The sequence below is a fragment of the Dermacentor silvarum genome, chromosome 2 (genome assembly GCF_013339745.2).
Source record: "Dermacentor silvarum isolate Dsil-2018 chromosome 2, BIME_Dsil_1.4, whole genome shotgun sequence".
NCBI lineage: Eukaryota > Metazoa > Arthropoda > Arachnida > Ixodida > Ixodidae > Dermacentor > Dermacentor silvarum.
In genome coordinates, this window is record NC_051155.1 from 209,939,436 (window position 1) to 210,199,669 (window position 260,234).

The 260,234-nt window shown below is 44.7% G+C and overlaps 5 protein-coding genes across 8 annotated transcripts in view; 2 read left to right on the top strand and 3 right to left on the bottom strand.

The window, feature by feature from the left end:
- Window positions 1-5,733: 5,733 nt before the first annotated feature.
- LOC119441214 (stromal cell-derived factor 2) lies at window positions 5,734-6,517 on the top strand. The gene has a single exon (XM_037705864.2). The coding sequence runs from the start codon at window positions 5,792-5,794 to the stop codon at window positions 6,452-6,454; it is 663 nt and encodes a 220-aa protein (XP_037561792.1). The 5' UTR covers window positions 5,734-5,791; the 3' UTR covers window positions 6,455-6,517.
- A 4,203-nt stretch (window positions 6,518-10,720) lies between these two features.
- On the top strand, window positions 10,721-115,301 carry LOC119442522 (neurobeachin-like protein 1). Of its 4 annotated transcripts, none has more exons than XM_037707430.2 (60): window positions 10,722-10,986; window positions 11,523-11,614; window positions 15,314-15,472; window positions 17,644-17,725; window positions 17,801-17,919; window positions 19,261-19,334; window positions 20,732-20,820; window positions 22,285-22,434; window positions 24,753-24,861; window positions 28,556-28,662; window positions 31,796-31,879; window positions 32,039-32,137; window positions 33,652-33,898; window positions 37,022-37,125; window positions 37,649-37,750; window positions 38,030-38,148; window positions 39,109-39,238; window positions 41,261-41,380; window positions 42,212-42,541; window positions 44,203-44,302; window positions 45,323-45,411; window positions 45,678-45,773; window positions 46,747-46,927; window positions 48,833-48,898; window positions 51,657-51,790; window positions 54,079-54,241; window positions 57,215-57,317; window positions 57,735-57,882; window positions 59,064-59,222; window positions 60,378-60,537; window positions 61,406-61,494; window positions 62,085-62,286; window positions 63,526-63,691; window positions 64,898-65,044; window positions 67,819-67,960; window positions 69,370-69,511; window positions 71,162-71,268; window positions 74,708-74,963; window positions 76,522-76,709; window positions 77,222-77,371; window positions 79,191-79,348; window positions 80,045-80,169; window positions 83,282-83,405; window positions 84,598-84,749; window positions 86,296-86,429; window positions 87,556-87,762; window positions 90,557-90,681; window positions 91,268-91,408; window positions 92,645-92,775; window positions 93,940-94,049; window positions 97,845-97,962; window positions 98,436-98,533; window positions 99,113-99,229; window positions 100,363-100,565; window positions 104,313-104,485; window positions 106,283-106,377; window positions 107,409-107,522; window positions 108,659-108,811; window positions 110,832-110,983; window positions 112,791-115,301. In XM_037707430.2, the coding sequence occupies exons 1-60, from the start codon at window positions 10,936-10,938 to the stop codon at window positions 112,936-112,938; spliced, it is 8,133 nt and encodes a 2,710-aa protein (XP_037563358.1). In that variant the 5' UTR covers window positions 10,722-10,935; the 3' UTR covers window positions 112,939-115,301. The 4 variants fall into 4 exon arrangements, with proteins under 4 accessions (XP_049518174.1, XP_037563358.1, XP_037563359.1 ...); XM_037707431.2 differs by having other exon boundaries at window positions 69,370-69,502; XM_049662217.1 differs by lacking the exon at window positions 31,796-31,879 and having other exon boundaries at window positions 10,721-10,986.
- Window positions 115,302-119,275: 3,974 nt separating this feature from the next.
- Window positions 119,276-130,353, bottom strand: LOC119442524 (uncharacterized). Its single transcript, XM_037707433.2, has 4 exons — window positions 129,921-130,353; window positions 125,020-125,286; window positions 121,808-122,034; window positions 119,276-121,173 (listed from the first exon to the last, which is right to left on the bottom strand). The coding sequence occupies exons 2-4, from the start codon at window positions 125,275-125,277 to the stop codon at window positions 120,456-120,458; spliced, it is 1,203 nt and encodes a 400-aa protein (XP_037563361.1). The 5' UTR covers window positions 125,278-125,286; window positions 129,921-130,353; the 3' UTR covers window positions 119,276-120,455.
- A 9,091-nt stretch (window positions 130,354-139,444) lies between these two features.
- On the bottom strand, window positions 139,445-219,218 carry LOC119442525 (chitin synthase chs-2-like). Its single transcript, XM_037707434.2, is given in 17 exon segments — window positions 139,445-139,802; window positions 140,407-141,111; window positions 143,772-144,082; window positions 144,818-145,095; window positions 146,289-146,683; window positions 148,703-148,903; window positions 150,633-150,867; window positions 150,869-151,001; window positions 153,817-153,931; window positions 155,611-155,690; window positions 157,594-157,790; window positions 158,553-158,637; window positions 162,056-162,412; window positions 164,062-164,648; window positions 169,751-169,923; window positions 173,280-173,536; window positions 219,005-219,218. Coding segments are annotated over 17 exon segments (4,272 nt in total). The 5' UTR covers window positions 219,022-219,218; the 3' UTR covers window positions 139,445-139,656.
- Window positions 219,219-234,604: 15,386 nt separating this feature from the next.
- Window positions 234,605-260,234, bottom strand: part of LOC119442526 (chitin synthase chs-2-like) — an 87,788-nt gene continuing 62,158 nt past the window's right edge. The window contains 15 exon segments of the mRNA XM_037707435.2: window positions 234,605-236,879; window positions 238,212-238,961; window positions 239,638-240,346; window positions 240,953-241,347; window positions 242,476-242,676; window positions 245,252-245,578; window positions 245,581-245,615; window positions 246,910-247,018; window positions 247,201-247,279; window positions 247,794-247,889; window positions 247,891-248,001; window positions 249,744-249,837; window positions 252,565-253,535; window positions 254,990-255,162; window positions 256,345-256,583. Of these exon segments, the coding sequence (XP_037563363.1) occupies window positions 236,452-236,879; window positions 238,212-238,961; window positions 239,638-240,346; window positions 240,953-241,347; window positions 242,476-242,676; window positions 245,252-245,578; window positions 245,581-245,615; window positions 246,910-247,018; window positions 247,201-247,279; window positions 247,794-247,889; window positions 247,891-248,001; window positions 249,744-249,837; window positions 252,565-253,535; window positions 254,990-255,162; window positions 256,345-256,583 (4,717 nt within the window). The 3' untranslated portion in view covers window positions 234,605-236,451.

Consider the following 260,234-nt stretch of genomic DNA (forward strand, 5'->3'; position numbering starts at 1 on the left):
ATACTGATTCACGTTGCTGATGAAGTGGCTGTTGGTACGAAATATCGCGAGTCTCCCCGTTCCGACATCGGGTGGATAATGGCAGAAAAAAAATATATAGGAGTGCGGATGAACACCCGAAGTGAGACAACTCTAGCGAATGCTCCGGCACAAACAGGGACTCTCCGATTTGCAGTCCAGCTGCCCAGGACTGACGTACGCAGCTGCGTATACGCCGACGCTCAGGAGTAGATCTATATAGCAATGCCTCGAAAAGACCTGGGCCGCCTGGACAAGAAATCGGAGACCGACATGAATTTAAAATTAAAAAGGCAAACATAAAATTAAAAAAAAAAAACTGACGCGAAGTTGTAACACTGGCGAGGTGATTAATATATATGGGAACGCACACATGCGTATATACTTCTTTCAATACTGTTAGTTTTCCTCACTGGATATATAAATTTCCCCCGTAATTTCGAGCCTCAATCATAGCCACTCCCATTACACTCTGCACGATGCGTGTTAGAAACTGCGGCATAGAAATCGCTGTTCTCGACTAACCTGGAAAAGCAGCAGCTCGCAATAACATCGACATGGCGACAGCCAAAAACAGCAGGCGGACCACGGATCCCATAGTTCCAGCTCTTCGTTCGGGCACGTTACGGCAACTGATTTGAGTGCGCATGCTACGGCTCGCGTTGTATGCTTATATGGGCTCAGGGGTGCATGCGCTGTTAACTCAACACCATATCTGCATTTTTTTTCTTTATTATTTTTTAGATGCGTTCGGACAAGGCGGTGTTTATCCAGTTTTACACGCGGCGTCATGGTAAACGTGAAATGTCATTTTTGTCAGTACCGCAAATGCAAAACAGTCGAGTGTATACGAGTTTAAATTAGGCTGCGCAAAATATTGCGTGGCAAAATGTATAGACGATTTCGCTCGCGCGATAACAGCAGCGATAGTGCGCTTCCAAGAAACTTCCGGTCACGGGCCTTATCAGTCTACTGTGCCGGATCACAAGCACACTCCTGCTAATCTATATCACCGCCACTGCCTTTCTTGCTCGCTATTGATCCTTTTCCCGGCGCTCCCGTGGGCGCTGCCATGTTTGATCACGTGGTGACGCGTCCATTGCTTGCCTCAGCTGCCGCCGTTGCCTCCGTGTTTACAATGCAATCGCGTGACGCCGGTGCGGCGCAGCAAACCTCCGTTTCGACGCATATCGTAGACGGTGACTGTGTGGACGACACAAAGCTTTGGCCACAGCTTTAGAGGACATGTAAGTGCTTTCATAGCTCATTACGCCGTGTCCAAACGGCGCGAGCAGCGTATACGGTGCTTGTACTAAAAGCGAGGCTAGAAATGTATTCCAAGCTGTCCAAACTTCCCGCTTATTAATTAAATCAGGATCACTGTTCTCGTTCTTTATTTGGAAAACATTTTGAAGCAGCGGCTTGTCATGTTTCTGACTAAGTAAAGTTCCTCGGTGAGGCTACTATCTGATTGTTTATTTTCAGCCTAATCGCGCTCGCGGGTGTGCTCTGCTGCGATAGATTTGTTCTTGCGGCGCACAAAACTTGGAGTGTATATGTTCGGTACTTTGTGGTAGCTTGTAGCAAATAAAGACGTATTATCGCTATTCCGTCGCTTACTCTGTCGCCGGTCACGAAACGTTCAGCTTCCAACATTCGTGTCTTGGTGTAGTCGCCGTCATGCACGCTTCAGCGCATTGATTCAAGTGTGCGCACATTCACTTACTATTGATACGTTGGCGATAGGATGCGGGTAGTTTGCGTGCGAGTAGGGGTAGATGTGTGTAAATAACGTGCGAGAAATTTACTATGCCAGTAAGTGGCGTTACTTCCTTTTGTAACGAGTGGTACTCACTCTTAAGTGCCGACGTTGCGGAGTGGAAGTCCTTTCTTTGGAGGTTAGCTATGCAGCGCTGGCGGATGAATTATCCTTTTTTTATCCTCAAGGAAAGCCGTGCATCGCGAAGGGCCGACAACAGAGGCAGTCCTTATGTAGCAGCGGTAACACAGGTTGATTCCATTCCTTAATATGCGAATCACTATTTTTCCAGCTAACTACCGCACACGTCTTCCCTTTATCGTTACACATTTTTCAGCATGAATTGGGCACAGTGCATGAGCGAACACCCACTTGCATTTCCGACAGCTGATCGAATGTAGCAGGGCAGAAACAGTAGTGGTTTCGTATTCGTGCGCATTCGCTTAGGCAACATATGGCGCGCCGCCGAAAGCGCCATCTCGTTCCTCTAGAGCAAACTGCTCCGCGAAAAGGGTCAATAGTTAGCGGACTACGTCATTGAGCCAAACCGAAAGCCGTCCAGGGCGCATGTTTGTAAACAGCGAAAAGGTCGACATCAGCGCTTATTTCTTCTTTCGTTTTTTTTTTTCGTTTTTTTTTACACCATGCAGATGCTACATGCGCAGGCGGAGGGCTGCGCTATAAAGGGCGTCCCAGCTAACTTTAGCCAAGGGTTGAAAATATGCCGAAGCACTCGAAGAGGACGCGACCAAATGTAATGGCGTTAGCCACTGTTTTTGTATTCTGCTTAATTGCACAATTAATTGGATTAGTTAACGAACTTCGCAAGTATTAATGTTGGGGCACAACTTCCAATGGGAATGTTGCAGAGCGTTCTATATATATGTGTGTATATAGGAAACTAACTTACGCCCGTGTGCTTACGTTGTAGTGCACGTTAAAAAAACCCAGGTGGTCAAAATTAATTCGGAGCCCTCCACTACGGCGTGCCTCATAATCAGAACTGGTTTTGGCACGTAAAACCCCATAAGTTTCTTTACCATGTTATCATGAACTGCCGCTATAGGGAAGCGTACCACTGGCGTAAATCTCACTGACCAACGCCTGCGTCGCGGCCCATGTCAAGTCCCCTTTTTTTTTCATATTCTGCGGGATTTCTTTAGAACGCAGAAAAAATAATTACTTAACAAGTAGGAAATTAGAAAAAAATGTTGCAGCTCGCAGTTCGCCCGAAATCCGGAGCATTGATTGCGATAGCAAATTGTTAGAAAGCTATACGAATTAAGTAAGGATAGTAAAGCTTTGTTGGCCGTATAAAATCGTAAACATTCGCTTACTAACTAAACTAACAAGCAGGGTGTCACCCACGCACAGGCAAACATGAATACATCTCTCGATGACTGCGGACACTCGCCGTCAAAACTCTGGCGTGAGGAAGCGCGGCAGCAGTAGCGAGCAAATTGACCTTCGTGCTGCCTCGCTTAAACGCGAACTCAGCGGCAAGAACACAGCACACACGAAGCCATCAACCCCTGCACGCTTAAACTCTGTATCCACCGCAGATCGCTTTCAAGATAGGGCCCGCGGGCTCAGCTGCGTCATACGCAGCCGCCGGGTTACGCAACCTCCCCCCCCCCCCCCCCCCCACCTCCACTTCTGCTGCCTTGCGCGCGATGGAAGACGGTGCGCTTCCAGCTCGCCTTCCCCCCTTACGCGCGTGAGATCGAGCCACCATCCTTCTCGGCTCACTCTCGGATGCTTTCACTCGCACCTACAGCACACGGCGCGTGGCCACGATGTTATCGCAGTTGGACTTTATACGGAACATCACGCTGACGTCGATGGCACAACTGCCGTTTAATTACTATCGCAATAAATATAATTACTATTATAATAGTGTACATTTAATTACTATCGCAATAAAATGCTGACTTAGGACTGGGTTTCCTAGAACGCTCTACAACTTTCTGATTTAAAGTTTCCTGCTGAGCACGAGGTCGCGGGATCGAAACCCGGCCGCGGCGGCCGCATTTCGATGGAGGCGAAATGCAAAAACGCCCGTGTGCTTGCGTTGTAGTGCACGTTAAAGAACCCCAGGTGGTCAAAATTGAACCGGAGCCCTCCACTACGGCGTGCCTTGTAATCAGAACTGGTTTTGTGCACGGAAAGCCCCAGAAAGACGAACATGATTTAAAGTTTCACGTTAAAGTTAATACTTGCAAGGCTGGCTAATTACTTGCCTAATTATGAAATTAGGTAGAATACAAAAAATTGTGTAACTTGCTTCGTACAATAGCCAGTAATATGCATTTGGTCGTGTCCTCCTAGAGTGCTTCGACGTATTTTTAAACCTTGGCCAAAGTTAGCAGGGACACCCGGTATAATATAAGACATACTGCAGCTAGAGGCGGAAATATGCAGACGCTCGTCTCTTCCTTCAGTATAGCCTTGTTCTATGTGCGTTGCATCATGTAAAAGCCGCGCAACATGTGAAAGTACGGTTACATAAATGCGATAAAGTGTAGTCGTATATATCTGAAGCTTGAAACACAAACGAGTGACCGATGGCGCCAAAGTATAATTGACACGCTTGATCTTTTCTCCCAAAATGAAACATATATAAGGAGCACGCACAAGATGTAGCGTGGTTCGATAGCGCGCAGCCTTGCTGTTATTTTTGGTCCCAAAAGTGCTCAAATCGCTTTGTGTGACTCAGTATGATTACTGGCAAGTATACGGCCTCAAGCATAAAAGCTCACGGACGGAACAGAAGCGCACCTGATAACGCAAGCGTCTCGCTGTTGTGACACTAAACACGCCCAGCTGTATGGTCTGTGCACTGCCCCCCTTTCTTTTCTCTCTTACAGCTATAAGTTGGGGCACTCGGGTGGTGCCACTCATAGAGTTTCCTACAAGAACTACCAGAGGGAAACCCGGCGCTGGTGTCTGTGGGAGTGGCAAATATGTCGATTCAACCAGCGTGCAAATGTTGGGATAGTGTACTAGAATAGTACTCTATAATGATGGATAGTTCATGGACTTGCCTGAAGTTCTTTTTTTTTTCCTGCCTTCAAACAACTTTATGAGTTTGCAAATTGACCATTTTCAACAATATATTGCGTTATAAAACAAATAATGATCAATGATTATAGCAAATAATGTTGCTTGGAATTCTAGACAGATAAAGCGTTATAACTAACGTCAAAAGAACGCCTGAAGCCAGAAGCATGAAGTTTGGGCAAACCCATGCACTACCCGTCATTACCATGATAGCTAAACGATAGCAGCACCATGTTTTCCTATATCTTAGTAGTATATATAGAAAGCTGTGTTGTATACCTTGAAAGAAAAGCGCAGGCTGGGACGCCAAGTTTAAATCTTCCCAGCGGCCTAATTTCCACTTCAACTTTTCCGCGAGGTGGGGTTGGGATGGGGGAATCTTCCGAGAAGGGCTCCTCCTTTCTTCCATGTAGGGCAGTCAACTGGACGTCTGCCTGGTTAACCCCCTTGCCCGTGACATCGCGTGTATTGCGTCAACGAGTCACCACGAATAGTTTATTGTTTAATACATAAAACTTCGTTTAATTCCTATTAAAGCTTTGCAGCCAAACGACGACTATGCCTCTCGCTGCCTTTTCGTACAGGAACGAAAATAGAGAGAGAGAGATGTGTCACGCCAGGCACCACGTCCATAACGCTACTTAGCAACGTCATCGCTGCCATTTGCTTTGAGCAACGCTTTGAGTAACTTCGGCTTTCCAATTTCACTTTCTGCGACGTCCCATTTTTATTTCTGACAACCGCCGAACGCGTCTGAAAACGTTTCAAAGGAGCAACATGCCAAGAATTCCTCATTTTGCGTTTTCCTGAGGCCGTCTCAAAAGAAAAAGAAGCAGTCACCCGCTGTGTGCACGCGATGCATTGTGCACGCGCGACAGCGCACGTAAAGCAAACAAAAAAGAAAATCGAGCGCGAGCACGGACCGCAAATCGAACGTTGCTGTCGAAGGACGAAATGGCCAACGCGTCGTGCTGGTGTCTTCTTCTGCTGGCGGGCGCGCTATGCGTCCTGGTCGTCGACGTCCAGGGCCAGGTCCACTACCGCTACGTCACGTGCGGCTCCCTGGTCAAGCTGCTGAACCGTCGCTGGGACGTGCGGCTGCATTCGCACGAGGTCCGCTACTCGGGCGGCAGCGGCCAGCAGTCGGTCACGGCCACCGAAAAGCCGGACGACATCAACAGCCACTGGGTGGTCAAGGGCCAGTCGGACACGAGCTGCTCGCGCGGTGAGCCCGTCAAGTGCGGCGAAATCGTGCGACTCGAGCACCTGAAGACGCGGAGGAACCTGCACAGCCACCACTTCCCGTCGCCGCTAACCAGCAAGCAGGAGATAAGCGCGCACGGCGAGAACGGCCAGGGTAACTCGGGAGACTTCTGGAGGGTCGTCTGCAAGACGGGCTACTGGGAACGCGACGGCGACGTCAGGCTCAAGCACGCGGACACCGAGGCCTGGCTCTCGGTTTCGGGCAAGTCCTACGGCCAGCAGTTGGGCGGCCAGCTGGAGGTGTGCGGAGAGCTGGCGCCCTACGACGAGTCGTGCGTCTGGAGGACGGCCGAGGGAGTCTTCATGAAGCCGAGCGAAGGACGCTTGCACATCGTCAAGCACACGGAACTCTGACGAGCCTCGCACCACGGCTGCCGCCCCGGTGGTATTCTTGCGGGAAAGCAGGACCAGCATTAAAGCTGCTTTTGTGTAAAAAACTATATACCGTTTGTTTATTAGTGCTGCGCGCACTGAACGCACTTGCCGGATGCACCCAGTTGACAAGAAATTGAGCGCTCTTGATTATAGTATTTTAGCGAGAGATAGGCGAACGCATATATGTGGGTGTCTCTCTTGATGTCTCTATTAAGGGTTTGCGAATATAGTAAGCTTGAAATACGAATTGAATAGTTTTGATATTCGATTCGTATTCGATTCGCGAATTCATTATTTGTAGTTGTCGAATATTCGTTTTTGTTGAAATATAAACGGACAAAGCCTATTGGTGACTACAGCGAGTAAGCCACATGTGTGTGGTGACTTCTAAATTATACTCTTGCAGGGGAGCCGCAGTTGGTGCGCAGAGGCCTCAATTGGCGAGTAATTGCATGCAGTATCTATTTCTAGCTATTCAATTAGGATACCTCGCCTTATGGAAGCGTACGAATGTTTTTCTCGATTTAGACAAGACAATTTATTAGTTAGACAATCCTAAACATTTTTTTTTTGCATTCTGTTAAAGCGACGTGTGGTGATGTAGTGCCACACTTTGCTCCTTCAGAATCTGGTGCACGCGCCATTTGTGTTTTTCATTGCTTAGTCGCGGACTTTGTCGTGGTGTGCAGATACAGTCACCGTACAGTCGTTTCTCATTTGCAAGTTTCCCGCATTATTGTAAGTCTAGTTGTGAACGCCGTTACATGTGTATCGAATCATGTAAATAAGTCTTTGTTGGGGGAGAGGAAGGTGGGGGAAGGGGGCTTGCGGCTTGTCCTCCCACTCAAAAACCCCTCCCTTCGCAATAGTGGGAGAGGGAAGAGTGGGCTTTCAGAAGTAGAAAGGAGGAAACGTTAGTCGGAGGAGCGTGTCTCTGTCCTCCTATTTCTCGCTTGAGTAAGAAAAAGGGAAAAGGGCAGAGAAAAAAGAAAGAGAAGAATGGCATAGGGTGAATTGTAGTGCAATAATTTCTCTCGTTTGTTTTTTTCAGTCGCGAACGCGGTATAAATGTAAAGCATCTATTTGCCCCGCGTCGTAGGCTTTAAGTCAGGGCGTGTGACAGGACAAAGGCAGACAGGCATCCGGAGCGGTTCGAAACTACTATCACTCTGCAGCTAGAGACTTCGTAACCCACGGGGAGGTGCGGTAGCCCTTCACAACGACTGAATAATTTTTTAAACTTATGATTTCTTTTTTTTTATTCTCATTATTTATTAAGGTGAGCTGCGAAGCACAGCACGGCTAAGGATTCCCTGGCGTTAAGCTTTCGTTCTCAGCCCGCTCCCCTATTTTCGACGCAGCCGACGCGGCAGCTGTGCCTACAAATTCCTCATGCCATGTCACGCCGACTGCAGCGCAAGTCTTTCCAGTGGTGGAGCTCGCCCCCAATTCAACACCAGGCCGTCCAGAAGGCCCAACCGGTGGCTGGCGAGCTCCGTCTCCCAGTCCCCACATGGGCGGAGCCACCGGGCCGGCCCCCGTAAGGGGTGCCCAGGCCCCCTCAGGACCTTTATTAATAAAGTCAATTCTCTCTCTCTCGCCCCCAATTGTTACGCCTCTCATTAACTCTATCGCCCGCGAAACAAAGGGAATCACGGTAGTGGGCTTCTCCCCACACAACCTCACGTTGTGGGAAAGCCAGCTCTGACGAACACTTTGCGGCTACTTAATCAACGCGGATTGATGTACCTGTACTTGCAATTTCTTGCGTTAAATGAATGTCTCTTGTAAGTGAAGCATCACTCTTGTAATTCATTTTCTCTCTCGGTGCTTAAATAAATTCGGCTTGACTTGACCCCTCTAAATTCTCGAAAAAAAAAAAAAAAGAACGTTGAGAAGCATCAGATCGCCATGCATATTTATTTCTAGGAATCATTTTTTTACTTCGGTACCGATGACACTGAAGTGAAGCAGGTAATCCTTTAGGACGCGGCTTTCCGCTTTTTACAGTAGAGGGTCGGAAGACGCGCTTTCTGGAATGCTGCAAGCAACTGGAATTCGCCGCGGTAGCTTGGTGGCTATGGCGTTACGCAGCTAAGCTCGAGGTCGCGGGTACGATCCCGGCTGCGGCGGCCGCATTTCGGTGCGGGCGAGATCCAACAACGCTTGGGTAGGGAAACACAGGTTGTTAAAGCTAATCCGGAGTCCTCCACTACGGCGTGCCTCACAATGAAATAGTGGTTTTGGCAAGTAATACCTCTGAATTTAATTGTTATTTTTCGAGCAACTGCAGGAAGCAGGTACCTTTCTTGTCCTTTTGAGGAGGTGTCCACAACAACAGTCCAGATGAAACTGTGGCAGTGACCAGGTAGCTATCCTTGCAAAGGCAAATATTCCTGATAATATAGCTCTTTACATGCTGTATGTACAAAGGCAACGAAAGGCCAAGCGACATACCGACAAATCGACCACAACAAAAATAGAGTCGTGTTTGCGATTCCACGTTTCTTATATATCTAAGCTACAACGTGACTTCGTTCATGTCGTCAATGTCAAAGTACAACGTGACTTGGTCCATCGATCCATGTCGTAGCACTTTCGTTGTCTCTGTAGGACAACAGCGCGCACCTGCTCGTATGCGCACGTGTGTGTGCATGTATACTGTATAGAGTTGGCGAAGGGGCTGTGCCTGCCATTGTACTGTCCATCGGTCAGAATGTTTGCATAAACAATCATTCCGAACTTCGAAGACTGGGATCGCTGGTAGTAGACAATACTCGCAATCGTAGACTTACCAGAGTCGAACGACGTATGTATTCCGCTTCCACAGCTGGAGAAGCTTCTAGATAGCTTAGCTGGCACCTTGCGCTTCTTTAAACTGTACCGAACATCAACTGAGCGCCTTAGGTACCAGTCAATACGACGGAAAACCGTCACCTCATTATCTTTCAACCGCGAGTGAAAGAATCTTCCATACCGTCTGGGGCGGCCATTTCCCCTGACTTGTGGACATTTGCATTTCCGGGCGTGTCCTCGCGAATCCTTTCCAACAACAAATTAATGCGCCCTGTATGAACGGAGTTGCTAGTAATTAATTGCCGTCTCTGGCACGCGATTTCGCCACTCTTTTGCAGTAATGGTTCAAATGACGCAAGTCAGCTTCTCTGCATAAGTACTTTTACTGCGGAGAAGCCAGCTTCGACGAAGGCATTTTATGGAGCCACATACTGTTGGCGTTAAAATCCCTGCCCAATACTTGCCTGCATCGCGTAAAACAGTATAACACTGTATAGGATGCATAAGTTAATGCGTAACTGTGCTTGCCCAAGCTGCGGAAATATTTATACATATAGCTATCTCAGCTCCAGCTTCCCGTAAACTTTTGACGTCAATAGCATGGGCGGACTCTTGCGAATTCGCTTAGATATTCAACCGCGATCACCTGCAACATAAACAAAGGACCAACAATTTCGAAAGCGGAGGCGACTACCCCCGAATTTGAACAGACAGACAGTCGTGCTAGACTGGATGTATAGTGTTTTGCCGTCAACGCGAAAACCTCACGGTCAAATGCATTGGTTGCGCGCGTCACTTGTCTCGATGCCTAGTGTTCCTGCCGCAACTACATAAAAGGCGCGCACATGTCCCACATCATCTTCACGGGAACGATTTCCTAAGAGAAAAAAGAAGGAAACAGAAGGGTTAGAAGCGCCGAATACTTTGGAGCAAAAATTAAAGCCGCGGTAAAAGCCTGCCTGCGCGTAACTCTAAAGCTGGGGCCCTAATATTTCACCTTTCATCATGGGGTTGAATGGTTGCCAGCTGGACAGCTAATATATCCAGTCTTGATCAAAATAAGCACTTCCCTTATTGCAGTTGAGCAAGTGGCTAATGATAAGCGCAGCTTGGCTGGAACAGCTTAACGTGACTCAGGCCCTCTTGTCTTTAAACACATCAATCATACCGCATGTCTTCAAAGGCGCTGAGACACCTCACACCTCCTCCTCTTCGCGAGCACGTATACAAATCCATCATTCGTTCGGCGAAGTGCGATATCCCACACGTGCTCGGGCCAGCTGAAGTTCAGTAAAATGCGGTAGATGGGAAAGAAAGCGGATAGCAGGCGCCACCTTACGCCGGTGTGACAAACTACAGCAGAAAAGACGAGAAAAAGTTTTGTGGCGTTGGCGGCACCTGGCGAACGTCGGAGCAACCGCAAACATGCGGCAGCGCTGGCGCTAGGCCCGTCGTACTATGCTGCCTACCTGACATGACGTTTTACATATCCGTGTGTGGGCTTGTTAGTGCACTCTGCGACCTGCAATGGCTGGTTCCAACGTTCCGGAAGGGTGATAACGTGCTTGTGATTCTTGAAAAACCCACGTGCTTCAGGGCTGCCCGACACTGCGGCTGTATGAACCAACTCGCGGCTCCGGCAGCGATGCGGTATCGTTGCTAAAATGTCAGCGAAGGAAGCCCTTGAAGCCCTATGGAGTGCCTACCAAATCAAGGTAGCAATGTTTACCATTCCGCTACTCACCTAAAATACCTGAGGGAAAAGTTTAAGCACATTGGACTGAACACAAGTGATCGTGTGTGACTTTAGTTAGTCGTTTAGAGTTGTTCCGAAACCAATCGCATTTGATACACCTTTCCTAGCTACTACACCTGTTCTGTTTTGTTTTCGTGACTCTTGCACACCGGAATGTTACACTTCCCCTAGGCAACTTGCGCAATCTGGAAGTACTCATTTAATAAAAGAGGAATGTGTCACACCAGAGAGAACTAATCCAAAGAACCCATTAGACTGGCATATCGCAGGTTGATGGTAATTAGAATCGTTCTTGAAGTGGGTGGGTGCCTGCGACAGTTTGAGTGCGGATATTTTAACCGGCTGTGGAGATTGCATGTGCCGAGATCGACGCACCTTGTTGCAACGGTGGGGATTGCCGCCTAAAGCCAGTTGCGTGCGCGTGATAAATTTTCTCTGCATCAGCTGTTTGAGGGGCTCACTGCTGCTCTCACATGACATCTGTGTATTCTGCAGCGGAATTCCACCACACTCTCGGAGTACATGGTGGAGTTTCGCCGTCAGTACGGCGACTGCTTGAAGACGGATTTCCCAGCTAACCCAAGCAGGTAACTACACAATTCTCCCAGAACAATTGGCTGACCAAGGATGTTAATTTAGGGCGCCTGTTTATTTATGAGAAAGCTCCGTAACTGAAAATTAAGTAAATAAATAAATAAATAAATAAATAAATAAATAAATAAATAAATAAATAAATAAATAAATAAATAATACGTTGTCCGGTACAAAATTTGAAACTTGCATTTCACTTTGACTTATATAGCTGCAGCTGTCTCTTTATAGCTTCCTCGTACATTAGTTTATGTATGTACCTGCATTAACAGTCCAAACGAGAATGCCCTTTTGTTTTCTTTATCAGGAGCACTTAGAATGATATCTTAGCCAACACATGTGTGCTGTGGATTGCAAAGTGAGCTGATAACAGGACATGGTAGGAACTGCACAGGTGCGATTGCAACTTCAATTTTTTTAATGAACAAACCGTTAAAGTGACATTCAGGTCGTAAAAGAAGTTCCTGTTCTTATGCTTATAGACACTAGAAGGTTTTCATCTTAGTTTTTTGTGCTCTTACGTTAGATTGGAGGCTTGAGATGGCCTAATTCTCAGTTTTACTTTTTTTATTGCACATTTCATCTCTACTGGCCTGCAGTGTGCTTATCGGTATTAGTGTCGATATTTGTACCAAGGAATAGTCTCTTCATTGCCTCCCTATAAAACAAGATGAAATGCTTTACATTATTACAAGTTACCAGGACACTTCCTTACTCCATGTAGATGACACTCCATGAAGATTGTATAATGTTGTGGTATTGATCCATGGCCAAAAGCAGCAGCATTCTGATCAGAGTGAATGGCAAGAACACTTGTGAATGGTGATTTGTGGGCACATTAAAGAACCCCAGGCAGTCAAGATTAGTGCCAAAGCTCATCATTATGGTGTCTCTCATATCCCATTTGTTGCTATTGACTGTGAAAGTCCATCAGTAACTTGTTCAACGCAAGATTTCTGAAATTTCAGCAGCATTTCAGACCAGACTTTTGCACATTACAGAATAAAAGTAACCAATTACAATTACTTCTTTAAAAGATCTAATTGATTACAGTTACCAATTACAGCCCCGTGAAAGTAACTATAAGCAATTACTAAATAATAATCGATTGCCTTAATGTATTGCACCCTACTTTTATTGACATTGCACAAATGCAATAAATAGAACGAGTTGGGCTGGCTCTTTCAATGCGTCCTCTGCGGCCCTTCACACATTCTTTTTCTCTAAAGATTGCTTTTCAAAATATGTAATCTACGAACACCTTGCTCACAAGATAGGATCTGCTAATACACGAGCATGGTTATTTAATACGGGGTGTATCGATTCTCCGAGCTGTATTGCATTCGACAGGACAGGAGACAATGAACACTTTCTGCGGTCTTGCGCAAAGTACCGACATGAAAAGGACGCTTTGCTTGAGAAGTTGCAAAAGAATGACCTTCCACATGTGTGCCTATGACACCTTGTGTTCCCAGAAGGGTCATTTACAGCCCGCAAGGAAGCTTCAAGTCTTTTTGCATTCCTGAGAGACTGGCCTGATTGATGGGGCAACATACTGCAGTATTGTTGAAAGAGACCCTATTTGCTACAGCTCACCACCACCACCACTACAAGATTATGGTTACTCAGCGCCACGATTCTCATGATCTGAGTCCTCTATGAGGCGCAGTGCTCAATTGTTGCTATGGCCAGGGGGACACGTTTCCGAAAGGGCCAGTGAAAAACTGAAAAATAATCCATAGGTTATTTCCTGGCATCAGTGTCCGAAGAGGCTGTCACTATCCAGCCATAGAAACGTCGTTTCAATTTGTCGCCCAACATCTTGTGGATCTCCTCCTGGCACTTTTCAATCGTTAGCCATTTAATTGCAACAGGCGCCAGCAAACATTCACATTCTTGAAAAGGTCTCCAAATCTGTAAGGTAATTTAATATAAAGCTGGATAATATTTAACCCCAAAAGTACTATTTGGGTGTTATCATTGAAAAAATAGAGGTATCTGGGTCACATATATATCAAACATATAGAAAATAAGCGTTTAATGGCCAAAAACTTGTCTGTATCAGCAAAGTCGTAGACTGCACTAAGCGAAGAAGACTTGAGCAACAGCTCTTATCGCCTATGAAGGCTGTTTAAAAGCGTTTCCAGGAGATAGGGAGATCAATTTTATTGGAAGAGATAAGCTCTGAGGTCGGACTTCAAGGAGAGGTGTGCAAATATGAAAGCTTGCCACATTCAAGATAGAGGCGTAGCTGCAGGACGCTAATGGTGGGAAGTAGGTAACCCGTGTACATGTTTTGATCACTTTAAACACTGTATTACTCCCGAAAAATTTAACTGCTCAAAGCTGGAAACTGTAACTTGTTACCAATAAGCGTAATTGGATTACAGTGAACATTACCGAGTAAATAAAGTAATTATTAAATTACCATATTACCAACAACTGTAATTGATTCATCATCATCATCCTCAGCCTGTATTTATGTCCACTGCAGGACGAAGGCCTCTCTCTGCGATCTCCAATTACCTCGGTTTTGTACTAGCTGATTCCAACTTGCACCTGCAAATTTCCTAACTTCATCACCCCACCTAGTTTTCTGCTGTCCTCGACTTCGCTTCCCTTCTCTTGGTATCCATTCTGTAACTCTAATGGTCCACCGGTTATCCATCCTATGCATTACATGGCCTTCCCAGCTCCACTTTTTTCTCTTAATGTCATTTAGAATATTGGCTATCCCCGTTTGCTCTCTGATTCACACCGCTCTCTTCCGGTCTCCTAACGTTAGGCCTAACATTTTTCGTTCCATCGCTCTGTGCGGTCCTTAACTAGTTCTTGAGCTTATTTGTTAATCTCCAATCAATTACAAGCAGTTAATTGCATGTAATTTGTGATGTACAAGTCTGATTCAGACTCTAGATTGTGTGTATGTTCACAATGTTCTTTCTCACCACATTTTGTGTACTTATTGCTAACAGTTAGCTGACAGCCTTGAGTCTTGGGGAATCCATAGCCTTTTAACAGACATAAGTGCTTATTTTTGGTAGTATGCTGCTTTATGATTTGTCATGGGCAAATTGACTTGCATAAAGTCAAACTTCTGGAAAACACAGTTACCAGGAGTCCGAACTGTAAGTTAATTAAGGTAATGTCTAAGAGAGTCTAGCTGAGCATCATTGAGTTAATACATAAGAATCTAAACACACAAAAACAAAACACTTTCATACAAAGTACGGGAGTGAGTGACTGGCCATCGCTTAGTTCTTTGATGCACCGTGAAAGGGGGCCTCCTCCCTCCCAAACGCTCACCTAAAATCATCCGCACATGACTGAGTCAGCTATACCATTTCATATTGGGGGCCACTGACATGCACAGAAGCCTGAATGTCAAATGTGCTCTTGTTTTGACTCTGTGTACTTTACAAATGCGTTCACATCAGCCTTTTTTATTGGCTATGTAACTATGGGCAAGAGAAGCCAATAAGCTATAAATAACTAACAGCCCTGTTTGAATTAAACAGCTTTAAAACACATTTAAATCAAAGTGGGTTAAGCAGAGCTTCTACGTTTGTTTTAATTAACTGGAATTATAGATAATCTGATTGTGAATGGTTGTGAGTTACATTTATATCTGTGTAATCTGCGACTAACCTCAAGTATTGTGTTACTATACTACTTATCATTTTGATTTCTTGAAGGTCTGTTGCGAGCCCTCATCTGATAGACCTTCCTGAAGGATTCCTTCAGGTGGTGGAGTTGTACCTGAGGGAGTGTAGCGATGAATGCAACACAGGTGTTACTGTCGAAACGGTGCAAAAGGCCAGTGTGGCTGTTCAAGTGCTCAGCATACTGTCACGGTAAGCAGCATTCATGTTTTACATTGCTTGCAGGCAGTGTCATACTACGTTACTCAGATAAAACTGTTAGTGCCCAGTATTCAGAATGGTACTTGGGAATTAATTTGTAGGCCAAGACTGTCATGGTTTATGTTACGAGTGCAGAGAGTGATAAGTAATTTATGTTCACACTGTGACTGTTGCATTGTTGTTGCAGACATTTTATGTTTTCTGCAGGCTGTATTGTATGTACAACTTAGATATTGAATCCCTCATTCATGATCTCCGTGGTTTTGGCGGCATTGTAGGGTGCGCATTGTTTCAAAAGAATGCTCTAAAGTAGCAAGGTGGGGGACATCTATATTAGTTTATGCAATGGAGGGCACAAGTTTTGCAACTCTGTCCGGATCTGACATTTTTATTTTACTGGAATGCGTCCACAGATGGTGCACATGGCAGCAGATGTGCAGGGATGAACCTCCCTGTACCTTTACTAATCTATAAGATTGTTAGTGAGTGTGTTCAACCTAGAAATTGATGTATTTTGATACAGCTGAGTTTCTTTAATTGCAACAGTGCTTAAATCCACCTGAAAAACAGTGGCACAGACAAAGAGGAGGGTGGCATTTTGGTGTCTAATGCTCCTCCCATTACATAATTCTCAAGATACCTATGCATGTGTTTGTTGGACCTGAGGAAATGCTGGAATGGCCCCTCTGAGAAATAAAAGCCTAACTATGGCACTAAATAGCTGTGACAATTAAGTTATATGTGAAATCATAATCTTATTTAGGCTTGCCCTTATTTCTTTGTATGCAGACACAGCAGGCTTTTATTTCTCCATTTGTAGTGTCAAGCATCTTTCTCTCCTCATAATGTTATTTGTAGCTCCTTTGTACATAAGGTGCTGTTGGCTTACTAAATTGTGCTCGTCCGATGCCATCATCAAGTATGTTTAGTTTCTTTCTTCTTAGTGCTTGATTGGTAATATGCATGGGTTTGTTGTGATTTGAAAAGGCATGGCTTCAACAGTCTAGTGAGTTTTGTCATGCATGTTGTTACATCGGCTGAAAGGGGCTCAAAGACGATTTTATAATCTGTTCATTTGCTTTTAAAATTTGGAGTCTAGATTCCATCCCTACACCTTTTTCATGTTTCATGGGTTCTGTGTTCATGGAAATGCATTTTTGTCAAAAAACATGGTTTGAGAAATGAAAAAGAAAGGCCTGTTTGTACTTCTGCACATCTAATAATATAAGGATAAAGGCATATTGTGGGTGAGGTGTTGGTGATATTAATTAAAGCAGGTGCTACTGGAGCCGCAAATGCCTTCGGCTTGGCTTGGTTTCATTGTGTTGACTGTTAGTTAGCTTGTTAGTGTCATTGGAAATGGAGATGGACGAGGAGACACATGCATATGAAGGACACAACACGTGGCTTACTATTTGAGTGAAGTACTTCCAAGAGTTCACAGAGGATACTGGGAGTCAAAGTGTCCTTTCTCCATGCCAAGAAAAACTCCAGCTCATGAACTATTTCTATCTAGTGCATACAAATGCAGATTCCCATGTGCATCCTTCCATGCTAGGGCCAGTCACATAGTTTTGAATTCACTTAATGGATAGATAGGTAGGTATTATGAGCATCCCTTTTGAAATAAGGTGGCTGTTCATGCCACCAAGCTTGTTAATGCGCTGAGTTGAGGTGCCCCTTGAGTACGAACCATACACCACAAGCGACCATATTCATAAGATCCAAGACTGAGCTTCGCGTGAAATTGCCAGTCATGGGTGCTGGTGCTGCAGCTTGTTTAACCTTTCATTTTTTCTATGAAGCCTTGCTTATACAACAATGATGTACGCACACATTTTATCAAAATGAAATGAAACCCTTTCGTAATGAATGTTGGTACCCTCAACAAAATATGCTACTGATTTGTGGCTTGTGTCAGTTCACGCCAGTGCCGTCAGAGTCGCCAGTTGTCTCCCTGCTTTCTCCGTTTCATAACTAAATTAGGGCTGTTGGCACTCAGAAAAATGGTGCATCAGTCAACTATATGTGTTCTACAACATAGATCAGTAGTTGAAATTCTTCTTAGCATTCTTTTAAGTGTTATAACCCATCATGCAGATATTATTTATCACTTTCAGTAATTGATTGTCTCTCACTTTCTCTCTTCCCCCTTTTTATAGCAACTTCAACAACATTCCATTTGTTTCAACTAGCGATGCAGTGCCTCTTGTCATTGTGATTTCATCAGCTGTTGCCAACCAGGTGGGATGTCATGTCTTTCTCCATTAAAGTCATTCTCAAAGTACATTGTCTTCTATCTCATTTTGTTTTCCTCAGTACACTCAACACTCGAAAGATGCAAACGACCAGAACACACAAGGTTTCCTCCTCTCTGTGCTGGTCTTCCTTGAAGTCCTGTACGACCCGCATCTCATCTGGCAGAAGATGTGCGCCAAGTAAGTTTTAAGCTACGGCACAGGGAAGTTTATTAGCAGTAAGTGCAGTATTTTCAATTGCATCATGCATAGTAAGGGACGTGGCTATGCATTGTGCCTGTGAAAGTGCAGAAGATTTATCCATTGTTTTAGTCTACTAGCGAAAGGTCTTAAGATGTAATGATAGCGGTGGTCAGCAGTCAGTGTTGATGTTCTGCACTGAATGTGTGTTGTGAGCCTTCACTCAGTGCCAGCTGCTGAACAGATTACTTTATGATTGGGGTTAATGTTTGTGTGCTGTTTTGACTTGAAATCTGTAAAAGCAATGCACCTATTCTGTGACTGTTTTGATTGGGATACATACTGAAGCAAAGATTAGGCTGAACGAGCTTAGATACATATCAGACGAGAGGACTTGGTTACTTCACCCTGAATGTTTTGTGCTGCCACCAACTGCCAATTTGTGTTGAGCGTGCTTGCCCCCCGTGGTGTGCCAAGTTATTTCATGTGTTTGCACTGTGGTGTTGTGGCTAACTGTGCATCAGTAACTTTACTGGAAGGTTGCAATAGTTCGCAAAAGCTCATAAAAATCAAGGGGGAAGTATTTCATATGGAATCGAGCCTCATTATAACGAAGCTGCATATAACACAAAAATATCTTCAATATATTCGATGTTCGTTAGAAGCGTGCTTTCAGTACATGCTGACATTTGCGAGAAACATTTTAGATTTACTTTGTTGTATCTGATAATTAAATATATTCATGTTCATTATATTGAGGTTCAACTGTACTTGTACTATTTACATATTTCTTGCTTAAATAAGTGTCCTCATTTCTTGTCCACCACTATGCATGGTTGTCTTTGTATTTACTACTGGGAATGAGTGAGTGAAGTATTAGTGCAGCAGCCTTTGCCTGGGAATTGTGGGGAACAGATGCACAGTGAGATTGGTAGCTCTAAATTGCTATTTTGTAATATTCTACTTACGGCATGTTTTCTTGCTTGACCCACTGTGCTTCTAATTGACTAGGCTGGCTTAATTTTGATGTGGAGAGTCATGTTTATGTGTAAAAAAATTTTTCAAGAAAGAGCAGTACTTATTCCTGTTTTTTATTATTTTTTCTTGCTATTTTCTTTTAAATGGTCTTATTAAGACTATTGCTGTGCTGTCTTTTGTAAAGTCAGTCTATTGTTTCATGTGTGCCTATTTTAACTGCAACTCTTTTGATCTTTATTTACTGCAAGCTGCACAAAAATTTACTGCATGCTCTACGCTCTTGACTTTCGTATGAAGTGTTAATGAGCAAACACAGTTTTTTTGGTTTTCTATAATGTTAACACTTCCATGTGTGCTTTTCAGGGTTCCTGTGGACTCAAACAAGTGTAAAGTTAGCCCATCACATCTTCACCTTGAAGTTATTCCATTTTTCTATGGTAAGTTTTATTTAGCCCATTTCTGTTAAATATTTATATATAAGTCATGCTGTAATATGTAGAGAAACATATTGTTATTTAGTCATCACAAGTGAAGTGAACTACTAGTGAAAGCGCCTGAAACATTCGCGTTTTTCTATGCCTGGAAGCAGTATTCATTGATGCATTTATGCATTTAGCCATTATCTCTCTGGTATCTGTTGCTGATAAGTGAACTGAAGCTTCACAAGTCATCAGAAAGCACTTGATATTGCCCTTGTTTCACTTTGCACTACATTTGTTTTATCATAGCAGAATTCTGCTGTAAGCAAGCAAAAAGAAAAGCCAGTCAAATAAAAATTCGCCTTGTAGAGGGTAGCATACACACATCATCCTATTGTACTTGCACTTAGTTTGTATGAGTTGGTTGAAATTCGCTGCCACAGTAACTGATGGTGACAATTTCATCTGCTTTTCTTGGAGCCCAGGCCCTTATTGCGAAATGGTGCTAAAGCTGCCGTACTAAAATAATACTACTGACAAGAGGTGTGCCTGCATAATATTTTGTTACAAGTCTGTGGAGTAAAAGCAGACATAATAGTGGCATTGGTTAGTTACATGGTGATGATGTAAGGATATTGATTGGATTTGCAGCGAGGATGTAATCTGCACCTAAAGATACCCTAGAGAATAGCCTTGTGGGTATCTTTTATGGTATCTTGTAGGTGCTGATACCCACCTTCTGCTATTTTTTTTCTCATACCTATAGTTTTATTATTATATACGTATTTTTATTTTACAGGGTAATAAAATAAATTTAGTTGCTTGTTTGAAACTGACACCATTGAGTGAAACAAATTCAGCTGAATTAATATTGTAAATGCCTTTTCTTATTATTTTCTACGACTTCTGATTTGCAGTTTATTGTTGTTAGTCTGTTCATTCAACTGTTCGCGCTCCATTACTTCTCACTAATACACTTGAAGCCCAAGTTGTGTATCATTTTATACATATACTGGCCATGGTGACTCAATGGCTATGGCATTCTACTGCTGAGCATGAGATCGCAGATTTGATTCCTGGCGGCTATGGCTGCGTTTCGATACAGGCAAAATATTCTAAAGTTTTGAAATTTAAGTGCATCTTGACGAACCCCATGTAGTCAAAATTAATCCTGAGCCCTCTACTTCTACGTCTTTTATATTCCCAGTGTTTCTTTTGGACGTTAAACCCCACGAATTAATTAATAGATCTGGTACATATGCAGATAAAGTGGTCTTGCCATAGCTTTTTATGATCGTGTTTATATTTGCGCGGGAATGGTTAGCGCTCTCTAAATGGGCCATTGGTTTCTTGTGCAGACATTTGCTTTTGTGATGCCCACACTGTAACACTGTGCTTCTCTTCTGATTTCCCAGATTGCCTCTCTTCAAAGCCTTGCTTTTTGCCTGCCTCAATACAGATGAAGCTCATTCATGTCTTCGGTGCAATCATTTGTGGAGCCCAGGTGAGCTCTTTCTGTGCACCTGAATGTGGCTATGGGCGTTCTTCTGCTGAGCACAGGGTCATGGGTTCGAATCCTGGCCACTGCAGCTGCAGTCCGTCAGGGGCGGAATGCAAGAATGCTTGTGCGCTTCGATTTAGGCGTACGTTGTAAAGCCCCACTACAGGATCCCTTATAGCCTATGCGTTTCTCTCGGACGTTGAGCAACATAATTTGATTTGAATGTAGAAAGGCAACATGTGCAAATTGTTTGCCCAGTGGCAACAACAATTTCTCTCTTGCTCTTGCAAAGCTCCAGTTCTAGAATTCATTGAGGATGTGTAATTGTGCTTCACAAGAACTCTCTCTGTGTAGAAAGCAAGTAAACACAAGGAACTAAAATTGAGAGGACAATCTTCTGGCCCAGTAGCCCTTTAATGGTTTACCTACTTGAACATTTGCAGATTTCCGATTTTTCAGAATGATAAACATAATTTTAAGGGACATTAAAATGACACAAGAAAATTATGCATATCATATTAATATTTTATTTGTGAATATATGGATACAGTGAAATAAGTATTCCTTACAAAAACAATAATATTAAATTATTTTTTAAATCTTCAATATAGCTGTAAAGCAACAAGACATAAGCAGCTGCAAGTAAACTCGGGGGTTGTGCTTCTATATGAAAACCAATGAAGCAAGAAGCTTGCAATAATCATTTGTGACATCATTTTAAGAGATATAATCAGCTTTTATGGGTTTCAAGGAAAGAAACAGATGTGTTGGCAGTGTCATGCATATGTGAGCACCCATCCATAAGTGATGTTATTTCACACCTGTGAGAAAAGCAAGCAGGCAAGTATCTCACAGCATCACTTGAAGGAATTAGAAATGTGATAGGAATCAGTTTTAATGAGCTTAATAAATAGAAGTGGAGTGCATGGCCATGCCAATACTAAAGCTCATGATGCTGTAAAGACATGAAGCGTAAATACATCTAGCCACCATTGTGCAAAGCAAGGAATCAGTTCTGGCAGAACCCAAACAGTAAAAGCATGATCAAAAAATAATTTCTGGAACTCATTGGAGGCCACATCCCGAATGATGCTGTGCAGCACTTCATTACAAAGAAGTGCTTTCTTTCAAATGTGAAATTGTTGCCGTACATGCATGTCTTCGACCATTTTGGTCTTGCTTTCGCTGTAGGACATGTACACCTTATGGCAAAATGCACTAGCCACGGCCATTGCCAACAATGGTTGACTGGCGACTGACCTTTACAGTTTTGCAATAGGCTGTACAGCAGCGATTATCAGCTAGTTGAGGCTGCTGCTGTCACCGTGAATGTTCTGGGGGATTGGTGTAGGACTGGTGGGGTTGTTTATTTCAAAGCCTAGAGGCAGTGAATGTCCTTTCTTGAAAGATGCGAGAGAAAGCTTATGTCCTGCCTTTTGTGTCTTCCATATTTTTGCTATTATCCAGCACAATGCTCAAGTGGCAATAAACCAGAACACAGTAGAAATCCTGTTCCAGCGACTGCGGGAACAGGAATGCCCCCTTGAGGTGAAGATGACAGCGGTTCGATGCATCTTGCAAGGCATCGTCACCTTGTGTGCCTCCCCACCAGAAGCAGTGAGTACACTCGCTTTTTTCTTCTTCTTTTTTTTTTTTAATGTGAAGCATTGTTTGTCTTGCTCCTTGGGTTTTCTTCTTCATTTTCTGGTGTCCGGGTAGTCCCAGTCGCACTCTGCACCGCAACTGCAAAGGCGGAGGATTATAGCGATATAGGAAAATATGCTTAATTCGGCTACTCTTTAGGGAGTGTAACGCAGCACCCAAAGACTGATGAGAGCTTCACGTCAAGTCCTTATGCTCTCTCGTTCTCTGTACTGATGTATCATGTTTCACACTCCAGGTGGTACTAGGCCATTCCCTTAAACACAGCTCACAAAACCAGTTGTATGCAGGTGTTTGAAAGTGACATCTAGTTCCCTCTCTTGTTCTCACTTGTACACAGCTGATGATGTGTCTAGTTCAGCTTTGCACGCATCTGTGTGGGTGTTTCCTCATTCCCATTGTGCTGATGTCGTGTGTAGTGCTCGAGATAGTGTTACTTGTTCTGCTACACATGATGTTGACATTTGCAACTGTGTGAGAATGTTGGGAGAGTGCAAAGCATTGTGGTGAGACAGTGCCATTCTTGGTTGATAAGTAGGGATTTGCAAATTACTGAGAAATAGGGGAGATATGCACAGCGAAATAAATTTAGCAAATTGATTTGATTCGGTACTTGCATTAAATAGTTGCTTCCTGGTGGTGTCTTATAATCAAATGAATGCTGTTCAATATTTATTTTGTTTTTTTGTTTTTAGAATATAGTAATAAAATAATCTGCACTTTTGTGGAAATGATTGAAAAGTAGGTTTGAAACAAGTAGGCATGATCTTCCTTCTGAAGGGTGAATTAGTGGACTGGAAATGTTAGCTAGCCAGCGTAATTATGAAACTCTGCAAAATGTTTGCATAATACTCTATTATTTACAAGGTACAGTCAAACCTCAATATAACGAACCTAGATTTAACGAAATTTGCGATGTAACGAAGTTTTTCGCTGCAAGTAGAACTTCGTTATATCGAGGTTTGACTGTATTCAATTTGTCATTCATTGAATGTTCACTCTATTACTATATTTGTGTTTGGTTTGGCACCACTGTTATTTCATTCATATTTGAGGCGATTTGAATCTATATGCACGTCCATATTGGTTGGATTGTGTGCACATTCGATAATGGTAGCTATGTCATTGCCCAAACAGCAGTGCAAATCTAATACCGTAGTTACACATGAACACTAATGTTGTTAGGCTAAACACCACTTACTCATACTGCAGGTGTGCACTGCTATATAAAAGATGTAATTGCCGTTACTCTAATAACAATGGCAGCTCCCTAATTACATGAGGCTTTCCTTGTAACTGAGAGTAACTGCAGTAGGTCACATCATAGGTTCAGCACAATCGTAGTGATCATGACCACATGCAAATAATATATGAGCCGGTGCATAGAAGGAAACTGTTTTATATCAGAGCACAGGCATTTCATGAGGTTGACGGAATACAAGGCAACACAGCTTTGTCAAAAGTAGTAGTACTACTAAGAACAAATTGACAGTCAGCTACGTAGAAAATGTCCAAGTGAAATCGTGCTACATGGGTCATCATTGCTACTGCGTTTTGAAGCTACTAGGCAGCATCTGACCAAACTTTTCTTCCTTTTTTTTTTCTGCAGTGTAAAGTTTAGACATTGTGTCAGCGGAGGTATCGACATAACACTAAGCTGTGGTAGTTGACCACAGCAATTTTTTTATGTGTGTTTAGACTTAAAACTGCTATTTTTCTTCCTCTCCTTTGCATTCAAAAGTATTTGTGCATGTGCAGCTGAAGCAGATGCTAGGCAATTTATGTGTCGAAGATCTTTGAACTCGTTCGAAGACAAAAATTAGTTTTTGAGTTATGCAACTTTTCTGTTTAGTTGGTGGGTTAGTTCTCAGGCTGTTTTTCTGTATCCAGTAAAGCCCACCAGTAATTATTGTTAAAACAAGTACTAAAATTTAAATCTTTGTGTTGGTGCTTGGTTTTACTACAGAAAATAGTAACATGCACCGTGTCATAAAACATGCAAATAGTGCGTATAGTCAATATTTTTGGGATGCACTATTACGTCACTCCTTTTTCTTTCTTTTTCCTGGTTTGCAACTAGTTATTTGAACAACGTGATGTAGCAATTTGGAAAATACAACGCTGGAAGGCTGTAATATCATTGTCAGCAACAACTCCTTTGTTAGTAATCATTGTATGGTTATTGTAAATGTTATGTGAAATGTCTATTTGCATGGGGTTTAGTATGGGAAAGGAGCAGTGTTTCATATCTTTATGTTTTTGTTTGCATGTAGAGAAAGGTGGACGTGGATGCATTCGTGCGTGAGTACTTGGGGACTCTGTCCAAGCTGATGACTGAAGAAGAGAAGCCCACACAAGTGGATACAGCTCAGTGGATGATGAGTAAGGGGTTATTTTTGTGCACATCTGTGACTGTTTGTTCAAAAACAAAGTGCGCACAGGTTCTTGAAACCCTTGAAAACCCAGGCCCTTGAAAGTCCTGGAATTCTTTTTTTTTTTCCCCTTGAAAACCTTCGAGTTTATTGAGTAATACAGTCTAAGATCAATTTTGGGACCAGCGTTTTAGGGTGAATCAGCGTGGACCCAGCACACTCATCATTTTGGAAACAATGGTACAATAAAAAAGTTAAAAAAAAGTGAGACATTGCACCCACCTGCATGCCACGCACCTTTGCCACACTTGCCTTTGATCCGTTGACCCGCGCGGCACGCCTTTGTCGCAGTCACACCCTCTCGCGCTCTCTCCTGTCTCCCTTCCACCCCTTCCTTGCCAGCACTGTTGGACTCGTGTTTTGGAAAAGTGGAAGGTAGAAATGTGGGTGAGGCTGGCGATGCAGGCGAAATCCTGCCGCATTGGATATGGGGCACAAAAGCGGGTGCGGCGGCTCGCTTGTTCTTTTTCACGCGACCCTTGTGCTTAGTCTTTGAAGTTAGTCTGCGGTGGGTGCAAAGTCATCCCACTGCAGGCAACGCTATCACCCGCGGTGGCAGAGTGGACGCGAAAGCTTCGCAGGTTTCGTTTCGTACCATCGATGCAAAGATAGCGACATGGCATGAAAGCTCATCTTTTGCAGTGGACTCTCAAATGAAAAAAAAAAAGAAAGAAAAAGATTTTTTTCCTCATGAGATTCCTTTCTTTTTACGATTGCGCGATAATGCGAAAAGTATTACGGCCCCTTCTATGCAAGAAAAATATGTCAGCGGCTATAGTTATTTGCATAAAAGGTCCGATTTCAATATGACGAAGTGAAGTGCCGATTTTGCCAACTTCGTTATGTCTAAGTTTAGCTATAGTGTTTTGGAAACATTGTTATACTAAAAAATTGTTATATAGGATGCTGTTCTGCACCATTGAATAAGCTTTAACAGGGCCTTGAAAGTCCTTGAATATCCTTGAATTTCTGTCTTCGAGACCTATACAAACCTTGAAAAATTCTGAACACCTTTAGAAAATTTTTTTCTGTTCTAATTTACAAATCTCCAGCTCAACATCTGTGTTGTGGTGAATTCCATGAGTAGGTCCGGAGCAATGTTTTTTCTCGGCGGCAAAAAAAAATCTATATTCTCATGTACATCAGGAGTGCTTTCACGTGTTGCCCTCATTGTTTTGGATCAACACGCTGCATGATGGAGTGCTTCCGCTTGCTCCGCCGGCCTGAACTTGAAGGGCTTGTCGCACGTTGCTTCCATCTGCTGACAGGAGCGGGATGCTTAGGAGGAGTTTGGTTTGGTGGAAGTGGCAGCATTGCACAGTAGTTTCATACGCCGCTGTACTGCACACTCAGCGTCGCCTCAATTACACGGCACCGTCCGTTCCGATTCTTGCGAATTCAACACAAATCTTGAGTAAGCGCAGGCCACAACTCAAATCAGTCAAAACACGCTCTTGGACAGCGACTTTTTCTAAACACAGGAATGCAGCGCACGAAAATGAGACTCCGTTTCTTGAACCACTTGTGTGCAATAACTTCCATTGTGATCTGGGGTAGAGCAGTTTGTTTTCCTCGGCAGATTCAGATTTGTGAAGTCCGAGCGGCAACTGCTGCAGATCTACCAATGGAATTCACGTTAAGTTTCATTATTGGAATAGAGGTCAGTAATATTTGTGCCAATTAAATGAAATTTATACAATTAGCTGTCTAGGACCTGAAGCTTCTTAATGCAGTCGAACCCATTTATAACGATCCCAGATATAACAATCTACCAGATATAACTACCACATTTCAGTGCATTTAAATTTTTCTGACCCTCCCTGTGGAAGCTGCTTCCAGACATAATGAACGTCTTTTAAATCGCCGTACTGCTACAACAAACACTTCAAACCCGGTCACGATAAAAAGAGGGCACACGCGAAGTGCCAAGCACGGAAGTGCGACCAAACTGGGTGCACAGCAGCGTGTGCGCCCCGCTCCAGTCCAACCGCGACAATGATACGGCCTTCGAGATGAGCGACTGACTGCCTCGTGCAGATTAAGAAGCCACGAAAAAGGTCACGTGGGACATGGCCTCCAAGATTTGCGGGCACCAGCAGGTTTTTTGGCTGACATGCGCCAATCTCGAAGGCATGCTGCATACAGCATAAACAGCATAGCTTGCACTGGCACGTGCACCGGTGCGATATCGGATGCCACGACAGCATCACTTTCGTTTTTGGGCAATTGTCCGTGCGGCATCATGTATATTACGCCTGCTTCAATGTTTGGAGCGACCATCTATGTTGTTCCACCATGGGAAACACGGGCGCTTAAGCGTTCCTGTCGACGCGGCCTGTGTTGGTGAGAACGCTGCACCATGTGCTGTCGCCAAATGGCTGGCGGTTACTATGCTGGTATCAGGATATCACAGTTCGGTGGCACTTCATTTACGTGTTGCAGAAGCTGATAACGGTTCGCGGTAACGTTTTACCTTTTGAACATCGTATTTTTTTTTTCCTTCAGAAGTGACATAGATAAGGTAATTTTACGACTCTTGTGTGGCTGACGTGCAGTCGTAATGCCAAGACCGTGATGTCTGAGACCGTTGCATAATGGCGGGATGCCTCAGTAGTTTCCGAAGTTTACGCTTCCAGCCAACTATAAAGCTTCACTCTCGTGTGCAGAAAGAGCACAGTCATGTCCCGTTGGTAGTAAAATATATCACAAGCTCTTGAATAAAAAATGGCAGCTGTGCTTGCAGTTTCGAAATGACAGGTGATCAGAACCAGGCGAGGTTTTGAAAGAGCTGCAAGACGCCGCATGACATTACTTTAGATGAATGTTACAAATAGAAGTTTTCAGCTAGGTGTGGGAATGCACCGGGAATGAAAATAACACTGAAAATCTTATTTTCGGACCATAGCGCTGCCAAATTGTACTGCTGACACTCAATTGTATGCAGCTTCAGTGTGGCTAATTTCTGAGCGTTTTTAAGGGCGAGTCCATATATAACAAACTACTGATATAACGACCACTTTTCGTGGAACTATTGAGTTTGTTATAAACGGGTTTGGGACTGTACCATTATCTGTGAAATTGCTGCATCAGGCACATTTTTATGACAATAAATGTTGTGATAATGATAGCTGTAGTAAATGGATGAAGTTTGCTTGTCAATAATAATAGCATCAGCAGAAAAATTACTCAGTGGACAGAAGCCAAAGAAATGGCACTACAACCATTAACAGGCATATTTTATTTAGATTACATAGATCAGTTTACTTCACTAATGTGTTTTTCATGTGCAGCTGTGGCTGCTAACATTGGAAGCGAGAGTTCACATTCAACGGTTTAATGTGTTTGTGAGAATGCACTATGTCGCAAGTGGCATTAAGTTATTATCTTGCATGTATGGTTGGCACTGTGCAAATAGCATCAAACTTTAAGGAAGCAGTGTCATTTTTTGTGCCTTGGGGCACGGCAAATTATATACGCTTTTCTTGCAGTGTAATTTAAAAAAATGACTATGATTGGAATATTTATTGCGTTAGTCTCGTGAAGAATATATGGTGCTGTTCCTCTTCATTTGCAATGTGATGGACGTCTGAAGGGAACTTAAATATTAGTATAACTTCATGTTTGAGTCTTTTCTACTTTCGCAGGTGGTCTGCAAGAACTCTTTTCATCGAACAGCAATTCGGCCTTGAAGAAGGTGTTTCACGACAACGAACTAGTTGAACGCCTTATTCGCTCTCTTCACGGAACCAAGGTGAAGCATACTTCATTTTGTAGGGACCTCCTTTCTTTACTTGCATGTTGTTAAACAAAAGCGGTGTCTAAAATTGTGAAGAAACTTTGGCACGAAAGTGCCTACGGAATGTAGTTTTTTGTCTGGCAGAGTACTAATTTTGATACTCTGAAGACTTGGCTGAAATGAGTGTAAAAAGAACGCTGCTCGCAGAAGAAAGGCTTTGAGCATGAGCAAAATGTCACCTTGACTAAAAATTTATGGAACTCTGTGGAACACAGGAAGTCGTTGAGTTGACTTGCTACTTGAGATTATATTCTTTATAGTGGCAGGGATTTCAGAAAGGATAGTTCGAAGCTGAAATGGCATGTAAAGGTTCGATTAAGATTTAGAGGAGCACTGAGTGAATGCATTGATTGCACTGTTGAACACCGCAGGCATGGATTTTGTTTTGTCCCACTTGTACTGTCAGGCTTAGGTTTTATGCATATTTGGCAAAAGTGTCAGTGTTATCCATTTAAGTCATTACAAGCTTGTATAAAGTCCTCGTTTTGTTGTTATAGACAGCTTAACTTTCATGAACATACCTCAAGGGAAAAAAAGAAAGCTTGGCTTTTTATTTGGGTCGTAGCCATATGCAGAGTGTGTGAATTCTTGAAAAAAAAATGTGGTTGATCCCTCTTATATAGGAATCGGTATAGAACACGAAAGTGAAACGTGTCTTCACAGAAGTAGTGTAATGTTTATTGCACATTGATATATAATGTCTATTGGTGTTTTGTGGCTAAAGCGCCCTTAGGCGTTGATGCACCCACGCTGACGCCTGGTGGCACGTCTCCTCCATCACGACTACCAACGTCGATGACCATGAGCAACCGTCGTGCATATGGAAGCTGCACTACGCTGCACACGCTAGCACAACGCGAAAGACGAAGCACGTAACTGACACACTAATACAACGCGCAAGACAAAGCACGTAACTGAATCGTCTCCGAGTCAAATCAGCGCGTACAGCGCGTCGTAATTGCAGCCTCCGCGATCAACTTCAGAAACATTTTCAGAGCTAATTGCAGAGGCCACGCTCCGCTGTGCTGAGTACGGTGAACGCCACCTAGGTGGCGTTGGTAGTGCTTCTTGATGCCAGCGTCCCTTCGAATGCTGGCATCGAGGCGTCGTAGTGCTGAGACCACCGAAGCGTTCACTGTCGGTGCGCGTTAGTGTCATAATGCAGTACTTCTCTTTTCTGCTCGTAGGCGGTGGCACCGCCCCGAGCAAGAGCGCGGGTACACGGAGGAGTGTTAGATCAATGCCTCCTAAAAAAACAATGCCTGGGACGTCGCTTGCTTTGCCATTGGAGGTGCGCTGCCGTGCGTTGCGAGCGAGCGCCTCGTGTTGGCGCTAGCGACTGTACTGCCGGCGTGACGCTGTCGGCAACGCTGTGTCAGCGCAGCTGACTACGGTACAGAAAGTACGCTACAGTGGCCAGAATCGCTGTAACTACGCGTTGTGCAGGCGGTTGCTTGCGCGCTCGTGGCGTGCATTTGAGGTGCGGCGTAGAGCGCGCGCCTGCTGCGTGACAAAATTTTTCTTCGAAGGAAGACCAGCTCTGGGCCGTCCGGCAGAAGATGCCGGCCGAGTCCAAGTCCTAGCTTTTTTATAAGCTTTTTTCGACCGTCTTTCGACAATGCCGTGTAATGAGTTTTGAAGTTTTGAGCATTACAGTCACTTGGCGGATTTTCGAAGAGTTAAAATTTTGTCAAGATTGGTAAAATCGTGGTAAAAAAAAATGCGTGGCGAAATCGTGGTAAAAAAAATGCGTGGCGAAGAGAGCTACGCTCAAAATTTAACTCGTCTTTAACTCGTGTACAGCGCCACGTCGCTAGCGCGTTGGAGATGCGTTTGAAGAACGCTGGAATTCTTTCTGCCGACGGTCAACCGTGCATGCTGTGTTCGCCGCTGCCGAATAGTTTCGCCAGAAGCTCGCTTATGGGCACAAGTTCGTCCAAATAAAGGCTACTGTTATCCCAATTCACCTCCTCTCTTTGCCATCTGACAAAGAGCGTCACTTCAACGCGACAATATGTGGCATGAATGTCGTCTGGTGAAGCAAAGGTCACGGTAGGCAAGGGCGGGTGTGCGTCGTCTGCTCGAGTTACCATGGCACGGCGACGCGCCACCGCCACAGGTGTGTTGCAAGCGTTCGCCGCGAGAGGCTCTAGGGGTTGTACTATGTGGAGAGGAGGAAAACGGAAAGGGTAGGACGCCGCGTCTCCGGCTCACGTCCCAGGCATAGTTTTTTTTAGGAGGCATTGGTTAGATATATAAGGCGCGTCTGTGTAGCTCTCTGCAAATGCGTTTGTGGCGCAATGGGTTAAACGCTCGGCGATCTATCGTCGCGGACCGAGAGGTCGTGGGTTCGATTTCCAAATTTTGCATGTTTGTGGAACTTTTTCTTCTGGTTTCTTTCTTTGTATTATGTTCTATGACGTATTTCCGTGACGGAAATACGTCAGTGAAGTCTTGGTGGACCCCGGCATAAAACACTTTCGTGTTAAAATGAGGAAACTTATTGTTACATCTGCATACAGTAACTTAATTTGAACTTTTTAGATTTATGGATGCATAAAAATCTGCTTCTTTTTAATAATTGCACAAACAAAATGGATATATTGATTTAATACCAGTGTCATACAGGCACTTTCGATTGCAATTGAGCCTGATCAGCATAGAATTTTTTTTTACCATGATGGTTCCCTTGCACAAGCTTACAGGGGAGTCATTAGGGCTCACATATTTTAGTTGTCTTCGGTTTTTTAGTGCTCTTTAAGTGCATGTGTGTATGACAGTGGTATTATGGGAGCATTGAAATTATTTTTTGGGTTGGTTTTGAGTCCTCACACTGGAACACCTGTTGTGAAGAAAATGGTGCTAATATGTAAACATGAGGATACACATCTCAAGTCACTCTGAGTGAACAGAAACATATGCCACTGATTATGGTGGATGCATAAGCTGACAGCTACTGAAGCTTGTTAAAAAGGGAGACTGGATTTCATGTTGTTTATAAATATACTGAACTGCTTGCTTCTTTTTTTCCCTTTCTACATCCACTGATAGCTGAATAACCCATGCTTTGTTTCTTTCCTCTTCACAGTTAAAGAGTGGTAGTGCCCAGAAAATGGCCACCTCCTCCGTACGGCTAATTCACGTCTTCCTTTCCAATGTTCCTTTTGCAAAGGTACGGATGTATGCACTATACAGACTGTCCAACCTTTGTTGCATGCAGTAAACATTTGATTGTGGAGGTTCAGAATTTGGAAATTATTTACTGGCCTTTAATCAGGCCAGAATGCAAGAAACGAAATCCTAGTAAAACTTGTTTCCTTTCTTTTCACAGAAACACTTCTCAAGCATGCAAGGTTACCGTACTCTGATCAGCACGCTCAAGACTATGGGGGAGCCTCAGCAGTGTACACTGGAAACACTTCTTGAATGGGTAGGCTTACTTTTTTTTTTTCTTTTTAAACATAAGATTCAGGCAGAATGCGTTTCTAAAACTTTCATTAATAGTAATATACTCGTGGCTATGGCAGTATCGAAAGTTGATTAAGCAGACTTCAGTGAACTAGTTTCTTGTTGTATAAATATTTTATGAAGCAAACTGACATGAAGCTTATTTCCTAGGCAGTTCTTATACTTTAAATACAATTTTATCATGTATTGCTACAAATTTGTATTAAACTTATATGGGACCTTTTTTCTACTTCACCATGTACATGCCATATGTGTGCGCATGTTTGGAGTATATTTCGTCAGTGGTGTTCTTTAGTCTGTCAGCATAAAAGTTTTCATGCATTGTAAAAGGTTGAACTACTGTTTGTAACCACTGTTACTCTGCTAGCAACTGTCTGTAAGGGCGCCGCTGTCCTGCCATGCTGTTTATTGATAGGTTTTTTGTCACTGCTTCTTGCATTTCTCATGTATGAAATGCAGAAATAAATTGAAAGTGAAAGTTAAATATATCAGTAATGCAAGACTGAAGGCAATAATGGAGTCTTGCGAATGCTTTGCAATGCAAAATGGAGTCATGCGATACGTAGTTGCAGGGATTCATTCAGAGTCATGGGGCACTGTTCATGGCGAAGAATGTTACATCTTAGCAATAAATTTGTAAAAATTTGAGCCACCCACAAGTTTTAAACCAAGATCCTGTGTCCTGGGAATACCAGAATGTTGACCACGCTGCTGTTGAAGTACTCATACGATTTGCACTGCAGACAGCAGTGGCAGCAGTTTATTATTATTTCCAGCATCCTCAGTAAGGAGACTAAATAAGCTGTGCAGGTTGTTTGAATATTGCTAAAAAATTTGGAACATTTCTTTTAAAGAACTTGTTAAAAAATTAAGGTTCCAGGAGCTAAGTATATACAGCGTGCATTGTACTTTTGGCTTTTTGAGAGTTCTAATTCACGGTTTATTAAAAGTTATTAAATTTCTGCATTGTTCAAGCTTCTTGGATTTCTGCATCATTCAAAAAACACGTGGACTTCTAGTGCCTGTCCGTCATGTTGGCAAACGAGAGACATGAACTGCACAGATAGTTGATAGCTTTGCAGCATTATCTATTGTATAAAAACAATACCTCCCTTAAAGTTTTACTTTAACCAACTACTGATTAGATGGCACAAGCAGTCTGTGAATGTTTCGCATTTACAAATTATGTTGGGCACGGCTAGGGGTGTACATCAGTGGCCAAACGAGTATACTCAGGCATGGCACTTAGTGTTAAGGCGTGTTTGGGTTAAGTTTGATGGTGACTGTACATGCTTTGTGCATACACCTGCCCTCAGTATGTAACATGTGTAACGTGTGTAACAAGTATGTTTTGCAGATGGTGCTTTAGAACTGTTACTTGAGAATCAGTTGACTGTAGGTGTTTTAGGACACCTTCAAAGAAGGTTTTGCCAAGATGAAAAGTAAAGCAGATTCTCCTTGCTTGCCTCTGTGCAGCTGGTTGAGGAGACCCCACGCCTGACAGGGACGTCATCAACACTCCGCAACTTGGAGCTGATGATTCACCTGTTGCACTGGCTCCCTCAGTTGGAGTCGCACTCCCTCCAGCTCTGGCTGGCTGAGCAGCTCGACTCCATGGTGAAAGGGTCGCTCAGGTCGCGCATGGCCTGCGCTCGGGGCGGTGTCATCCCAGCCATCATTCACGTGCTGGGCAGGAGCAACACAATTGGTGGAAAGGCTGTAGGTAAGGAATGGTCCCCGACAGGGTTGTCGCATCTTTGTCTTGAAAGCTAGCAACAAAATGCTACAAAATGCAACAAAATCAGTAGCCAAACACTAGCCAGTATCAAGCCGAGATTTTTTATAAACTGGCCAATAAAGTTGCCGAACGGCGACTAAATTATCACCACTGGAGCCCATACTGTGCCCTACTCATGGTGGATATGAGAAGCATGTTCAGATAATGACTGGTTTACATTTTAGCATCATGGAACGCAGAAGCATAGAGTGTAGCTTAGTGCATGCCATTGTCATGTTTTGCACTAAAACCATGACCATTACTACAAGAGTCAATCAAGATAGATTCTTTGGTGTTACTGTGATACCTGACATTCATTTCAAATGTAGGAGCATAAATATTTATAGTTAATGGGTCCCAAAAGTAGTAGTCACTTTGGCAATAAGTAGCTGAACCTGGCAATAAGTAGCTGAACCTGGCAATAAGTAGCTGAACCTGGCAACCTTGGCCCCATTACAGCAGACTTCCAATGATTCGACTTCAGCCAATAAGATTTTTCGATTGATTCGATCCTGACCAAAAGTTCTTACTGCCCGCTGGTACAATTTAAAAAAAATCAAAACTCGGTTGTCTTGATCCTGAAATTGGCCCTCACTGGTCAATTTGAACTTGACTGGTCAGCGTACATGTGCCTGACCCCAGTGGTGACCTCACTTGTGACCCCATTGGCTGCAGCATCCGTCTTGGTGGCACTTAGGGGACAATGAATGTGTCAGACATCTTATCCCCCAATGAAAATGCCAACTTTAGAATTGGGTAATAAAGCCAAATGAAGCAGGGTAGCATTTAGACATTTTACCTTCTATTTTCATTTGGCCCACTGCATAATTAGGTAAATTCTGTTGGTCCTGTCAAGCTTCGAATTAGTGGAACTCAACTGTATTACTCACTGCACCATGACAGTACAGTACAGTGAGTTAAAGTTGTGTTGTACACATGCTGAAGAAGTAGTAATGTGGAATCACAAGGCAGAAAAAAAAAAAAAAGAAAGCATTTGCACACAAGAGGATAGCACCTGTCATGTCTGTGTGTGCTGGGGTTCTGTGCTACTGTTTCTCCACTACTCTTCACAGGTAGAAATTTTCTTAACACGGAAGCTACAAGAAAACTGAATTTACCTGCAGGGCAGATGTACCTCATAGAATTGAGGAGTGCTGTGCAGATTGCACACACAAATGCAGTGCTGCCCTTATTTCCTGGCTGCATGCTGTGGCCCCAAAAAATAGTAGCCTGTTCATGTCATCCATGTTCTGAATGCTAAGTTATAGGGCCATAGTGGCTTGTCTTTATTTCTTTTGTACCTGGAGACAGTAATGTAAACATTAAGCAATTTCAGTGGCTATCTTAGTTCATTGCCTTCTTAGAATCATACCAAGACAGTGCAGAGCTTGCGTTTGACTTGCTTGCTCAAAGGCCAAGCAAGAAGGTGCTTTGAACAGATACTATACCACTAGGAAAAAGACCATAAAATGTTATACTAGTATTGTGGAAGATATCACGACAGTGCGGCTAGGGATACAGTAGCTGTTATGGGTAAACAGCCCTGCATTAAAACCTTGTCATATAGTTGGATGAGATTACGTGATGCAGGAGGAGACATAGAAAAACTTGGACATACACATGTTCAGTCATGTAGGGAGATAAAGGAGCGCAGTGCTCCTGTATACTATAACATAAAACCTCTGTTGCTGCTCTGATTTCTTATGGGCAATTGTGAAGATATCTTCTCAGTACTTATGAACAGCCTAAAGTGCAAGAAATTTGGCGACTAAACTGGCAAAACTTGCCTTTAAACTTATATCTTTCCAACCTGTGCACTCTTGCAGCCATTCCGCTGGACTGATCCCAAAAGCAGTGATATTGGTCATGCATACATGAAGGGCTCGGTAACTGTACAATGAACCCTTAACTCACTGTAATATGCATTCTTTTGATATAATTCGAATAAGGAAGCACTTTGTGGCTCATTTATACTACTGGATATTGGATGACTCAGAAATTTTTTTTTTTTTTGTGCTTGCGGCTCACCAGGATCTCTACATTCATGAACTCAATTGGAGGCTGCCTAAAGCCTTTGAGCGACAAAAATCGTGGGAACCAAGCAGCCCCATTTTTTATTGTAGCGACCAAACGAAGCCGACATGGGAAAAAAATAGCTGTGTTTTCATAAATTGAGACATAAATGATAGCAAAAAAGGGAAATGAAAGTGCAAGAAAAGACATTTTGCTACCAGTGGGGAGTCTCACTCACATCCCCCGCATGACGTTTGTGGCTCTACCATTTTAACTACAGTGGTGGCTGTCCTCCTATCCACTTTCTTGGGCACCGTGTACTCTTGCATAAGGGGCACACTTTTTTTTCAGTCTCGACAAGGTGCGGCACTTGCATAGAGGGGCGGGGCATTTTGGTCTAATTTTTCTGGCCGTGCGTAATCCACTTGATCTTTGCAACAAAAGAGTGACCAATATTGTTTTCATAGTGCATTTATTTGTTCACGCATGCACATCTTGCACCTAGTGCCCGTCTAGTCTCATCACTGTCACTGCTGATCAGGCTCGGTTTGGTAGCCCATTCGTGGATACATACAGTCATACCCCGTGCCATACATGGCATTAGATAGACCTGTGGCTGTAAAGTTTTTCAAAACAATAATCTGAACACACCACTGTCCACATGCTCAGAATCAGTGAGGAGACAAGCAGCAGTGAGTCTTTTTCGGAACCTATTTTATTGATTTATTAATTTTTTGAAATCTTGGGTTGTCAAGTTTGGGTAAGAGTCTTATATGAGTGTGGCTCTTACTTGAGTGTACACGGTATTTGTATACGGTGTAACAAGCCTAGTTAGCCAGCACTGCTCACGGCCATCTGGGCCTAGGTTGTGAGTTCATATACCACCGATGGGAAGTTGTCTTTCCTTCCTTTTTTTATTATTATTACCACATTCCTAAAAAAAAAAAAAAAAAAAAACTTATTCTCTCTCTTTTATGGTTTCCTTGGCTTCATTGTCCATTCGCTTCACTTGGTCTATATTCTTTGTTTTGCTTATGCCTCGCTTTGCACCACCAGGGCAGCTCCTGAGGTTTCTGGTCACGCTAGCATCCTGTTCCATTAGCACATCAGAACTGAAGGCACTCTTCCACTTGCTGCGGCCGAGTACTTCTGGAGAACAGGTTAGTTTTCATGCTTTTTTGCTGACTTCAACCCTAACATTTCACAAATGTCATTACAGAAATTTTCAGTGTGCAGAAATGGTGTGCAATAGAGCTCTGTACCTAAAAAATGGGCTAGAGTTTAAAACAGGTCTTCCTGTCCCACTTTTTTTTTTCTTTTGTCACTGGCTTTTAACGGAACTTTTTGTTGGGGCAGCGGGGCTTCTGATTGACATTACTGGCTTCTTAATAGGCCTTATTGACTATTCACTGTAATATAGACACGTGGGCTTGGTAGTATCACAAGGTCGACCAGATGTCCTTGATTCGATTGTGGTCATGCACGTGGGGACATCATTTTTTTTACAAATGTTGTGCTCAGTGTGCAAGAGAATGTGTTCGTGTTTGTGCTTGTTCATATGCAGGAAAATATTGTTCCCTTCAAATATCATTATTCATTTAATGGTGGTTGGTTTAAACATTTGATAGTTCAAATAAATATCACCTGTCTTAGGAGATTTTGATTGTTCTTTTCTTCCTTCAGCACCAATACACACTGCCACTGATGTATGCCCTGTCAAGTATGGTGAAAAGTGATGGCTGGCTTGGGGCATCTCACTTCTTTGACTTCAGCGACCTAGATGAGGTGAGAATAGCTTCCCCAATCAGCACTGTAAGTGGGGCCAGTGTTGGCCATACGTCGAGCCAATGTTGTCACTGCAGCAAATGTATAGCCCCACATTGGGCCTGCATTGACCAAGCTTTCTGCACTGCCAGGAAATGCTTTCTTGTAGAAACATTTGTTCATTGCTTGACAAACACAACTTACCATTCTCCTCGACAGATAATCAAAATCCTACAGAATGTGGGCTGTGTGTTTACTTATCGGTCCTCTCAACATTCCCTTCTACTTTTGTTCTTGCAGGGAATAGTCATTCCAAACATAAGAAAATGGCCTGGGTCTGGGTTTGCGTTCCATGCGTGGGTGCGCCTGGAGAAACTGAATGTACGCAAGGAAGCACCATTCAGGAGACAGCTCTATAGGTAAGAGCATTCAAGATGGTTCCTGTGGCGATTGATCATTCAAAGCATAACTGTGTCTGTGTCAGTTTTCTGTCATAAACATTGTTACATAGCTGCCAACCTGCGAACTTTAAAATTCGTATATATCTTATGAACATGCCGAAAAGGGGGTGGGTAATACCGTGCATTTGGCAATGAGTACACACAATTTTGTGGGATACATAATTGCTTTATTAACAATGATTTATAAAAAAATTCGGAAACTCTGAAACTCTGAAACTACCGAGTGCTTTTGGATCAGTGATTTTTTCACCGAATTCGCTGTTGCCAATTTCGCCTGCTTCAGGAACTTGTCTGAATAACTTTACCCTTGTGCACCAACCTACAAGTTTTGGCTTCAAAATGCCATTTATTTCATGTGTTACGTATATCAATTAACAACAGAAACTTCCCCCACATGTGTCTTTAATTGCACCAATTACAACTTATAACCTTTATTCTGAGGTAATCGTGTTGTCAGCTTATGTGCTACAAATTCAGACATGATTTTTCGAAGCATGCCCAATTTATAAAAATCTCCTAACAGTATGGGCTTCTAAACAGTTTAGCTGCAGCAATGTAGCCAGCAGTTGCCGCCAATGGCTGGCCAGCCTTTACTTTTTTTGCAGTAGGTTTTACTTTTTAAACAGCATCTCCACATACGGAAGTTCTGCTCAATGTAGATTGTTTGTGTGCCTCACATAATATCTTTGCAGCCATTGTCATTTATCCTTCCGTGTGCAGTGTGCATGTGCAGTGTGCATGTGCAGTGTGCATTTGCTGTCATCAACTGTGGTGTCGAAGTCAAAACACTGCCTTTTGATTGTGCCTTGACTGCACACACAAGCATTGTTTTAAGCTAAGAAAAATATTGAGAAATGTTAGCTTGTCATACTAAATCTGGTACCACATGACTGTTCTTATTGAGTGGGGTTGTTTCAGCTTTACAAGCCCAAATGGAACTTTGGAGTCATTCTTCACTGCTCAGGGAAAACTAGTGGTTGCTGTTGCAACAAAGAAAGACTACTATGCTGTTCCTGTGGAAGGGATTACCTTGGACGATGAGACGTGGGTCAGTTGTCCCTTCAATATTGATTGCTTCTACATTGCTTTTTGTGCATCCAGTGTTTGCAGTAGCCAGCTTGGAATCAGACATTCAGAGTTAACACCTGCCCTCTGCAGATGACAGGTGATCACTGTTGGTACTGATAGTTTCTTCAGAGATGGGCAGTTATACGCATTAAAGCAGCGCTGTTCACTTGCAAGGAACATGTGAGTGCATGCTCTAGCATGAACTGTGGGGGCCTGCTGCTGTTTACAAAAAAACACCCTATCAAGTAATGTGATGCAGCGGCTTTGTAGCTTTTGCAGCAGATTGTAGCAAACTCTACCATAAACGCTACTGCTCTTTAACTAGGAAGCTGATTTGACAGCGGGCAATTCTTCAACAGCTGGCAATGCAAAAATGTCCTCCTGAGCACTGAGGCTTTCACAACCTACACTAGTGCGACAAAGGTGGCCATACGATAGGCGCGTCTTTATCTGAACATGCCTACTTTCACAGGCAAGATCGCCTCTCAAACGTTTCATCAATGCCGAGCAGATCAGACACCCCACACTGACCAGAAGCAAAAAAAGTGCTTGCTGTATCTGCTATACGACAGGAGCCCCACACTCACAATTCAAAACAAAAAAAATTTTGAAAAAAAAGAAAGAAAACACAAACAAAATGCCAACAAAAAAAGCTAAATGTTCACGGGGTGTCCTTTTAAAGGGACACTAAAGGCAAATACTAAGTTGACATGGACTGTTTAAATACCATTCCAGAAACCTCGCAATGCTTGTTTCGGGCCAAGAAAAGACTTAGTTATGAGAAAATTGCATCCGAAGGGCCCAAATACCTTTATCGCAATTAAAATCTCGCACCACCGAACCGGGGAGTGGTGATGTTGCATACGCCATCACCACCCTTTGCTGCCGTCGGTGAGTAAAATGGCGCCCGACAGATGGCGATACGGTTTTTTGCACAAAACGGAAACGCGTGGCCTTGGAGAAACCAAGCCAAGACAGAGTGGTGGATTTGCTGCTACAGCTGCTTTTGGTCAAGTGGAGTGGACCGTTCGGGCATCCCGCGACATCACATAGAAGTGCAGAATTGCATCAATTGCACAGAATCACTTGCAAATTGTGCAAATTTTATGAGCTAGCAAAACCAGTGCATAGTCGAGCGAAAACGAAACCTTTTGACCACCCGCGTTGTTGTCAATGCGTTCATTTTTCTAAAAATGAAATAGAACTGGACAAGCAGCATTTTCTTTCATCTTATAATGCTATACAATGATGTTTTTATAACGATTGATTGAGTACTAGTGACAGAATTTAAATGAGGAGTGCCTTCGTCATCGGGCAAGTACTTTACTTGAATGTCCTGGGGCAGTCTCTAGTCGTGTCCTGCATTTACCTCAATTTCTCGATTACTCAGGCTCTGTTCGCGGTAATATTGACGCCTTTGAGATTCTCGAGCACTAATCTGTCATTTTAGCTTGACTTAATATTTGCCTTTAGTGTCCCTTTAAAGCAGCGGTTGCAACTATTGGCATCACACAGCTTTGTTGCAGTTGCATGTTAGCATGACTTTTGCCTCACTTGTTTGCCATTACCTCTGCAGTGCTTTCTCTGCTCCACAGCTTGTCATACGGCACTTGACAACTGAAGCACTGCCAAATGCCTCCTCGATTAAAAATGTTTGATGTCATCGAGCACTGCATCTGTTGGCAAAGCCAGACGGCCAGTACAAATTGTTAAATTTGAAGACACTGATATTTGCCCCTCTGTTCATTGTATTATACATAAGAATACACACAAATGCTTTACTCGTGTCTATAAACCAGCTTCTCAATCTTTTCTTAATGGTTTAGAAAACTCTGCTTGACTTTTGTTTGGTTCTTCTGTGCATGATTTAAGCTACCTGTCATATATACTACTAGGTGCTCATGTTCATTAAAAGTTAGCACATCTTTGTTGGATATATAATCAGAATAAGTGCAAATCTCTCCCTCTTTCCATTTTTGTTTGTGTTTATTTAACTTTGCAGCACAGCGTGGATGTATGCCACACACCAGCTCGTCGCCCGTTCACTAACAGCACCACCACGGTTTTCATCGATGGACGGCAGCGTGTCAGCGTACAAGTGAAGCTGCCTTCACTTAGTGAGGTTGGATGTGGCATTGACTGTTTTGTCCGAAAGCTGAACTTTTTACCCTTGACATTTTACAAGCGCATGTTTTCAGTGCATGCAATTCAAATTTCAGCATGTTGGCATAGCATGCGCATTTGCTTTGCTTTTGCAGAGGGTGGCAATGCTGCAAGTGCATTTAGTTGGCTTGCATTAATTATTGCATTTAATCTTTACATCTTCTGATAGCATGCAGGTGTGAGTGTGCATATGCATGTCTATCTGAGCAGTCTTGCTTCTCTCGGGCATTTAGCGTCATTTGAGTATCATTTGGGTGTAAATTTAGTGCTGAAATAAATACCGTGTACATAGCCGCATGCATGTCACCCTGGAATGTGTGTGTGTTGGTGAATGAGTGTGACATAAAGGGGCTGCCATGACCTTTCTGCATCAGCACAATAGTTGAACTTGTTAGCTGTATGGATGGTTTGAATAATCTCTTGTGGCAGGTGAAGGATAAATTGTTGTTTTCTTTTTTTTTCTTCTTTAAGCAATTGCAGGTGGTGAAGAACTTTTTAGACATTGCCTGAATTATGCAATGCTTTCAGCTAACTCAAGCTTTTCAGATTGTGTGGACTGCGGCACTTTAATACTCTCAGAGTAACAGATCTGTGCCATATGAAGAAAAGCACAGGTGAGGGCAGCTGTTGATTAGATGGAGAGATGAGATAAGGAAGTTTGCAGGTATAGAGTGGTTTTGGTTGAGGCAGTGCAGGGTTTAGTTGACTATATCTGAGAGAGGCTTTCAACCTGCAATGAATGATAATATGGTCAGTGAATATGTGAATGAAATAGAATTTGGTGTTGCAGTTCTCGCAGTGTCATGTTGCTTGGGGGAACTCAAACGAACCATCTGCGTTGATTGGTGAGAGGCGGTCGGCCAGTGGAAGGGGCTCTGGCGACAGCTCTACGTCTACCTCAGTTGTCGAGCACAGCTCTGGGGCTGGAGAGGAACAGACAAGCCAAAATACTGTGACCGGCGGCTTCCTCAAGAACAGTGCCCTTGGGTCGTTCCTCAGTGGCTGGGACACAGACAAGATTTTTTCCATGGCCCCGAGTGTCCCCGCCAATCTTAGAAGTGCCTTCAATGCTGACCCTGACCCATCTATCAATGTGTCACCACTCGAGTCTCATGAGCAGGTGAGGAGTTGTGCACTTGACATCACTTGCAGCATCATTTAAATTCGAGCCAGTTGTTGCAATGTCACTACATACCAGTTCCAAGTTCTTAAACCAGGGCAATAAGCATGAGCGAGAGAAAGCTGCATTTTTACTCAATATGTGTAGTTTTTTGAAAATGCGTCACCATCTGTCGTTTGGAAAATGATGTTCTAGTAGTACACATGTAGTATTGTCAACGAGACTGGCCATTCCCAGGAAGCAATGTGCCTACATACACACGTGTGTACAAATCTTAAGGCTCACATTTGCAGCACAAACGCTCACCTCAAATGTTATGTTAACGCCTCAGTACTACGAACTAATATTCCGAAATGTGGGGATTCTTAGATCTTCGTGTATCCTTTACGGCAGCCGGTACAGTAGGCTAGCAGACGACAAGGCGCAGAAAGTGGACGCTGCGGGGGTGTACGGAAAACCTGACACGGCGCCGAAGGAAAAAAAACAACAACCCGGAGGGGGACTTTCTTTTCTTTTTTTTAAATTTACTATATTGCGAAGGCAACGACGCATCGAGTTCTGCGAGCGCACGCACCACCCAGAGAAGTGACGCCTAGCAATGGAGTTGCGTTTCTTCCTTCTTTCGCCCTTCTTTCTACACATGCTCCTTCTTTCTTTCGCGCTTCTTTCCGTGACTCTCACGCGTCTCCTGATGTTGTTTTCCGTGCATGTCTCCTGTAATCCGGCTTCACCGCGTGACTTTACGGTCGGTGTGGTTGCGGCGCATTGCGAGTGTCACAATGCTAACGCCACCTAACGGTACGGCTATTTGGGCGCAAAAGGTCGAAGGCACTTCCTCTTGGTTTGGGGGTCGGCAAGCAGCACGCACGAACTGTTCGTGCGTGCGCCGGCCCGCTTCGTGGGACCGTCCCGAGAAGGCTTAGGAGCAGGACACCAGTATGGACAAACACGGATCATTCGAACGCACCACCGTTCGCGTGACCGTACACGTGAATGACTAGGCGATGGTGTCATAGCATGGGGCGAACATATTCGCTCGCTATCCGGTCGCGGTGAGTCGGACTTCCTTGTTTTGTCGCGCGCCCATGTGAATGTTCTATGCGTAGTAATTTGGCTAGCATGCATTAGTGTCTGAAAGGTGCAATAAATGCCCTTTTGATTGTTTGCACTACTGTGTTGTCGTTCCTTTGTCCCAAGAGCACGTGTGAGGCCCCACACCACACAGTCACACTTTCCGAGGTATAGTACCATGATCGTCTGCGTTTATTGCCAAATTTCCAGCCTCTGTTTCTGGCTCATGAGAATATGCGGCTGCTTCTCGCCGGCGTCCATGCTTAACCGTAACAGCACGCTTGTGGAACCCGGCCCTTCGAGCTCGTTCTACTGTAAGTTTCCCCAAGTACAGCAAACTTGAAGCCCGAGAGCTGGGAACGTGGTCATAGAGGTGGGCAGTCGGCCGAAGTGGTGGGCGGCAAAACCACTGCCACCCACCGTGGGGAGAACCCTGATCCCAGGACATGCAGTATTTCAGTTGCTCCTAGGCATTGACTTGGCTCTATTGATCGATTTTGACTGCACATCCCTTCCTTGCACGTTTGGAATTTTAGCAAGGTCTCAATGATCAGATTGTGTTATGTTCACTCATGACTTGCTTTCTTTAGGTTTGGGGTTTATCCAGAGGTCTCAAAGGACAGATTGGATCACTGTGCCTCTTCAGCGAGCCTCTCCAGGCATCCCAAGTGAAAATGATGTACACTGGAGGTATACATTTTTAATATGTCTACTGCTCTGTGGCTAGATACATGGAGAACTTGTTAAGTCTCCTATGAATGCTTTGATGGCTACTGAACATTATGCTAAGTATTCCGGGCAATGTATAAATTTTCACTGTCGCTATCGATACCATCAGCCTATTTATGTCCACTGCAGGACTCGCATTGCTCTGTACTGCACCAATGCAGGCATTCCATACCTGCACCACTCCTAATCTCATCAGTGCACATATGGTAGAATCTCGTTAATTCAAACTCCATGCAGGACCTGAAGTTTATTCGAAAAAAACAAAGTTCGAACTGAGGAGAGCCCCTTTAAATATAGCGCCTACTCAATTGTATGGTACAGCATGCAAAACCAAAACAGTCACTGGGCTGGCATTGAAAAAGTATTATCTTTCCACCATCAGTGCGCTACCTGTGCTGAAAGAAGCGTAGGTACTGTATAAATTCAAAGTGCGATAAAATCACACCTCACTCATCATTTGCTCTGGGTGTGATGGAAAACGTGCAAGACTGAGCCGAAAAGGATGGTGGCTTGGCTTGCCATACTCTAGCGTGCCCAACATTGGCGATTACATGATCGAGCATGCGCTAGGAGATGGATTCAGGTGAGCATGCGGTGACGTGATCAGGTGTGCGCTATGAGAGAGGAAGGGGGGCAACCTCATAAGGTTGTCCTCATCGCTGTTGCCCGTAGACGCCCGACGTGTTGGATGCCAATTTGCACAATATCTCGCTAAAGTGGTTACCGAAAATACTACTCCTGGTATATTGAGCTTTTGCAAGAAATTTAGCGGCTACTGGCGCCTGTTTCAAAAGGTTCTAGGTCGTCCATGCGCGGCCACGGACTTATATGTTTGTGAATTCGTTTATCTCAAAACTCCACTTATCTCAACAATTTTCCTGGTTCCTACAAGTTCGAGTTAACGGGATTTTACTGTATTCTCAAATGAAGTATAGCTGAAACTGGAAAACTATACTTTTTTTTTTTTTTTTTTCAATACAGGCCCGAGAAACTATACATTATTCAAGAATGAAGACTCTGTAGAAGTTGCAGAGCTACTAGGAAAGCTGGTTCTTTACTATGATGCAAAGGTATGGCTTATTCATTTGCATAGGCCTTTCTATCCTTATATATTTCTTTTAGTGCCATTGGCAGCTGTGTTTGTTATCAATGTTTCTTTTTTCTTTTCTCTTTACTCACAAACATTTATACTTATAAAGAAGCATTACATGATTTTTTTTAGTTGCTACTGATGCATCCTTGGCCTAGATTTATTGTGCCTGCCGCATTCAGTGTGAGTGGTCTTGCTCTTTCTTTTTTTAAATAATTCGTGCGTCAAATGTGTTGATTGATGCAGGCATCTGTTGATGGAACATGTACAAACCTCGCCCCCTCTTCATCACTTTACGATGGCAAATTCACTGGCCGCTACTGTCACACACAGAACGTCAAGGTATGTTTTGCATTAGTGGTTTGAGTGAACAGTACTGATAAATTAGTTCAGCTTCATAGCTGTGGACGGTGCATGTAATTGTGTGTTGAGACTGTGACCTTTGGCTGCAGAGTGAATAATTTGCTAGTGTTTTCAGTACCATATCAAAAAGATGAGTGTAGAAACACCACGTGATCACTTTCAGTGCTTTCTGAATTTTGTGCCACCGACATATTTGCCATTATTGAAAAAGAGTGTTTAATTTATGAAATCTGTGTCTGCTTGGAATAATATAGTTATTTGCAAAGTGAAATTGAGTAGTCCTGGAAGGCAAGCCCATTAAACGTTAGGGGCACCTTGCACTAATTCAAAGGAGAGCACCTTTATGGTCTGGTGGCTAAGCTTGTGTTAAATAAAAGGATGCTACAGAAATTCACAAAATAAGTGAGTCATGAAACAGTAGGTTATCGTCCATCTGAATGTTGCAGAAAGCTACAAAGGAAAGGGCAAGTGGCTTTTGGAATGAAAGCTTTGCATTTCAATGAACACTTGTGCGAGTTCCGGTATCAAACCCAGTATCACTGCCCTTTTGCGGCACTTACTCTACAAACTGAGCTGACCAGGAGCTTAGCTGTTGGCAGTACAAGATCAAGTGCACCATATGGGTGCACCATACGGGTTTGAGCTGTCACATAATTGTAAAACGTTCGAACCTCAATTTTCATCTCTGTGCAGAGGGACACTTACCATACACTACTGTCGTGCACACTATGTTAAGATATATTTTATATCAGCAGGTGGGAGTGAAGCATACTGAATGAGAAAATAAAGTTCAACATTATTGCTGTGGGTCATGGGTAATTTTTTCGATTATCTATCATACACAATTACAAAACTGAAGGAAGCTACATTCAGGCGGATGCCAGCTTTCCCCTTTTACAAGTCGCTGTACCTTTAGGTTGATGATGAGAACTAATTTGACTTTTTTGAACAGGATACAGTCAACTTGATTGGTGGATTCCCGACACTGTACGTTCTTCTTGAGAACTCTGGGAAGCCTATTCCCAAGTGCTCTCCTAGCTTTGAGGCTGCTTCCACACCATCCAGCAACAAAGCCTCAGAGGAAATTGTAGATGACTGGATTGTAGTGCCATCGTCCTCATCATCTTTCTCTGGCAAGTCATTGCTTAGAGGATTTCTGCCATTTTGTTTTTGTGTATTTTCATTTAATTTTTTTTTTTGCAAGCCAAGGTTTTGTGTGTGTTGGTTTAGCCTATGGGAATGGACTGGTGGCTCAGGGCAGTTAGGCTAGGGGTTGCATGCATAACTATACCATATATCTTTTCACACAGAAGAATGTGCTTCAGTGACACAGAAGATGCATAATAAATGTTGTATTGTAGATGAATGGCAAAATTTAGTGTGCAGGAAGACAACGACATTGTTTTCATCACCCTGTTGCTGGTCGGTCTTGCATGATAAATTTGTGCTTTTTATCTACGAAATGCCAAACCAACTAGACCCCCAGTCTGTGTTTTTAGTATGTGACAGTTAATTTCCTATGCAACTCACAGAATGTAAAAGTTGAAATACTACCTACATTATCAAACAAACTTATCTGCACACAAGCCTAAGTATGAATGGTGAGCAAAGGTTAGGACATGCATAACTTAATGTGATTGTAAAGTCTATGCAATTAACTGACTTCAAACCACAGCACCTTCCAACCGCAGCCACATAAACATGACATGAAGGGCAGCGGAAGACATATGTTAGCCACTATACTCGGTGATTCTTGGTAGTGCAGAATAGAGCATGAGTATGTGCATAGGCAGGAGACAGTAGGGTAGCCAGCGTTAGTACTTTTACCCTATCCATAAAAATTTTTCCACCAGCCCTTATGTGGCTAAAAACAAAGTGCCAACTTTTTGTTGAATATGTTCTGTTTGTTGCTTCAAATGTATATTGTTTTCTCATTTTCTCACTTATTGCTCTTCGGTAACGAGTCTTATTGTTGTGGAATGCAAAGGAACTTGGAGTGGGGCAAGAGATAGCTTATTGCATCAAACCCCCTTTAACAGGCTTAGGATAATTAATAGGTATAGTACATGGTGAGCTTCCTCTGGTGCAGTGCATAAGTGTTTTATGAGTGTTATCAGTTTGTGATGCCACATGGCAACATGCTGCATTTATTGGTGGCCTCTAGTCTCACAGTGCTTTCAGTACTCTTTGTAATTAAAACCTAAAATAGCCACAGTAAATGAGGATACAATTATATTTATCTCATTGTAGTGCGTCTTGTAGCCTAGATGTAGCTTTGCGTTATGTTAAACTCAGTGAATTGTGTTATCAGAGCAAACTACAAAATTAGAACTTAGTTCCTTTTATGAAAGCCTAAAACTCATCTATTTTGGAGCACATTGAATTTCTTGCATTGCAAGCAGCATACAACCTTGTAAATTGTGCGAAAGTTATTGTTTTACCAGACTTCACATTATACTCTTCATTTTGGAGAAGAGTGAACCTCATTTATCATGTTTGTGTAAGCCATCTGTGTGTTCTCTTTTGTGTTTTGTACAAAACATCTTCAAGAGTAACAAATGCTTAAGCCCTATGTTTACAGTTAAAGCATATTTTTAAATGCAACCATGCTTTGAGCAGACTTTGCCACCTTTGAGACACACAGGAATACCAACAACGCTAACCACTCAGTCATGCAGGATTTAAGTGACAGAAACTGCTGGATCATAGATTAAGCAGTTATACTTGAATGAAAGACATTTTTGCATGGCAGTAGAATGGTGCCTGGCTACTGGAATGAGGGGCACAATGTAGTGCTTTGTGAGATTTTTATTTGCATGGTCGCATGCCTGTACCAGTAACGATGGCTGTTTAAGATTCACGGGTCACTCTTAATAATGGCATCAGTGTTGGCAGCCACCACATGAAACTTTACTGACAGCAGTGTGTTTGAATGTTCAGCATGGTTTGTAGAGCATGTACAGGCCCGGTTTCGCTCGCCACCTTGTTGATATGCGAGCACGTCTGCACCGTGCACACCTGTCTGTTTCTCTGCTTAGGACCGCAGTTCGTGCTGCTGGATTTGCTGCGTGAGACGGAGGGCAACCCTAAAACACTTGCCAAGGGTCAGGCATGCCATTACACTTAACTGCTATCTGCAATTGCATTCGTTCTCCCAGCTTGTTGTGGGGTTTGCATTTGCCTTGTTTGTGTTTCTCTTGCTTGCTGCTGCTGCCGCCTCTCAAAGGGACCCTGAAAGGATGTTTCCATATGGGTGCTGCAGAAGCACAGCTGATGGAATATGTTCTGACCAGTGCCTTTAGATTACTGTGCCATGCCACACACAACCCTGTACAGTAGCTTTCCCTGCTTACTGAGTTAAGTACATAGAATACGCCACTACGTGACAGACAACGGACAGAGAGAGAAGGTTCAGGGGAGCAGAAGCTTGATTTCTAGTTGCAACCATATGAAGCCGACAGACAGTGGAAAAGGGTCACATGCAATGCGACCTTTTAGATTGGACACTTTTAATTTCGGAAGCTGTCACACTGAGGTCATGCCACACGTGACCACTCTGTGTTCTGCCGTTTTTTTCTGCATCTTTTTTAATTCGATCCACCAGATAATTCAATCAAATTTGTCAGTCCCATCAGGGTCGAATTAGCGTAAGCTGGCTGTATTCGTGCCTTTAAGGAACATGCAGCATCACCAGGCCATACTTTTCATTGTCATCTTGAACGCAGCAGTCAGCTGTCATTCAATTGTGGGACAGGCCAGTGGTTTGGTGCAGTAGCTACTTTCAAAACTATTGTAAATACCTGAAGTACTTGGCAATAATTTGGGACAATAACACACTTCATAGGTTGTGAATAGCACTGGTCTGCAGTTGTAATGATGAAAACATTTCAGGGTTTCTTCTAATTGTGAAGCTTTAAGATGTTTTTTGTGGGGCATAACTGAGAGGACTTTCCATTGTAAAATCTTGTGGAAGTTCTCTTGTTTTCTTGTAAGCGTAACATTTGAACATTCACATCCAACATAATGCAGCTGGTAGTTGATGGCCCACAAAACATACTATACACCTCTGTCACATTGTTCATTATGTGAGCTTTGCTTTGTGTGTTGTGTCATGCTGGGTCCAGGGGTGCTCTGTGGCTGCATGATGTTGCTTTTCTGTGCATCTTGGCTGTGTTCATAATTATTGTTTTATTGTCTGCTGTATGTAAGACTTGTGTTGACCCATTAAACACCGAGTTATAAAACTGAAAAGGCACATTCAATATATAAAATTAATTCATTGTTGGACATAGATAATAAACTGTCAGAGATATTTCACAAATTTATTGGACCATGTTTGACCAATGTTGGTATAGTAAGGTGCTACATAATTGAGAGGATGTGGATAAGCTATTTTGTTTGAGGCTGATCATCTCAGTATGTTTACATAACTCTGAAATATGCCAAGTGCTTTTCCATAAAGTTCAATCCATCTCTTCATTCTATTCACTTGTGGTGTTTTTGGGTGTAAAATGTAAAACTAGTCTACTTTGTTTTTATTCCAAATCCACCATTAGCCCTTCATGATTGGTCAAAATGGCTCGTGCCTTGCCCATATTCCTGGCCCAGAAGACGAAACATGTCTTGCCGTTTATTTTTTGTGTTGTTGGGCTAGCTTAGATTTCTCACATTAACAAAAAATGTCAACAAAGAAAAAAAAAAAAAGATTTGATAAAATGAGCTTGTACTTGCAGTTTGTTTATTCACAGATGAGTCGAGTTTGATTGCAATGCTCAAAGGCCAACTTGCAATGCTCAAAGGCCAACTGCAACAAAATTTTGGACTGTGTAAAAAGTCTAGATTAAGATAACATTGGATGTAGAGAAACCTCCGTGCAAAATTTGACGTTTGATATATGAGCAGGAGTGTCACAAAAAGCTAACAGAAATAGTCATTTTTGAAAGAGACGCTGCCATTTCCACTCTCTCAAAGTGATGCAGGACCTATCGCCCGGCTCCTCAGCATGATCTCTGTAATTTTGGAGGCCACGCTGCTGCGTAGTGTAGATGCCACTTCTGCTGGGGGGTGCCGTGACAAGCTCTCTCCTTGTGTGAAACTCTCGAACTACCACATGCTCTGATTGGTCTCTCTGGTTCCCCAGGCGTGGCGATGCGAGCCAGCCTCAGCACCTGGTGCTGTGGCTGCCTGCAGCACACTGAAAAATCTTGAATGCAGTGTGCTGGGATTTGCGTCATAGTGACACCTTCAGGTGTACGCATGGTTTGCTTAGGTGCCGTTTAAAGGCTGTGAACAAAAAGAAAAAAAAACGATACAATTTCCAGCTCTGCGAGTTTGCCAAGATTGGTTCAGTGGTATGTTCAGTCATTTATAACAAATTTTGCCAAAGTGAAATTTTGTTGCAGTTGGCCTTTAAGGGGTTAACTAACACAGACAGTTGTGTTTCATTCATTGTAGTGTGAGCACTATATACTAACTGTGGTTGGTGGAGCTAAGAGTTGCATGCGAGGGGTACACTTTTGCATATTTGTCATGGGACTGAGGAGCATGTTTTTATTTAAAAACACTGATATTGCACAGATCCCACTTACTCTTACGTGTATATATTTACCTTGAAGGAGCGTATGAAAGAACATTTGAAAATGTCCACCCAGTTTTTGTTCGGCTGTAGCCATTCTTTTATTCAGGCTGTTATCGTTTCTTGTGACCCAAACATTTATCTATTCACTCATGTTAGATAATCTCATTTTCGCCACTCTCTCAACCTCCTGTGTGTCTACTCACCCTGGTGATATGTTCACATTCATGTTTTGGTCATGCTTTGGCCTGCTGATTCGTTCCCCCTCCTCGTATGTTCATTTCCAGATTTGAGGTTAGCTCAGAATCAAGTCTCTAGCTTTCTAGTTATTGTACAGCATCTCATGCAAGGAAGTCCAGAGAACCAAATGCAGCTGTTGGCTCGTACCGGGATTCCAACCATAGGAGCCCTCATGCAAAGGGTCAGTACCCATCTCTTTTGCTCATTGGCTATGACATTCTGCTGCTGAGCAAAATATTGTGTGTTCAATTCCCGGCTGCCGTTGTGACGTTTCACTCAGGGTGAAATGCTAAAACACTTATTTCAAGTGTCTGTTAAAGTGGCCCAGCAACACTTCTAAACACGGTAATTGAGCTTCTATAATTTCTGGGCAACATTTGAGCTAAATATTATTCCCATATGTGTAACTGGGAATCCACAGTTTCACTTGAAAGATTTGCCCTTTCCTTCAGCTTCTTGATGCCCCCACCACTTTTTTTCCTCCATCGTTATGTATGAGCGAACATGATCACTTATGAGCCAGGATTGCTATCTGGTCAGGGAGGACAATACCCTTTCGCCAATATTATGACCTCCAAGGGGCCCGGCATGATGATGGAGGGTGGGGCCACATATTCTTGAGGTACGCTTGTACTAAAGTTTGGCACAGCAGTGGGTAGCGCTTTGTGGGCATTGCTTGATGTTAGCTGGGTGACAATGGCGAACAGTGCACTACGTGAACAAGAGGCAGAAGGAACATGAAAAGAAAGGAGGAGACAGCGCTGCATTCAAACTAAATATTATTCTACAACATATATATATATATGCAGAAATTTTATCCTACAATGGCTTATATATGCAGAAAACATGAAAGAAAAAAAAAAGAAATGGACGAAACTTAATATTGTGACGTGCAAAAGAAAAACCACGCATGTAAGAAAGAATATGAAAGGTGATGTCATCCAGACAAACAGCGAATGCTACTGGCTCTAGAGTGTGCCAGATAGGAAAGTTCCTTATCCAATAGGTGCAAGGAAGCCATGCTCACACACGTGAGGTCAGAGTGCGTCATCTCCACTGCCTCTATTATTTCCTTTACTGTCCAGTCAGGACTTATTGCGAAGACAATGCTGTTTTCAAAGACAGGTTTACAACCGAAATCTCACTTATGAATACCAAGATGGCTGGGCACAGTTGTCTAAATACTGTAACTGTTCTTTCAGAGCCTGTTATCCAGACAGTGTCCCGTCTTGTCCACATATCTCCTGCCACATGATAAAGGGATTTCGTAAACTTTGCCATCAACACAATTGAGGCACAAACTTCTTCCTGTGATCCATCTTACAGCCTTTTCCCTTGTTCTGCAAGGTGGTTGATCTGCACAGGCATGAAAGCTTATTGCTGGGAACAAAACCTATAATCCAGCGTTTTTCCTTATCTGCTGAAGTCTGTGAGAGACTGTGAGGGTGCAAAGCTATAAGTGCTGTAAGAACAATGAAAAGGAGGGGAGGGCCGTTAAATGAAGGTTCATTAAAAAGAAGATTTGGGAGGAGATGATCTTTAGTACTACTAGGCCCATTCCACACATTTCAAGAAAGGTACTGAAGGGCTGTTAATAATCGTGAGTGATAAAAATGAATCCAGAGCTCCTTACTACAGCGTCTCATAGCTTAGCTATGTGTTGGGTTGTTAAAATTAATCAATCTCTAATATTTAACATTAGCTGTGCAAACTAGCTGTTCTTGCTTTCCTACATTCATTTAACTTGAATACATTCTGTTGTACTTTTACTTTTTAAAATGTAAAGTAGTGAAATAATGTACGACAGTTCCTTGTGGTCATTAAGTTTCTCACTTGAGAATAGTTTACACACTTCTGCATAAAACAACAAAAATCAACTTTTTTTTTTTTTTAGCTACAGTGATATCTGCAAAAAAGCAAAAATGATAAAAGCTCCAGAAAGATATTTTCAGGCTTAAGTATCATTTCAAATATGGCATCACTGTTTAGTGTGCAATTGTATCGAAATGAAGGATGACGTGTTTCGCTTGTAAAGACCTTATAATTAATACCAATGAGTGCGTATGTTGTTATTAACGATTCTGAAAGCCACATGCTGCTTTTGAGTTCATATGACGTTGCTTTTCCTACAATAACACTCAGTGGCACTGATTAGAAGAAAGCAGCGTACAGGTGCTCAAAACTACTGACAGCAATACCAGCTGTGTTCCACTTTCTAAAAAAGGTTTAACCTATGGCAGGCCTGCTGAGAAAGAAACATTTTAAAAGAAATTTGGGAATCTCGGTTTTGTATGGTGCCCATTTATCTATTCAGTGTATCTTGTGGCTTGTCTCTCTGCAGTGTCAAAAATCACATGCTCTGTTTGATTTCTGAAAAGGCACTAGACTGACTATTGCAAATTAAGATTCTGTTCATTTGCGTATGTAATTTTTTTTCGTTGCTAAAAAAATGTCTTGCTTATTCCACAGGTTCCAGGACATTGCATTGATGTTAATGTCCTAATGGCAGTGCAGCTATTGGTTGAGAATGCAAGCAGTGTGGAGAACGCTCAAGAAATGCTGCAGCTGGTGTATCAGCACATCCTATTTGACTTTAGAATTTGGAGCAAAGGAAGTTTTGCTGTAAGGCTAGGTGAGTTAAGATCTTAGTTCCTTTCATGTCCTGAATTGTGGGGGAGAATGCACACTTCTCGTCTTGGAGGCCAGGCCGCACGTGACTGCTGCTCATTATCTGCCATGTGGTAATGGGCCTCTTCAATTTGGCATCCTTGACTGTCCAGGACTGCCCAAGATGCTGTGTATGCAATGCTAATTTGCTGAAAGCACCACCTTGGGCAGTCTGGGACTGTCAGGGACGGATAATCGAAGAGGGCCCAATGATCACAATAAATTTGACTGACCAGCAGGTGCCAGTTTCTGAGGCCATGTCACATGCGGCCATTGTCTCCCATGTAGCAGCAAGCATGGCAGGCCAGAGATCATGCTATTTATCTTTATTGCTAAACTATGTTGTGTTGCTCGGCCTACCTATCTTAAACTAACCTGAACTGGGTTATTTCATCCAGGGGTTAGATTTTCTTGCAATACTTGTTTTTTTTTTTCTCGTTTTTTGCGCCATTTGTAAATGGCTTGCATGCCAGTGTGCAATCATTATTGCTGGAGTTGGCCACTTGGCGCATCAGCTGTTGTCCAGTAGAAGAAAATGATGATTGCAAAATTTGCCTCTAAGTCATCAATTAGTTTGAACTCTCAGAAGCATCTCGTTTATCTATTATCTTGAATGTTACAGTTTATATATTTGCTTTGCCATTGTTTTATTAAGCCATAGAGCTTCGAGGTGTAATGGTCCTGGCACATAATTATTGTCACTTTGTTGCCCTGTATGTACAGTACTATCCACACTTAAAGAAATCACCACATCCAAAATTAGTCGTTGATAATCAATTCATCAAGGCTAAAACTAGTGTGTGCAGATGCTTCACACAAGATCATTTTTTCCTGTAATGTTCACCAAGTGTTGTTTGTTTAACTTTACACTTTTTACACAGTAAAGTTTGAAGAAGTGCATAGGTGTTCTCTTAAAGAGTAGACCATACTGTGCTAAAGCTTCTTATGTCATTCATGATGTAGCAGCGCAAATAACAGACACAGACAGGGATAGAATCATCCCTTGTATTCCTGTCTCTCTATTCGTTGCACTTCTACATTGTAAACTTAATCCAACTCAACCAGTTTTCTATTCTTATGCCATGCTTTGCCATGCAATCTCATGAAAAAATGATGGGTATCATTTAGCTTGTGATTATTTTCTCTGTGTCATAAAAGCAAGGGTGTGCAAATATCTGAAATTCTCAACTACATCAATAAGAGTACACATAAATGCCAAGCATTTAACAAATGGATGAAATCTGGGTTACCATCATAAACAAACAGCCCCCCCCCCTCCAAAAAAACAAAAACAAACACAAACAATGGACAAAGGAAAGAATTAGAAAGAGTCTGTCCACTATTATATTTGTGCTGTTTTGTTTTCTATGATCTTAGCCTACCAACTTGCCCAGCTCACTGTTTGGCCCAAATTTAGGCATTTTACTGCTCGGTAATGCAGTAGAGTTATACAGCACAAACATGTCAAGCAAGGCATTTACGAGTGGCTTATTTCCTGTAACTGCTTCTAAACTTTTTAACACGAAAGTGTTTTATGCCGGGGTCCACCAAGACTTCACTGACGTATTTCCGTCACGGAAATACGTCATACGGAAATACGGAATGACGTTCTTACAATGTACACGAACATAATACAAAGAAAGAAACCAGAAGAAAAAGTTCCACAAACATGCAAAATTTGGAAATCGAACCCACGACCTCTCGGTCCGCGACGATAGATCGCCGAGCGTGTAACCCATTGCGCCACAAACGCATTTGCAGAGAGCTACACAGACGCGCCTTATATATCTAACACTCCTCCGTGTACCCGCGCTCTTGCTCGGGGCGGTGCCGCCGCCTACGAGCAGAAAAGAGAAGTACTGCATTATGACACTAACGCGCACTGACAGTGAACGCTTCGGTGGTCTCAGCACTACGACGCCTCGATGCCAGCATTCGAAGGGACGCTGGCATCAAGAAGCACTACCAACGCCAGGTGGCGTTCACCGTACTCAGCACAGCGGAGCGTGGCCTCCGCAATTAGCTCTGAAAATGTTTCTGAAGTTGATCGCGGAGGCTGCAATTACGACGCGCTGTACGCGCTGATTTGACTCGGTGACGATTCAGTTACGTGCTTTGTCTTGCGCGTTGTATTAGTGTGTCAGTTACGTGCTTCGTCTTTCGCGTTGTGCTAGCGTGTGCAGCGTAGTGCAGCTTCCATATGCACGACGGTTGCTCATGGTCATCGACGTTGGTAGTCGTGATGGAGGAGACGTGCCACCAGGCGTCAGCGTGGGTGCATCAACGCCTAAGGGCGCTTTAGCCACAAAACACCAATAGACATTATATATCAATGTGCAATAAACATTACACTACTTCTGTGAAGACACGTTTCACTTTCGTGTTCTATACCGATTCCTATATAAGAGGGATCAACCACATTTTTTAAACAGCCAGACACATTGGCTGACATTTTTACCCACCATTTAAATCCAAAAAATAAGGCAGGGATAAAAATAAAGCTTTACAGTTATGACAAAGACTATGGTGGTTCTTGCCTCGTACAAAAGCAATCATTCACCAGCCTTCTAAGGGAAAAGTTAAAAATACCAACATCAGAAAATTAGTATGTTACCAGCGAGGATTGTGACACACTGTGGGGCACTGCATCTAAAATGGCAGCCATGTATCGTTTCAGGAAAAGCATGTTACTTGAGAGTAACACAACACCACAAAAGTTTAATCCAGAGCCCTTCGGTGCAAGCTTCCTCATAACCTAGATGTGGTTTTGAGACTTAAAAACCACATCTGTTGTTATTTTTTTTTTTCATATTAATATATTCTGTACAATTGCTTCTTGTTACTATCCTTGAGATCAAACTGTGGATTGGAAGTTATGAGCTTGTCGATCAATCATTTTCTGTGCTTGTGGATTTTATATGTGCACTGTTTCTCACAGGGCACATTCAATATCTAACCACTATAATCAAGGAGGATCGAAAGTACTTCAGGAAGAAATATGGACCCAGGTTTATGCTAGACATGGTACAAATGTTTTACAGGTTAGTTGTTGCCCTCAGTACGGAGCATTTTAGACATTGTCAATAACACTGTTTACTATTTATGGTGCCACTACATGATGTCTCAATAACAGAGGTGGCATGAGAAAAACGTTTTACTGATGACTAATTGACTGTGATGACTGCTGTACCATGTACTGCACGAGAAACCAATAAACAGGTTAGAAACGTAACTGCATGTACCCTAAATTTCTTTGCTGATGCAGAATTGCTACTTATATGTGCTGGCTAATATTAGCTTTACTACCACAATCATTCTTCTCCAAGAATATACTTAAAATCACATTTGTTTTCAGTTTGCTTTGAAAAGATGCATTAGCCTTTTCTGTCTGTGAAACATCTGGATGAATAAATCTTTTTTTTCTTATCAAACAAAAACTGTTCTTGCTTGGTTGACAGTGACTGCAGCCTGCTCACATCTGATGATGTCAAGACTATTCGCATGGCCGTCCTCTCCCTGGTCAAATTTTACATGATGCGTGATGTCAGCATCCAAGATGTCAATGCTGTTGTGTCTTATGTGCTGTCACAGAGGAAAGAAGAACTGGTGAGTTGTTGTTTGTATGCCGAACCCCTTTATTATACTGCGCATTCATACAAACATTAAGAAAGCTAACAAGGCAAGCTGGATTATAACATGCTGAACTTGCTTGCTTAGCTTATTGCTGAAAGACTTTAGCATCATCTGTAGAAAAATTAAGAAGAGGCTCAAAACATTTTCATATAAAGGTTGCTGTGGCTCACTGGCTATGAGCTTTCTGCTGCTGAGCACGAGGTCGTGCGTCAAATTCTCAAGGGTGGTGGCATTTTGATGCAATTGCATTTCAATAGGAGCAAAATGCAAAAATTCTTGTGTATTTAGGTGCATGTTAAGATACCCCAGGCGATAAAAATTAATGCAGAGTCCTCCACTATGACATTCTTCTTAGAACCGGTGTTGCTTTGGGGCATTTGATTGATTGAATCAATCAATCAAACATTGCACTAAGAACTGTGCTCAATATTGTACAGGTGACTCAGAGGGACACATGCCATGTAAAGAGAGAGAAAAAGCTCTTTATTAAAAGGCAGATTGTTTAGTCGGCATATATCCGTGTACATGCTACTCAGTAGAGAATAGAACAAAGGGAACGGAGGTTGCTCTAGACGGAGCTGAGCAGGTGAACATAAAGAAATTTAAAAATGTACAGTTATGACGATCTTGTCAGGAGTAAAAGCTTTCTAGATGATGAAGGCAGGTTATTAGTACGAAACTCGTTATCCTGTACAGAACATGTACGGAACGTGCTGTGTAAGGACACATGCATTCACATGATTGTACTCCAGATTGACTGATGACTAATCTGGTCCCAGATTAGTACTAGTATTGTAATACATGGCATAGGGTGTGGGGTTCATGCTTTGTGAGGCAAAAGGTGGGACAGGAAAGGGTAATGAGGGTGGCAGGTTTCTTATGGGGAAGTGTGAGGTCATAATTGGCATGAAGTATAGGAGTGGAATGTTTTTTTTTTCCTTCCCCAAGTATAGTGATTGGAAAGATAGGAGCCCAGCAGCTGTGAAAGTAGGAGCTCTTTTGTTTTTCCTACTTACGTGAAAAGAAAAAGAATAAAGCTGGTGTCGCAGGACCAGCCACCACTTGTGTCAAAAGTGTAAAAAGCAACAACAAAAAGTATGAGTAAAAGCATGTGGGTGAGGGAAGTGATTGAAGGGGCATTACTGACTTTTCAGGCAAAGGAGATGATTGAGATGCTGTTGCACTTACTTGAGAGCCCTTCTACAAAAGACCAGCTCGTGCTTTTACTCTACGAACCCAACTGCGCAGAGTTGTTTTACTGCATTCTACTCAACAGAGAGTTCTCCAGTTGCACTAAGGTCAAGGTTTTGAAGGTGAGAATTTAATGCTCTTTTTATTTCTGGCTTTTGTTGACAAGTTTTTAACCTTACTTGCCAATTGTATATCTGCTTTCTGCATTTCAACTAACTGAAGGCAAAGGTTGTGCCAAGATTTGATGGAGTGTGATGTTTGGGGCCCATATGCACGCTGCAATACTTTTTCGAACTATTGGTGTCATTGATATGCATTTTTTTTTCACATTATTGGGCTAAACTTATCAATTTTGCTGACAACTATTCTTGCGCCTAAAGCTACTAGGATCATAGATAAGTCTTGACAGGTGTAGTGATGCAGATTTCTCTAGAATGCTGTGTAACATGTGGGAAAGCACAGCACTGCTATAGTGCTGAACCTTCAAATGTATTTATTTCCATCAAACAAGTCATGTCTTTACCCACGTTTAAAACACTTGTGCAAAATATAGTATTATTTGTCCCATGTTATGATTGTCTGATGCCAGCATGAAGTTTATAAGGTAATGGTTATTTGGGACAAAATAACGTTCCTGCATTTTTTTTTATTATTACTGTTTCCAAAATGGACAATTATCTGAAACTCCTATTTGTGACAATCTTGATGGCGTTTACTAAATTGGAGCAAAGAATAAGAGAGATTTGCTAGACAAGACGCAGCTGTTGTTGAACTTCTGTTTGTGGGCTTACTCAGTGTTTTAAGTGCATGTGTTCATTAAATTTACACATTACCTAGCTATAAGCTTTTACAATCTTTCATTGTTATGGGTGATAACCTCAGCGTGAGTACTGTATTTACCCCTGCAAGAGCCACAAACTTTTTCAATACCCTGACAGTGTGCAAGTCTTACAAAAGTGAGTTTTATGGTTTCCTCCTTATGCTGCGTACTGTACTACGGCTACAGCATAGAATGAGCAACTTTTGATGACCCACTATGAAAGCTTTTCAGTATTAAGTATTTTTTTTTTTACTTTTTCTTTTGTTTCTGCTTAACTTATCTTGCTCTGTGCATGCATTGATGTAAGTGCTCTACAATGAAACATTTTTTTTTTCAACTATTTTATCTCCGAAGTTGGGGGAACTGAGTTCACGTGAGGGCAGGTCTTACACAAGCATATAAAGTATGTTCACCTATGTCTACCTTAAGCATTTGTCTTAACATTTCTCAATTTCAGGTGATTCAAGCGCTACTCAAGTCTGGCAGGGTGTATGAGAAGTCTAAATCGAGGCTACGACTTGCTGAAGTAGGATTTGCATCTTTAACTGGCCTACTATCACCAAATGAAGTCACTAGTGAAGTAGCTAGGGAGCTTGTCAACTTGATACTCATGTCAGGTAAGAGCATCTGAGGAGCAATTCCTACTTCTTTGCTATTATATTGCTATACTTACTTCATGCAGATGGTCTATATATAGCATGTAGCCCTAGCATGTAATAATACAGTTAGAAGAGGCAGTTTCACCACCAAAGCAAAGCATAGTGCTACCAGATTGCTTTTATGTAGTATTACTTAACAGAAAAGCTTATAATGACCAGGCCATTCTTATTAATCATAAACTGGAAGCGCTTAAGGCGAGGAATTATATACAACAGACTTCAGGATGTTTCCTGACTTGCAAATTTCCATGTGTTGCTGTCCTGTTGTTAGAGGGACACAAGAGGAAAAATACATCAGCCACACTGATAAGATATTCTTTCAAAATTCTGTTCATGCTTTTTTGGCTGAAAAACATTGATTATTAGTGTAGAAAACAAAGACCATCCTTTCCAACCACTGCAACAATGATGTCAGTGGCCATAATCTATTTTACAGTGTTCACACATTTTACAAGTTCTTCTCATGCTCAAAAAGTTGCCATAAGTTGCCAGGTTGGTGCTCTACATATCTTCTGATGCAGTGTGATCCTTCTTTATTTACACTTAGCTGACACTGAGCATGTGCTGTCAACATCTGTTATGTTATGTTGTGTTATGCTATGGGAAGCTGGTATAGATATTTCTAGACAGTGTCATCATGTGGCTTACATTTTTTTTTTTATCAAGTCTTTGCTCGCAGTGAGACTGAGCTATTCATAATTTCAAAAATGTATTCTCTCAGTCTAGGTTAACTTAATGTTTTCCTTCAGTGTCCCCGTTTCTCTTGATGTCAAAAGACCTATGTGACAGGTAGTATATGTCATTTAACACCTGTTCTTTTTTCCAGATATTTCTCAGGGATTCCCAGGCTTTCTTGCTGTGCTGAATCTTATCAAGAACATGGATATTGAACTCAAATTTTATGCTGCAAAGAAGGTAACTGCTACAGAGACAGCTCCTCAGAGCGTTTTTATTTATTGTCTGATATCAGTAGTTATAGAGACTAAAGAGTCTTTTGAGTGACATTGCACTTGCAATTTGCGTGTAGGTTGTGTCAGCTATATCCCATTTCTTGGTGAAGAACTCTATTGTCATTGCATATGTGCATGACCCTTGCCCTTATTGCCGTTATTGATACTTGATTGTCCTTGAAAAGTAAATCTTTATAACTGTAGCTGTTGAAGTCTACACAGCACCTATGATTTTGTGAGTTGCATCAGTCTTGTTCACTGCTAAACTCAGCATTTGTACCATAATTTACCTTGCAAGATAGTCCTTCACCCCTGACATTGAATGCAGCCTACCTGTTGTAGGCTGATTGCTGCATAGCTTGCTATATGCAGCATTGCAGTGTTTGTTGCCAAAGTTATTGCATGTTGCTGCACTCTGTCCACGAAAACTTGTTGTCATGTGTATATAATGATGCCACAACTTGGTTATCTGCCTTTCTCTTTTACTAGATGGAATGGGGAGTCTTGAATGATCACAGTGTGGACAATGTCATATTGTGTTCCTTATCCTTACAGCTTCTTGGAGTGCTCACTGACAGTGCTGCGCTGCTACCACAGCTTGCAGCGCAGACAGGGTGGCAAGAGTGTGTCCTTAGCCTCCTCATCAAGGAGCCCATATCGGAATCTAGTTGCGCAAATCGTGCTACTGTGCCCGCACTTGACCTGATTGACCTCAACTCCCTAGAAGCTGATGCCAGTGCAGACTCTGAAAAACCAGGTGAGGCAACCTGTTCATTTCTTTTTTCTTCTGTTGGACAGTTCCCATTTAAATTAGCTACAGCACTGGTGCCAAAACACAAAGTGCATTCAGGAGCATTGAGGGAGGGTGCTATGACATTTATCTTAAGGCCGCAGTTGCCGTTTATGAGGCCAGTGACTGTGTCTTCAGATTGCGCCTTCATCAAAATGTGAGGTTTGTGTGTTCATTTATTGAGGGTTTGAAACTAGTCTCTAAGACTTTTCCAGTACTGTTTCTCTCATTCGAGCAGTTGCTCTGCTTTGTGCCGATTCACTGAACTCATCCTTTTCCTAAGAGCTGCTTTCTTTTGACAGTGTGTCTTGGAGTACAGTAGAGATGAATGACTATGATTTCTATTTGTAGAGCTGTACATGTTCGTATGCTTGAGTAATTCATTTGCTTCATTGTTTTTAAAATTAATTTCTATGCATATCGTTATGAAAAATATGACTGCCTACCCTGCACTCAGAAGCTGGTGCCTGTATGCATAATGTGCTGCTAATTACATTACCAGCATGTGCACCTTATTTACTATTCTGTTCTAAATTATGTGGCAAGATGTTGGCATTGGAGTTTCAAGGGAAAGAGTAAGCACAGGCAGTTGCACACATTCAGTGTGCTCTTGCAACCTTCTGTTCATACCATGACAGACATTGTCATCGTCTTCATAACATTACTAGGTATCTTCCTTGTCCTCGCTCTTCTTAGTGGTTCTCTTACTAGCATTCCGTTCTTCCCTCTCTTGTTATAGCCGTTATCATGGTTCAAAGGTGCACAGGTTGGTATATGTTTTGTTTGCACAAATATAGCACAAGTTTTCTTTAAATAAAGTTATGAGCCCAAGAAAGTATCTTGCACGATATTATGGACTGCACTCTGAATGTAAGGCAAACTTATTCTTTTACCCCAATTTCTCACCACTAGAAAACTCGACTACTAAGCGTGGCAGCGAAGCCAGCTTCTCATGTCGTTGTGAGAATGTGGACATTCATCCTTGCAAGGGGATGCGAGTCCTTGAGGAAGCGAGAGTTACAGTGAAAGGGAATGGGCAGCTGTGCAGTCTAGTGACAGTGCACCACCAGTCAAGGCTTATGCTGTGTGCCCTTCTTTTAGTCATTTTGGTTCTTTGCTTTAGCCACCATCATAAATCATAGAGCCATCTGTCATTACCCCTCGATCCTGAGGCCCTTTGCAACAAATATTCTTTTTTCTTCGCAGGGTCACCCGTGTTGAAGCGTGGTACACTTCACCGCCTCTCCCAGAAGGCCCTGGTTGCTCAGCAGTCACTAGACGAAATCATGCCTGGATCACCTAAAGCGTCCCAAATCTTCACCCACCTCAAGGAGCACATCTTTGATTTTGAGATCACTCAGTTCCTTGGAAGGTGGGTCATCTTGTGGACGTTGATTTAGCTTTGCACGTCTTGGGTCTGCATGTCTTGCCGTCTTAGCTGAACATTTTATATGCCACAAAAGGTGCCACAATTATTTTCCTAGCCCCCTTGAGTAAAAAAATGTCTGCTTTATTTTTCGGTGTACAGTTCTGGCTACTTTCTCTAGAAGTTGTTCCAGGGAATGCTGCAAAGAGCTTAAAGGCACTGCAAAAGGGGCACCATTAGTGACAAAGCTTGCAGTGCATTTTTGTGATGTTTTCGGGCAGGCAAAAGTGCAGTAATCGTTGACCAAGTAGTAGAAGGTTTGCAGCGCATGCTTTTACAATTTTCATGAGTCTTCTGTAATGTTTAATATTTTGTAATTGCATATTGTATAGCAGTTACACTTCAAGAATGCAATTTATTAATATTTTTTTTCCATCCTACCATGCAAGAGGCCTTTGGAAAACAACTGAATTATCAAAATTTTCATGCAGTGTATAATAATTTGTACAGTACTTGATCGCTTGTGGCATATACAATGAGTTATATTTACTTTTGTTGAAAGCAACCAAGAGGAGTAATATTCTGCACATTCATTTTGTGGTGTCCATAAAGAACTAGTGGCCTCCTTTGTAGTCCGAATATCTGCATATCTTCACAAGGTGAGAGAGGTGACTACAGAAATGCTTGATGGCTTGACTTACTTTTGGCTGTGATGAAGATATCAGAGTAGAAAATTTTAAATGTTTCTTGGCCCAGATTTAAGAATGTAAAGATGTATTACTGTGGTCTACAGTCACCACGTGTGTTATAACTGTAGGCTTCATTTATGCCTTTGTTCTATGTGCATATGTTTCACATATGTATGTATAGTACCGCACTAGGAGGTGCTCTGGGTACTATTTTCTATATTTTGTTAGTGGAAGACCATTCGTGTTTTCTGCAATGGATGTGTGCACGCTGAGACTATATTATTTGTTCTGTTTGCTGTATGATATTTTGGTATGGATCCCAGATATTCCTGGAGCTAAGATGGATCCAAACGGCACTTTGCACATTACTAGTATTGTACATGTTATTGACTTGCGATAAAACCACAAATTTACTTCATCTTGGCTACGGTGATTTTAGTAGCAAATCTAATAAGTCTGAAAATTTGTGGTACTGTGTGTACAAGTTCTTTTTAGCTAATCTCTTTTGCCGTTTCGTGTGCAGTGCTCGGTCCCGTACCAACAGCCAGTGCTCAAGCCAGGAGGACCTGGCGTCCGACGCGGCCCAGCGGAGCAGCCCTGTTTCCGTCACTCCTTCCTCCTTGCGTAGGGCTCCTGACCAAAGCCCACGCATCTCACCAGCACATAAGATGTGAGTGAGCTTGACAGTGTTGTGATGGGAGCCATATTACTGTGCTGTATGCAACTCACTTGTACTTTCAGCTCTTATAAGTGACCATTATTTTTGTGCATACTATTTTCAGTACTGCAGCATGTGCAGATCTGTAGTCCCCACCTGCTATTAATGTCCACGAGAGCAAAAATTCTAAGAATTCAGAGTGTTATCTTAAATAACTCGCACTTCAAGTGCATTGTCAGCAGTGGCAAATCATGGCTACAAACATTGCTCGTGTGAAGTGAACATTACTGTGAAGCTCTTTCACTGTGCAATTTGCTGCAGTAAACAATTGCTGTATGGTGCATGGAGTTTGTTTTTCTCAAACCAAGAACAAGTTGAGCTGTTGCAATATACTATATATGTTTGCTTGTGTAAAGGCTCACCCTTGTGTAAGGCCCCCCCCCCCCGCTGTGGGTAATTTACTGCAAACCACTACTAGATAGCACTTGTTGTCCTGCTGACTGATGACATCATCAGCATCACTGTATCATGCTCTTGGCATCAAACTGGAACTTTGGTCGCAGAGATCGGTGAAGTGGTGCTAGTTAGGCCTCTCCAGCAGGTGTGGCAGGCGGCAAGCTGTTGTAAGAAGTTTGCCCTTAAGATATTTGTGCCATCGGCGATTGGGCATGAAATCATATGCACTGGCTGGACTGATGGCCATGTGCGTGAAGTAGAGTTTGAGTTCGCGGGAGATCCGCCAACAACTATCATGAACGTACACCAAGTTTGTGTGTGCACTTTCTGGATGGAATGGCTTAATTAAGCACACATGTGGGCATAAAGCTGATGAAGCTCCAAACTTATTTTGCGTAGCACAGCCTGAACTGACAGTGTCACGGAGTCAAGGCTGCGTAATTCGTATCGAGGGTCCCGTTGCAGTCTTTGACTTTGGGACCCTCGAATGTATAGTATCGTTTACATAATCATTGTATTGAATGGATAATAAACTGAAACTGGAACTTCACGACGACCTGCAACGCACATCAGGCTGCGTGATGAGTGAATGCAAAACGCACCCGCGGCTTCTGCCATCACAAAATTTCAAGTAAGTTTTATTTTAATTGAGCACAACACTGAAGAAAAGCCTGAAAACAAGTTTTATGCTGAGTTGGCACTCTAATAAACACCGAAATTGATTTTAACATCACAATTTGTTTTTTCAGACTGCCCAATTATTTAGCTCATGGCATGGTCTGTGCCCAAAAAATCGGACAGCTACTGTAAATGGTTTCATAGTCAGCTGCCAGTGGATGTGTTATTTTGCATAGCGATCTGAGTGCAGTTCGATGCTTCATTAAGTAGCTATAAGGCTGCCTCATGTAAGGCGTGCACCCAGCGAAAAATTTTTTTTAGAAAAGTGAGGGCCTTACACAAGTAAGTACGGTAGTAGGGGTGCTTGACTACAAGAACCCATCTTAAAAAATCGGATATGCATATTCTTTGGGCTATCAAATGTAAAATGCAATATTAATTTTCCATTAATTTTGTAACTTTCTTACTAGGTTTTTTTGTGCACCTATTGTATACAACTAATGCATAAGAAATGATGGGGCTGTGGACTTAGACTGAAAAAAGCTGCTCAGATAATTAGTGATAGAGGGCATGTATATATGGTTTGACGTTGCCATTCCAGTGGAATGTTGGGACAGCGCCTCAATAGCACACAGCATCTTGTTGCCTGTGCTCAGTGGCATTGTGGAGCTCTCTTATTGTACACTGTGGCTGTGCGCTCTTGCTTGCTGGTGTAATGGATTTTGCAGCGACGCTAACTCCTAAGTCCTGCAAATTTCACTAGATTCTGGTTCAAACACGGCCTCACTAAATGTGACCACTAGCACAGCTTTTTGCATTTCTGCTTCAGTATTCCATAGAAATGGTTGTGCTAAAGCACATACATACCAGTTAAAGCTCTCTAATGTGGCACTTGTAATCTAGAATGTACGAATGCATAAGGATGTTTCAGTGGTCCCATTACTGTAGGAGCTGGACAAAGGCAGATTAGCAATTGAAAAGCTGCAAAATGAAGCAGTGCATTGGTGTGCCACCCTTTGATGAAATTTATGCTTGTCCATGCAGGAGAAATGTGGTTTCACACTTAGATAAAAATGTGAGAAATGTGAAACACATTCCTACGGTGCATACCACAAACATCCTATTCTCAATCTTGATACTTCGCGTTTTTTGCCTGATTATGAGTTTCAGTGTTAAGAATTCAGGCACTAAATTTCCCAAAATAGAACATCTCTACTTGTATTATGAAAAAGAGTGAATTGTTTATGGGGGGGAAATTCCTCCCACACCAAATTGTGAAAGTTGAGTTGTTTACAGTGTTCTGGGAAGAATGACCATTCAGTAAGCAATTCTATATTCTCTTGTTTAAATGACTTTGCATTTCTAGTTGATGTAGTGAATTGAGGAAAAAGTGCTTCAACTTGTATGTATGCTGTGCAACAGAGTTAAGATAATTAATGTTTCAACAAGGGGGTGGAGGTGAAGTTGTTCTGCTGCATCATCCTTAAGCTGAAATGAGGCATGACAGCAGCACAAAGAGGACTGACGATGTGCAACGGACAGCATAATGCTGTTGAAACCCACTTGATTCTCGCTTTCAATATGCAAGTTTTCTATTATATTGCTGTCAAAAAGGTGTTCCACAATCACTCCGCATTGCTTATTTTCCATGTACATTCATGTGTTTGTGTGAAGCCTGTGCTCATTTTATTCTTAACATTGTCATGCTGTAGGTTGGGAATATCACCAGTGCGAAGTCCTGTAGAAAACGGCCTGAGTGGCGGCACTGAGGAACAGCTGATCGACTGTGTTGTGGAGGCAGCGTTTCTTCTTGCTTGGCGTGGCATCGAGGGTTCTTCTAAGCAGTCTTGGATGGTGTGTTGCTGTTTGCTGACTACTTTTATTAGGAGTTTATAGAATGGAACTTACTGCATTGTTACTGTCTTAGGTAACTGTCTCTACTAAGAACAAAAGACGAACTAGAAGTAGTTCTTAGTGTGAAGCCGGGCTGGAGCTAAAACAGAAAAGCAATAAATTTACTTTTTGCTATGTTTGAGATCCCATAGAAAATGCACCTCTGCTTTAAATGACTCTGCCCCTTGGAGCTTTATATTTATTTTTATTTTTTTCCCTCTCCCTCTTCTTGAAAGTTTTTTGCAGACATAGTCAAAGATATATACACATGTTGAGTTTTTTGAGGACCCAACATAATTTTTAAAGACTGAAGTCTCTGTTAAATTATTCATTGTCATTATTATCACATTATCAGCATATTTTAAGTTCACTGCAGGACATTCTTCCAGGGATCTCCTATTACCTCTGTCTTGTGTCAGCCAAACCCATCCTAAGCCTATCATGTGCATTTTAACAGACAAATTGGTGTATGGCTCAAGATTAAGCTTCTTCTTAATGGTTATGATCAATGCAAGATGATCCATGTTACAGACCAGAAAACAGAAGAGCTCACATTGTACAAGGGAGCAGACAAAGATAACTAAATTCCTAGAGAGTTTGGAAGGAGTGCTAGTACTGACGTTTGCCTCTATACACTGCATATGTACTTTCGCACTCAGTATGAGCTATAATGACTGACTGCTTTGCCACTCACTTTCACGCTGTAGATAATACTGAGCACGATAGTACTATACACTGCCCTCTGCATCAGTTGAGGAAGGGCTCGTTTGTCGGTACTGTGATGATGGGTGAGAGGGTCAATTTCTGTTTCGTTTAGAAGAAATAACAGCAGAAATCACCACAGTCTTTTGAAAGGCTTTCAAAAACTATGAGCCATGCCATTCTTATTTACTTAATGGTGAGAGCCATTTATGAGATCTCATAAATGGTCATCAATTGCTTGCAATTGCAAATAGCTATCAATATCTTGAATGCTTGCAATGCCGAGCATTCCAGTGCTTGGCATCAAATCATTTTGAATGGAAGAAATGATGGGGCCAATATACTGCATCTCAGCAAAGGTACTTTGATAGTGATCAAATTTTGGAAGCTTTCTGAAAAATATGTGAATTTTGAAAAAAAGAAAAAAAATTTCATTATCATTGGGTTCTTCCTCGTATACTATGCCGATTTTGCGGGCAAATTTTGTAAAAGATTGCCAGTGATAACGTGGACTTCTGTATTCATAAGGAAGAAAGAATCTGAAAGATACAGTAAGATGGACTGACTGGGCATGCAGTGCTCATATAATTTAACATCTTTTTTTATTCTCGGTAATTCAAGCCTCATTTTAGCAGCATTGTATATTATGTGTGCTATTGCTATACTAGGAACGTGGACAAGTGCTGGTATGCGTCAACAAACTTGCCCTGACCAATGAACTTGTTGCTTCACATCTGGAGATCAAGCGGAGGCTTTTTGAAAGGCTACTTCAAGCCTGTTGCACCAGCCTGCAGGAATCAGGTAGCTATGGTAAACCTTTTTTCGCTTTCTTTGCTCTGCATTATAGAAACATGCAAGCAAAACATTGTGAGTGGCTGGGAAGCGAGGGTGCAGCAAGATATCCAGTGTGTTTATGAAGTTACCGCATTTTACACAGTGCGTGGGCATGTGTATGTGATATAATGATGAGGGTGCCGGGTATACTCTTATGTTTCCGATATGTTTGGACTTTCTATACCTTTCCATTATTTCATAACCTCATATGCGAGGGATACCTACTTACTATACAAAAAATGCACTGCAGTCAAGATGTGCATTAGGACAGTGTCACTCTGTCACATTCGCAACACTATTCTTGAGGACCTGCTGGTTGTGGGTAATGTACTGTCTGTCTCAAAACCATAAAACCATTGCTCTTGTTGCTGAAGTGAGCTGTAGTGGGAAAAAAAGGCTGATTTCACGTACTGCAGGCCAGTGCAGGCTAGTGCACTGCTAATACGCAATGGCTGTCATGTTCTGGTGACAAGGACAGAGGCCCTTATGCTTTTGAAGCTTGCTGGACATATGATACATTGTAAGGTTTCCATTGCAGTTGTAAATGATTTGTGCTTTAAACTCAAAAACCGCTGTGCAAGCTGCTAAATGAAGACTAAGAGGGAAAAGGCAAGCATTGAAGAAATATACTGGTGACTCTATAAAGGTGGGAATGTAAAGTGCACATGTATGGCAGTGAGATTTTTGTATGTCACAACTTCATGTCTGCGATGAACACTCATGAGCATCCAAGTGAAGGGAAAGTGAACAAAGCTTTTCACTGTAAAGAAAAGAAAGACTAGATTCCATGTGTTCGTGGCTAAGGAGATGCAGGGCACTTGTTGTTGTTCAGTTAAGTCAAGTCAATTGCAGTTGCGTAAGCCTTACAGATTTTTCCTTCATAGCTTTGCAAGCAGAGACAGTACAATGCATGGGCTGTTGTTTCGAAGAGGGGTCCATCATTTGAAGCAATGCAGCAGGAATAAAGGTTGAGTAATGTTAAAGGAAATTTTGATGTTGCCAATAAAGACACCACAAACGAACATTCACTTTGTCAGCTACAGTCTTCGCATCTTATGTAGACCTAAGATCTCGTGGAAGTCTGCCCCTGCGTTAAATAAATGGGAAGCTGGCATAATTGAGTTTAATTAAATTCTGCGTTATGGGTTATTATGTGTCAAAACCACAATCCGATTATGGGGCACGACATAGAGGAAACTCAGGATTAATTTTGACCGCTTAGGGTTATTTAATGTGCACCAAATGCATGGGCATTTTTACATTCCACCAGCATGGGAATGCGGCCGTGGTGGCCAAGCTCGAACCCGCGACCTTTTGCTCAACAGCGTAGTGCCATAGCCACTGATCTACATCAGCAAATCATGATTGAGTTTGCTCTGCTTGAGCAGACAAGCTTATACATAGGCAGATTTTTAAAATACGCTTTGTGTTTTTCATTGCTGGTTTTATTTACGGCCATTTGTCATGTGAGGCAAGAAACAATTTCCATATGATTTTTGGTTCATTATCAAAACTTAGCTGCATTCTCATTGTCACATTCTGGGCTTCCTCACTGTTGATGAGGCAATTTTTCTGTGTGATGTGAATGTAGAGCTGACATTTCTTCTTTGTTTCCTCTCTCTTCAGGACAGGCCAATGCCACCTACGCTGAGAATGCATCCGAGCTTATGAAGCTGGTTTTTGACTTTGTCTGCCACGAAAATGTCGAGGACGAGAGCCGATTGAGTGAGAAGGTGAGTAGCGCTATTAAGTTTCTGTAGTGAATATGCAATCATTTTTTTATTTTTGTGTTGATGTAGATATAAGTCTTAGTTTTTCGTACATAATGTCCTTTTCAAATCTGTGACTCGGTTATAATGTCATAGTAAATGTGTGTAAGCCTCACCTTTACATTCTTTGTGTTGATGTAGATATGATGCTTCTTGCGTAATGTGTGTCCTCTTGAAATGTGCGACTCAGCTATTACATGATAATAAATGTGTGTAAGTCTAAGCTTCACATTCTTTTACAGGTTTACAGCTGCTTTGCTTCATGCGTAGTGCAGCGGTAAGGAAAGTTGAAAAGAAATGTGTGCTATAATGATATTAACTATTTCCTTACTGCTAGAAATGTGCTAATTTTCATTGCTTTTATGTTTTAACGTTTTATTTCAAGATGTAGTAGCCGCAACGTGTACCGTTATACACAATATTATCACTGGTGTTTTTGAATGGATGTAAAGAAGTAATAATTGCTCAGACAATTTTTTAGAATATTTATGTGAAACTTCAAAGAAACACTTCAAGGAACATGAATGAAAGTAATACTTGGATATTTTTAGTTATAACTACAGAGTAAAAAAAAATCTGAAATACAGTTAAACCTGCTTATAACGAACCTCCATATAACGAATTCCTAGATATAACGAAGTTTTTCTATTCTCCACCGTTACTTCATAGAAGCAGATGTATTTGAGACCTCTACGTAATGAAGTAGTAGCGGGAGACCCTTCGAAATAACGAATGTTCCCCGCCGACAATTCCTAGCGATTTCACCCCAAATTTTAAAATTTTTGCACGAGCAGCAACCGGAAGCACCTTCTCCGCCGCGATGAAATGCGTAGCGGCGGCGTCGCGCTTGGCGCGCTCTAATTCACGGCAACTGCGAGGCGAGAGCGAGCGCATGTGTGTGCGCGTGCGTGTGAGCGAGCATACGCGACGCGGGCCTGCATCTCTCGACCTCGACCCGGCGATCTTGCCGCCGCAGGCGTGACCTTTCCCCCTCCATTCATTCAAACCTGATCCCCCCGCTTGCTGCAGCTGGCCTAGCCTGCCAAGCCGGCACTCTCCTTTTCCAGTTGATGTTGCCAAAGGAAAAAAAAAAATATTTTTTTTCAGCACGCTGGCAGCGCCACTCTTTGGTTACTGCGCAAGTCTCTGCACTTCACTTCACTAACCTGACACTAGGTTAGACTATATGATGCTACGACGCCATCGTGTCGCTCACTATTCGTTTCCGACGCCTCGCGCTTGTGCGAAACGACACGCGTCCACGCACATTTTTTTCCCCCTCTTGTTTGGTCACGGAAAATGGGTGCGCGTTACAATCGAGGGCGCGTTAGAATCGAGTAAATATGGTAAGTGTTTCTTTTTCGAATTTTCGTGCCACACCTGCTTATAACGAAATCCTCTTTATAACGAAGTGTTTCGGGAATTTGTCACTTTCGTTATATCCAGGTTTAACTGTATACAAAATATGCACCTGGCTCCCAAATTCCAATTTTTGTAAGTCATACCATGCAAAAAAGTTATTACGCAGATTCATTGGCATCAATACTAGCCATAGTGATGCCCGTGCTATGCGGGAAAGCACTAGCTTAGCAAATGTGAGAACAGGTAAGTTCCTGTTGTGCAGGGAGCATTTGTTTTTACTTGTTATGGCAGACACCTAGTTCATTTTTTGCTAAATTCTTTAGGATAGAGAAGCAATGGTTATCAGGCGAAGCAATGGTTATCAGCATTCAACTGGCACTGGAGCCTTCATATGCTTTGTTCAGTTCCTGTACAGTACTGTACAGTAACGTATAGTGTTGCATGGTATTATACAGTATTGAGTAAAAGTTCCTGCACAGCCAGTTTTAAAAAAAGTAAGAAATCAGACTGCCAGTCAAGATTCTGCCGAAGGTTGGTCAGCATCCGACTGTGTGCTCTTGTGCGATTAAAAACTTGGCACTACAGGAAAGATTTGGCATAATGAGTTGTACATATGCTCTTGAAGCCCTGATTGATAAAAGCAACCCACGGCAGTTAAATATAAAGTAGCACTTGATATTAGTCAAACACAATTATCAAAATAATGCTCACTCATGAGCATATGCCGAAGCTTGAGACATCATTAAAACAGCCTAAATGTCGGATTGCAAATTTATACAACCTGACAGAAGCTTCTTTGTCTTCACTAGTAACATCATTTAAAAATAATTGCTGAGTCGACCAAAGCGCAAACCTTGCATTGTTTGACTGGGGACTTTAATGCTAGGAGCACTGGAGGCTACTTTCGATGATACATCAAGGATTTATTTTTCCAGACTCAAGCTGGCAAAAATTGTCAAATCTGACCAATAGTTAAAGTTTAGTCACCTATTTCAGGCGGGTGCAATGGTCTCGCTAGTAGAAGAATTCCACTGGATATGGTAAACTACAAGTAAAAAAAAAGCTGTTGATGAAATTGATCAATTTCTTTAGGCCTGCTAAGGAAAGAGTTACGGACCATTCCCACTTGCGACTAGGCGAGGTCGCGCGACCGCTTGCGACTGGCGACCAGAAAGCTACTCAAGACGAACGATGTTCGTTCGTCTTGAGTTCGTTCGTTCGTCATGTTCGACAAATGCGACCGACGAGCCGCTAAACCGAAATGCCTCGCGATATGCCGTTCACGTCTGCTTGAAATGTCATCGCCGCATAAAATAAGCGTCAGCGTATATGGACGTCCTGTTCCTTCTCATCTGATTGGTTCAGCTGTTCTGCGACTGCGGTCGTGCGACTGAAAAATCGAGCAGTGAGCGACTGGCCCGAAATGGTCGCCTTTCGAGAAAAGCGACCATTTGCGACTACTTGCGACTAACTTGGTCGTGCGACCTCGCCTAGTCGCAAGTGTGAATGGGCCCTTAAGCTGCATGTGTTCCTAGTGTCATGTGTTCTTAGTAGCCTTTAGAATATTAGCAAAATGCCATATTTTCTTGTTTATGCTAACAGGAAACTAAGCAGCACATATCGCAAGAGTCTCTTGTGGTTTGTGTTGTTTCCTGTGAGCATGTTTCACTTGCGCGACAGTGCTTTTTGTTCCTTGTGATGAAGTCATCATGATCTGCTGAATTCTTCGAATTTTATTACGTGAATTATTGATTAGGTGGACCATTTTCCTTGTCCTCTTATATAGAGTGACTTGAAGATACACATTTTTCTTCAATTTTTTGTACTCATGTATAAAATCTTTTTTAAATTGTAAGTTTAGGCATAGATGGATAAAATAAAACTAATTCAAAATATGGATTTATTCTTTTTTGCTTGCATTATAGAGATGCCATCTATCTTTCTCGTGACAACATTTATGCCATTTACCTTGAAGCATCCAGTACTTGCCTTGCGTCGACAGTTACCTTGTACGTCTCCCTTCTATTAACAACCTTTGCAGCTCCTGGAGCATGTCCTGATGGTGATGGACCTGCTGATGGTGTTTGGCGAGTCACCGGGAGATGAGGGTTGGGAGGACATGTCCAAGCTCGCCTTGGGCATCCTGCTGGTGTGTGCTGCGAGCCACAAGCTTGAGCTTTGCGCCATGGCCACGGCTCGGCTGCACACACTTGTGCAGACACGCCCATTTGCATCACTGGAGGAGTCCTGCTACCTGCTCACTGGAGTGAACACGGTCCTCGCCAAAGCAGTCAAAGGTGAGCTGACAGTGGAGCGCTAAGCCTTTTATTCAGTTCTCAAGTAGTTCACTGAAATGCACCTATTGCAGCCCCCAATTGTTTGGTGTACCTGTATGTATGCCTTTGCATACACAGTCGACTTCCATTAATGTGACCCCAATGGGGCCGATGAAACTGATTGATTTATCCAGCGGGCTGAATTATACAAGATGAAAAAAAAAAAAAAAAAAAAACGTCAGAACGCAACACTTTATTCTCTTGGCAGAACTTGCCCAGTTCTAACATGCCCCCGAATCAAACGCATGGCCACTTCCTATTTGTACAAAGTAGAAAACTTATGTAGAAATGGCATTAAAGCTATGAAACGATTATAGACCCAACGCGCAATCAATTTTCTAGCAGAAAAATATGGGCAAGGGTCTAATATGCGTTGCAAAATGGTGGCCGGTTTTTAAAGTCAGCTTTGCCGCAGTGCAGTCAGTGCTATGTGGTAAAGCATACAAATGCCGTGAACCCAGTTTTGCTTTTGTATCTGATTGCACCACGCTGGCAATTTTCATTGAAGCTTTTTTAGAAAAACAAAAGGCGCACATTATATATAGGTAAATACTGTAATCGGACATTGTGAGCTACCATTATTGCTTGAAAATCTTCAGAGGGCAGGCCGAAAGGAATTTTTGAAAGATGACGTGTGCTCACCGTCCCCTGAGCTCTGCTGAGACATGCTGCTACTAAAGGTGTTGCTATTGGGTCACCATAGGGGTCAGGTGCCTCCGTGCTGACTGGTCAACTTCGAATTATACGGGGAATGCCAATTTTAGGATTGAAATAACGAAAGTTTGGGCCCTGGGAAATGCATGGGTGCCAGCTGGTATGTTCTGTCGTGATCGAATAACTGAAAAGTCGAATTAATTGAAGTGTATTGTATATTGAATATACATCTCTTTGTATGCCCGTGTACATTCCTTTGCTTAAACTGCAATTAAGGAGCAAGCATGTCCCCCCTTGCTGTTGTGAAGGCCACAGGAAGCTGGAAGAGGCCTTCTCTACATTCCTGCGTGCACCTTGTACGTTTTGCCTTGTTACAGAAATACTCTAGAATGGGCTTGCGAAGAGATGTGACCTGTGTACACCGCAATTGGCACATTTCACCATAATGTTCTAGCAGTTGCCCAAAGCTTCCAAGCTGCAACAAGCTGGGGAACCTACTGATCTGAATTGAAGTTAACACGTTGAGCTGAATCTGTAGTACTGAATACAAGGCAACAAAACATTAATTTCAGTGACACTAATATGAAGGAATGAAGACTTGTTTTTATCAGTTTTTCAGTGGCTAAACAATTCTACAGGCAGATTTCCATCTCGCAGGTGTGTGGGAAGCTTTATGGCATGTGCTGTGTGCTGGCTGTGCATCTTCAAACTGGTGCTCATGCTTAACCAGCGCTAACTTAAAATTTTTTCTGTAGCATTAACATCATAAGGCACATTGTCAATCGGGGTCCTGATTTTTTTATGGCAGAACCATTACATTATGATGCCGAATGCCGATGCATGTTGTTGTTTGCTTTCGTTTCAGACGGAGATCAGGAGCAATACTCGTTTGTGATTCCTGTGGTGCGTGCTTTGTTGGAGAGAGTTGGCCTTAGATTACGGGCCTGGCAGCATTTGCCATCGCAGCCTAACATGGATGCTGGCCCAGCCTTTTTTGACCAGTTCCAGAAATATGCCCTCACACCAGAATGGACTTCATTTGTCTCTAATGTGGTTAGTAATCCATGAATAGTGGTTTAAATTGAGTGCTGAAGATTGGTGCTGGCTTGCTTGCTAAAAGCACAGGGTTTTGTGTCTGAAGAAAGCGGCAAACAGTACTGCTAGTTGGTTTCATCCCTGGCCTTGTTAAATTAGCACTTTGGCACAGTTATCGTAAGGAGGCTTTGAAATACTGGCTTTGCTTCCTTTCATTATTTTTTCTTATCATCATTATTAGCGGCCATATTTGTGGCTATACTTTCTTATCTTATTTCTGTAAGAGTAAATTATGCAATAAAACAGTGTTTAGCTCAGTTGAAGGAGAAATTTCTTTTTGATTTTGAGAAATGACCATAATAGTGTTCTTGCTGCTTTGCTATCATGATGGAACTGCCAAATTTAACTTAGCTTTGTATGATTATCAGGGACCGTATTGTAAATCTTTATGCATTTTTGTGTTTTGCTAGTAATGATGCATTGCCATAGTAAGTGCTTTGTGTGACATGTTTCTTATGTATTGTGCACAGGTAAGACCGGTGCAAGAGCAGTACAGCTCAATGCTTATTAGAGAGCAACATGAAGCCATGAATGGCTTCTGGAATCAGTGCTATGAAGGCATCATGGTTGCCATGCATCGACGAAGCAGAGGGGTTGGTGAGAGCAAGCTTCGATTTCAAGTGAGTTGGGTGTTGTTTGAAAATGCACTGCCTTTTCCAACTTATGTTTCAGTATGTCCAGTTAATTAAAGAGGATTTGCGATACTCCTCTTCACGCTTTCCTATGTATCAGTCCTTCATAACTTTTGTCCTCTCCATGACATCATGATGCATGCTTGGCCATTATTGAACATAGAAATGGGCTCATGTTCAGCAAGTGTTCACACATTTTTGCTGAAAGCAGCACACGCATGCATGTGTGTGTGTGTTTTTGTACGTGTGTGCGTCAGCTGATTGGTGAAAAAAAAAAAAGAATGACAATGAATGGTTGGTTATGGTTTGGCAAGTATCAAGTATAACATGCTACACTAGACATGAATGAACAAGCTGAAAGTGACAAAAGAAGAAGGATAGTAGGGAGAATAAAGAAATAGCTAAATCAGCTAGAACTGTTATGGAGTTCCTTTGATGTTTATTTTAGCACTTAACGTGGATTAGCTAGCTGGGGTTCATTGTCCCCTAAGTGCATGTAGGCATTTATTATTTCTTGTGTTTCATGGTGTAGTACTTGGCCAGGTATTGAGCGTGACAGTTCCTCATATGAAAGGCTGTTTTATTGCAAGTATAGTGCAGAAGTACTTTTTGGAGGAAATCAAGGTGTTTTTAAACATTGTGGCTAAAAGCAGTCGGTGCCAAGATTTCGCCTGTTTTTATTCATCTGCAGTAAATTGTGAAGGGGGAACAAATGAAACAAATTGCGTACTATTGGCTCCACCTTTGTCTGTGCAAGCGACACTGGTGCAATTCATTCACATGGGTTAAGTTTTTGGTGCTGCTTTCAATTGGTCCTGTTTAGGAGGCATTCCGTCTGCTTGTTTTCATTTGTGTCTCGCTTTTTACTCTGGTTGGATAGCTCCAGACTCCAGGCATCACACAGGTTATCATTAGTGACTTGTACGTCTTAAGTAGTCAAGAGTTTGACGGAATGCCGTTGGGTCAGGTAAAAGCATTGGTAAAAATGAAACAGGTCACTGACCAAGGTCAATATAAACATAAATGACGTTTCGGGAGTTGTACGGATTCCTTGTTCACACAATTTAGCGATCAAGGGATCCGTACGGGTCCCGAAACGTCATTTATTTTTATTTTGACCTTGGTGAGTGACCTGTTTTATTTTTACCAATACATCTTAGTAAAAAGTTCTTGGGGGTAAAACTTATTTATGAGTAATTGTGGGGAGGCAGATTTAGAAGGCATTTTAGGCCGAGCATGACACAGCTAGTTCAACATAAGTGCACGAACATTCAAAACTTTCGAATAACGAATCGAATATTTCTTATTCATAAATATGAATAGTTTCTGAGTACTTCAAAACATCAACTGGGTACAGTCAAACATAAAATTGAAATATAATAAATTTCCTCCCCGCCGCCATAATATAGGTATAAAACATGAGAACTTAAGTAATGGAGCAGGCTGTGTTGTTCAGGGAGCCAGACTTTACCAGCTGTACAGCAATCATCACTCTCTCCAAAGAATCTTGCGTATGCACACCGCTTATTTGTTCCTAATGGTCCTATTTGTGCTTTTCATATGCAACACTTCAAAACGTGCAATGTAATGACAAACTTGCTAATGTTATGAATACTAATATGCGAACATAGTTTTTATTAATTGTGAGAATGGCTGTTTATTATTCGAAAACTACTATTTGATTTGATTTGCTTCTGGCGCCGATTCGATTCGTATTTGATTCGATCTAAAAAAATGACTTTTCGCGCTCCCCTATTATGTTATATAAGGCACACTTTATGATTGCGTGGGCTTTTGCTTTGAACAGTCGCAGATCCTGAGTGCATTTCAAACCCGGCTGGTGGAGGAGCAGCAGCGGATACTTGCAGTGCAAACAAACCTTCGAAACCAACACTTGTTCATCTGTCGACGGTGGAAAGCCACCAAGCTTTTTCTCACTGGACCCTGTGGTCCCTGGGCATCAAGGTTAGTATTGTGTATCTTATATATGTATGCAGGTAGACTAGTTATATGGGCTCAAGAGGCCTCATTTTGTTTGTTGCTGATAAGTTTGTAAAATCTTTTAAGGCAAAAGTTATATAACTTGGTGCAAAAGAAGTATGGTAACACAAATATTTGGTATTAAGACAATTTGTCAAGAAGTTGTACGGTATTCATCTACTGCTTATCGAAGCTTTAAGTGACACATCTCATGTAATTTTTGCCACGTTTTAGATATTACTGACCATGTCGTTTTGCTACTGCTTATATGTCAAATTTGTGGCTGTTGGATCACAGGTAAAAAAAAAAAAAGTTATGTTTCTCTTGGATGGTAAAAATTTATTAATATGACCAAGGAAGTAAAGCTTTACCTGCTGTTAGCTATAGGGATGGTACATACAACTTTGCAAGATATTTTCCTCTTTAACTTCGTGTACTTCGAACGCTAGCTTTGACACTGATATATTCAAATACGTATGCATAGTATGTGCCATAGGTATCAAGAAAAGACTGTACCTTATAACCACGTAGTGAATGTGGAGATTTCGTAGCCACTTAGTCTGCTGCCTGTCATCTATACTTATACATCCATATTGTGTGTTTAAAGCAGCATAGAACTTCAGCCCTTGTTTTTTATGCTATGTTTTACACTTTGCCATTTGTTGTCTTGTCCACTGGCAGTGTCATCAAGCCGCTTTACTGGAAGCTGTCCCAGCAGGAGAATTTTGCCAGGATGCGGCTGAAACTGACTCTGAACCACAATTTCGACAGCCACTACCAGGCTAGTTGTCTACGAGACAACCAAGGTGTGGACATTTGGCGTGGTTATTTGTGTCTTTATTAGTTAAAGCTTTGAGGGGGTTTTATTCGTTAGAGCCTTAGAGCCTCTTGCCTCCAGCTTAAACATTCATTGGCTTTCTATGGATGAGGCTCTCTCCGTGTGCCCACACTGTCTGAGTGTTCATTCTTAGTCCTTCCCTGTGACATTCAGGACCTTGACTTGTTCCTCTGATGCATAGTCGCTCTGAACTTTCATGCCAACTCATCCTCATCATTCTTGCTGAAGCTGTTTGAAGCTTTATTACGTTTACACATTAGTGAAAATTATTTTCTACGCCTACAGCATTGCTGATGGTGCCACGGTCTTGTACAACCGTCCTTCCAGCTTTCCTGGTACAGTCGAACCACGGTCCTGCGTCCGCTGAGCTTGCGACATCTTGGGTTCTATGACGGATTAGTGCAGTCCCGGCAAACTCCCCATTGAGACAATGCATTAAAAACCTCGGGTTATACAACGTGAGATTATGCGTGTTTCGTCTCGCGTTACGACTCGCGTGTAACTGTGAACCCAGTGGGGGGGACACCAGAAGCACCGCCAGCCTCCGGCAGCTCCCTCGCTGCACCGTCCCCTCCATAAGGAGGGGGAGAGCTTCCCTTCACACATGGAAAGCTCCGACTGGTTTCCTGACTCGCTCCTAGCCTTTTGAAGCGAATAGTTTTCTTTGGCTCTTTCAGCCGTTTTCCTGCGTGGTTTGAACTTAAGGGGAGATGCTCCTCAGAAATATTTCTTTTTAAATAATGATGCTGGGCGAATGAAAATTCTACCACTTGTAGAGCTTGATCTCTTTATTTGAAATCTACTTTTAGTTTTAGGATATCTCGATGCTTTCATGTCCTAAGTGCCATGCATAAGTGAGAAGCTGTGCATGTTTGTGCAGCTGCTGGACATAGCAGTTAGCATGATAGAGCAGTGCAAAATTATTTTTCCTATCCCTAACATTCCACTGAGTGCTAATAAACAAGATAATGTGATTCCCTTTACAGGCAACATTTTAAGAGAATTTCGTATCTGGTGCTTCATATTCAGTGGCTGGTGCCCGTGTACATTAAAAATTTTCATCCTTAAAAAAATAAAGTGATTGCATTAAATCCTAGATAAGTGCAATATACATATCCTAAAGATTACGCCCATCAAATGTGGTCTTGATTGGAACACAATAAGTACATAAAATGTTGTGCACAAACGCCTTGTTTTGCCCAAAATATGAAGTTGAGAAAAAGGCGATTGAAAGTTATAAAAGCTATTTACTTCTGTTAATTATTGTTATTACTTCACGGGGAGATTGTGATGCGGCAAAGCTAACCTTGGAGAGAAAAAGCTTAGGCCTACCACCTTGCACGAGCCCAATGGTGTGCGACACCGCAGTTTGACGCATCGCACGCTTGAAAATGTGTCATATCTGTGCCTTTTCTTGCCACCTCGAGTGCTTTAACCGAGGTTATTATACTTTTCCCGATCATTTATGGCTCTGATTTCATCATATGTGAAATAGGAGAGATCAATGTTGCTGAAACAACTAAAAACACAAAACCTGTTTCTTTAATGAAAATCGCCGTTTTTTTACCCGCCTCTCCCCTTAAGCGAGGGAAGGCAAGGAAATGCGCCGTAGGAAAGGACACATGCTCTCGGGTTATCAAGTTGTGAAGAGGAGTGAGAAAGAGGAGAGGGTGTGTGTGTGTGTGTGCATGTGCGTGCGTTTGTGTGTGTGTGTATTGGAGGGAGGAGGGGGAGGGGAGCCTGGCGGTCACTCGTTCATCGCAGGAAGGCGAGGGAAGGTGCCAAGGGAATGGGCAGTCCCTTGGCACTCGTCCCTCGAGCATTCGGCTGTCGCTCTCGGGCAACCACGTTGTGAGAATCGGCAGGAAGGAGGGGGAACTGTCGCTCGCTCGCTCGTTCGTTCATTCGTTTGTTTAGGCAATTCTTTTACATTGACAATCATTGTCAATGGTTTTTGCATAATTCTTTTTCCTCCCCTTGTGTATGCTGCCCTCCCATCCTTTGTTTCCCTTCCCCCTCTTTGCCTTGCTCAACCACTGCCCCCCTTTGCCCCTTCATTTCCGTCTCCCTGCACTTTCTCTTAACGTTTTTTGCAGCACCTGCTCCCGTCCCTGGACACATCCCTGTACAATGTGGACAGTGCTTTTGGCACTGTGCCAAGCTCGCTATCTTCACTTTGCCAGACTGCTGTCGGCCATATACTTCGACAAATCTCGCGAAAGTGAAACTATCTACCAACGAGATCACCCGAGAATACTGCCCCAGTGTGTATGGAAAGCGTGAAAATATGTGCAAAGATCAAACCGATTAGCTATCAGAAGGCATGCAGATCGTATCGGATACGCATGTTCATGCCCGGAGTTCGTGTAGAGAATTAGCCTAAATTGAAGCTCCTCACAACTCTGTCACAGAAAACCATGTGTTATAGACACAGTTCTTTTTGGTCGGATTATACAAAGTTTTCAAGTGGTCCTGAGAAAGCCTTACGATTGGAGTTCCACTGCATTGTCTTATAGCATAAACCACTTCGCAACATCCTGGAAGTCCTTCTGTTATTCTGCTGAATCTGCCCACACTTATCATTTGTTCTTATAGAGCAAGAAACAAAGCAAGCTTTTTTTTGTAGTTGTACGACTTTTATTTGATCATTGACTGTTTAATCAGGACTTTGTTGTCATTCAGTTTGTGCAAATGTATGGAGCCCATTAATAAATGGCAAGTTCATTTTTCTGCAGTGTCTCATTACTCTTAACATTGCAGTCAAAAGACTTGGAGCAATGAGACTTATTGTGAAGCTCGTAGCTTTTCTTGGAATAAACTTTTTCTATATGGCACTTGAAATTACTAGTTGCCCACTTTCCAGCACTTTGTTATTGTTTCACTCAGAATTTATGGTTTCAGGGATCACCACCATGTCTTGAGCAGTGCCTGTATTCTGGAAAGCCATTTGAACTTTATTCAACAAGAATAGTTGTGTCATTTTTGGATGGTGTTTTTGAGGCAGAAACAATGCAGAGGTTGTTTACAGAAATGTTGAACAAAGCAGTGCAGAGAATTAATATCTGTCATGCTGTTGGCAGGTATCCTGGCAAACCAAAACACAAGCTGGCTTCCACCAATCACGGCTGAAGCCAGAGCCATGCAGCAAAAGGAAGATATTGTTGCTGAAGAAGACATCCAAGCTCTGCAGGGACAAGTGCAGGAGTGAGTTAATAGTTTTTTTTTTTTTTTGTGCCATGCAGATATTCTGTTTTTTTTTTTTTTTTATGGCCACATACTCCTTGCTTATAATGGGACTGACAGCTGACCGGGTTGCTTATGATATTGATGAGATCATTTAAAAGGCCACCTCCATAATGGTTTGAAATCCATCATGAGTGTGGTGACTAAACAAAATATTTGAATTTCAGTCTGCACGATTGCACTGTACGAGACTGAATGAAATAATGCTTTGGGTTGTAGCTTGTGTCACCCGCCATGGTGGCTCAGTGGTCACAGCATTCTCCTGTGGAATGTGAGGTTGCAGGTTTGATACCAGGATACAACAGTTGCATTTTGATAGGGGTGGAATACGAAATCTCCCTCTGTATCATGCCTTGGTTGCACGTTAAAAAAGCCCAGGCAGTAAAAATTTATTCTGCACTTTACTACGACATCTCTTATAGTTCTTGAGTGTGTTTCTTTGGGATTTTAAACATTGCAAGTGAACTCTCGTCAGGGGAACTAGATTTCACTTTTTGTTTGAGCCCCTTCCATTTGTGCGCTGTACAAAATTGGAATTAAGTTCATCTATCATTTGTCTTTAGTCAAATCAGTCAGTCAAGCTTTTGATCTGGGTAGCATCACATCAGAATTTTGACATTTGTGACTGTCAGCGAATACCTTTAGGTATTCATATCATGGCTTGACGATATTTACATGAAAAGTGAATCGGACAATATCTTCACCTTTTTGGGAAACAGTTGGCATAGTTGAATTGGTTTTAGGAATGACATGCATTACTTATGAGCAACACTAGAACAAGGTGAAAGCATATAACATCATATAAGACCTGGCTGCTGCTTTCACCTTGTTCTCGTGTTGCTCATCGTCTTGAATTTCCATCTCCTGCATACCCCGTGTTTTCCATGCATTACTTATGTGTTATCTGCCTAAGTGCTGTACTCTTATTCACCAACAGGTTTGCCAAGGGTTACTGACAGAATTGATAGTTGTCAATTTATTGTTACGACCTTTTTCGGTTGGTTACTAGTCGTTTGACTTAATGGCAGTCATAATGTAATAAGTTAATAACATGAAATTTTGTGAGATGAGTTATTACTTATCGCTATTACAAATTACCTATTGCCTATATGGGCACTCCTTATTTAACAGAGACTGGTTTGTCTTATTTCAGCTTGGAAAATCCTGATGGCATCATTGATAAGAAGAAGCCCGTGATCGAGGAAGACTGTGAGCTTGTGACACTTATGAAAGTTGTGAAAGGCCGGTTTGAGGTCACTGCAACTCAGATATACTTCATTGACCTCTCACCAGTGAGGGAAGAAGGCAAGTGCCACAATTTTCGGCACATTTAATTAGTTTAACTCTGTGTAGTCACCCCACATACTTGCATGAAAAACATACTGTGATCACAGGGCTGTTTAACCTGAAAAATGGCTAGCGGCCACTGCTTGAAAACATTTTGCAGTGATATATGAAACCTGTAAGTGGCCTCTGGGATTGCTAAAATGCTTTATTATGATAGCATGTTTGACGAGTCATTTTGTAGCTCTCTGGCAGTGCTATTAAGCTTGTGCGATTCAGCTTTAAGGCTGTGTTATTAGATTAGAAGGTCAAATAATGTTAATAGGGCTTCATTATCATCATTTCAGCCAATTTATGCCTGCAGTTAAGCATAGTTGCTGTTTTACATTCACTCATTCTTCATTTGATTGCTCTTAATGCCAAAATGTCATTACTGAGCAGATGGGCACAATGGTTGTCAGAAAGTGAAAGAACTGAAGGATACCAAGGAAAACCGAAACATCAACATAACTAGAGAAGGAAATAGAATAGTAAAAATTTATCTAAAAAGGACTTTCACCAATGTCATCTTGAAGGAAGTTCCATTACTCATACGATGGACTGGCAAATGTGGTTTAGTTCTTTAACAGATCTTCATGAGGTGTAGTTAAAGCAGTAATGTGTGTTACTAATAAAGAACCTATATGTGCAACCCCAAAATGTGAACAAGGTATACTTTCTCAACAGTCATCATATAAGACCTGTTGAACCAATTATGTGACACCATATTGGGAAATGAGTTACCAGGAACAAGTTAACAAATTTGTTATACTCTTGTGACGCTTGCTGGATATGCTGGCCATGGCTTCCATGCCATGTTCCTTTCGCCAATGTGATAGCCCTAAAAAGAGGAATTTTTCATATCATTGAAGACTGGAGCAAGGCTCCCTTTTTTTGTTTGTACTGTTTTTTGCCTCTCAAACAAAAGTGCCAATTATCCCAACTTTGTACACAATTTCTATTGATTCTTGCCATACCGGGTTTCACTAATCACTCCTACATTCTGTAGATTTAAATGAAAGCTTGCATAATATTCTATTGCGCAGCTCTGTAAAGACAGGGCCATTTGAAATACCATAATATTAGGTGAGTTGATGCTCACTCATGATTGTGGACAGCGCAATATATTTAGAACAATACAGATGGGGTGAGTGCTGATAGCCTTCATCAGGCCAGTAGAATCAACCTTCTCAGGAATTCTCCTGTTTAAATGCTTTGAGGTCCTTGTTATTTTGCGCTGCCCAGAGTCATGAAATAATGTCTGAATACCTTGATTTTGTGTTGAGAGGGAACTACCACTTCCTCTTCCATATTTGAACCTTTCAGTGCATACTGCTAGGAAAAGATCCTCACTAAGTATTGGAATAAGAAAACAGGCAGGACTGCACATCACTCTTGAATAAAGATATCGCTTTGCAACTTTGCGAGCTGTACCTATGAATAACTACTTGCATGTTTGGCTCTAGAAATCAATCCTCTTCCAAAAGACTATGTTGCTTAGCTGAAGTGCCAAAACAATTCTGTTCAGGTGAAAGGCACGACTTCACATATCCCTTGCATATGCTGCGAGAGGTACACCTGCGACGCTACAATTTGCGTCGCTCAGCCCTGGAGTTCTTCCTTGTTGACCAGACCAACTTCTTCCTGAACTTCGCAACAAAGGTTAGTGGCATGTTCAACCATGTAGTGATATGTCTGCTACTATAATGTCTTGAACTCATTACACATCAACAATGACTACTATGGTACTCGTATGACGAGTACCATGGATGTGCAATTTGGGGTGAAACTTTTAAAGTATTTTTTCTCTCCATGGCAATCGTGGCATTCTATGTCAAGTTTTTTCCATAAAAGCAGGCCAAGAAGAGCGAACAGGAGCACAATGGTAGAACTGTTAGTAGACAGCTTTAATTGGCCGTCTGCAACCACTCACGTACGCAGTACACGAGGTAGTGTGTATGTAGCGAAACGCTGCGGGCGCACGAAACGGCTATAGTTGGCCGGATGCAATAGTTGAGAACTGGATTGCTGACTTGCATGGTAGTGTGCTACTCAGCGCTGCCATACACCAGCTTCTGAAACTGTGCAGCCAATATCAGTCACTACGAAGTCAAACCACAAGCAAGTCAAGCAACCACTGCCTATCTGTGACGAAAATCTCGCAGAGTCACGCGGTTTGAGAATTGCCATGCAAGCAAGGCCGGAGCCATATCGAAAACTGCGCTCTCGTGGACATGCAAGAACATGCAAGCGCGTCCTGCAAAGTTCCGCAGAGCCCGCAGCAGGCGCTACGCAGCTTTTGAAAAGCTGCGGGCGCACGCAAGAGACCCTGTGTGCCCCTGCGTACAACACATGCGCACTGTTGCCTCCGCGGGTTTCCTGCGTACGCAGAGCTGTTGCGGACGCCCAACTAAAACTGTCTAGTGTGTTCTCTTTTACATTCCATGCGTCTCATGCTTCCATTGGAAACAAAAAGGGGTGCAGTGACTGGAATTAATGCTGTAGCTTCCATTGCGTTTGTACATAAATGACTCCTTTATACAGCTAAATAATTCGAGAGGGCTTCATTTTACAGCAACTTTTTGATAAAATTGTTGAAAGAAAGCCAATGCCAACCTCTACTTTAAAGCCTACAGTTTTTATGTTTTATCTTTTAATAGTTAGGTGTCACTAACATGAGAAGTAAACCATGTGGATTTGGTAGGATGTAGAAATAAAATACCAGATTGTGCGATTTGTTGCTAACTGATCAACAACTTTCTTTTGTTCCCTGTTTATGGCTGTGCAGACTCGAAACAAGATATTTGGCCGGGTGGTGGCTCTGCATCCTCCCAACCTGCTCTACTCGTCTGGAACGCGCTCACCGGCAGAGCTTCTTCGTGCGTCCGGCCTCACCCAGCGCTGGGTGAACCGGGAGATCTCCAACTTTGAGTACCTAATGCACCTCAACACCATTGCAGGACGTACCTACAACGACCTCAGCCAGTACCCTGTTGTAAGTTGAGCAAGCACACTTCACTGCATGGTGTCCTAGCAGTGTTCTTGCACAGGAGCACTAATCGATACCCACTGGATACAGTATGGAATTTCTTTATGGTCTGTATAGTGGCCCTCAAAAGTCAGGCATAGGTTTCTGTGCCTCCACCAATCCCAGTGTATATACACTGAAACGTCGGTAGTGATTTACTACAGCGAACACCAATATAACACTCCTTCCTGGCACAAAGTGAACACTGTCAATGCTGCACACAAGATGTGAGAAGTCACTCGGCGCTAAACCATGTGGCCTCGTGCATCTAGTCTGCAGCATTGGCAGTGTTTGATTCGTGCAAGGAAAGAGTGTTGGTTGGTGTCCTCTGTAGTATATGAAAGATACATGAAATTTCGACCAAAGCTTGTCCTTGACCAAGAATTGGAAGAACGGCATCGTTCATGTGCCAAGAAAGCACACCAATGCTGCGTTACATGGAGTGCTTCACACCTGATGCAAATAGTCACACAGTTGCTCCCTCTCACTCGGCACTGAAGCATGTGACCTCACGCTCACATCGATTGGAGAGAGGGCACTGAGGAAGCAAAAGGAGAACCCCTGTTTCTCCTCGAGTGTGATATCATTCAGCCAGAGTCAAAGTGCCACTGTAGCTAAAGAAAGCTATTCACTTCAAAAGCCAACTGTTTCGTGATTAGGCAAGCTGAACAGCTGTTCATTAGATTTTAATTTTCGGCTCATCGAATAGCTGCAGAATAGTTCATCCGGCCACTATAGCACAAGGCATGCCTAATGAGGGTGTGCCCTCTCAGGCTCAAAGTATGGAGGCCTTGCATTTAAAAGGACACTAACCAGAGAAATAATTTGAGAAAAGTTGGAATACCTTACCAACATTCCTGACACTGCCTGACCCAGCTGACAAAATTATCCTGATATTATAATGTTTATCTGCGAACACGAGAGAATCTATTTGTACATGAAGACTATCAGGACATCTTTCAGTTTGGGCTAGACTCCAATTTTCTTGTTTCTTTTTTTTTTTCTTTCCTGACTGTCAGTTTGATTTGGCATGGCAGTTTTGCAGAACAGAAGTTGGGATACTGTACTGATTTAATTTAGCATTGTGGATCAGAAATCTCCATGATAATAGTTCAGCCATGAACTGCAAATGTGAAGAAATAGAAAAGGATAGGTTTCTAATTATTGGACCCAATATCCAATACACAGTCGAACCCGTTTACAACGAACTTGATAGTTCCACGAAAATTGTTCTTTATATCAGTAGTTCGTTACATTTGGACGTGCCCTTAAACATCATTGAAAATTAACCGCACTGAAGCTGGCATCAGCAGTTACAATTCACCAGCACTTTGGTCCAAAAACGTAATTTTCAGTGTCTTTCTTGTTCCTCCTGTGTTCCCACACCTAGCCGCAAATTTTCGTTGAAAATGTACATCTAAAAAACGAAATGTGGTGTTGTAACTGCTATTTGAAAACGGCGCCCGGTTCCGATCACCTGTCATTTTGAAAGTGCAAGCGCAGCCACCATTTGTTATTCGAGAGCTCATGATATATTTCACTACCAGTGCAGCATGACTGTATTCTGCACAAGAGAGTGAAGCATCCTAGTTGGCCGGAAGTATAAACTTCAAAAACTACTGCGGCATGCTACCTTTCTGTGAAGGTCTAGGACATCATGGTCTCATTATTACGACTGTGCGTCAGCCACACAAGAGCCATAAAATTACGTCATCTATGTCACTTCGGATGATAAAAGTGCGATGTTCGAAAGGTAGAACGGGAACTATTATCAGCAATCGGAAACGCATTAACGAAGCGCCGCCGAACCGTGATCTCCTGTCATGTCAGTCATGCCACATGGTCAATTGCGCAAAAACGAGAATGTCGCATCATAACATTCGCTATCGCGCCAGCGCACGCGCCAGTGCCTACCCTGCGCCATGCTGTTTGTGCTGTATGCCCTCTCCCTGGAGGCATGCCCTGTAAGCGAGTGAACTTCTTTGTGGCTTCCAAAATCGTATGAGCCGCTCGTATGGCATGCGCTGCCATGCACCCAGTTTGGTGGCGCTTCCATGCTTAAATTGATACTTTGCTGTGCGCCCTCTTTTTACCTTGACCAGGTTTGAAGCATTCGTTTTAACATTACAGAGGTTTAAAATACGTTCATTATATCTGAAGCAGTTTCAATAGGCAGGGTTGGAAACTTGTACAGCCTCCCGCATTTTTAGCTATATCGCGCGAGTGTCTATGACGCATCATTTTAGCGCCTTTAAGCGGCGATAATCAGCGAGACCGGCAGAAGTACTCTCAAGTGCGCTAAGCACTCTCCTGTGCAAGAGTCGTCTAATGCGATGTTCCCTTCAGGACGACGTACGACCATATTGTAGTGTCCTCGCGTGATATAGTTAAAAATGTGAGAGGCTGTACATGCACTGAAATGTTGTCATTATAACCGATAGATTGTTATATCTGGGATCGTTATGAGTGGGTTCGACTGTATGTGGTTTTGCAGCTATGTGCTGATTCTTCAACCTTTTTCAGGTACAAAAATAGTAGTTATGTTTTTCTTTTTGTAGGCCAAAGCATTCTGTATTTGCACCATGCTTGCTGGCTGCATTATCTATTTAATTTTTGAATGAATGACAAGCACTAAGTGAAATGTGCAGTCATTCCAGTAGCACAGAAAAAAAAAAAAAAAGAAAACTGATGAAGCCAGTTTTACTACTTAACTGTGTGGCAGGCATAACCTGGTGCTGCTGAACACTTTATTCTATTTCAGTTTCCCTGGGTACTGGCAGACTACAGCTCTCCCAAGCTAGACTTCGACAACCCTTCTGTTTACCGAGACCTGTCACGTCCAATTGGCATCGTCAACCCAAAGAACATCGAGGTGGTCAAGGCCAAGTAAGTAAACAGATCAGCTAGATTAGCCTTCAGCCTACCACTATGGTGAGGTTGCCTTGCACATTTGTAAAAGCAGCAATAAAATAGGGCATGGGCTTACTTTTACTGTGACAGCTGTCAAGTGTCTGAAACTATGTTTACCAAATTGCTGGTTAGATTCCAATTGGGAATGCCAAACTTCATAATGGTGTTCTGTTCACTAATAATTAAGAAATTGAAGAGAGAGTTCAGGAATTTTTAGTTTTCCACACTGTTGTTCAAGGGGAGCATTGCACAACCTATTGGCTTCAATCTGCGTGTAAGAGTAGCTCTTTTTTGATCTACCAGCTGTTTACTTGATCCCTACATCTCCTGGCTTTTTCGTACAGTATAATTATTCTGGTTCTTTCACGACAGAGATTGTGTGCCGGGTTCCTCTTAAGTACCCTTAGCCAGGCAAGGGCTGTTTATTGTGGTTTTGAGTGTGAAAATTTATTGGTTTATGTAGGGGGGGGGGCACATTTTAGTGCAAAGTTACTCTTTGTGGTTCCTGTATTGAGCATGCAGCCAGAAATAAAATTGCATGCTTGTGCTGCATTCTTTGCAGGTTCGACAGCTTTGTGGACATCACTGGCACAGTGGAGAAGTTCCACTATGGCACCCACTACTCCAACTCGGCAGGCGTCCTGCACTACCTAGTGCGCCTGGAGCCATTCACTTCCCTCCACATTGAGTTGCAGAGTGGCAGGTGAAGTCTCCACAGATTATGCAGACAGGGCTTATAGTTTTCAGGACCAGTTCGTAGGAAGTTATCCAACTACGACAAAAGGAAAGATGTGACAAAAGGAAACTGACAGTTGTTTGTTCATGTAAACAATTCATAATTATATAGTAGTGGAATACTAAAAAAACATGCAAGGACGAACTGCATACATAGGAAGAGTCTACTATCACCCTCGAACAAGTACAATTATGTCTTTGTCCTTTCTGGGCCTCTTTATATAGCATGGGTTCAGAGTTTACCACAAATTAGCCTCTCAGCTGCACTGTTAAGTTCTCCTGTGCTGGTTGTATTTAACCAAAGCTTCTTGGTGGTGCAGAATTTAGTTCAAATCGCCAAGTATAGCAAACACATTACACTTAAAACCACCAACCAAGGCAGTGGTGCTGTGCAGTCCAGCCATAGCATTGACAGAAAAGTTAGAAAATTCAGTCATTATAGCCATAGGTTGCTATAGAAGTATCTGGTCTGATTTTGTGAACGTTTAGGTTGTAATGGACAATGATCATCATAACTAGTAATTACTATATAAGACATCATCTCAAGTGGACCACATTGTGTTACATGCCAGAAACATATTCCCTTCAAGTGACCAACTTAGGATCCAAGCTCTTGGCATTAGGTAGCTGCAGGTGCACCACACCACCTGCAGTTTTTCAGCTACCACTTACAACTGAGTCTGACCTTTGAATGTGCCAGCATGAATTAAGAAAGATAACAATGTTTTGTTTTGTTGGCAAACTAACAAACCCTTCAGTTGGTGGCGAATCAAACTAAACGCTTTCTTATAAGTAATATAGTCTAGTTTGATTTCAGTTAGGTATAACAAAGGTTAGTAATTTTTGAAAAGTTAGATTTCTGTTTGCCCTGATTGCAAACATGCACTTTGGTTTTTAATTCACTAATAGGAACAATATGTAGAAATTTCTTTCAAATTTAGTTATCTGTGCACAATTTTACAGTAGTACATTCCAGTTTTGGACTATGTATTTTCTCATATTCCGCTGAGTGCTTGCACTGACATTTGCCTTTGTCGTTCTCCTAGCCATATTGAAGGGTGGATTTGAAAAATAAACCTGTGGTGAAGCCTTAGTACTGACATATATAGTTGTGTATTTTTTTTTTAAGTTTTAATCATGAAAACAGCATCTAGAACATTCAAAGATTGGGGATAATATGCTTTTCTTTGATTTTCTTGGCCAGGTTTGATGTGGCAGACCGGCAATTTCACTCTGTGGAAGCCACGTGGAAGATGCTCATGGAAAGTCCGAATGATGTCAAGGAGCTCATTCCAGAGTTCTTTTATTTACCAGAATTCTTGACAAACATGAATGGTATGTTCTGACACCTCTGCATTATGGCTTGCAATGAGCCTTTTGTCTGAAGTGTCTTGTATTTCATAGGTGCCTCTGAGCTCTAAAATTACACAACAAAATTTTGCTTGCAATAGTAAGTTTGTGTTCGCACTAGTTTGTGACATCTTGTCTAGTTGTGACACTAGTTGTGACATCAGACAGCCACCTATTAGTTCTGTATTGGCGCATGATTTCCAGTGATAGTTTTACTTTAGATAAATGCTTTATCGGTAGTATGTTATAGTAACTAAAATATGGAATTACGCTCTCAGTGTAAGCAACGTTTCCAACTGGCTCATAGTGTCCGCTTTTGTAAAGAGAAAAGAGAAGTTAAGTTTGTCTCGGTGGTCGTAGACCAAACCAGAGAGGAGTATGTGAAGAGTGAGTGCACAAGGTCATAATAAATTTGTCGCTTAGCGTCTGAAGGGAGGAAGTGCCTTAATTTGTTTACCAGCCCAATCGCTCTAGAGACGTCAGTTTTTAGTGAGTCGACATGGAGCGTCCATGAAAGGTTCTCATGAAATGCAACACCTAAGAATCTGATTGTTGTTGTCTTTTGGAGTCCACAAGTGCAATTGCTGCGGTGATCGCGTTGTTGGTGCAATGTTTTCACTTAGTGGCCGATCACATGGCGGTCGGCTGGCTGGTTTTGTTGGTGTCGTCAGCACAGAAGCCTGTCGCACTATGATGACTCGATGTCATCGCTCATGTTGGCGTCGTCCTAGTATGACAATATGTCTTTCAGTGACACGGTGAGCTAATTATAGGTGGCCGAGTGTTGGTGTCGGCTTCAGGTAGACTTCTTGTTAGCATGGGTGTCGTGACAGCCTGTAGCATGGGTGTGTGACCGTACGTTTCCTGAATATTGCCACGAACAACTAGTATTTCTGCTGAAACACTAGTACAAATACTGCTTTGTTGGCACTGCACCGACAATGAGTTCGCCCCCACACCGACTATGCTGCAGGCTGCCTGCGCTATCCCATAGGCACGTGTTGTTTGCTCCATGAACCACTGGCGCCGTACAAAGTGATTCCAGTGCCTGCTGCTAGGGTACGGGGCATGTGCACTCCCGTCATGCAAAAGGCAGATTGTTATTGACATCACTTGAAAGTACATTGCACCCTCTCTCTGTTTCCTCAGCATTCGATTTGGGGCGGCTACAGGGAACAAAGGAACAAGTAGATGACGTCAGGCTCCCAGCTTGGGCGACTTCTCCTGAAGACTTCATTTACAAGCACAGGAAAGCTTTGGTGAGTCCGTCGTGTGAATTTATCTCAAATAATTTTTTAGATGCGAAGCATCTTATGGTCGGGGCTATGTCACTCCCTCCATCCATCCATCCGCTGTGCGGCGTCCACACCCCTACTGCGCATGCGCATCCTCCTCCCCCTCCTCTCCTCTCCTTGTCTCATCTCCTCTCCTCTCCGACGCTCCTCTCCTCTCCGGATTGCGCAACGAATAGCAACACCTGCGGCTCCGCGCGCGATAATGTGAAGCAGCTTAGGTTAGAGGCGCGACGGTAGGCGCCCCAGAGGCACCAGCAACAGTCACCAACGCCGCGCGCGTTCGGTGCGAACGCGGGCAAAACGCCGACGGCGTCGACAACAGTTCTGCGCGTTGCTGGTGCTGCTGCATGTCCAAGTTTATACAGCTGATAAAACTACCTTGAGTCGACCCCATGGCTGCTTCGCATACTACTCAGGGTTCCCCTACAGGAAGATGGTGTAATTTTTTTTCATCTCATCTGTCGCAGAATGCAGGACTTACTTTTGCGGAATGCTTGAGGAGTTCTGGCAAAAATTTTAAACACTTGTTCATTATTTGCTGAAATAGTAGCTATTAACCCAGTAATCACGGCATGGAACCTGATTAGCTCCAGCACATGACAGTCAGTTACATTGTTGTTTAATATAAATTGCTTAGTGTTCAATTTCGAAAGATACCAAGACTGCTGCGATTCAAGTGATACATTTCTCTTGCTGCCAAGCAACTAAGCTTACTTTTTACTGAGAACAGCATATACATTGTTGCTTTTATCTCATGTCATCAGTGGGTTTGTTTGCGGGTAACGTAATATAGCATGCTGCATGCAAGCATAGCAAGCCTTGGTGATCACAAGTTTTGTATCAGGGATACCTTTGTGCTGTCATGTACACTGTTGTGTCATTCATTGTGAAAGCTGCTATTGGCATGCTTTTACAGCGAAGCTGTTAAGGGCTAGGTTCCCCAGGATCGTGTCCGCGTGTAGAAAAAAACTATCATCAGCAGCATTTGCTTTGGCTGCATGTGAGTGGTGGTTTGGCTCCACGTGCATGGCAGTTTACCGCCAGTTGTGCCTTAGCACAGGTATCAAAATGGATGATGGATGGCCCATTGTTATACCCCTCGCCACCGCCGATACCTCTTTTACAAGTGTCGCGATACTCAGCGGCGGCACATCCCACCAATTGTTGTGCCCCTTTGTCTCATGACGTAGAGATCGCGCTAGCGCTGTTATCAGCAGTTGCCCTTTAGACTTTTTATGGGATGGACGCTCGTTTAACCACATCTTCCAGGATCCTGATGTCAGGATCCTGATGATGCCATGCAGTGTGCGGCGGCTATGGATGCTGTGGCTCATACACTAATGTATGATGATGGGGCGAACTTAGCACAGCAAAAGCACTACTTGACCATCGCGCCAGGTGAAAACAAGATGCTGGTGTCCTTGCTTTTTGACGAACATGCCGAAGACGCTCAATATAGTCAATAATGATGATATATAAATTCACTATAGCAATATTCACTATAGCAGACCCACCATAGTCACAGCTTCGCTGGCTTTAATCTTCACAGTAGAGGAAGGGCTCTGAATTTTTTAGTAAGTAGGCTGGTAGAGCACAGGGGTGTCAGGCACGAATGCAAGAAAAAGCACCGCATGAGTACGTCTACCTGATTGAAGATCCTGGTATCTACGCGTGCAGCATTGAGTGCAGTAAGTGTGCTTTAATTAAAACGATGATAGGGAAAGGGATGAAAAATCTGCATGAGCTAGATGTTTTGCAGGGCACCTTTAGAGGTGATGGCATGTACATAACCAACTACACTTGTCTAGAGCGTGTGCAAGGATGCAAACTATCTTACTGACGGTGTCATGCCCCATAGGCAGTGTTTCAGTCCTCGCATTGCATGGAGAAGTTTTGAGTGCAGCAAATGTTTGTGTACGTTGTTACTATGACTCCTTACTCCTGAGTATGTGAATGAACTGACTGCTTGCTTCTAATGCTTGATTTGTTCTTTCAATAAACAATGCTTCATAAAGTGCAGTGTGATGTCAGAAACTTGCTAACGTTGTTGATTTGCTAGGATATGAAAATTGATGGTAAGAATGTCCCTTTATTATTCAAAACCTATTCAAGATTTGGTTAGTTTCTTGCATGATTCGATACATATTCGATTCAGCCTCGAAAATTACTATTCGCACACCCCTACAAATAACCTTTTTTTTTTTTTTCTTTGTCACACAATCACTCTTGCTGGTAGTGTGGGTGCTGTAGGTGTGAGCTATACAAGAGTTGTGGTAAACAGGTGAAAACATTTAATATGAAATGCAGAAGACAGCAGCAGGAAACACGCAGTGTGGTTTTGTCAGTAAAGCTTTTCACTGATGGAGGTCACTCAAGTTTGCTGTATCATCATCATCCGATTTTTATGTCCGCTACAGGATGAAGGCCTCTCTCTGCGATCTCCAATTACCCCAGCCTTGCGCTAGCTGATTCCAATTTGCACCTGCAAATTTCCTAATTTCATCACCTTACCTAATTTTTGGCCTTCCTCGACTGCACTTTCCTTCCCTTGGCACCCATTCTGTAACTCTAATGGTCCTCTGGTTATCTACCCTATGCATTACATGGCCTGCCTAGCTTTACTTTTTTCTCGTAATGTCAACTAGAATATCGGCTATCCTCGTTTGCTCTCTGGTCCACACCGCTGTCTTCCTGCTCCTAAATTTTCTGTTGAGTACAATCAACTTGTCTATATGGCTTTCATAGATTATGAAAAGGCATTTGATTCAGTAGAGGTACCAGCAGTCAGAGAGGCATTGCATAATCAAGGAGAACTGGAGGCATACATGAATATCTTGGGAAATATCTACAATGATTCCACAGCCGCCTTGGTTCTCCACAAGAAAAGTAGAAAATTACCTATCAAGAAAGGGGTGTCAGGCAAGGAGGCACAATCTCTCCAATGCTATTTACTTAATGCTTAGAGGAAGTATTCAAGCTAATAGACTGGGAAGGCTTAAGAGTGAGGATCAGTGGCGAATATCTCGGCAACCTTCAGTTTGCAGATGACATTGTCCTATTGAGCAACACTGGTGACGAATTACAACAAATTATTGAGGACCTTAACTGAGAAAGTGTAAGAGTGAGGTTGAAGATTAATACGGAGAAAACATAGGTAATGTTCAATAGCCTGGGAAGGGAACAAGAATTCAGGATCACCAGTCAGCCTCTAGAGTCTGTAAAGGAGTGCTCTTATCTAGGTCAATTACTCACAGGGGACCCTGATCATAGAGAAGGAAATTCACAGAAGAATAAAAAGGGGGTGGAGTGCATATGGCAGGCATTACCGAATCCTGACTGCGAGCTGACCATTGTCGTTGAAAAGAAAAGTGTACAATCATTGTATGCTACTGGTGCTAACATATGGGGCAGAAACTTGGAGGTTAACAAAGAAGCTCGAGAACAAGTTAAGGACCGCACAAAGAGCGTTGGAACAAAGTTTGCTGTATACTGAACGTAAAACCACACATATTTTTATATGCCTTATGCAACTTCCAGTTGAATGAGAATGTGATTTAATCTGTGGTGGGTATGAAATGTGAGAGAGCCTTTTGCTCGGAGATATTTCTGATAACTCTTGCTTGCTGAAACACCTTTCAACATGAATGCTTTTGTGCTTTTGTGTTTATGAACAACCTTTTTTAAATATTCTGTTAATCCTAGTGGTGCTTGATGTGCCATTGTCACAGTGCGGCTTTAATCCTACTTTCTTTCCAACAGGAATCTGAGTATGTATCCCTCCACTTGCACGATTGGATCGACCTCATTTTTGGCTACAAGCAGAAGGGCCCAGCAGCTGCTGAAGCTCTGAATGTCTTTTACTACGTCTCATATGAAGGTTGGTGTGCATACCTGGAGTTTTTTTGTTTGTTTTTTTAACACTGAAGAGCAGCTCAAATACAGCTTAAACTAGTGTTCTTTAAAAACTCTTTAATTCATTTGGAGGAAAAAGTTTGATTATTACTGGAGAAAATGGAGGCTGAAGTTTCTTTTGTTAAATTTCATGCCAGAACCTCAGCACGAGTGCATCACTGTGATGTCACTAATTTCAGGGTATCTTCTCCTATATGGGCAGGTTTGGCACCCAAACAGATGTTAGAATCTGACATGGCTAGATGGTGCGGAAACTTCAGTGTGATGTTGCTGCCCATCTAAATTCTTGCATTTCTTCTGGCTTACGAGCCCTTCTTTTATTGTAAGAGTTGTTTTGCTATTGTAGAAGTTTAGTTTACTAACACAGCTGAACTTAGAGTCCTAACAGTTATTCTTTCATGGACAGTTAAATTTAAGTGTCACTTCTGTGCTTGGCAGGGGCTGTGGACCTCGATGCGATCAAAGACCCTGTCCAGCGAGAGGCCACGGAAGGAATCATCAACAACTTTGGCCAGACACCTTGCCAGCTGCTAAAGGTCTGCTCACAAGCTTTGCATGTTCTTCTCATCATTACACAAAACAAAACGAAGAAATGGGAATAACAGGCACTTTAGTTGTGGCTTTGTGTAGTTTGGTAGTGTAAATACGTATTGCGTTGCTCTGCAGCGTATTGTTGACTTGACTTGTCAAAGCACCAACTGGTTTGTTGCAAATTATTCAAAAATTTTGCCATGATATCAGCAAGAAATTGTGAGCACAATATAATTATGTTTCGAGGTGTGGCTATTGACTCACGTGCAAGTGTGTGTTGCTTCCAGAACACAAGCCACTTGAAAAAGTGCACCCATATTTTAGAGACATTATGAAATTATTTCTTTTGCCTTAGTTTTCACTGTTACATTGTGTGGCAGTGAAAGGCAGTGGTAACGGTGGGAAGTTGGACAAGTTGAACATTACCCTACACAATGTTGACCACCAAGTGTGTCTATAAAATAATCAACACAGTGTGGTGCACATCAAACGAACACAATGTGTGAGCAGTGTGTGTGTGTGCAACATTTTCTTTTTGTGGTGATTCTTGAAGTGTTCAACTTGAAAAGTTGAATCTCTTGCAGGAGCCTCATCCGAGAAGGCTTTCCTATGAGGGAGCCATGCTACGAATGACCAAGTCTGACACTAAGCCCCCAAACCTCTTCTTGTTCCTGCAAAACCTCAAGGCCTATGTAGTGGATGTAAGTATTTTGCAAGTTGTAGAAAATCAAGACGTGTTACTATTTCTACAGTCTGTTCAACACATCTATGCAGACCTTGTGTGTTAAAACCTCGCAGAATACATGCCATCTACTGATGACGTGTAGAAGGTGGTACACACGGACACATTTTGTTGGTAGTTACTGACAGGCCAACTTATTGGCTTATAGTTAGGCAGCATAGTATAAAATGTGCCATGAGGACGTGGACACTTAAATCATTGCCGTCCAACACGTTTTGCACCTCTGAGCAGTACTAACTGAAAACAATCAGCTTCACTGCTAAGCACTTTTATTGCGATAGCAACTGTACGATACTCCAGGCAAATTTCAGCCGTTGTCATCGCCATGAGGTTCCGTATAAAGGTCAAGTGCGATAACAGCCGCAAGTGTGCGAGGATGAGCTGAGAAGGATGGTGACTTGATCTTGCGCACTCAATGGAGGAGCGCGGGAAGGAAGTGCGCCGTCTTTTCGTGTGCACAAGAGGGAGAGCAGGAAATGTGTGCTCGTTAGGAGGGGGGGTAGGGAGGCAGGTTAGCTAACTTCTCTAAATCTCCGGCCGCGACTACACATGGTGCAGCTGAGCACGGCTACGCGTGCCATATCTTAAAGGTAGTCTGTGGTTGGTGCAAAGGTTAGGGAATCCAAAATAGCTGACGGCTTCAAGTGCACTGTTTTCTCGTGCGTCTAGTTCACGTTGAAGTGAAAGCCAGCATGAAGGACATTTCGCTCACTGCTGCTGCCGCTCTTCATAATGTCAGCGTTCTGACAGCGAGTGTCTGCGGTCATCAAGTGAGATGTGTTCCTGTTTGCCTGTGTATGTGTAACACAATGCTTGTTAATTTAGTTAGTAATTGAATATTTACAGCAATTTATACGACCAATAATATTACTAACCTTACTTTGTATAGCTGTCTTATAATTAGCTATCGCATTCAATGCTTTGCCTTTTGGGTGAAACTGCGACTTTTGAGCAATGGCCTGCTCACAAAGTTTTTCCTTGTTTTTTTTATTTTTTATTTGTGTGCTCAAAATTGTTCACTGTATTGATCAGTGCAGAATTGCCACTTCTGCTTTTACTCTTGTGTTGTACCAATTCTTGTTACCACTGCAGGACCCACTGAGCTGTCCAGTTGTGCATGTGAACATCCCTCGGTCACCAGCACGTTCCTTCATGCAACATGGCCTCATGGACACCTTGGTCACCGTAGGTTGTGATGGCTCGCTTGGGGTGCACGGCTGGCTGCCTTACGACAGAACCCGGTCTTATCCCAACTATTTCACATTTGAGCGGGATCCGAACATCCAAAACCCCAAGTAAGATCAACTACCACTTCTCAAAGTTTCTTTGTTCATCTTGTTCTCAGAACTGCCTTTTCTTGTAGCTGAAAGAGGAAGTACAGATAAACCTCAGTACAGTCGAACGCCTTTATAAAAAAGTGCTTGAGGCCTCCGAAATCATTCATTATACAGGTCACTTCGTTGTAAAGGTTGCGCACCGAACCACTCACAATAGAACCAGGACAGAATTATGCTTTCCTTATGCAGATCATTTTATTGTAGAGGTGTTCGACTGTATAGTGAAGTTGGTAAAATCGGCAATTCGCTTTGTTATATCGAAATTTCATTATACAGTAGACATCCATTAATATGACTCGAGTTAATTCGATTTTTGGTCAATTCTATCCTGAGCAAAAGTCTTGGCTGGATACCATGCATTTTTATGGGCCCAAGCTTTCAACATTTCAATTCGAAAATTGGCCTTTGCACGGATAATTTGGACTTGACCTGTCAGTATGCACGCACCCTTATGGTGACCCCTTTAGTGGCAGCGTCTGTCTCGACGGAGCTTAAGGGATAGTGAATGTGTTAAACTCCGTTGAAAATGCTTATCTTCAGTCTGCCCTAGGAAGATTTTAAAGCTATAACCATAGCTCACTATGTCTGAATACGGTACTTACCCGATTCTAACGGGCGCCTTTTTTCTTTTCTTTTTTTCCCCCAAGAAAATTGCCTATGCGGTGCAATCAAATGCGAAACCAAAACTGCCTTCACTGTGGTCGTATGCTTTACTGCTTAACACATGTGCACTGAGGCGAAGCTGACTTAAAAAATTGTGTGGCGAAGCTGACTTTAGAAAGTAGGCCGCCATTGTGCAACACATATTAGAACCTTGCGAATTTTTATTCCTAAAAACAATTGCATGCACTTTAGATTTCTACTTTGTTTAGGAGCTTTAATGTAATTTCTACATGGTTTTCTACTTTTGACACATAGAAAGTGGTCGCGTCTTTGGCTTGGCAGTGTTAGACTTGGGAGAATGCTGCCAAATGAGTTGGCAGTGTGTTATGGCGTTTTTTTTTTTTTTTTTGCATCTTGTTTAACTCGACCTGCTGGATAATTCAATTAATTTTGTCGGCACCATCAGGGTCAAATTAACGGAAGTCAACTGTATTGAAATTTGACCTTTTATGCAAATATGTACTGTCATCGATAGATTTCTTTTACACGGAATGGGCCGCATAACTTTCTTAATTGTCAGGCAGTATGAAAGATCAAATTTGAATGAGAAAAAAATTAATTTTTTGTTGAATTTGAGAGTCAGCGACAAAAAGCACGGTTTCATGCCAGGTCGACAATATCTTCACACCTCGGTGGTATGAAGCGGAGCCAGTGACGCGTTTATGCCCACTACGCCTCTCTGGCTGATAGTGTTGCCTGCAGTGGGACAACGCTATCATGAAAAGTGCCAGCAGCGACAAGTGAATGCTTTGTCTGCCCTTCGTTTCAATATGTGTCCGAAATTTGAGATTACACAAACTCCAGTAGTAAATGCGCAGGAAGACAGCGCACATGATGCCACGCCACTTTGGCACACTCACTCTTTGTACACGCAGCAGATTATGTCTAAAATTGGGCACGCGAGCTGGGTATGTGCTTAGCTGCACTATTCATGTGCAGCCCCAGCAGTGTTAGAAAAGGAGATGCGCTGCGCCAGCCTGCCTCCCACTTTTATTGCAACAGCAATAAAAGTGGGACACACCAGGCGGATTTCTGTCGTCGCCGTCAGGTTCTGTATAAAGTCTAAGGGCGATAAAATCGTCGCCCGCGTGACGTATGCTGTATGTGAGAGTGAAAGCGTGCGAGGGTGAGCTGGCGATCGCAGCTTAATCTCGCGCACGCAAGGCAGGGGAGCGGGAAGAAAGCGCGTTGTCTTCCAGTCGCACACAACGCTCCGGATAGAGAGTGGGGGGAAGGGGGGGCGGGTTTATACGCCACGCGCGCCCTCTTGGGCCGCTGTATCTTGAAAGTAATCTGTGGCGGGGACAGAGTCCGCCTTATGCTGTGTTTTCACGGCTTAGTTCGTGTTGATGCGAGCGACAGCACAGAGGTCAATTCGATTGCTGCTGCTGCCGTGCTTACTCACTCAAGCGTTTTAACAGTGAGTTTCCGCGGCGATCGAGTTTGATGCGTTTATCTTTGCTTGTGCGCGTGACACCATTCTTGTTAATTTAGTTAGTATGCCCATGTTTACAAGTTTATACGGCCGATAAAACTACTATCCTTACTTCGTATAGCTGTCCGCTAATTTGCTATCGCAATCGATGCTATGCTTTTCAGGCAAAACTGCGACTTTTTTTCTCGGTATTCCTTCACGACGGCAGTGAAAGTTAATTATATTGAAATTGTGTATAAACACACTTCTTTATATTGAGGCTCTAAATACATGGTGTTCTAAAGACAAGAAGTTATAAAATGTTAAATAATTCGTTATATGTATCGAGAATTTCATTATATTCAAGTTCGTTACATCAAGGTTTAACTGCATTTAATTTGCACATGGCGCTTTTACCTAGAGATAAAATTAATTTACCTGTTGATTGGCAAAGTGCAGTTGTTGCCACAACTAAATATATATCTGTATAAGACAGATATTGTGTGTTACTGTGGACTTGCTGCATTGAAATGAGTACTGATGTATTTGTACATTAATGGACGGTTAGCTCAGCCTATGTACATTAGTACAGTAGGATCTCAGCAAATGGAAATCAAGTACAACTTCTGGTTGAAGATTACAGCATCTTCAGAGTTAGTCAATCTTGCAATAAGGCAACATTAAAAACCCTGTGTAAACAGGAACCGCTTTTGTTTTTTTCACTCTTTCATTTAGCGGAACTAAATGTGAAACTGATTATGGAATGAGCAGAACAATCCCAATGAGATTGTGGGATACACCATTTGCTTGCATTCTTGTTTCGAGTATCTTTTGTTCTGTATGCTTCTCTGCCTCTTTTGGCAGATTGGCAGAATTGTCTCTATGGTTGTAAAAGACCCAAGCTTTGTCGACCCACTCATCCATCTATCCATCTGTTTATGTGCTGGGCTGGTAAAAATAGACTGTGCAAGAACTCTAAGCTGGGCTAGTTGGTTTTCGTTCAACATGGCAAATGATGCAGATTACAGGACCAAAGGAATCCTTACATTATACTGGTCCTGTTTGTATAAACAGAACCAGTATAACATAAGGATTCCTTTTGTGCGATTCTGTCGATCCTATTCCTGATCACCATTCATAGCTTGTCAGTTCTGGTGTAAATGTAGGCAAAATGCACTCAGACCCCTGAACAAGTGCAAGAGGGAATAGCATTAGAATAGAATCGTTATATTATCCATGCCTAGGATAGATGCGCTGTCCTGTTTTTGAGCATATGGATTCGTTGTCTATGTTGTTTGCTATGTTGATAAATATAGTATTTCTCAGTCAGCCTATTATAGTAGTCACTGGTGATTAAGCACTATTGCTGCCAGTGCTAGGTATTTTATAGACACTTACAGGCAGTAATGTTGATAAGTTACATTTTCAAAAATCTTGTAAACCTTTCTATGAGTTCTGTCACCAATTTTAAGTAGTTAGATAGTTGATGCGGTGCCTGCGGGATGCTGCAGAGACTGTGCAGCAATGTCCAGGTGGTGCTGGCTTCTGTAATGTTTAGAAGTGATAAATTATTTAAAACAGTATATTACTTTTGCCACATTGAATTTAATCAAAATACTTCATTTCAGGAGTGCTAAGAAGTTGGCAGGAGTGTTCCAGCCAGGGGCCAAGGTGCACAGTCGCCTGTTTGTGCTAAGCTCGGATGGCAAGTTCCTTGTTTCTGGAGGCCATTGGGACAACAGTGTGCGTGCCTACAGCCTATTGCGTTCAAAGCAGGTGGCTCACGTGATTCTGCACAAAGGTTGGTCATAGCAACACACTACAGCCAATTCGCAATAAATCTGTTTTGCTATCCGTAGTGTCGGTCAGTTCATGTATATCTCAATATTTGTGTTGGCCCATTGTGTTTTCAAGGCATTTCAGGATGGCTTAACTGAAATAGTGCTTTTGCAGCAGAGCTGTTAGCCTCTAGTTGGTCGGGATTTTTCGTAGCATGCTCGCCCAAAAAACGGCAGCTGGAAAAGGGGTCTGTGTTTGAGCTTCCACGTAACATAATTATGTTTTCTTGTGTATTCGAATTACAATCCGATGCTGTCATGTCTGTAGGCTGTGTGTATGACGTAGTTTACAAATTTTCTGGCGCATTTTACTTTGAGAAATTCAATTAGTTCAATAACGCACTTGCGATAGGCGGAGGGCCTACAAGAATGAGGATGTATGCTCCACTTCTGCACATGTGCATGCGCGTGTGAGGAACGTCACTTGTGGTAGTGGCGCTTGTGTAATGTCGTCTAACGTCAGTTGGGTTGGTGGTACTTGTCTAACGTCCACACCAGCTTCGCTGTACATCCAGTTTCACAGGGTGGAATGGAGGTGGAATTTTTTTCTTGATCGGGAAAAAGCAGAGGAAAGTACTGTATACACACCACATGCAGTCATATCGATTAGGACTCCATCGCTTTTCATAACTCCAGTATTATAACACCTAGCATACATGCCCTCGGGAGCAAGAGTGAGACCACGGCATCAGGAAAGAAACTTTAAATACCTTATGGAACCGCCGCTGTGCAACGTGGAATTCCGCCAGTGCATTGCTTTATGCACCATAATGCATATATTGCCCTATGACGAAGGCTGGCACACCAGCCGAAATGTTTGACAGTGAAGAACGTGTTTCGACGTACGTTATTTTCCTTTTTTGATGCTATACCAACGGAGCTAGAGTGCTTTTTTCTTACCTCAAGTACGAAACGAAACGCTCAATGTTAATGCATCTACACCCGTTGCAAATACATGATGAATTCCACCTCTGTATCAAGACATTGCTAATTGTCTTATCGGGGTCGCACTGAACTAGGTAAATGTACGAACAGGGCCGTAACCAGTAATTATTTGTTTAACTTGGACTTCTTGCTTCCTTACGCAAAGGAGCACATTAAAACACAGCTTCCCAATCTCAAAAGCAACTGTGAAAAAAATAAAATAAAATGAAGATAAGATAAATGAAGATGCAGAGTTCTGAAAGCTAAAAAAAATGGCACCCATAAAAATGTTTGGCTCAAAATTTTTTCGGTGTCATGTGTCAACAAGTCAATCAACTTTGTACAACTATGGAGCATATGACAATTGCTAAATAACACTACTGTTTCTCATTTTGCACCTATTTTATGCGTGTGTTTACCCAGCTTTAATTGAACTTAATAGAAGAGATGTAAAAACACGTTTTCTTGTGTGTGTGTGTGTGTGTGTGTTTATTGCCATAAATTATGTGATGGTGTTTAATGATATTCGATTTGATTTCATATAATTCTGACAAATATCTGTGGTGCCAAGGAGTTTGAATTAACACAAGTCAACTAAAAGTGGGTTGTTTGTTTAAGTTAGGTTTGTGTTGGATGATATTTAGCTCGATTTTAGATAGTAATTGAGATAAACATTTGATTCCTGAGGAGTTTGAATGAATGCAAGTCAGCTGTACCTGGTTATTAGTGGCTTAGTTTAGGTTAGATTTTCTTTCTAGACAATATATTTTTTCTAAAGGCAGCTCTGTTTTTTGTGTTGCCTCGTATTTTATTTGTGTTGTCTTCCTTGTGTGTAGATGTCGTCACAAGCCTCGCAACAGACAGCTGTGGAATGTATCTCATGACTGGCTCTCGTGATACAACTTGCATCATCTGGGAGCTAAACCAATTGGTAAGCTAGGAATCTTGTTTCATGCCGTTTTCCTGAGTTACGTGCTGGGGCATCCAAGCAGCTGTGCCTCACAGGTTATAACATGGTCTGAACTAGACTACACATTTGTGAAAATACAGTAGGCTCCTTTTAGGACAAAGTTCCGTTACTGAAATCTGTGTATCCAGTAAAGGGAATAGTTTGGAGACTTCTAGTCAGCCCGTTGCTCAATGGCAAGAACTCAGTGGCTAAAGTCATGCCAAGCATGAGGTCGTGGGTTCGATTTTCGTTTGCAGCGACCACATTCCGATGGAGGAAGAATGAGAGAACACTTGTATACTGTGTTTCGTGTGCATTTTAAAGAATTCCAGGATAGTCAAAATTAATTTTAAGCCCTCCACTACGGTGTCCTTCATAGCCCATTATGCAGCTTCAGGACATTACCCTACCTCATCCCTCAACAAAAAGGGAGAGAGACTTCTGTCTTATTTCCCATACTTTAAGTGACTTGTTTTTCATGGGTACCTCCTTCTCATAATTTTGACATATTGCTTCCACTTAATAAAGAAATTGCTTCTGTGGAGCCACCCTGGATCATTTTCTCCAGTTGTGTGCCACCCCTACCCCCTCCCTCAGCTGCATAGCTTTGTTGTTAATGTTTGTTGTAAATTATTTTGAAAATTAGTATAGAAGGAAATTGTTCAAATCACAAGGGGAAAATATTTTATGTCAATTACAGAACTCTTACTGCACTTCTGTTAAGCAAACCTTCTGAAATGGCAAGCAGCAGGCTTCCTCCGTGTTAATATTAAAGGAAGTTTGCTGTAAGAAGCTGTTGCCATAAAATATGAAGAAATTGGAGGTTCTTCTGCTTAATGATATGTCTTGTTAGTTGTTCTCAACATTCAATGAAACGAACATAAACCTGTGACTCATTCACAGTGATACCTTCATGACAGTATTACGCTTCCTAGGCTATTGCACTGGTAATATGGATTTCATTGTGCTCTGCTCCAGAATCAACAGATTTGTGTTTTTTTTTTTTTTTGCAGGGACCGGGGAGTTTCCTTCCCAACAAGCCATTTCAGATTCTGTGTGGACATGACAGCGAAGTGACTTGCGTTGCAGTAATTACAGAACTTGACATGGCGCTCTCTGGATCGAAGGTAAGTGATCTTGTAGCAGGTACACATGCGTCCTTGATTTGGTGTGTGCCTAATTGACATGCTCAAAAACATGCTCATTCTGAAGGGACATAAAGTTTATTTCGATGGGCTAGAAAATGTGCAAATAATAAAATTGAATAACACTGGCTCTACGCTTGATGCCAATCATGCTAGAGAAACAGATGGCTCTATAAAAGCATAGAGTATCCAGTACGAGTGTGCAAATAATAATTTTTGAGTCCAAATTGAATATGAATTGAATAGTGCCTAAAACGAATCGTATCTACTTGAATATAGAATACTTTTCTAATAGTTTCTGAGTAATGAACATACTTTTTCACTATTAAAATGAAACAATGTTGTCATCCCAATATTAGCTACATTACCAAGTTTCTGTCATTACACTGCACATTATAAAATACATTTTATCAAAAGCTCGAATGAAGCATATAAACAGATAATCGGGTTTCTTCGGAGCATGCGTGGCCGTGCATTATCAGAATGAAGTTTGAAGACAGTCTTACGAGCTCATTAGCATCTCTGTATACTTTCTAGATTAGAACAGAAATGCGCGTTGATGCAGCTATAGCAGAGTGAAAAGATCACTTATTCTCTTGTTACAATTGTTGCTGCAGATGCTGCAACGTATCAATCAATGTTGCAATCGAGCGTAATGACAGCTAATCCCAAGAGAACACACACAGTTGTAGCATTCGTAAATAGTATGAAACGATACCCATTGCTGAATGTCACGTCTGAGCGAAATTCGAATGCAAATGATTGTGGTTTAACTGGAAAAGTCTGGCTTCCAGAGTGAGGCAGCAAACTCATGTAACTTCCTGTTTTTATTTACACTTGGCAGGGGTGACATTTGTTTCACTTTTGCTTCAGTTTCATGATTGATCAGGCTCAGCTGGCATTGTGAAGTATTTGAAAACTATAGTAAAACTATTTGAAAAATATTGCCATTTGCAAATAGTGAATATTCGATTGAGGACCCAATCAAATAGGGCATTATTCAGATTTGGTATTGGAAAGTTTCGAATATTCGCACACTAGGCATTCGCACCTGCATGCATTACCATGGGATCAACTTTTCATAGCTCTGAACAAACTTATCATTGTGATGCTCGTAGGATGGAACTGTGAACGTCCACAGCGTGCGTGAGGGCCACTTCTTGCACACCCTACGGCTTCCTGGTGACATGCCCGAGCAGGTGGCACTGCTATCCGTGTCGCACTTGGGCTTCATCTGTATTCACAGCTGCCCGGATCCCCAGGCACTCCTGGTATGTGTGTCTGCATGAAGTTAGCACAGCAAGGATTTGCAAGGCTCGTCTTCCTTAAGATTTTACAGAAGGACAGATAAGGAGCAGCTCTGTTGAGATTGTGATTAAAGGGACTAAAGAAGTTAAGCTGTGTTACTCTTTCTCAGTTATTCAAACAAGATAGAAGGTTCACAGGAAGGTGGAGGCTTGATCAGCAGTGGCCGATCAAGGGATGTCTTGGAGCCAACATCTTGACAAGGGGGCTTTTCTTTGTCAAGGCAACATTTCTTGTTGTTGTCTTGACAAAGTACCTATTGGCGGTACAACACAACTTCAAGGCAGAAAAGGTTTTATCTCCCATTGGTATAGCAACTGGTGCATTGTGGGAAATCCGAAATGATTGAGTGACGTGTGAAAGTAGGTCCCCGTGGTGAGGGGAGAGGGCATCACCTCGATGGAGCAGATACGGGGATGCTACACTGCGTGCAGACGTTGTTCTCTGGTTGCTTGTGTTAGCCACATGTTGCTTGTCCGTGCATGCTCTCACCTGCGTTCTAACTGAAGTTCTATCATCCCAATATTAGCTACATTACCAAGTTTCTATCATTACACTGCACATTATAAAATACATTTTATCAAAAGCTCGAATGAAGCATGCAGTGGGCGCAGCCTTGATTATAAACAGATAATCGGGTTTCTTCGGAGCATGGGTGGCCAGTGCATTATCAGAATAAGTTTTAAGACAGTCTTACGAGCTCATTAGCATCTGTGTATACTTTCTAGATTAGAACAGAAATGCGCGTTGATGCAGCTATAGCAGAGTGAAAAGATGCTACACTGCGTGCAGATGTTGTTCTCTGGTTGAGTGGCGTGTGAAAGTAGGTCCCCTTGGGTGAGGGGAGAGGGCATCACCTCGATGGAGCAGATACGGTGATGCTATACTGCGTGCAGACGTTGTTCTCTGGATGCTTGTATTAGCCGCACGTTGCTTTTCCGTGCATGCTCTCACCTGCATTCTAACTGAAGTTCTATCGTCCCGCCAATAGATATCTGCTGCCGTCACCGGACCGATGGATGTGCACCGTTGCTACTTTATCTGGTCGATCGCGCCTCGCGAGTGTCCTCACCTAAGGAGTATATATCTTACACCGTGCTTCATAGTCATCACTTAATAGACCACTGTCAGTGGCTTTTGCATGAAATATTTTGCAACAAGTATGCAGACAAAACTTTTCCTAGAAACAGCAATCTGTTATTCGAAGGCTTCTGTAATGCCATCTTGACAAGTGAAAGTGCTGATACTTGAATTGTTATAGTAAGCATCACCGACTCAACAGATTTTTCAAGACTTCTGTGGTGAACGCTTGTGTATTTCAATAACTATATTACATCGCATTGAAGTGTGCTTGGAACCATTAGATGTATCAGTATTTTGCTTCTTGAAGTTGCAACTTGCAAAGTTTTAGTTTTCCAACAAGTTCTTTGGAAGGGCACTTTTTATTAGTAAGTTATCGTTCTTCTTTTTTTTTTGGGGGGGGGGGGGGGCAGTTTACTAAAAACTATCTTTTACATTGCAAATTATAGATTTTATTAGTTTATTTTGGGGAATAGGGGGGTGCGTTTTCTTGTTTGCATTCTTGTTGTCGATTTATATTGTGTGTAATAAGGTCCACGGCATCCTCTATGTAGCTGGTGTACGTCTCGCTGGGCTGTTGAGTGTACTGGCGTAGACGCTGTTCAGCACGAAGCTTTCGCAAGGCTGGACGGCCGAAGACTTCCGCGAATGGGGGGGATGGCTGTAAACAGTTAGTAGCAGTGCTTAGTCACTTTTGTTAGCAACATAGTGAAGCTGTTGTTGTCTTTGTGCGCATTGGAATATTCACTGGAATTTATCGGTAGTGGTCTGCATTACATATTTATTTATTTTGCTGTACAGAAGACAGAGCTGGAAAGTATTTTGTATTCCTAGTGGGTTCTTGCGAGCCATATGTGACAATATTTTTGATGCTAAGAATTCAGTGTTTCGCACCTGATCTTTCAGAAATCCGGTTACGTGCTCCACCTGTACACAATCAATGGAAAGTACTTGCTGAGGAAAGAGGTGGCAAGGGCTATCTCGGACATGATTGTCTGTGATGATTATCTTATCACCGGTGATGAAGACGGACTGCTTGTCATCTACGAACTGTTTGGGTGGGTGACCTTGTGTCTCGCCTAGGTCTCTTAGAGTGAACTGTTACGGGTTCACTACGTGGCTTTTGGTTTCTCTGCACGTACGGGATGTATCAATGCCTTCATATCAGTTCACTGTGCTGCCTGCATGAGTGCAAAGGGTCAGAAGATGTTTGATTACAAGTGCCTGCCACCCACAAAATTTTGTGGCAATTTTTTAATCTTTTTGCATTTCAAGTTATTTGCAAGTATCGAAAAAATATTTTGGTAAACTATTAAGATGACATAGGAGCAGTGGTGATTTTACTTACAGCATGCTGCAGCACTGTGTTTTAAGGATGCTCAGGTTTATGTTTGTTTTGCACAATGCTGTGTTATTCTCATGTTATGATATTACTCAAAGCTTAATTTCTTTTTTTCCTTTTCCTTTCCCTACATACTAATGTACACACTTTTCAGTAACAATTTTATGGGCATGTTGGCTGCATTTAACTAGGCAGTTGTCTGTATACAGCTGGGATTGTCGATAAATGCAACACATAACATGGAAAAAGCCTTTGACAATAAATATGATGTTTTGCTTTTGCAGCTCAGTGTAGGTGGTATTGTTGCGGTCCTTACTCTAGAATGACATGTTTTTGTTTAGTTTCTCGTGACAGCCACTTCAAACACTTGCACTTTTTTGTAAGATGATATGTTGTAACATGATTTTAAAAAACTGATTTGAAATTAAAATCATGTGGCTTTAGCAAAAATTCTTCCAATTTAGTTTAATCAAGACACACCACTTAAGCTTTTTTTTTATAGTTCTATGCTTTTTCCATTGAATGGGAATGTTGATACCAGTCTAGGTTAAAAAAAAACCAAATAACTTGGTGTTCCTCCCAGATGCACAGTCTACCACAAAAGCTTACAGGACTCTGCTTCCACGGCAGATGTGGATTTCTATTCTGTTGAAGCATAGTGCTTCTATTAATGGATCACAGTGTAGGTCGCAAAAGCGACTATGGATAAAAATCTTAAATTTGAGGCTATGTGAATGAATGAATGAATGAATTAATGTGTGTTGTCTAGTGGCGCAAGGGCCAGGTATGGCCAAAGAGCGCCGTGCCAGTGTTAGTGAGTTTGCAGTGGAGCGATGCATTCTGAGAAGTAGGTGAGGGGTGGCTGTAAAGGGGCCTAAAAATAGTTGCTGTAAAGTACATAAAATATGCATGTAATACGATCATGGTAATGACTGATGAGGTGTACTATGAAAATGAAGAATGCATTGCGAAAGAATGATACGATATTCGAAATATTTCAGATGCAGTAATTGGCAAGAAACACCAGTGCCTAAACAGAGCCCTTGAACCACAAGGGCCTGGAGGCACATGCTATACTATCACAGTAGCATCCTCTGGAGAGAGGATGCGCTACGAATTTATTGGGCTTATAATGTGTAGGACAATATCGTTCAAGAAAGCGAGGAAGGTTTTGGTGTTAAAGAGTGGTTCTTTACTAAGAAACATAGCAGGATGAAGAGGGACACAATAGCGGTATGCGAGAGGAAAATGTTTCCTTCTCTCTGTTTCGGCTTCCCGACACTCCAGGAGGACATGGAGGATGGTCAGCCTCCATGTGCCCAGGCTTCGAGATAACTTAGCTTTTCCCAATACTCATGTTCTGTAAACTTTTGTGGCTGACTGTACGAAAAGTGTCTTCGCTCTTGCACATGTGCTTCAACTGAAGGGCACGACCATCATACACATTGTCGTTCCTCACTAAAATAGTTTTTAAAACGATGCTTCAGGTTCTTACCGACGCCTACTTTTCACTCTGTCCGCAGCTTGGCCGAAAAGGTTTCGCTGCCACTGTGCTCCCCCATTTTGACGGTGGCTCGCACGCCCACCAACTCGCATCTCATCTGCAGCCTCAGTGATGGAAAACTCGTCGTCATCGGAATCTCGACATCGTCGCTCCGTTCTTCCTCCTGAACACTTCCGACGCCCAACTCAAGAGCTCCCTCTGCATTCAAGACCCAGGTGCCTGGAAGGGAACTGTCGGTCTTCCCCGACACTTGACCCACTAAGTACACTTTTTGTGGTCTCCACATTAAGCACGAACAGAGAAGTAACTACTATATTGCAAGGGGCACTGGAGTAGCACAGAGAGCATTGCAAGGGCTCGTGCAAGGTTTTAATAATTGATTGCACTAGTTTCGTTAACAATGTTGTTTTTATCTTGTTGGCACCACTGGTTGTGACAGTGAAACTGTGTGATTACTTGTTTTAGCACACTTATTTACTAGATTGTGAGAGCCATATATGTATATGCATACACACACTCTGTTTTGAAGCAGATGGCCGATGCTTAATAGCAAGGTTTGCTATATTGCGTTGCACATTGCATGGCGTTGTCGCACTTGCAAGTGCTATACAGTAGTAGCCTCTACAGGCAGTTTAATGTTTGTTTGCTGTTGCTGTGATGCACTGCACTATATAGCAATTCTTAGGTGCAAATTATTGCTTGAAGCTATATATATATATATATATACTGACGTTTGATATACTACACTAGTGCAAGCAGGAATGACAAAACATTCTATCAGGTGTTGCCACATGAACCTTGCATACATTTGACGATATCTGTGTTAGGTACAGAGAATGCGTATGGCACGTACTGTGAAAGTGCGCACTTATAGTGAAGCTGTGCAAAGTTGTGTCGAATTGCGTGTGGAGTGCATGCAGTTCTTCAAAGCAGGCCCTTTGAAGAAAGTGCAATGAGAATGAACTCTCTTGTGTCACTTTAAATGTGCTCGTTTATTAGTTTGACTCAGTCGTCAGTGTTGTCCTAATGGCTTGCAGTTTAGATTTGATAGACTGTGCCCAAGTTCACGCCTCTGTTGGATTAGGTTGAAGTGATTAGCGATGCACAAAATTGGGAAAAAAGCTATTGTAAGCTGTCCGTTTGAGTACTTCCGCTGACTGTCATATATATTTTTATATATATGTATGCTTGGTCTGTTACAGGTTTCTTTTGTCTTATTTTGTTTTAGAACCTCAATCATGAGAGTAAGGAGGAAGCGTGGGATGTTGTCTGCAAGGAAGTATTATAGAGATGACAGTACACAATGATCTGTCTCATAAAGAATAGGGATGTGCTGTACATGCCCTAGTTTTAGACAGTGGCTGCAAAACAAGCTGTGAAGCTCTAGCTGTTTACAACTCTATTGTACAGAGTACAGCGCCCAGACCACAAGTACACATAGCCTTGACTGTGACACAATTCAGTTGTATATACATAAATTGTCAGCGTATATCTGTAGCATAGTGAATTACTTTAGTACCACACCCTGTCGGGGAAATTTTCACAGTTATAGTTAACGGAAGCAGGTTGAGTGAAGTTAGTCGTTTCGCCTGCGAGTACCAGCTTGCAGAGATGTTTATTACTGTGGATGCGGTAGCACAGTCTTAGCTTTCTATCTATTTCACACATATTAATTAGTAAGGCAAGGTAAAATAGTTTAGCAACATGGTTGGATTGCTCTGAGCTATATATGGCGTAAGGCTATGAAGGAGTTTTTTAGTGTAGTAGCCTAACAAGGCATGTTAGTTTACTCACAAGAGGTGGATGAAACGTCATGTACGCTATGGTGCTAAGTATTTAGTAATGAAAATAATAAGAGGTTCAACAATGCTTTTCTTCGAAGGACGTAATCGAGGCATTACGAGAACGCTGAAAAACAGAACTACTCTAGCGTTTGCAAGATCTAGGCTGTTTGCTACCAGCTTTTCTTGTTGCATCATTCCAAGATCATCGACAGGGTGTTGGCTTGTGCACCGATGATACTTTTGCTTTTGAGAGTTAGACATTTAAGAGGCTTCACTAACTACTCTTAGAAGCCGAATGTTGTGTCAGCAAAGCTCAGACAAATTCTACAAGGGGCAGTGTACTTACACAGAGCAAGAGTGCTTAAGTCACATCCTGGCAAGCCAGCATTGCTTGAGACTGCTTTTTTGTAGAGGAGTATATTGTTGTAGTCACTTTATGCAATGTTGTATGCACATGCAGAGTGTCTCATGCGGGAGTCAGAACAGGCTCACAGGAAGCGAGCTCTTCAAAAAGAGGGTTTGCACCTAACGTTTACTTGTTGTGTTTTTTTATACTAATGGTTGTTATATATATCTACATATATATATATATGTATACATATACCAGTTGGCGTTTATTGTTTTCGTATGAGAAGAAGCCTTGTTTACAGTTTACTCTGTACATTTGTGTAAATACGCCGTGGAGGATGCCGGACACTGCAATTTATTTAATAGACACATATCTGAATAAAACTATTGCAACTGAATTGTCCTCATTCCTTGTGCTCATATCTGCATAATCATTGGAGTATTTTCTTTTTTTCCCCCTTTTTTTTTCAGTCTTACTGTGTGCACAGGGAGCTAGAGAAACATAGAATACAAGGCAAGCCAGAATGAAAGATTTATGTGCACATTTGCGAACAAAGAGGACACTAAAACATTGATGAGTGCCCTTATTTAGATATAGAAGGAATGTAGCCAGAATAGCACTTAGGCCAGCCTTGTTTACTGTCTGGCAGTCTTGAACAGCAATATTCAGCCAGAAACATTTGGAAAGCTGCCCTTAAATCAGTATGACCATATCAATGCGGGCAAACAAGTAAATCGCCCTTTCAAACATGGCCAAGTAAGCTTATGCGTATTGTTTCAGAACAGTCAAAAACAAGATTATTTTAACCAAACAATCTAGTAATGTGAAGCATTCTTTGCGAATTTCAAACATTTGGACATTCTATCTATTTACCTATCTAGCCTCCTGCGTTGTGATGCCGTCTTGCTAATTTCTTAACTGGATATATATCGGAAGAGGCATGAGGTGGCATGAAATGCGTGCATAACATGAATGACATGTCATAACATCAATGAAATTACATATTTGTTATGGCATGTATATCATGAATGACACGTCGTGTGTGTCATGACATAATGACAAGACCAAGTGCTTGTCATGTGATAACATAAATGTTGTGAATGACATGATGCTTCCGTGGTCGTTTCTTTACCTCAATACATATCTAGATATGAATGACATGGCATGCGTGCAAGACCTGACATGACACAAATGTCGCATAATTGACAGGTGTGTCATGACACGAATTCCATGAATTGAATGACATGACATTAATGACACGACATGCATGAGCATGTCATTCTTGTCACATGCATGTCATTCATGTGATGCATGTAATTTCTTTCATGTTATGGACATCCTGATGTATAACGTGTCAGAAAATGGAACTGACATAAATGACAATCTTGTCATAACATGAATGGCATGACATGAATGTCATAAATGAGATGACTACAATGGATTGAATGACATGTGCATTTCTTCAATATATTCTGGATATGCCTGTCATGACATGCATGTGTTTAATGACATGTCATGTATGTCATAAAATGATTGGGAAAATGCCATGGTTTGTATATCAAGCCATGACATGATTCCCATGAATGTCATGACAAGAATGAGATAAATTTGTGACATGCATGCATGCACGGCATGACATTACCATGACAACAACTTGTGCCAACCCAGTGGACCAAGTTGTCTACTAACTTGGGCAGATGACTATATGCTCGTGTTTGTGATGCCGTGATGGTCGTTGCATCATCATTCCAGCTTTATAATCCAATTCTCGCCTCTGATTCTCGTGTGTCATCTGCGCTCAAACCACGTAGCACGTGTAAGAAGATCCCGGCATCTTGTCAGCAGAACACCGGGTGGTGGTTGCATTTGTTGAAACAGCGATTGAAAAAAAAGTATGCCACAATGAATTGTTGATGTCTGAGCGCCAGACAGCAACGCGCCGCCTCCTCATTCCTCCCAAAGTTCGTACCGGTTGTGCTACAGTATTGCCAGTCAAGTGACCCATTTGTGTCCTCAAGTGATGCCACATGCTGCTGTCGGTGAGCATTTAGTTTCTGCGTTTCTTATCCATCTTGCACCTCCATGCCACTCGTTTACATCAATTCGATCGTTTGTAGAAATCATGCAATCGTCGTTACTGTCACCGTCGACTTGCTGCTGTCGTCACACGCACTCGCATTAATTAGACTTCACTGTACTTGCATCACACACACAAATACTCTATTTACGCACACATTGGTCAACCTGGTAATACTTTGTGGAACTACACTAAATAGCCAACTCCCTGCAAAATACTTTGCATAGCGCCAATTCCCACAGTGGGTGGGATCCGCGAAATTTTTTCATTTTGAATTAAAATTTACTTTGCACATGCATTGATTAAATTTCCATTCAAGTACTACGGGATGGCCAGGTTCAATGAAGAGATTGACAAAAACAAGTTATAGGCTGGGCCCGTACACTTTAAACTAATTCCTATGTATATTTTATTTCAAATCTGCCATTAGCTCTCCACGATAGGTCGAAATCACTCGCGAATTTGGAATAAAAACAAATTGGAATAGTTTTATCCCAGCCATGGTCTCTATGTTGGTTCCACTGCTGGTTAAAAGCTTTAGGTTAATGTTCTTGTTTCGTGCAAGTGTTACGCCCTGAATACACCTGTCTGGGCTACTCTTAAGTTTGACTGTGCTAGAAGACTTGTGAAGGTGAGAAAATATATTAAGATAGCATACGCACAGCACTTTCAAGAACTAGTACTTCAACAAGCATAGCTAAATGTAAGGAACTCATTGACCACGTGGATTATTATTTTTTTTCTTTGCAAGGAAGGTTGTCCGTGGTGGAACAGAAAAGTGCTGCTTGCCAAGACATTCATTGTGCCAGCAGATAAGGAAGACTGTCACAAAACATTCTCTCACTACGAAATTATCTCTGTAGACGTGGCCATGCCTACGTGCAGTCATTGCCACCGGACCATAGCGCAGCCAGGGGGCACGCAGAAGCCCATTGTCAGCAGTGGACTCGTCAGGTATGTGCAATGGCCACCAAACTGAAGTGATTACTAGTATTACGTTCTTGTGCAAAGTGTTACATATGAAGAGGCTAGCAAAGCAGCTGCCACTAAAGCTAGCAGCAGTCACAAACCCACCGCTTTACTTAATTCCAATGTGTCCTTGATTTATCCAAGATATATGCCCTCGATTTTTTCCTCACCAGACTGTTTTGGCAATAAAGAGAAATATAGATTTGTTCTCGCTTAGACAAAGAAAATTTATTTAATCCCAGCCATATAGGACCAGGCATGGCTTGTTGCTGTTCAATGCCCACAAGGTAGGATCGAAGTTTGGGGGCTAGGATTTGGACACCACTTATTGCAGTTTTGCTTTCTTGCTCGATTCGAACAGCATTTCATACTTAAGCAAATATTTCCGGGAAAAAAATGATTTTATGAAGAGCACATACCGATTATGATGAGAACTGTTACAATTCCTGCTATAGGACTGCCCTTGATCTTGTTTCTATCAGGAATCCCAGCAGGCCAAATAATGTACACAGAATGTTTAATATTGGGAGAATTCATCTAACCAGCTGATTAAGACGAAGAAATTCAGCTGGCGATGACGAGTTCAAAGTTACAGCAGCCATTCTCCACCTTTGAATTGTGTACATACATGGGGATCCTTTACGAAAGCGTACACGCAAGCACATGGCTCGTGCTCAGGCCGCTTGTAGCGCCGACAACAGGCAGTGAGGCAAAGTTAGTCGATTGCCGCATCATCTATCAGTGGGGAGCAGGGAGTTGGGGCAGGAGTTTAGCATGCACTTATCCTTTGGCCATGCCTAGTTATTCTGGCAGCCAATAGATGATGCCACAAGAAGACGTGCTTACTCTTGCTAGCGCTCTAACCAGCCAACACCGAGTACAAATATAATGAATTATCGGATGTAGCAAAAAAATACTCAATTTTTAAAGCAATGTCAGCGTGTAACGAATATATGTTTATAACAAATTATTGGCATTGCACATTACTGGGAAAGCAATGTATATTTCACGACTGATTTTGGTCTCAGTGCGGACAACTTGAAACTGGTACTAGTCTTGGGATTTCTACAAAGAGCACATGCTTTGACCACTTATCTCAGTCAAATCCACAATTTGCAATTGAAATTGTTAATTAAAGTCAATTACTTGACTTTTCTTGATTAATAGGCTCATGAGCATTAATGCTCATATAGTGATGATCATCACTGCTATGCATTCTGGACTTCAAAAAATGTTTGGCCTCATAACCTTCTATTTTCAATAATTAATGACAGTCATCTCTGATAAACTTCATAAATGCTTATGTGACACATTCAAGCAAACATACGTTTTGCAAGATTTATTTTTCTCAAAGGCAGTGCAAAAGGAACAAACAGTTGCTTGGACCCTAGTTCCTGACTCAGTCAGCAAGTCATCTTCTTACATATATGCTGTTAAAGTACCATATAAAAATAAGATTCAGCTTTCTTGCAACCAGAGGAGATGCCCTGGAAGATTTTAAAATGTAAGGTCAAGCAACGTATGATAAAGTAACTTGAGAACATAATTTTTTATCATTAGCTTCATGCACAACCATGAAGTAACTACAATGCGACATAAAAGCCAGTCATAGAAGGAATGCCTTGCTGCCCTAAAATATTCTGTGATGGGGGCTGCAATATTGAGCAACTATCCACAAAAGTCATCTTGCCACATACGATGTCTAAATATTGTAAGCACAGTACAGACACCTAGTTTTGTCATAAACCTAAAAGTGATTTTTCCAGAGTGATATCTTTTCTGCATATTGAAGTTGTGAACAACTCAAGTAAACGAATAATTCTGTTTGCTGGCTGTGTGTATATAATGTTTATATTTTGATCACTGCTTTTCACAGAATTAGCTGCCTTACATAAATGTACTGTCATATCACCATCTCTTTTTTACGCATTAGCACCGAAAAGAAACTGCACTGTGAGGTTGGCAAGAATGTTAATTTTACCAGATGACTTTTTAATTGTTTTTGCATGTCTCTTGATTACAGATTATTTAACAGGTTGCAAGCATAATGAGAACTGAACAGGCTTACAAGGAAATTTCATACATATTTTCACATCATTGCTTTTTTTTTTTTTTTCACTGTGCAGCGTCCTTTCCTTAACACCCTATCTACAGCCATGCATATTTACACACAGTGTTCGTCAAACACTTTTTTCTGCTCTAAAGGCACTGACCCTGTTGCCTGTCCGCTAGTACAGACACGTCCAAGAGCACCCTGCCCAGCAAAGTGCCTCAACCAACCCTCATTTCCTTGAAATGCACTCCAGATCCAGCAGAGCACCAAAAGATCACTTCAGAAAGCTGCATTATTAAATACCAGTTCTTAAGTGCTTCAAAAACATTCCACAAGTGGGCTGCCAAAGTGTAGCTGCTGTCCACAAGCAGCTGAACTGTTGCAACACTTCCTCAAGGCAAACTGATGTGACTTCACTAGGACAGAGTTATAGTCCAGCACCACAGTGGCAATCACAGTGTTCCAAAAGAACTTTCAAATGCACTCGGGTTTCTTTCACTTGCCACTTCGTCGTAGCTGGGTGGGGGTGTGGCCCCAACGAGCCTGTCATCATCGTCCACATCACTGGCATCTGCTCCCACTGTGAGCAAAAAGTCTGTGTCATTCTCTGCTTGCGATGCATTCGTGCTTGGTGCAGTGTTGTCGTGAGCATTTTCAAGAACTGTTTCGGAGTTCTCGGGGTCGATGACAATGAGCGGCAATTGGTCACTGATGGAAACGTCAGTCTCTGAGGCACCAAGAAGATCGTCTGGCAGAATAACTGTTGTCCTCTCACTGATAGAGTTTGTTCGACTGGCTCGGTTGCTGTTGCAATTGGCTATTTCCGAGCTGCATGCTACTGTAGGAGTGCCTGGTTCGCGGCGTTCGGCTGTCGGCGTTGTCAGTGGAATTGCATCGAACACTTGGATGGCAGGTGCACTGGTCACACTTGTTGGCAGTGGTGATGTGGCCAGTGGAGATGTGGTGTCTTCTGCCGGTGGAGACTCGCACAGGAGGTCCCTCGGCGTTGTCGGTATTGAAGAGTTTGTGACTGGTGCTTCCGATACAACATTTGCATCAACCACAGGGTTGCGTTCATTCTGCCGCTCACTTTCTTGTTTTGTTGGCAGCTCAACCTGCAGGCAGGAGAGGGCGGCTGAATAACAGGGATTCTGTGCCTCCGTAGTGGTGCTGTGAAAGAAAAAGCAAAAGGTAGTTTATATAAAGGGTTCCTGTAGTTGTGGCTGGATTGAAATTACACTAAACAGAAATAATTAGTTACTCTGGACTGATAGATTACACTCTTCTGCAATGAATAGAGACGTGTCATGTTAAAAACAATGTTAATAAGAACTGATAGCTATGCCACGATAAAATTGTACTACAGTAGCTCCCTAGATTTTCTGACAGTGTCTGGCTGAGTCTAGCGAATTCTTTATTAATAATGGCATTGAAATATACTGTAACTCAGACTGGTTACTTTTATGGGCTTTACTTGCACAGGGAGAAATCAAACGAGAGAAAACATCATAAATCCATGGCATCACCAAGACGTTATGGGCACTGCGCTTTAGGCATGCAATCCTTTATAATTTTCTGCATTTAATAACCTATCTCCATCCACAAAGGAAATGGTGATACAGCTTAGAAAGGATATTCTACTAGTTTAGTGTGAATTTGTGTTTTGTTTGCAAGGCCACTCAGGGCATCAATAATAGTAAATACAATTGTCCTTTTTTTCTTTCTTTAGAAGCAAAACATGCAGGCTTAGCAAGACATTCTTGTTGTTCTAGCTGCCAAAATGCACCACGCAAGATTGACCAACCTGGTATTGGTCTGTGCCGTAGGCGACACAATGGGCAGTAGGAGGTAGCTCTGTCCATTGATGTTCATGATGTGGTTGACAGGAACACCGTTCGGTGGGCTGTTTTGTGGACTTGGTGGTAGTTCATCACATCCGGGATACAATGGAGGCAGGATGTTCAGTGAGAGTTGACTGACAGAGTAGGTGGCGCTTAGTGGAGGAGCTGACGGGAGTGTTCCGCTGTTGGCCTGGAAACAACGCGAAAATGAATGTCCCTACATGATGTCAATTAGAACACAACGGTTACCTTGTGCAAGTTTTTGCAATTACCTGCTAAGTGTTTGTCTTTGTTCAAAACACAAAGTCTGTCAATGCATTTATTATAATAAACATTTATCCTCTGCTGGCACTTCAAAGCTCTCCCACACCGGTCATCTGAAGACCCTTCTGACCAATTTTCCAAAACGTTAAGGCATGCATGCACAGAAAACCACAGCCAAGTTAAAACCAAGTCTGGAACTCCTTAAACTTGCTGCTGCCAGGCACAGCTTATGTCAGTCGTGGCTATCTGTTCATGCGTGCAGTGCTATTGCATGTCAAAAAAGAGGGTGCTAACATTAGTTTTAATTAATACATGTGGCCCTATAACACCAAAACTGAAAACGTGGAACATGCCTCATAAGAAGTAAGCAATCGCCTCGTGAATTTTTTTCCAAGAAAGACTTTGAATGCACCTTCAATAACAGAGCTAATGGCAATCGAATGCTTCACTCACCATGCTCTACCCAACATTACGCCAAGCTTTTATATCGACATGGCTTCCAAGATAGTGCACACTGTCATGCTATGCTGCCCATCTCGGAGGCCGCAAGGTTGGCACAGTGACACCCAGATGGCACCACCATCGCATCAGTGATGGTGGTGGCTCTCCTCTCTTATTTCTACTGGAGGCACTGCTATGTTATGGTGTTTGAGAAATTCTCCCAATAGCCATCACGTTTACTCTTGCGCAAGAATAAAGAAAATCAGTGGCATCACGAGAGTCAGCAGCACCCTATGTCATTAAGCTTTGCTAAGGGCACCCTCCTACAAATTTCCATTCTTTTTTGTTTTCTGTATTTAGCATACAGTGCTACTGTTCTACTTAGCAAAAGGCACCTGGCGCCTCTTCACTATGATAAATAATTCTCTTGCCATTACACCCGCTCTTATAGTGACGCCACTGAAGAAAATGACAGGGGTTTTGAAAAGGCTGAAAGGTAGGCAGCTTTTTCAAGTGAAATTGAGGGCTCCCAGCTGCATGTACAGTATATTTGGCCCAGGTATTTATGGCAGTATTGTCTAGCAGTTACGCAAGTTTACTTACCATGCCCGAAAATGGTTGCAGGCCCTCGGCTGTCCTTCTAAAGGACAGCCAAGATCATCAATCTTGTTTGTTTTATGTCATGATGAACCAACAAAAGCAGCATCTTGATTTTTTTTTATGAAGTAGCTAGCCCTCAACAAAGTCTTATTATTAAATATCTGCCATGTTTTACTTCCGATACTTGGTGTCTGCCCTGGTTCACAAAGCCTACTGTGAAGCCTTGTGAAGCCTGATCAGGCAAACTTTTCTTGTAATAGCAAGTTACAGTTAGTGTTTACACTGGGGCTGTATTCTCAGTACTGTGGAACCTCGTTGATACGATTCTGCATAATACATTTTTCGGGATACATTTTTTTTCTTTTCCTGATAATACGATTTGGTTCGATAATACGTTGGATGATACGATTTTCAGATGATACGCTTTATTTTCCGGTTCATGGGAAGATTGTATCAATGAGATATCACTTATAATACTTTGGGGATATCACTTTCAGTGTGCGTCATTGGTTAAGCCAGCTGACACAGTGCCTGTTACTTTAATGTAGCATTGCGTTGGATGCTAGATCATGTACAAGTATCCCTGAAAGTGATTGACTGAGAATATAGCCTCTGGTTTGTGTTATACCCCTGTCACACGGGTACTCGAAAGTCTTTTGAGCAAAAAGACTTCTCCCGAAAAAGAGTTTCGCCCGCAGACACACGACAGGAAGCAGTCTCTTTTTCAGAAGCAGTCTTTTCTGGAAGAGGAGTTCGCCGATCTCCTTTACGGCCGAAAAGGAGTAGCCTTGAAACCAGTGGGCACCGGCAATTATCATATATTAAAAAAAATAAGCCAATGCGTAATTTTATGTCGCCTAGGCTCATCATAAAAAATAATTTTATATCTCGCAGAAGGTGTAGTAAACCCAGTAATGCTCATTTTCTTCTGTACTCTCGTAAGCAGGTCGAACGGACTGGGGATCTCACGTGATGATGCTCTTTAAACTACTACAATAAATCTTTACATTAACGTTTCTTATGTTAAATTTATTTGAAAAACGTGTAAACATGAAGTTTTCACTTTATATTTCGAGATACATAAGTTTTTTTTGGCCGATATTGTTTAGAATGCTAGCGCCACGCTTTCGGTAGTGTGTCCAGAAGGAAACACTAAAAGGAGATCGTCAGCGCCGTGTGTCTGCTGCGCAACACCTCTTTATTTAAAAGTCTTTCAACTTTGTAAAAGACCGCTTGCGTAAAAGAGTTTTTGCGTGCTCGTGTGACAGAGGTATTATGATGTCTCAAGCTGCTTGTGTGTAATATGTGCAACAAGAAAGGTGGGAAAAGACACCAAGGTGTGCACTGAAATATTGGAAGCAATAGTCATTTGCTTAGTGCATCCTACATGGCGCCACAATACCACACCGTAGGAAACACAGACTTCACCAAGGCACGTATTATATATGCCTTGCTAGCACAAGTTCAACAATGTGCAGCTGAAACAGCAATTGATGAGCAGGGACACATATATCAGCAGTACCATACCCAATCTAGACCTGTAGTCGCAACCACAAGTTATCTCTCATTTCACTTGCAGTTTTCAGTTGCAGCCTTTAGTTTTTCTTGTTTTTAATTTCATCTCATTTCGTGCAAAGAATGCATCTTGGGATAGGTCACCACATTTGTCTCACCTAGCTTCTCGGTTTGTTAACAGGTCAATGTCAATAAAATATTGTGCTCTGAAATGGTGCCCACAGACCCCCTCAAGCTCTATAGGGTACCACATCATTAAGTTGTCCTCATCCAACTTGCTTTTTAGCCAGAGTAGTTGTCCTCTTTGACACGAGCAAGAATAAAACATGAGAGGTGGTTATGACTTCAGTCTCACCATGTGCAAACTACCATTTCTTCGCTTGCTGTGAACTGGTCTGCCGCTCTCCCGACTGCAGAAAGGTACCGCAGCCGCAATAAGGACTAGTAGCGACCCAATGCCAGTCACGAGAAGCCAGTTGTAGTCCCAGTTGTGGAAGGCCAAGAAGATGCCTCCAATCACCAGGACTGATGCCACAGAACCCAGCATAAGACCTGTGCAGTTTGGACTGCTACAGGAAAACGAACTGGTCCTGGGCTGCTCCCTTGAAGGCATGGTGGGCACCTGTTGTTTGAAGCAAACAGCTTTCCTAAATTCCAGGTACATCCTAACTAATTCTACCGCAACTTGCTTCTACAAAAATAATATAAATGAATAAATTAAATAAATAAATAAATAAATGGAGTATTTCAGCGAACACTCTCAAAAATGTTTAAAGGCTCCCTGTGGCAGATAGCACAATTCTTACTTTCTTAGTTACTTTCTTAACAAAACGTCGTTTTATGCATTGAAGCACAAAATTAACTGGAATGCCAAAGCATTTTTCCACAAAGTTCGGGAATTATTATCTTGAAACTGGTGTCATCCTGAGAGTTCGTTCCAAGTGGATCCACCTTGCGAACTCCACGGCTATAATTTGTAAATTGCAACATGGGAGATAATATAATTAGTTAAAAACTTAATTAGTGAACTTTTGTTAGTTAGTCGATTATGCATTTCATTTTTTTGTGCAAGTAATGTCTGCCTCTTCGAGTAGACCAGCTCATGAACAAGAATTGTGCTAACTGCCACAGGCAGCCTTTAAAAATTTTTTTAAATGTTTGCTGAAACACTCGGTGTGTGTGTGTGTGTGTGTGTGTGTGTGTGTGTGCACGCGCACGTGCGTGCGTTTGTGTGTGTGTAATCCGGAGGTTGGGGGTTTGGCTCCCCGCCAGCAACAACTTTTCATCCACTTTCAGTGCCCCCTTCAATATTTTCTACATTCCAATTTCAACCATGCTTAATTTCCTCGGTTATTTCCTTGCCTTCATTGTCTGTTGGCTTTATGTGGTTATGATTAACAAAATCGAGCCCCTCAGTTCCCTTTCTTTCGTTTATATATATATATAAAAGAACAGCTATGGTTATTTAACAGCCAGTGTCACAGGTATGATGCACTGAGATAGTGTTTCATTGAAAATTAAACCATGTTTATTGCTGCATGTTTTCTCACGTTTGCTTGAAGCAAATGCAAATGATGTATTAATTTTTTTTATGCTAAGAATATGTTGCAAATTCACTTTGCTGCTTGCTTTCTTATTTTGTTTGTATAAGTCTGTACATGAGCATAAATTTGTATCTGCTTTCTGTTACAGAGACGACTGACTGATGTATTTGGTAATGTGATGCTGCTTAACTTGCACTAGTGGTCCCACAACAATAGACCATTTTTCAAGTTCGCAAGTGTGCTGCTCTGCATTGCTTATTTGCCCAACTAATGGTGGCACCAGTCTTGGTTCAAATGAAGACGAAGTGTTAGCTGCACATTGTGGGGCTTGTCTCTTGTGCGTGATTTCATTACGGGAGCCACACATAGGACAAGCTAACTGTGCACGTTTGCGTGGATTGCAAAAGTGACTGTCTTGCCATTAGCTGGGCAAACTGCCTCGCAAGAAAGCTAGCTTTGTAATTAAAAAAAAATGGTCTACTGCAGGGGTGGCCGGACAGGCATATGCAAAGAGCTTTGAAAAAATGAAATAATCTTTTTAGAAAAGGGGGGCGTGGCAATTTTTTTTTAAATTTCGTCCAACACAGCTGGTGCTCACAGAGATGTCCACTAATGCAGCGTTTGCTTATTCTGCCCCTGGATTGTGCTTCACCATTTGTCAAGCAAGTACCTTAACATTTTGGGTTTTACGGGCCAAAACCACGATTTGATTATGAGGCACGCCATAATGAGGACCTCTGGATTAATTTAGACCACCTGGGGTTCTCTAACATGCACCTAATGCAGGGTACACTGCGTTTTTGCATTTCACCCCCGTCGAAATGAGGCCGTGAGTTGATCTCGCACCCTTAGGCTTAGTAGCGCAACACCATAGCCACTACACCACCATGGCAGGTGTAAAGCAAGCACCTTAAAGTTCTGGAACCCAAACGAAGCTGGTCTTTAGAGGCAGAAATTTGGGGAAGGGGTGTACCAATGCCAATGCAGTTGCGAGCCGCACTTGTACTCGCGAGGAGCCACATGTGGCTCACGAGCCGCCGTTTGACGACTAGTCTGTTGTAATCCTTGCGACTTTCTATCATAATACTTTTAGTATACTTGCTTGAAACGTGTCATAGTGAATGGGCTCGGAATATTTTCAGTCACAATTTCCATTTTCTAGTAGAACATGGAGTGCCACAGATTATGGCACCCTTTTAACATACCATAATTACAGTTAGCATTCTTATATCTGACTTTGCCTACTGAAAACCGAACACTGGGCTGAACTTAATGTTTAATTAGATGCAACTTAAGTTTGCTCAGTATAATAAAGCAAAAGTGACATTCACATTAATTCACATTAAACTGTGGCCATCTATGGCTGCAACAGTCAATTTGCTAGTAACATCAAACAAAAAAGTTTACTTGCGTAAGAACAAATTACATGCATTAATACACCTCAATTTCACATGAAGAACAAAAAAAATATTGATATGCAATATTTAAAAATTTTGTATATATTTAAATTTAAAATTTGTATATAATTTCCTACTATATGTTTTCCTGCACATCCTCTTTATGAGTAACGTAATTCACAGTATGCTTATTTATCATTTGTCTGCATATTTGAAGTGCAGGGTGTTTATTTCCTTTTCTGACAGATATTTGCAATTTCAAATATCAGTAGGTTATTTAATTTGTATTCAAGAGTGTGGCAAATAATGCTCTCAAATCTTATACTGTAAGCCAACAGTCAGCTATTGCTGCAATATCTTGTCCTAATGAAAAATATTTTTTCAGCTGCAAAAGAAATGAATTTCAGCTAGTGCTGCAATATATTGTCCTAATGAAAAACATTTTTTCAGCTGCAAAAGAAATGAATTTTAGATAGGCAGCAATTTGTTCACTATGTTAAGCAGTTAATACTTCCACACAATAAATAGCAATGAACTATGATTGGATGCATTCTTTTTAGACTGCCTACAGGTTACTTCATTTATGCAATAGCACAACTGCTTTCCTTATTGGAGCTTATGATGATTGCATCCACGGGCAATATGTAGTATTGCAACTGTTTTCAATCTTACATTAGTATACAATCAACTGAACTCTATAATGTTTGTATGCATCACATTGTTTTGCCGTCATTACTACACATTATCTTCATGATGTCCACCTCTTTCCCTTTGGATGTCTTATTACATTACAGTATATACCAGGTCCCAGGTTGAGCATGCAAGCTACCTGGCATGGGCAGTTCTGCCTTTTGCAGCCCTGTATGCCTGGCCATACCCTTTCTGAATACGAATGAAGTATTATTATTATTATTAATTCTATTTATTTACACTTCCTTAACAGTGATGTGCACTTTGCACGATATCAGTTATCTTTATTTCATTCGAGAAAGACAGAAAGGGCAACCATCCTTTTTATCTTTCTCGTCACCCTGTCAAAATATAAACTTTGGGTCTGCAACATTTTCTTGTAGGGCCTAGCAGCAACACTTGCTGCACTAAGCTAAACTGAACAAAGTGAAGTCTTCGGCCAATGAGCTTCCTACAGCTGGATATTTCGACAGCGATCTCTCGCCATATGCACACAATGGGTCCCGGCATCATGTGTCCCTTGTGGCAATCGCTGCGACGGCCATTCACCCTTTATTCAACCCAATCAACCATGTATTCTTCCCGGAGGTTCTGAACCGAAAATAACTCGCTCTAGACCCCACCACGGGCCCCCGTTGCCCGTGGCCTGCTAGCAGCCTGTGTGCTCCATGCTCCGCGAGCCAGATCGCCTTCTCTTTAATTTTTTTTTTTTTTTTTTCTTCTTTAGCGCGCTCTTGTGTTCATCAGTGTTTCACGGCGGAGCGCGCCCTCAAGCAACCGAAACCGCCGTTCTTTTCTCATCTCGAGAAACTTCACACTCGGGCTACCGTACTCGGGCCTGTCTCTCTCGTGATCTATGACACTAGCGCGATCGAAAATAGTTCCCCTGCCGTCGGTCGGAGTTGGCGGAGAACACGGCAGTCGGGCGTGAAGAATGAAAGCGTCCAAGCGGAAAACTAAAACAAGTAAGAAATTCCAGAGTGACAGTGGCAATGCTGTTTCCGCGATCTCAAGCGCCGCGTGGTAACGATCGACTCATGTGGAAAGCAGGCTGACAAGTCCGGTGCGACAACGATAATGGTTCTATCAACTGAATACTCGTGATACTAAGCTAGTCCTTACACCTTTATAGAAGTAGAAATAAAAAAGTGGCAATGTATGAATATGAGCCTAAAGAACAGTGGTGCTTCTAACGACACGATAAAGAGGACACGTAAATGACAAGACGCCGCCCGAGAGCAGCCAGTTGCGCTTCATTTGGTGACCCCGTCTTGACCGGTTGCGGGTCAAGTGCGCTAGCGACATAAAAGATACAAGCCACACTTAATGCGCTGGCTGAGTCACCGAAACATCTGAAAGCGGATAAATTCTTTAAGCAATGCTTCCGACTTGAATTAGTGCACTCCCCATGAGTCATCGACACGAGGCTTTGCGGAACGGGAAGCGAGTCTACTTGGCGTGACTAGCCACCAGTCACTTATGCGTTTCGTCTTGCGCGAGACGATGGAAAAGACACGTACGACCGCAACTGAATGTTCAATGCATTTGCAATGAGAAACCGAGCGAGCGAACAAAGCACAGACAGAAGACGCACATGGGGTCGAATGACAGAAAAGAACGCTTACCGGACGTCAACAAACGTGGCAGAGACGTTCGCGGAGGGGGCCACCGCTCCCGGAGCTTTGAACTCCGAGCGAGCACCGAGGGACGAACTTCGCTCTCCAGCGTGGTTCGTCGTCAAGGCCCTTAGCCACTCGGCGATTCCATGCGTTCCATGGTCTGAAACCCGAAGCTGCCACGGTCAGCTCGGATCGCGCAGACTTCGTCTCAGGTTTGCGCCGTCAGGTAGGCCGTTGTTCGGCGGGGGTATAGAGACAAACTGGTTTTGAGAGCGTTGTGCCTCTCGAGCCCGAAGCGACGGCTGCAGCTAGATCGTGAGCGTTAAGTGCCGCCGCCGGCATCCTCTCCCGCCGCCAGGCCAGCCGGTCGTTCGAAGTTAAAGGGAGTGAAGAAGAAAGATAAAAAAGAGCACGGAAGACTCAAGACGGCTTCAGTACGAGCCTGCCGGGTGCTGCCATCTATTTGTGTACGGGCGAGACGCATAGTAAAGTGAGGCGAAGGGAGTTGTCCCCCTCACCCAGGGGTTGCCGCAACTCTGCGGGCGACCAGCGCTTTGGCGTCTTGGCTGCGCGGAAACCGCAGTTGACACATGGCGTGCGCACGTGGCCCTTGGACTCATAGCGAGAGCTCGCTGTTGCAGCTATTACTGAAACATGGCAGCTTCAGAACTCTGGCGCCGCTTGCAAGAAGCGTTTTACTTTAGAAGAGTTTGCTATTGGGCTAGTTGGTACATATTTATAAATTAAGCATTTTACCCCTGGGTACATAACCACCCCAAAGTTTCTGCAGGCTAAGTAGTAAGTGAGGAGTGGCACTTGCGCTGAACTTTACCTTTGCCGCTCGGTAAATTAGGTGGGGCAGGGTCCCGTCGCTTATCGAGTAAATTTACCTATGTATAGTGCTTCGTGTAAGTATCTCTTGATTTTCATTGCATCCCGCGCTTTCATCGTAAAAAAGGGCATGCAACTACTGCAGTGCGTGCCTCGTTTTTTTTTTTCTTTTTTTTTTTTGGAAGGGTCACATGCATTGTAATTTTGGGGGCTGAGGAACAGTATTTTCGGCCATCCTCGTATAGCTCCGTGCACTTTTCCGCATTTCCGCCATCCCAGCCGCTGTGCGCGAATTCCTCTCACTTTCCCTGAGTATTCGTGCATCCCTCCCACAAACCCGCGAAGCCTCGAAACACCTTTGCTATCTGTACAGTCGCCATATCCTGTGGCGCACCGACGGGGAGGAGGGGGGGGGGGGGATTCGGTGGTTGTAACCCCCCCCCCCCCCCCACCGAGGCCGACTTAACCCCCCCCCCCCCTTTTGTTTAACCCCTTTCCTTACGAAATTGAGTACTGCAACTAATCGTCTGCACACTCGCAAAAAGCGCATTTTTTGACAATGGGTGATTGTGTCTAGACGAGTGGGCATTGTGCTAACCTGGGTTACGCAAAATAAATTGAGTGTTCAATTTTCAATATTGTAATCTTTATTGAAATCAACAAAGATATTACCCGTGCTAACGAATGTTTCGCTGTGGCATTGTTACAAGGATGACGAGGCAGATACACATTAAACTATTTATAGGGTATATTTACAGTAACCGTTGCAGCGCTAATCAGTTCAGCTCACAGCCCGAGCCAAAATCACTTCGTCTTCGTCGGGCGACCGCGCGAATCGTCCAAGCTACCAGCTAATGTTGATGTAGCAGTATTTAAAAGTGATTGTGCTCATGCACAAATTTCACGTCTTTATGGAAACCCATTAAAATATCAGTGCTTTAAATAGCGTTCAAAGTGTTTTCCTTCCACAGCAACGGAAAACATAAACCGCTCTCGCACTGAATGGTTAACTCTGCGCAGTACTTCTGGTCTGATGTTTGCGCAGGCAGATATTATCTTGTTCTTCGTGTCATTAATGTCAATTGGCTCTGTTGCAAGCACTCGATCTTTCACGTAGCCCCAAAGAAAAAAGTCGAGCGGAGAAATGTCAGGGGATGTTGGTGGCCAAAACATCGCTCCTGCGCCCAATCCACTGTCATGGAAAATGATTGTCCAACAAGCTCTTTGCAGAGGTGGAGCAAGGCGGTGCTCCATCATGCGGGAGCCATACTTTGCGCAGGTAGTTCAGGGGGAGATCAGAGGCGAAGTTGTCGACGACAACACTAAGTATTTCTTGCGTGTACTTCATACTGTCAAGGTAAAAAAAAAAAAAAAAAAAAAAAAAAAAAAACAAAAAAAAAAAAAACAATGGGGTTCAACGATCCTGTCCCCGAGTATGCCACACCACACATTCACACTCCAGCGAACTTGGTGCTTGTGTTGTCGCAGCCAGTGTGGGTTCTCTTGTGACCAATAATGGGCATTGTGAACATTCACGGTGCCATTCCGGCAAATCTGAGCTTCATCTGTCCACATTACTCGTTGTAGGAAGTCATTGTCTTCATCAGTCTTGATGAGACCCCAATTGCAGAAGTTCAGTCGCCTTTCGAAGTCTGCCTCGCTTAGGTCCTGGTGAAGGCAAACATGGTACGGATGGAACCTATGCTTTTTAGCACTCTTGTGACTGCACTCTAAAGGAGGTTCACACCCTTTCGATATTATCTTGTCCCCAAACAATAATCATCTGCCTTGCTTGCGTTTCCTGTTATTGCGATAGCAATTCACTCAGAGTGGATTTCTGCCGTCGGCGCCGCCGTCGCCGTGAGGTTCCGTATGACGTCAACGGCGATGAAATCTTCGCCGCGCGCCGTATGTTGTATCATATGGGAGTGAAAGCGCGAGGGACGCGCGCTTTCACGGGGAGCGAACGCACGGCGGAGAGCAAACGCGCGTTCTGTGCCGTGCTCCCTGAAGGGCTGCAGAATTAAGCGTCTCTTTCCTCCTATACAATCACCATATACTAGTATATAGAGCAAACGCGACTTATTCCGTCGCGCGGAAGACCGTGGGTGGACGGGAGGGTAGGAGGAAGGGGAGGCGACGTTTAGCTGCGGCACCAAATGCGTAATTATATAAAAACGTTGCGAGGCGAGAAGGTGGTAAAGATTTCCGACGCTGCTCGACGAGTGTCCCGTTCTGATCTCGTCGAAAACATTCGAGCCGCCCTCAGAGGCACCGGCAACAGTCACCAACGCCGCGCGCGTTCGGTGCGAACGCGGGCAAAACGCCGACGGCGTCGACAACAGTTCTGTGCGTTGCTGGTGCTGCTGCTTGTCCAAGTTTATACAACTGATAAAACTACTATCATTACTCCGTGTAGCTCTCTACTAAATTGCTATCGCAATTGATGCTTCGCCCATAGGGAAAGAAATTCAACAACAGGGGACACTCGGCAAAAACTGGCAACAGGAAACACGTCACCACACGTCATGCTATAGTATTGATGCCGAACGTTAGCTGCCGCGAGCATCGAAAAAAAAAAAGTGAAATTAAGTTAACAGATATTGATTTATTTTTTAATTCTTTGCCGCGAAAACTACAACGTTTTGTGTATAAATGAACTTAAACTTTGCGGCTTATTTTTCTTGCCTTACCTAGCGACAGGCCAATGACGCGCCAGATGCATGCGTCATCCGCCAGACACTCCCCCGAGGCGAGCGAGGGCGGCTGCGCGCGCGTTTGAGCGCTCGCACGCGCGGCGACCCGGCCGTCTGTCTCTTTTAATGTAGCCTGGTTTCTTGGGATCCCGGCGTATTCTTGCGTTCCTTCTGCACTATTGGACTACGGCAAGGTGAGAAATTTTGTTTCACAGTCTACGATGCAATTAGGCTTACGCACGGGACCGAGACTTAAGACGCAGTTTGCGAAAAACAGCTCGGCCGTCCTGGCGCAGTTAATTTGAGTTAATGAATCGTGCTGGGACATGTTTCCGACACTTCCTAGGGGATTATTGTAACTTATTTCGGTTCTGTTGAGGCACACTGGCCGCACAGGGCGCTGTGACGCAGTTAGCGAGAACCAACTCGGCCATGGTGCGTAGTCTAGTGCATCTTGCTAGAAGTTCGTGCCGCTTTCTCTGACGCCTGACATTACTGAAAAGTAATTTCGTTACTTTTATTGCGATAGCAATTATATGGACACTTCAACCGGATTTCTGCCGTTGCCGTCGCCGTGAGGTTCCGTATAGATTCCAAGGGCGATAAAATCGTCGCCACGCGCCGTATGCGCGAGTGAAACCGCGCGGGGGACGCGCGCTATCACGGAGAGCCAACGCACGGCGGAAAGCAAACGCGACCGTCGCGCGAAAGGCCGTGGGGGTATGGAGGGGGGGGGAGGGAGGCGGGGCGACGCTGTGCTACGGCACCAAATGCGTATCTTGCAACCGAGCGCAAGGAAAACTGGCAACGCAATCTCCCACGCGAAAGCAAAAAAGCGGGATGGCAGCGCGGGAGGGAGGGGGAGCTACTCTGCCAACAAATAAGCTTGCACTGGCTGTGGTGGCGGTCGCCCGCACCGTCTCGTATCTCCACACGGCTCTGACCTTTGTATGCGCTGTGCATTCGCCGCTCAGTTTCCGTTGAAGCGATAGACCGCACGATTCTTCGCCTGCTGTAGCGCCTGCTCTTGCTGCCAGCGTTTTTACAGTCGTTGTCTGCGGTCATTCAGTGTGGTCTATTCATGTTTGCTTGTGCGCGATGACACCACGCTTGTCAATTCAGTTAGAAAGCGAATGTGTCCAAGTTTATGCAGCCAATAAAACTACTATTCCTACTCTGAATAGCTCTTTACCAATTTGCTATCGCAATTGATGCTTCGCCTTTCGGGCGAAACTGCGACAGTTTTGGGGTACTAGCTTTTGAGGCACGCTGGCCGCACAATGCGCTTTGGCGCAGTTAGCGATAAGCAGCTCGGCCGTCCTGGCGCAGTTACTTTGAGTTCATACGGGAACTACTGCTTACCTGGGGCCACAACGTTGGATGAATGCACAAAAAGCGCGGAACGAGCTTTTATATATATAGAGCAAAATAAATATTTCCTCATTTCACAAGGAGTCTTGCGTCTACTTTGTGAAATTGCACGCGGCACAGATTCGATGGGACTTGAGAAGATCGTTCGCAAGCATTTTTACCAAATAATAAACCGATTCCGCACGAAGACCGTGCGTGGTCGGGCAAAAAAAAAAAAAGGAAAGAAAAGAAAAGAAAGCGCAGCTGGCGTGCTAGCTAGCGCTCAAAATTCGCGAGCCCAAAACCGAAAACGGAAGTGATTGATGCCGGCCGCTTGGCGCGCTGCCGTCTTTTCGGTCGCTGGGCTCTATGGGAATGTCCGCTCTTGTTGAATTCCTTTCTCCAGTAGCGCATCCAGGATCTCTGCCGGGGGGGGGGGGGGGGGGTTGACAGTTTGCCAATATCATCTAAACAGCACTCATTTCAATTTCTTCATGGGAAATTGTCAAAAAATGCGCTTTTTGCGAGTGTGCAGATGATTGCGCGTCTTACATCTTAGTTGCAGTACTCAAATGCGCAAGGAAAGGGGTTAAACAAAAGGGGGGGGGGGATGAAGTCGGCCTCAAGGGGGGGGGGGTGACAACCCCCCCCCCCCCCCCCCCGTCGGTGCGCCACTGCCTTTCTCTATGCTTCGCCTTTCGAGTGGAACTGCGACATTTTCTTGAAAAATCAGCGCACGCTACTTTCCTGCCGAGAATGATGTGTCAAGCTTATAACGCGCGTCTTTCGTGACTAGGGAGTACCGGGCTCGCAGCGTTAAAGAAAGGAAATGTGGACAAGACAGATGACGATTATGTTTACACCCAAAGGGTGTAAACTTTTTTTGGAGTGTGTTCCAAAGCTGCGTCCTGAATCGTTGACAGTCTGTCGGATACTGATTTCTGGCATCGTCGTTACACACGCGACAACGTCAATTTCGAAGTTTTCATTGACGATTGTCTCTTTTCTGTCGCTGACGGTGGACAGAGCCCGTTGTGCAAAATCGCCAAAACGTGGTTATGAACGTTGACCTAAATGGAAGTGGACGGTGTGGACGTCGAGCCGCGTACAGCCCCGCGTCCATTCGTCCTGGCCATTGCAAGTACCACACTAATTTATTGTTTTTCTGTTAAATACCTTGTGCAGGTGGTAGCAGCCATGACAGCACAGTGAGTTCCAACGGTTTTCTTAATTGTTGTTCGACGGGCAGCGCTATTGCAGGAGCAGTCTACGGCAATTAAGCTAACACGTTGACGAGTTAATGTCCCAGTGCGATCTCAAATCGTACAGAAAATGTGCCGTAAGATTATCTTCCGCGATCGGCTGTAACCCGATAAAGTGTACTGCGTACATCACACCACGCTGCTGTTCCTTGATTTTGCCAGCCGAGCGTGAGAGAGGAGCAGTTATCAATTTTGCCTATGCATCCACCCCGTTGTCAAGCTAAACACCGTACACATCAGGCACGTCACAAAAGGGAGGAGCTTTGCGCAGGTCCTCACTGTCTTGCATGCGTAATCATGCGAACGGCAATTTAACTTCGCAGTTCGATATCTCGGAGCACGGATGCGCTAGAAGAATTTTGCCAAATGAAACTGTAGAAACACGATTGTGCCTAACTTTTCAATACAAATTTACATGCCTGCTTACTGCAGCCACTAAAAAGTTAATTATTCAATTTTAGTTAATCAATAATTACCACCTCATTCTGTGTTCGTCTGGGCGCATAACCTTACTGTAGAGGTGGTCTTCACGTATTACTGTAGAGGTGGTCTTCACGTAGCACCTAACTAAAAAAAAAAAAAACTGTCGACTTTGATCACCCTGTATATATAACCTTTAATAACAGTTGCACTCGAGAAAACTTCGTGTAACCTCGAAGAATTGTTCAATGAAGTGACAGCCTTGTATGAGTATCTGCTAGACCTCATAGTAGGAGCCATTTCAATTTCACGGTCCAAGTTCCCTCGCACCACCAAGAGACTGGCGTCTCTCGGATGAGCCATGCGACAAGCGGATTCAGTTAAACACGTTAGGGAGATATGCGTGTTTTGTGTGTCTTAAAGTGGCCCTGAACCACCCTCGGGCTTGGTGAAATAACTTAGTCCGCGAGAAGCATGCGCTGCTGTGAACACCTTAGCGAAGTTTTGCTGCCGTACGCGGTGCGTGGAGCCCGCAAGCGGAACGCGAGGTCACCTTTCTCTCAAACGCTCTCTTTTCAACAGAAGCCATGATCCTCACTCTCTTATGGACTCTTTATTTCGTAATAAAGCGGATTCCCACACGCGGCTGCTATTGGTCGCTACGGTAGGCTACGTAGCACAGATACCGCGGCCGCCGCGGGGTGCCGCCATGAGTCCACTGGCTAAGTGCACTGCGGATCGATGATGACAACCGCGTTTGGCTTGCGTTTAGCGCGTCGTAGGCACCAAAATCGGAAGTTCTGGCGTTTACGTTAACATACAAAATGAAATTTGAACTGCGCTCCACGGTGACATTTAGAAGGCGGAGCGTTGTGGCCACGCCCCATTCCGCCGTATTCTTTGCAGGGCGAGGCATTGAAGAAGGAACGGGAGCACAGCGGAGGCCGTGTTTGATTGCCAATAACTCCGCTTCTGCTCAACGCATTGAAGTACTTTTCGCGGCAAGGTATTTCTGAAATAGCCAATTTTCACTTCAGATGCCTTTGTCCACCTCGATAAAAAGTGGTTCAGGGCCCATTTAAGTCGCACAAATACACATCAATGAGAAAAGTCATAGAACGCCTTGTGAAAGTTTTAATACACCAAGACACAACCTGCTAACTTCATGCGCGCTGTCTTCCTTCCCTTGCTGTCTTTCCGCGCCTCTAGTCTTGCAGATCGTGTAGTCTAAGAGACAGGGGTAATTGGAGGTAGCTGACCGAGGCCGTCCTGTGGTGAACATAAAAAATAGGCAGATGATGATGATGAATCTAATTTTCGGAGTCGCGGTCAATCGCGCGGCTGTACGAAGCGTTCGCCCCCGCTGCCGGCATTCTTCATAATGCGAACGTTGTGACAGCGAGTGCTCGTGGTCATCCAGTGAGATATTTACAGGTTTACATGGTCTGTGCATTACACTATGCTTGTTATTTCAAAATTAGTGAATGTTTACTGCAATTTATATGGCTGATATAGCTATAAAGTATAGACTTGTGTAAGGGCCGCACTTTTTTGTCTCGATTCTACTGAGCCTTACATATGAGACCGGGTCATTTGGTTCAATTTTTCTAACTACGAGTATATGAAATCCGCTGTAAAGTTCCGCGATTTCCGCGATCACCATCTAGTAGCGACGCGCGAAATTTCGCTGGAGATCGGAATCAGCGCACCGAACGCGATTGCTTCTCGGTTGGATTTAAAAAAAATATTGATGGTCAAGTTGGGGGTGCGGCCGTTATATGGATTAATACAGGAAGAATCTTCCTTCGTGTAATTGTCTTATACTTCGATATCACTAATACTGCTTCGCCTTTCCAACGAAACTGCAGCCTCCTGCTTTTTTTTTTTTTTTTTTTTTGTACTGTGAGTCCGAGTCACGGAGAGTACAAGCGCCGACTGCCGGCGTGTGACAATTGATTCGCTGATTGCGAGTGCATTCGGCTTAGCCTCATTTCGGCATGCTGCCGAAATGAACCCCCCCCCCCCCCCCTATGAAAATTAACGGAGGGGGTTCGGGTCATGGTCGGCGCCTATGCCGGTATAGTGATATCAGGAAGGCACACCGGACCAATTTCTTTCTATTTTCTATTTCCAATCGAAAATATGTTATTCGCACCATCCCGCAGGTGTCTATATGGCCATGTTCTATGTGTTACGTATTCTTATGATTATCTACACTCCACCTCATGCAGGGCAGCGAAAATCATGGGTCGCATTAGTCAACCACGGACATTCAGGACATTGTGAAATTCCGCGATATTGTCAAATTCTGTAATGGCGGCATTATGAGCCAATCAGAGAGGCCGTAGCAGCCCTCTGGGCCAATCGGAGCTGATAAGATGGCGTAGTCGACAACAAAGCGGAATTCGACCATGTATAAAATAGTACTCCAGAAAAGAGAACCATATAAAGGGTTCCTCCATTGCCTGCCTCTGATCGCCCTTCGCGCGACGTCGACTGAATGCAAGTTTAAACGGAAGGGTTATAGTAGCACTTTCGTTTGCGATTGGCTGAGACGATTCCTAGCCTTTGTTGCACTGCGCGTAGCTGGTGACACGAAGTATAAGCATCACGGATCGGTGTCCCAAGGGGATGTTGGAAATGCTTGGCTCGTAGAAGGGTGAGCAACGGTCATTTGGTTCGGACCAAAACACGTGCACGGGAAATCTTCGCCATAGCCCAGGAGGCTGACATCACTCTCCTCTTTCGCATTTCCGCCGATTTCCCCATTTTTCCGCAGCAATGTCGTTCTGCTCAGAATACCGAAACCGATCACACAATGCAATGGCGATAATATAGCGCTACCATCACCAACAAATTGGTGTTCCTGTACATGCATACACGGAGACACTGCACCAAATTACCAGGATTGCACGTGCTAGCCAGACCGTGCTAGGTGCATGCATGGTGCGGCTAGTGCAAAGCTGGCAGGTGGCCGAAGCAATAACGGTTGAACGGTAGGTTTATGCTAAAGCTCTCAGATATCGGCGGCACGCGTGCATGCCTAATTCCCGACACTACGGTACGCTGTGTGCGGTTTGTGCAGCGCGCGCCCGCTGCCACGTCAACGTCTTCACGTTTTATTCAGTAAAACAGCCTGTCCACGTTGCAAACGCGTCGTCATTTACGTCCGCTCAGCTCTTGTCATCTGTATGACGAGGCAGAGCGCAGTGGCTTTCTTCTTGACCGGCGAGAAAGCGAAGGGTCGCTTCGGCGACGACGCAGCATGGCGGCCACGGCCTGTGGGCTCAGAGTGCGCTTCAGGCAACTCGTGTTCGTCTCGGGAATCACTGCATAGAAATAAAATAAAAATTGTTACGTTATATGCGATTGTTCTTCCTGTCACACCAACCGTACCAAGACCGGTCTGACCTTTCAATCCTTAAAATACGCGGTAAGACGAAATGTTGAAAAGGTCACTGAGCCATGGGCATCGCATTTCGCAACGTATTAGTCATGACAGGAAAGTTTACTCATCCTTCTAGCCATCACGTATCTCTTTTTTTTTTTTTTCTTTTCAGACGACAGAAGGCTGGGCTACTGTCTGTCTGTCTGTCAGGCTTCTACGAGTCCTCGTTTCACCATGGATAGCAGGTAAGTCGTAGGAACCTTCCGGTTTTAATTGCACTCTCTCTCCCCCCCCTTCCTTCCTTCCTTCCTTCCTTCCCCATCGAGTCTGAGGAATGGTGGCCCTGCACACATCTTGCGGAAGGAACAGCGAGAACATTTGTTTTAACGAGCAAGTGACAGTAACCCAATACCCCTCGCAGCTTATCCACTGCTTTGCCAAACACTGCGCAAATCTTGCCGCTGCTGCTAAGAGCGCTCACTTTGCCTGAGTTAAGTAATTGAGCAACACCGGAAGCCGGCCGCCTCAGCGGCCACTATACTTACGCTCGGCGTCGCGTCCGTTATTCATGTTCATCAGGTTGCGAGCGAGGACGAATTCCAGGTCCACCTCCCTCGGGCTTCGCCACGTCTCCTCGCCGGAAGCGGTGGCATTCGCCGGAGGCAGGTCTTCGATGGTTTCGGGCGTCTGGAGCTCCTTGAGTGCGGACAGGTAAGTCATGTAGCCCTCGCTAGGGTCGGTCGAGTCCAGTATGGAAATGGAGGCTAGCACGTGCGAGAAAGTGTGAAAGCGGTGGATCATCATGCCGCACACTTGCAAGAGCAGGATGAAGGCGAAGAAGGCGATGAACACTATGCCCAGGGGCTCGAGGTGCTGGTAGCTCGATTGCACGACGACGAACTCGGCGGACGGCACGTAGCCTATGGTCACGTTGGCTGTCAGGGGCCACTCGATGTACAACGTGCTCCTGTGGTGTTGGAGGAGCACAATGACGAGAACGTACATGGCGTTGCAGAACAGCAGCGCGGATGCGACGCTGTTCCGGAGCGCGTCCAGCTTTCCCTGCATCTCGTGCACCGTGGACGCGTCTTTGGCTTTCTCGGGCTCCAGAAATTCCGTGATGAGGGCGTTCCAGAACCTGCCTTCATCAGGCTCCAAAGCGGCGTGGACGCAATGCCTTAGCGTCGGATGAGTGCGCCAGACCGAGTGATCGCACTCTGCTGCCGCGCCCTGGGGTCCCGGTAATGCACCTGCGCACGAAGATATCCGAATTATTTATTTCCTCAGATAATAGTGATTTAGTCCGGTCGTGTCTACAATTGTGAAGTCCGACGGCTCAGCGGTAAAAGAAAAGGACATCTTTTAGCACGTTCGCGGAATTCTGAAGGAGGCATCGTTTCGATCTTCTGATAATGGTTCACTGCATATTGTATATATATATATATATATATATATATATATATATATATATATATATGAGCCAGTTGTCCGGCGGACAAAGAAGACGCTGAAGCATAGAGCCGACGAGACGAGGAAGAGGTGAAACTGTGGCTCGCCATCTTTGTTGTCGCTGGCCAACATTTAGTCTCTTTTACAGTGTACTAGAATAGTTCTAGTACACTGTAGTCTCTTTTTACATAGTGTAAATAAACCCCCTTTTCTGTAAATCTCCCCGTAACATCTTGGTGGAGGTGCGGGGTAGTATATATAGGAGGTGCGGTAGTGTATACGTGTATATATATATATATATATATATATATATATATATATATATATATATATATATATATACTACCGTATACGATAGAAAAAGATCGCTTACGCTGGCCAAGTCGTACGCTCAATGCGTTCTTCTATGGGCGTAATGTCACTAAGAAGTATTTTCTTTAACTTATAATTATGGGCTGCGCGCACCATGTGGTATTTTCAAGTGCAATTATATTGCTCCGGAGTAATTTTCACTACCCGATGTTATGTAACGTGCGCCCAGTGCGCATACACGGGCGTACTTGCACTCCGCTCCCCTCGAAATACGGTGGGCTTGGCCAGGAATCCAACCCGCTCTGCGCTGCCGATCGAACGCCACTGAGGCACCGTCGCGCGGGAAACACGTCTCCGTTGAATGCGCGGTCGAGCGGCGCGGTGATCCGACGCGCGTGAGTGCGACGTACTACGACACTACTGCACCATTCTTGCATGTCATTATTCCCAGGGACTTTCATTGTCAGGCAACCACGATAGATACTACTCTCGGGGAAGCGGATTTTTCTGTCTTTCCGCGCGTCGGTTTGTTTTGCCCCCTTACGCGAAAGGGGGACACTACATGCAGTGCGTGCCGTGGAAGCAGTTGCCCAACCTGCAGAAGGCGTCCCTTCCGGCCTTCTTCGCAAGTGGGTCGTTTGTCGGCTTTCTTTGTTCGCCGTTCCCCCCGCACGCGGACACCTGCTCGCGGTCACGTTCGGCGCGCCGGGTGCCCGAGCGCGCGTTCGGTGTAACTGTCGGGCTGCGAGAAAAATGTATGCGAGCGCGCGCGAGCGCTCGCACGAGGGAAGCTCTAAAGCGCCGTCACCTGCCGGGCCCGTCGCCGCGATTGACCCGCTATATAATACCGGCTTTCTCCTTCCTACCGTCTTTTTTTTTTTTTTTTCGACATCGATGTAGATGTCGGAAGCGCCCAAGCAAAAGCGTGAACTTTCACTGTTGCGCATGATCGTTAACGATCGATCAGCCATCGGTATACAATGTAGACAAGACGCCTGCTGCGCCCTGTCCTCCGCTCCGTTTCTCGATGCCTGCGGATGCCCCAGTTCTCGCCATTAGGGCGTTTTAGCGTATCGTTACCGCCTGTGCCAAGTGCTCGCTGCGCGCTCGCATAGCTGGCACCGGGCAACGATGCATGGGCCAGACGGCGTATGCGACCGCTTGCGACAGCACAGTTTGCCGATCCCGGCCGCATGGTCTTTGACAAAGGGGGGCAGCATTTTAAACGGCAAGCGAAGAGCCGCTCTTTTATCTGTCACACGCGTTGCAGGCCGGGTGAGTGCTAGCTGCTAGGGAAAGCCGACGGCAAGGTATGCCTAGCTTCACTTTCGACGCAACGGACATTCAACGTTGCCGAAAGCAATGAAACCACTGGGGATTCAATGTTATTTTCTTGAAATATTTCGTTGGCCACACTACCGTAATCAGGGAAGCAGGAAGAAAGGCGTTGAGTGAAGGTAACGTTGTATTCCGCAAGGGTCTCGAAAATTCTAAGATTTAGCGAACAGGTTTCGCAAAGTGTTGCGAGTTCGTGCATGCATGTATGATTGCATACGACTTGTAATATTCGGCTCGGCTATGTGTCTTGTTCGTCGTGACAAGATGTGTTTCTGGTACTGTTCCGCAGTAGTGATGGTTCATATATGGTCTTCTGAATACGCCCGAAAGCAACGCTTGCCAAGGGCGTTTGCAACATAAATTTTACCGGTGGACAAATTTGGTCACTGTTGGAAAGTTTTGCGCAAGTGAAATTAAATTCCTGCGCAGTTCTCGAGTGACAAAAGTAAACGGTTTCGCCCAAGTTTCACTACCTTTTCTCTCGACAGCTTACCGTGCGGCGACTTACAGTAACCTGTGCGAAGCCTTGTAGCAGCGTGAGTAGCGAGGGTAAAGTGCTTCGCCAAAGCGGCCCATATAGGGTGCGAAAGATCTCGTGTAGCGAAAGGTCTTTGACCGCTTGTATTTCTTTGATGCCTGCCGAAACCTCAGCACGTGGGCGTAATTGCGTTCCGCCACTGTCTGAACGCTGCTGACGGCAGAACCCACAACCTCTCTATTATGTAACAGCATATATATATACTGCGGCGAATTGCGGCTGATGTTTCGAGATAAAGGACAACTTCAACACGATGATCGGAAAATACCGTACCATTTGGCTGAAGTTCCTTATGCTGGCCACTTTCGTCGTCGCCTTCCTCTTCTTCGCTCAAGACGGGCATCTTGTTTCCGCTCTCTTTCAACAAGGGCTCGAGGCTCTCCGGTCTTGAGTCGCCCTTGCTGGCCACGTTCAGGGAGAAGTCCCCCCAGGTGGTTTTGCTGTGGGTCTTTGTGCACCAGAGGCAAGTGAGTATGTCGCCGAGGCGGCACGTCATCACTGCCTGTGCCGTTGGCCAGTACCGGCCGGTGCTGGATGGTGCGTGGTCCGCTCCGCCTTGCGTTGTGTTGGCAGGGGAAGTTTCCCTGCATGCGGTGTGGCAAAGAGAGGCGTCACAAAACAGTGACCTAACTTCAGGTGGCGCATGTATTAGGAAGCATTATTGGCGTTATTTCATATTTTACTTGATCCGTGTTCGGGCTTAAGTGACTCAGCATTTACAAAGAAAAGAAAATAACCATACGATGTTCCAGTTTTGCTATTAGTCTATTACATCGCTAATATTGCGGAATCGTTCTTGGTGCTGGAAAGGAGTGTACCCTCCTTCTGTCCTTGTTTGTTTCTTACAAAATACATACTGTTCCAACTAGGTGGCCGAGAAAATACGCAAGCGATAATGGAGCACATTTTACCGAGCACATGTGGGAGTTGTGACGCGCAACTGTGAAGGGAGCCCTTCTCGCGCTCGGAGCCGTGTTAGCCCGCAAACGAACCACAAGCAAGACAAACGATGACGCGGGAAAAGAACCACTTCGTGCATGTGTTCGCACCACTTCGGTATACCGGTTCTGCGCGATGAAATCGTCGTGCCAACCAACCCAATTCGAAGATTTCTTAGGACTTGCTGCCGAAATGAGTCCGCGACAAGAAGACAACAAGTTTGCAAAACGCGCGCACACTTCTCAAAATGCGCAAGTGAATGCACACGTTTTGTCAATGCGTGCGCGAATAAGAAGAAAACCCCATAACGTCCTCATGTGACGTAAGTGCCACGTGAAGTCAAATCCGTGCGCGCGCGAGTGTGTCTCTTCCATACATACCGGGTGCCCCAGGAGACGACGTTGAGGTTGATGACCGAGTAGAGAGCCAAGATGAGGTACATGGAGGGCACGAGCACGAAGTAGAGCAGGCCGTGCATCAGGCACTGGAATTCCTGTGGGTGCACTAGGGCGGCGAAGAAGAACACGAACGCCGTGCCCACGAAGAAGATGGACGAGGGCGACGCTATGCCGTCCTCTTGTATCTGCAGCGCCGTGCCCACCATCACGGCGGCCATGAGCAGGGCGTAGGCTGCCGACAGCACCTGCGCCACTGCGATCTGGAATAGAAGCGTCAGTTGCTGAGACACACTCATGTTGCGTCAAAATGTCCTGCACACTCTTTTGACAGCAAGCCTAAGGAACACTTAATATAAACATTGGCAAACGAGTTTCTTTTTTTAAAAAATAGATCTGCAAGGAAGATGAAGTGTCACGAAAAGGAAAAAATATTCAACCACACAAAAGTAACGCGAACCTACGAAGCAAAACCCACGCGGGTTTCTTAGAAACAAAGCTTGGCAGTTTGAAGAAAAATTCGTCCTGGTCCGGGGATCGAACCCAGGATGCAACGCATTTCAGGGGCGGTCGCTCTACCATCTCAGTAAACCAGGAGGCAGGAAGATCGCAGGGCGAATTGATCGGCGACTCGAAGCGCAGAGACAGATTAATTCACCCTCGCCCTGCAGTCTGCCAGGCTCCTGGTTAGCTCGCATGGTAGAGCGACCGCCCCTGAAAGGCGTTGGTCCATGTGGTTCCGATCCCCAAACCAGGAAGAGAAGGGTATAATAATTTGGCCTTATTGCTACGACTTACAGGAAGTGAAGCAAAAAAAGAACAAGGACAGAAAGAAGGCGCATGTGCTGGAGCGCGTATGTTGTACCTTCCTTCTGTCCTTGTTTTTTGCGCTTCACTTGCAGTACCAGGAATAATTTTTTCTTCAAAAGCTTTTCTTTTTTAAAGCTTTATAATTAGTTTCTTTGTACAGTTTCGGACTACTCTTGGGTGGACGGCTATTTTCAACTTTCATAACGATAAGCATCAAGTCAATTGCATTCCTGTAATTCGAAACACGTCTCGACGAGATCGGATCAATACTAACCTTATGCGTTCGAAAGTTGGAGGATAACGAGGACTCTTGAAAGTTACCCGAAGACTGCCGGACGGACGTGAATAGTCCATTTCTTTATCTGGTATTGACGCAAGCGATGCGTAGTTATAATTTATTTTGTAAGAAACAAACAAGTAATGAACTCGTATGTGGTATATTAAACTACATACACGGCGAAATGCCACCTCTGTGCGAAGTCTGAGTGTGAACGAGCCAATTGTTTAGCCGGAAGAAGCATGTATATCTGGCGCTACTGTATGTATGCGACATTCGGGGTAAAAACACCGTTCCGCGTGTTGCGGAATCGCGACAGAATACTAATAGAATTGAGCGTTGATATCGTGTAGGGCGCAGTGGACGTGCCTGAATCTTGTGGGGGCACAGGAAGCAGACGGCGACGAAGCACCAAACCGGTACGGCGTTGACGATACACGCCGTCATCGCGGACACCTTGAAGCAGTTGACGAACGCGCCGACCAGCATGAGGAAGATGGTGCCCGGCCCGAGGATGGTGCCCACGAGCAGCATGCCCTGGTAGGCCATGTAGAAGCTCGAGATGCCGCTGTTGTTGCGCGCCATCCTTCGGGCGTTCATCAGGATGTCGATGATGTTGGCCATGGTGGAGGGAGTCCAGCGGCGGCGCTGCGTGAAGAACTCCTCGAACGTCTCGGGGCAGCGGGTGTAGGCGTCCGAGGCGGCGCTGTACTCAACCTGGTATCCCTGCTTGAGCAGTAGGGTGCAGAGCCAACGATCTTCGCCTGCGACGCGGAGACAACGACACAGCGAGAAGCGTTATAGCAGTGGCACTTCCAACGGTTACACGCCGAACTGAATCACTGCAGAAACACTGTAATGAAAAACACGTCTGCCGCTAGAAAGACGAACGCATGGGACGACCATTCCCGCCTGCGTCGTCGTTCGTGTTCCTTGTCTCGCCCGTCGTTTTAGCGAGAAACGTGCCCTTCGGCTGTATGACATTCTGCTGATCGGGCCGAAGTCAGGGATTCGATTTATCCGAATAAACGGCCGACGAAGGCGAAATTTTGTGAAACGTTGGTACGAGAAGCGCAATTGTCGGTTCGAGCCTTACACCGCAAAGTACCATATTACCCCGAGATGTTGTTCACTCCCGGAAAGTATAGTCCCACCGTATAGTTTATGCTATGATGTAATATTTCTGCAAAAGGTCCGAGTGATGATACAACCCTCTAGATTTCAGAACGCGGAAGAAGCCCAGGGGACTTTAAAAAAGAAAAAGAAAATAATAAAATGAAGCGCCCTCAGGGAAATAAGTAAATATATTCGAAAGAAAAATGAGAGCGGAACAGGTTTTGACGACCCACAGTAAACGTTACAGGTAGTTGGACGACAGCTAAGTCTTAAATTCCCGCACAAGCCCAACAAAGAGAAAAATAAAAAAAGTGATCCCGAGTTTCTTGTCCCCAAGACAGTCGTCCAACTGCTACTATCACTCCGCGATCAGTCACGTAGTCGGTCGGTATCTAACTCGAGCCCAAACTTCTTCTGTCTGGAGTTTTACGTGCCAAAACCAGTTCTGATTATGAGGCACGCCGTAGTGGAGGTCTACGGATTAATTTTGACCACCTGGGGCTCTTTAACGTGCACTACAACACAAGCACGAACCTAATCAAACAGTCGAAATGAATACATTAGAGAGTTGGGTACATGGCACCATTAGTAATAATCTCACAGCCAGGATCTCGCCAAGGAGCCTCCTCGCGCATGGACCATATTCTGCGATTCCAAACCAGCTCTTCAAACCATTACCTGTGTTTTCAGGCGGGGCCCCTATTATTCAATGGCTATAGAAATCGCAGAGCTTCTCGACCATGCAAATAGAAATGGGCATATTATCACCTTTCAATGGATACCTTCACACTGTGGTGTGATAGGGAACGAACAGGCAGACGCTGAAGCGAAAGCTGCTTTAAATAATTCGACTGAAGTACGCATTCCATTCTCACGGACAGACACAAATGCCCTACTTCGTTGCGTAATACACAATTGTACGTTGGAGCACTGGACCCAACCAGATCGTCAACACCAGCGAGTGCATAAATGGGGCCCAGAAATGAAATACAGCATTCCTCACAAGCTCAAAAGAAGCCAAACAAGCATGGTGCACCGGATTCGCCTTGGTGTCGCATTCACGAATCGTTATAGACATATCATTGGTTGCAGTGACATTAGCCCCAATTGTGAATACTGCCAGGTACCAGAAACACTTGATCATACATTTTGCGTTTATCCCGCGTATGCGCAAGAACGACAGAAACTGGCCTTTTCAATTGCAAAAGTCGATAAGAGGCCCCTATCAGACGAGTTTCTTTTAGGTCCTCGGCCCAATGCAAACAGCGCAGCCCTGATAGCCAGTGCCGCTTTAGTCTTTCTACAAGCCACTGCGCTGGACGCACGGCTTTAGAGATGCCACAACGTTGTAAACTTGTATATAAAACCTCCTCCTCTTATCATCATTAACCTTTTCTCCTCCCCGTTCCTTTTCCCCAGTGTAGAGTAGCAGGCCAGAGCAAGCTACAGCTCAGGCCCACCTCTCTGCCTTTCTGTAAATAAATTTCTCCCTCTCTCTCAGCCAGGAAACGTATAAACGAGTGGGTAAACGCAAAACGTGAAATAAAGGATGATAAAGTACACTTAAAATAACAGCGATAGCGTATAAAAATATGGCCTAAATTCGAAAGAATGGGGAGTGACGCATCGTTCAATGTACTTCTTCTCACTACAAAAATGGAACGCACCTTGGTCGTACTGAACGAAGTGCACCGCCTCCGTGGACTTGGTGGTGTATGTCTTGAGCACGTTGTCGGCCATCAGGGCCTCGCTGCGGAACAGCGAGAAGCAGCCCGGGCTGCACAGCACGCAGCCCAGCACGTGCTCGGTGGCCTTCTGCAGCCAGTGGCCGACGGCGTACTCGAACTTCTGGTACCACACCATGGGACCTGCGCCCCGGCCGTAAGTGTCCATGCGACTGTGGTCAATTAATCACACGGCGTCCGATACGTCGGCATAGATATTGCACTGCGCGGTTTTGCTGCCCAGTTGTCGAATGCACACGTCACTTCAGAACTCGTCTCAAGAGAGTTGAAAGTCATGATGCTTGTGGGATTAATGTAGTACTATAGGAAAGCGGATCACGGTGCTCGTAAACAGCTCTAGTGCTGTACGCAGCAAAGCAGAAACCGTTCCTGATCGCTTCGCCGGCCGCTGGTGTATGGAGATGTACAGCGTCGCGTGTAAGAGCCAAGTGACATGCAGATGAAGCTACACAAAGCAGCCCTGTCGTATGGCGCCTCACATCGGTGGCTTTGTATGTCTTAATCTCGTGCCAAATACCGTGGGCAACTTTCCGGAGCAATCTGGGAAGAGAAGTACGGTCGAACTATACTAAGTAAGAACTAGACTAACCCCTATATTCTCAAACTATCCTCGACTCGAAGTTATTCCTCCACTTCACAGAGTTGAGTACAGCGCCACATTTAGACTGAAGAAGACATTACGCTTCTCAATTATTGACGCGGAGGGACATTCTAGAATTACGGGCCTAAGTCTCAACGGCAAATCTCCTGACGGCTCGACTTCTGCATCTCACTCAGTCGCACGTACACATTTGTGTGCACAATTTCGTTTTTTTTTTTTTTTTTCTCGAAACTATTCCTCGCACACGTCCCCATACACTTGGCGCAGTAAATTCCGAGATTCGTTGTCGGGACTTGCTTCGGATGTGTTACAGGAAATATAGTCGTGCGTGCTGTCGCGCTTATCTGTCAAAAGAGCCGCCGAAATCAAATGTCACATGACCACCCCGCTACAGGGGCGCTATGCTTCCAGCTAGCAAGCGGGACTTAAGCCGCGTGTATCGTCGCATGGCATTAAGTTTTCTAAGCGCCTGCCTCGGAATCGAGATACCGGATTCGATCCTGGCACTATGCATTATAACGGCTCTCACCCTTGTTCTTATATCATGTGTTACGCACCTGCGTGGGCAAACACGTTCACATTTGCAACATATTGGCTCCATGGCGCCTGAGTCCTGAGTCACTGAAGCTCGCTTCTCCGTACGCCGCAGCCATCTTTGGCGGGCGCGTTCGACGGAGCTATGTACTCTTGTGCGTACGCACACGCGGACAGATACTCAAACTTTTAAAGCGCGTCATAAATGCCATATAAAGGGTTTTCGATTGTATCGGTCTCTGCGCGGCTGTACTGCGTTAAGTTTTTGCCCGATTGAACCATGAAGGAGGAGGACCGAACAGAGTCTGGTGGAAGAGTCAGCCACCTTTGCTGATGTGTGCCAATCCGAGCTACTGATAAATCCAAGACAGCGAAACTGTATACTAGGAGTCTGTTCGCTGGCTCTCCTTAGTGGCGGCTTCCACGCCGGCCACTTTCACCGCCCCAGCCGTACAAATTACTAGCCGACCTCCAACGTACGTGTAGCCGGTATAATAAGTGGTGTTAGAAACAAAAATTGCGGATTGCTGGCTAAAAAAACCGCCCAGATAATTTTCTACCTATTCGAATGAGTTATATGCAAGGTAACGTTTATTTTATCATCACTGATAATTACGTTTCAAAGCAAATATTCCAGGCCGTCTGGCTGCTCTTTGATAAACATTTCATCCCGAGCACGCCGCGGCCCCTCACCGCCGTACAAAAATACCAACGCACCGGATCCGATGGGGTGTATCCTCCCGCAAGCGGCGCCGAGCCCCGCGTTGTTCTTCATGTGGTCGAGGAGGTAGAGCACGGCCTCCGGCCGGAAGCTGATGTCGCCGTCGAGGGCCAGGATGTAGGTGTTCTGCTTGCGCACCTCCTTGCGATGGGGCTCGAGCTTCGACTCGGCGAGCTGGTGGCCCAGCAGGTAGTACATGTACATGACTTGCGACCAGCGCTTCTTGTTCCGGAATGCGGCTGCGGTCCTTGAGGTGCACCACGAGCCCGTTGCGGCCCGGCATGGTCCACTCGAGCCGGCCACCGTACGGCGTGTCCAGCACGCGCGGAGGGCGCAGGCAGATGTCGTTCAGCCCGTACACGCTGCTGTTCTTGCGATCAGAGAGAGGGAGAGAGGGAAGGCCAGAAACAGCAGCTCGTACTAATTCCACTACTGGTTCAACTTTGGTGCGAAATACGAGGACGAGAGAAAGAGAGAGAGAGAGAGAGGTAAAGATACGAGAGGAAAGGCAGGGAGGTTAAACCAGACGCGAATATCCGGTTTGTTACCCTGCAGTCGTGGAAAGCGGTTACAGAGATACGGTTAGAAAGCTAGCCCGGCTCAACACCTTGGTGATGTGTTCTTGTCTCGCACCGGCGAAGATTCGAACTCGCGACCTAGTGTTCAGCAGCACGACGCCACCGCTTTTGAGACGCACTGTAGCGGAGTTTTCTCAGCACAATTGGCGCCACAAAAGCAGAGGGAGAAGGAGAAAAAAAATTAAATAAGAAGGCACGCAAACGTTGTTGTATACGCGGGCTGTATAGGTAGTTATTATTTTATGGAAGAAATGTCTAATGCACCAAAGCGCAATAATGGACAAAATTTTTAAGATAAATAAAAGTGTCGTGCTGACGTCTGCGCTTGTAGATTTCACTCGGATATATACTTTTTTTCCTTGGGAAATGTTTCTTTGAGTCGGTTGCATAGGTGAGCCATCGCTTGCATATTCTGCAACCTGATTTCTCAACAACAATGAATGAATGAATGAATGAATGAATGAATGAATGAATGAATGAATGAATGAATGAATGAATGAATGAATGAATGTAGTTGCTTGTTAGGTTTTGTGCACTGCCTCTGTTTTCGTGTTATTTTATATGGAGCCTATTGTTTTATGCCGTCTTTTCATATCGACCCGTCGAGCAATAACTCTGAGTTTGGGAGTGTAGAAGTTGTGGAAGTTGATGATGGCAGATAGGTTGATCCGCCGTAATTACACTGTACACTGTATGAAACGGTCCACTGTAAGAAGCGCGCAAAAGGACCAATTGAGGCATCTAAGAAAGAGCACACAAGACGAGCAACCACCCGAATGTATTCTTAGAAGCGATACGTCCATTGATGCGAGAAAAATAACCAATAGGAAATAAAAGAATAAAAATTTAGAATCTTGCCAGGCCAAACGATGTCAGGAGATTTTACCCTCGTTTTCTCTGGGGTTTTGAAAGGAAAACAGGCTCCTCGAACGTGTTTCGAGTCTCGATAGGGTGAAGCCCCTCCGTCGGAAGTTTCGCAGCACTGCGCGCAATTAGCGACACAAGAGGCACGACTTGTTTCCCGAGTGCTGCGCGCAAGAGCAGCTAACCGTACCAGCCAGTCGTCTTTTTTTCTTTGGATAAAGCAGGACGGAGTGAGCTACGAGAGCCTGAGCGTACATTTTGAAAAGGAAATGCTTTTCAGAGCTATCAGCTGTCGCATCCGCGTGTGCATGTTCGCTTCCTGGGGTGTCGAGTTGCCATAGCGCCGAGCCAAAAGTAAAATGCGCTGCACAGGCCTGGCGTGCCGCATCGCCGTCTTATCGTATTCAATTTCGAAGGACGCTAAAGGGGAATGGCAAAGTGTGGCCACACCGGTTATTGAAATGCGAGATCAGGCGTGGACGATAACGAATGATGATTAAATAAATAATTAATTGACCCTATAGTAATACCTGGGCTATATATAAGACGCCGAAGTGGGCGCTCCGGATTAATTTTGACCGCGTGTAGTTGAAGGCACGCGCAAGCTTTTATTTTTCTGCGGGACACCCAACCGGAATGCAGTTGCCGCTCTCTGGGATCGAACCCCTGACCGTGTGCTTCGCAGCAGAACGCCCTAGCCACCCTGGTGGGTGATTCATGATCAGCACCACCACTCAGACGAAGGCTGGCAGAAGTAACACGTACATGACACGTGATGACCTCCAACTTGCCGATTACTGAAAATAATTTCATGAAACGCGCGGTTGTCCCGTGTTATTTCTGCTAATTTTGGAATGCGTCGTGCTGCTAATTACAGCTATAGGTTGGTGCACTTCACTTCACGCAATTTCAAACTGGTCACTTTAGCGACCTGTTACGCATCTTCTTTTTTTTTTTTTTTTTTGTTTAAAGACTAGTATCCGTGGCTTTCAGGCGACGACATCATTTCTAGTTTCGCTTCGGGTGCTGTGGTGTCGTAGTTGAAAGAGAAATGTGGCAAGCGCAGCTTTGCATTTTTCTCTGACATTTCTCTGGCAACTGACATTTCTCTCTCCTTTTTCCGCCGCCATAACTCCGAAGGTGATGCGGCAAGCCACGTGGAGCGTTCAGAAAGACGTACTTGGAGCGTATTCGCGATATGTTTTCGCCGCTGGGTCTGCACGCCGGTCTGGTGCCGCGCAATGCCCACACTGTCATCGCACATGAAACAGAGTGCGGGAATTGAGTAGCGTGAAACAGACGCCCAGGCGCCGCTCCGAAAACACAGCGCAGTGCCTGCATGCTTCTTTACGCATACCATCCTGCCTTGTAGCGCTGTCTTTTTTTTTTTTTTTGTTATAGTAAAAAAAAAAAAATTGAAGTGTACCTGGCGAATGCGCTTCCTGGAGAGGCCGCCTTGAGGTGCCAGGCCAGCCTAATTTGGGGCACACTTTTCTGTCGGTCGCATCTGTTATGGTCACGTATTGTCAAACCTCACTTCGTCAGCGTGTGATATTCTGCCTAAATATACTGAACACGTACAGCCTTTCTCAAACTAAAGAAAACGTAATCGCCGCTAAGAGGGCTGCGACTTGTCGGGTTCGTTGAACGGCTGTCGCGAGAAATCTTGAGCGTGAAGACAAGGCGTGCTTTTTTTTGTGTGTGTGCGTTTCTCGGTTGGATGACGATGTATACTCACCAAGCGGCTTCATTCACAGTGCTGATTAGAGTTTGAACGTAGTCGTTGATCACGCGACATTTCCGGCCAGATGCATCTTGGGCATCTTTGAAGGCGTCATCAAAAATAATATGAGCTGAAAAAAAAAGAACCAGAACAAAATAATTAAACGATGTCCCTCGTGTTAACGGTCAAGAAATATGAAATTCAACGTAATAATAATAATAATAATAATAATAATAATAATAATAATAATAATAATAATAATAATAATAATAATAATAATAATAATAATAATAATAATAATAATTCAATAATAATAATATATTTATGTTCACTGCAGGACGAAGGCCTCTCCCAGCGATCGCCAAATACCCCTGTCTTGCGCTAACTGATTCCAACTTGCGCGTGCAAATTTCCTCATTTCATTTCAGGGCAAATTAACTGTATCTTTAATTGAAATATATAAAAATGGAAATGAAAATAGATAAAAAAACAGCTTGCCGCCGATGGCAGCGACGGTAGCCGTCGCCGTATACTAGCTCAATTGGTATAGAGCGGCGTGCCTCATAATCAGAACTGGTTTCGGCACGTAAAACCCCAAAAAGAACAGAGGCGGTCGCAAACGTAATGCGAAAGATACGGGTTCGGTTCCCACCGGTGGAAAGTTGTCTTTTCGTTCACTTTCACTTCCTCTCTCCTTATTATTTCTAAATTCGAATTATAACATAACAGTTAATTACTCCTATACCTTGCTTGGCTTCGTTTTCTGTTGGCCACGTGCGGCTGTACTTGTCAAAACATCGAGCCCCTCGGATCCCCTTATACTTCCACTTCGCGAGATGGACCTGTACGACGCGTTGTCTGATGACGTTCTCTACTTTTACTGCGAACAGCAGTCTTGAGCTGGGAAATAGGCTGAATTTCGCTGAAAGGCTGGGAGTAGGCTTCCTTAGTTCCTATACGCAGCAATCCCGACGTGTGCCGCCGAACACGAGGTTCGTGACGTCAAAGGCGCCATGGCAGGAGCCGGGGGATTCCCCGGGCTGCGCTGAACGATGCACAGTCGCCGAAGGAGGAAGAGGGCGCCGGAAAAGTGGGCGTGAGGCAGGCAGGTCATGTGGCGAGGCCTATAATTTTTCTTCCCTACAACTCCGCGTTCCCAGACACCCAGATCTGTCTTCGAACGGTAGTTCACTGGCCTTTGAATTTTCGTGAGGGTTTCTTGACTCCAGTCTTCGCTATTTGGTATAGTTATAGTTTAGGTGGCATTCTGCCCGTCGCGTCTATCCAGTATTTGACATCGACTAATATCCAACGTTTGACATCAACTCACCACTTCTCGTGTTGGACTAAACGCTGAAGAAATTAAATATTCGCCGTCAACGTCACCCCTTATTATCGCCAATCAAAATAAGTAGAGCAGAAAGCTTCGCTCGCATCGATTCCCACAGTGCATAGGATCCGCATAATTTTTTTCCGTTTATTTATTCGATGCATGTGCCGCAAGTCATTCTAAGAAAAAAAAATTTAAAAAAGCATCCAACTCTCCTATCGTGCAGCATATACTGAAACAATACCGTACCGTGTTGCAATAGTTTCTGTTCTTCTGTCGAATTATTATTGTGTTTTAATTATGCTAGCTAGCGAACCCCATATGTCATCGAAATAGTATGTGCCACTCTATAAACACCATTCAGTTATAGCCGCATACACAATCCTGCCGCGTCACATTGCGCGGTTCGCGCACACGACATACACACATGCACGGGAGGGAGGCGGCGTGCCCCAGCTCAGCCAATCGTTCAAACTCACTTTCGAAGACGTAATACAGCTTGTCCTTTATGCCCAGGTGTAGCCTTGAGAGTCGGCGCGCGCTCTGGTCGCAGTCCATCCTGTGCAACGATGACGAGAGAAAAAAAAAAAAAAAAAAGACTGACTGACTGACTGACTGAGATAAGCACTTCATGGGGTAGGCCAAGGGCTTTCCCACTCGCCCGTGCGCGGCAGTCAGGCGTAGCCGCGGTAAAAGGCCTTTCGATTCACACGCGCACGAGACGGCCCGACGTGTACCGTGGCGCGAGTCGTCGCTGTTTCGTCGTCGAAAGTGTTACAGCGAGATCAATATATGCGGAGTTGACAAGTAGATATCGTGTTACACGAGGCAGTATCAAACAGTTTCCAGACTGGCTCTGTTTTGAAGAAAGTCTTTTTTTTTTATGTGCATTCAAACACTGTCAGCGTTGAAATAGTCCCCTTGCGCAGCAATACAGTGATCCTAGCGTTTGTGCTGCTTTGCGAATGTCCTGGACGTCTTCTTTCCGGAGTGAGTCGAGCACCCTTCTGCGATTCGAGCTTGATTTAAGCATTCGTGTAAAAAAAATGGCTATATTTGAGCTGGCTTCTTAATTTTGGAAAGAGAGCGAAATAAGTGGAAGCGAATCCTTGCGAATCTTTCGCGTCAGGGAATAATCACTGGAAACGAAACTCAGGTGTGCAGCTAAAACTCTGAGACGAATCAACCGTCGTCGCAGTCTCCACGGCCGAAAGAAGGCTATATGCATGTACGCATATTGTGCATGCTCATCGTGTTCTCCAACATTCGCGGTATTGTGCACCAGGAATTCGTCCAGAATGGCCAGACTATGAACAGCGCGTTTTACTGCCAAATTTTAGGGCGTCTGAGGGAGGCCGTTTGGGGAAAACGGCCCGATCTGGGACGCACGAGGAGCTGTATGCTGCACGATGAACAAGCAACCTGTCACAGGTCACTCAGCACATTGCGAGTTTGTCGTCGGAAACAACATAGTTTCTACATCGTCAGATTTGGCCCTTCCGCTTATATCACTCTTTCCAAAACTAAACAGCCTAGCTCAAAAGTCGCCATTTTTGCGCGATTTCCGTAATCAAGCACGAATCGCACAAGGGTGCTCGACTCCTTCCGAAAAGAAGACGCCCAGGACACATTCGCAAGGTGGCAGGAACGCTGCGAGCACTGAATTGCTGTGCAAGGGGACTATTTCAAAGCTGACAGGGTTTGAATGCACATAAATAAATTGCCCTTTTCAAAAGACAGCCAGTCTCGAAACTGTTCGATACCACCATGCACATTATAAAGTTATTAACGCCATAACCCCCCCCCCCCCCCTCCCCAAGAAAAGAAAGGATTTATTAGACCTAGCCTTTCGGGGCCAACTCGACTTCTTCCTCCGTGTGAGGAATTTTACTTATGTGCTTTATCGACACATTTCATATACAATAAATTATAGAACATTTTATTTCCTTGAAATGTATTCAACAAACGTTTTCTCATTGACGGTAATAAGCGTTATTGGTCTGGTGTTCTTTTTTAAATATTTTTTCTTTCTTTTTTGTATTTGCGGTATCGCCACCATGATGATTGCTATTCTTAGGCCTTAAATATGCTTGCTTAATTAATATATTCGATCTTGAAACACTGATATCTTACTTAAAATTTCTTACAGCAGATTCTTAGCTGATTCACTTATATTTCTAACTGATCATAGTGGATTTAGAATGTTTTTTACCGGAATTTCTCGCAAGAAAAATAAAAACAAACTGGCATTGCCGACGGGAACAGACCATGACATTGAAGCACTGTCTTGGTGCTTATATTATTATTTGTGAAACTCGGCCTGCGAAAGGGCTGAAGATCGCGGTCTTCCGCCCCCGGTGCAGGTGCGGCCCGCGACTACGACAAAGTAGTCCCTTAGGACAAAATAAAGTTTCTTGTCTGTCTGTCTGTGTCGTAATTTCGCTATAGATTTGTGTCCTTACCTGAGCACAGATTTCAGGAGCTGGAGCATCTCTTCTTTGGTCTCGTGCCACATGGTGGCGCATGCGTAGATCCTCGTGACGTCGTCCCCATCTTCCAGCTCACGCTGGGATGGCTTGGGAGCACGGAAGCTCGTCTCGACGGCCTCCCGGAAGCTCTCCATGTTAGCCTCCAGCTGTTCACGCCTGTCCGCTTGATCCTGTCAAATGGGTTCACTTTCATCACAACGTGGGCTACGAAGTTATTCGCCATTTTCGATAAAGTTCGTTCAAGTTTGAGAAAGCACAGTGCCGGGGGCGAACAAAAGCAAAGAGTTTTCCAATGAATTACAACGCATCTCGCCCTACATCCTGCCCCCACCGCGAAATTATATTTAATCTAGACTACAATTACAATGAGCAGCAGATTCTTAGTCTGTGTGCGTACGCGCGTGCGCACACACATAAAGAATAGGAAACAAAAGGCACGACATAACTGTTGCTGCTCTCTTCAGATAATAGTCAACTAAATCACCTATTTGCAAAGTTGGCAATTAGAAAAGTTGATCGCTTTAGTGTGTCATCATCGCCAACCGACTTCGTCCGACATAAACATCCCCTACTGAAAAAAAAAAAAACGGATTCCCCATAACTCCTGTATCGAAGAACATCATGTGACATATGGGAAAAATGGGTTTTTGCATGGGATCTTATATGTTCAATATCGGATTATTGGATATGGCAGTTATGAGGCATATGTATTTTTCAATAGGGTCGCAATGCCGTCTGCCGTCACACCTTAATACATTAAATTTTAGTTAATAAGAAAGTGAATCAGTTATCATCGTACAATTTCTGATGTCCACCGGGGTGACCAACGTGTCGTTGAAAACAAAAGCAAACAGAGCAGCTATTTCTGCTTACTGTTATTTCTTTAACAATAAAAGTTTTCACTGAAAGACCCGATAGCTGACAAACGTCACCATTTCATGTCGGCTGAGCCTCCGGATGTTCAGGGTCACGGACTGTTCCAGTAAGGCGCTTGCGTACGTGGGCCGTGCAAAGAGACTGCATAGGGGGCAATTAAAGAAGAAGCAATACGAAAACGGACTATTAGCGGTTATGCTGCAAGCATCACTGCATCTCTATGCTGAAACGAAAAAAAAAATGCATACGTGGCGCACGTGTCTAACTGGCAGGAATCCTGCGTCACGACGAGTACGAACTAACCTGCTGCAGCTTTGTTGCTCATGAACAACCTTTCATGCTAAACTCTTGTGCAAGAGGGAACTTCATAGTGAGTCGACCTATATTTGTTGCTGTAGCCGACATGGGAAATCCACGCGCCAAGTATGCGCCTTATACCTATGCGCCTCAATGTGCAGCAAAACCTCGACGATATCAACGCGATATTTCGCAGAAAATCCGGCGTCGGCGTCTGCGGCCAAGAAAATCATCCCGAACCACTCCGACCACACAAGCTCTCCGCGTGGCGCAGAGGCGCTAGTGAACTAATTGAATTTCTCAAAGTAAAATGCTTCAGAAAAATTGTAAAGTACGACTAGAGTGTTCTACATTACACTCTAGTACGACTTAACCACAACCTACAGGTATGACAGCGTCGGATTGTAATTTGAATATACGAGAAAACATAATTCTGTTACGATAAAACTGAAACACCAAACCCCTTTTCCGGCATTTCTACCATTCAAGCACCATCCAGATGGCGCTCGCCTCCACGACAGCGGCGCGCCGAGGCGAAGGTGCAGAAAAAGGCTTAAGTGCCCTCCAAATTTTTGCAGTCCATCATATGCTCATATTGACGGGTCTACTAAAGCAGCCATTTGATAATTTCGACGGGTCGAAGCACTGAGGAGCTGCGGAATTGGTTATGACTAATTGGTGGCTCGATATAGGCCGGGGTTCCTGTGGGATCGCAGCGCCCCCCCCCCTCCCTTTCCAAAAAGAAAGAGAGTGAGAGAGAGAGAGACAGAAAACCCACAATAAGCGGAATACTCAATCCAGAGCATCCATTGAAAATTTCCCTAATTGAATTGAGATACATTCCGTGCATTACATTTGCACACACGTTTTGAGACATAGCTAAATTAGTTCGAAACATCGATGAAAAGCGGTAAAAAACATGCCGCCATCATTGACTGCAACGCTACCTTGCGCTTAACAATGATATAATAGTGGTCGAAATCAATGCTAGAGCCCAGGTCCCCTGGAAATCCCACCTTACGAAAGAACTCGTGTACAAATGGGTTGATAAGATTACAACTATTTCGATTGGAAAATGTTCGAATTCCAACAAAAATGAGGAACTGCCACAAACCAATGATGGATTTTACAAACGACTTGGCAGGAGAAATAGGCGGAACTGTTGAGTTCGGGGATCGTCAAGTGCTTTGTGCTGTTTAAATTGAATACAACATTTGTGTACAAAATGAAAGAAGACCTAAGAGAGTTGAGATATCGACAAACACTCGTCTATGCACTGAAAAGCATGTCTTCTTGAATAAAAATATACTTTTTGCGTTGCATTAGCACACACGTCTTGAGAGACCGCTAAATCAGTTTGACACGTCGATGAAAAATGGTCAAAAACCTGTTGTCATCATTGACTAAAATGCTACCTTGCGTTTAGCGACGGTGGAGATCACTTTTGAGTTGTTATTTGAGTAGGCGAGCTTTAGTGGTCAAAATCAATGGTACAGTCCTGATCACCTTGAAATTTTACCACACCAAAGAACTCCTGGACAAGAGTATAAATAGCTAAAGCTGCAATTATTTAAACATAAAAAAATAGATGGTCGGCAATAACAAGGAACTATCACAAGTAACTAAACGAATTTCGCAAGCGACTCGGCAAGAACCACATGCCGTATAACAGGCCGAACCATTGAAGTACTGTTGAATATCCGGTATCGTCCAGTGTTTTTCAGTCATAATTGTACGAAACATTTCTTGACGTAAAAAAAAAAAACGAAAAAAACCGAGGACTCGAACAAACATTCATCTGGTTAAACTGTTTTAGAGGAGTTGCTACCACTGAACCGATGCTTTCCTGTCGCTCTGTCAGCGGTATTATTTATTGCGTGTGAATCAATCAGCGAGAGGAGGTACTCCTTTCTGTGGGTGCGGCTATTAGTGTTAATGAGCGCAGCGTACACGTTGTCAATGGCAGGTCCGTTGCTGCTATAAAACGACAATGACAGTTACGGATATCGGATGCATAATTGGCTTTACTGTCCCTTAGACCCCTTCCGACAACAGTACGTGTTACACGTGGCGCCGTATTCCTGCGCAAAGACACTACCGCTGTACGAATTAACCCCGAGAAGCATCCACAGCCGTCATCGCCGACAATCGTTCAAGCTTCCGCGTGTTTCACAGGCCGTCCTTGAACGCAGTCCGTAGAGGTGCCAGCTGGCACGGTTGCATTTCGCGCGCTATCCGCCGATGGCTCCGTTGGAATTCAGGCTGACACGTATGGAGATTGTTTGCGCCGAACGATATACCTCTACCGTACTGGCAGTTTCAAGCATTAGGCTGCGCACTGGCATTACAGGAAAAGTTCGTCCGCGGGGGAAATACGTACGAAGTCGGAAGTTCAACGCTACTGCTACCAGCAAGGGGCAGGAGGCGCCGAGGCTAAGCACGTGCTTGCATGAAGCCAAACTTATAGAAAAGGAAATAGCCTTACACTTAACGATGGCGAAGTACCTGTCATGCCGGGTGAAAGTATAGAGTAGAGTAGTTTATACCGTGGAACTGCTCGTGGCACCGTGAGACGTATGGTAGGACCGAGCAACCACGCTGACGACTTTGAATTAAGTTAACCATACCTACGCAGCTGTCGCACTTCTATACCGCTACACTCGATACATCCGGCTCAATTAATGTATCTTTCGGTTTCGGTTTCGCTTTTGGCATTACCAATACCAGCGGTTGCTGCTGCGTATCACGAATACATACAATACCGTTATGGTTCCTTCAGGAGAAAGCGGTACTGAAACAACCTTGTGACTACCCAGCGGAAAAGTTCGCTGAAAGCTGCTAACAAACTTTGCGCCCCATGGACGAAGCAAAACACCTAGAGCGACTTTTCGCTGTGATTTCACACATTTTGATATACTTTTTTTCACAGTCTTAACTAGTATCGCAGTACCCTGCTCACAGAAGACAGTTTTCCTTGCTGCTTACTGTATATGTTTATGCCAAAGCGCAACAAGTTCACACTTCTCCAGAGTTAATGTAGACAGTTTGTAATAAAAACACATGATAAACGAAAACAGTTAATTTTTCGTATGCTCCCCTAGCTTATCGGCCATTTAGTGCACACGTGAACGTTGACGCATTTGTATAATGCTTCGCACAAGTTGTTGCGTTGGAGCAAGTTGTCAAGATTAGCTCGAAAGTGATGCAGTATAGATCACGTTCCATGTCACTGACAAGCAAGTAGGGAATGTTGTTTTCTTGCCTTTCTTCACTCGCCATCCTTCGACCCTTGGACTTCCATACGTGGGCCGTTACGCACAGAAGGCTGAGGAACCAGGCGATCCAAACCCAGGCGTGCTCTTGCGCGAATAACTGCATGAAGGTTCCTTCGTAGCAGTTAAGAAACACGTAGGACGGCAACACGCCGCTCAGCAGGCAAGGCTGCAAGCGGCGCTTGGCGCAGGTGGCAGCCAGGACGAGCATGGTCACGGGCCCGCTCAGCGCCAACGGGAGCGCCATCGAGAAGCCCTGAATCTTAATTCTGCAGGCAAAGACGCAGGCGCGGTAGGTGACGTAGCTTGCAGCCGCGTGGACGGCGCCGACGGCCACCGGGACTAGCCTGTTGCAAAGAGCATGCGGGTGTACAATACATACCGTTGGTTGTTATTCCTTTATCATTAACATTAAATGTTCGTATAAGGAGATATTGGCACCTGTCAGCTAGATGCACTGGATACTTTTTCGCAAGGTCTATATTATATTGTGATAATATTTTAGTGAGCATCGTTGTTTGAATGTTTATTTGTTAGGTGTCATTGTTGCTCGCATTATCGCTTTAAGTGCGTCTTTGTAATCTCGTCTTGTTATTTAGACTCTTGTAGGCGACAACGAAACTTTGTTGTAACTATGTCGTATATTGTTGTATGTTGCAACTGTATTTTGTATGTACCACCTGCTCAAGAGCCAAGGTGTACCCAGCGCCGCAATTTGTGCGCCAACATTTCCTTATATCTTGTCAATAAATAAATTTAAAAAAAAGGAATGAGGGCACATTAGTTCCCTAAGACCAATGAAGCTCCCCTGTGCAAAGGTCGGTGCAGAAGGTAATGACAGCAGGTTTTAAGATGCGATTTCTGCTGGTGGACTACCTCCAACAGAGTTCAACCAATAATACAGAATATTACGGTGCTTTATTGACAAAGTTAAAGCAAAACGTAAAAAAAAAGAAAAAAAGCAACGTCGAAAGGAAACCGCTCTAAAGAAGCAATGCTGTTGCATGACGATGCCTCGTCACTTATATTGTGTGAGACAATGGCAACACTGGCCTCTTTAGGGTTTCAAGTGATGCCCCATCCACCATAATCGCCCGACCTGGCTGCTTCTGACTATCATCTTTGCCCAAACCTCAAAAGAGTTCTAAAGTGACAAACATTTGGGAGTGTTGTGGAAGCAATTAATGCTGCAAATGAGTGGCTACACCAGCACCCAAAAGAATTTTATTTGGAGGGACTTGAGAAGGTCCAGGGCGGATGTCGCATGTGCACTAACTTTCGGGGACAATATGTAGAATAGTGGGGAAGTTACAGCTTCCTAGCTAAATTTTTTTCTGGGTAAGGCTCAATACTTATCAGCACCCCCTCGTATATATCAACAGCCCATAAAGCGTGGGCAAAATAAAGCGATATCTGGTGATATCCGGTATAGTTGCTGCATCGAAACATCGAGTATTGTCGTCATGAAACCGCCCTGCGAACCGAGTATTCGGACTACTTCACCGCTGTTTATTTTCTTTTTGTCATACTCACTGCAGCATGTACGGTTAATTAGCAGGCTAGAGCGCGATAGCTAGAGCCGAGATCTCTGCCTTCCTTCAATTAAGTTCTCTCTGTCTCTCTATCTCTATGGGCTGCGTGGCAACGCTCGGTTGCGTGTATACACATACAACGGTTAAATATGTAGAAAATTATTACGTCCAGAATCCTAATAAATTCACTGAAGTTGCGGAGAGCACATGCAGATTCGACAATGCACAAGCAAGTGTGGAATTCCGTTGCTATTTATCGAAAGCTCATGCTCCCTTGTAGATTCATTCATGCAGAATTCACTTCGCCCGATATGTGAATTACCACAAGACAGCGCAATTTCATATACAACACCCCGCCGACTCATACGTTGAGTTTGGACACGATCCATGTAAAATAAACTAATAAATAAATAAACGCGGGAATCTTCGCGTAGACAGCCATTCACTGTAATATCCATACTAACCGTGGGGTCCAGAAGACGTAATTCGTGCCGACCAACTCCTCCGTCTGCAACCCGCTGTCGACGTCCGTCCGCGCTTGAAGGAGCGGGAATTCGTGCGTCTGGAACGCTTCGTGGAACACGCCTATAACATCAGCTGCCCCTTCGAACGAGCTTCCCGCCAGTGCCAGCATGGTCACGAACGCGAGCAGCATCCGCCAGGGCACCAGGACCAGGGACACAAATACGCAGCACTGATCGAGGTCGCGCTTTAGCGAATGGAGTCTCGCGAGTCGAAACACGGGGGAGTTCTCGTCCGCGAAGCATTGCCACCAGGCGCAAGACGACAGAAGCAGCGCCACGACGAGGGTCGGCGTGCCGCCGGCTCCCACGGACCACAGAACGAGGCCCGTGCACTGCGCGAGCAGCGTGGAGACGTTGAGCACCATCGTTGGCGGCGACGTGTCCTTCTGAGAGAGCGCCTTGAGCAAGGCCGGGACGAAGGCCACGCTGCTGCAGACCATGGTGGCGCGCAGTGCGTCCAGTTCTGGCAGTGCTGCGAAGACTAGGAAGCCGAGGCCGACCACGTGCAGGCTCTCCAGGGCGAAGACCTGCGCAAGCGCATGCGCTCAGCGACGTTGGGAACACGCAAGCAGTTAAAGATGTGAAATGACAACTCTATTGAACCGAAACTACGAAGCCAACATAACCTAAAGATGAGGAAGGGTGTTGCTAGCTAAGGGCGGATCTAGCCTTGCAAATTCTGCCTGCAACTGCTCCGCCTGAGCGCCACTTACCCAGGGAAGTAGAGCCTAGAGCGCGCAGGTACGAATACAAGGGGAACTAACGGCGAGGACATATTTGAACCGAAGCGCATCATTCGCACAAAGGGCACGCCAACGGTGTCGCTTGCTCACGGTGCCATTATAGAAGTTACCGGCGAAATTTTTTTTTTTTCAACTGCGGCCACTCCGCATGTGTCAGAGGGAAATAGTTGAAGGGAGGGCAATGCGCAGGATCCCCTGTAGAGCCTCCTCAACATCCCAGCTTCAATGCCACGGAGAGAGAAGTGCAAGAAAAATGTACTGTGTAACTGCTGCACAACGCCAGTCTAGCCTGACTTCCATGGTTGAACTGTATCTTTGTTACGATCTGTTTCAGTTGCAAGGAAAGTCTGACTGAATTTACACTTGTTCGTAGATCATGTGAACGCACTTCCTAGTTCAACGACTAGAAAGCCCCCTGCTCGGATATAGTAATTAGCCTGTGCGTTTACATTTCACTTTTTTGCGGGAACATTCCGTTGAAGGACCAGTTTATGTAAATCGAATTTCCTGATGTTTGCTCCAGCTTGTCTTTTTTTTGTATGTGCACTTAAACCATGGCTACTAAAACAGCTGCGGGCAATTTTTCCACTGAGCCGGTAGAGTAAACCAAACTAATGTCGGTGTATTACTGTTCGCTTTTTGCGTTGCTAGTTCAAACAGTAGCAATTCTGACACTTATGCAATCAAGACGAATTCTAGAAGTTATGTACGAGAGGGGATCGGGTACATACCGGCGCTGGCCGTACCCATGGCTTCTTTAATTCACCGACTTATATTGGAAGTTGCATACGCAGACAGCTTTCTTTATAGGATATGTCGTGTAACACTGCCTTGTTGCAAATGCAGTTACTTATGGGAGAACGGTGTGCATGTTCTTTTGAATTGCCCTCTTTATGAACGACGAAGGACTGCTTTGAGATCAACGATGAACGGTATAAAAAGTATTTGAACCGTGAAACGATCCGTAAGCGCCAACAGAGCGCCGAAAGCTTTACTACGTTTTTTAAGATGGGTGACATTTATGCGGTTATTGACACCTAATTTTATTTTTTTCACTGTTTTCTATGTACATGATCTCGTGTACTTGTTTATTTTCATAATCATCTATTCAGTTATGATGCAAACCAGTATGTATGCAATTGCCTTTAGTTCGTCGTTTCTGTATTCATTGTGCTTCATTGTATTCATTGCTTCATTGTATTCGTTCAGCATTCGTTTGTGATTGGCGCCTATTTTGCATATTTCATCGTTTTCTTCAACCGCCGCTTTTTTTTTTCTTTGGCGAGACACTTATGTGCACATTGTACCAAGTGTCCTGTGGCACCCACTACATGCACGTTCACGCTAAGTGCTCGTCAGTGTGTGCGTGCATTTGCTCTTTTCTAATTTGTTCATGTAGTTTCTGTCTGTTCATTAGATTATCAAATGTTGTGAAAAAGCCGGTGACCAAAGTTACCAACATTTCCAATATCAATAACGCAGATGTCTCGGCCAGGCAGGTAAGGGCCCGCACGTACCCTCGCCCCTTCTCTCTTCCACCCTCTCTCTCATCATACCCCTATCATTGCTACCTAGCACTTCCGACGTCCTAAGGGTGACGTCCTAAGGTTGAGCTAGGTACTAGAATTAATTTCTACGCGCGGGTTATTGTTATAATAATATTTCGTCTCGGCTTCAATTTATAGTAAACGTCTACATAATGCAGTTACGATTGTTCTTGATTTATGCGAGATTGACAATTCTGCATTCCGCTGAGTTCGTCTTTCTGTATTTAGCGCAGTTTCAAAGGCGGCTTGTACGAAGTATCACTAGACGTTTTCAGAATTTCGTTTGCTTTAGCGCGCATTCGTTATATTTATGTCTAAATGAGATACTCATATTACACCTGTATGAAACGCGCTAATACAGTGTACATTTGAAATAATTCAAATCACGGCTTACCTACCAAGTAACCCACTGCGTGATTGCATTACCTACGGATCCATAGCGCCATCTGCCTTAAAGGATACGAGCTGTTTGGACACTACCGGCACAGGTGGCGCGAAGTTTTGAATGGCTTCTTTCAAATTTCAGAGGGACATGGCGAAGAATCAGGGAAGCCAAGGGACTCGATATTTTATAGTACCAAGCACATGAAGCCAACATACAATAAGGCCAAAGAAAGCACATGATAAAAAAAACACGAAAAAAAAACAATGCTGTTTAATTGAAATATTAAGGAGAAAAAGAAAATTAACGTGGAAGAAAAGACAACATGCCGCCGTAGGCAGCCGCGAACGCACAATCAACACATAACGCATGCGATGGTCTACCATATGGCTGAGGCCGCCCTCCAGCCCACTTTCTTAGGTATTTGTGCAACAAAATGAGTGCACCAAACCAACCCCTAGGAGTGTTAGCCAGCGCCACTGGCGGCCACGGCGGCGTATGTGGAGCCGTCCGTAGTGCCTAAACGTAAAGTGTTCAATAAACCCCCGTATACTAACTATAGTCCTCATGGCATATAAGCTGACAGAGTCGAGACCCTCGCTATGCAGTGGACGAGATCACGCGTTGTTTCACGTAAATTTATCTCCTGAGCCTCCCTCGCGAGAAGTGATTGCCGAAGCAAACGACGAACCCGAGCTGTAATGCTACAACGTGTCTCACGACGCAGCTGTCGTCAAGACTATGTACCGAAGTAAACCGATTATACAGTGAATAAACTGTCGATCGACTTCTTCCAGCCTTCCTCTAAACTTGTCCTTTTGTCTGAGTAATATCTGTAGGCCGCCTATTTACGAAGGTTTTCTTTCTATTTTTGTTGTTGTTATAGATGGCAAGTCTGCTACTGTCGGCATACTTGTTGGCCCGAAGGGTTCCACGTGGGCTGTTTACATACACTCTGCGCCGGTGGCTTTTACGAAAGCCTACTCATTCCTTATTGGCATGGTCCGACACACCGATCTGTGACTCATGAAACTGTGAAGAGACGATCGAGCACGTGTTGTGTTTCTGTAATCTTTATGTCATCGAAATTCTTCGGAGTGTGTTATACCGATTTTCAAACAGCAGACCATTTTCAAAGACAAAAATACTTGGACCATGGCCCTACGCGTCGCAGGCTTACAAAGTGACACGGGCATTGCTACGATTCATGAAATCGACTGGCGCCTCGGTGACCGATTGTGAAGTGTTAGACAACCGCACCTGTTCACACTGACCAGTACCTTCTTCCCTCTTTTTCCTTTCTTTCTTTTCATCCCTTTAAATCCATTCCCCCGTGCAGGGCAGCAAACCAGACGTGCGTCTGGTTGACCTCTCCGCCTTTCCTTTCTTCCGTTCCTCCTCCCCCTCCTCCTCCGTGCCGCTGCTGGTCTCAGAATTCGTCCGAGATGAACATGTTCTGAGCAGCGGCAGAGGAAATAGTGCGGCTTTAAAAACATATGCGCTGGCGTTACTAAATTGAGAAGGTTAACCAGTGTACTTAAAATTAGTTAGTTCTATAATGTGATTAGCCTTGCACGTAATGTCCGCCTATTCAAGTAGTCCTCCCGAAGAGGCGGAATTGCGTTATGTGACACAATTGACTTTTTTTTTTTTTTTTTACAAAAAGAAACTAGTTATAGACAGGCAGTTGAGCGTACATGGGTTTCGGTCGGGCTAACATCCACAATTTTTGCAGCAATGGAATTTTTTTTTTGAAAATATTAAGTTTCAATAGCAGGCATTGAATAAAAACACTGGGTGCTTGACAGGGGTCCCGGCCACATTATACAAATGCGGCAGTATAGAGCATACAAACAGTGTATACAGATCGCTAAACGTCAGAACAAATAAGGCCATTAACTTGACCGTGTTAGGAACGGGTTGGCGTTTCATCTCAGCGCTGCCATCCGTTGTTGCGGGTCGGAGATTATTCAGCCGCTGCTGCCAGTTTGTTGAGACTCGGGTAGCGTTTAGGCCGGTGATCCTTCAGCCAAAGGGATGAGTACGTCCAGGAGTAAGAGCGAGATAAAAAAAAGGGTTTATTTTATACTATTTACAGTGGCTCCAAATATGGAAGCCCACTCCATGGGGGAGCATGAAAGTCTCAGCTCACTACATGTCTGAGCACATATCAGAACAGTTCAGGACACACCACTGCACGCAAGGTGTCTCCTTATAAAACATCGGTCTTCCCTAGTTGACCCGACTAGGGAATCAGATGACCTTGATGCGGCCAATCAAACGGACCGTCTTGTTCGCTGAACTCCGCCTCCAATGTTGCACCTTCGAAGCAAGGACGAGGCAATCCGGAAACAGGGGGTTGACACTCCTTCCACGAAAGTCGGTGACCTGTTTCTTGCCCTCCGACGGTCATCTTGCCCGGGTCGGGAGAATGGCCTTTGCACTAATCCCCGCGTCTAATGAAGGGGGGCAAGCTTCGTGAGCTTCTTTGTCATCGCGTCCCAGCCGGTGTCGCGCCGCGTCGCCAAGTAGGCGGCTGCTGATGAAGGGGGTGGCATCGGGGGAAGCACCTAAAGAATGCGCACTGCCTATATAGTTGGGGCGCTTGTTTGCCCGTCTCGTCGGTGTCTGGCACTGTCGCCGTCTGGACGACGCTCATGAAAGGGCCTGCCTCAATGGGAAACAATCAAACAATGCGCCCGGCCGATTCGGGGCGCAACAACCGCCAGTGCTTATAAGTGACATTGCCACTGCCATGAGCTCGTGGTTGCTGTGCTTGGATGTACCTCTGCGACCGTTACCAGTTCGCCCGTATTCCAGCGTAATAAACCTCATTAAAAGATTTTATTATATACAGTCTCTATTTATTTTAAACATTCGTTTAAAATACGTTCCATTGAAACGTATCTGTGGACTTTGTATTAACTCTGACTAAATTTTCATAATGGGGTACTTACTAGAAAGAACGTCCTTGCACGAGGTATCCGCATGGCCTGGAACATCGATATCCGTACAGATCTGATAAATAGCAGCGCTTCCGGAATGAACATTGCGAACAGGATTGCCCACATCCAGGCTATCTGTTCCATTCGGTCGATGCCAGTCACGTACTCGCCGTCATCATCTAAAACTGATAAAGCACAAAAACGTATTCTTTAGTGCGTTTATTGGAGGTCCTGGTTTGGTGATGGTCATAACACGAAGTAACACGCGCATAAGCAATGTGAAACGATGCTGTTTTAAAGGCTTTCACTAGTAACCGTTATTATTTATAGCCTCGAGTCGTTTGATCCAGAGTGCCACACCGCTACTAGAAATGGTACACTTTTTAGTTGGACATCCTCGAAGGCAATAGGAAAAGCAGCGTACACGCTGAAACGGGTGCTAAATATACTTAAATACTAAATGAGATGTTCTTTAAAAGCATTTGTGCTAATATGACTGTAAAATGTTGCTCTCAATGGAGAAATTGAAAGTCATGAATTTTAATAATTTGAATTCCTTCACAAAATTGTATCGATGGTGACTTCGCACCAACGATGTTACAGTGACGTCATGGCTTTCGCTGCACTTTCGCATGCTTAGCCCGTTTTCGCGCATCGAAAAGATCCCGAAAGTTGCCAGATTGAGTCTTTTGCGTACTTTCGTATGCACAGCAATTTTTTTTTGTTGTTGTTGTTGTTGGGAAGAACTTAGCCGGCACAGAGCAGAAGTGGTCAAAATCTGTGTAGTCACGGAAGCGCTTGCGGGAAAATAAACATAGCGTCGACACGAGTCTTGTTTTCACCATTGAAGCTGTTTTTCTCGTGGTTTGCCGCAGACTTTGGGGCGCAACGAAAATTACCTCATTGCCTGATACGGCGGCATTTGGCCTACTTCAGGCCGAACAGGTAGCCGTTTCTAATCCGCTTGCCCCCTTAACGGGAAGTGAATGGTTTGGTAGACTTTAGGTTCGGTTTATCTCACTCCAGCAGCAAAGTTCAGGCGTTACATCTGTGGCGTGCTTGAGATTAGTTCTCGATATCGAGGGATGAAGGCCTAGCTTATGGTCACGCACAGGCGGCTCGCGATATCACTGCCACGGAACGATGGCGCCATCTGTTACCTCTATGGAAAAAAAAAAAATAACGCGAGCACTCCGCGCATATGGCATATGGCGCCACTGTTCCATTGCAGAGAAATTGCTATCTTTTGAGCCGACACTCACCTGCCATTGTCGTTGCTTCTGGCAGCATACGACAACATATGTGCCCCCTTCGCTCGTGCATGCATCAACGCTCGAATGCGTCAAACCAGTTTTTAAAAAAAGTCGCAGTTTCGCCCGAAAGGCGAACCATCGATTGCCATAGAAAATTAGTAGACATCTGTACGAAGTAAGGATGGTAGTATTACATGCCCCATTACGCGAAAATCCGTCGGTGTCGGCGTGACCGAAAGATGGTGACAAAAATGGTTCACGGTGCAAAGAGCAAAAACATCTAAAAAAATTCGTCGCAGTTTCACCCGAAAGGCGAAGCACCAATTGCGATAGCAAATTAGTGGAGAGCTATACGGAGTAAGGATAGTAGTGTTATCAGCTGTATAAACTTGGCCATGCAGCAGCACCAGCAACGCGCAGAACTGTTGTCGACGCCGGCGGTGTTTTTATATAAATACGTATTTGGTGCCGCAGCTAAACATCGCCTCCCCTCCCTCCCTCCCTCCCTCCTGTCCGTCCCCCCACTGCCTTTCGCGCGACGGAAAAAGGTGCGCTTGCTCTCTATATAGGAGGAAAGAGACGCTCAATTCTGCAGCCCTTCAGGGAGCACGGCGCAGAACGCGCGTTCGCTCCCGTGAATAAATGATTTTCACCACCACCACGCCGTGAAAGCGCGCGTCCCTCGCCCCCTTTCACTCGCACATACAGCGTCCGGAGCGCGGCGACGATTTAATCGCCGTTGACGTCATGCGGAACCTCACGGCGACGGCAGAAATCTTCTTTGGATTGTCCATATAATTGCTATCGCAGTAAAATGTTCGGACTGACGTCAGAATTATCATGGAGGTTCCTGTAAACAAAGTAAATTACGGCTTCGAAAGGAAAATATTGGTACATTTCGGTCTGGGTGCGAATCGAAGCCGGGTTCTCCGGGGTGCGAGACGAGTTCGCTTCCCCGACGCCACGGCGGCTCCACGATCCTGGCTGACTAAAGGTGTGCCTACTAGTGCAGACGTCATTGCACACGTCCGGTCGCAGCCATCTGGCTGACTAAAGGTGTGGCCTAGTGCGTGCGTCATCGGGCACGTGACGGCGCAGCCAATGGGGAGGAGGTGACGCGCCACGTCATGAGTGTATAAAATGAGCGCGTTCATGACGTTCCGAGGTCTATAAAAACGCTATAATGCTTTCGCATTTCCACACGTAAGCAGTCTTAAGTGTCTCTGCCGATTAAAAAAAAAATTTTCTACCTGACCCTCCCCCGTTCCCCAGTCTAGGGTAGCAAATAATATTTTCTGTGTTTGGTTAACCTCTCTGTCTCTCTCCTTTCTTTCATCTCTCTTTGTTCTCTCTTTCGTGGCGTTAGGCGATGGGCGATGATTACGTGCTTATACTGACGAACCTTGGGTGCGCGAGAATGGGGTACACTTGCGCCAAAACAGTACTCTTCCTGTAAAAAAAGAAAAAAAAAATTGAATACAGAACTTCATGTGCACGTCTTCACACTCACAACGTGCTAAGCACGAGGTCGCGGGATCGAATCCCGGCCACGGCGGCAGCATTTCGATGGGGGCGAATAGCGAAAACACCCGTGTACTTAGATTTAGGTGCACGTTAAAGAACCCCAGGTGTTGGAAATTATTCCGGGGTCCCCCACTACGGCGTGCCTCATAATGAGATCGTGGTTTTGGCTCGTAAAACCCAATAATAAATAAATAAATAATAAATAAATAAATAATAAATAAATAAATAATAAATAAATAATAAATAAATAAATAAATCATTTATTATCGTGCCCAGGAACAACCGTGAGGTCTAGGTGCTAGCGCACGTATACATAGAAAAAGAAATAGAGCAGGGGAATATCAGTGAAAAAAAAAACAATAAAAAATAACAATCTTGATAATAATAATAATAACAATAACATTATTATTATTATTATTATTATTATTATTATTATTATTATTATTATTATTATTATTATTATTATTATTATTATTATTATTATTATTATTATTATTATTATTATTATTATTGTACTTAAAACGTAGATCATGCAAGCCTGTCTACTTCCAGAGTGAATAATTTAAGGGAGATAACATTTAAAGCGTATCTCTTACAGTGAACACATTTCGCCATATATACGAAAGAGCTTTTCGTAAGCGAACTCGGCTGTACGAAGCCTGTACCAAAGTTATCTCAGCCTTGGTCGAACTTATTTGTCACCTTTATGAAGTGTTTCGTTATCCTTCGGCGTTACAACCGGAAACTTTAACTGGGAGACTCACACACTTCGAGGTTGCAGACCGTTCGTGTGCGGTTGAGACCCCTTCCACTGCGCAAGCCTTGGATCTGCGACGTCATCACCAGAAGTGTGGCCTTGGAAAGCACCGAGCCGCAGAGCACAACGGCGAAAGTGGTCACGTAGGCGAGCATCTTGGAACCCTTGAGGAGGATCGCCGTCGCGAATGACGTCACCGTTTCGTCCGTGTCTTCTGCAGGCGACTCCTTGAACAGCTGCATAACTGTGCCGGGCCGACCCGTGCTGCGTACGCCAACACCACGTGCAACCACATGAAACGCATCTCCGCCGTTTTCATTTCGCTTGAATTTAAAACAACGCAACGTGGGACAACGACAAAAAGGAAAGCACCCAATCACGTGTTGCGCTGTTATAAATTCAGACTAATCAACGAGGAAGCCCCAATTTTGACGTTATCATTTCTCATCTTGAACTAAGAGCTACGCAGACACATCAGGTCAGAAAATCCTACAAATTGATATTAACGGTCCTTTAAGAGTTCTTTATACGCACGCTGCTAACGCTATTATAAATTATTGAAGGTCCCTGGAGTCTTACCTTGTGCACGCTGCCAACACCAATACGTTTATTGAATAGCTCGTAAAGGGGTCCTGAGCCACCCCTCGGGCTTGGTGAAAAAACATAGTCCGCGGACAGTATACACTACTGTGAATATCTCACCCAAGTTTTGCAGTCGTGCACGGCGCGCGGAGCTCGCAAGCGTAGCGTGAAATCACCCTTTTTATCAAAAGCTTTCTTTTCAACAGAAGCCTGCTCCTCACTCTTTCCTGGACGCTTTATTTCGTAATATAGCAGATTCACATACGCGGATTCTATTGGTCAATAGATGACATCAATCAAGAATGGTGTTTGGATCAGTACGCTTCTTCATATACTGTTACTGTGTATATTTACTGACGAAGTTTAATAAACATGCTGACGCAAGCGATAACTTGCTTTCAAATGTCGATAATTACGTACTTCTGGAAGGAGCCGACAATCGTCTGTTCACGCTCGGCCGCGGCCGCCAGCGTAGGAAGTAAACTTTGGCCACCCGGCTTATCGGTGTCGTATAGCCGTCGGGTCTCGCTGATTTCGACTAGTTTTGAACGCTCAACAGGCCTCGAACCACGCGAAATTTAAGGTCCGACCACATTCATGCACGCTTGCTAGCGCGCGCTCACCCCTGGCCGCTCCTGGTTAGACGCCTCGTCAGACTTCGCTTCCTATGAGCTATTGCATAACGCTTCAAAACGTGCAAGTTGGATGTGGTTACTATCCGTCGGTCAAGCTGGTGTATAACAAAACCGGACCGTACCACAGTAGCACGGCTATAGACTGTAGCATATGAGCGCGAGCACGTACTCAAGCCTTGTCGTGCGCAAAGCAAACACTGCGCATACGCACTACAGTTGCATGTATAGCTGCGGTCTGCTACGTAGCGTTGATACCGCGGCCGCCGGGGGTTACCGCGACGAGTCCGCTGGGAGAGCGTAATGCGGCTCGCTGAGGACAACCGCGCTTGGCTTACGTTTGGCTAAAGTCGTTTGGCGCGTCGTATAGGCGCCAAGTTAGGACGTAGTGGCATCTACGTTAACATCCGAAATAAAATTTGAACTGCGCGACACGGTAGGCGTAGCGTTGTGGGCACGGCCCGCTCCGCCGTAGCTTTCGCAGGGCAAGACATTGAAGAAGGAGCGGAAGCACCGCGAAGGCGGTTTTTGATTGCCAATAACTCCGCTTCTGCTGAACGCATTGAAGTACTTTTTGCGGCAAAGTATTTCTGAAATAGCCTACTTTAACGCCAAACACAGTGCTTCACTTCGATAAAAAGTGGTTCAGGACCCATGTAAGACTCGTTACACACGCAATCTCAGTACCACTACGATATGCCTTAGAGATTTTTTAATGACGCATTCGTCCCCAAGACCAATCTTAACCGCCCTTAGATGTTGCTTATGACGTTTCCAACAGAAGCGATGGTAATTTTTCCTCACTATGTTTCCGGCTTCTTAAATACGTTTCACAATTAATCCAACCATGTACAACTATGTACGGCCATTCCTCAGCCTTCGCTTCGTTGAGGTAGCTGCGGAGCTTTTTGTAAGTCGTCACTTATCCTTCAGAGAACCGCAACTACTGTAATTGCGGTCATCTGAAGCACAACCTTAGACCAACCGCTCGAAACGATAAGCCCCGACACCATCAGCAAGGCATCAACACTGCAAGATACGAGTAGCCAATAGACAAAAAAAAAAAAAAAAAAAAAAAAAAGCCTGAATGTATTTTTCGCTGAGAAAGAACACAAAAATAACGCACGGAGCGTCGTTGCCCCGTGGCCTCTGAATAAAAAAGTGGTGAGCCATCGACTTGCTGTTTTTTACGAGTTTCTCCCTCTCATCCGCTGTACAATATACTCACTACCTGCTCAGGTTTTTGACATTAAGAGCTTCCTCAACTGTATTTTACCACCAGCATAACAGAGTGGCCTTTTCTACTCTTTCCGTCACAGCAGAGATAATTATGTGTCAAGCTTGAAGTCGTTGAGTTCAGACATGATTCTGTCATGACGCGACTGAATAAGAAAGGAAGGAGAACGAAAGTAACGGACAAAAATGTTCTTGGAGGCATTTTTGGTGTCTCCAGCGTATAAAATGAAAACATCTTCAGTATTTAAAAAAATTCATTACAGTGTGCTTTCAAAGCTCAGATTTTAATTCTGTACTATCCTCTCGGATGATAGTACAGAATTAAAATGAAAGTTAATTACCGTAACTTACTCGATCGCGTGTGTCTGTCGCGTGCACTGTGCCAAAAAACACCATTGCAACGTGTCTGCGTATAATTACATGACGGTGAACCGACAGCTCAAGTCATGACATTTATCCAGCAGTGTGAATTGTTTTGGGATTTTGCTATATATCTCTCTCTCTATCCCTCTCAAAAAAAAAGAAAAAAAAGAAAGAAAGAAAAGCAAATTGATTGCCATGCCGTTTAAACTGGTTTGCCGATATTTGTACCCTAATTATGCACAGATAGGACTCATTGACGAGCATATTTGTCTCCTAGAAGCAGCCCCGTAAGTGGCCATTGACCTGGTTTGCTAACGGGCGAGTATGGCGCTGTATAAAGCGTCATTGGAAGGGGAAAAAAAAAAAGCCATTTCAGGTTAACATTCTTTCGGCGCTTCGACCGGCCAAAAGGGTTATGAGCGTTCCGCAGAAAAAGGTAATACGGCACGTGGCAGTCAGTATTAGGCCTCACACCTATTATATATCTCATTATTTTATTTTATTTTTCCTCTCGTGAAGGAAACGTATTAGTCGGCATCGCATCAGGATGTGTTGTGACGCTGTCGACAGTGATGCTAAAACTAAGCTTCTTCCTGTCATTTGAGTAAAATATGAGTTCTTTATCTGAGTCTGCACCGGAAGCTTGTTTACGAAAAAAAAAATATTTGAAGAGAAAAAAATAACTCCCTTGATGGAGTGTAACGCATTCGAGAACCTCATATGACCGCACAAGTGCAGCGTACAAGACTGATTGCAAAGGGAAGCCTTGTGTGTCCTCGAAGACAGTAGTAGCAGCTAAGCCGAGGACACGGAGAAAGAATTGTTCTTTCTCCGTGGCCGAACATGCCGACTAGATCGCCAAATGTCGGTGGCGACGTTGCGACGACAAGGGCACGGCGACCGCGCCCTTCGAACGGCAACCTGTAGCGACTCGGGGCAAAGCTGCTGAAATATTGCTGTTCTGATAGACGTCTTACAGTACTTCGGAGGACTTAGGTGATATGTGACATTCGTAGCCCACAGACGTGCGCCAAAAAGGTAGGGGGAAGCACCCACTTGACATACATACGGGTACTTTATCGTCTACGGAAAAAGAAAATCACCCGTGCGAGTTCTTCACGGCGGAGTTCTTTTAGATCAAGTACAGGCCGTCCAGAAGGCCCACAACTAGGCGGTAAGGTTAAACCTTACTGTCCTGACGTGGCCTGCGTCAACCTAAGGGTTGATATTCCGGACCTGAATAAAGTTCATCATATCATGACATACCCGTGACATACCACGGCATCATACCCGTGACATGTAGCTCAATTTTACTTCTTGAGCTAGATTACTCTCAAAAACGAAAAGTTCTATGCGCGAAAACCGATTGGCTACTGCTTTTTATTGATGCCTACACTCTTTATTATTTCGCTGTTATGAAACAAATAGTACAGCAAATGCCTGTACAGTAACACTGTACGCACGGTGCCGTAAATCAAGATGGATATTTGACTAATTCACACGTTTTTGTTAATTAACTTCTAAACTAAATACATTATATACGGCACATATTGCAATTTACAAATTGTAGCCGGTGACTCCTAAAGACATGTCCACTTAAATCGAATTCTGAGGAGGCCACCAGCTTCGAGATATGCGTTGGCAAAATTTGCGATGAAACGCATTCATGTCCCCGTAATTTCTGAGCTTCAATAAATAAAACGACGTCTTGTTAAAAAAATGCAAATGGGACATCAGCGCATTTTCACTTATCTCAAAAGTAGTGCTATTTTCACAATTTGTTCCAAGTGGATGTAGCGCCTTGAGAAATAATTGCAGGGCTTCAATTCATGTGTTGCAGTATGTGCGCTAACGTAACTAATTAAACAAGCTCATTAGTGAATTTTTGTTAATTACCAAATAAGAATAATGGTTTCCAGTGTAAGTAATATCGATCTCTTCGGGTAGTCTAGATCAAGTATACATTTCTGCTACATGCCAAAGGATATATTTTTTAAATCCTCTTAACGGTAAAATAAAACAGCCAGTACAACGCTACTGCTAATAAGTAGCTTTGATGAATTCATGGAGTCTTTATCAAAGCTACTTATTGTTCATATTGAAGACTCCATGAATTCAATGTGCGTTCATGGCAGGTCGTCTAGGTTACCAGAGCTTACTGTTTCAAAAATTGGCTGTGGTTAAGCTCTGATTAAACCTGGTCCAGTAGCGATAGCTACAGACCCCCGGCTGCGCTTAGGCTTCGCTTGTAGTTAGACATGTTATTAGACTTACTGGTTTCCCACTAGACTAAGAAACGAGAGACGTTGTGCTCAACCAACGGGTAAAGCGGGGCCGGCTGCAAGGCGGGCTGTCTTCAGAGACGCAGAACTCGAGCAGCATTCATCAGATGTCGGCGTTGTAGATTCATCGCTAGAGGCTAAGCGAGCCCGTCTAGCGGCATCGCTTTCACGGCGTTTGGCCAACCGCTCGGCACGCTCCTCTTGAGTCTCTTCAGCGCGCTGTCTCCTCTTCACTTCTACGGCGATCCCTGGCCTCCTTCAGGCTGGCCGATATCTCGCCATCCATACTGCGGCCTCAACTATGGCTGCGGCGAAGCGAGCTCTCCCTTCTATACTCCCGGTTAGAGTGCACTAGAATCTAGTACACTCTACTCCCGGTTATCACAGCTGCGGAGCGCGGGGTGTGACGTCATACAGAGGGCGCAGCGAGCGCCCAACGGCTGAGGTCCCTGTTACCAACGGCAGGAGCGGTGGCCGCACGGCGACCACGACGAGTAGAGTGCTGTTGCGTCCCGAATCGGCCGGGCGCATTCTTTGATTGTTTCCCATCGAGGCAGGCGCTTTCATCAGCGTCGCCCAGACAACGACAGTGCCCGACACCGACGTTGACGGGCAAACAAGCGCCCCAAATCGGCAGTGCGCATCGTTTGTGGGTTTCCCCCGATGCCACCCCCTTCTACAGCGGCCGCCTACCGGCGACGCGGCGTGACACCGACTGGGACGCGATGACAAAGAAGCTCACGAAGCGACCACAACCGCCACCTTTCGTGGAAGCGGGGACCAGCGCGAAGGTCACTCTCCCTACTCTGGCAAGACGAACGTCACTGAGAGATAAAAACCAAGGAGACGACTTTCGTGGAAGGAGCGTGTAGCCCCTGTTTCCAGATTGCCTCGTCCTTAATTCGAAGGTGCAACATTAGAGGCGGAGTTCTGTAAACAATACGACCCCTCCGATTGGCCGCACCAAGGTCATCAGATTCCCTAGTCGGGTCAACTAGGGAAGACCAATGTTTTATAAGAGACACCTGTGCAGTGGGGTGTTTTATACGAGAGTGCAGTGGGGTGGCCTGACGTGTTCTGATATGTCCTCAGACATGTAGTGAGCTGAGACTTTCAAAGTGCTCCCCCATGGAGTGGGCTTCGACATTTGGAGCCACTGTAAATATGTAAAATAAACCCTTTTTTTCTCTCTCTCTTACTCCCGGACGTACTCGTCCCTTTGGCTGAAGGTTCACCGGCCCAAACGCTACCCCGAGTGCCAACAGTGCCTCGAGGCACTCTAGCGACGACGCGAGTTGCCGGAGAATCGAGGCCTGTGGTGTGACGTCACACAGAGGGCGCGATGTTACGAACGGCGGGAGCGGCGGCCGCGCGGCGACCGCGGTGAGCCGAGTTGCTGGAGCACGGCCGGGCTCGACTGGCGCGCGCGCTCGCTTCTAAGAAGCGAACGCGCGCCAGTCGAGCCCGGCCGTGGCTGGAGAATCGGGGGCCATGGTGTGACGTCACAGTGCGGCCACGGCTCAAAGTGCGACGACGGTGAAGGGGCGAAAACCTCACATAATCTAGCTATCGCTACAAAATGTTTGCCGAAAATAAGGCTAAATGGAAGGGGAAGCTTGTCTTATTCGAACTAAATCGAAATCACACGCTCAATTTCTGTTCCTCTTACGAAACTGGCATGTGAAATGTGCAAGTGTATGGCTTACCGGCGGCGGCAATGCTGTTCCTGCTCCATTCACCGCTGGTCAGTGGCGGCTGCTCCTGTCGGCGTGGCTCCGCGCAGTCAATTCCACTATTCAAGTGGATGTTCAGACGTGAAAACTTTCTCTGTAGCTTTCCCTATCGCCGCTGTTAAACAGTAAAAACTGGACGTCTGCTCTGGCCTCTTGATTTTGTTTCCTGCGCAGTGCTATATGGGGCGCGCCTTATTTTTTCCCAGATAATAAGCTGTCACCCAATACGAGCACTTCGACCTACACCTATCAATCTGTCAAGATTCCCCTGGTTCATTACCGCATTTCTGCGGTAGATTTATGCTGAGACAGACATGTTATATATATATATTGAAAAAGACAACCTGAATTATTGCGCTGCTCGCGAGCGCAATGCTGACGCACGTCACGATGCAAGAAACATTTGAGTTGAGTACATGATGAAAACGAAAACAAAAAGGGACCATGGCCTGCATTCACAAAGTTTTTCGCTCGTAAGTGCTCTTTGATATTGGCCGGCCGCTTTTACTTATGGCATGTGCAGCATCTATTTATTGGCTGAAATTTGCTCTTAGGAACAGTTCTAGCGTATACTAACTTTTCATGAATACGGACCCGCATCAGTTTGCCTTGGTAGTCGATGCAGTTTGTTTATTAGTTTCTTTTAATTGACAATTGTTCTTGCGTTCTCGTGTTGCGGCGTGCGCTACGCAGTTAAATATACGATTGTTTGTCGTCGTAGTGCTTCGTTATATTTTCAATGTATTGTCACGTAGTAGCCACGGCGAAGACATACACAATACATAGAATCAACGATAACATTCGCGTAAGTTCTAAATCATGTAGGCGCGTCTTGCACTGCGCGATAACGTTTAGCATTTGTTAGCCGGTGAAAGCGGTCAACGAAGAGAGATAAACAAGGACGCGTGTCAGAATGGTAGTATTTAAAAAAAATGTGGGCAGTTTGAACTAGTGGTGGAAGGCTGGAGTAAACAGCGGAGCTGGTGATCGACCTAGCTTCTTCCAGGTTTTACTAGGCTTCGCTAAGTTTTGCTAGGAAATGCTAAGTGATGCTAGGGACGGTATTTCGAATCTGCTTGCCGCCGACGCGCAGATTTTCGCTTGGCCGCGCGCCAAGATGAGCGGCTTCTTCGGGTGTCCTGATCTTCTATGGTCGTCCTATGTCAAGGCTACGTGTACTCGCCACAGAGTCAACGAGAGTTCTGCCGCCGTCGCAGCGGCTCCGAGCTTTATCTCCCCGGTGACGTCACGGCCAAGCTGCGCCTCCACACTTGCCGGGACGTGGCTGGTCGAAACCTGGGGCGCTATAACGTAAAGCTATTCCAAAGTGTTTTATTGCGATAGCAATTATATGGACACTTAAACTGGATTTCTGCCGTCGCCGTCGTCGTCGCCGTCGCCATGAGGTTCCGTGTAGATAACATCATCGCCGCGCGCCGTATGCCCGAGCGGTAGCGTGCGGGGGACGCGCGCTATCACGGAGAGCGAACGCACGGCGGAAAGCAAACGCGACCGTCGCGCGTGGGAATATGGGAGGGAGGGAGGGAGGCGGGGCGACGCTGCGCTCCGGCACCAAAGGCCTATCTTGCAACCGGGCGCAAGGGGAACTTTCCACTCAATCTCCCACGCGCAAGCAAGGAAGCGGGACGGCAGCGCCGGAGAGAGCGGGGGGGGGGGGGGGGGGGGGCGCACTTCTACTCTGCCAACAACCGCGCTCGTCGCTCGCCGGCCGCACTGTCTCTTATCTCCACACGGCTCTGACCTTTTCTATGCGCTGTGCATTCGCCGCTCAGTTTCCGTTGAAGCGATAGACCGCACGTACCTTCGCCCGCTGCGACGTATGTGCGCTTGCTGCCAGCGTTTTGACAGTCGTCTGCGGTCATTCAGTGTGATCTATTTATGTTTGCTTGTGCGCGCTCACACCACGCTTGTTCATTCAGTTAGTAATAGTCGGGCCACATTTTCCAACGCACGCTACACATGCAATGCTGCCCGGATCGGCAGTGCAGCGCTACAGGTGTGTCCCTTCGCACGCGCTGCCCACGGGATTTAAGCGCTTCTCATCAACACCACCGTTTCACACGCGCCTTCTCGTGGTCATCGAGTCTCTCTTCATGTCGGTCTACTTACGCCGCAGCACACCTGCTTACTTAATCAGCTCATGTTTCCTACAATTCATATTACTACCAAAGCCGCTCACCTTACTTCGTATGACATTGCTGTGTTGCTATCGCATTCATTGCTTCGCCCTTAGGGACGAAACTGTGACATTTTTATTCCAATCTCCTGACGTCAAATTTACGTAACCACCGAGGCAATCATCGGGCGGTGACCCGCAGCGTTGTCTCGACAATCCAATCAAACACTCTCCTCGTTTATAGGAGGTCACCTTTGTTCGCTTTCAAAACTAATATCATTGCCTGCACTGAGAGGTGTTTGTTATGTAATTGGCTGACAAGAGGCGAGGAGCACGCTCTAGTGGAGAGGGTTTCGATGGGGCCGAGCCAGCACAGTGAAAATAGTTAACCGCATGAAGAGGCTGGTGCCGGCTTCTCCGATTGGTCCGCTTCGCCTTACTCTTAGCTTGCGGTGGCTGGTTGAAAATCGCGGCGGCGTGCAACGGAAGAATAAGAATGCCACTAAAACGGATCCTCAGGAAGGAAGAGTTGGCAGAGCGATGTCGTATGCATGCCGAAAGGGCTCGATAACGTTTTACTGGCACGCAAAAAGATTTATCATGCGCGAATAAATACATGCTCACCGGCAGGTGCGAGTAGCGAGGGCCTGAGCGATCGGCGGGCAGCAATCTTCTATTCCTTTCGGAACGGGGCAGTCTGTGGCTATTCAGAAATATTTTCAGTTTTGTTCGGTATATGAATGCATTTTTTTTCGCGTACACGTCACTTTGACGTGGTGAGTATTCGCGGTTTTGTGAGGTCGCGTGACAGACAGGCGAAGTGGGCGTAGCCAGAGAACATTGGACCAATAGCAGAGGGCTAATGGTGAAAAAGGCCTCGAATAAGGAATGATTATTTTTCTTTTGTGTAGTTTAATCATGCATAAACAGTGTGTACACGTTATATCAGATGGGGACCTATCGCGGCTTTCCTGACATCGCGTGACAGACAGGCGAAGTTGGGAGTGGCCCGAAAATGTTTTGACCAATCGTGGTGGGATGGTTGCAGAATTGGAATAGAAAAGTTTGGAATAGCTTTACGTTATAGTGCCCCTGCCGAGCCACCGCCAGAGGTGCCTGCTGCAGTCACGGAAACCACGCGCGTTTGGCGTGAACGCGGGGAAACGAGGAAACGCGGGCGCCGTCGGCAGCAGCTCTGCGCATCGCCTCGTTAGTGCTCCTACAATTTCTTTCTCTCTCCCGAGCATAGCGCGCACCGGCAACACCCTCTAGGCGCAGCGCGCATGGTTTCCTTCCCTCTCCTTAACGTCCTATGTCAAGGCAACATGTGCACGGGACGGGAGGTGAAGCACACGCCGCTCCGCGAGGTGGTTGCTAGGCAACGCGCGGTGACGTAATCGCCAGGAGCAGTTTTTGTTCGCACTACGCGGCGCAACCAAGGGCCAACGCAACCAATAACCGTGTGTACATTTTAGCTTGTGTCGTTTTCAATTTTTCTTATTTTTTATGCACTGATATATGTGAATTCAATTATGGGGTTTTACATGCCAAAACCACGATCTTATTATGGGGCACGCCGTAGTGGGGGACTCCCGAAATTTGGACCACCTAGGGTGGTTCTTTAACGTGCACCTAAATCTAAGTACACGGCTGTTTTCGCATTTCGCCTCCCTCGAAGTGCGGCCGCCGTGGCCGGGATTCGATCCCGCGACCTCGTGCTCAGCAGCCCAACACCATAGCCACTGAGCAACCACGGCAGGTACTGATATATGTGTTAATGTAAGCCTGTAATACAGGGTGTTTCAGCGAACACTTTCAAAAAAGTTGTCGCAGTTTCACCTGAAAGGCGAAGCATCAATTGCGATAGCAAATTTGTAGAGAGCTATACGTAGTAATGATATCAGCTTTATCAGCTGTATAAACTTGGACATGCAGCAGCACCGGCAACACGCAGAACTGTTGTCGACGCCGTCGGCGTTTTGCCCGCGTTCGCACAAAATGCGTGCGGCGTTGGTGACTGTTGCCGGAGCCTCTGGTATAAATAGGCACTTGGTGCCGCAGCTAAACGTCGCCTCCACGGCTACAATTTGTAAATTGCAATAAAGGACATCAGGCAATTAGTTAAAAACTTAATTAGTGAATTTTTGTTAATTAGTCGATTATGTATTTCAATTTTTTTGCAAGTAATGTCCGCCTCTTCGAGTAGACCAGCTCATTAACTAGAATTGGGCTATCTGCCACAGGCAACCTTAAATAAATTTTGAAAGTGTTCGCTGAAACACCCGGTATATCTTGCCTTTTTTGTTGGTTATTACATGCCTGCCTGAAACATGTTTGATGTTAAACTGTGCATTACTCCTAAAGAAGAGGACCGCTGCCTTCATCAAACTGCATGTTCAGTGCAGTAGCTTTTATGCGGCTACTCCCTACTTGTTATCAAGAAAAGATAACGTCGAATTGAACAGAGAATTGTTTGATCCGACTGGTGGGAATTAATTAGTATTCAATAACGACAGCTAATAATGCATTCATATACAATGAATTCGCCTTTGTATTCTCTTTCTCCCTTTATGCAATAGTGCATTCTTGAGAGCTGGTGACGTACATAGAAATCAACGAAATGTAAATCTACCGTCTATTTACGACGACAGAGAAGCAATGTGACCCGCCGCGGTGGCTTAGTGGCTTTGGCGTTTTTCTGCTGAGCACGCGGTCACGGGTGTGATTCCCGGCTGCGGCGGCCGCATTTTGATGGGAGCGAAATGCGAAAAAGGTGTAACGGGCATTCGGTGCACGTTAGAGAAACCCAGGTGGTCAAAATTCGTCTGGAGTACCCTACTACGGCGTGCCTTGTAATCACACAGTGGTTTTGGCACGTAAAATCTCAGAATATAATTACATTTTTTTTAAAGCAAAGTACGTATAGTTCCGCATAAGCTATAGTACGCGCACGTTGTGTAGGCACATAGCCGTTAAAATAAAGACGCGGTGCCACAAAAAATCCAGCTTGTCTGTGGTTACGTCAGCGAGCATCAACAAAACTATGCCCCTCCCGGTTCTCTCTCCATTCGAAGACTCCTAGTTTTTCCGTTGGAATGCAGCACAGCGCCGCTATTCAACAGAAGGTGTTTGTTGTTTCCGGCCGCGAAGATATTTCTGAGTTATAAGGAAGACCGTATAGTGATGGGCACCGGTGCTACTTAATGCATCTAGTGCTTGAAAAAGCTCGAGAGTACATGCCAGCTGACTTCTGTGTTCTAGAGCGTCCCTCCACTCAGCACTCCACCTTCGCTTGATGATGATGACCGCTAATGGCATTCACTTTGAATCGCAGCGCTGACAAACGGTCAACTACCCTCTGTGGTGACGCAAGTGACCGCATACAAACACCGTTCTTTCCCAATGACGCTTGTCACACGCCTGATTTGACTATCCTGTCTCCGTAGCACGTTCCGGTACTTATCCCTTCAGTTATGTAGCTGAAGTCCGGAAGTGATAGACCGAACAGCTGAGAATTGGTCGTACCAAAATTAAACGTCACGTACAACGAACAACATTGCTTCACAATGTCATTTGTTTGCTGTCAGACGAAAAAAAAAAAACGTAATAACGTTATAGTTCCAAACGACATTATCAACCGAATGAGTTGACGCGTAACTCGTTCGCATTTGATCTTGGACTGATTGCGTAATCTCGACGCCACGGAATTCTAAAAAGATTGCTAATGACACGTTTTCCTATCTGTATTTTTTATTTTTCATTTTATTATTTTTTATTATTTTTATTATTATATTTTTATTAGTTTTTATTATTTAGTATTTCTTTTATTTGGTTTACTGAGTACGTGCCAGTTTATTGACGTAAAAGCGCCTCACAATTTCTTGTCAAGAAACTACTCGCAATTCAGCGGCTGGACGGCGATGTCACCCATTTTTTTATGTTGCTGTTCAGTCCAGGCATTTCGGTCCTTCTGGGCCCACGTGTATATGGTGGCTAGACGGGGCAGTGTGACGGGCGGGAACGAGGAGCTGCACAAAATGGCAGTAAAACATGGCGCCCCTCTTAGGGGGCGTTGTGTGCGCGTTCAGCCGATGCAGCGGTGCATATGTATTGGCGCAGCTACAGCTGAATGCGGGCCACCTTTTCGCCTTTACTTTGCGCATATATTGTGCACATACATGATTTTATCTATTCGCCAAGCCTTGCATGTGCGTGCGAAAAGAGCGAGAAGCAGCGCTATGACAGCCGGGAGCGCGTTGTAATTGTCATATGTCGGTGACTGACGTCGCGAATTGCTGACAGACAGTGCACCCTTTCCTTTTTTTAAAGCGAAGCTTTGTACCTCTACCAGCCAAGGGTTCTGTCGTGTCCGTCGTTGTAATCAAAAAACGATCCCGACGAACAATTGCAGGTATAGCAGTATAGCTTACTTGAATTCAGGCATTCAGCGTACAACTAAGCACTCGTTTTCGCAAGAAAAACCACAAAAACAAGCTTCAAAGTGATGAGCCAACATGATGGGTGATAAGGGCTGCGGGCAAACAACGGAAACAGGCTCGGCGCGGTCCGTAAAATTAGATTGCAGCTGTTGCAAAGCTTATGCAGCTGCTTGAAACAGGGTTGACGTCATTCGAAACCCTTCCAGCCTAGTAACTGCTTCGGTTCATTTTCTATACTACCCTTCTATGGGGTAGTCTAGTAGTGTATATCACACCGATCATAAAGCAGTAGTGAACATTGTTGTGAAGTAAATAATAAAAATGTCACAGTTTCGCCCTAAGGGCGAAGCAATGAATGCGATAGTAACACAGCAATGTCATACGAAGTAAGGTGAGCGGCTTTGGTAGCAATATGAATTGTAGTAAACATGAGCTGATTAAGTAAGCAGGTGTGCTGCGGCGTAAGTAGACCGACATGAAGAGAGACTCGATGACCACGAGAAGGCGCGTGTGAAACGGTGGTGTTGATGAGAAGCGCTTCCCGTGGGCAGCGCGTGCGAAGGGACACACCTGTAGCGCTGCACTGCCGATCCGGGCAGCATTGCATGTGTAGCGTGCGTTGGAAAGTGTGGCCCGACTATTACTAACTGAATGAACAAGCGTGGTGTGAGCGCGCACAAACAAACATGAATAGATCACACTGAATGACTGCAGACAACGACTGTCAAAACGCTGGCAGTAAGCGCAAACGCCGCAGCGGCGAAGGTACGTGCGGTCTATCGCTTCAACGGAAACTGAGCGGCGAATGCACGGCGCATAAAGGTCAGAGCCGTGGGGAGATAAGAGACGGTGCGGGCGGAGCGACGAGCGCGGTTGTTGGCAGAGTAGAAGTGCGCCCCCTTCGCCGTGGTCTTAATAAATTCTTGCCATGAACAGGCGCCGTGATATGAAATGTTGTAATGTCAAATTAAATTATGTGGTTTTACGTGCCAGAAACACGATCAAGTTATGTCAGGTACACCATATACGCCACCATGTACACCACCAGGTACGCCAGCTTCTGAAACTGCGTAGCCAATATCAGCTATCACGAAGTCAAACCACAAGCAAGTCAAGCTACAATTGCTTATCTGCCACTAACGTGCGTTAAATCATAGCAGGTAACAAAAGCAGATTTATACGCAGCTTGTGAAAAGCTGCGGGAGCACGCAAGAGACACTGCAGGCTCCTGCGTACTGCGCATTTACACTGTCGCCTCCGCGGGTTTCTTGCGTACGCAGAGCTGTTGCGGACGCCCAACTAAAACTGTCCATTATTTCACTATAGGCGCTGTCTAACGCCGACGCTGTTTCCCGTCGGTCTCATCTCGTGCGCCATCGAGGGGCGGCGACGACTCCATCGCCACTGGAGCGCTGCTCATCAAGCCAGCGTTGTGAGATACCCGGTAGCTGACAGGGCGCTGTTTCTTCTGCAGCAGCAGCCGCCTTGCGTGCTGCCTCGCGCCAACGTGTCGCGCCCGCGTATGGTTAGAACAAAAAACACCATTCGATGAGTTTCTGCGCTACGCTAAATCTAGACACTGTGAACTGGGACAGTGTCGGAATGTTTCGCAATCCACGGTATCCACCCCCATCGGGAAGCGACCGCCGCGACGGGAACCGACCCTGCGACCTTGTTCAACATAACATTATAGCCACTCGACGGGTCCCGCTGGAACTGGCATCGAGTAAGAACCTCCTGTTTTCTTTGTATACCGAAGCTAACTCCTCGCGATAACGATAACGCGCGAACAAAGTCATTAAAAGCGAAGTTCGCGATAGGTGAATGTAACGCTATAGTAAAGGGATGAATGTATTACGTATAACGTACCGGATCGTATTGCCTCTCAGCCTCGTGTGGAGCACTGCAAGAATGGCTTTTCAAACGCTGTCCTCCGGCGTCTGGCAGTGCGCGCGTTTCGCTTTCCGCATCAGCTGCGTTGCTCCACATGCCGGCACGCGACCTCTCCTCCTCCTCAGGTGCACGCTGCAAGCTTCCCTAATCGCACAGGCTGCAAACTTGAATCGCACGGTCTACAAACATCTGCCTGCGGGATGCACACCGGTTCATCTGTCCAACACAATGTGTATACTGACGCAGTGAAATTGCAGACCCGGGTCGCTACGTTTCTAATTGCCTCGTGCCCGTTTTTGAAGTGGGTGGCGCGGGGACAAAGCCACATTCTCGATAAGTAACTTGTTGCTCATATGGCGCTGTGAAACTATTGCCATGCGACTACTTCCACTTGTCATCGCCAGCTATATATATTTTTTATGCCATGGCTTCGGGGGACACTAAAGAGAGAGAGGGAGTAGTATTGTTACCCTTCTAAAATAACTAAATAAGCCTCTTACCAGTACCATGAAAAAATTCTTGGTGAACAAGAAAAGACACAGAAATGAAAGGCGGGTTGCGACGCTGCCTTGAAGTTCGCGCACTAGCTCACCGTGACGCACGAATTTTGGCAGCGTCTACTTGAGCCCAGATATTTTTTTTATCGGTAGAGATGGGCTAGATTGTTTTATAAGAAAGCCAGAGACTGAACTTAACAAGTTTTAGAACCTCACTGCCCTAGCGAACAGTGTACTCTTCCGCGAGCCTCTGTTCCTTTGGCGGCGTGCTTCTCCGTCAACTCACCAATAGGTGACCGGTAAAACGAGCAATCGCAGGGAATTGTGGGGCACGCCGTCTGCTGGCAGCTTCCGGTTCGACGGACAACGCGCCCGACGTGGCGGCATGCCCGGCGCACGTTTTTCTGTGCGGTTTCGACTGTCAGTCGTGCGAAGCTTTCTATCCGCTTTGTCGACCAGCAATGTCGTACCATTCACGCAGCTGGTTTCTAGGCTTCAGTTCACTATGGCGGCGACGATGACAAGCCAAGAAAGGCAAGGATATGCTTTTATTCATAAAACAACTTTGGTATTCGTTTCGGCTGCCTTTTTTTGTCTGTGGCAGGTTTAGTTCTACGACATTTGCCACTGCTTGGACGCACCGTCACTGACTGCTCTGCCTGCTGGTAAGTCAGACAGGTGAGAAATTTATCAAGCGTATAGAAGCACTACTTAGAAAATCGGGTGCTGAGGCGATGACCCCAGCGGTCTGGTAAGTGCAGCTGTGTGATCGTCGCTAAAAACCGATATCGTCGGCGTAACTAGCGCTAAAAATGTTTGATAACTTTGCGCGCTGTCAACCGCATTTCTCGACTGAAACTCTAGGTTCATTTGAAGTGGTGTGTAGTTAGATGTTTTCGCTTTTTTGTCAAGAATGGCCGTATCACCGACATATTACGGCTGCGCATTACCTCTATCTGTGTTCAATGAATTTGCGGAACTTGCGCTGTTCATTCCGATTAGCAATTCTCTGCTATTGCATGGCCACTACTTTATCGCAGTCTCCCTGTCACAGACCCCGTTGAACGAGGCGCAGACGCCGGACTACATTCCAAAGCCGAATTATCAGCTTCCGAAAATAATCCCACGAAAGCAAGGACAATTAAGAATGGGCCCTCTGGTGCGCCAGCGAACGCCAGTTGCTGTCCAAAGACCGAGTCAGAGCCCAGAGTTGTCAAAAACACAACAAAATATATTCTTCACACAAGGCAGTTACACACAAACTTGCACACTTAGGCTAGACACAACACAATACAAATCAGATGGGTATTAACAAACACAAGAAAATAACGACAAGCACTAAGAGTCCAACACGTAAAGTACAAAATAAATAGGAACACTAAGTGTCCAATCGTATTCACCAGTGTTGGTCTTGGAAGTCAGACGATCTCGGCGTAACTTGGGGGCAAATCTCGAAGAAAGAACTTCTTCCGGAAATGCAGACGCTCGATGAACCCGTCGACCAGCTTGCCGGGGAATCCCCTTCTTCCGCAGACGCTTGGTCTTCACGTTACATCACTTCACGGTGCGGACTCAACTCCTGAATTCCTCACTGGACTCCCGGATTCCTACTAAACGATTTTCGCACGGCGGTTATATAGCTTCCACAGGCGTTCTCGAACATTCTTATCGGTGTCGTGATCTCGTAGCATGGCCAAAGCTTGGGAAGCTTCTACTCTTTTCTCGTACCTTCGACCGCTGCTTTCGGAACATTCTCGAGGGAGGGGGGGGGGGGGGGGTGATGACTCATGCTGTTGGCGCGCGCGCTCACGCTGTAGTTATGTCTGTCGACTCACCGGGTGAGAAGGTGTCTCGGCGCGCGCGTGTGCTCTCTCTCTCTCTCCGGTTAACGTCGCTCCGTCGAGTCTCTTCCAAGTTCCAGACGTTTCGGCGCCGTTGTTAGCGTCGTAGCTTGAGGCGTATGCGCTTTCCCCCTCTGTTGAAGTTGCCGCGGGGCCGGCGTGTTCTTTCGCTGGCTTGCGCGACACTCGGCGCGCGCTTGAATTACGCGCTCTTTTGTGACACTCCCATATAGCCTATGCGAGTAAGCACCCCCATACGATACTGCTTTCGCCGCAAACCGACTCTGCAGTTAATGCGTTGCCATTCACAGCTGTTCTCGCAATCGTGTCGTCAGATTTTGGTCTTGCGGACCAGGTGAGCGGGTATTGCTTACATGTGGATCGTTGCATCTTTCAGTGGATCGCTGCCCTAGTTTCCTACGCAGCTGCAGCAGTATTAGAGCCCGTATAATGGATACGCAGTAAGGCCGTTAAACAGCGTGATAACGAGAGAGAGAAAGAGATTAATGAGATGATATCGTTGGGGTGCGTCTATGTCCGGTTTCCCAAAGTCACTCATGCATATGAGTCAAAAGGATTTGCTTTCTATAGCACCAGATAATAATTCAGTTTCCGTTGAGTACATAGCTTGGTAAACGAACTTGTTTAATTTGCTAATGGGCTTCATTTTAATCCAAAGAAGCTTTCGCTGTAGTGCCACTGCTTTTCGTGTAGGTACCTAATGACTTTCCTTGTATTGCAAGTATGTTAAGTTTGTTAGTAAACTCTCCCTCTGAAACCGCCCATGAAAGGGCGGGAAAGCATGCTAAAAGTCGCCGTCCACTTTTCCCCCAGAACCCCGTCCAGTAGTCCCCATTTGCTATCCGAGCCATAGAGTCACACCTTCTGTAAATAAGTTTCGTTCGTTCGTTCGTTCGTTCGTTCGTTCGTTCACGTCGCCTTGTCACAATCACATTTGTGACGCCACTATAGCTTGTCAGACGCGTGTGCGTTTCTATGGCACGTTAGTTTTCATATCCTTCTGCCAGGGCCGCGATATTGTAGCAAGGCATTATGACTTATTCTACTCTAGTCCTATCATCCACCGCTCACGGCCGGCTGATCCCGTTGATAGTGCAAGCGGACCGTCGCTCCGACCACTGACAAAGCGCGATAAGCGCGAAAAGGCATTATGACATTAAAGGCATTGCTACAAAATACCGGCCCAGGGTACAATGTGTCTCTTTTTACTGGCGACAGCCAATCAGAATTATGGTATGCTTTAGGTATTTTTACCACGCTCTGACTCGGAACGCGAAGATACGGAGCTCGCTCTAGATCGGAGCTAGATGAAAGCGTGCCCGAACCGAACGTTCAGCCGCTTGCCAGAGCAATCGGAACAATCACATGCATAGTTACCGCCGGGTTTTTACAGTTAGCTAGAATTGCTATGGCTGATGCCGCGCCAACAGTCGAAGTTGCAGCAGTCGCGTGACCCATTAGGACCCATACCGAAGATCTCCTCAAGCTGGGGGTACACAACACCGCCGAGGAGATTGCTGAAGCCCAAGAACGCGCGCAACTCGCTCGCCTGACCACCACAGCGGCAGGTAAACGCATCCTCGAAGAGCTGGGTTACCCTCCTGTGGTATCTTCGAGGGTCAGTACCCCGATCCCTAGGTGCATTCGAGACAAGTTCGAAGTGGCCCCCGTGCCTCGAAACGTCCATCCCGTACACAACGAGGGCAGACGCAAGGCGAGAGCAGTAGCAATTCTGAAACAGATCTATCAACAAGGCATCAGAGCACGCTTCGTCGACGCCGCTGAGTACAGCGATGGAAAGACCTTTGCCGTCGTCGTGGTCGACTCCAGCGGCAAGCTTTCCAATAGCGCTTCAATTCGCACTTCAGACCCCGAAGTCGCCGAGCAAGCCGCCATCGCCCTCGCCCTGCTAGACGGTCGTGGGTCCGAGATATATATAGTGATTCCAAAACGGCAGTTAGGGCTTTTCAGAAGGGTCGCATCGCCGAGCAAGCTGCTCGTCTTCTTAGCGTCTCCAATCCGGATGCTCTCACGCATCATTCGATTCACTGGTTTCCCGCTCACGTAGGGTCGGTCGAGTGTGCTCCCCCGAACCTCAATGAGTCTGCTCACGAGGCTGCGCGCGACCTCATCGACCGCGCTTCCTTTGTAAGGAGAGCCGACACCCCTCCCCCCTACGGCCACAGGGATGCTCCCGCTACTCACAACGAGGTTACAAATTTTTTCTACATGTCCAGAAGGGTCTTTCCACCCCCTCACCCCAAATTGAATAGGGCGCAAGCTGTTTCGCTTAGACTTTTACAGACCGGCACATATCCGTGTCTGGCCGTTCTGCGCGAATTTTACCCTGACGTATATCGCGACGACGCCTGCCCGTCCTGCGGGCAGACCTCCACTCTAGCACACATGCTCTGGGAGTGCGGGTCGAGATACCCAAAGTTCAGCAAGGATGAGTGGGACTCGGTTCTGCGTAGCCCCGCTCTAGACAAGCAAATCCTGGCTGTCCGGCGTGCCCGCGACCGGGCCGGTGGGCTAGACCTGCCGGTCCCGACGTGGGACTAGCCGGATGCGCGACGAGTTCGCGTCCTCGCCGGACCTGTAATAAAAGTTATTTCACTCACTCAGTCGCGTGACCGAAGGGAACTCGCATTCTTACTTCCTTCCTCTTGCTCTCGGCAATTTTGGGCCACATTTCGAAGTTCAACGTTATTCGGTGTCCGAATAAACTCAAACGAGCCCCTCCTTCACTTATCCGACCGTTCGGTTGAATTACTGTAGTCATCGCGCGAACTTGCCGTGGGGCTACCAATCAGAGAACCTACGGCAGGCAGCAAACGACGCCCAACCTGACAGTGAAAAGACGCCCGCTCTTTATACCTTCGGCGTCAACCGCCGTCGACCCGAGCTGCGCTGACGACCACGTGGAGTGGTGCCGAGTCACGTGATGCGCGATACCCGCTTTTGTCTATCGCCCAGATTGGCCTTAACGAGCTAACGATAACCCACAGAAGCCACCTGCCATAAAGATGGAAGCGCCCTTAGAGCACTGCACGGGCTCGGGCTTACCCGAAAGCCCGGGCCGGGCCGGGTAGAGGAGTTTTTTCACGGGCTCGGGCCGGGCTCGGGCACGGCGTGTGCTTTTTTACCCGGGCCCGGGCCGGGCTCGGGCTTTCTGCGAGTTATTCTCGGGCTTCTCAACTCTGAAAAACATGTATTTTTCGGTCTCGGGCCGGGTTCGGGCCGGTTTCTAGTCGGGCTCGGGCCGGGCTCGGGCTTAAGGTAAAGGGGTGGTAGGCCGGGCCGGGCGGGTAACGTAGATTATTTCCGGGCCCGGGCCAGGCCCGGGTCTCGCCATAAAAGTTTTGTTCGGGCTCGGGCGGGCCGCCCAATGTAATAGATAGATAGATAGATAGATAGATAGATAGATAGATAGATAGATAGATAGATAGATAGATAGATAGATAGATACACACACTCTCTCTCTCAAAACGACTGAAGTTCGCAGAGAATGCTTCGCATTAAAATTGTTTTCCAGACCTTCGTATACGAACTGATCTGTTATTGGTGATGTCATACTAATTTTATGTACCCTTTAATAAGAGTGCACCATACTATACATATCTCCATCCCTAGCTATCTAAGTCACTGATAACCCGCCGCGGAGGCCTAGCGGTTGTGGTGTCGCGCTGCTAAGCACGAGGTCGCGGGATCCAATCCCGGCCGCGGCGGCCGCATTTCGATGGGGGCGAAATGCTAAAACGTCCATGTGCCGTGCATTGGGGGCACGTTAAAGATCCCCTGGGGGTCAAAATTAATCCGGAGTCCCCCACTACGGCGTGTGCCTCATAATGAAATCGTGGTTTTGGTGCGTAAAACCCCAGAATTAAATTCGAGTTACTGTTAGCAACGTTCTTGTTACGTAATGTGAATGGACTGCTGGGCATGTACTGGGCGATGTTTTTTTTTTTTTTCGCACGGCTGTTTTTAAGCATAAGATATTGTGTTAACTTTTACGATATTCGAGATTCGATTCAATATCCGGCTTTCTTTTTTCTTGGTTCGTTTTGATGTTAGATTTGAAATCTACTATTCGGTATTCGCCCACCTCTACGTTTTTAGCTACATCGAGTGGTACTAGTTCTAGCTACTGGAAAACGCTATGTGCTTGTGCAGAACGATTGGGTGAGCAGAGGGAGATAAAGATACGCCTGCTTATCCGCCAGCTTATTTCGCACTGTATTTTTTTTTTCTGGCTCAGGTGCGTCGTCCCTCGAAAATGAGGCACCCATTTTTCCTTATTTGTTTGTAGCCCAGCCTGTACGGCGCAGCACCTTGTGAACTTGGAAATTGTGCACTGTTGTTTTCCTCGTTTCCGAGGCGCAGCCGTAGACGAATCGCGTTATAAAAACACGTTCGTATCAGCACAATTCGCTGCAATTTAAGTGAACAGGGTGTTTTTGGAATGTGCATCGCTTTACCTTGCAAATAATCAGGTACTTATATATCATTATGTGCGTTTTTCGATTAAATAAGGGCATACAGTGTCTCCTGTGCACGACTGGCGCCATATATCCGTCCTTGACACGTGCTCGTGAGCACGGAAACAGCTGTGTTATCAACGAATTTGGCAGTTATTTTTTTCGTGGTGCTACAAATGATCCGCAGATGTTCAATATGATGTCACTTACACCGCCCACTGCGCAGCATTTCTGGCGAAAATTGTGAACGCATAGACAGCTGTGTGCGATTATCATAATGCGACCTCACCCTGCAGTCAACAGAGGTCGAGCAAAGGATGATTCGACAAGGGGACTTGTTTCTGTCAAAGCATGCCCTGACAAAATCTGAGGGCCCTTGTCGATATGTTGGCTCCAGCCTGAGACATCCCTTGTTCGACCACTGCTGAGCAATTCAGGTCTCCATCTCTCTGTCATCTTGCGCCCTTGTTCTGGCACCAACACACGTCAGATATCTATTGAGTTGTGGAACAAACCTGTGTAGGTCGTTTCCGCTTAGGAATGAAACGTTGTTGAGTCAGTGTGATGATACCATTAATAATAGGGGTGTCTCGCCCCTGTGGCCGAATAAGTTTCCGCAATTAAGATTATAATTACCCATTATAGTGCCCCTTTCACAAGGTGAATCTAATGCCATTTACAACGAAGGACATTCGTTCATAATGACATTTGTTTGCTGTCACGCGGGGAAACGCAATGATATTCGTTCAAAATATGATGCTCGTTCAAACATAATTAGTTCACGGAACTCATTCGCATTCGACTTGGGACCGAATGCGTAGTCTCAACGCCAGGACTGTTCTAAACATTTCTTATCGTTGTTATTAAAAGCATTTGTTTTAATTGGTTTTACCAAGGAAGTGCCAGTTCATTGATGTTCAAGTGCATCATAATTTTTTGACAGAAAGCTATATACCTTCACTTCAGCGGCTGCACACGGGTGACAGCAATGTTTGTCTAGTCCCGGCAGTTCTGTCCTTCCGTGCGCACATGTGTTGAGTGTCGTGCGCACACAGCCAAAATGTTGCGCGCAGTGGACCGAAGCTGAAACGCACGTTTTGATAAAAGTATGGCAAGGCCATTTAGGAGACCTATGTCGCTGGCCATGTTGTTTTTCACTTGGCTTGGCTAAGCTTGACTTGACTTGGTTTCTGTTGTGCAGCTATAGCAAATTATATAAAATGGCCAAGCATATGTTCTTAAGGCAACATTTTATTTAGAAAATCTTATGTCGAATATATACACGTGTTAAATGCAAGTTTCGTTACCTTCGTTGTTTCTGAAGGTATTGGTCGTCATTTTCAACTGACATTTGCCTTCGCCGTGGGACAGCACGCAGGAGAAATTACAGTAAGTTCACCTAATGTCATTGGATGGAAATGGCATTACATTGGACTATATTTGTCAGACTGGCAAATCAACAGAATCCTGTCGACTATCTCTGTCGCTTTGGACGTATGCTTTTACACTTCTCATCAAATTTCTTCAATCTAATTTGTATATTCAAATGGAAAAGTATCCTTTATAATGAGGCAAGTATTCTACACATGCCCATAACTATATTCTACGGACTGTTTAAAAGAATTTTATAATGAAACGGACTGACCAGTAAGTATACATAATGTAATTGAGCGATCTGTACGTGGAGAACGTACGGCTTGTGTACTTGCCAAGACAGTTACTAGTTTGTGGAGGCCGTCACACTAACGCATCATATCTGCCACGTTGCTTTTCACGATTGCGTATAGTGTGGAGAAGCGCCTAGTTACGCTAGACATACGTCCGCGCAAAATGACTAGACGAAAACTTACGGCTTCTTTTATATATTAGTCGCTTCAAACAATAATCGTCGGCAGGAGACTCATGCGCTCACTTCACTGTAAGCGGGTGGACGTCCACGTGTTTTTTTTTTTTTTCTTCTTCTTTTTGCCTACACCGTAGCTGTCAACTTCACCGCCATGCGTTGTGTAGTCATGCTCTGCGGTGCTGTGCTTCCATATTGCCTGCTGTGCCTAAATGGTACCTTTATGCAATTAGAACTAGACCTCCTGTATGTGGTCCCTATAGGAAGCGGGTGCTTCATGTACAGCAGCACTCTTTATATATATATATATATAGTTACACCTGCTGGTTATCGTACAAGTATGCCTGCGGATATTGTGTGTATATGTGCCCGCGAACGCGCGCGTCTGTTATCAGGTGCACGAGTATGTGTGTAACGTTTGGTGCGAGTACGTGTGCCTTCATGAGTTTGCGCATGTGCGCTTTCGAGTGGGAACTTGTTCATTTTAAGCAGCGGAAAAACACTGACAAGGAAGTGCACGGGACCAGCGCTGACTGCCAACAACGTGTTTATTGAAGCCTGCACAAATATATACTATATATATTCGCAATGGTCTGAAATAGAGAAAAAGGAAGAAAGGAAAGGTTAGTCATCGTCAGTCAACTCTTGCTGCGCGTGCGTCGCAAACGTAAAACAATACAAATATTCGATACGCGATATGGACACAATTCAAACTGATTAGCGTCTAAAGAACCCGAGTTCCTCATCGCAGAGCTATAGAAGGGGCGCTTACGCAAGTGGCTCCTGAGAGCCCCTCATTTCTGAGAGCCCCTATGGGCGACGGAATGCTCCACCACTTTTGAATGATTGGATGTGTAGGGCAGAAGGTGATTCTTGGAACGTGGGGCATACATCCAACACGTGTGCCTCTCTTCGAGGTGCAGTGCAAGGCCAAGGAAGCTGATTTGGCCATTTTCAGGCAATTTCCTTGTAAACGTCAACCCTCGAAAAACGCTTGTGAAGTTTTCAGAAACTTGGTCGAACTCTTCGTTACGTAAAACAACGGTGGATCTTTGGTAGACCTGCAGCAGGTCCATTGCAAGCAGATTCAATGCCTTCTTGCACAACGGTGAAGAGGTCATCTTCAGGTAGGGAATAATATAAATCTTTGATGTCTACCGAGAATGCATGTGCTCTCTTGAGGCTTGACTCCTTCAGGAACTAGTCTACCTCTGTGGAGTTGTGCACTAATGACGGGTATTTGATGGGCAGCTGCCTCAGAACTTGCAGAAGGTACGACCCGATGCACTTCTGCCAAGTGCCCACTTCTGAGACAATGACTCTGAAGAAGTTGCCCAACTTGTGCGTTTTAACGGCAAAGAACGCGGAAAGGCACATATCCCCTTGGAGTGCTTCATCACCACTAGACAACTTCTCTAGACCGGCTTCCTGCAATGGGAGCTAAAAGCATTTCATGCTTAAAGGAAAAAAAAAAAAAAAAAAAACAGGTATCGACGTACGGGGGGACACAAAGCAGACGTCATGCGCACTAAAGGCTGATTCACACTAGGCCGACACGACACCGATTTTGGTTTGCCGATTGTTGGCGACAGCAGTTTACAGGACGCAAAACGCTGTGGTCAACTGTTTAAAGGAAGGAAAATGCTGACGCCAACAGTGGGCAGATCAAAGTCGGCGTCGTGTCGGACTAATGCGAATGAGCCTTACAGCCCTCTAAAAAAACGAAACAAAGGAAACATTCAACTTGTTTACGGCATATTTCTGCAGTGTACCCATTGCAGACCGTTCAACGAGGAACTGAAGCTTAAATTCTTATCGTCTTTATCGGTGAAGGGCACCAATAAAAATGCAGCAACAGCTTGCTCAGCAGGAGCAATGCGTGTCGACACCGATTCATAGATTACAGATCACTCAAGAAGCAGGTTTTCAAGTTCGTCCTTTGCCTTCGTCCTTAGCCCTTTCAGGCACCCCTCATAGGCTAAAAATAAAATTACAAAATTCTGTATAACCGTACTCACTTAGTTCCAAGACAATGTATTGCAGCTTTAGCACAGTTATATTCTTCTTTTTTATTTATTTGCAACGCTTGTACGCAGAACAAACACTGCAGCAATACAGTGTCCGCAAGTTGACGCCTAGAAAACAAGGAATCAGTTGGGATTATTTGTGTCGATTGGGCTTCTTGCGCTATAAATTAGCAGTTTGTAAAAACGGTCAAATAATGACCCAATGGTCCAAGCTATTTCTTGCGCCGTAATAGCCCGTTTTCCCTGAGTTTACTTTTAATATGTAGGTCACTGTGCTCAAACTGCCGTTCCTTGTCATCTGAAGGTTGAGAAACGCACCAACGTTCTTCAACAATCTTACAAGTGTAGCTCTTACCTCTGCAAAAAAATCACCAATCAGCACAGTGCAACTGGTGCGTCTTGAACAGTTAAGAACTTGCACTGTCATAGCCAGATCACATCTTGTGCCTACAGATACAGTCTGTGTGTTGTCGTTTGAGTATAGGGTCACTAGACTGGCAGATGTATATGAAACGCGCGTTCTTTAATTTAGATACCTGACGCAAGGCGGTTTCCGCCGCTCTACTCGAACTACAGGCATCGCTTCATATTTGACAGTATAATCTAGTTTAAAGCGAGGCGCCTTTCGCTTCGAAAAGAGGGCGTGCGCTCGATCTCGTTATTCCTATGCGCCCTTATGCGCCATTAGCGCAAACGATAACGTTTTGTCATTTTTTTTTCTGTAATAAAACGGTGTCACAGAATCGCCAACGCTGTTTGTACTGCTGTGCGTATTTATCAAAGTGAACAAAACGCTCAGTGGCTGCTTTTAAATGCATCCTATTCTCGATTTCTTTTTCCTTCTTTTTTTATGAATACGCTCTTCTCTCTCAGGTACGTGTTCGTCTAACTCTTGACTGTATTCCCTGAAATATCGTCACCTGCTTTTTGAAGTTGAAGGGGAGCGCCGCCGAGTGGAGATACGTTCAGGTATATATTACGGCTACTTCAAACCTTAAAAAATAATTAAGCCAGCCTTTTAAGAAGGTCGATTTACGTATACCTTGAGAGCTCAAAAGTGCACAGAATATGCAAGCGTTATTTTTTTTTCTGTCGATGTTCAGTGGACTATATACAAAATTTCGTAGGCCCGCTTTTCCACAAATCTAACTTGCCCTAACCAATATGGCCGCGTTCCCGCTAGTTAGCACTGTTAAAGGCCAACTGCAACGAAGTTTTAGGTATCTGGTATAGTGCAGGCAATGCACGGACACAAGAAGAAATGACATACGAACACAAGCCCTAAGAAGCGCTTGTGTCCGTCTGTCGTTTCTTCTTGCGTCCGCATTTTGCTGCGCTATACCAGATACCATTCCATGATGACTAACCAACAAGCCCACATCGCCACCCTCGTCGAAATTTTAGGACCTCGTAAAGAACCTAGGTTAAAATAATGTAGATTTTGTGCTAAATTTGACGTAAGAGCGTCTCGAAAAGCTCGCAAGAATAGCTGATTTTGATACCAACACTGAAAAAAAAAAAAGGAACGCGCCATTATCGCTCGCCGGGAGAGACTCATGCCCTAGAATGCGCAGCTCCTTACGAAAGCAGCGCACTCATTCCTTCTGGGCATGTCCGACACACTAATCTGTGACTCGTGCAACTGTGAGGAGACGGTGGAACACGTGTTGTGTTTTATTGCGATAGCAATTATATGGACACTCAAAAGCAGATTTCTGCCGTCGCCGTCGCCGTCGCCGTGAGGTTCCGTATGATGTCATTTGCAGATGAAATCGTCGCCGCGCGCCGAACGCTGTATGTGCGAGTGAAAGGGCACGAGGGGCGCGTCTTTCACGGGGAGTGAACGCACGGCGGAGAACAAACGCGCGTTCTGCGCCGTGCTCGCTTAAGGGCTGCAGAAGTAGGCGTCTCTTTTCTCCTTTACAATCACCATATATGTAAAGCAAACGTGCCTTCTTCAGACGCGCGAGAGGCCGTGGGGGAGGGGGAGGGAAGGGAGGCGACGTTTAGCTGCGGCACCAAGTGCCTATTTATATCAGAGGCTCCGGCAACAGTCACCAACGCCGCACGCATTTTGAGCTAACGCGGGCAAAACGCCGATGGCGTCGACAACAGTTCTGCGTGTTGCCGATGATGCTGCATGTCCAAGTTTATACAGCTGATAAAGCTAATATCATTACTCCGTATAGCTCTCTACAAATTTGCTATCGCAATTGATGCTTCGCCTTTCAGGTGAAACTGCGACATCTTTATGTCTCTTTATCTTTATGAGACCGAACGCGACATTCTCCGGAGTGTGTTAAACCGATTAGACAGGAGACCTTTTTCAGAAACAAATATTCTTGGACCGTGGCCCCACGCGTCTCAGACTTACAAAGCGACGCGGGCATTGTTACAGTTCATAAAGTCGACTGGCCTCAGTGACCGATTGTGAAGTGTTGGACAACCGCACGTGTTCATACTGCGAGTACTTTCTTCCCTCTTTCTCGTTTCTTTTCGTCCCTTTAAACCCCTTCCCCGTGTAGGGTAGCAAACCGGACGTGCGTCTGGTTAACCTCCCTGCCTTTCCTTCTTTTTTTTTATTGATACCTCAAATGCCCCTGGTATGGGGTATTACATGAGGGGTGGGTTACATTTGTACCAGTTACATTTGTCCTCCTCCTCTTCCTCCTTGGAATTAATGACCTCAGAGATAAGGTGGCGTCCGCGGCTGTCCGCAGCGCGCTAAAACTTACGTCATATAGCAACAACCCCCAGGTGGGCGCGTCGACTTCTTAGGTGCTGTTTAAAGGCTGCTAACAAAAAAAAATCGCTATACAATTACCAGCCCTGCGGCTTTGCCGAGATTGCTTCAGTGGTACGAGTATATACTACTCAATTATAACAAATGTAGCCTAAGTGAAATTCCGTTGCAGTTGGCCTTTAAAGCTGAGGCACGCGTTTCGAAAGCTTGAATGGTGCGGGGGAGCGGAGGGTGGCAGGAATGATGCTACTAGTCCGCATGTTGAGGCCTTAGCCAAGATTTTAGCCCGAGGTCCGCCGTATTGGTTAGGTCAAATTATGTCTGTGGAAAAGCCCGTGAAGCCCCTTGGACTCGGCGTTTGTTTCTTCCGGCAGCCGTCCATAAATGTGCAAGCGTCAACGAGCCACCTACGACGCCGTTTTGTGGCTAACCGTGTCGTAGGGGGTCGCATATTTTGCTTCATACTTACAGGCGTACCCTCTTTAACTTCATCTTTTCAAGAAGGCAGCAGAGAAAGAGAGCAGAAAAAGGAAAGCTAGGGAGGTGAACTAGACTCGCGTCCGCTTTGCTACCCTAAACAGGAGGAAAGGAGTTAAGGAATAAAAAGAGGGAACGGAAGGAGAGCGAAAACTGACGCGCCGCTTCATCCGAAGACGCGCATCGACGCCACAGTTTGGATTTTTTTTGGCGCTGGGCCATACTCCGTACGGCACAGGGGAAGGTCCGGTTTGCTACCCTACGCTGGGGAGAGAGGGGAGGGGGACGTAAAGTGACAGGAAAGTAGAGATAGAGAATTACAGGGAGCACAGATGCACAATCTCAGTCTGTCACTGTCACCGCATACAATCACTGCACAGCACTGTAGCACTTGCAGCACTTTACATCAGTTTAGGCTACAGCCGCTTGTCCAATTCTGTAGTCGTTAAAAACTGCAACAGAGCTTTCGTCGACCTCCGCTGCGATGTCTTGTTATGGCAGCATACTAAAATGTTTTCCTCAGTTAAAGGTCTCTGATCCAAGCGAGCTATCGCGCTGGCGAGCGATCGTCCCTGTAAATCGTAGCGATGACAGTCAGAGAGAAGTTGCTGAAGAGTCTCCTCGCTACCACAGTCATCACATGAGGCGTCGTCGGCCCATCTGATTCGGAAAGCAAAAGACTTCGTAAAGGCTGTACTCCTCCTATCCATATTCGATAAAGTAAGGTAGCTTCGCGTAGGCAGAGACCAGCTGGGATGCGAAGGCGACGAGAAGGGTCTAGGTGGTGCAGTTCGTTGCATTGAAAACTTCGTGTGTTTCGCACGGAGAACGTCATATCACGCGTGAGCATTCGAATTGCTCTAGCGGCATCTGTCCTTGATAGCGGCGTTGACTCTTCTTTGTCGCCTTGGAGAGCCGATCAAGCAGCGTTATCGGCATGCTCGTTGCATATGACGCCGCAGTGACATGGAAGCCACTGAAATGTCACGCGGTGTCCTTGCTCAGCCAAGGTATGGATTAGCTCTCTAATATCGAATACCAGTTGTTTGTGTGGTCTGCGCCATAGGACTGATAGTAAAGACTGCGGTGCTGCCTTGGAGTCACTGAATATGGACCATCTTCGAGGTTGTTCCTGGCTGGCGAGACGAAGTGCAGCGCGAAGAGCTGCAAGTTCCGCAGCCTTCGATGTTGTTGAGTGATACGTCTTGAAACTGCTTATACATGTATAATTCTTGTATGCTTACCAAGTATGACCACCTTGGTTCTGCGTAACCAAAAACTAAGTTCCTACATAAAACATTAACATATTATGGCGGGTCGCGGGCATCTCTAAAAAAAGAACACCGATATGTTAATGCTATGGTGAATTATAATTTGACGGATTCTTTCATTTACTTTATTTTTCTTTGATTCGGGTACTTAGTATGTGCCACTGTGCTAATCCTCCGGAATAGGTATGTCTCACTATGATTCCTACATAAAACTCACCAAACCAAACGAAACCAAACGAGTCGTTGTATAACATAAAATAGGCATCACTAAAGCCCATCCATCCACACGAAAACGTGTATGGAGGGGCTTCAGGCATCACTAATCACCAAACTTCGGTTAATAAAGATTCCAAAATGTGTGTTGAATCTGCATAACCCTTCTCGCGTTTTTTTTTTCTCTCCCCTTTGGACATAAAAAGACTGCAGACTTGTGTGAACTTGCAGAATCACAACCCAATGTCCAGCGAAGCTGTTTCTTTCGACCGTCGCAATAAAAATGTCAGTTTCCTTCAAGTACGTCACACACTTTAAAACGTTGCCCCTATATGACTGGTCCGTTGAAATACTTCCATCATATAACGCCATTCGGGCACTTGGTCAAGATAGGTTACAACGCGCTAATTCATTCCCACGCTTGGCGAGAATATGGGCCGTAATATGCCCCCCCCCCCCCCTCCATTTTCAGTACATGTGATCTTGTTGGCACTTAGTTCCCCCAAGGTAGCATGTTAAGTTCTGCGTGGTCCCTAAAATACACTTATAACGCGCCGGATAACCTGCGTACGTAATTTACTGCTATTACTTGTAAATTTTCTACACACCCCCAACTTTGTTTACACACTAACGTAAGGCCCGCCTCTAATTTTAAACAAATATAAATAATGTGTCTTTTGTAGTTCATCAACAACACCGTAGACGGTTACTGTATACACACAAACCTCGCTTAACAGAAAAATACGCGAAAGAAAAAAAAGAGAATTCAGTAATTACTTGCGAGGCTTATAATCTGCCCAGGAATGTTAGAGCTTCGTCACACATTTCGCTGAACATGACCCCCGTTTACAGTAAATGTAATCTTGGTGTAAAATAAAGTTATATCGGTTTATTGCGAAGCATTGCTGATAACGGCAGTGCGTCATTTTCAAACTAATGCTTGAATTTTTAGCGAATTCAGTATTTCTTACACACGCATTCACCTTGGCGCGAACATTTGCCTCAGCCTTCCCATATTTTTTCTTAGTTTAATCTCGCTGGCATTTGTTGTTCCGACGGGGATATGAGCAAAATTCGGCGTACTCATATAACACACGTAACGATCCTGAGCGCTTACATACGTAACTTATTGCAAAAGCCTAAAAAAAAACACACACACACACACTCACTTTTAACTTTGCCTACACATTATCCATTGACTGGCCCTTACTTACACCGAACAGAAACAGGGTACCTCCTTCAGCTCAGCGAAGCCAGTGGGCGATCATCGTATTACGCATGGAAATGCCATAAGAACGAGGGTTCATGAATTTTTCGTAACGCTCCTAATTAGGCCAGCAGCGTTAAAATTTTGTGACACAATATGTACTTAACATGATCCTTATTTCTGTAATTATGAAGACTGTGTAATGCAGACGCATTTCTATGCATTGGTAAACGTAGCTAATAACGGCAGAAACGCATTTGGAGACGCATTTGTAAACGGATTTGCAGATTTCTTTTTTTTTTCAGGAAGTGTATCTGATCATCACGAACTTACCTTCGCGCACAAATTTTCCATTGTATTGCGTCTATTGTTGCTCAGTATGATCTTGGTCGGATTTGTAGTTAGGCAACAGCTACTTTCAAAATATTGCGCCTCTCGTAAAAGTTAATTGTATATGCTCTGGAGAGCTTGGTTACGTAATTTATTCCAGAGGACGTAATCAACGGAAACACTACAAATTTTACATACGCAATACCCATAACATGCCCCATATTTTCGTCAAATGTGAACATTGTGTGACGTAGGGCTTCCTCGGGACACTGGGAAACATTGCGTAAAAAATTCACAAAACACTTTCAATCATATGATAGAAGCATTAAAAAAAAAACAATTTGTTGTATATACGATGCACAAGCATTTCTCTTTGCACAAAAATTGGGCACATTTTTACCTATGTCGTTGCTATATTTGATTTTGGTGGGGTTTGTAGTTATGTCAGGGCCGTGGGCTAAATATTTGGCCACTCGTAAAGTACACTCATAACGCTCTAGAGATTTTACCTAAGTAATTTATTGCAAAAGTCGCAATAAACCTGCCTACATTGAACTAAGCCTACACAGTATTTATTACAATGTCCTTATGCACGGAAATACTATATATATATATATATATATATATATATATATATATATATATATATATATATATATATATATATATATATATAAAAGGAACAAGAAGCTGAAGGTTCAAGGCTTACTTGTAGCGCTCCTAATTAGGCTAGCAACGTTAAAATTTCACGTCACATTGCATTCAAGAAGCTCCCCATTTCTGTGAAATGAAGAGATTGTGTAAAGCAGAGCTCTTCCCGCGCATTGGGAAACGTAGCTAACAAGGGCAGCGTGACCTTTGTGAGCGCTTTTGTTTGGTTGGTAACAACTTTATTGATAGCCCTGTGAGCGCTTATTTCAAAATTATTTTTCAAGATGTGTTGTGTTTGATCCACGCGCATTTAACTTCGCACACGGAGTGCCGATAGTGACCGGCATATTTTTGCTAAATTTGATTTTGGTGGCACTTGTAGTTATGTAATGACAGTAGGCTAAATTTCGCGCCACTCGCAAAACACGCTTATAATGCTCCTGAGTATACTTGCATATACGCAATTTATTGCAAACGTCACAATTAACCCACACATTTAGAACTTTCCGTGCACATTAGCCATAAAATTCCCCTTACTTTCCCGATATATAAACAAGTTGACTTGTGTAGTTTACCCAGCACACCGAATAAACCAACCGCAAACCTGGTATGACACGTGAAAGTAATGAGGGTTCAGTAATTATTTATAACGCTTCTATTTAAATTAGAAAAAGAAAATCTTCACGACACATTGCACTTATAATCGCAACTAATTTCACCGAATTAGAAGTTTGCCCCTTTTGCAGTTGTCTTAGTACTTTGGAAAATATAGCGAATAGTGGCACTATGGCACCTTGGAACGCCTGAATAAGTAACTTTCTACAAAAGCCGTAATTAAGTACAGAGATTAAACATTCATCGTTCGTCGCGCAAGACATGCTTCCTACTTTAATGATATATAAGAACTGGGATTCGCATATGGGGGTCAAGACATCTGTGCATCCCCCCCTGAGTTCGCACATGCCGGTATCTTGACATCAAAGTAACCTCGCCTCCTATACTTACATTTTAGAACTCGCCACTGAGACACAAAAACGGGCCAGAAGAGCTATAAAAATTGATTTCATCCAAAAGGCCGAAAAGCGATATCATGCAATTGCATCGAAACTAATTGTTCGAGGTACGTCTCCACGCCCACTCTCTTAGAAGCAGGCTGTGGCCAGACCTTGCGATAGATGTATTTTATTTTCAGCTCTGTTCGCAAGTTCGCCATTTCACGGGGACGGCGCCGCGCAATCGTTATCACCGGACTCAGCCACTCGGCGTGATGAGTGATAATAAACAAATAACAGAAAACGAAATGAATCGTTGCACAATGCGGTCCCCGAAATTCCCTTACCATTGCTGACGAAAAGCCGCAACTCACGAGCAATGATAGCCTCCGGATGCAACGGGAGACTTAGTAGCTATGAACTGATACAGGATCCCCCCCCCTCCCCTCCCCCATTTTGTGCGATATACTGAGGAGATTGGGGCAGTACAGGTGGCCCTTTCCGAGATGATAGGATCATGTAGACACAATTGGCAAGGACTACAATAAGCGTCATTCAGTGTCGGCAGAGCAAACAAATATGTCGATTACGGTATTTAATTAATTTCCAATTCATCTATCAACGAAGGCCATAGTTGCTTATCTAGGATAATACGTACCCAGGAGCATATACAACCGCACATTATGTAAGTAGATTTGGCTGGAAGTAATTTAACTTACCAACACTTAGACCAACACTTGAACGGCACTGTTGGGTTGTGAGACCTTTGAACGACATTGCCGTGCCTCGCAAGCTGTTCATTTATGCTGCCTTATCGTTTTGAAGAAAAACAAATATAAAAGAATTACAGTGGCGATTTAGCGGTAAATGCGAGAGAAATGCGTCAGCATTACGACGCACCTATCTGAGCTCCCGGATTTAACCGCGTTCACCACATTGCAAGGTCTCGTTCAGGTGCTCACACGACACACTTCCTGCAAGAGTATACAGGGACAGCTGGGCGAGTCGGTGTGGTAGCACAATTATAGAACAGCGGCAGGGACGCATACAGCTGAAAGAAACAACAGGGCGGTGCGCCGATATACGCTTCCTGCCTCATCGAGGAGCGAAGCGCAACTTCGGAACAGGCCACCGTCAGTTGCACTATATATATATATATATACACAGGGTGTCCCACGTAGCTGGACAAAACTAAAGTGATGTTGTTTTCCGTCGTTTGGAGCAAATCAGACTGTTTCTTGGTATTTCGCCTAATTACATTATAGTTATTATTCATAATTTACTTCTCAAATATTATAATCAGATTAAAGTTGTCAGCCAGGAAATTGTGGACCATCATGAAAAATTCTCTATCCATCTTTCTGTTGCTCTATATACGTGCTACACAAAAGTTTTTTTTTTTTTTTGCAAGCCTGAAAGAAGCCCGCAATAGCACGGAAAAAGTGCCGCGCGACTATTCACGCGTTACTTTTTCGTGTATTGCAGGCTTTCTCCAAAGGGACGGACAACCGATTTTTAAGGACCCAGTTTTTTATCGCGCAACGAAAAGCTCACCCTCGTTAGTGTTCACATTTGCAGCGGTTACTTCAAAAATGCGCGTGGATATTTTACAAGCAGAATTTTTCGATCTGAGCAGGGTCTAAAAGAGAAAGAGTCCCTCAACCATCAACGCTGAGAAGTGAGAGCGATGCCGATAGCCCGCCTGGCAAATTGTGAAAGCCGCCCGTCGTACTGCTTTCACAGACTGAGTGTAGTCAACTGTGGTCAACCACCTATATTTTGACCCTTTCAACCACTTTTGAAAATAAGAAGCAGGTACAATAAGTTTGCGTTGTTGTACAGACCTTTCTTACTTGGACCGCTTTTTCCCCAAGTATACGCCTACGTCATGGCTAGCTGGCCCCCGGCATCGTTATTCTGCCGATAGAGGAGCCAAACCAACTCATCGAAAACGGAGACAGTGCCACTTCTACTCACTGCAAACGAAGGCTTATCTGCGCATTGTTCGTTAGAAATAACTTATAATAAAAAAAGTGTAATGTATTTCAATACTATGAAAAGACCGGGAACCGCGTACAGTGGTAGAGGTCACGTGATAGGTCACCTCTGCATCTTCATGTTTTTTTTTTTTTTTTTCGCGTGGGGCGCCAAAGGTCATCTTTCGCAACTTTTACTGTATAATTAAAGCTCTAAATCCGCGTTTAACGAGAAAGACAGGGCTCGTTTTAGCCAATACGATAGGCAATCTTTCCATCAACGGAGTTATCGCGATTCATGTTCCGAGCGGTTGTCGGTCCCAGTGTCCCTTAAACGCTTGGAAAAATTACGGCAGAACTCACCTCACCATGTATGTCGATGGTAATGCGATTAACATTCGAGCAACGTACCGACAAGCCGTACTTCTGACGTCACGTTTGTTTAACACCTGTGCTGCTTATTCTGAAACATCCGTTATACTTCGGCTACATGCGGCATACTTCGGGTTCGTCCCACTTTGCTATGGCAGTCGCTTTGCCGATGTCGCTCATGAGCATGACGACGACTGTATGGTACCGACGGATTGACGACGATGGAACGATGAAGAAATGACGTCGAAGGAACGACAAAGCTAGGCGGTATAAGGACAATGAAATGAAGATTCCTAAATGATGACGAGGGTATAACGACGACGACGTCTGGGCATTGGTATGAAGATGAGTATATGATGACGAAGCTGTGACGACGACGATATGACGCCAACTGCATGACCAAGCTGTACTGATGACGATAGCACGAGCGCGAGTCCGTGACGATCACGGTATAACATAGATGCTTGGTAGCGATTGTCTGACTGTGACGCAATGGCGACGATGACGGGACAACGGCAGGATAATCACGCCATTGTCATTGCCATCATTCCAGACGAAGACGGTATGACGACAATAGGACGACCACGATGACATCGCAAACACGAGCACATACCTGTAGCCCAAGCAGGCAGACAACTCGGACCACTGGGTCTGTGTAAGAGGCTATAGACAGATAGATAGACAGGCTCAAAACGACTGAAGTAAGCAAAGAATGCTCATCGAATTAAAAATATACCTGAATGCAAGCAATCTAATCTCGGCGAGTTGATTGAGAATTGACAAAGAAGCATTTTACAGCTCAGATAGCGCCAATGTCGGACGACGGTAAACACACACGGACGCTGTCGGAGTGTTTACCTTCGCCGAACGTTTTCGTTTTCTGCGCTGCAAACAGCTTCAATGGCAGAACAACAGGTATATTTTAGGAAACTTGGGAGAAACAGACTAGACTGACCAAACAATCAAATACAAACCCACACAAAGCTACAGACGCACACGCCCGCACACGTGCACAGAAAAAAACATAGAGACAGTCGCACGTAGTAGCAGTGCTGGACAGTATTGAATATACATGTATTTTGGATACTATATTGGGTATTTTGTATCTGTATCAGGATCCACTCGGCAAGGCATGTATCAGTATCTGTATTTTAGATACCTCATACCTAATATCGTGTATCTTAAATTCAAGATACACTTATAGCAAAATTCACGAAGACAGCCAGAGTCACTGAGGCAAGCAATTGACGGTAGTTAAAATTTATTCTAAAGAACGACGCTTTGATGCTAAATCACTTTTTTATTAACCAAGGACGATTGAGAAATTTGGATGCTGTGGTGCACTTAGTATCGATAATTATAAAGCTTTACTACAACCGCTTAATTATAGTCACTAGTGCTCATAGTGCTTATATCATACCTTACTGCTAAAACCTTTGTGCTGTAGAACCATTTTCGAGAATTACGTTCTAAACGCGTGTCGTGAAGTGCATTGCTGTTTCTGCTGACAGCTCTACATGCATTTCGCGCAATGCAGAAACATGGATACAGCAATGCACATCGCCTGTTGATCTTCAGTAGTTTGATTACACTTTATGAGCGCTGACGCAGTCATCGCTAAATAAATACCCGCACAGATGTTCCGTAATGGAATTCGAAGCCACAAAGTTGGCGCTAAACAAGGGAGCACTCATTTATTGAACTTATTCTGCTAGCCGCGATCACCTAGCTGTCGCTGCCACACATCTGCGTTCGCGCCAGCATGCTGTTTGAAGTAATTTGGCCTAAAATACACTATTTGAGAGATTATTTTATTGCAGCTGTACTAAATTTTGTCAGCAATTGACCATCCAGAATGACTTGAATAGCAAGAGAGAGAAAAACATGGCTGCTGTCACAATTAGCGTGCACCATAAGAAGGCGTATACAGCGAATCGTGGAGCCTATACTTTCGTTCTACTCAATCACTGCAGCCGTTTCTTTTTTTTCAAACGCAGGTAAATTTACCTGTCTCCTAATATCCTTAAAACTCACGGAAATTGGTATTGACTGCTTCCTTATTTTACTCCGTCAGAGTAGTTTGACATGATAACAAAATATGCTTAATAGTTTCTCGCTATTTTCGGATGCTACAAACGAATGTCGTCATGGGCAATTTTTTCCCAGTACCGCGTTCAGAGAGTCAGATACCCTTATATGGGTTCGAACAGTAGTGGTCAGCGCTTCGAAGTAACATGACTTTTCTAAACAGTAGGAAAACTTGGGCGAGTTGGTGGAGAGAGAGAAATAAACTTTTATTTTCTGAAACGGTAATCCGAGTCAGGACCCGGTTTACCCTAGGTGGGCGAGTTGGTGGAAGTTCACATTTGACCAGCAGCAGCGCTAAAAAGGTGAGCACCAAAAAAAGCGCTCTTATTTCTTCGTTTCAGGATTCATGTTCCACGTTTCTTCGTCCTCGTTTTTATAGCGCTGCTGCTTGTCAGATATGACTTCTTTCTTTTGGTGCGAAAGCATCAAATGGCTTATTAAGCTAAATATTAGCAGTGGCTTAGCTGAGCTATGCTAGGATATACGTAGCGTGAGCTAAGTCGGCCACATCGTTCAGAACTGGTAGACCTGGTGGCATGGGCAGGTAACGATACCCATTGGTAACGCTAAAGAGTGGAATCTTCTGCTTAACGAGAAAGTTGTTGCACGTTGTACAAACCCGCGCCACGGTTTCACCCCACTCAGGCGGCGCCGCTAAACTCAACGTTTCACGCATGGCACTACTTACCGGCGTCAAGTCTTTCATGTGCCACAGTCTTTCACACACGTCGCACACATATCCAAACGGATCATTTACGAAGTCCGTCTCGAAGGTCCGAGTCGCACTGGCGCTTTCGCTAAGTTTCACCATAGTCAGTCAATCGGTGAGTCTTGACGTCATCGACGGCGTCTTGTTGTTGCTGCTGCTGCTGCTGAGATGGTCGGGCACGTCTCTCAGCCTACTAGCGACGCCGCTTTTGCTAGACGTTCCTCCCTTTGCTCTGGTGTCTCCGCAGCACGTTTAGCCTTCTTCTGTTCGTTCTTCCTACGCTCAACCGCTAATTGCCAGGCAACTACTTCGGGATCCAATGAGTTAAGCTTCTCCGCTCTTCTGCGCCGCTGAGCAGCAATTTTGCTCTCCTTCTCCATGGCTATACGTCACTGGCAAGCGCCCAGCGCAAACGCCGAGCAAACGCCCGGCGCGCCAGCTGTGCGCCGTGTGACGTCACTGCTCCTCGCGCATGCGCAGCACGGCTCTCCAAGTGCCACGCTAAACTGCTCAACCTCGGCCAGTGTAGCTCACGCTACAAAAACCGGCGTCTGTAGCAGCGAAAGGGCACCCAAATTCCCATTGGCTGCAGCGCCAGGGCACAAGCGCGCCTCAACGGAGCAGAGCGGGCGAAAGGGAACACCTGCTGCCTCAGTAGCGCGCCAGGTGTTGCGTGAGGGGAGAGGGCATCGCCGCCACGCCACGTCACCCTCGCTCTTGCTCTCGGAAGCCTGCGTTATCCGCGCGTTCCTTGCCCGCACAATCTTTCGCCTGCGTTCTATAACCGCGCCTCGGTAAGGCCAAATAAAAAATTTGGAGGACGCTTAAGCTTCGCCTTTAAGAGTAGAACGCGATAGCGTTATCGGGACCCGTTCGCATCGCATCGTTCGCATATGGCAAGTAGGCTTCATTCACTGCAACACTGAAAGTGGGAAAGCCAGCTTCCAAAGACCAAGCTTACACCGATACACTTAAAGTCGGCTTCACTTTTAAACTGAAATGCATTGCTGGAACGATGTTTTTACAGGGGCAATATAAGTGGTGTTATATTAAAATGTGAAGGCCCTAGCACTTTTATTGATTATTTTATTAATTGTTTGCTATTGCCCCAACGCGCGCAGGTCTGGTAGAAATGCGGGAAAAGGGGTTTGTGTTTGAGTTTCCTTGTAACAGAATTAGGTTTTCTCGTACATTCAAATTACATTCCGACGCCGATTGGTCAACAATCCGACGGCGAATCCGACGCCGAATGGTAAAGTCGTAGTTTACCATTTTTCTGACGGATTTCACTGTGAGAAATTAAATTTTTGTTCATCAAAACCTTGCACCACGTGGAGGGCCAGCGCGGTCGATGTGGTTGGATGATTTTTCTCCGCCACCCTCGATCACACGCCGGTTGCCGATGCCGGATTTTCTGGGACACGGGGCCCTAAACGCTATCGCGTTAAAACTCGCCAAGCGTCTCAACCTCCTTGGTCTCAACGCGCTCGCTTGCCGGCGAGGAGTTCATAACTTGCAGGACCGCGCAGCAGCGTTCAATTGGACATTAATGCTTTCGCATTCACAACTCATAGGAAGTGCTTGGGTGTAATCGGAATTTTTTTATTTCATTATTTGCTCTTCAATATAGTTCCATAGCTGGTTTCTTTCCCATGACCCTTGTCCGCTCTGTGTTACTTCCCCACCTCGGTTTAACACACTTTCCTCGGCCTCTGTCCACACGTTCAGGAACGTAATATTTATTGGTTAGTTCTGACGCACATTTGCACATTTCCTACACTGCGAGTCAATGTTTTTAAGAGGTTGCCAAATGTTTTCATGTTTTTTTAAATGCTATCCTGTGTTTTGCATGTATTTCTCATGAGAAAGCGAAATACGAGTTTGTTGTCAAACGTGGGCGGTCACCGAGGCCTCCCGCACTGTTTGCATATTTAGTGGAAATTTTTACCGCAGAGCTGAGCCCGGCTAATAACAGTCGGCATGCTCCTCTTAGATGAAACATTATCTTCTACTTTATGATCTACTGTTTCTTCGTGGATGCGTGTTTTCCAAGACCGTCATCAGCGGCGCGTATACTGCTCCACGTCGAACTTTATCATTCAAGTTTAAAATTACGTGCGCTTTAAACATTGGTACCAACTCACTATGGCGTTGTCATGATGATATGAGCATCTCAGTTGAAACGGGTTGTTGGTATGTGCCACCGAGTTCATTCTTTTAATTTTCTTGTGCTTCTACGTCTTGAAATACCCTTATACTAAACGCTACATTTACTGTCGTTTACTGACGCCTATAGAAACGAAAAGTTACATAGCGCGATGTATTGTTTATAAGTAGGGGCCTTCGTTTTCGGGTAAAACACGATAATTTCCGATTTTTGCACCTCGAACGCCGTTTTACGAAAATCTGGTTAAACCCGATTTCTTCCCGAAGTTTGACTTTTCGTAAAGAATAACAATAAATGCGGGTGTTACAAAACTAATGAACGTTGGCCACCTTGTGTGAGCAAGTGGTCAGGATATGTGATATTATTAATATTATGCATCGTGAACACGCTATAGGCTTCCCTTTTTCTAAAGTACTCAAGCGGAAACCGGCATGCATAATATATTCAGCCGCTGCCGGCCTTGAGTAAACGAAAGCTTCTTGCTTTTTTTAGGAGCCCCGTGTACATTAACAGAAGAATGGTGCATTTTGTTGCATTTCTCGCCTCGCAAGTTGAATACGCGTAAACGTCTGTAATGCGCTAGGAAGCGAATGCAGCGCTGACGTTGCTGTACATCGTGAACGGAAGCTGTATTGTTGAGAGTGCGTTTGCCCAACTATGTTACATTCAAAGGTCGGTTGATTAGGCTTGTTGGCATTCCATTATTCCTTTTTTTTTTGCAATAGCGTATGACGGGAACCAGCAAGACAGGATATCAGACGAGCAGGAAAAGACTGGCAGGTGTAGGATGGATACAGGAATGCTGAAAATGCATATGGCAACCTAAGTACGTCAGCAAGGGCTTGTAAGATAAGGAAAAGCCTCGCATTTCTTGTGAAGCAGGCCCGCGTGCACTACTATTTGTCCTTCTTTTGTTAAAAAAAAGGTTCAAAGAACAAATCAAACAATGGGTCGCCAAACGTTGTGCTACTTGTTTTTGTTCGTCCTATTTATTAATTAGTTCTAAATAAATCATGCGGTTTTACGGGTCAAAAGAGGTCGATATGCTTATGAGGCATGCCGTAGTGGGGCAGTCCATATTTATTTTGACCACCTTGTGGTTCTTTGGCGTGCACCCAATGCAAGGTGCACGGGAGTTTTTGCATTTCTCCGTCATCAAAATGCGGCCGCCGCGGCCAGGATTTGATCCCATGCTTTCGGGCTTAGCAGCGCAACGCCCAAGACACTACGCCACAACGGCGGGTGTGTTGTTTTTTCAAAAATGTTAATAATGCGTGCATGCCAACGAAGATCTGTATCGATAACGAAGATCATTGCATCGATAAATGATCATTATATGTTCCCGCGTGAGTGATATTGCTTGTTCAAGTAGAATGCTTGTGTTCAAAGAAGGACCATTATCTGTGTTATTCGTTTGTAAAAGTTACCATAGAAATTACTATCTTTTAGCTACCAGACGCCAAAAAAAAAACCCAGATTTGTTGTTCAGTATCAGGATGTTTATTAAGTTCATTTGAAAGTTACAACGTAGGATAATTACATACAGACAAGGGTTCCGTAGCCAACGACTGTAACGGAACACTTGGTCATTTAGTAATGTAGTGAAAAATATACAAGCTGCAACGGAAACATTAAAATCTAACCTAATGCGTAAATATACAATTGCAGGAGCGATCTAGACAATATAACTGTACAATGCATAACCAAAGAATAAAAATGCAATAAAGAAGAAACGCTGAAAATAGTTAGACAACTCCGTAATAAATGTAGACAAAAGTGCATGTAAGCATTCGTAGGAATGAAAACATACAAACAGAAAAGATTTTATAAGGCCAGGTCAAATAAATGAAGACACAATCTCTTAAGAGATAACCGGAACAACAACAAAAATATGTTTAAAACGCAATAAAAAATAGCTATCTAGAAGAAATGAGTTACGTATATGTTTGAATACATAATGTTATTGGCAACGTATTCCAAGGAAACTTGATGGCTGAAAAGGCACATATAACTTTTCCATAATTGCTGCTCACTTTGGGTAAGCGAAAATTATTATTATGTGCAGATCCCGTGCGATTATTGATCTCCAACAAACCGGCATTAATAAACTCATGACGTAGTCATTTCGTAGTAATTTAAGGAACAAAATAGCAAGGTTGTAATGAAATAACTTGCGAATAGCTAAAATGTTTTTAGTGCGGAGAAATGCTCTGGCGTTAGAAATGTAAGATTGACCATGAATAATCCGAAATACTTGATTCTAGATGTATTGAATGGATGAGACATGATTATCAGGTAACGAAGCAATGCCTTATGCAATATCACTCTGTATGAATTCAAAATAAAGCGTGATGAGATTAGCTTGAGGAAAGAAGGAGCAAGCTTTAATGAGCGCCCAGTGCCATAAGCTGTTTTTTCATTGATGTAGGTAATGTGATCACAATACTTAAGGCGCGGATACAGTTGAACACCGAGAAAACAATCATTGTTGCATGCATGTATATAGTAGCACGACCTTGCGGTATTACCTCGGGAAGAAAAGGTAACTGTCTCTGACACGTCCTGGAAACCATAAATTTAGTTTTTGTAGGATTAATAAAAATGCAGTTTAGTTGGCACCAGCGGACCACTTGGTCCAGAATAGCATTCATTTCAGAAACTAAAGCAGATAGGTTCTTACAGCAAAATGTTAGTGTGGTATCGTCGGCATATAAAACACAATGAGATGACTGAATGTAATTATAATATCATTATTATCTATAATGAAAAACTTAAACGCCTTCTCTTCTCCCCGCTTTTCCTTTCTAAAGATACTTGTTTAAAAAAGCACACACACACAGACGATGCGCCAGACAGACAGACGCGCGCACACGGCACCACACCTGTCAGTCTCGTTTTATTGCTGACGCAACGGAGCTCGCTTTTAGCATAAAGCGACTAACAGAGTTCAGTCAACCAGACAGTTGAAGTAAGATTATTTTAGTTCTCATAGTGATATGTGGCAATCGTACAAATATAAATGCCAATAAAAGTAGGCCACCGTTTACGACTGTACGCGGCAAATTGCAATGTCATCGGACCCGAAGTATTTATATTCGCTCTAATAGAAGGATAGAGAAGAACACAAACGAAGAGCAATAAACGCCCGTAGAATGAAGTGATTGGTAGTGGACCCACTTAGAGCTGTACAAATTTTAAAAACACGAGCATATTTACAAAATACCTTTAGGTATATGTAACAAATATATAAAAAGGAAATATATAAAATTGAAGTATATAAAAAAGAAAAATAATCTCGTTACCATATAGCGCTTTGAGTACCATCTAATACTGTCCTGTCGAAAATATTTTCGGCATAGTTCCGATTGTGATCACGTGTCTAAGGGCTGAGAGCGTTTATCTTGTTCTCTTTTTTTAATATAAACGCGGGTATTTGCAGCTTTTCAGAAATGTTTATTCTTTTTATTATGCTCTCTTTTTATCGCTATTTTTTCTTCTTTTTCATGTTGCATCCTAATTATGCGGCGTAGCATACGAAGTGTTTTTCCAATATAACCTATCTAGCTCTCACTATAATCTTGGTCTCTGCAATTCTTTAAAAGCAGGCAGCAGCAAAATGCAGCAAAAATTCTGCATTCGGTTCGACAACAGCTTTTGTTGCTTCCCAGATACGCACCCCACGCCTCGAACACATATAGAGAGAAATATATTTCAAGTGCAGAAACAAAATCATCTGTTAAAAATGCAATATCTTTATAAAATGCATCGAGACGTATACAAGAGGCTAACGCGCTGGTGAAAAAGAGAGAGAGAGAGAGAGAGCCGACCGGTCGTCCGTCGCGTTCTTCTAATAAACTTTAAGTACGACAAACAATTTTGCGCAACATGTCCAACCAGAGGGTTCTCAATACATGTGCTATACAAGTTTTACAGCGAAAGCTGTATATGGCTAGGCGAAACGAAAAACCGTTCGTCCCATGTTTCGCTAAACATCTCCATTGGCTGCGCCGTCAGTTACGTCGTTCTCTGCGTCACACCTAAGCGCGCGCGCCATTGGCAGCGCCGTTAGTGACGTCGTTCTCTGCGTCGTACCTGCTCTGCCCGCAATGCCGGCTCCTCGGCTCGCCGTTGTTGCATGCGTTCGATATCTCGAGTTAGCTCGGCGTCGTGGTTAGCAGCATCCGCCCGCCATGGGCGCTTGCGTTGCACTAGAAACACAAACATCTAACCAATAATACATAAGCACTTCAATACAGCGTCGGGATTAACCCACTGATAAACACCGGGGCCGCACGTTTCAGGTTCGCTGGTTAACCATCTGTACGGAGTGCTTGGGCGGTGTTTTTATACTTAGTTTTACATTTCTTTCAAGCTTGTGTTGTTAGTTTTCAAAATATAGGCTTGTAGAGACGCGGTGGTTGCACTTGTGTAAAGCCGGGCGCGATGCACAACGAAAACCAATCACGCTGGAAGAAAGGGGGGGGGGGGGGGGGGGGGGCAAAAGTGATGTGCACGAACAGCGTGCTACTCACCATTCTGGAGCCGTCATATCTCGAAATTATGCGTCGGTAATCACAAGAGCCCGCGCCGCGGTCGCTTCAAAGGGATTGCATCGTGTCACCTTGAATACGGCGTCTTTGCAGCACAGCGTTTGCACGCAGACGCGGCCCCGGCGCATGAGTCCACTGAAAATTGGCCAAGCGCATGTCCTCGCTTCGACCAAAAACTACGTCCCTACCGCTCGAAGTCCGTTCGAGTTGTGAAACATTTAATCGTGTATCGGTGAAGTCTTTCCTTGCTCTTCCATCGAGCATTGTCCCGCGTGCGGTGCTATCTATCCTGAAAGGAGGCGGCACTTGATAAATTACGTTATCGGAGGGTGCGCGATGAACACCCCTTTAGAGCTGAGTTGTGATTCGACCCTATCGTATTCAAATGCATGCGTCCGGAGATGCGTTTCTCCCGCAACTTCTCTCAGTAGACACGAGTACACGGACGCACAGGTACGCACAGGCACAAAAAACGCGGCACAATTGCCTTTGCAGCTGTTGTTCGCAGATGTTCCTGTTTGTCTAGCTTATCACTATGGCCGTAAGTTATCTATAGACAGACAGACAAAGAACTTTAATGAAGGTCCTGAGAAGCTCTGTTGCCCCCCCCCCCCCCCGAAAAAAAGAAAGCGTGACATACGGTGCGACTGCGAGCATTATTTTTCCGACTTGCCGAAAGGACCGTCAGTATGGACCGGCCATCCCTGCCACGCTTTTTTTTTTTTGTAATTCACAGATAGCTCAGAAACTTGGTAAAGTAGTACGTCTCAACCTGAGTGACAGCGATCATCAAGTCCTGATATACGAGACCTCAGTTTTCAGTGCATGCCGTGAGGTGGCGCATAATTAAGACAGGAAGTTAGGCTAGTTGGTTTGAGTTGTTTGACGTATTTGCGAAGCTCGAAAACGGAAGCGCACAACGTGAAGAAGCGGGGCAGGTACTTAAGTGGCCTATGATTTCGAAGCCAATTACTCCCCTCCCAGAAATTCGAGAGAGAATCGTGAGCCCTTGGCTAAAATTAATTTGACCGCACCTGATGGAAAAGCCTGCTACACGAATTATGATATTGCAAGGAGCCTTCGCACAGAGCAAAGTGGTGTTTGTGGGCGGAGTATACTGGCTGCTTCTCACACCCGACCCAAGGCACAGTTATCCGGCAACTGTCTCGGAATTGGCCGCGAAGCTGAGGTTTGCATGGATGCTGTGTAACCTCGCTGCAACATGCATGTGGCAAGCAAGTCACGGATCCGGAACAAAAACTTGAAGGGCGCTTAAGCTTCGCCTTTAAGAGTGGAACGCGACAGCATTCAAACATCCCTGACTGCTGCTCACGCTTCCCGGCAACTGCAGCTTACTGCAACCGTAATGTTTACCGGGAAACGCTAGCGGTGAACGCTATTGCAGGAAGGCGAGCTTTCTGGTAGAAACGCAGCCTCTTGTGCGGCCGATCCCGGAGGTGGTGCACAGCCGCGCCAGGAAAATTACATCATTTTCAGGTTTCCGTTATTGTTTCGCGCTTTTAGTATTTCAGTTTGAGAAGATTTATTATAAAAGGCATGCGCTGTCGGTTTTGTTTCATGCCATGGTTTTGCGGGCTGTCATTCTCTAAATTCCGAGGAATAACTTTGTCAAGAATGTTCGACAAGGTACGAGCTACTTTAGTGATAGAATGGTGTGGCATATACATATACCTAAATATATACGGAAGTTTTTGCTCACGGACAACTTCGCCGGCGCCGACGCCGGATTTTCCGTGACACGGGACCCTTAACGCTATCGTGTTAAAACCATAAGTTCGAGCCAAAGGGCCTCAACTGTGGAGGGGACAAAAGCACGTGCAATCCTAACTGTGCAACCGACGGAAAGCTGATAGGCCTATCATCTTACAGAATCTCGAAAAGCACTCTCAACAGGAGAAAGCCAAATTAAAACAAAGTCACCTTAGTGGAGCGCCAAGCCGTGGGAGAAGGAAGCAAAAAGCAAGTCGATGGAAATAGTTCCTCGAGACAACGTAGCCACTACATATCGACATCCAGGGGTACCATTCTGGACATTGTCAAATTCTGTAATGGCGGCATTTTGAACCAATCAGTCAGCACCGGAGGGGGGCTGCTACGACTTCTCTGATTGATTCGAAAGGCTGCCGTAACCAAATTTGGCAAAATGGCGGAAAATTGACCGTGAATGGTCAATTTGTCCCGAATAGCACACCAGGGAAGGACAATCTAAAGCAACGCATCCACTTCGCAACAACCCCTTTACCGCTTCGAACTCCCCTAGGAATGCGCATATGGCTGCCAAGCGCCGCAATAACGCACGTCTGTCAACCTATATTCGCGACTCCAAGTAAATGCTCGCTACCTAGCGGCCGCGCCGAGAAACAGCCGATCCAGGTTCAGGTTTAATTGAAGTGAAAGAGGGTGTCCTATCATGGCATGCGCTGAATGCCTCATAGTTCTCAAATCGTCATGATGCCGCTGCGCACAAAATGAAAAAAATATAATAATAATACGGCTGTCGAAAGACTTGTTTTGTGCTGTTATGCGTGTCATCGCGGTGGCAAGACAGGAATGTATGGTTTCATCGTTTCTAGAAAAAAAAGCAGCCAACGCGCCACGGATAGCGACTTGGATAAGGAACTTCCGCATTGGGAAAATGTGGCTGACACTATACCGGTTTGCTCAAAACACTTCATTCGGGTCGACTTCCCTATTCGTGGCGAGTACACCATTGCTTTCTTTTTGTTTATTTGAATTATCTTGTTGGCGTGTCAAATCACGGAGTGTACTTTGTTCATGCAGACGCTTTGATAAGTTATAGTGATGTACGCTTAAGGTTCATTTGGTTTGTGTTCGTTTATAGTTTTCTGCCCCAGCATTACTTTTACTAATGCTTTAAGCAGCAGGAATATTCTCGCTAATGTACTTTTGTCTGCAGGCACGGTAGCAGGAAATGATAACTGCCTCGTATAGTCTGAAGTTGATCACGACACACACGTTATGCCGCTAAGCCACAATTCGTTTTCGTAGCATGCTTTAGTTTAGCGGTACAAACTGAAGATGCTGTTACAACGAAGCTGTATATGACTAGGTTCTGGCATTTCGCGTCCGATGACAAAACGACGCGTAGAACAAAAAGTGGGCCGATCCTGGTGATAGCGAAGAAAGAGTCCAAGTTCAATGGCACATACCCCTGTGGGCTCGGGGACCTGTAACGCGCCGTTGAACTATCCTTCCCCATGTACTTAGCCCGTGTACTTAGATTTAGGTGCACGTTAAAGAACCCCAGGTGGTCCAAAATTTCCGGAGTCCCCGACTACTGCGTGCCTTATAATCAAATCGTGCTTTTGGAACGTAAAACCCCATAATTAAATGACGAGGGCTGATGTAGGGCGTATTCCGCCCTACATCAGCCCTCCGGCACGCATTTCCCTCCGCATTGGGCAACCCCTGCTAGTTGCCTGTCCACGGGCTCATAGCACAACGTTTGCTGCAACATTCTTTCCTGGCTAGCTATAGACTGGAATGGCGTTCCACATGACGTCACTGCAGCCACCCACCTGCCCGTCTGCATTTTCTGATTGTATAACTGCCATATTTAACGAATATTTTTTTTGTATATGCGATTACTTATACCTGTACCCACCCCTTATGTAATACCCCCAAGTTGGGGGTCTTTAAAGGTAATAAAGTGATGTGATGTGATGTGATGTGATATACTGCAACACGAGTCGGAGTGTGGAATTACCTATGAAGGCCGAAAACAGTCAAGTATCTTACCAGTAGCAATGGAGCAACACCGCGAACAAGTTCTTGCACCTTTCAGAGGCCCGCTACGCACAAACACTTCCTTTTTTTTTTCTTTTTTGCCTCCGGTTCGCTTGAAGGGCTCTTTGTCGTAAAAAAAAAAAAAAAAAAAAAAAATCTGATGCGGCTTGCTGACCAGGCCGGACGTTTGCACGCACAGCGCAACTATTTCCGCGATTTCGTCGCTCAAATTCTTGAGACCGATCAAAATAATGTGATTGGCTGCAAGGACTCTTTCGGCTTTCGCGAAACACCTCGATTCGACGCCACAAAAGAGAAACGTGACCACATGACCAAACGAAAGAGCCACCGCAGACCTGGGTGTCGCAGCCATCCTTGTTTATTTGGACAGTGTTGCCAGCTCAAGTAGCGGATTCTGGAGTTGCCAATAGACAACAAAGCACCCATGCAGAAGAAAACCGTACTTAGCACACCGGGGAAAACGTAGAAACAGCTGACAGGTACACAACTCCGTCAACAGCGGAAAGATGCACAATCGCCAACTCCCAAGAAAGGAAGGAAGGAAAACCTGAACGAACAGGCCATTTTTCTTTTGCCGGCACAATTTACAATCTTCGAGGGGGACTTGCAGACTATTTACTCTCTTATCTCCGTTCGAATATATGTGCATAAGTAACATACTTTGTCAACTTGTTACTTATCTGCCCTTTGTTACACTACCATGTAACGTGTCTAGCCATGACCTCAAGAGGCCTACGGAAGTGGTTGGGGTGCTAAGGCACGAAATACTGAAGGGTAATGAAAACGCTAATCAGCTCTCCCGACGAGCGTTACCCCGAGCTCCCCCTCTTCCACGATTCTGACCGGCCACTCCTGCCGTTCCTAGAGCGAGAACCATTCATCCTCGGATAATTTATACGCCAGGAAGCGCAAACGAATGCCTTGTTAATGAGGTTATAGCAGCGCGAACTAAAGCATGTACTTGCGGTGTATGTTACGTGGGGCAAACAAGCAGGGGCTTGAATGAGCTCGTGCGCGAACATTGTAACGATGTGAGAAATCGGAGAGAAGGTGTTCTTGGCTATCCATTGCCGTGAATGGGGGCGCACACCGGTGTTCGAGTGTACCCGCGTGGTAACTAGACATACGGACGAGCGCAATCACACTATGTATCGCTGAGGCCGAGCGCTTGGCGCGGGAAGATAATTGTGTTAGTAGACCTTGTGTTGCTTTGTCAGCAAAAGAATTATTCTTTTTAGAAAGCACAGGGGCATGCGCATCGAGATGGTCTGATGGTTTTGTTTTCTTTTTTGTTTTCCGAAGTTTCTTTTCCTGGTGTGCATATAAATCCGGCCAATAAACAAAAGCCGATAGTATGAAGTTAGCGCTTGTCCCCGTGTGTCTCTTTCTTTGTGCACATGTTTTATAGTTCGCGCTGTTGTAACCTCATGATGCAAAACCAACTGTCCCAGTCTTTCACCTTACTTTGTTGATGGCCGTGAGAAACTGTTTAATATGGGGACTGGTAACGAAGCCTCTTTAAAGGGCCAACACTGCAGTGGGTATTCACAACACACCACCACATTTTTGGGGAGTTTGGATCCCGGCCGCTTGGTGATCAAACACTGAGGTTCTTGATCACCAAAAAAGTTGAATTTAATATAGTTTTATGAATAGCGAGTGTGCCCAATAAGTAAGCCGTGTCCTAGGTAGGCGACCGTTATGATGTGGTGGGAAGCTGGCTGCATTTGGCTATTCCTGACTTGTGAGTATAAACGGAAACGCAACTCATAGCAGCATGCGACACACGTTAGGAACTCACGTATTTCTCGACTAAGTTGCATGAAAACTACATTTCTAGGTACCAAAGTCGCATACGATTACGCAGTCCGCTTCTTGTTACGTACGGCATATCTTTGAACACGAGAGTTTGTATAGTACAACCATGTCTCTATTGCAATAAATCTTTAAGGAGAACACTAGATATTACCTGGTAAGGAGTGAAAAGCGCTGTCTTTGTAACGATAAGGAGGTTGCTTCAGCTAGGATTTTCACTATCACTATTGCTATGTAAATTTACCTAGGCGGAACGCAAACTAGGCCTTGCTTTGTTTTGACGACTACTAAGCACACATCGGATATCAGGGCTGATAAACGCTGGTGATATCGCTCGTCCAGCAGGAAGTTTAAACGCCTCCTACAGTTGCCGGCGAATATGTGTGTCAAAGAGCCAGAAATTTTAGCCTTGAGTTTTGGTGCGAAAATGTCTAATGTTACGGTATTTAATGATTAAAGCGATATGATTGTGGGCGAACTGCATAGAATTGCCATGGTCCAGGCGTTTAAATACTTGTGTATACAGACAAATGTTGGCGAGGGCTACATGCAACAGAAGGGAGAGAAAGTAAACAAAGAGCCAAAATGAAATGATGCTGTGATGAAGCACCATACACTTCGGCGCTTGTATGTATAAAGTAATTTGATGCGGAAGAGCGCGCTGGTACTGAATCGCATGTATTAAATTAAATTGTGTGCCTAAGATTAGACACTAATTTTAGCATTGAAATTAAACAGAGGCCTGTTGGCGACTAGCTTTAGGCGCTCACGACAAATTAAGCAGTGTAAGGATGCATGGAGGGGTCAACATTTAAGATACCAGATGTAGAATACAAGCTTCAGTGTGAAGAACGCTTGGGGCAGCTGGAGAATAAACTACGTACAGCGAGAGTAGGCTGTAAGCTGTATAGCTGCAGTGGGCAATAAAAAGCCATGCAGCTGGCAAAATTGCTCCCATGATTTGTTCATGGGAACAAGAAGTTTTCGTGACTCGTAGGTCATTTGCGAAAGCATGGGTAGCACTTCCTCACAAAATTTCAGTTGTTATATAGTACAGTAAAAATATTTAATTGTTATATAGTACAGTAAAATCCAGCTGTAACGAAGTTGAAGGGGGTGCCGCAATGCGTTCTATCCGTTACTTCGATATAACGATCGTCCGCTCTCACGGTCGGCATTGGACACCACGAAAGGCGGGGTCCGCTAGCAGCGATCCGTCGGCACGTCCAAGAAGCACTTCCCGAGAACATAAGCAGTGGCCGTAATTTGTAACGATCCATTTCATTTTTTATTACTCGTCGCGCCGAGTGCCCAGTCCAGGCGATAACGGCAGGGCTGGTGACGAAGGCTTGAAAGAACGAAAAATAACGGACCGCTATATAAAAAAGTGGCAGTTTCACCCGAAAGGCTAAGCATTGATAGCTATAGCAAAGTATTATACAAGTACACGAAGCAATGTTTGTCGTTTTATAGGCCGTATAAATTGCAGTAAACATTCGCTTGCTAACTAAACAAGCGTACTGTCCAGCGCGCTCAGACAAACATCAACATATCTGACTCGACGACCACTCAATGCACTGTCACAACGCTGACGTAATGAGGAAAGCTGACAGCGTGGAACGCGCATGATAGTCCCAAAACGAATGCTTCGTGCTTCCGCTCGCTTCACCTTGTCCACTGTGAAGCGTCACCAAAATTCAGATTACGCGAACTCTAACATTAGGCACGCGGGAAGGTAGCGCGCATGAAGCCACCAGCCATCTGGGCTCGTCCTTAGCTCTGGCAACCGCCGAAGACGTCTACCAACATACGGCACGCGTGCCGCGTAAACATGTGCTCAGCTATAAAGGTAAGAAAAAGACCATCCTTCATACGTTCAGATGCGCAAACAGCCATGTGCAGCCACGGCTGGGTTAGGGAGGAGACGCGTGGTCTCCTCCTCCAGCGCGCGCTGAATCACGTGACCTCCAACATTTGGCACGCAGGAAGAGGGTGATAATCAAGCCACCATCCTTCTCGGCTCACCCTTGAATGCTTGCCCTCGCACTCGCATCGTACGGCGCGCGGGCGGTTCCTTCTCTCCACACTTAGTCATAATTCGAAACAGGCGGCGGGTAAAATTTGCCTGAATGTCCATAATGCTATCGCAACAATATGGTCATGTGGCTACTCATGTGCTGCAGATTATCGCGACAGTACGTACAGCAAGCCACGCGCTCTTTGGGTCAATACGCAGCGTGCGTTGTGCAACAGATTATGGAATGGTGCTCCGCAAGGCGCCAGTGGTAGAGTGTAAGCGTAACCTCAGAATCAGCAGTGCAGCCGGCTTGGCACGCTGCCAGATTTTTTTTCTAAGGTTTTACGTGCCAAAACCAGTTCTGATTATGAGGCGCGCCGTAGTGGAGGGCTCCGGAATAATTTTGACCACCTGGGGTTCATTAGCGTGCACTACAACGCAAGCACACGGGCGTTTTTGCATTTCACCTCCATCGAAATGCCGCCGCCGTGGCCGGGATTCAATCCCGCGATCTCGTGCTCAGCAGCGCAACGCCTTATAACTGACTGAGGCACTGCGGTGGGTGGCACGTTGCCAGATATCCAACAGCTCGCGGAATTTTTGTATTGATTCGGACGAGTTGCAAGCCGCGTCGCGCGCCGCAATATTTCGGCTTAATCGGCGCAGAATTACCGGTGAAATATTCATTCCGAACTAAAAAATATATAGAAGAAGAAAAGAATAAAGGTTTGCTATATCCACTTTAAAAAAAATGTGATTCGTTAAAACGAGATATTAAATCTATTAGTTTCTAAAGGAAGATTAAGTGGAAATTGCGATTATTTCGTTATTCTACTAGATTGTATAGAGCCCGTTCCGTTACAACGCTCTAGGTTTGACTGATGTATTTAGAGCCAAGTCAGGAAAAGATAAACCCTTGTAAACGAAAACGCTTAAAATGAGTGTAATCAAAACCAAGTAGCACTAAGTAGTGTAGCTGCACGTTTACGTAATTTGTGGATGTCAGATGAGACGAACAATTTGGCCAGATAATTTTGCGCCTTATATAATATGAATAGGACACCATAACTTGCAAGGAAATGCGAATGCCAACGTGGAGGCCGAAATGCCGGTGTAACGTTGAAGAAGATATTGGCCCCTGCTGCAAGCGAAGCAAGGCAACAAATGAGCATATTTTCATGCAGTATAATGCCATTCAGCCCCTAATAGATAAGGCAGGCGCGGAGACCAAAGTATTAGTACGCAAAAGCTGTCAATGCGGAGAAACGGTGGGTGATACATGACGTCAACAGCGCCTCTAGAGGTAGGAAGGCAGATTAGGTAAAAGGGAAATATGAAGAGTACAAAAGAGGCTGTTCTCCAGAGCTGCAAGATCCATTGCTATCAGTTCCGTGCCAATTAGGACGAGACTGCTAGCAATTAACTTCTTATCTTATTCACTCCGCTGTTTCTCATATATCTACTTTTCCGACAAAGCTGGAGAACTCAATTAGCTAATATGCTTCTGCAATCATATTATTCGCGAGATACGAATTGCATAAACATACGTCCGTAGTAACGCTGCCGTGAATCCGCTGTACACGCACCTACCGTTTGATACGAATTACTTGGTACTTTGGCGTGGGGGTTGAAACATTGGCATGCAGTCAAACAAGATCAAGCGTGTTGTAATGTCGAAAACACCGCTATGAGATGGTTAGAGCACCTGTATACATATATGCCGCATTTATTTTATTTACACGCCGCGGTGGCTCAGTCAGCTAAGGCGTTGCGCTGCTGAGCATGAGATCGCGGGATCGAATCCCGGCCGCGGCGGCCACATTTCGATGGAGGCGAAATGCTAAAACGCCCGTGTGCTTGCGTTGTAGTGCACGTTGAAGAACCCCAGGTGGTCGAAATTAATCCGGAGCCCTCCACTACGTCGTGACTCATAACCAGAACTGGTTTCGGCACGTAAAACCACAGAAAGAAGTATTTTATTTATTCCGAGCATAATAAGATATAAGACGGTTGTGGCAGATCAAACAATTCTGCCTTCCGAGGTGTATGAAAGGCGGACAGCACTTGCACCAAATGTCGCTTAGTTCACTTAGGCAATTACCAAGTTCACCTAATTGACCTTTTAGTCTTTCTCTTTACGGCAAATAATAAGATTGTGGAATTTTGCGACGTCCAGTAATGAAGCGATGACATAGCACCAGATGCGTGATAACATTCCCGAAGATGTGCTACGAAATACGCTGGCGTTCCCGTCAATATTTTCCCATTTTCCCATTTCCCTTGTTCACTGCAGGACTGCAGTAACGCGCACCGCACTAGCTTAGAGCGATGTTACTACTTCGCTCCAAGCTGAAGCTTAGAATATTAGCCACGTAATCTAACGACGCTGTGCGTTTATAAGTAACAGTGGTTCTTCATAAATAGAGCTATCGTTCTGCCTTCTAATCGTTCGCCCAAGATCCGCGAGTAGTGAGTGCATCTTGCCACCTTCTCAACCAGACCGCTGGCAAGAAGGTGGTGAGCGGTGAAAGTGCACTTAAAATCAAAGCGATTACAGTGTGGCATATTTTGCTCTTGCTCGCTGCTCTCTCTCTCTGAGCGCCGTATCAACGGGGGAGAGGTCTGAGGCTGCAATCCTGGGCTTTATTCTTACTCCGTGGCTTGAGCTCTTGATAAACATTGACGAACAGTGCCTCCTTACCGCGGAGGGTTTCTTGGAAAATGTAAATGCACAAGTGGGCGTACGAAGTGAAAAAAAAAAAAAAAAAAAAACATTATGGTGCGCACAACGAAAACCGTTCAAAGCACTTTTATCGCGTTTCTTATATGACAACTATTCACGTAATATTCTGTTTGCGTTAAAAAAAAGACAGATTTCGGCAATTCACGTAATGATTAGAACAGGTAGATATATTGCAACGCACCTACTTATGAACATTACCGCCATGTGGAACGCGTTAGCTATATATCTAAGTGTTCGTTACAAGTTGACTGACTTGTAAAGACGGCGGTAAATGAGACAACGCTTTGTGCTGAAAAGAAGTGAGTTGTAAGAGTTTGTTTCATCTGCGCCGACTGATAAATGCGTGTTTTAGGCTGTTCAGAGAGGACAAGTACTCTCATCGCCGCGGCCCCCACTGTCTCAGAAATGGTATGCCACTAGATGCGGCGGAGACGCTCAGATTGTATAGGAGTGGCAGATAAGTTCAGTGCAGATATGTTGTTGTAGGCGTCAGGTTGTTAAATGCCCAATGGACATGTGAAGCATGCGAACGTTTGAAGGCGATAAGGACGAAGCAGAACTCCAAAGCTCTATGGCGCTATCTTCGTGGTGGTGCGAACTATATTAGCTTCCTTATCACTTTCGTCAATATGCCGATCCGCAAGATTGTGCGACAGTGGGTCAGTGCAGTGAACGGAACAAAGCAATTAACAGAGCAAGAATTAATAGAAAGAAAAAAAAAACAACGCAGTGGAGCATGCCCACTCTTGTGTATTTTTTATAAACCTAGGTCACTCCATGCCATCTGTCCTAATATCGAAAAATTGAATATTTTTATTGTCACAAGGCTTATATTATTACAGTTAAAAGACATGTTTTTACTTGAAAGCAGTTTAGACAATATTTTATTGCTTTTCTTTCTGTAATTTGCTCCTGAAAATGACTTCAATATAGCGTTTTTTAGAAGCTATATGCAAGAAATGGTAAAATAGGAAAGGCCGGAAATACTTTCATAGAAATTTCGTACAGCTGGATTCGCTGTGGCCGAAATAAGGGCCAAACGACACGGTTGTGTAGCACAATAATGTGATTTTGCTTAGAGCTCCCGTTTGCAGCAAAATGTTCCGCAAATTTGTTTAAATGGTATACGCAAATGTGTTCCAGAGAACACATTTGAAATGTTGTGAAGATGGGCAAGATGCACAAGAAAGAGATTGCTTCGGCATTTTTTCTTATCATAGAGGCATGCGTTCTAAAATGACTCGACCCGATAATTAATCAAGAAATAACGGGAATTAGACTCATTAACCTTTATATCCGAGAGAGCCAGACGATTGACCCCAAAGCAAGTGTTGAAGCCCGTCATCCGGGGAGCTTATAACCTCTTTCAGACATGCAAAAGTTGAAACTTTTAATTTCTGCAGCTTAATGAGTTCCGGCCAATAGCACCCAGAAAACCGTAATTATACAGACGAATAGCGCAATTCTGTCATGCCCTTCTCAGACGGCCATGAGTGACGTAAGTACGCTTCACCGTCGGACGAGCAGGAATCGAGTGTCCTTATCAAGCCATGTCCTTGCTCGATTATAAAGTTAATTAGTCTAATTCGCAGTATTGCTTGTTGAATTACTAGCTTGAGTTATTTAAGAATATATGCCTCCGTGATAAGAAAATTGCCGAGGAAATTGCTTTCTTATCGCATCTTGCGTATCTAAAGAATTTCGAACGCGTCTTCTGAAATATCCTGCATATCAAAACTGTTGCTGGAAAAGAGAACTCTTAGCCAAACCACATTAATTTCTTACAGAACCATGTCTTTTGAACCTCATTTCGGACACAGCGAATTCAGCTTCACACGATTCTAGTACCGTGCGCGTCAATCCGATTTGAATTTCCAACCATAAATTTGTGCAGCTAAGCCCAACTTACAATAAAGTTTACCGATGTGGGTCTCAACTTGAGATTTTTTTTTCTTCGTCAAAACAAAAAATCACCTTTTTAAAAATTCCGGTTGAAATAGTTGATGTCCTTTTTTTTTATCGTGGCCGTTATATGTCGGATTATTACAAGAAGCGATACTGTGTTCTTTTGACGCGTAAACAAAAGCCACAATTCTGTGTCTTCCAAGTTCAGCGTGGTCTTGAAGGAGCTGTTGCGCAACATTGAGGCACAAATAAAATTTTGGCAGGTATTATGCCTTATGGAAATTTGTGTGAAAATATTCTTGGGCTTTCTTATATAACTATTTATTGCACATAGCTTCTAAAGAACGCTGTATATTTGTCATGTTGAGGAGTAAATTAAGAAAGAAAATTAACAAAATAATGACTAAATTATTTTATAATAAGAAAACACGTCTACAAACTGTAATAACGTAAGTTTTGGGACAATAAAGAAAATACTAGACTTTGGCAATTCACTTAGTCCCACTTGGTTCGGCGCCGTTTGAGGAAATTCAAATGGTCCGCAAATGTACAAGCGTCTTTTTTTTTTTTCAGCTCAAATATTTTGGGGAAAGATTTTTCCTATCACAATAATTATCTTCCAGTTTTTTTAAGAAAATAAAAAATGGTCGAGCACACCCGTTTGGGCAGTTGGCATGGAAGAACCAGCTTTGAATGTGCACATTTTGGTTATACCGGGTGTTGTATTTTTAGATCATTAGATCACACAGCATTTTTAAAAATCGCCTGTGACTGATAGCACAATTCAAGTCATTAAGCTAGGTTACTCAAGGAGATGGTGATTACTTGAATGAGAAATCAAAATTCATATAATCGACTAATTAGGAAAAATTCACTAACTTTAAAATTAATTTATTTACGGCACCTATTCGCGATTCACGAGCCAGTGAGTTCAGACGGCGTATACCCACTTGAACGAATTTTCATGATGACACCAGTTTCGTAATGTTAATTACAGGAGTAACCCGCCGCGGTGACTTTGTTGTTGCGCTGCTAAGCACGAGGTCGCGGGATCGAATCCCGGCCGCGGCGGCCGCATTTCGGTGCTGGCGAAATGCAAGAACGCCCGTACGTGTCCCGTGCATTGAGGACAGGTTAAAGATCCGGTGGTCAAAATTAACCCGAAGTCTCCCACTACGACGTGCCTCATAATTAAATCGTACTTTTGGCGCGTGAAACTCCTGAATTGAATTAATTACAGACGTTGGCGTCAAAATGGTTTGGAGCAACACCAGCAATCTTTCACATCACGTGGGAGTGAGCAGAACACGGAGAAGAACACGAAACAAACGGCACATGGAACGAATCGGAGGCGCTGCTGTCTAGCCCGGCCCTGGAAGATCAGCTACGACTGATGCAACGAGCTGAGCGGATGGCCCGTGCTAGTGTGGCCTTGGAATAGGGGCACCACCCTGCTGGACAAACTCCGTCTTTAACCCCCTACCCCCTCTGGGGACTGGGGTAGGAGCCTGTCGGGTTTCTGAATATAATAAAGTTTTACTACTACTACTACTACTACTACTACTACTACTACTACTACTACTACTACTACTACTACTACTACTACTGGCGACAAAGTACATTTAAAGGTCAACTGCAACAAAATGTTGGATCATGTAAAAAGCCTAGTTTAAGATAGCGTAGATATAGAACAGGCCTTCGTGCAAGCACTGACGTTTGAAATATGAGCGGTAGAGTCACGAAAAGCTCGCAAGAACAGCAGATTTTTATACCAAAAAAAACAAAGAAAAAACAAATGAAAAAATGTCACAGTTTCGCCCTAAGGGCGAAGCAATGAATGCGATAGCAACACAGCAATGTCATACGAAGTAAGGTGAGCGGCTTTGGTAGCAATATGAATTGTAGTAAACATGAGCTGATTAAGTAAGCAGGTGTGCTGCGGCGTAAGTAGACCGACATGAAGAGAGACTCGATGACCACGAGGAGGCGCGTGTGAAACGGTGGTGTTGATGAGAAGCGCTTCCCGTGGGCAGCGCGTGCGAAGGGACACACCTGTAGCGCTGCACTGCCGATCCGGGCAGCATTGCATGTGTAGCGTGCGTTGGAAAATGGGACCCGACTATTACTAACTGATTGAACAAGCGTGGTGTGAGCGCGCACAAACAAACATGAATAGATCACACTGAATGACTGCAGACAACGACTGTCAAAACGCTGGCAGCAAGCGCATATATACGCCGCAGCAGCGGGCGAAGGTACGTGCGGTCTATCGCTTCAACGGAAACTGAGCGGCGAATGCACGGCGCATAAAGGTCAGAGCCGTGTGGAGATAAGAGACGGTGCGAACGAGCGACGAGCGCGGTTGTTGGCAGCGTAGAAGTGCGCCCCCCCCCCCCCCCCCCCGCGCTCCCTCCGGCGCTGGCTTCCCGCTTCCTTGCTTGCGCGTGGGTGATTGAGTGCGTTCGCTCCCCGTGATAGCGCGCGTCTCCGCACGCTTCCGCTCGGGCATACGGCACGCGGCGAAGATTTTATCTATAGGGAACCTCACGGCGACGGCGACGACGACGGCGACGGCAGAAATCCGGTAGAAGTGTCCATATAATTGCTATCGCAATAAAAACACCGCCGTTACTGCTCTCCAGAAATGACGCATGAGCTGGAAGCGCGCGGCTGCTAGGAATGACCATCGAGATAAGGTGACGCCCGTGGCTGCCCGCGGCGCGCAGAAAAAAATCTCGGAGGAGGCGTGTTGAGACTTACGTCATAGCGACAACCACCAGGTGCGCGCTGCGCCTGCTTGAATGCTGTTTACAGGCTGCTAACAAGAAACTTTCGTTGCTGTACCAAGTTGGCACTCCTTGTGTCAACTTGGCACATTCATTTCTGCGGGATTGGTCAACAGCGGGCGTATACGAATATACGCAGTACCGAACATGTCTGTTTGGGCGCTACCCCGCAGGGACTCATGTTGTCTGCTCGGCAAGACAGCCAGAAGTTCAGTGTGTACTCGGGCTAATGCCCTGTGACCCATGTCTGCTCGGCAACGCAGCGGCCAGTATACATACATACAAGGCCAAAGTTAATAGACAACTTGGGGACACGGAGTCTGTGAATGAAGTTACATACGGACTAACATATCGGAGGCAAACTGGGTGAAGTTTCCCAAGAATTCTATATCGCAATAAAATGAGAAATTTTGCAGTCGTATATTTGCTTCGCTTCATGCCAGACGGAGGAGACATTGGAGGAGATCTCTTCAGTGGAGTATGCTGCCCCTGCATTTGGTGCTGCCGACGATGATAGCGCGTCAGCAGAGGCATAGGACAAGAACACATTTAGGCCTCGCAAGATATCTTTGTGGGTCATCCCTCCACTTCTATTTATTTTCCTCTATCCAGACCGGGTCGGCCCGACCTGGACGAATCACGCTTGCGATATAATCTGAGGTCAGGGCAGTGATCAGTTTATTTACCCAGTGTTTCTGGGCCTTTCGGAGTAGGCAAAAAAAATATATGAACAGAGTTTCGGTGCAATATTTAACAGTGGCTGCGTGTTGACGCGAGCGTCGTTAAAGGCGTGACCACGCATCAACACGCCTCTAAAGGCCACACACAACAGTACTATTTTTTTTCTTCCACAAAACATTCATTGCACAACAAATTTAGCTAAAAGAACGCTCTTATTGTTTTCTTTGAAGAGACTTCAGCGCTAGCGTTTAAGTGCAGCGTTAAAAGTCGGAGCCATTCGCAGCTAACAAGGAAGTGATGGCAAACAGCTGTCGACATTTGGAAGTATGCCTTTTTAGCCTTGCTTGCTTATACTTCGATTTATATAGTCCACAACTTTTCACGTTAAGAGTCTTCTAGAGTCTTATAATCAGCATTATCTGCGTTGCGCGCTTCGAAAAGCCTCTTGATTTTTTGTGACCTTGCCCGGAGGCATTCTCACAAGCACAGGTTGGTCTCTCACCGGTGCGGCACATTCGGCGCTTCCGCGCCGTGCCGAAGGTATAACTTTGCACTGAAAGCTAACTGAGCATGTGAATTCGGCTGTGACATCGACTACGATGGCTGAAACGTGTTGTTTTCCTCAGTGCGCTGGACAGGGCACAAAGGAACACATGGTCACATGAACGCCTTTTTTTTTTTTTCATAACCGGTGACTGAGCTACGTTTGAAAGACGAATGCGTTGGTAAACTTGCTTGAAACGAAAGGCGCAAAGGTGCGAGTTGTCGTTTAAACAATGCGAATAGGCCGCAATGTACGGGTGTTTCAGATTATGTCGTCACTTTTCGTCCTCCTGAAAGACATTTTAAGATTAATTTTTTTTTCTGTGCCGAGGTCTAGGTCACATTTTACTTCATTTATAACGTGTCTTGAGGAATTCATCCTTCTCGCTTCAGCGGAGGCTCGCAAGAACTAAGCTGTGATTTTTCTTTTTTTTCGTCACAAGTGTGGCACTTCAAACTCGGCAACGATGAACGCGTTTCTTATCTCGAAATCTAGATAAGAAATCTAGAAATGTTTCTTATGTTCTTGTGGCTCGTCTCAGGAGCGTTTTGGGTACGGATGACTGCTGCAATAAAAGCTTATCACCGGAAGACCGACGACCATCATTCACTCTCCTTGGGATTTTCAAAATACATCGCACACGAACATTTCTCAGAAGTTGTAACGCGAGAATCTCTCGGCCAGCACCTGAGCACGTGGTGCCCTGATTTAAAGGCGTGCTGTTTACAAGCTCGGCCGAATACATGCGTGCATTATGAGCGGGTAGTCTTAATCACCGCTGACCATCTCGCCTCCTCGCGCACAGCCGATAGTGCACGCAATGGCGAGTGCTCGTGAAGCGTTTTTAAGCGATGCGCGCACTCAAGCAGAACGAAAGGTCAGCCACCGGTTATCTGCCGAGACGTCAGCGTCGCGACTCGTTGGCAGGTGACGCTTGCTGCAATACGCGGTTGAACACAACGTGACTGGTGCGCTGTAGTCACTGCGTACGGTTCGCCGAGTCCTCTCCTCGAAAGTCCGTCGAGTACTGACGACGGAAGCACGCGACTCGGCTGGAGCACCTTCGACGCTGAGCATTGACTTCCACCGCTGGGTGCTATATATTAGTACACGAAAACACACACAATCCCTTCTAGACGTAGTCCAAGATCACATGTGGCTGTGGCGCGGCTTGCGCACACCGCTCTCCGAGTCCTCGGCGAAGCTCGCCACGCTGCTCCTGCGGTCGTTGTAGACCTGCAGCCGTAGACTCTGGCGCGCCGCCGCGGACCCGTCCTCGTCGGGCGTGGTCGTTTCGTACGCGTCGTTGGTGTAGCCCTCGCCGTTGGCACCCGAGAACACGCGGTCGGCGGGAACGTTGTTGTTTCGGTGGCGCGTACGCACACCCGGAGGGCCGCCGGTGCCAGCGGCCGCAGCGACGGCGGCGGCGGCGGCAGAGTATTGGTTCTTGGCACCCAGCGTCTGCATCTTGCTGTGGTTGGCGAGCACCGTGTTTCGCCGCACCTCCAGTGCGCGCAGGGTGTCCCGGTTCCGGCTGAAGCGCCGCAGGCCACTCAGCACCGGCGTCCCTGCGTGAGCTGAAAGTGGGAGCGCGAAATTCAAATTAATGAGACACTCCCGGGATGGTTCCGCAGAAGTTATCGTTTGAAGGTGCACCAGTGACGGGGAAGGAAGAAAGCTGAACAAATGAAAAAAAAAAAAAAAAGCGGTATTTACGTTACAAAACCATCATCTGATTATGAGGCACAGCGTAGTGGGGGACTCCGGAAAATTTCGACCACGTGGGGTTCTTTAACGTGCACCTAAATCTAAGTACACGGGTGTTTTCGCATTTCGCCCCCATCGAAATGCGGCCGCCGTGGCCGGGATTTGATCCCGCAACCTCGTGCTTAGCAGCCCAACACCATAGCCTCTAAACAACCACGGCGGGTGAAACAATGAAAGCCTAACCGGAGTAAATTCCGGTTGGTCTCATGCGAGGGTAAAGGGGTAACAAGAACTAAAGCATGAAGGGATACACGAAAGACGGACGGCAGTTCGGCAAATCCACCACAGAAGAAGACTAGCATCTTCTCAACGGACTTGGGTTTGGTTTTTACATCCCGAAGTATTACTCTGGGAGCCTGGCAAACGCCATAGTCGTGGACTCTGCGTTAATTTTGACCGGCTGATGCTGTTTAACGTTATTCCCAAACGTTGTTCTATTCCACCCCTGTCGAAAAGCGGGGGCTGCGGTCAGAGATTGAAGCGGCGGTCTCGTGCTCAGCAGTGGTGCGCTGCATGTAAGCACTGAGCCCCCACGGCAGATGTGTACAGGGTTCGGTAAGTCATTGCAAAGGGGTTGTATAGCAGTGTACGCATCGGCGCCTTTTGAGTTCTGTTCTGTGGAAATTGTTCCGATTAACTTGCGTGGTTGGACCTTCCACCACAAGCCACATGGAGGACTCTCTCACGAAAAGCTAAATTGTAATCCGCGTTTGTGTGGTCCACGGCGCGGACACCAGTTAGGTAATGTGCGTTGTGATGACCGCATTTTTTTTTTCAGTTTAACATTTCTCAAACGTCTCTTTCTGCAATTTCTTAGCTCTATAGGATGCCTGATGTATTTTCTACTTCGATTCTCCATGGCAATCTATTTGTAACAGAACAAAGATTAAAGTGGTTACGCAGGCCAGAAAGCGGGAAATGCGGTTACAACGCGCCACATATATTGACTCGTTTAACACTCATCTGTCAGTTTAATGTCGTAATCTATAAGTGGGTTTTACTAATTTAGTTGGTGCTGATAAAAGTGATGTCTGCGACACTAAACTGCAGTGGAATATCAAAAGAAAGCGACTTTTGTTAGGGATGCACGTAGCGTAAAGAAACGAAAGTGGTAATGTTTAAACTATACGAGGTACGCTCACCTTCTGCATCGACGGCGTTGATGCTCATAAACCTCTTCCGAAACGCCACATCCAAGGTTCCAGTCCTGGCTCGCTGGTGACGGCGCTTCTCGAGGTTCTGTATCGTCTTGCGGCGCTCTAGCCGCTCCGGACCTAAGTACTCGTCACTGTTATCGTCATCTTCGTCGATGCCCTTGAGCCTCTGTAGCTGCCTGGCGATTTGTATGGCGTTCCGGTCGATGAAAGCGTCGTCGCTGACGTCCTCCACCTTCTGCTGGCAGCAGGAGAGCTCGATGGACGCCAGGATGTGCGACATGGTCTCGAAACGATGGAACAACATTCCCGTGAACTGTATCACCATGATGACGGCGAAGAAGATCACGAAGATGAGACCGATGGGCTCGAGCTGCAGGTGTTCCTTCTCGATCACCACCTGAGACGTGTCCGGAATGAAGGTGATGTTGGTCTTGACGCCCAGCGGCCAGTTGACGTGCAGCTGCTTCTTGTTCAGTTGCAGCAAGAACACGATGAGAATGAACAGTGCGTTGAGCATGAAAAAGGCGAACACCACTCGATTCCGCAGTTCCTTCAAGTCGGCCGCGATCCGGGCCTGCTCCTCCTTGTTCTCGTCGATGGGGTACAAGTACTTCTCGATCAGGTCCTTCCAGAACTGGATCTCGGGTCCTGGCAAGTATTCCACTTCACCTCTCTTGAGCTCTTTGTCCTCAATCCAATAGGGGTTGATCAGATCATCTCTCTCCTGGCGAGGCTCTACATAAAGCGAAAGAAAAAAAAAACGCATCCAGACAATTTCATCGAGCCCTGATGTGCGTTAACACTCTGGTGATTTACAATCTCCGGTTCAAATTGCTTTATTTGCCCTTAACAGAGCGAGAACATTTTAATTGGAGCAAGGCGGACTTCCTAAGGCTTCCTTCATTATTACATGTAACACAAAACGTCATATATTTCGTAATTGCTAACAGGAAGTTATGGTTGCTTATTGTACTCATATTTTATATATACTTTAGGAGATACATTATATATACCTTTATATATACTTTTTATACTTTAGGAGAAGCGAACGAACTCCGCCATCTTCGGCAGTTTATGCGCATTATACACAGGCAATAGTATGACTCATAACACGCAATTTGTGGGACTATAATCTTGAAATCGCTAAATTGTTCGTATGAACGAGGTTTAGAGTTGCGCAAGCAGGTTAACTTAGGGCACTGCAACTGCTCCTATTGGTTCGTTAAGGCAGTGCCTACATGCAGGATTTGATACTGGTTGTAGTGTTTAAATAACATTTCCGCTCGTGACATCAACTATGCGATATTTCTTATCGCTATCGCTCTCCCACAACGTTACTGACAGCTAATGATGATGGCTCATAGGCGCGCTTTATGCTCAGCTAGCGCCAAAACACGTGCGACACACTCACCAAGTTGTTCGCTGAGCGATCCGCACGTGTCACTGCCGTACTCGTTTCCGTCCTCTTCCGCGTCCTCGTTGAGCACCGAGAGGCCTCCGTCCGACTGCCGGGAGCTGCGTCCGTGAGCCGCTGGCTTGCGCCTCGGGGGCGGCACTCCGTGCACGATCTCGAGCTGGCGCTCTATGCTGCCGATCTTCTTGCTCAGGTTGTCGAGTTGGTCGCTGATCCTGACCAGGTGTACCTTCTCCTCGTGGTTGTTGGGGTTCGAGCACAGCATGCACGTGAAGAGCCCCTGAAGTCCGAACATGCCTTCGTCGCTGCCTTTGCCGCTGAGGTCCAGAAGTCCCAAGAGTCCGCCCTTTTTCTTTTTCTTCTGCAACTCCTCCTCGAGCTTCCGCTCTTCCTCCATCTCCTTCTTGGTCTTCTTGGTCTGGACCTCTCGTGTACCCCATGTGACGACGTTCAGGTTGATCAGAGAGTACAGGATCAGGAGCAGGTACATGGACGGCACGCTGAGGAAGTACAGCAGGCCCGGTACGATGCACATAAACTCCTGCGGGTGCATTAGCGCGGCCACGAAGAAGCTGCTCGATAAAGATATGAGGAAAATGGCCGACGGGGAACCGACGCCGTCTTCGGCTACCTGGATGGCCGTACCGACGAGCACGGCCATCATGAGTAGGGCGTACGAGGCGCTCATTATTTGAGCCACTATAATCTGCAAAGCAAAGGAGAGTACAAAATGAAAGTGCGTCAGCCACTCTAACACTTTCTGCATGCCAACTTTGTGATTCATTAAAAGTTTAGTGCATATTTTCTGCTGGAAGTTGAAGCCCTGTCGGAACATGTATAAAATTTGCGCACTCATAGTTTTCTCGCCCAACCGCAAGTTGATCTAAATTTATTTCTCCCTTATGTCCTCGAAAACCAGACGTGTCTATTAACAGTTCATTACTTTTTGGAGAAATAAACGATTTTAACAAACTTTCGAAATATATTGACCAATTTTGAAAGCCTAAAATATGTCCCTGTGACACCTTGTCTGGACACGTTAATATAGCGCCTAGTCTCTAGGTTCAGCCGAAATGCTCAAAAGTTTCTCGGAGAAACTAGCTTCGCTCTATAAACTTGGTTGATATAAGCATGTGCGCATGTAAGGTACATCACATAACTTTTCGAGCGCATAACAGACAGACTCGGTTCGTGTAAAAATTGTGACTAATTTCTACTTCTCAGTATACGAGTGCATGCTCCGGCGATGAAGTCCGCGTACGGAGCCCTCATGTTCCAGCCACACGATATTCAACGTTTCGAAGTAGCGCACCTGGATGTCGTTCTTGGTGGTAAAGCAGATGAGCATGAAGAGCAAGATGGGCACGATGTTGTACGAGAAGGAGATCCAGTTGGAGATCTTGAAGGCGGCCACCATGGCACCGACCAACATGAGGAAGATGGTCCCGGGGCCCAGGATGGTGCCCACCATGAGCATGCCCTGGTAGATGATGTAGGGAAACGAGATGTTGTCGTTGATGGCCACGGTGCGCTTGTAGTCTCCCAGCAAGTCCATGATGTTGGCCATGGTCGAGGGCGCCCAGCGACGCCGCTGTGTGTAGAACTCGCCGAAGCCTTCGGGACAGTGCGTGTAGGCGTCTGAGGCGGCACTGTACTCGACCCGGTATCCTCGCTGCAGTAGCAGCGTGCACAGCCAACGGTCCTCCCCTGCGAGTCGTTTGGTGTAAAGTCGTTTGTTCAATCCTGTAGCGCGCTATGTTTAAATTTCGTATACAGTGGAAGCCCTGGAGATTGTCGTTCATGACCGGAATATTGGGTTGGAATACAAAACATCACGAGCCATTTCACAAGATGAGCGTGAAAATAACATACAGTTGCAGATCTTGAGATCCGAGCTAAGACATCAGTGATGCTGTAATCCTTGTTTTGTGAATTTTTTGAATTTTTTGCACAATTGACGGGAATGTGAAAGGGAACTTTGGAACGTTAAATGACGGCGCCTTTGCTGCTCATCAAGTGCTTACAAGGTGTGGCGATATTGTTGTTTGTGGCATAATGGGCACATTGACTGAATCATCTTTCTAATCTTTCTCTTCCTATATCCCCTCTCCAAGTGTGGGGTAGCTAACCGAGTGCGACATTGGTTAACCTCCCTGCGTTTTCTCTTCTCTCTTTACTGTTTCTCAATTTACGCGCTATCGATGGTGCTGGCTCTTCCACGTGCCATTGCTTTACGTCAAGCGACCTGCCCGTCCAACGTGCCGTGCAGAAGCCCAGAGCCGAATTACGTTGCATAGATGATGCCCTGATTCATTATGGGTGCTGGTTCGTTCGTGTCTTTTTATCTTCACATGCACCGACGAGCTTGATCGTTATGAATAATTCGCAGGAGCTGAGCAACTGAACTCAAAGTGCATTGACAAATTTGGTGCAAACGACTTATGTGTCTCTATGTTCAATGCGCGTTTTCAGGACGCATGCGCGCGTATGAATGAATAGAAAGGAACCCGATACCTTTCTGGCCCTGGGACTGTTAGCTAGCGCCACTCTTACACTCTTAGATAGATATAGCACAAATACACGAATACTCAATAAAGTGAACGGGAGGGTATAGCCGCCACCGTAGCTCAATCGATACAGCATCGCACGTGTAATGCAGAAGAAGTGTAGTCGACTTGCACCGGCAGAAAGTTGTCTTTTTGTCCACTTTCATTTCCACTTTCCATGTTATTGTCTATATTTCAAAAAAAAAAAAAAACTGTGAATTTCCCGTTTGCTTTCCTAGGCTTCATTGTCTGTTGCCTTCAAATGGTTATATGTGCGCGGATAGTATACCTTGATCATACTGCACGTAGTGCAGAGCCTCGTCTGAGCGGGCGGTGTACCGACGCATCACGTTGTCGTCCATAAGAGCCTTGGCGCGGAAGAGGGAGAAACATCCGGGGCTGCAAAGCACGCAGCCGATCATGTGCTCGGTGGCTTTCTGCAGCCAGTGACCGATGGCGTACTCGAACTTCTGGTACCACACCATGGGGCCTGCAGTGAACGTGCGAGTATACCGCGATTAAACTTTGCGTACGGGAGGACTTGAAGTCAATAACTTATGTTACCCATTCTACATTTCGCGCGCTTTTTAGACAAATTTATTCGAAGAGTGAACATCTTTATCTGATGCCGTCGACCGAAATGTACTGCGTAGATTATTAAGGCGAAAGTCTTAGATGGATCATGGGTCGAAAAATTTGTTGGCCGGCATTAGGGCACGAAAATGTATGGTGACGTCATGCCACATGGTGCCACCATGGGTTGGTGCCACCATGCCACATGATGCCTTCATGTGTTGGTGGCACCATGGTTCCACCAACAAAGGTCGTGGGTTCGAGTGCCTTAAGTAAATCTACCTTGAGATAGAATTAATTAAGGCACTCGAGCCCATGAATTTTGGTTAGAGGAAACAAATAATAGGGAGTAACAACGTATTCGACTGAGAATGTCAAGTAATTTAATGAATGTCTCGTGAGCGCGCAGGCTTTCGCCTTCATCATCTTTAGCGTATGCTAAAGCGATTGTCCACTTTCTTTTATATGGTATTATTATTATAATAATATTTTACATTAAATATTAAATATTATTATTTTATACAAATTGGGTGCTCGTGTGTAAGTTTCAACTGTTGTCATTCCCGAGCGGTTGGGAAGATCGGCTTAGGTCCGCTTTTGAGGTAGGTCATGGGGAGTGGGCGGTATACTGTGCTTCCAGAAAGAAAAGGCATTCCTAGGAGGTTTTGTAGATGAGACCATCGCGGTGGTCAGGAATCTTTCGGCAAATTTCCCTCAAGCAAGAGCACCTTTCGGAAAATCGTAACAGCTGCGAGAAAACATCAGCATCTATAGAAAATTCAGATGCCATTGAAGAGGCATAGAATAAAAAAACTCCCATTCCGTACTATATGGTCGATTAAGAAAACCACGTGCAAGCATTATAAATGAAATGCATAGTTCTCGTTTCAGATACAGTAAATATATGTACAACAAAAGACATGCGCGGAGTATTTCCAGGTGGCATTTTAGCTCACTTTTATTATTTGTTCTAATTTGGTGACATGAATTAGCAGCAACGCTCTGCTGTGCCATTTGTTACTGTAGTTTATGCTCAGTTCTAATGACGCTGTCGTTGAGGCAAACATGTTTTCTTTGGACTTTCCAGTTTCTCAGTGTAATTTGCATGTCATCCCAAGTGATCATTAACCTCTTCCTTGTATTAAAACAAACGCGCATATGCATTTAGACTTTTTTTTTCTTCACACGGCTATCATATACTTATATGATTATATTTTCGGAACTAATAATGACTGTAAAAGCTAGCGTCACTGTTAGTGGTACACGTGCAGCAAACTTACCTTTTTCGCTTTCCATAGTTGTCTGCAATGATTTAAATTACTATTATTCACCTGATAATAACGTTAACGTATGAAAGTTCCAACGTTTCTCGTTTCGCTTTATTAGAGACGCACCGTGTGCGGTATACGAGTGAATAGTATTCGCTTGTATCCAGCAGCAAAGCAATAAGAAGGTGTGGCTTAGCAGTGTCTGGGCGTCAGTCAACGATATTAACATGTGACAGGGGCTAAAGAACCCAATTATCATAGCAATCTGTAGGTATTCACTCTGAGTAACCGGCTCTTTGCTGCATCACGGCGCTCCAAATGCTAACGAACTTGGGAAACGCAAAAAAAAAAAGTGTTAGGGGGAGGGGACTATTAGAAGAAATACCTATTGCCGCCCTATCACCTCCGCAGTGTTACAGAGGGGCTTAGGTTTCGCGAATGCATGTGCCCACCTGCCCACCATTATGTCACACGCACAATGTAGGTAGCAGCAGGTAGCAGCGGGGGATTCAGCGACTGCACGTCTATCATCTCTAATCCGCACACCTGAAGTTTTGTGAGCGTGTGCGCAGGCTTGGTGCTATTTACACGTCTATCTCTAATGCGGCGCGACAATTCATTTTTTACAGCGAAGCTGTTAGCCATTAGCTGGCCGGGATGTTTCGGTCTGTGCTCACCCAAAAACAGACGAAGGGCTTTGCACTTGAGTTTCAGCGTAACAAATTATGTTTTCTCGTATATTGGAATTACAGTCCGATGATATCATGTCTGCAGCTTGTGTGTAAGTCGTACATGATGCATTTTCCTGACGCAATTTACTTTTAAACATTCATTTAGGTCAATACGGCACTTTCACTTGGTGAATAAGGATGAAGAAGAACGAGGATGTATGCCGTACTTCTGCACACGATAGTGCGCGCGTGTCGTATGTCACTGGGGGTGGTGGTGCTCCTGTAACAGCTGTGCTTGTCTAACGTCGGCAATAGCTTCACTGTGCATCCACTTTTACAGCGCGGAATGGAGGCGTAATATAAAAAAAAGAATTTCATGGCCATGCTGCACGTTTGACAAAGACACATTTTAGGTAATAGTGCGCAGTTGATTCCTGCCTGCATTTCCTGTTTTTTGTGTATACTTCGAACTCGCCATTATAAACGTGGCCCACCCTCCCCACTTCCTACATTGCTGTACATGCGCAAGTCATCGCCTCTAACGCCTATATACCTGTGCCGACGGGGTGGATGCGGCCACAAGCGGCGCCCAGACCACGGTTTTTCTTCATCAAGTCCACGAGCAGTTGGACGGCGTGCGGCCGGAAGTTGATGTCCCCGTCCAGCGCCAGAACGAAGGTGTTCTCGGCCATGACCGCCTTGCGGCTCACGTCGATGGGCAGCTCCATGAGCTTGTGGCCCAGCAGGTAGTACATGTACATGACCTGCGACCAGCGCTTTCGGTGCCTGATCTTGCCCTTGTCCTTGAGGTGAGCGATCAGTTTGTTCTTGCCCGGCATCTGCCACACGAGTCGGCCGCCGTACGGAGTGGGCAGCTTCTTGGGGGCTTCAGACGGATGTTGCACTGGTGGACGTTACTGCGTGGTAAACGGCGAGTTAGCGAACGAGCGACAGAATGTTTTCATTCGAAGGAAAAGCGAGAGAACAGTCCGACGCGTCAGTTTCTGGAAGGCGACTCAGCACGTGGAGAAAGACAAGATGGAGAGTGCTGTTACTGATGATAATGGCGAAGAACGAGTGAGTTGTCGATTGTTTTGACTCAAAAAGTGAGCAAAGAAAAAAGGAACGGATAGACTGAGTGATCTTTCTGTACATTTCTTTCTTTTGCTGGTACCTTTTGCGCCACAAACATCGACAGCTATGCACTAACTAGCCCAACATTGTACTTTGCTAAACGAGTGAGTAGTTTGTGAACAAAAAAAAAGATAACCGCTGCTGCAGCAGTTTCTGACTTCTTTCACCCGTATTGCTCATGATGTGTGTTTGTCGGTGGCCATTAGGTTACAACGATGATACGTTTGCAGCAACTTCAGCAGCCGGTGCCGACAGTTCTCGGTCCATTCGAAAATACTAAGCACATCGCAAAATCACAAAATGTATTTATATGGTTATGTAATTCAGGAAAGCGCAAGACACATTTTCTTGTTTTCGTGTCCTGAAAGCACGAAAAAAGCATTAATAATGAAGGAAACAGAACAGTCAAATTACTTTTGCTTAATACCAAAAGTTTTACCGAGCACGCGCAGCGTTGCTTAATCCATGCTGACAAAAAATACGTTCGCTCGCACAGCAGGCTATATCCAACGAACTGCTTGCTGCCTCACTCAGACAGGAAAAAGTTACATGCAAGTTGAATTTAGCTCAACGATTTAAGCGTGACTAACCAGGGCGGTTGCGGAATATGTTTCTTTTTAAGGGTGGATGTGCAATTCGTCATAAATTACCTTTAAGGAATGATCTTCTGGTATATAGGTCTCGAGTTGACTCTTGGAATGCAAGAGATCACATCTAACAAGCCTGATAATTGCTTTCATTAACATGGATTTGTGGCTTTTTTTCTCTCACTTGGACAGCCCTTGCTTGACTAAGCAAAAATAAATGAATAGGGACAGAAGGCAGGACGTTTTCCACATTTGAAATAAATGCAGCACTCACTTCGTAATCGACGAAAACAAAGACCAAGTCTAAAGTATAGTAACAGCAATCAGAAATAATTTCTGCCTGTTTTTATACTTCAGATAAAGTTCGTTCTTGAAAGGAGTGACATATGCTGGCAGATTCTCCGCACTAATCGCGCAAAGTGTTAGCGTACACATCGCTGGGGTGTAGAATAGAGGAGTGACATGCCCCACGTTTAGGAAGGTGGCTTACCTAGCAGCTGTGTCGATCACACGCACCATCTGCTTGACGAATCGGTTCACGACCATCTCTTCGTCGTTGTCGTCGCTCAATTCAAAGGCGTCGTCGAAGAAGACGTGGACTGAAATAAAGAGTGCATGATCGTAAGGAAAAAAAAACAAAAAAAACAAGCAGTCATGGACTGAAACTTGACTAAAAGCTGAGCATCTGAGTTTCTTTTTTTCTGTTTTCGTTGAGCGAGTGTCCGCACACTCAAGAACGCATGCACATCTGTCATCAATAAGGAGGAGTAAAAACGCATACCTTCGAATTCGTAATAATCTGGATCGACGATGCGCAGGTACTTTTGAGCATTTCTTCGGGCACTTTGATCTTCGTCCATTCCTGCGCAGAATCAACAGATACCTTATTTTAAAAAAATGAAGGGTACAACACTCGCTTTTACTAGCTTTATCCTTTTCTTTCTCAATTTGCATCGAATTTTCCTCTGTTAAAGCCGCTCTTCCCCGAAAGCAAAGATGTTTGGTATACTGTATTAAAGTTCTTTCTTTTTCTCATCGGGCCTATAGATCCCTAGTTCATTCGAGCAGTACAGAAAACAGCAGACATAAAAGCCAAAAGCAAGTCTACTGTTTGAAACTACCTCGTTCGTGGTTTTGTTAGGGCACGAAGCAAGTGCTATAGCGGTCTTTGCATAAACTGCCACAGTTTCAGTTCTACTGCAACAGTGAAATGATCAATTTGACGCAGATGTTCAAAATCCGCTTCTCTACACGACAGTGCGCTTTCAGCACGTGCGGCTGATATCATAAACGAGCGGGATTAATTCTCGACCTTCTAGCGGTACCAGTTATACCGCCTTTAATCCTCCCACCCACACGCAACACACACACACACCTGATGACAGACTTCAACATCTGTATCATTTCTTCGGCAGTTTCATGCCACATGGTGGCGCAGGCGTAGATTCGAATGATGTGATCCGCAGTCTTGGCGCACGACGCTGCCCTGCCGTTCTGGTTGCTCGAGGATTCGGTAGTGGATCGATATGGTCTCGTAGTACTGCGATATGTCGTTGTCGTCGTGTGCGTCCAGGGCAAGTTCCTGCAAGAGAGACGCAAATTAATGTTTTAGTTATTGCGTGGAATTTTACAACTTGGGGTAATACAAACAATTACCCCAGTACCCTATGCCACCTAGGACGCTTACTTTCAAGAATTCAGTCTTTCCCCGTACCATAAGCTATTGAAATCGACTGTCCCGTGCTGTTATTGAGGTTGCCTGTGACGAAGATTTTTCACAACTCTGCAAAACCTCGTATGAATTGTAGCAATATGCTCAATATTCAGTTCATGTGTGCACTTGACTGTTCTTCTGTATTTGTGTCTGTATTTATGCCTTTGTATTCGTGTCTGTACTTTACTGTCTTTTCGTATTTGTGTCCGTAAATTTGTGCTACAAGGATTTTTGTGTAGCTAGTGTGTTGTACTTTTGATACTACGACATTTTATCACTCGTGAAGTATCATGTGCAATATTTTAATGTATAAATGCCTACCAATGGCGACGAATTTTCACAGATCTGCGAAACCATGTATGAGTTGTAGCAATACGCTCATTGTTGAGTTCATATGTGTACTCGACTGTTCTTTCGTATTTGTGACCAGTGGGCACAAATACGAAGGGATCTTAGGGATCGCCGGAAATGAAGAGGCTGATCGGCTGGCTCCAACTTGCGCTGATCACGGCTGGCCGCCCTGAAATTTTGTGCAAGATTCGTGACGCTTGTCTGCTGATTCGTCGACACCTACTCAAGCAGCATCCAGACCAACGCGTCACAAATGAAACGTTCCCGCCCCGTGTTCGTGGCCGATGCTTGCCTCGTCGTGCTAGAGCGCGACTATATACTCGAGGTAAGGGTTGGCTGTGTTAATGTGCACGAACGTTTACACAGACAAGGACGTGTGACTAGTCCATCGTGTACGTCTTGCGGTTGCTGCGAGACACTTCAGCACCGGATATTGGAGTGTCCCGCTTTTATTGCGCAGCGCACGTCGTTAGTGAGAGACTATAACCTCCTTGTCCTGTGGTGTACGACACTCAACTTATGTTTGTACCCCAGTGGCTGTACGTCTCGACGTGATCAGGCGCATCGCGCTCCTCTTACTTCTTCTAAAAGAATCTCACTTAGGTTCACGTTCGTAGCTTATTTATGGTTTCGGCTGACGGAATCTCACACACTACTTCTTCTATTTCGACATTCTTTGGTGGTGTGACCATGACCGGTCCTACTGTGTGTGACCTGTACTATGTGTGTTGTGCTTAATTCTATGAGATTTGTCATTTTTCTCTTTCTTCCCTCTTCCATCCCCTTCTTCCTATCTTCCATTTATACGTTACTGTCTCCTCCGTTCTGAAGAGTAGGCAGGCGTTGTGCCCCTTCCGGTGGCAGTTGCCAGCCTGCTCCTCGCTTTCCCTTTCCTGTCTAGTGTATATACGTTTTTAAAACAAATAATAATAATAATAATAATAATAATAATAATAATAATAATAATAATAATAATAATAATAATAATAATAATAATAATAATAATAATAATGTATTTGTGTCTGTTTTGGTGCTTTTGTGTTATAAGGATCTCTGTATAGCTAGTACCTGGTGCATTTGATACTATAATATTCTATAACGCGCGAAATATTAAGTGCAATATTTTTGTTTATAAATGTTCTATTGCCCCTACTGTATTGCCCTCAGAACGAGTGTGATTATTCAAATAAATAAATAAATAAATAAATAAATAAATAAATAAATAAATAAATAAATAAATACAAAAAAGTGTTCCTTACATCGCTCTTGATTTCACCTTCGTCATCCCTTCTCCTGTTCAATGCTAGCGACTGGTCGATCAAGGCGCCGCAGTACATTGGGTTCACGAAGAGCCTGAGAAGAGAAGTAGTACATATAGTTAGTTTCTACATATAGTTAGTACATATAGTTAGTAATTGGTTCCGCATGCGTGGAGGTTTGCTAATTACATTGTTGACGCTTTGATTGGATACGATAGGATTTGTGACATGTATTTTCGCTGCTTAACATTGCCTGTTTTTTTCACCACGGGCTCCTATAACAACTGTGATGTGCCTAAGGCTTTAGGACTCCTTAGAAATGGCCATTTACAAATGTGAAATTTGCCGGTTATGCCCATTCGCGGGACACTAACTTCTGCCTAATAATCACATTAACGCACTTCCCACACTGCAAGTCAATTTGCGCCCATAACGGTGTTTTTATGTGTCTGAATCTCTCACCCTTACACCCCTCGAAATGAGTGTTTCTCATTCTGAAACACCGTTATCGAGGGTAGAATTACGCACATTACACCCTTCACAACGTCAGGTTTTAACACGATGGCGTTAAGGGCCCCGTGTCGCAGAAATTCCGGCGTCGGCGTCGATGTCGGCGTCCGTGGCTGAGAAAACCATCCCCAACCACCCCGACCGCATAGCCCTCCGCGTGGCGCAAGGTTTTGGTGAACAAAAATTCAATTTCTCACAGTGAAATACGTCAGAGAAATGGTAAAGTACGACTTAATCACAACCTAAGGACTTGGTGGCGTCGGATTGTAATTTGAATGTACGAGGAAACATAATTCTGTTACGAGGAAACTCAAATACAAACCCCTTTTCCAGCATTTCTACCTTACCAACTACCACGCGCTCGGGTAGCTTAGTTGCGAAAATGCTGTCCAGATGGCGCTCGCATCCGCGGCAGGTCTAGGGAGCCTACATTCAAGCGCGTGTAGGTTCCCTCAGGCAGGTCAAATTGGGACTTCACCTGCCTAATGCGTTTTGGACACACCGCGCGTCGGGGCAATAGCAAACAATTAATAAAACAATAAAGAAGGTGCTAGGGCCTTCACATTTTAATATAGCACGACTTATATTGCCCCTAGAAAAACGTCTTCCCAGCAATGCATTTCTGTGTAAAGGTGAAGCCGATTTTAAGGGGATCGGTGTAAGTTTGATCTTTGTAAGCTGGCTTTCCCGCGTTTAGCGTTGCAGTGGGAAAGCCAGCTTACAACGGGGTCCGATAACGGGGCTCGAACAGGGCCGGATAACGCTATCGCGTTCCACTCTTAAAGGCGAAGCTTAAGCGTCCTCCAATTTTTTACAGTTGTAAATACAAAATTATGTCCTTCAAGTTGAATAACTTACAGTTTAACAAAAATACCGTTAATACACACAAGGTAAATGGCTAGCCCATTTCCCTTTCCTGTGAGCAAACGATCTGTCCTCGGACTGAATATAATACTAGTCAAAGGAAATGAAAGCAAGGGTACTTTGCGGTCATGTTTTCATTTTGGCGCGAACTCAAAACATCCGCCAATTTTTGATACGGCAACCAGGTTCCTGACGCATTTGCTATGCCGATGCCAGACAACAGCCCCCGACGTGTGGCCGCCGCGGCGGATCACGCCGTTTTCGGCGCACGCGGTAGGCCGCACCTTTTTTTTTTTCTTGTTTTTTAATCCAGCGGCCGTGCGGCAACAATGTTTTAAGCACACACTAGACGAACGGCCCATATCAAGGAACAGGTAGTTCTGAAAAGTGGCACAAGTTGCAGACTATATCGTGAGACGTAGTAAGAGTTATCCAATCGGTATTTATAGTCATACATTGGAGGGTATTGTTCGGAATGGTAAGCGCCTGTGTGCGTTGCATAAATATTCGGCCATCTATGGACATTTGCGGAAGTCTATTGTGCCCGCTTGGGTGTTCTATTGGGAAACATATAACTGTTAATTCAACATCGCCCCAGGACAGAGAGTGGCAGAAATAATTCTGTAACGCCATCGTCAATGTTACTGCATTGCCAAAATAAAATACCCTTACACCCTTATAAGACTTATCTTGCGAAATATGTCCTTTCTACACGTCATAACATCTTTGTTTCGACGGAGTATCGTCCTACATTTTATAAAACTGCCAAAAATAAGGGTGTGTCACGGCCGTTTTATACAGCATCCTTCCATTAAGTGGGTAAAATGCCCGACAGTGCATGCAGTATTATCACATTATCGCTTATTGATTCAGCTTCCCGCGACTGCAAAAGGTTTAGCCATTAGCAAATAAATATGTCATAGAGGACTCATATTTGGCACTGTTGCATAAGTATTTCAGTGGGGCTGGACCACTTGGAAACTATAAATAATTGGAATCAGCCCTGGGAAACGACGGCAACACGATAGAAAGGACCCAGGACGAACGATGTTGAAGGGTTGACACAAAATACAGCCCGTTAAAAAAGAAGTTAAATGAACTGCAGCCGAACTGATAGTTTGGCGAGTTGGTAAGTATTCATGGTGAAATTTATAGCGCGCACGATAGACAAGGACACAGTGAAGGTGGGCACACGAGTGTCCTTGTCTGTTGTGCGTGCTAAAAATTTCACCATGAAGAAGTTAAATACTCTAGATTAGAAAGCTGGGCTTGTTGGTATGGATGCATACTTGAAAATAATGTAGAAAACGAGGTACGTGCTCGTCCTTTGTCCGTCTTTTGGTGTCGCCGTTGTTTTCCTCATTAATTTCAGGTATGCACGAATTCCTAAAATGTTGTGAGAAGGTCGTGTGGCACTCGCGCAGAGCGTTTGAGGTAGGCGACTCACTTTTCAGTGCTGGCGAGCCTCTCGCATTTTGGCATCCAGATGTGCACCGCTATCCAGGTCTGCGACAACAGCCAGGCGAGCCATATCCAAGCGTGCTGAGTGGTTATGAACTCTTGGAAGAACTCTCCGGCGGGACACCTCCAGAAGAGGTACTTGGGGATGTAGCTCTCGAAGAAGCACACGTCTTCCGTGCGCATGCCGCAAGCCGCGATGAGCAGCGATATGGACACTGGAATGGTCAAGCTCACGGGGAAGGCAAAGCTGAAGCCCTGGATGCAGATCTTGCAGGCGAACTTGGCCGACACGTAGCAGAGCAGGCTGGACAAGACCTGGATGCCCGCGACAAAGATGGGCGTCCACTCGCTCGCCACTATGGTCACGTCGTCGTCCAGCGGGCTCGCAGTCGGTAGGTCGGGAAGGTCGCCCAGCGTGTGACTCCGCACCTGGACCACGTTGATCTTGTGGGTGCGAAAACCGGAGGCGAAGTTGCGGAATACGGTGAGCACGTTGTCCATGGTCAGGTTCATGAAGCCCATCATGCAGCCCAGTATGACCAGAATCTTCCAGCAGGAGACGAAGATGTAGGTGAAGTAGCGGCTCTTCCGCAAGTCGTCCTTCATCTCGGCCAGCCGGGAGACGAACCGGATGGGAGAACGCCGATCCACGTAGTTCTCCCACCAGCGGAACGACGTGAGAAACACGGCGATGGGCACGGCCCAGGTGCGCGGTCCGGTCACCACCCAGGGCCAGATTACGAAGCCGGTGGCCTGCGCCAGCAAGCTGAGCGCGTCCAGGATGAGCTTGGCGATGCGCTTGCTCTCGCCCTTGTAGTGCGAGAGCATGCTGAAGAAGGCCGGCACGAAGCAGACGCAGTTGGTGAGCATGGCACCCTTGACCACGTCCAGGTCGGGCAGGACGACGAATACGAGCATACAGAGCCCGACCGTGTGCAACGTCTCCATGAGGAACACCTGCGGTAGTTCAAGTAATAAATTGGTGGGAACGAGTTCACGAATTTCCATTGGCCGATCGTGAGTTAGGCTAAGTTATGCCTCGTTCGTTGTATGACAACCATTCACTGAGGGACTTAACTAAGAATCATGTGATAAAAAGACAGCACGAACCCTAGCACCTGAACTGCAACAAATGGACAAGAAGGAACCATTTCGGGGCTGTAAGCTGGACATAAAGAAGGAAACGGCTTGTGCGTTTTTTTACATAAGAGTGTAGCCCGCTGAGATCTCAGAAAAGTTGTGCGCGGAGCATTTGGCGGCGTTGCAATCGCTGACATTGACCTCTTCAGGCGCTTCGTAGTGTCTTGAGGCTGTACAAGCATACGCACTTTGAGATCAACGAAGGACTGGCGACCTAACGGGCGCCTTGTAAGCCTGATACATCTTTGAGAAAAAAGGTGCCTAACATATATAGCGATTAACGTAAATAATTAGCGAATGAACTCCAGAGCGAACCACGAGGCTCTTTTACTGCGAAGTGCGTTTACGCTACAGCTTCATGTTAACTCTTTTGTCTCTTTCACCCGGCACGAAGCTGTCAAAAGGAAGTACATCTTGTTGACACTCGATCCTATATTCACTTAAGTGTGTTTATCTCTTAAGTGTCAATCAAGCTTTGAATGTGCAAGATGTCGTTACAGATGTGGGAGCGGAGGAACGAAATATATTTTTGTAAGTGCCAGATTGGTCAATCGGGAAAGCAAATAAAAGGAAGGTAAGGAGCTTGACCGGACTAACCTCCGGTGCGCTAGGCTACACGGAGGTGAATGAAGAAGATGTGATGGATAGGTAGAGGAAAAGAGGGAGAGTTACCGCTTCGTGCACACATGAGATGCACATCGGAAATACACAGGCGGTCAGGCAAGCTAGCGCACTTTAAGAACTGCAGTGCACTGCAACGACTGTAGTCAGCGCTGGTGACGGAGGTCGCCAAGGTCACAGCTGTTTTACCCGTGAAAACGTTCTTGAGTTCAACCGGTTTAAAGCGGTCTCAGAGAGAGAGAGATGTGGCAGACGTCATATTGAGGATGACAGGTACCCGTTGTTCTCATGGCATTTACAACAGTCACGCGTTGGTGTACAGTTATTTTACTGGGAAAAGTTCCGTTAACCTCACTGCCTTTCCTTCCCTGCCCCCTGTCTGTTTCTTGTATAGCGGCTGGAAGGGCTAGTTTGTCCTTGCCACTGTAACGAAGGGTCTGTGATGCTAGGATAATTTCGGAAAGCTTGCTTCGTGTGAGCGAGCAAATTAGGTTGCCTTGAAGCGTCCATCGTCGACAAAGTGATCAAAACAGTGTGAGTGGCTTCGCGGAAAACCGAGCAGCCACGACAATGGTTTCAAAAAAATGTGACAGGATTGCGTACACTCAACTTGGCGTTCGTTTTCTAAGACAGACATGCGTACTACTTACTGTGAAAAATGTGCTTTTGTCTGGCCGTCGGTAGGATTTGAAGACACATATCCTGCTGCTTCGGAAGAGTGTGAATAGCTCCGGGATTATGAGTATAAAGAAGAGCACCCATAGCCAGGCAATCTTTTCGATGTCTGATATTGTTGCTTCATGGTCCTTGTCGCGTTCAACGGCTGTAACAAAAACGGAATGGGTGAGCTATATTTGCACGTATTAGGTAATCTTCAGCAGCATTATCTCCTTTAGATAACTTGCAATTGCAGATTCTCTGAATATCTGAGGTATTTTTGAACAAACGTGTTTTTAATGCTTCTCTATTTTAATCCAAGCCAGTGCATTAAACGTCCAGTACCATATGCAATTAATTGAGTTAAGCACTGTTCTCATCTCGGTGTATTTTGAGTGTTTCTTTTTTTTTTACTTTTCTTCCTTGATATTAGTTGCTAACCTTGAAAAAAGTATGTCTGAAAAACGTTTGCACGTAGCATTATGCTGTGAATTCTTTTTTTTTTTCTTTTTTTTGAAAGAATAAGCACGATTTCACATCAACTTTTCTTCGCACTCCTCTTCTCCATATATTGAGCTTATTTATTATTAGCGCGATATTTGCTTTGGTAAGCCAGAGTTTTCGATTTCGGTGCCACACCGAAGTTATGAAAGTAAAATAACAATGGCAAGTTTTAGCCTGCCCATACACGTGTTGCTGTTTTGAGAATACGGGAACGCCGACTGGTGCGGCAGCAACAGCGCTGGTTACTAGATCGTATGACAATGTGCCCAGCTGCAGCACTCTGGAAATGTTTTTTTTGTGTTGCATGACTCTTTTCGACGAAGGAAAGAGAAACTATACATATTAGTTTTTATATTGCTGCCGACGCATTTGCCACAGTAGCTATGTACCACATATACAGTATAGTCTGCCATTGCAATGATTATAGTTCCGTGAGCTTTGTTTGAGCTCAGAGTCACGAGATCGCACCGCAAGCACCAATTCTTAGGGTTACCTTTTCAGTATTCCAACAATCCGGAAATGGTAATACGTATACGACAGGGGCAGATCCAAGGTAGCATCAAGGGACTCATCAAAGGGGCTCATCAAGTTAGCACCGAGAGGCTTAGTTCGATGACCCGCAAGCGGACCCGCCAGTGGTTAACAGATCAGGTTAATGCTGCCAGTTATCTCTCGAGCGTGGCTCAAACATGATATATCCGACCCTCTCGTGATCTTGCTCGCATCTTAGCCCTTATTCTATATATGTAGAGAAAATTTATGCGCTGATCACAGATGAACAGTGGATGTCACGGCTAATGGCTTGAGATGTGTTTTCGTGTTCACCACCATCGGGTTTGCTTACCGAGGCCGTTTCTGCAGACGGGCACGGTCCTCTTAGCGATGTGGGAAACGATGAAGAGCAGCGTGCCCTTGGAGACCGCGGACGAGGAGAGCACCAGGCAGAAGGTGATGAAGTAGGTGACCACCTTGAGCACCTTGAGCGTGATTTCCACCCATTTGGAGTTGACGGTCTCGTCCTCCTCGTCGTTCGGGGTTACCACGAACACGTCCCATCCTTTGTTGTCCTGGCTGTTCCGACGGCTGCGCACGAGGAAGACGAAGGCGGCGTAAGAAGAGGACCATGCCATGATTTGAAACAACAACGACGACAACCTCGTAGTCACTCCTGGCACTGAGCAAAGTTGAGCCACACTTTGTTTTATTCCGTTGAATAATTGAAAATAACAGGGAGAATAATGGGCGAATAACAAAAGCGCGGACACTAAACAGGATTACATTGCTTTTCCCTGCCTTTTATAGGGTGGAGCAGAACAAAGCGACGGAGAAATGCAGAGAGAGAGAGAGCAAGGAGAGGAAAGGCAGCAAATGAATCAGGGAGTGTACAACGCTTTCACAATCGTTTGTACAGGTATGTATGCCCGTATCAGGGAAAAAAAGTACATTTATGGCTTTTCTCGGCATCAGACATCTGAGGATATTGTTCTCGTACCTGATTCTGTCAATTTTTTGGCTGTACAACCTCTAAAAATGAAGTAACTCTCGGCCCCCTAAGCGGCGCAACTATTCATCAGCAATGTCTCGAAACCTAAGTTGCAGGGCATTGCACTCGGGAATAGGACCACCAAAGGGTCTTCACGTAAAAGGTGTGTAGGGGGAGGGGGGGGGGGGCATGCAAAAATTTTTGTTGCAGAGGCAAACTTGCATTTGCTTATACACTTGGCAACGAACGCATTGGTGGCGAGAAGGCGCAGTAATTTTTCAGCTCAAATGCGCGTGCACACGTTTTTGTCGTATTATTTGTTTCCTGCATTTACTCTCGTGTGCATTTGGGAACGCGTGCCTACAATTTTTTTTGGTTTCAGCTATCCTGGTCTGCGTATGTTCGCATTAGGCAATAATAAACCCTTTCTTGGGAAGTTCAGCGCTCGTGCTTGTCAGTTGATGCTGTCATTACCTTTGTCGCACTTAGTAGGATATATGCTGAATACCTCTTATTCAGTGCAGTTCTCGTTTTGCCAGCTAAAGGAACCTCTTTTTGTATTAGTGTGAATCTGTGTCTATTTGAACAAGTTAGGTCAGAACACCGTAATCTCAACTCGTTTCATTCCGTTAAAGCAGGTACTTTGGCTTCGCGCGTTTGTCGGATAGTGCAGTGACGTACGCGCAAACCCCATTTTTTCTCGTGGAGGTGGTTGAGATGTTTTAGGCAAGCCCAGCCTTAAAAGGCACTCTTTGCGTTTGCACGTACAAACATTCACATATATACTAACGCGAAGTGCACTTCGAACCATCGTCTTGGCTCCGTGTCTATGACGCTCTGGCACTCCTCATCGCCCACGTTAGACTCGAGCGATTTGAGATCATTGTGCGATGGCTGAAGAGTGTTCGTACATATTGCACTCGCTTTAGAAACAAACGGAGGTCTCTAACCCCTTCTCCGCTCTCGTGAATTTGTCAGCAGTAAGTCACAGCGCTTCCTGTTTTCTTATCAGACGTGATGTTAACACGATCGTGTGCAAACAGTTCTCGCTTTGGCCATGCCCCTAGGACTTTCCTGCAGTTTTCATGCTTTACTAAAGATAAACGCTTCTGTCGTTGCCGCGTTGCCAGATCACGGCTTCCAGCGCTATCGAGATACAAACATTTGCTCCCTGCCGCTTCCTCTGCTGGGCGGGCAGTGTCGGGCACCGCTCCTATAACGGGAATGTCACTGTTCGGCTGTTTCGTATACAAGAGCGCACTGACAGAGACAATGACCGAGGCAAGGCGAAGTATACCAGGGGAGGGAAATTGAGGGGGAAGGGGAGAGAGACGAGTGCTCGGTGACGGAGCCATCGCTCTCATTTATAGCGCCATTTTCTCGCTCGTTCCGCATATGCCTCTAAGACGACGACGACGACGACTATGGTTTATCTTGAAGAGACACAAAACAACAATGAGCGCACCAGTTTCACTCTCAGGACTCGCTACGGCTCTGCCGCCGCAACGCGGCGCGCTCTTTGAAAACGCTCGCGCGGCTCGCACGGAGCGCGGTGGCGACGACAGCGAGTTCTTTTGTGACAGGTCCTCCAGCGTGTCGCGCCGCTTGGGCGAAGTGGGACACTGCGGACAAGCGGTCCCGAGGCTTTGTCGAGGAGAGGAACACGTGAGCGCAAGAAAAAGAAAGAAAGATCAACGAAATGAAGCAGCGTAGCCGGGTCTTCGGCGCGGGCGCTTCGTGTTTCGGCTGGCGCACACGAGAAGTGGAACGGCACCGTCGACCGTCCGCAGTGCGAAGACGGTGTGCAGGTCCTCTCGCGGCCGGCTACAGTGGCGGCGGTCGTGTCGTTGTATGGGGCTTCTATTTAGCGCCAGTGATTACGGAGCGTGGCGGGCAGGCCGCAAAGAGACGCTTGGCAGCTGCCTGCCTCACGCGCCGCCCGTCGAGTAGAAGAGTTTCGTGAGTACAGACCTCCACGTGCACGCGTACGTGTGTGTGTGTGTTTCTCTGGGTCACGACACGATCACCAACGGCGGCTGCAGAAGCGCTGACCAGACAGGGCCGCGCACGACGCGCTTGTCATCTCGGTAGGCAGCCAGTATCAGAAAGAGATACGCGCAAATATGACTCGGTAGCTGAGAAGGACGGCGGTTTGGACGAGTTGGGGCGCCGCCTTGTTATAGCGTATATAGACAGTCTGAAATTTAGCGCTGTGGGTGTCCCCGCATCTGGCGCCCTTGTCGTGCGGCATTCCTCGAGGAGCCAGTGGCAGCGGCGAGAGCTAGCGGGACATTTGAGAGGCACGCGCTTTAATTTAGCGTAATTAAGTTTGACGGTGGTGCACGTGCAGGGCGTGCGTACGAACTCGTGCTTCTGTTTCTCCATAGTTTTTATTTAATGAGAGCTCCTTCGAAACAGGAGTTATAGGGAAGGTGAACGGATGAGGACAAGACTGCTTATTCTTTCGCGTGTTATGATATCGCCTGCCATGAGAAAGTGTGGGCGGCCCAAAGAAGCAACAGCGAGGACGTCTCAACTACTCTGAAGATTTCATTATTTTCTTGTCGAACGACAAACACACGGTGACAAACACAAAGAACAAAGCCCAAGAGAGAGTGTGCTTGGAGCTACCAGGATACGAACGGATCAGCCTGCAGAATTCAGAATGATTCATTGGGGACTTTGCTTCCACAGACCCCGTTTGCAGCTTTTTCACGAATAAGGCTTGCGCGCAGTTGTTTAACTATAATATGTTGTATGGTAGGCCATGCGGTCATAAAAATTTAAAAAAAAGAAAGAAAGAAACAAGGAAGTGCACGCGACAAATGATCTCACGGAATAAAATTTTAACCTGCGGAAATAACCTAACAGTTTGTGCGTTTTTTTTTTTTCATGTCGATTAATGACGCAGGATGTAATGATCCTTAATTTCGGTTGTCTGCACTTCCGTTCTCGTTTCACTCTATTTAGTCTATCAATACTGTCAGTCCAAGGGTCGTTACAGGAGCGGAAGATGATAGCACACATGCATACAATGTAAAGAACCCTTGGAGATTGGACGAAAACCTCCCCGTCTCCTCATTCCAATTACCAGACGCCACTGGCGTGACCGGGATGCGCTAAGTATTTATTTCCTTCTTTCTTTCTTTCGTTTCTTCTTTTCTATTTAATTTTCTTTTACACAACCACTGCCCTCTCTTTCTTTCCCTAGTCTCTCAAAAGTTCAAATGGCACTACAATAAATTATGCTC

Bases quoted from the DNA above. Each gene is read 5' to 3' on its own strand.
- LOC119441214 (XM_037705864.2), top strand. From the start codon at position 5,792: ATGGCCAACGCGTCGTGCTGGTGTCTTCTTCTGCTGGCGGGCGCGCTA.
- LOC119442522 (XM_037707430.2), top strand. From the start codon at position 10,936: ATGTCAGCGAAGGAAGCCCTTGAAGCCCTATGGAGTGCCTACCAAATC. The intron at 39,239-41,260 runs GTCAGTTGTCCC...TTAACTTTGCAG, and splicing joins CCTTGGACGATGAGACGTGG to CACAGCGTGGATGTATGCCA. The intron at 51,791-54,078 runs GTCAGTACCCAT...CTTATTCCACAG, and splicing joins TAGGAGCCCTCATGCAAAGG to GTTCCAGGACATTGCATTGA.
- LOC119442524 (XM_037707433.2), bottom strand. From the start codon at position 125,277: ATGCCTTCAAGGGAGCAGCCCAGGACCAGTTCGTTTTCCTGTAGCAGT. The intron at 122,035-125,019 runs GTGAGACTGAAG...CGTTGTTTCCAG, and splicing joins GAAATGGTAGTTTGCACATG to GCCAACAGCGGAACACTCCC. The intron at 121,174-121,807 runs GTTGGTCAATCT...TTTCTTTCACAG, and splicing joins ACGGCACAGACCAATACCAG to CACCACTACGGAGGCACAGA.